Raw genomic sequence first — 218,300 nt, forward strand, 5'->3', positions numbered from 1 at the left:
ACTATAACTCAGCAAAATCTTTAAAATTGCTGCATTTATATGTTCAGTAAAATTATGTTCTTAAAGTAAAAAATATCCACTCTATAACTATACTGAACAAAACTATAAACGCAACAATTTCAAAGTTATTGAGTTAGTCATATGAACTGTAACTCTGCAATGATTTCTTCACAAACTGTCAGAAAACATCTCAGGGAAACTCATCTGCATGCAGGTTGTCCTCATCAGGATCTTGACCTGACTACAGTTCGATGTCGTAACCTACTTCAGTGGGTAAATGCTCACCTTCGATGGCCACTTGTATGCTGGAGAAGTGTGCACTTCACGGATGAATCCTAGTTTCAACTGTACTGGGCAGATGGCGTCGTAGAATGTCAGCGTTGTGAACAGAGTGCCATATGGTGGTGGTGGGGTTATGGTATGGGCAGGCGTAAGCTACATACAAAATTGCATTTTATCAATGGCAATTTTAATGCTCAGAGATACAGTGACGAGATCCTGAGGACCATTGTGAGGCCCATTTTCTTTTAAAGCCCATTGTCGTGCGATTCAACCGCCACCATCACCTCATCTTTTAGCATGATAATGAACAGCTCCATGTCACAAGGTTCTGTACACAATTCCTGGAAGCTGAAAATGTACCCAGTTCTTCCATGACCTGCATACTCAGACATGCCACCCATTGAGCATGTTTGGGATGCTCTGGATTGACGTGTAAACAGCTGTTTCCAGTTCCCGCCAATATCCAGCAACTTTATATTTTTGTTCATTGTAGACAGTACGGAGGAATGTTTGAAGGGATGCATTCTTACTTTTTGCAATAATTTTGTTTGTACAAAATGTTTCATTGATGTCAATGGCAGGTCTGTGCGAAAGTTGAAGTCGTCAGGATTCAGCACTAAGCGTTAACACAGTAGAAAAAGGCTTCAAGGAAGGAAAGCAGGGGTTTACGCAAGACATACTGTCTTCATGTGATGTAGAAGGGGTCAATTTACTTATCGTCTTTTTCACAGGTTCGTCAGTTGGCTGTGTTCAATGGGGTGCTATTGACGATGTTAAATTCTCCCCTAATAAGGACCATGGTTCCTTACTCTTTCAACTCAGCAAATAGTGTATTTTTTCCCCCCTCAAACTACAAGATAAGTTTATTTGATAACAATAAACATTATTTAAATCTCATGTCAGAGGCTGGCCTACCAACAGAACATTTGTGTTTGATTGGCGGTGAGCAAAATGATTATTATACCATTTAAAAACATTTATTCCCATTAACAATTTACATTTTAGCCTAGAAAATCTTGCCATGTTTTATTTGATTTTTTTCTCCAGGTCTTACATTTATCTTACGGATTCAAAAACATGGTGCTAAAAATGACTGTCTGGTATACTAGGTGATAAAATGCACACTGCAATACAGTTAAATTTGTCGCACGTGTCAGAAACCACATTAGGTGTGTCCTATATAAATCATCCCCCACTCGTGTCAAAAGAACAGCGGTAATAATAAACAAAGGCTAATATTAATTTACAAAATGAACAGATCCGGAAAAAGAGCGTAAGAGACATTGTCCCCTTGGAGCATATTTTCCCTCTTCCAGACGTGGAAGACCAACATGGAAGGAAGAAAATGATTTTAAGAGGAAAAGACAACTTAACCTTTGCGACATGCACCTGCAACCTGGACAAAAAAGCTAATAGCAGTTGGTATGATCCATAATGTTTTTTTAAAGGACAAAAAATGTTAAGACATAATCCAGTTAGTTTTAGATTAAAGTGAGAGAGGGGGAAGATGGGAGGTATAGCAGAGGGATAGTTAGAGGGTAAAAGAGTACGCGAGAGGGTCGCACTGAAATTCTCTAGCTTATAATTTTAACAAGGGTCTCCTTTTGATTTGGGGGGGGGGGGGGTGAGAACGGTTCCCGCATCGTTACTCTCTAGGCCGTGATTGGTTGTCTTGATAATATGTGTGTTCTGGGCTCGTTCAGTCAGTTCATTGGATATCGGCTAAGTGCTCCCGCCACAGCATTGGCTGCTGCGGCCCTGGGGGGCGGGCTCCTGAAGGTCCACTCCTGCCCGGGCCCGGCCCCCTGCTACGGCTGCGCCCTGAGCCTCGTTCTTGGGCAGCTTCTTTGCTACAAGGACAGAGAATAGAGTAGAGTGGGCCATTAATGCTGAGTTCGTGTGCTCCCAGAATTAACAGATACACAGAACATCCAAAATGTGGATTCCTCGCCATCTGAACTAGTGAAAGCCAATTCCTTTCCTGTTTGCATTGTATTGGTAGTTATTGACGGTAAGTCGCTCTGGATAAGAGTGTTTTCTATATGACAAAAATGAAAAGTAAATGTAGTAGACATCCACCAATTTGAATTCATCCTATACCTGGGTTTTCAAAGTAGCAACAATGTGAGAGAGGTCTATTTAGGCTTTTGAGATAAACCCATAGAATAGTAATCATATATTCTGTGTGATCACTAATGAGGACTACAGGCCAATAGTGCTTGGAGTAAGTTGGGACTCACTGGGTAGATGGTTGCCCTTACCTATGGCCATGAATATTTCGTTGACATTCATAGCAGTCTTAGCTGAAGTCTCCATGAACAGTAGACTGTTGTCATCGGCATAGGCCTGTGCTTCCTGCAAATACAGGACAATTATATTATTAATACAGAATTTTGGGGGATTATTCAAGGCTATAACAGGTTCTTAAGCATTAAGGGGGGTATCCCGGACACAGATTGAGTTTAGACCTGGACTAAAAAGCTATTTAAATGAAGATTTTCCATTGACAATGCTTTTTAGCCCAGGACAAGGCATAATCTGTGTCCAGGAAATTGGCCCTAAATGACAATATGTGGACGACAAAGTATTTTTTGTTTTACATACTGTGCATTCGGAAAGTATTCATACCCCTTCACTTTTTCCACATTTTGTTATGTTACAACCATTTTCTAAAATAGATTAAATTAATATTTTTCCTCATCAATCAACACACAATAATAAAAAAGAGAAAACAGGTTTTTAGAAATGCTTTGCAAATGTATTAAAAATAAAAACAAGAAATACCTTATTTACATAAGTATTCAGACCCTTTGCTCTGAGAATCAGAATTGAGCTCTGGTGCATCCTGTTTCCATTGAGCATCCTTGATGTTTCTACAACTTCGGAGTCCATCTGTGGTTGATTTGGAAAGGCACACACCTATGTGTGTGTGTGTGTGTGTGTGTGTTGACTGTCATCTTGAACTTCTTCCATTTTCTAATAATTGCGCAAACAGTTGTTGCCTTCTCACCAAGCTGCTTGCCTATTGTCCTGTAGCCCATCCCAGCCTTGTGCAGGTCTACAATTTTATACATGATGTCCTTACACAGCTCTCTGGTCTTGGCCATTGTGGAGAGGTTGGAGTCTGTTTGATTGAGTGTGTGGACAGGTGTCTTTTATTCAGGTAACGAGTTCAAACAGGTGCAGTTAATACAGGTAATGAGTGGAGAACAGGAGGGCTTCTTCAAGAAAAACTAACAGGTCTGTGAGAGACGGAATTCTTACTGGTTGGTAGATGATCAAATACTTATCATGAAATAAAATGCATATTAATTACTTAAAAATCATACAATGTGATTTTCGTTTTAGATTCCGTCTCTCACAGTTGAAGTGTACCTATGATAAAAAATTAGACCTCTACATGCTTTGTAAGTAGGAAAACCTGCAAAAATCAGCAGTATCAAAAACTTGTTCTCCCCACTGTATATGATGAGTCCCACAGTTGACAGTGCACGTCAGAGAGAAAATAACAAGCCACGAGGTCCGTAGAGCTCCGAGACAGGATTGGTCAAGGCACAGATCTGGGGAAGGGTACCAAAAAATGTCTGCAGCATTGAAGGTCCCCAAGAACACAGTGGGCTCAATCATTCTTAAATGGAAGAAGTTTGGAACCACCCAGACTCTTCTTAGAGGCTTTTATGTTAGAGTGGCCAGACAGAAGCCACTTCTCAGTAAAAAGTACTTGACAGCCTGCTTGGAGTTTGCCAAAAGGCACCTAAAGAACTCTCAGTCCGTGAGAAACAAGATTCTGTGGTCTGATGAAACCAAGATTGAACTCTTTGGCCTGAACGTCAAGCTTCACGTCTGGAGGAAACCAGGTACCGCTCATCATCGTGCTAATACTATCCCTACGGTGAAGCATGGTGGTGGCTGCACTATGCTGTGGGGATGTTTTTCAGCAACAGGGACTGGGAGACTAGTCAGGATCGAGGAAAATATGAACAGAGCAAAGTACAGAAAACCTGCTCCAAAGTGCTCAGGACTTCAGACTGGGGAGAACGACCCTAAGCACACAACCAAAACAGTGCAGGAGTGGCTTCGGGACAAGTCTCTGAATGACCTTGAGTGGCCCAGTCAGAATCCGGACTTGAACATCTCTGGAGATATCTGAAAATAGCTGTGCAACGACGCTCTGCATCCAACCAGACAGAGCTTGAGAGGACATGCAGAGAAAAAAAAATGGGAGAAACTCCCCAAATACAGGTGTAGCAAGTTTGTAGCGTCATACCCAATAAGACTTCAGACTGTAATCGCTGCCAAAGGTGCTTCAACAAAGTACTAAGTAAAGGATCTGAATACTTATGTAAATGTGAATTCAGTATATAATTTTTATTTTATTTTTTAATTAAACAGTTTTTGCTTTGTTATTATGGGGTGTGTATGTAGATTGATGAGAGGAGGGAAAACTATGTAATCAAATTTAGAATAAGGCTGTAATGTTGCAACAAGTGGAAAAAGTGAAGGGGTCTGAATACTTTCTGACAGCACTGTATGCGTGTGTGTATGTATGTGTATACAGTTGAAGTCGGAAGTTTACAAACACTTTGGAGTCATTAAAACTATTTTTTCAACCACTCCACAAATTTCTTGTTATCAAACTATAGTTTTGGCAAGTCACTTAGGACATCTACTTTATGCATGACATGTAATTTTTCCAACAATTGTTTACAGACGGATTATTTCACTGTATCACAATTGTAGTGGGTCAGAAGTTTACATAAACTAAGTTGACCGTGCCTTTAAACAGCTCGGAAAATAACCAAATTTTAACCAAATTTCTTGTTAACAAACTATAGTTTTGGCGTGTCGGTAAGGACATCTACTTTGTGCATGACACATCATTTTTCCAACAATTGTTTACAGATAGTTTATTTCAATGTATCACAATACCAGTGGGTCAGAAGTTTACATACACTAAGTTGACTGTGGCTTTAAACAGCTTGGAAAATTCCATAAAATTATGTCATGGCTTTAGAAGCTTCTGATAGGCGAATTGACCTCATTTGAGTCAATTGGAGGTGTACCTGTGGATGTATTTCAAGGCCTACCTTCAAACTCAGTGCCTCTTTGCTTGACATCATGGGAAAATCAAAAGAAATCAGCCAAAACTTCAGAAATTTTTTTTGTAGACCTCCACAAGTCTGATTCATCCTTGGGAGCAATTTCCAAACGCCTGAAAGTACAACATTCATCTGTACAAACAATACTACGCAAGTATAAACACCATGGGACCACGTAGTCGTCATACCGCTCAGGATGGAGACGCGTTCTGTCTCCTAGAGATGAACGTACTTTAGTGCGAAAAGTGCAAATCAATCCCAGAACAACAGCAAAGGACCTTGTGAAGATGCTGGAGGAAACGTGTACAAAAGTGTCTATATCCACAGTAAAACGAGTCCTATAATCGACATATCCTGAAAGGCCGCTCAGCAAGGAGAAGACACTGCTCCAAAACCACCATAAAAAAGCCAGACTACGGTTTGCAACTGTACATGGGGACAAAGATCGTACTTTTGGAGAAATGTCCTATGGTCTGATGAAACAAAAATAGAACCATTTAGCCATAATGACCATCGTTTGGAGGAAAAACAGGGAGGCTTCCAAGCCGAAGAACATCATCCCAACCATGAAGCACGGGTGTGGCAGCATCATGTTGTGGGGGTGCTTTGCTGCAGGAGGGACTGGTGCACTCCACAAAATAGATGGCATCATGAGGGAGGAAAATTATGTGGATATATTGAAGCAACATCTCTAGACATCAGTCAGGAAGTTAAAGCTTGGTCACAATGGGTCTTCCAAATGGACAATGACCCCAAGCATACTTACAAAGTTGTGGCAAAATGGCTTAAGGACAACAAAGTCAAGGTATTGGAGTGGCCATCACAAATCCCTGACCTCAATACTATAGAAAATGTGTTGGCAGAACTGAAAAAGCATGTGCGAGCAAGGAGGCCAACAAACCTGACTCCGTTATACCAGCTCTGTCAGGAGGAATGGGCCAAAATTCAACCAACTTATTGCGGGAAGCTTGTGGAAGGCTACCCGAAACGTTTGACCCAAGTTAAACAATTTAAAAAGGCAATGCTACCAAATTCTAATTGAGTGTACGTAAACTTCTGACCCACTGGGAATGTGATGAAAGAAATAAAAGCTGAAATAAATCCTTCTCTCTACTATTATTCTGACATTTCACATTCTTAAAATAAAGTGGTGATCCTGAATGACCTAAGACAGGACATTTTTACTAGGATTAAATGTCAGGAATTGTGAAAAACTGAGTTTAAATGTATTTGGCTAAGGTGTATGTAAACTTCCGACTTCAACTGTATGTATATATATATATTTTTTTAATGTACACTATCATAGTACCACACCAAATAGTAGAAGACCATTTTGCCTATGACAAAAAAAACTACAATTTTTTTTTGTTATGTTGTCAATCAATGAAACACACACACAGCGTGGGAATTGTTCTCACCTGGAGATCAACGGCTCTCTTGTTGGCGACGTCGGCCTTGTTCCCAGCAAGAGCGATGACGATGTTGGGGCTGGCTTGTCTCTGCAGCTCCTTCACCCAGTTCTTTGCTCGCGTAAAAGTGTCCTGGTGAAACACGCAAAAGGCACAGAATGCATCATTTACATTAAGGTTATGACGAGAGTTGAACTAAGCCCATAAAGCATTGAGAAGTTATATTCTTAAAATAACCAAACTATTGGTTTCACTGGTCATTAAATCCAATTGGTCACCCTGCCTACACAGTTGTAAGGGGAAACAGATAAAGAGCCTTCACACACTCTGTTGGTGATGTCGTAGACCACAATTGCCGCCTGGGCTCCTCTGTAGTACATGGGCGCCAGGCTGTGGTATCGCTCCTGGCCTGCCGTGTCCCAAATCTCAAACTTGACCGTCGTGTCGTCCAGGCAGACAGTCTGTGTGAGGAAGGCAGCTGGAAAATAGTAAGATGGAGGAAGGGAGGGAAGAAAAGTTAAGAGGATATGACAGGGGAGGAAACAGAGCGGTGTTCATGACGTTTAGAAATGTCTTATATAGCGCTGATGTTATTCCCACATGGCAGAGAAGCAGGTCTGTTCTACCTGATACATTTATACCTGCACGTCGATCAGTAACGTTGCGCCGCAATCGAGTGCGCCATGACGCGGGGTTGACATGTCAATCTCTCCCACTCTCTTCAATGTCAACATTTGTTTTGTCATTTTTGGCACTTAAAACCTATCCAGTGTAGGAAAAGCTTTCAGTTGCAGTTCCTCAATTTGCTCTACGCGGAGGAGGCCTACCAACTGAGTCGTACACACACGTTAAAAAGACGCAGAGGCGTAAAAAAAAAAAAAAAAGTGCCTTTGATACGGTTCTATTTTTATAATACAAAACATACACATAAATAAGTTATCTGTGAATTCTGAAAAGCTATCCAGGGATTGTTCCATAGGGTTGTGTTTTTAGGGGTGATATTAGTTCTGGTAGAATACGTTCAAATCTTCTTCAATATTGTTAGTGTTAACTATGAAGTTGTTAATTTTCTTCGCTTTATCCTCTGAAAATAGACAGGTGAAAAGATTATTGGGACGAGCATGCACATCTTCAATATGTACCCATTGTTCCTCTTTAGTGCATTTAACTATGTCGCAAGTAAAAAGCCCTGGGTGGCAAATTGATACAATTCCAAGTCTGGAACGTTAAACCACCCTCAGACTTAGGAAGTTGGAAACCTTTCCTTTTTATTCTATGAGTATCAAAGTGACTTCTATTGATAGTCCACAGTGACTAAGAAGTGAAACTAATAAAATGGATACTATCAACAAACGGTACTTTGTAATAGGCTCATAATGTTATGCAAGGTCATTTGAGAATTTTTATTTTTGGTATCATTTGTGCTTTTTAACCATGTCCTGCCAAACAGGTTGGAGGATTAACTTCCTAACGAGCACAGCACTGCTGCTTCTACGGATCAGAACTGCAGAGAGAAATGCTAATCCCATGTCTGTAAACTACAAACACTAGAATTCCACAATCACATGACCGTGCAGAGAGTCCATGGCCTCGTTCCAATCCTTCCTTCCTACCTCCCTTTATTGAGCCCAATCACTGACTGGGTCATTAAATCATTGATTACCTACTAGAAGGGAGGAAGAAAGATTGCATTTTTGAACAAGGCCCATTTCTCCAGCAGTGAGGACCCATGAGGCATGTCAACCTTTGACCCCTCTAACAATTCTTACATTGCGGCCATTTCCTGTGCCCTCTATCGTTGACTGGAGCTCACTATTGTGAATTGCATACGATAAGCTAATATCCGACAGAAATGCTGTTCTACGGTGTTATTCCATTTCATTTTTGGACGTTAATGACATCTCCACTACGGTAGCATCGTCCTCTACATTGACTTGCTTGAGCATACATTGAGTTGACTACAAAATAAAGGTTAAATAACTGCAATTTCAGTGTCAACTCTACACTTTTTCCTTTTGTCTGACCTCATTTGCTTTGTTTTTAACATCCATGATATGGTGATGCCATTCTTGCAATGAGATCTAGTAAAGCCAAATATCACAGATATAAAAGACCACTTGATGGAATAGAGAAACCTGCAGTGGGTCATATCAAACCACCAGAAATAGCCTGCACAACAATAGTAAAAAATATATATATACTAAATAACTCACCTCCGATGGTGCTCTCTTGGTACTCCTGAAACTGGCCCTTGACGAAGCGCAGCACCAGGCTGGACTTGCCCACCGCCGATTCCCCCAGCAGCACCAGCTTGAACTGGCAGATCTTGTTGCCTGCCGCCGGGCCGTTGGGTCGCGCCGGTCCTCCACGACCCGCCATGAAGCTGTGCAGAGGCTATCCTGAATGAGAGGGGCTTGGCCACACCAAGAGAGACAGCAGGGGGGGGGGTCTGGAGCAGCAGTGGAATTCCGATATGTGGAGGCAGCGGTTGGGATCCGTATAACACAGGCACAGGTGGGGATTAGGTTAGAAGGGCTGAGCTGATCGGAGCCGGAAACCAGGCAAAGTAAAGAGAAGAAGTGCAGCAACTGGGATGCTGGTGTAGAGAAAAGATAGACAAACGATTACTGACAAGAAGTAGAAGCATAAAAAAATACCACAGTTAGTCTGGCTGGAAAGTCCCTGCAGGTATAGGTGGAAGTGGAAGTTAGGCAAACCACACTGGTCCTCGTGTGAGAGCAGTCTTGCTATTGGCTACCATATCTTCCTGGCATGATGTGTCAATATTGACAACGCAAACATTGGCAGATATGAAGAAGCCTCTTCAGTTAATGTGTTGGTAGGCAGTTGGCCTATTCAATATCAACCAAAGCATTATAAACTATGTCCAGAAATACCTCCACGGGGTGCATCTTGTCAGTCTGATTTTGTATGGCTGGCTAAAAAACATTTACAAACTGTGTCCCTGTAATGTCAACTCTTTATCAATGATTTAAATGACTGATAGGGCCGGGGCTCCGTGTTGACGCCACCGCACCTCCATCTTGGCACTCCTACACCATTGTAAAATATATTTAGGAAGCTATAGAAAGGAATTTATTAGTGTCTACACATTTGTTTTTGCCATGTTTATTCTATTACAGACACCTTAATGCATACTTTTAAATTATATTCTGTCAGTTCATCCTTAATTTTATATTTTGGGGGATTACTAATGCTATGTTCACCACTACAACAACAAAAAAATACATAAATACATGTAATTTTGTAGAATAGAATTCCATTATTTCCTATGGAGGACTGCCAATATGGCCGACAGGTGGCTCCCAAAGGCTCTCAATGTCCAATACTTAGCATTAGCAATCCAGGGTTAATTTACATCATTGCTCTTTACTTTACTGTTTGATGCCATCTATGTACACTGAACAAAAATATAAAAACGCAACGTGTAAAGTGTTGGTCCAATGTTCCATGAGCTCAAATAAAAGATACCAGAAATGTTCCATACGGACAAAAGCTTATTTCGCTCAGATTTTTGCGCACAAATGTGTTTACATACCTGTTAGTGAGCATTTCTGCTTTGCCAAGATAATCCATCCACCTGATGAGTGTGGCATATCAAGAAGCTGATTAAACAGCATGATCATTACACTGGTGCACCTTGTGCTGGGGACAATAAAAGGCCACTAAAATGTGCAGTTTTGTCAAAAAACACAATGCCACAGATGTCTCAAGTTGAGGGGGCGTGCAATTGGCATGCTAACTGCAAGCATGTCCACCAGCGCTGTTGTCGGAGAATATAATGTTAAATAAGCCACCTCCAATGTCGTTTTAGAGAATTTGGCAGATGTCCAACCGGCCTCACAACCGCAGACCACGTGTATGGTGTTGTGTGGGCGAGCGAACGGTTTGAGTTTATTTTTACAGGGGCAGTGTACATTAAGCAACGTTTCAGTAAAAGTGCCGGTTTTAGCCAACCAGCTCATTTTCAACCGCAGTCCCTGGGCAGATTAGTTTGCCGATGTCAAAGTTGTAACAGAGTGGCTCATGGTAGCGGTGGGGTTATGGTATGGGCAGGCATAAAATATGGACAACGAACACATTTTATCGATGGCAATTCGAATGCACTGAGATACCGTGGCAAGATCCTGAGGCCCATTGTCGGCCCCATGTCACAAGGATCTGTACACAATTCTTGGAAGCTGAAAATGTCCCAGTTCTTCCATTGCCTGCATACTCACCAGACATGTCACCGAATGACCATGTGTGGGATGCTCTGGATCGACGTGTATGACAGTTTGTTCCAGGTCCCGCCAATACCCAGCAACTTCGCACAGTCATTTAAGGGTGGGACAATATTCCACAGCCTGATCAACTCTCTGCAAAGGAGATGTCGCGCTGCATGAGGCAAATGGTGGTCACACCAGATACTGACTGGTTTTCTAATCCACGCATCTACCTTTAAGGTATCTGTGACCAACATGGGGCCTAATGAATTCATTTAATTTGACTGCTTTCCTTATATGAACTGTAACTCAGCAACATCTTTGAAATTGTTGCGTTTATATTTTTGTTCACTAACTGTGTTTGTCCAAAAGCTGTCACTGGCGTAACGTTAGCTAGCTAACTAACAACTAGGACGTTGAATTTCAGTGCACTGCCTAAGTTAAGAGTACAACAAAGTCTACCAGTTCAACAACCATATGCCAGACAGCTCATACGTTAACGTTAGTTAGCTAACTTAGATGACAAAACAGTCAGTAAGTAAGTGGAAAATGCATAGATAGTTGACTAGTAGCAATGGCTGGAGCATTTTTGTAGCTTACTCGCTACTACGCTAGCATTTCTAGTTAGCTACCTAACTACTGTAACGTAACTAGTTAGGTATCAAATCGTATTTGTCACATGTGCCAAATACAACAGGTGTAGACTTTACCGTGAAATGCTTACTTAAGATCTCTTTCCCAACGATGCAGTTAAAAACATATTGTTTAAACAATATAACAAAAAGGAGAACACATACAAGGACGGTACACAAAGATAATCAACTATGATTTAGAGGGGAAATGTGTATTTTCTTACCGATTTAGATTCCAGTCGTAGTATTTGCCCTTAATTTTCAATGATTGTTTTGATGTTTGTTTCACTTATCAGTTTAGCGAATGACTCTATCCTGTATTTCCGCGTTGTGTAACTGAACATCCGGGTTACACACACCTTCCTGAAACGAGGCTCTCGAATCTGGAGTAGTGGGATGAGAAAGCTCACATTTTTATTTGCAAAACTCGCTGCCTACGTAGTCCGACTCTAGGCTAGACTACTGTACACTGACACCGGGGCCTCAAAATGCAAAACCAGCCCCCGGAGGAAGAAGGTAAATGGATAGGTAGCCTGTCGGTATCAGTTGTTGCAGTGGCCACCTCTGCAGACATTTATCAAAACAAACTAACGTTACCTAAGTTCCCATGCCTCTCTGTTCCATTAACGTTACATTACACGTAAGAGTCATTGGATGATGCGTCTTCTACTAAGGGGGAATTTTGTGACGAGTCCGGAAGTTCAATCTGCACATTAACACTCGTCGCTTGCGGGGCGGTTTTGGAAGAATAAGGACCTTATTTCATATCAGCAAGAAATAATTTTAAAAAACAAATTATACGCACCTTGCTAGTGTGCCCATTCTGTCATATCTCCACGTTACAGTGCTTGTTTACAAAAGACAAGAGTCGACCACCTGTGCTAATTAGCTACCTATCATGAAAGATAAGGGCCAAGTGTTTCGAAAGCCGTATAACAAGCAATGATTATTGACGTTTCTAAACGTTAAAACAAAGCGTCGTAATTGTAGTTCACACGAGGCAGTCGTAAGAGAAACGAATAGCTGAAAACTGTAGGGAGAAGGTAGAATGCAACCTAGAGTCTGAGAACTAGCTATGCACCATCTGAGTGTCCACCAACAAAAACAAGTGTTACACATTGCTTTAACAACTGTGTAGTAGATATCGATTGATTAATCGGAATGGCCGATTTCAAGTTTTCATAACAATGGGTAATAGGCATTTTTTGGGTGCCGATTATGGCCGATTATATTGCAATCCACAAGGAGACTGCGGCAGGCTGGCCACCTATTACACGAGTGCAGACAGCAAGGAGCCGTTGCTAGTGTTAAGATTTATGTTTATGTACTATAGCCCGCTACCATATTGTTTGACTATGAATATTATTTTGTTACACACACATCTAAACAATGCAGATGTGTGTGTGTGTGTGTAAAGATTGAGCAACATAGAGTGACAGGCCATAAAAACTGTGGTCAATCTGGAGAGGGGAGGGGTGCATATCTCCAGGCCAACCAGGGAGGGTAGGACACTGGACAATACCATATTAGGAACTGTTTGAGCGGAACAAGACAGATCTAATCTACCCAACGACCAGATGCTGACAGAGGAGAGCACCAAGGGACTGGGACAAGTCTGAGTGCCAGCGATAGGCTGAGCAAAGTTTAAACCACGCTCAGCCTCTACTGTGATAGGCCAACAGACGGGTTGGAATTACATCATCATGGTATAAGAACAGCTGTTTACGTACTTCCTGCCAGTTCTCTGTTTTACCCTGCACGGTGATACAGCGAACCCGTATATACGAAAATTGCATTTGCAATTTATTGTTTGTGTTAATTAAACATAATTAAAGAAAGTTAGCTGACCTTGCTTTTTATTTATCCTGATATCGGATTTGATTAACGCAGCGCTCACACTAGCTAGCATTAAACTTATCTTATAAAAAACAATGTTAACATAATCACTAGTTAACTACACGTGGTTGACGATATTACTAGTTTAACTAGCTTGTCCTGCGTTGCATATAATCAATGCGGTGCCTGAAATTGTGTCTTCTCTTGCGTTCAGTGTAAGCAGAGTCAGTGTTGCCAATTTAGCGACTTTGTCGCTATATTTAGCGAGTATTCAGACCCTTCTAGCGACACATTTTCGAAAAAATTGACTAGCGTCAAATCTAGCGACTTTTTCTGGTGTTATTGGAGACTGACGTGAAAGCACGTATTGTTCTTACTCTTCTCAATGAGCAGTGGGTGCTGCCTTGGGCCCCACGCCGTCCCAAAGCACTCACAGGCGGCCCAGTCCTCATGCAGCGGTCGCTCCCAGCTGCAGTCAGAGCAAGAGATGTTCACCCCTCCTCATCCAGACTGCAAATTAATCACGCTTGCGGGAAGCCGCTGCTGGCTGATCCCGCCCTGGCTTGCATTCAGGGCAGGATGTAAAATGTTCTTTGTCTAAAATAAATCACTGCATTTGACTCACACAGCCTCAGTCACTTACTCACCTTGTCCACTGTTTGTGTGACTCTCTGTGACATAAGCTAAACATCTAGCTGGCTAGCTCATCATGTCTTAGTCTAAACTGTACACTGAAAAATACAGAAAGGAGTGTGAATCAAACCCTGAATTCAAAGGCTGGTTGAAGCCGTTTATTGGAGATGATATACGGGCATACTGCCTGTATTGTAAGGCAGATTTCTACGCCAAACTTAGTGATGTAAAAAAACACAAACTCAAAACATACTCAAAAGGCAAAGCCTTATAACAGTTCCACCCAAAACAAGCTGCCATTTATGGTTTAAAAAATGTAATTGACTGCAAAAAAGGCTGAGGCCACCAACTATCGCTGAACACTGTTCCATGCTGGCATGTGATCACATTGGAGAAGGATGTAGAGCTTCGTTCTCAGACTCCACTGCTGCTACCCACTTCAAAGTGCACAGAAATTATTAATGGTGTTCTAGCACCATACTTTCTGAAAAAGTTGGTCGCAGATGTGGGTGACCAGCGTTTCAGCCTCCTCCTCGATGAGTCCACAGATGTAAGTGTATCTAAGTACCTTGGGGGTTGTGATAAGGTACTTTAGTGACACCAAGCAGACAATTGTATCAACATTTCTGGGGTATGTTGAGTTGGAGGGAGGAGATGCCAAATCTATAGCCCGTGCTGTTGTGGCTTTCCTCAAGAAGTGTTGTCTTAAAAAAGAGAAACTCCTGGGGATAGGGACTGACAATGCCTCTGTTATGACGGGGATTAACAATGGGGTCCATAAAGTGCTGAAGGAGGAGTATGGCTTCAAATATCTGGTTCTTATTCGCTGTGTGTGCCACTCTGCAGCTTGCTGTAAGTCATACTTCCAATAACACCATCCCCCGTAGTGTGGAGTACTTAGTACGAGAGACTTATAACTGGTTTTCAGTGTCTCCAAAGCACAGGGAGGCCTGCAAGGCCATATATGAGACCATCAACTGTGGGGAGAAACCTTTACAGATAACCAAGGTGTGTGCCACACATTGGCTCTCCATTGAACCCGCGGTTTTATACTCCATGTACAGTGATCCTCAAAACATATTGTATCTGACTTTTTTTTAAATCAGTGCTGGGTGAGGTACAGTTGGCCGTCAAGGCTTTTGAGGGAGAGCAAGTAGATCCTCTTAAGCTACTTGACAGCTTGGTTAGCCTGATCAAGTCTGTGAGGAGCAGGGTGCTGAATCCACTGGCAAATGTTGATGTACTCAAAGGGCCAATAGATGGATACATCAGTCCCAAACCGTACCTTGGTTACCTTTTTGAGTCAAAGGCAGCTGAGCTCCACCTTGCGCCAGAGGATGAAAACAATGTCCGAAGCGGTGTGTAGCCTTCACCATCTCCCTCACTAATGACTTGGGGCCAGACTAGTTACCATAATTTTCTCACATTGCCAATGACAGTTTTTTCTATTGTCTCTTTTTGGTCCACTTAGATTGTTAATGTAGATTGTATATAAAAAAATGTTATGGTTAAAAATGTTCATGTTTTACTGTGACTTGTTGTAGGCTCCTAAGTGGACCATAAGGTTAAAAATCAAACCAAATTAAGAAAACAAAAAAAACGAAGTAAATCCGCCAGAGTGTCTCTTTTGGGTCACTTTTGCCGGTCCCAAGCCCGGATAAAGGAGGAGGGTTGGAATTGTGACATTAAAAAAACAAGAATGGACAAGAAAGTCCATTTGTAGTTATAAACATATTTAGGGTGTTTTTTACTCACTTTTTGTCTCTCCCACGACGTTATTCTTCTCTCCTACAGCGTCCATCACAATTACATGCACATGGCCAATTATGCAAATTAGGCGATGACGTCATTTAGTGACTTCTAGTGACTTTTAGGACAGCCAATAGCTACTTTCCTTACTGAGGAGTTGGCAACACTGGTCAGGGTATATGCATCGGTTTGGGTCGCCTGGCTCATTGCAAACTGTGTGAAGACCATTTCTTCCTAACAAAGACCGTAATTAATTTGCCAGAATTTTACATAATTATGACATAACATTGAAGGTTGTGCAATGTAACAGCAATATTTAGACTTAGGGTTGCCACCCGTTCGATAAAATACGTAATGGTTCTGTATTTCACTGAAAGAATAAACGTTTTGTTTTCAAAATTATAGTTTAGGGATTTTTACCATATTAATGACCAAAGGCTCGTATTTCTGTGTTTATTATATTATCATTAAGTCTATGATTTGATATTTGATAGAGCAGTCTGACTGAGCGGTGGTAGGCACCAGCAGGCTCATAAGCATTCATTAAAACCGCACTTTGTTCATTCAGTATTGTTGTAATTGTCATTATTACATATATAAAAATTGTCCTATTAATCGGTATCGGCTTTTTTTGGTCCTCCAATAATCGGTATCGGTATCAGCGTGGAAAAATCATAATCGGTCGACCTCTACTGTGTAGTACCACTTATTATACACTAGCTATAGTCTAGGTTAAAGGTGTTTTTTTTCGACCAAGGCTATAGTACAAACAACAACATGTCGCTACATAGTAACTAAATGTAATCTATCAGTGGCCTTGTCAATACATTTTCACACATAGCTCAAATAGTCCTATAACTGCTTGCATACCGAACATTGTTAACATTGTTAGGGCTACCTAATATTGTTAAACATTTTAGGGTCTACCTAACGTTGTCTTTGTCATCAAGCTAACTTTCTGAATTTGTGCTTTGTGTAGATGGACCTCTTCCACTGTCGTCTTTGCGCCTTTTTGTTCCTCCACTGCGTCTGGTGTCTGCAGCTCTGTGGCAAGTTGTTCAGCGTAGAGACATAATGGACTATGGCTTGGTGGAGGAGTTTGTCACCACTGTGTTGGAGGTAGTTCCTGATCTGATGAGTTACAGAGAGCGAGTCCAACTCATCATGGAGCTGCGGTCACAGGTGAGAGATGAGACGGATGGGAGAGGAGGGATGGGATAGCACAGGGCATATAATGCATACAGTCTCTAACTTGCATGTGTAAATTAATTGAATTTTCACTCTATCAGCTGGTTCTGGAGTTGTGTTGTACAGATCAGCTAGCCGACCCCGAGACCATCCAGCCACATCTGAACAGGATGAGGACCTGTATCATCACTCTTAGTAAAAATGAGGTGAGTGCTGCTACTCAGTGTACAATCAAGACTTGTAACTCTGCTGGTGGTATACATTGGCTAGTTAAATTGACAGACTGTGTAATGCTTGCTGAAGACTCCTGATCCAGAGGTGGAGGCATCAGAATCCAACTTCCTGAAGCTGATTCAAAGCCTGCTGGAAGACCCAATTAAGAGGGAACACTTCTTCCAGGTCAGTGTTGTCACTGACTGTGTAGCTGATCAATTATTCAGAAAGACGTGGCTTTCTATCTTTCTTTCACTTGGAGTAGGTTAACATAAAATATTACTCAAAAGCACAGACAATTTTCTTCTTGTTTACTTCTTAGAATGTTTTTATAGAGGAATTTGGACCCAAGTATGACCCCACTGCAGAGTCTGGTGTGGGAGTTCCTTTCTAGGCTGGAGAAGCTGCTTCCGACACCAACCCTTCATCAGGTACCGTACTAACATGTTATTACCATCAGCCTACTTTCATGCATGTTTTTATACAGAATAAATGCATGCATATGATAAAGAGCAATAGACAAAGTTAAAGTCATTCCTCTTTCCAATAGACTGCAGCATGGTTCCTACCTGACCACTCTGTTCTAGAGGAGTGCATGCAGTCAGTGTGTCACCCTGAGCCATTGAAGACCCTTATCCAGTACCACAAGCCATATAGACATCTGCAGAGGTAGACTTAGAAAATTAAAAGAATGCTATCCATTGTATCTATGTTACGTGGAGCTTTTTTGTTGCTGTCGGAAGAAAACCTTTATCTCCAAAAGAGACTATTTCAGAAAATTGAAATAAACCGCCATAATTTACCATTAACGAACATAAAATTATGAATCTTCAGAAGCTATTTAGAATACATTTTCTTGGTCGTAGAAATGTGAAATGTTCAGAGTACATAGAAGGGAGTTACTGCTTTCAATACATGTAAAAAGGGAGTTAAGGTTTTCATCCTTGTGAATGTCAAGACATTGATTTGTGTCCTAAAACTACAAAAGTAGGATCTGGGTTTGATATATAACATTTCTAATGTTTGACTTGCATGTGTTGATATAGACTTGTGTTTTCTTGTCCTCAGCTCTGTCTTCAGGTGACAACCACAGCTCGCTGTCATGCTCGCTCCTAGAAACAGTTGAGATCTTTGAAACCGAGATCAAATCAGATCCTATGCAGGGGTTTATGAACATTCTAAGCTCTGCCTCATCTGTCAACGAGTCAGAAGTTAACAGACATTTTCACCAACATCAAACTGACAGTAGGCTGAAAATCCAAAGAAACCCTCACAGCAGCCAACAGAAAGTACAGGAGAGTTATAGTTTGTCTACTTCCTGTCTGTTCCTTCAGCCCACAGTGCTGCTGCACAGACTTGACATTGCTGATATGCCGTTACCTGTGTCCTCTCCAACATTGAGTCCAACATTGAGGATAAAGAGTGTACCTCAGTATTCTTTGACGCCTGACCCATCCTATACAATGGGGAACTCTAACAGAAGCAAGCGTGTCAAAATGTGCTCCTTATGTGGGAAGACTTTTATTGAAGCAGAAGATTTGATGGCACACATGAGATCTCACACTGAGCAGAATCCTTACCAGTCTTTTGAAGAGCTTAACATGTCTACATCATCTTTTGAGGATGGGATAGAGATATCCCAGCCCCATGGCACTTCACCCCTGAGCCCAACAACTTTCAAAGTTTGTCCCACTCCAAGACAGTCCTCCAAATCCAGACCGTCCTCCAAATCCAGAACATGTCACGTGTGTCTCAAGACTTTCTATGCTGTATATTCAATGAGAAAGCACATGATTTTCAAACGTGATCAGCTCATTTACCAGTGCCTCGACTGTGGAGAACAATTTGAGAGAAAGTTTAATTTGAGGGAACATACGGCAGAGTGCCATCCCACTCTGTCATCCAAAGCCAGAACATGCCATTTGTGTAACAAGACTTTCGGCAGCCCATATTTAATGAGAAAACACCTAAAATCCCAACATGATCAGCTCCCTTACCAGTGCCGCGACTGTGGAGAACATTTTAAGAGGAAATGTAATTTGAAGGAACATACGAAAAACTGCCCCACAATGTTTTCCTGCCTCAGCTGTGGAGAAAAGTTTGAGGAAAGGTGTAATTTGAAGGAGCATAAAAAAGAGTGCTTGGCAGTGAAAGAGCTCTTCTCTTGCTCTCTTTGCAAAAAGCCCTTTATTGAAGCAAGGGGGTTGACCGCACACATGAGATCTCACGAGAAAAAGTCTAATTTGAAAGAACCTAAAGTGTGCTTAGCTGCAAAAAAGCGCCACTTTTGCTCGATGTGTAATAAAACATTCATTAAAGTACACGATTTGAAAGCACACTGGAGATCATACACTTACCAGTGCACCCAGTGTTTGCAAAGCTTTGAACATCAGGAGAACTTACAGAAACATCCTCAGTATGCTCGTGAGGAGGCAACTCAACTAGAAGAGGTTAACACGTTTACACCATCTTTTGAGGAGGAGATGGAGACATCCCAGCCCCACAACACTTCCAATGTTCGTCGCGATCAAAGATACTCTTTCAGAGCCAGAACATGCAGTCTGTGTCACAAGACTTTCAACAGTATAGCTTTAATGCGAACGCACCTGAATTCCAAACATGCTCAGCTCCCTTACCAGTGCTTCTGCGGTGGAGAGAATTTCAAGAAGAAGATTAATTTGAAAGCACATAGGAAAGAGCGCCATCCCACTCCAAGTCTCCAACCCAAGGAGTCAGTCAAAGCCAGATCATGCCGCTTGTGTCGCAATACTTTTGACAGTACAGTTTTTTATGAGAAAGCACCTCAAATCGCAACATGGCCAGCTCCCTTACCAGTGTCTGGGCTGTGGAGGAAATTTCATAAAGATCTCTCATTTGAGGGAGCATAAAAAAGAGTGCTTTCAGAGACCACAGAAAGACTTGTGGGAGTCAAATGAGGGAGTCGATCCAAACCATCACCAAAGGGATGTTAATCCAGCAGATAGCAGCAGCTCTCTGGCAACAAGGGAGAGTGAGACAGAGATTCCACAGTCCCACAGCTCTTTAAACCTTATAACCTCCGATACACCCCCCCACTCAGAAACCCTATCTTTGTGAAATATGTGGTAAGGATTTCCTGATGCTGTTTCGAATGAAAGAACATATGAGAGCACACACAGGAGAGCGCCCTTTCCCTTGCCGAGACTGTGGCAAAGGTTTTAGCAGAAGGCGGAGTCTGAAACGCCATCGATTGATTCATACAGAAGGTCGGCCATTCCTTTGCACAGACTGCGGCAAACGTTTTTATACAGAGGCCAGTCTGAAATCCCATCAACTGATTCATACAGGAGAACGGCCATTTGCATGCACTTTATGCAAGTTACACTATCTCACAAAAAAACACCTGCAAAGACATGAAAAAACATTGTTTTAAAACAAAACATTTTAACGGTGTGTATGATGTGCAAAAGCTTTTTTTACAGTGAGTAGTCAGTTGAGTCCAGCTGTTGTGTGTAAATCTTCCTATTTAAGTAACCTAGCCTGAGACCTGAAGACTTGGTTTCACAAGGTGATGGGCAGGCTTAAGCTCAGCAGGCTAACACAGTCTTGTGGCGCACAGGAGACCTGGTCTCGAATCCAGTAAGTAACACCAGCAACCTCTTCTCACCAGATTTATCTACTGAATTGACTTTTAGTACTGCAATTGACTTTTATTTTGACTCATTATTATGATGAATGTGTTTTAGATTGTATTCCTTGTGGAGAATTGATAACATTACTGCCTCATTAGGTGTATGTGTGTTGATCCTGTGCTTCAAGTCATCTGTGTTTTATTAGTCATGCCACATGTAATTTTCAGTGGTGTATTGTACTTAAGTAGAAATACTTTAAAGTAATACTTAAGTCTTTTTGGGGTATCTGTACTTTACGATTTATATTTTTTAGCACTTTTACTTTTACTCCACGACATTCCAAAATAAAATAATGTACTTTTTACTCCATACATTTTCCTGACACCCAAAAGTACTCGTTACATTTTGAATGCTTAACAGGACAGGAACATGCCCCAGTTCACACACTTATCAAGAGAACATCCCATCTGCCTATGAACTGCCGGACTCACTAAACACACATGCTTCATTTGTAAATTATGTTTGAGTGTGCCCCTGGCTATCCGAAAATAAAATAAATATCCAAGAAATTCGTGCCGCCTGGTTTGCTTAACATAAGGAATTTTAAATGATTCATACTTTCTTGATACTTAATTATATTTGAGCAATTACATTTACCTTTTGATACTTAAGTTGATTTAAAACCAAATACTTTTAGACTTTTACCCAAGTACTATTTTATTGGGTGACTTTCACTTTAACTTGAGTAATTTTCTATTAAGGTACCTTTACTTTTACTCAAGTATGACAGTTGTGTACTTTGTCCACCACTGGTCATTATCTCTTGAATTGTATGTATTTACATGCAGAGAAAATGTTTTAAAAAAGGAGTATTTCAGTAAATTTACTTCTCAGCATTGTAGTTTAGCCTTCAGCAACCCGTTGTGAATCAAATTTACAAACTTGCAATATGTGGCGAAGATTAATTTAAATAAACATAACACAAGAAACCCATTATTTTTACACAATGGTCAATTTTGTTATCCCTCCATGTTATTTCTTTTGTATGTGTACAAATTGAAAGATATTTCAAATAAATATCAGCAATAAGAGTGGGTGTGTATTCTTTGTGGTTTTGGGTAGTATTGGTGCTACTGAGTTATTTCAATACAATGACGCAGTTGAATCATTGTCCAAAAAAGCAGACAAAGGTGGCGCTACAGTAGTGTAAAGACGTGACAGAAGCCTGCCGTCAATTAGACAATGATGAATTCTATTAATCTCTTACCTTCAACCACACAGAGGACCTAAAAACTGAATTGAAATGGATTCTCACAGAAGCTAAGGAGGAGAATGGCTACATTTCAGACAATGAGTTCAAATTTATTTTCAATGGCAGTCCGTGTATGGCTTCTTTTTATCTTCTTCCGAAAGTCCACAAGAATCTTAAACCTCCCAGGCAGACCAGTCATTAGTGGTAATGAAAGTCTGACAGAACCCATCTCCAAGTACATTGATTACTTTATTAAGCCTTTTCTGCTGTCACTCCCAATCTTCAAGACACCACTGATGTGTTGAGCAAAATTAAGGAATTGAACAATATACGTACAGCTTCCTTTTTAGTCACCATGGATGTGGAGTCTCTACACCACCAATGAACATGAACACGGATTGGCAGCTATGCACCATTTCTTGAGTAACCGGCCTGAGAATTAGATGCCTCCCACAGAATTCATTGTCTCACTGACTGAATGGACTCAGAATAAAATCTTTGTCTTTCAGGACCGTATTTGTATACAAGTCAACGGATGTGCCATGGGAGCATGCTACAGCCCATCCTACACTGGTTTGTACTTAGGTAAATTACTTCATTTTGGACCCTTCTAAAAACCAGTTCTTTGACCGGATTATATGGTGGGAATGCTACATTGATGTTTGTCTGTTCTGGTCTGGCTCAGAAGATGAACATATTTCCTTCCACCAATACCTTAACAGCATTAACCCTCACATCAAACTAACTATGGAGTACAGCAAGGATAACATTCATTTTGTTGGACCTTGACATCAGTAAAAATGACAAAGGTTGTTTGCACACATCAATCTTTAGGAAGCCTACAGATGGGAATACCATTCTGAGGGCAAACAGCTTCCACCCCAAAAGGCTAAAAGAGAACATTCCATATGACCAATTCCAAAGAGTCCGCATAATTTGCGATCGGGAAACAGACTACAGTGTTAAATCTGCTGAATTGGAGAATCGCTTCTTGAATCGGAGCTACAGCGCTCAGGTCCTGAAAGATGCATGCATAAGGGCCGGACGACTTGACAGAGAGAACCTGTCGTGAAGGGGAGCGCCTCGTGATGCACCAGAGAGAGTGTACTTTGTTACAAAATACAGCACTGAAGCAGAGAACATTAAAAATAATAATTAAAAATAATTGGGGAATCATCCAATGTGATACACCACTACGCAAAGTCTTCCCAGAGCCACCAGTCATATGCTTTAAGAGATGTCCTACCCTAAATGACAAATTAGTCCACAGCTATCTTCCTGGTGATTCTCAAAAAACTTGGCTAGACCACAAACCCAAAGGCTCTTTTAAATGCAACCAGTGCAACCATGGCAGAAATATTTTTCAGAAAAAGGATTTTGTTGACAGCTTCTAAAATGGAGCATCAAGTCAAGCATTTAATGAACTGCAAAACTACTCGTCATCTACGGATTGGAATGTCCACAGTGCAAGGTGTTCTACATTGGACAGACAGAGACGCTTTCAAGACCACTTCAAGACTTCAAGACCACGGGTAGGCAATGAAGACTACCCCATGGCAAGTCACTATAAGTCCTTACACCATGGCAACCTAGCCTCCCTACAAGCTATGGGTATTGATCATGTTCCGGCCTCAATTAGAAAAGTAAGTACCCTGGTTTAAATGAAGATATGGATTTCTCACCTTTCCTGTAGGGTCGTGAGAGGTCCCTTTGCTGTCATCTAATGGACAGTTTGCTCTATTGCCCACAGCTATGTTTAGACTGTTGTGGTCCATGTTTGCTGTGCTCTAGTGTACTATAAAATAGATGACTTTCCTATTCTTAACACTGCCCAGTCATATTCAAGGTTAGAACTGCCTTTCTAAAAAAAACAAGTTTGATCACGTTTGATGTTCATTATTCACTTATAAAGACTACAGGACGTTACTTATTTTTGAAGGATTTCAACATCAAAAACCTGTGAGGTTTGTAGGGCGTTATTTGAATAGAAATAGACGATTAGGTGACAGAATAAAGTGGCGTAGAGGTCGAACTTGTAAACTGGGCTAAGGAACAGAAGTTGGGTTTTGGAGAAATTGCCATCTGTGCGTGCTCTGCAAGCAATGTAGCGGATGAAGGCGTGGCAAGAGCGTGGTGAACGGATAGATGTGATTATAGACAGCGAGGAAGAAGGAGAAGAGCCAAGTGTAGTGGGAAGATGTGTGTTGAGGAAAAATGGCGCCAGACATGATAAAGAAGAATCTGGACCAGTAGGAGTGATAGTTTTGGAGAAAGTGGACCCTTGCCTTTTGGTGGATCCATTTGTGGTTTCAGGGTGGGTGAGAAAGGAGTTTGGTTGAATCAGGGACGGTAACCTGTAGTGGACTTGTGATATTTGTTTTGTGTTTCTTCTGACCAGAGGGAGAAGGTGCTCCGTGTCACACAACTTGGGTCATGATCTGTTTCTTGCTTTGCTTTTAGGAACAGTGTACGATTAAGTGATTTCTAGGGTAGGGTTAATTGTAGAGGTGGAGCAATTGAAGTTGAAAATTCCAGGGGTTCATAGGAGTCATTGTCAATCCTTTTGAGTTTTGAGTCAGAGTCTCCATGACAGTCATGTTAGGATATATCAGTTATCCCGTTTGAGCTTTTGTGCAGAATCCACTGGGCTGTTTCAGGTGCAACATTTATGGTCATGTCGCAGCAGTGTGTAGGAGGGTGATTCCAAGATGTGGGAAGTGTGCAGGAAGGCATGGGACAGAGGATTGTGTAGTTTCGGTGGATAAAGCTGTGTGTCAACTGTAGGGTTGCCCATGTTGCTGGGGTTCGGGGGTGTCCGGTGTGAGAGTGGCAGGTTGAAGTGGCCAGAGTCAGAGTAGTGCTGAAGGTTTCGTATGCTGAGGCAATGAAGAAAGTAGAGGAGGATGGGTCAAGGGTGAGGGATCCTTAGAGGATCCCAGTGAGTAGTACATTTGTGTCAGGACTGAGGGATAGGCCAACGAGTGATTTATGCTACAGTAAGGTTTGCTTTGCATTCATAGCAATGGTTATGATTATTGCTATGAATGCTAAGGTTATGGTTATGAATCAACTGTACTGCAGAAATGGAATGTAAATCACAGAAAATAGATGTGGTGGCAGCTATAGAGAAGTATTTGGGTATACCAGATTTGAGTTAGAGGGTGTGTTGAAGTATGGTGTCCCGTCCTCCCAGGCTGTTGGCATGGTGCAGGAGCAGATAGTGTCAAAGTAGTGGAATGGGGTAGTGGGTTTTTAATGAGTGTACGTGGCAGCTGCGGAGAAGTAACTTGGTGTACAAAATTTTACTGCAGAAAAGTTAATGGGGTAGAGATTTTTTTTATTTTTATGAAATAGTGGTATATAGGTGTAGGGTTAGTTGGTGGTGCAAATAATAATAAAAAAACATTTGTAACAGGAATAATGAAGAGAATTTAATGTAGGTAGGCCGTGACCAGCCTCACACTCCACTAGCTGGCGATGTAGGCACCTTCAGGTTGGTTGCGATCCGCTAAACAAATTGAAATAATAAGAAAAAAATAACCTATAGGTTCCGTATTTGGATTATGGGTGGTTTGTATATGGATTGGCAGCCAAAACGGTACTACAGCACCTGGATAGGATAAAGTTAAGAGCCCTGAGATTGTGTGCGGGTGCCTTCAGGACGACCCCTGTTGAGGCATTGCAGGTGGATAGTGGGGAACTGCCACAGAGGATAAGGCAGACAAACTTGCTGGGCGAGGTTGAAAGGGAGTTCAGAGGGACATCCTGCAGTCACAGCAACTGGGGAATGCTGGGAGCGAGGAGGGGGTATTCAGAGGGAATACGGGTGGACAGTTGGGAATAAAGTGGTAGAATATGGACTGGGGGAGAGAGAGATAAGGCCGGCAATTGCATTGGGGAATGTTCCTCCGTGGCTGTTTCCAAAACCACGTGTAGATGTGGATATGATTGAGGGTAGGAGAGTATGGGGTGAGGTCGTGAGACGGTGTGTGGAGAGATACTGTATATAGATAATCGGGTTTATTTGTTTTTAAAAATATATAGAGATGGTTCAAAGGATCCAGGCAGTGGTGGGGTGGAGGCAGGGGTATATATCAAAGATCTCAATGTTAGAGTTTGTACGCGGTTAACTGATTATTTGTCAGTGTATGCCGGCCGAGTTGATGGCCATGATTATAGGTTTGAGATGGGTGGAGGAGGTGAATCCACTCAGTGGTGATCTGCTCTGATTCAGCTGCAGTGTTGAGCAGTGTGAAGACGAGCAGGTCAGATAGGGTATACTTGTTTGTGGAGAGGATGGCGCTGTTAATGGGATGAGAGTGGTGGTAAGCTTTTGCTGGTTTCCCGCCCATGGTGGGTAATGAGAAGGCTGATGTGGTGGCTAAGAGTGCGGTGAGGAGAGAGGGAGTAGTTATTCAGGTACCGCAGGGAAGTCGAGTCCTTGATCTGGGTAAAAGGGCTCGATCTTTGGCAAAGGTAGTGGGATGCCAGTAGTAAGGGGGGGCAATTTTATTGCGTACACCAGTCAGTTAAGGAAGAGGTGGGGAGTATGGGATGTAAGGAGAGAGGGAGTTCTGTGGAGTAAACTACGAATGCCACATTATGGATGATAGGGAGACATGAAATAGGTCTGTGTGATGAGTGTTTAATGGAGGAAACAGTGGCGCATGTGTTGATATTTTGTGAACTGTATAACATAGATAGGGAGAGATTGTGTGAAAGGGTTAGAAGGCTGGACAGGGTTGGGGTGGTAGGGTGGGGAGAGGGAAGTGGTGGCTAGGGCTCTATTTCACTTTCTTAGAAGAGCAGGACTAATGAAGATAAAAAATGATGTAGTTCGGTAGGCAGTGACTGGCCTCACAGTACAGTAGGTGGCGGTGTATGCACGTTAACATTTGAATGCGACCCGCCAACCAAATCTCAAAGAAGAAGTAACGTTGTTTCTTCCTGGTTTTATTGGTAAACTTTGGAGTGGCGTTAGCACAGTTTGTTTCCGAAAAAGCCAGTTAAGTAATACACTACAGTTAACACTGGAAGCTCGACATGCAAAAACATCTTAAGGAAGAAGGTAAATAAAAGCAGTTATCGTAGTCGCCACCTCTGCAGAGATTTTACCAAAGACTAACGTTAGCTTTCTAGCTGATTTATTGGCTAGCACGTTAGCTAACGTTAGTTGCCAGCCATGGGAGCAAAGTTATTGCATGATCATCTATGGAATTAGCTAGTTAGGCAAGGTATGAAATTAAACACTAATATTATTTACGGTATGTCTATAGACGGGTTGGTTGTTTAGCAACAAAAATGAGGGGCGCGCAACCATGGGGCAAAACAGATGAGGTTGGTTTAGATTGACAACATGTAAGCTATATTTGGGCTCCAATGTTTATTGAAAACATAAATAAATGTGCACAATTGTACACCGGTTCTCTCTCAAATACATCATATTAGCATTGTCATGAAAACAAGACACGGTATCAATAACAAGACGAAACAAGCCACTTACGGACGGCCCTCCCACGTCAGTTGCTTGTCATTCTTGCTATCAGTCTGGCCATTCCAGAATCACAACAGACTGACTTCTGCCCCATGTAAGCGCACACATCGTTTTCGTGATGTCAGACATTTTTGCTAGGTACAAAACACCAACAAAACAATAGAGCAAAATTGCAGATGCAAGTAGCTAGCGCATTATTTCCATGAATTATCTGAAGTACAATATTATTAAAACCTCTTGAATGTAATCAAAAATGTAATTTACGTAATCGCCGAATGTAATGATTTATCACGAGGGCCATAAACAATTACTAGTAATGCTGAGTACTCCAAGAAATGTAAAAATCTCACCTTTCTGGTCATAAAAAAAAAAAAAATGCTGAGGTGTAGTCACTTGTGAAGACACACGCTGAAGTACACAGTACAAATATGAAAATAATAAATTAGCATTGTCATGAAAACAAGACACGGTATCAATAACAAGACGAAACAAGCCACTTACGGACGGCCCTCCCACGTCAGTTGCTTGTCATTCTTGCTATCAGTCTGGCCATTCCAGAATCACAACAGACTGACTTCTGCCCCATGTAAGCGCACACATCGTTTTCGTGATGTCAGACATTTTTGCTAGGTACAAAACACCAACAAAACAATAGAGCAAAATTGCAGATGCAAGTAGCTAGCGCATTATTTCCATGAATTATCTGAAGTACAATATTATTAAAACCTCTTGAATGTAATCAAAAATGTAATTTACGTAATCGCCGAATGTAATGATTTATCACGAGGGCCATAAACAATTACTAGTAATGCTGAGTACTCCAAGAAATGTAAAAATCTCACCTTTCTGGTCATAAAAAAAAAAAAAATGCTGAGGTGTAGTCACTTGTGAAGACACACGCTGAAGTACACAGTACAAATATGAAAATAATAAATATTTTATATTTCTCTATGAATATGGCTTGAAATGTGCATATTTTTGAAAGGTCTCTTGATTAAATTTGCCCCCACTGCTGTGAACTTCTCACAGAGCTCTAGCTTAGCTTCCTGAAATAGTTAGGAACTCGCCTTTCATCTCATATTAATATTGTCTGTCAATGACAAAGTGTTTTTTGTTTCAAACCTATTAATTATTTTAGATTTCTGTCTATAAATCGTAGGGCTGACCCCAATTAGTCGACTGGGCGATTGTTTGGTCGTTAGGCTGTTGGTCGCCCGAGACTGTTTTAGTCGAGCATTAACAAATATATATAGTTGCGCCCATCTCAGTGAACTAATCCATTGCGGAGCCCGAGACTAAAAGCCAATTTATGCTTGGTTCGAAAATGTGGTCGGAGGCTCCATATGGAAGGTGTGACACGATTGTGGAGGCATGCCAAATGAAGCTGTGTACATGGCGATGCAGATTCCCAAATTTGCAGATCCCAAATTTTGTAACAATACAGAGGGCTCTGTATAGCATTGACCTGATTGGTTGACAGTAGGTGGGAGCGGTACATCCTGTATAAACACAGATTCACTTCCTTGACAACAGCTCTCCACTGCTCCGCGAAGCGCAAGATGTATGAATGCCCTGATTTCTGCTTGGCCAATGCAGACGTTGTATTGACTATTCGCCCAGATGCACAATGCACTTCTCTCTCCAGAATGAGCTCTCGCTTGCCAATTTGTGCATATTTATTGTTTCGTAACTTCATTGTGTGAAGTGTTTGCATTTGATTGTTAGTGTATATCAATTCCCCATTCCATATATCACCAGTAGTACATTTACCGTTAATTCCTATAATTTCTCATCTACAATGTTTGTTACTTTGGTTACGGTCATTTCTTTTAATGCATTCAATATTATTATTCCAGTCTTCCCATTCTCACTGTCAGAGTGAACACATTGTTTGCAGAGTGCACAGCCTATGGTACACTTGTGAGAAACAAGTTTTGGTTTATTTCATTCCATTTATGAGTAATGTAAATGTATACGTTGTCTTTTGTTAGGAGCACTCCTGTCAATGTTAAGTACACGCACGCATAGAAGTAGGCCTATAGGCTACCTGGCCTGCGTGCAAATGTAGGCATATACATGTGACCAATTGGGGATCTGATAGTATTTCTGATTGGCTTAACACACCACACCTGTCATGCTCTGATCCAGTTGAATCAATGCTTGACTTGGAATTAAATAGGTTCCGGTACTAATTTTGGGTGCTGGTACTGTTTATATTTAGGTGCATGAGCTCCACAATACTTTTGAGCTAATATTCTAAAAGAGCCACAGTAGCACAAGCAGTAGAACATTTGAAATGCTGGTACTCAGCTCCGGTGAGCTCCTGCCCAAGTCAAGCACGGCTTCTTATCCCTTGCGCAAATAGCCTACAGCTGTGTCTGTCCAGAGCTCACTGGCATGGGAAACTCTGAGAGCCCAGAATATTTTATACTATGTTGCAAGTTTGCTTGCACAAGCTTCGGGCCTGACCCAAGTTAATAGTTGATACAATGTTTTAAGTTCGTTGCAGACAGGCCATGTGTAGCCAATGTGATTTATAGGATATTTATTTTTATCAGGATATTTTCTACCGGCAGGCTTCAATGTTTTTATTTGTTGGCATTATGTAGGATATTTTTACATAGTTGTCAATGGCATTATAAGTAATGTTTTAGGATTGTATCTTTTTCATTTGGATAGAATTTTGATTAACCACATGACAATGATTTTGAGGTATGAAGACGTCGTTATAAATTAAATGAAATGAAAATTTGCATATGAAAACCATAACGGGCACACAGATCAGTAGAAATTGTAAGATAAATTGGCATTCCACATGAGAAAGGTTGATGCTGACTCGTGTAGCCTATTACCGTCAACTTCAGGAGAGTAATGGCCGAATCTGCTCCAGCAGGAGCGGGAGGAGAATAGTTGAGTCAGGTATTTTTTCTTCTTCTGGTTATCTAGATCTCTGGCACCCTCTTGAAGCATCAAACCGTAAGCTTAAAGCATCAGACAAACTCAATGCATATAGTTCATTTTATTAAAACACATAGGGTGTGTCTATATATGGAAAAATACATGTTTAAACATTTAGAGCAATCAATTGGTCGAAAGAACAGACGACTTTCGGTTGACACAATATTTTTTTAGTTGGGGACAGCCTTAGTAAATCGACTTCTGAATATGCTACAGCGACGAAACCACTCTCCTGCTGCGTAATGGTGTAATGATTCCAGGCATATGCGTTGTTAGTGGCTGTGACGTAGGGTTCCGCCAGGAGTTGGATAGTCGAAAGAGCAAATTAAATGGTACGAGGGACATCCCAGCCTCAAGTGGTGTCAGATTTCACATCCTGCTTCATACAGGCAGAAGAGACAAACTCCTGTGTCCATGAGACTCAGGGCTATCGCTCAATGTGAGACATTTTGATCTACGGTGTCCACAGATAGATTTATAAGCGAAAATGTCGGCCAGAAACGGTTCCAGAACCACGCAGGTTCCCTAAACGGGACTTTACATCAAAGAGTATTTAAGGGGCAATCTGTGATTTCTATATAAAAAAAAAAAAATACTTTAAAATTAATAGTGCTGCGCGATTAGTGCTTTTTGAGGTCGGTTTGATTATTTATTTTTTAAATCATGGTTTTTGATTTGGGTTGAATGCTGTAACAACATAGAATAAACAATTAAGAAAAGTCCCATGATGGTAGTGACTGCCCATTACTGCTTATCACTTATTAACCATCATTTATTCACATTACTTTACTAAAATATTTCAGTTGTGCATATTATTTGATGACTATAATTTCATTCTAAGTGATCTCTATAGTTCCGCTTCCTATGCAGTCTGACAAAATCACTATTTTGTAGTTCTTCAAAGTAAATAAGACACACTTTTATGAGTGTTGAATACCAACTGTCAATCACTTTGATCATGTATTTTCAGGTAGAGATACCTCGCGAAGCAACAGCTGCTCTCGATATCACCTCACGATCGCGCATTCTGGTCTTTTCCGTAGAAGGCGTAAAAGAAACAAAGACAGGACAAGTAGATGCACAATGGATAAGGGTCATTGTAGTTCATTAGCACGTTTTATGCGCTAAACTATGTTGAAAATTGGCATGTTGGAAACTACAACTCTCTACTACATCACACAGTTCGGGCTGTATCTGATTTATCTGTAGAGAAACTGAAGTGTGCGCATAGAGCACACAAAAAAAAAGAAACTAAATGGAATTCAAATAATTGAACTGACTTATTGAAGAATATAATGTATGCCTCATGAGCTTAGTTCAACTGTCGTACTCCATCAGAATCCAAAATAAAAGCTTGTTTTACTTGTTTGTTTGTAAACAATGTAATTGTAAACAAATACTGTATAGCCGCAACACATGGTTAAAACTTATTTTGTTATGGATGGTCAGGCCTTGTATCCATAGCTCTGTTCATGAATTTGAGAGTGGTTACATTTCTCCAGCGATGGGATGACTGCAGATTGCCTCTAGAAAAATACAATAAATATTATTTTACATAAGTTTTTATTTTTACATAAGTTTTTCAAAGCCTTGTTTGACAACAAGAAAATCGAACAAATATTGCTTATTATTATGAAATTGTCTTCATATAAGTATTTTATAAGGTATTTGTTATCAAGCTAACTATCTGAATTTGTGTTTCTGTAGATGGACCTCTTCCACTGTCGTCTTTGCGCCTTTTTGTTCCTCCACTGCGTCTGGTGTCTGCAGCTCTGTGGCAAGTTGTTCTGCGGAGAGACATAATGGACTATGGCTTGGTGGAGGAGTTTGTCACCACTGTGTTGGAGGTAGTTCCTGATCTGATGAGTTACAGAGAGCGAGTCCAACTCATCATGGGGCTGCGAGCACAGGTGAGAAATGGCATGGATGGAAAAGGAGAGGAGGGATGGGACACTTGTTCAAGTACAGGGGGTGAGGTCACAGACTATATACAGTGACTTCAGAAAGTATTCATACCTCTTAACTTACTCCACATTTTGTTGTCACAGCCTGAATTAAAAATTGATTAAATAGATTTTTTCTTCTCACCCATCTACACACTAGGGTTGGGAGGTATTCAGATTTTCATATCGTCATTCTTTCACCCTGTGATTTACAGTATTACTGGCTTAGTACACAAGGGGGCGCCAAAAACGCAAAATAAAACATTGGCGTCTATTACCAGAATGCTAACAGAATGAGCACAAGTAATAGTGAATTTCCATGGAGGCTGCTAACGAGCTCAAAAGAAAATAAACGAATTGCAGTGACAGGCAATCCAGCTCTTAAAGTTATACATATACACAGTACCAATCAAAAGTTTGGACACACCTACTCGTTCCAGGGTGTTTCTTTATTTGTACTATTTTCTACATTGTAGAATAATAGTGAAGACGGGGTGAAATAACACATATGGAATCATGTAGTGACAAAAAAAGTGTTAAACAATATTTATTTTATATTTGAGATTCTTCAAAGTAGTCAACCTTTGCCTTGATGACAGCTTTGCACACTCTTGGCATTCTCTCAACCAGCTTCATGAGGTAGTCACCTGGAATGCATTTAAATTAACTGGTGTGCTTTGTTAAAAGTTAATTTGTGGAATTTCTTTCCTCCTTAATGCGTTTGAGCCAATCAGTTGTGTTGTGACAAGGTAGGGATGGTATACAGAAGATAGCTCTATTTGGTAAAAGACCAAGTCTATATTATGGCAAGAACAGCTCAAATAAGCAAAAAGAAATGACAGTCCCTCATTACTTTAAGATAGTCAATCCGGAAAATTTCAAGAACTTTGAATGTTTCTTCAAGTGCAGTTGCAAAAACCATCAAGCTCTATGATGGAACTGGCTTTCATGAGGACCACCACAAGAAAGGAAGACCCAGAGTTACTTCTGCTGCAGAGGACAAATTCATTAGAGTTGACTGCACCTCAGATTGCAGCAAATAAATGTTTCACAGAGTTCAAGTAACAGACACATCTCAACATCAACTGTTCAGGGGAGACTGCGTGGATCATGCGTTCATGGTCAAATTGCTGCAAAGAAACCACTACTAAAGGACACCAATAAGAAGAAGAGACTTGCTTGGGGAAAGCAATGGACATTAGACTGGTGGAAATCTGTGAATTTGAGATTTTTGATTCCAACCGCCTTGTCGATGTGAGACGCAGAGTAGGTGAACAGATGATCTCCGCATGTGTGGTTCCTACCGTGAAGCATGGAGGAGAAGGTGTGATGGTGTGGGGGTGCTTTGCTGGTGACACTGTCTATGATTTATTTTGAATTCAAGGCATATTTATTTTGAATTCAGGACACATTATGCAGCGATATGCCATCCCATCTGGTTTGGGCTTAGTGGGACTATCATTTGTTTTTCAACAGGACAATGACACAAAATACACCTCCAGGTTGTGTAAGGGCTATTTGACAAAGAAGGAGAGTGATGGAGTGATGGATCAGATGACTTGGCCTCCACAATCACCCAACCTCAACCCAATTGAGATGGTTTGGGATGAGTTGGACCGCAGAGTGAAGGAAAAGCAGCCAACAAGTGCTCAGCACATGTGGGAACTCCTTCAAGACTGTTTGAAAAGCCTTCCTCGTGAAGCTGGTTGAGAGAATGCCAAGAGTGTGCAAAGCTGTCCTCAAGGCAAAGGGTGGCTACTTTGAAGAATCTAAGATATAAAAAAGATTTTGATTTGTTTAACTTCTTGCGACTACAGGGGGTGCTGTTTTCTCATTAGCATAATTGCATTACAGATTAAACGGCTTCCTACTAAATTGTTGCTCGTACAATATGCATATTATTACTATTATTGGATAGAAAACACTCTCTAGTTTCTATAGGCGTTGGAATTTTGTCTCTGAGTGGAACAGAACTCATTCTACAGCAATTTCCCTGACATGGAGTCAGATTTCACACATTTTGGCCCCTGATCTGGAGTCAGTTTAAAGGCCACTGTGAACGCTATCAGGATACGGACACTGCTTACGTCTTCCCCTGGATGCCTTTACGTGATGACGATTTGAATGGTGTCGATTGCGCAATCACAGCCCCTATAAAACAAAAACACGTGTAGGTAGGAACTCTTTTCCAGATGCGTCGGGCGCGCGGTGGACACAGACCTGCTCTTTTTCCAAGCATTAGTGTAGCCAGTTATATTTCTCCGGTCATGTTTCTACTCGTTATAGGAGTTAAAAACATCATAAGGTAGTTAATTTAAACCGTTTTATAGCAATTTATATCCGTTTAGTGCGATTTTGGGACATTTATTTTTGAGACACTGTGAATCTCTGGGCACGGTTCCAGTTCATGCCGAACGCAATGGGCATTTCTACATGGCAAGAGGACAGCTTTCGACCAAAAGACGATTAGACCCAAGAAAGGATTCTTTGCCCAAGATTCTGATGGAAGAACAGCTCAAAGTAGGAACAATTTATTATGATAAATCGTGTTTCTGTCGAGAAATGTTAATCTCTTATGACGCCATTTTGTTTGACGTAGCTTCGCTTGGCGCAAACTGTATTGAAAAGTAAGGATAATTTAAAAAATGTAAATCAGCGATTGTATTAAGAATGAAATTGTCTATCAATCGCTGTCCACCCTATATTTTTTAGTCACGTTTATGAGTATTTATGTATACGACTAGATCACTGTCTAATATGGCGCACGACATTGTCTGACCAGCTGGGCAACTTTTGTCATTGTCTAACCATGATTTTGGTGGCTAAATATGCACATTTTCGAACAAACTGTATATGTATGTTGTAATGTGATGTTACAGGAGTGTCATCTGAAGAATTCTGAGAAGGTTAGTGAAAAAATTAATATATTTTGGCGATGTTTACGTTATCGCTCTCTTTGGCTAGAATCAATGCTCTGGTAACGTTTGCATATGTGGTATGCTAATATAACGATTTATTGTGTTTTCGCTGTAAGACACTTAGAAAATCTGAAATATTGTCTGTATTCACAGGATCTGTGTCTTTCGATTAGTGTATGCTGTGTATTTTTACGAAATGTTTGATGATTAGTATTTAGGTAAACACGTTGCTCTATGTATTTATTCTAGTCCATTTGTGACGGTGGGTGCAATTGTAAACTATGATATCTACCTGAAATATGCACATTTTTCTAACAAAACCTATCCTATACCATAAATATGTTATCAGACTGTCATCTGATGAGGTTTTTTCTTGGTTAGTGGCTATCAATATCTTAGTTTAGCCGAATTGGTGATAGCACCTGATGGAGTAAGAAACTGATGGAGTTAGAAAAGTGGTGTCTTTTGCTAACGCGGTTAGCTAATAGATTTACATATTTTGTCTTCCCTGTAAAACATTTTAAAAATCTGAAATGGTGGCTTTATTCACAAGATCTGTATCTTTCATTAGGTGTCTTGGACTTGTGATTTAATGATATTTAGATGCTACTATTTAATTGTGACGCTATGCTAGGCTATGCTACTCAGTGTGGGGGGGGTGGGGGGTGATCCCGGACCCGGGGTAGATACTCGTGAAAGGTTAACACTTCTTTAGTTACTACATGATTCCATATGTGTTATTTCATAGTTTTTATGTCTTCACTATTATTCTACAATGTAGAAAATAGTAAAAATAAAGAAAAACCCTGGAATGAGTAGGTGTGTCCAAACTTGGTAAAAGACCAAGACTAGGGGCTACCGAATTTCATTTTTGGTGAGTTTGGACATTTACAACAAATGTGAACGACAGACATTGTGCAAATGAACAAAGTTTTGACGAGTGCTTGTCTGAAGGAAGAACAGCACTAGCTCTCCAGCAGCATGTCTACACGCTGTGTCTGGAGTTGCTAGGGCAACTGGCCTGCCTACTCTGCTCTGAGAAGAGTGGGGAGGAGCAGACAGGTCGAGAACGCAAGGAAATCAAGATTGCCGTGGCAGCTGTAGAAATAACTCATCCAAAGGACTTCTCAAACATGGCAGAAAGCTAACAGAATATGATGCTCCTTCACCTTATTAATTCACCCATTTACTTAGATAGCAATTTAAACTTAGGGTTCATGCTAATGCAAAATTATGCGTACTTCACGCATAATATCTTGCTGCGTTTTATAATTTCTGCTCGGCATCAGACTCATTTTGTGCTTCAGTTGCACATCTATACTCAGATGACAATTCACAGGAATTCTACCAGCAGACAGCCCTGTAACGATCGTCTGTTTGAATTAGGTGTGGACCAAAGCACAGCGTGGTAAGTGTTTATGTTATTTTTATTTAAACAAAACACTAAACAAAATAACAAAGAGAATGAATGAAAACGAAACAGTCCTGTCAGGTGCAGCAACACAAAACAGAAAACAACTACCCACAAAATACAGGTGGGAAAAGGCTACCTAAGTATGGTTCTCAATCAGAGACAACGATAGACAGCTGCCTCTGATTGAGAACCACACCCGGACAAACACACAGAAATAGAAAACATAGAACACAAAACATAGAATGCCCACCCCAACTCACGCCCTGACCAAACCAAAATAGAGACATATAAAGGATCACTAAGGTCAGGGCGTGACAAGCGCTCTGACTGATCTGTCGCTACTTTTCTTTGATACTTTTCTCGCTGTAGCCAGCCTATTTTTCTCAGGTAAAATGCAATATTAACTTAACTTTAAGCAAAACATTAGGATATGTGGCTACATTCTTTCTATGATAAAAAAATACCTAGCTTTTTCATGGTAAGCTCATTTACTTGTGTGGCTGCCAGCCAGAGCGTTGCACTTTTGTTGTCGTCTGATGAAGCTATTTTCTGCCGAGTGTGTTGCACTAATGTATTTTCTGTGAAGGAAAACTATAGTTGCACGTCCCTGATCACTCTGTTGAAGCAAAAAAACACTGTTGCCTTTCAATATAAAACACGACGCCTGTCAGTACACAGCTGGACTCACCTGATCCCGCTTTCTCCCATTGTGCTATTTACAAACAACCATGTGACTGGCTCAACTGTTCTGGGGAACTAGGTAAGCTTCATAATGTGACAGGTGAAATGAAGAACGCCTTTCTGCTTTATCTCCTAATGCATTGACTGCAGGTACAGATGAAGTCGGAAGTTTACATACACTTAGGTTGGAGTCATTAAAACATTGTTTTTTAACCAAATTTCTTGTTAACAAACTATATATATATATATATATATATATATATATTTTTTTTTTAATTTTTATCCCATTTTCTCCCCAATTTTCGTGGTATCCAATCGCTAGTAATTACTACCTTGTCTCATCGCTACAACTCCCGTACGGGCTCGGGAGAGACGAAGGTCGAAAGCCATGCGTCCTCCGAAGCACAACCCAACCAGCCGTACTGCTTCTTAACACAGCGCGCCTCCAACCCGGAAGCCAGCCGCACCAATGTGTCGGAGGAAACACCGTGTACCTGGCCCCCTTGGCTGGCGCGCACTGCGCCCGGCCCGCCACAGGAGTCTCTGGAGCGCGATGAGACAAGGATATCCCTACCGGCCAAACCCTCCCTACCCCGGACGACGCTATGCCAATTGTGCGTCGCCCCACGGACCTCCCGGTCGCGGCCGGCTGCGACAGAGCCTGGGCGCGAACCCAGAGACTCTGGTGGCGGAGTTAGCACTGCGATGCAGTGCCCTAGACCACTGCGCCACCCGGGAGGCCAACAAACTATAGTTTTGGCAAGTCGGTAAGGACATCTACTTTGTGCATGACACAAATCATTTTTCCAACAATTGTTTACAGATAGATTATTTCACTTATAATTCACTGTATCACAATTCCAGTGGGTCAGAAGCTTACATACACTAAGTTGACTGTGCCTTTAAACAGCTTAGAAAATTCCAGAAAATTATGTCATGGCTTTAGAAGCTTCTGATAGGCTAATTGACCTCATTTGAGTCAATTGGAGGTGTAAATGTGGATGTATTTCAAGGCCTACCTTCAAACTCAGTGCCTCTTTGCTGGACATCATGGGAAAATCAAAAGAAATCAGCCAAGACCTCAGAAAAAGAATTGTAGCCCTCCACAAGTCTGGTTCATCCTTGGAAACAATTTCCAAACGCCTGAAGGTACCACGTTCATCTGTACAAACAATAGTACGCAAGTATAAACACCATGGGACTACGCAGCCATCATACCAATCAGGAAGGAGACGCGTTCTTTTCTTGCGAAAAGTGCAAATCAATCCCAGAACAACAGTAAAGGACCTTGTGAAGATGCTGGAGGAAACAGGTACAAAAGTATCTATATCCACAGTTAAACGAGTCCTATATCGACATAACCTGAAAGGCCGCTTAGCAAAGAAGAAGCCACTGCTCCAAAACCGGCATAAAATAGCCAGACTATGGTTTGCAACTGCACATGGGGACAAAGATCGTACTTTTTGGAGAAATGTCCTCTGGTCTGATGCAACAAAAATAGAACTGTTTGGCCATAATGACCATTGTTATATTTGGAGGAAGAAGGGGGATGCTTGCAAGCCGAAGAATACCATCCCAACCGTGAAGCATGGGGGTGGCAGCATCATGTTGTGGGGGTGCTTTGCTGCAGGAGGGACTGGTGCACGTCACAAAATAGATGGCATCATGAGGTAGGAAAATGATGTGAATATATTGAAGTAACATCTCAAAACATCAGTCAGGAAGTTAACGCTTGGTCGCAAATGGGTCTTCCAAATGGACAATGACCCCAAGCATACTTCCAAAGTTGTGGCAAAATGGCTTAAGGACAACAAAGTCAAGGTATTGGAGTGGCCATCACAAAGCCCTGACCTCAATCCTATAGAACATAGGAGGCCTACAAACCTGACTCAGTTACACCAGCTCTGTCAACAGGAATGGGCCAAAATTCACCCAACTTATTGTGGAAAGCTTGTGGAAGGCTACCCAAAATGTTTGACCCAAGTTAAACAATTTAAAGGCAATGCTACCAAATACTAATTGAATGTATGTAAACTTTTGACCCACTGGGAATGTGATGAAATAAATAAAAGCTGAAATAAATAATTCTCTCAACTTTTATTCTGACATTTCACATTCTTAAAACAAAGTGGTGATCCTAACTGACCTAAGACAGGAAATTTTTACGAGGATTAAATGTCAGGAATATTGAAAAACTGAGTTTAAATGTATTTGGCTAAGGTGTATGTAAACTTCCGACTTCAACTGTATTTACTTAAAAAATAGCTACAAATGTTAAAATGTATTGACAAACTTCTAATAAATAGTTTCAATTTCTCCAGTATACGGTATACCGCCCAAGCCTACTACACACAATACCCCATAATGACAAAGTGAAAACATGTTTTTAGGATTTTATTGAAAATCAAATACAGAAATATATAATTTACATAAGTATTCACACACCTGAGTCAATACATGTTAGAATCACCTTTGGCATCGATTACAGTTGTGAGTCTTTCTGGGTAAGCCTGTAAGAGCTTTGCACATTCTTTTTAGAAAGGTTATTCTTCAATCTCTGTCATGTTGGTTGTTGATCCTTGCTAGACAGCCATTTTCAAGTCTTACCATAGAAGTCAAAACTGGAACTAGGCCAATCAAAAACATTCAATGTTTTCTTGGTAAGCAATTCCAGTGTGTATTTGGCCTTGTTTTAGGTTATTGTCCTGCTGAAAGGTGAATGTCTCCCAGTGTCTGTTGGAAAGCAGACTGAACCAGGTTTTCCTCTAGGATTTTGCCTGTGCTTTGCTCTATTCCATTTATTTTATCCCAAAAATCTCACTAGTCCTTGCCTATGACAAGCATACTCATAAAATGACGCAGCCAGCACCATGCTTGAAAATATGAAAAATGGTACTCAGGGTTGTTGGATTTGCCCCAAACATAATACTTTATATTCAGGACACAAAGTTCATTTATTTGACACATTTTGTGCAGTTTTACTTTAGTGCCTTATTGTAAACAGGATGCATGTTTTGGAGTATTTGTATTCTCTACAGGCTTCCTTTTCACTCTGTCATTTAGGTTACTATTGTGGAGTAACTACAATGTTGTTGATCCATCCTCATTTTCCTCCTATCACAGCCATTACACCACTTGCCTCATGGTGAAATCCCTGAAAGGTTTCGTTCCTCTCAGCAACTGTTAGGAAGGACGCCTGTATCTTTGTCGTGACTGGGTGTATTGATACACCTCCAAAGTGTAATTAATAACCTCACCATGCTCAAAGAGATATCCATGTCTGCTTGTTTTATTTTTACCCATATACCAATAGGTCCCCTTCTTTGCGAGGCATTGGAAAACCTCCCTGTTCTTTGTGGTTGAATCTGTGTTTGAAATTCACTGCTCGACTGGGGGATCTTACAGATAACTGTGTGTGTGGGGTACAGAGATGAGGTAGTCATTCAAAAAGAATGTTAAACACTATAATTGCACACATGTTACGCACATTTTTACTCCTGAACCTATTTAGGCTTGCCATAACAAAATGGTTGAATACTTAGTGACTCAAGACATTTCGGCTTTTCATTTTTTATTCATTTTTAACATTTTCACATTTATGGGGCATTGTGTGCAGGCCAGTGACAAAAAAATCTAAATGTAATACATTTTAAATTCAGGCTGTAACACAACAAAATATGGAAAAAGTCATGGGTTGTGAATACTTTCTGAAGGCACTGTACATGTGTAGGGTGACATTTTCGTAGTGCAAAATCAATTTGTGGGTGCAAAATTTACCATAAACCTCATTGTAATCTGGCACCAAGATTTAATTATTAACATTTCTTCAACAATGTACATTGTAAGGATGCGATTATTTAACTAGTTTAGTGAACTGAGCAATACATAAATGGTCAATTTATTTTATTTTAAATTAAATTAAATCACAATGCTAGATTACGAGGTTTATGGTAAATTTAGCAATTAACACATTGCTTTTGCACTACGAATTGTTTCCCATAGCCCCTTACTTGCAGGTTGCTGTAAATATTCATTCATTGTATTTTTTTACTCCATCAGCTGGTTCTGGAGTTGTGTCGTACAGATCACCTAGCCGACCCCGAGACCATCCAGCCACACCTGAACAGGCTTAGATCCTGTGTCATCACTCATAGGGAAAATGAGGTGAGATCTGCTACTCAGTGAAATATCAAGACTGATAACTTTGCTGTTGTTTAACGTTGGCTAGTTAAATTGACTGACTGTTCAATGCTTGCTGTAGACTCCTGATCCAGAGGTGGAGGCATCAGAATCCAACTTCCTGAAGCTGATTCAAAGCCTGCTGGAAGACCCAATTGAGAGGGAACACTTCTTCCAGGTCAGTGTTGTCACTGACTGTGTAGCTGATCAATTATTCATGACATTTTTCTTTAGAAGGTTACCAAAATGTGAAAGGTATGAATACTTTCACATGCATTGTAGATCATTGTTTTAATTCAAAAGCATGGACATAATGGTCTTGTTTGTTTTCTAGAATGTTTATTCAGAGGAATTCGGCCTCAAGTATGACTCCGCACTGCAGAGTCTGGTGTGGGAGTTCCTATCTAGGCTGGAGAAGCTACTTCCAACACCGACCCTTCAACAGGTACCATGCTAAGATGTTATTGCCATCATCAGTCTACTTTCATACAACAATCACCTTACAAAGGGATCCTATACAAATCGGTTGGTAGGGGTTGGACCAAAGGTGACAGTGTTCCACTTTGGGTAAGTAGGCTTTATACCTATTCAGATAACATACTCCAGGTGGCAGTACGCATCCTTTCAGTTTGTTTACAGACTGTCAATACACTAATAGAAGTAGAAGAAGAAATTGGCTACTTTAAAATGGAGATAGCTCTCAATGCCACCACTGCAAAGATGTGCCCTCTATCCAACTCTATTAAACCAAATGTTGAAATTATATAAATGCGCCCCCCGAGTGGCGCAGTGGTCTAGGACCACCAGAGACTCTGGGTTCGCGCCCAGGCTCTGTCGCAGCCGGCCGCGACCGGGAGGTCCGTGGGGCGAAGCACAATTGGCCTAGCGTCGTCCGGGTTAGGGAGGGTTTGGCCGGTAGGGATATCCTTGTCTCATCGCGCACTAGTGACTCCTGTGGCAGGCCGGGCACGCTAACCAGGTCGCCAGGTGCACGGGGTTTCCTCCGACACATTGGTGCAGCTGGCTTCCAGGTTAGATGCTCGCTGTGTTAAGAAGCAGTGCGGCTTGGTTGGGTTGTGTTTCATGGGACGCATGGCTTTCGACCTTCGTCTCTCCCGAGACTGTACGGGAGTTGTAGCGATGAGACAAGATAGTAACTAACAATTGGATACCACAAAATTGGGGAGAAAGGGGGTAAAATTCAACAACAAAAAAATAAATTATATAAATGCAAAATGATGGTAGAATGCAACATCCATAGAGAGATGTTTCTATTAACCGGTTTTATATAAAATATTCATGCAGATGATATTATAGAAACGGGAACCATTGCCATTCCTCTTTCCATTAGACTGCATCTTGGTTTCTACCTGACCCTTCTATCCTGGAGGACTGTGTGCAGTTTGTGTGTCACCCCGAGCCTTTGAAGACCCTACTCCAGTACCACAACAACACATATGAATATGTGGACACCAACGGTAAGAGCTACGTTACTCTGAGCTTTAATGTATGACATAAAATGAAATAAACTTGAACTCACTGTTCTATATTGTGGAGCTCCGCCCCATAGGGGAGTTCTGCTCCTAGTGGTTTACCCCGCTGCCTAGGCAACGAATAGCCTGAGAGAAAATTATGCACACACTTGCAGCCAATGGGAGCACAGGTGTCCCTATATAAGGGGACGCTTCTCCTCAATCAGCCTCCCATTATCTTCAGCGACTTGGACTGGACTGAAGAAGCTGAGAAGAGAAGATAAGTCTCAGGAAAAACCCGCCGTCGATTTCGAAGTCTCACCGTCGTCCATCTAAAATGAGCACACCGGTATTTCCACCCAACCCAAAAGCTCTTTTAAGAGCTCAGTGTCGCTGCTCCTCTATGGCGGCTGTGGACTCACACGACCTGTGTTTCGTGTGCTTAGGGTCACAGCACGCTAGGAGCGGCCTCACAAATCCCCCACAATGCCTTTATTTTTTGAGGAGAGGATGCAGCGGTGTGCATTTTTTGACGCAATGTCAGTGTTAGCCTCAGCTTCTGAGGCATCATATGACGGTGCTGCCTCTGGAGATGACGAGGATGTTGGTAGGTGCATGGAACACTCCATTCCACTGACATTGGCTCCTGCCATGCCCTCGCTCAGAAAGTACGTGGAGGGCTCATGAGTCACCTTTGACGGCGCGAGCGCCGGCCATAGCTTATATCCCATTCACCAGAGTGGACGGCAGACGAGTGGGAATTTCTCAGGGGATCCCCAGGCTCGAGAGCGCAATGGCTGCGTATCTTGTCCCGGGTTCGAGCTCCTGGTCCTCGTCCAAGAAGGCCATTCTACCCACATCAAAGGACCGACTCACAACGCAGCTGTAGTAGCAGCAAATAATATTGCCCTCCTGGCAGCCTCTCTGTTCCGTCTCACCACAGGTAAGACTGGGCTGTCGGAGGAAGAGAGAAGAAGCGTCACCAAGCATCGGCTGTGTGTGCGGGTAGGTCCATGGCCACTTCGGTGGTCGCGGAACGACACTGCTGGCTGTCTCTGACAAAGCCATGCTGGTGAACGCCCCCATCTCTGACGACGGCCTCTTTGGAGTCACCACCAAAGAAGCGATGGAGCATGTTGGGAAGCTGGATTACGAGAGGAAGCAATTATCTAGACATCTGCCGCTGGCAGGACGTCACCAATAGACCTGGGTCTACTGCCAGACGGCGAGCCCGGCGAAAGACAACAACATCCAGCGCCACGAGAGTGGGCCCTGCCCCTCCTGCAGTGCCGGAGAGAGCAGCCGGCCCCGCCGGCAAGAGAGGTGGTCGTGACGTCACCCTGGCGGCACCCTAAGGTTGGCCAGAAGAGACGTCGGCCATGACGAAACGAGGGGGAGAGGATATAAGAGAGCACATCATCCTGTTCGATTGTGCCCACTATCCCCCCCCCACCCCTGTATAGGGAGGGAGTAGCCGACGTGTTGTTTGTGTTCCAATTGACTTTGTCACAAGAGAACCTCTTTTCCAAGACAAACCAAAAAAACTTTCAGGTTCCCTCTTTCTCTTTCTCTCTCTTCCTCTCACCACTCTGAGTGTCGCACAGCCCCACTATGAGTGCGTAGCTAAGCGCACACATGAGGACGGTGTGAGTGGGAATGATAAGAGGGCGGCAAAGCGGACACCTTTGATGAGCCGCCATGCTATACCTCATAAAAAACCCACACCACAAACTCCTAGGAGTAATGTGGCTGAGGTTTTAAAGAGCAGCCTGGGACGTCGGAGAAGGGTTATGCCATCCAATTCCATTGGACTCCTCCCCCGTTTCCGGGCGTGGTGGAAACGGTGATGAAATTGCCAGAGAAAGTCGCCGCTCTCACTGCAGAGATTATGGAACTTTTGGTGAAGGAGGCGGTCACAGTAGATCCCCGCGAGCAAAAGAACAACGGCCTATATTCGCCCTACTTCCTAGTGCCAAAAAAGATGGGGGGAATGAGGCCAATACTGGATCTACACATTCTCAGTGTAGCCAAAGGGCCCTTTCGAATGCTTATGACAAAGCATTTGCTGGAATGTGTCCAAAACAGACTTTTGTATAAGCATAGACCTAAAGGGCGTGTACTCCCATGTGCCGGTACATCCGCGTCACAGTAAGTTTCTGCGTTTCACCTCCCAAGGGGTGGCGTACGAGTATGTGAGAATGCCATTCGGGTTCACCCTGGCACTTCGCACCTTTTCCAAATGCGTGGAGGCGGCAATCGAACCGTTGCATCGTCAGGGGATAAGGGACTTGGCCTACCTAGACGACCTACTGGTCTTGCTCCATCAGCAGAGCTGGCGATCGCACACACGACACAGACTGTGATTCATCTGACGCGTCTGGGAGTTTGCTGTGAATTGGGAAAAGAGCGCACCTTGGCCCAGTCATCGGATTGTCTACCTGGGATTGCAGCTAGACACTGACTATGAAGGCTCAAATTTCAGATCCTTGTCGGGCTGCCCTGTTGCTAGCCCTACGAAAGTTTCATCCGAATCACACAGTGATGGCGCATTCGGTCATGACACTCTTGGGTCTCATGACGTCTGCCCACTCCGTGGTTCCGCTGGGACTACTGCACATGCGCAGAACACAGCGATGGTTCGCCCAACTACGACTAGACCAAGTGCGGCATCTTCGTCGGTTGTCTGTGGTTCCCCTCTCGCTCAGAGTGGACCTGAACTATTGGAGAGACCCGTGCATTCTGACGCAAGGGCTCCCAATAGGCAGAGTGTCCTCCTACACTCCAGGGTTTACAGACGCTTGTCTGACTGGATGGGGAAGGACATGTCAGACTCTGGCGATCGGAAGTGTGTGGTCTCCCTCGGGACATCACATCAACCTCCTAGAGTTGGAAACAGTTCTACTGGTTCTGACCCCCTTCGCGCCTACCCTGCGGGGTCGCAACGTGCTGGCATCTGCACCCCGACATTGTTCTCCAAATATTGGAACGGTTCAGGATAGCCTAGGTGGACTTTTTCGCATCACGCGTGAGCGCACATTGCCCCCTCTGGTTCTCTCTTCGAGCCCAGGACGAACCACCACTAGGGACGGAAGCTTTTGCGCACCAGCCGTGGTCAAATGTTCTCCTGTATGCATTTCCACCGCTGTCCTGCATCCTCCCACTGTTAGCCCGAGTGAGAACAGGCGGGCTGTCAATCATATTGATAGACCCCGATCGCCCAGTGGCTCCTTGGTTCGCAGAGATGATTCAGATGCTGCTTTCGCCACCTTGGCCTATTCCACATCGATGGCACGCGACGTCTCAGGCGGGAGGAATGATAGAGCAATTGCCCATAATCGGCCAACCACTGATGGTCTGGCTCCTGAGAGCGCCGGGGGTTATCTGATTCAGTAATCAGAACCATACAGGGCTCCCGTGCCAGTACTAGATCCAGGACTTATACCAGCAAATGGAACGTGTTTTCACGATGGTGCGCCACAGAAAATGTAGACCCCGTGTGCTGTCAGGTCGAGAGTGTGCTCTCTTTCCTACAATTCATGTTTGACAAGCAGCGCTCACCCGCCACCATTAAGGTGTTGTGGCGACGATTTCAGCTTGTCATGAGGGGTTTGGCAGAGACAATGTCTTCAGCCACCCTCTAGCGAAACGGTTCCTATTGGGAACGCGGCGGCTTTGGCCGATGCCTAGAGCCACGCTTCCTCAGTGGGATTTGGCCTTGAGACGCTCTCCAAGATGCCGATCGAACCATTTAATCAAATCCCCCTCAAGATGTTATCTATGAAGGCGGCACTGTTGCTCGCTTTGACTACGGCTAAGCGTGTCAGTGATTTGTGTGCTCTTTCGACGAGACCCAACTGCCTGGCCATTAATAGCGATCTGAGCAGGGCGGTGTTACGTCCTAACCCGGCATTTATGCCGAAGGTTATTAAGAGATCATATAGGTCACAGACCGGCTTCATTGCTTGGCACACTACGTGGAGTGCACAGCGGCGATTAGGTGATCAACAAGCTCTTTGTGTGTCGCGGTGCGAGACGACTTTCTAAACAGCGGCTGTCTCACTGGTATTGAGGCAGCATTGCCTCAGGGTGTAAGAGCCCAGTCCACTCATGGAGTAGCGGCATCTACTGCCCTTTTCAGAGGAACGGGAATAGAGGATAACTGTGCAGCGGCGTCATGGTCGTCACCGGCTCCTTTTATCCGTTTCTACCTTTTGGATATGTCTTCTAACTCTCTGGCTCAGTCTGTACTCAGCGTGGCTGATGGAAGGACTTGAGCTAGGAGGAAAAGATGAAGGGCTGTTGGGCATGGTTCCCATTAGGCCCTGTTCTTTTCCATTGAGAGAGAGAGAGACATATGTCACGTCTCCTGACTGATATTCAGTACAGTAGAGAACGTGTTTTTTTGACCCGCCCACCATTGTATCACTGTGTTGGGGCGGAAGGATGAGGGAAATAGTGCTGTAACTGGTATTGCACTACTGTTAGACCGGTCACTGTGTATTGACGGGATATTGAGGTATTATCTATCTGCTAGTCAGATTAGTATGGCCCATGTTCTGTCTATCTGCCCACAAATCATAGGCTTTGGCTTCTAGATTAAATATGGCGGATTTACTGAGAAATCAGTATGATATGTCTTCTAACCATGGTTCAGTCTGTACTCAGCATAGCCGATTGGAGGACTTGAACTAAGTGGAAAAACTGCAGGACCGATGGACTGGTTTCCTTCAGGTCCGCTTTTACCTGTTAGGGTGAGTATGTGACATGACTCCTGACTGAGAGATCAGTACAGTAGAGGTCATGTATTCTAACCTGCCCACAAGTCTATGACTATGTTTGGGCGGAAGCATGAGGGAAATAGTTTCTGCAACTAGTTTTACAGTGCTATTAGACCAATCATTGAATATTGACAGGATATTGAGGTATCATCTATCTGCTGGTTCAGATTAGTAAGGCTCATATTCTGTTTATCTGCCCACTAGCCATTGACTATGTCTCTGGACTGAGTGGGGCGGATTGTACTGAGGACACAGTAAATTGTGACACAGTGTGTCACAGTACTGTGGGACTTGGTCGCAGCCATTGCTGGGCCCGACCTTTTCATTAAGTTGGAAGTGTTAGGCTCGGCGGAAAGCACATTTTGGTGCGCGGCGCTCCACCTTAAACCACTAGGAGCAGAGCTCCCCCATGGGGCTCCGCTCCACGATATAGAACGATAGTTACCGGAGTGGTAACTCCAGTTCTATGAGTGGAGCAGAGCCCCATAGGACTTAAGGCCCTGCCGACCCCCAGTCTTGCGGAAGATCATTTTTCGGGAGGCTGATTGAGGGGAAGCGTCCCCTTATATAGGGACACCTGTGCTCCCATTGGCTGCAGGTGTGTGCATCATTTTCTCTCAGGCTATTCGTTGCTTAGGCAGCGGGGTAACCCACTAGGAGCAGAACTCCCCTATGGGGCTCCGCTCCACTCATAGAATTGGAGTTACAACTCCGGTAACTATCGTTCACTACTATATCATATAACTGCTGGTTGTTTATTATCAATGCCATAAAAAGACATTGGTTTGTGTCCCTAAAACTAAAAAAGAAGAACCAGGGTTTGTTTGACATTGACTTTCCTTGTCTTCCTGTCTCAGCTCTATCTTCGGTCGACTACATCCTCTCATCGCTGTCGCTCTCTCCACTAAAGACAGTTGTGATCTTTCCAGATCAACCTTACCCAGAGATCAAATCAGAACCCACGGAGGAACCTTTGCCATATGAACATATGAACATTCAAAGCCCAGCCTCATCTGACAACGATTCAGAAAGGCTTCCTTTGTTGGAGTCAGATTACGTGAAGAGCGTAGAAGGGGTGCATTCAGACGGAAATTTGAATGTTGAGATTTTGTCTTTACAAATTCAAGGTTCAGAAGAGGTGTGTATACACAAGGAAACTACTGAGGGAAACCTTAAACACGAGACAGCTGACAAAGAGTCAGCAAGAGAGAGGGAACTAGATGGAGCTTTTCACCAACCTCAAACTGACAGTGGGCTAAAAATACAAAATCCTCACAGCATCCAACAGAAAGTGCAGGACAGTTCTAGTTTGTCAACTTCCTGTCTGCTCCGTCAGCCCACGGTGCTTCTGCACCGACTTGACATTACTGATATGCCGTTACCTGTGTCATCTCCAACATTGAGTCCAACATTGAGGAGAAAGAGGCTTCAAATTAAAAAAGCGGGATCCCAAGGACAGAGAGCAGGATGGGTCATATCACCAGAAAGTAAGAGGAATGCCAATGGACAGCCACCAGAGACTGAGTAAGAATTTGTGAAATTATTATACTGGAAACAATTCTTGCTACTTGTAATCTTCCATTACAATCCTAACGCTCCTTCATTTTGGTATTTTTCAGACAAGACAGTGTAACCTCAAACGATGATACTCCCAAGAAAAGGAAAGCTGGTAGGAAAATCATCATCCTAGCTATGATTCAGGCTGTCAATTTTATACAGAATCTGCTTCTTAAAGTGATATTTGCCTCAACTTTTATAATATGTTAATGGTAAGTATTTTTCAGTATTTTACAACGTCATGTCAGATGGTTTCTCACCCTGAAAGTATACTAAAGTATACTATAGGCCAGGAGAAACTGTAATCTATGGTTCAGTCTTCTACAAACTTCAGCTAATTTCAGTCACCACTTGCTAACAATGAATGGGAGTGGTAGGTGTTAGCCGTGCCTGTTGAAAAGAATGGCCAACTCATGTATAACAGGCACCACCCCTCCCATTGATTTTTAGCTAGGCTGTGGCTAAAGTTAGCTGGAGTTTGTAGTGGCTGATTAAAGAAAACCAAACTGTGGATTACAGTTTATCCCGGCCCTTAGACGACTATCCAGGGGGAGAAACCATCTGACATTAAGTTTTAAAGTACTTCCCCTTCAATCACTTGCCATTAAGTTTTAAAGTACTTCCCCTTCAATCACTTGCCATTAAGTTTTAAAGTACTTCCCCTTCAATCACTTGCCATTAAGTTTTAAAGTACTTCCCCTTCAATCACTTGCCTTGGAGTGCATGTTCAAAAAGTCACATTTGGCAATTTTGTTAATAGCATAAAACCTATGGCTGCTAAAGTTAAAGCAATTTGCATATCTTAGCCAGACAGTGTATCTATAACCATTTGACCCTTACTTGTTCTGCCAGATTTTGCCATGTTTTGAGATCACCATTTCCCCCCCCCCAACTCTAGGTAGAGGCCTAGAGGAAGAGAAACTGCACCACCACATCAAGGACTTTCACTCAGAGGAGTGCAGTGGACAGAACCGAGAACCTTTTGACAGTATGCCTCACTATTCTTTGGCCCCTGACCTATGCCATGTAATTGGGCAGTCTAGTAGAAGCAAGCGGGTCAAAATGTGCTCCTTATGTAGGAAGACTTTCATTGGAGCAAAAGATTTGACGGCACACATGAGATCTCATACTGAGCAGAGTCCTTACCAGTGTACCCAGTGTTTGCAAAGCTTTGAACATCAGGAGGACTTACAGAAACATCAAAAGATTGGGTGTGAGGTGGCAACTCAACCAGAAGAGGACAACGTGTCTATGGCATCTTTTGAAGAGGATAACATGTCTACATCATCTTTTGAGGATGGGATCGAGACATCCCAGCGCAAAGGCACTTCGCCCCTGAGCCCAACAACTTCTAACGTTCGTCCCACTCCAAGAGACTTTTCCAAAGTCAGAACTTGCCATGTGTGTCAGGAAACTTTCCAAAGTGCATATTTAATGAGAAAGCACCTGAATTCCGAACATGATCAGCTCCCTTACCAGTGCTGCGACTGTGGAGAACATTTTAAGAGGAAGTTTCATTTAAAGGAACATAAGAAATTGTGCTTGGCGGCGAGCTCAACAACTTCCAACATTCGTCCCACTCCAGATCAGTCTTCCAAAGCCAGAAATTGCAGTTTGTGTAACAAGACTTTCGACAGTCCATATTTAATGACAAAGCACCTCAAATCCAAACATGATCAACTCCCTTACCAGTGCCCTGGCTGTGGAGGAAATTTCCAAAGGAACTTTCATTTGAAGGAGCATAAAAAAGAGTGCTTGGTGGCAAAGAGTCTCCTCTCTTGCTCTCTGTGTGACAAAACTTTCATTGAAGCAAGCAATTTGACCAAACACGTGAGATCTCACACTTATCAGTGCACCAAGTGTTTGCAAAGCTTTGAACGTCAGGAGGACTTACAGAAACATCTGCAGAATGTGTTTGAAGAGCCAGCTCAATTTGAAGAGGACAACACGCCGATGCCATCTTTTGAGGGTGGGACAGAGATATCCCAGCCCAACGACACTTCCAATGTCCTTCCCACTCGAAAGGAGTCTTCCAGAGCCAGAACATGCCGTTTGTGTCACAAGACTTTTGACACTATACATTTCATGAAAAAGCACCTGAATTCCAAACATGCTCAGCTCCCTTACCAGTGCCTCCACTGTGGAGAAAACTTCAGGAAGAAGTTTAATTTGAAAGAACATCAGAAAGAGTGCCATAAACCCACTCCAACACAGTTGTCCAAGGCCAGAACATGCCGTGTGTGTCACAAGACTTTTGTTAGTGTACATTTAATGAGAAAGCACCTCAAATCCAAACATGATCTACTCCCGTACCAGTGTCTCGGCTGTGGAGACCATTTCTACAAAAATTCTCACTTGCTGAAACATGAAAAAGTTTGCTCGGCGGCAAAGAGGCTCCTCACTTGTTGTGAGTGTGGTAAGACTTTTAAACTCTCTAAGCTTAAGGGGTGTAACCAGGTGAGCCAACAGCAGGCTCCTAGGGGGGATCATCAAGAGACCAACACGACTCTAATAGTGGAAAATGGGATGGAGATACCCCAGTCCTTCAGCACTACACCCCAGAACCCAACAACCTCCAATGCTCTCACAATTCAAGGACAATCCTCCAAAATAGCCAACCATTATGAAACATGTCTTTTGTGTAATGAAACATTTGAAAATGGAGAGAATCTGAGAACGCATATGACATTTCAACATGACGTACGTACGTACGTGTGCCTTGATTGCGGTGAGACATTTCAAAGCAAATCTGAACTACAGAAACATTTTGCCATTCATTTGGGCTCCGGAAAGTGTCCTTTGTGTGTTAAAAAGACTTCTCAATCAACGCTGCAGCACGTTCAGAGACAACAGCAAGACTTGAGGGTGTCAAGTGAGGGAGTCAACCCAAACCAGCACCAAAGGGATGTTAATCCAGCAGATGGCAGCAACTCGCTGGCACCGAGGGAACATGAGACAAATAACCTCCAGCCTTCAACCTATCTATGTGATACATGTGGTAAAGACTTCCCATCTCTCTGCCGATTGAAACGACATTTGCAAGTACATACAGGAGAGCAGCCTTTTCCTTGCACGGATTGTGGCAAATGTTTTACTTGCAAGGGTAGTCTGAAAATCCATCAACGCCTTCATACAGGAGAGCGGCCATTTGCGTGCACTTTATGCCAACAACGCTTTATCACAAATAAACACCTAAAAAGACATATGTTTACTCACACAAGGGAAAAGCCTTTTCAGTGTTCAGCTTGTGGGAAAACTTTCAAAACGAAACAAGGTTGTAGCAGACATCAACAATTTAGGCGTTGTTACCTGGAAAAGCATACTAGAGCAAGTTTTCTAGAGAATCCGAAGGATTTACAAAAACATCAGCAGATTGGGCATGAGGAGGCAGCTCAACCAGAAGAGGACAACATGTCTACAACATCTTTTGAGTATAAGACATCCCAGGCACATGGCACTTCAGCCCAGAGCCCTGACACTTCTAATGTTCGTCCTACTCCAAGACAGTCCTCCAAAGCCAGAATGTGCCACGTGTGTCATGAAATCTTCCATAGTGCATATTTAATGAGAAAGCACCTGAATTCCAAACATGGCCAGCTCCCTTACCAGTGCCTCGACTGTGGAGAACATTTCAAGAGGAAGTTCAATTTGAGGGAACATAAGGCAAGGTGCCATTCTACGCCTTCCTCCAAAGCCAGAAAATGCTGTTTGTGTGACAAGACTTTCAACAGTCCGTATTTAATGAGAAAGCACCTCAAATCCCAACATGATCAACTCCCTTACCAGTGCCGCGACTGTGGCCATTTTTTTAAGCTGAAGTTTAATTTGAAGAAACATAAGAAAAAGTGCCCCACTCTGAAAAGACATTAGCGAGTACACACTGGAGAGCAGAATCTTTGCACGGATTGTGGCAAACACTTTACTTTGAAGGGTAGTTTGAAAACCCATCAACTCCTTCATGCAGAAGAGCGGCCATTTGCGTCCACTGTAGGCCAAGAACGCTTTATCACGAATAAACAGCTACAAAGACATATGTTTAATCACTCGAAGGAGAAGCCTTTTCAGTGTTCAGCTTGTGTGAAGGAAGACTTCCAAAACAAAACAAGGTTGGAGCAGACATCAACAATTTAGGCATGGTCAGCTGGAAAAAAAATACGAGAGCAAGTTTGCTTGAAGATTCTGAGTAATTGTAATTCCTGACCTTCACCATTTTACTTGTGATTTTGGTTTCTTATTTTATTATCTTTGAATAGAGACATTTTTGGGTTACAAACAAACGTCACCTTTGAGTAATGCACACGCATTCTCGTGGTAAAAAAGCCCCCTCGCAGAATATTTATACGTAGATGTCGGGACCTTGACAAACTTAATAGTGATGACTATGAAAACACAAGCCTGGTGGTTATAACTATGTTCAAGAAGAGTATTATTCTTCTGGCTTTATCGAGCTCTATTTGTGACATTTTACCTTGCTGGCTTGGTAGCTTGCTAGGTAATTCATCCTCGGAAGACATCTGCGACGTTGTAGATGATAACCATCTGACGACACGTTTGTTAACTTGCATAAGCTGCATCTGAAGTTGGATGTTGTTGTATTGACAAGCCCCGATCTGAGGAAGAACTGCGCACTGCAACCTCATGACGCGGCCGGGAAATGGGTCTATTATCTATGTTCAGGAATGGCCCCCAGAGCTGTTGCCAGAGAATTTAATGTTCATTTCTCTACCATAAGCTGCCTCCAACGTCGTTTTAGAGAATTAGGCAGTACGTCTAACCGGCCTCATAACTGTCCCCTGTGGCTCAGTTGGTAGAGCATGGCGCTTGCAACGCCAGGGTTGTGGGTTCGATTCCCACGGGGGACCAGTGCAAAAAAAGTATGAATGTATGTACTTGTAAGTCGCTCTGGATAAGAGCGTCTGCTAAGTGACTTAAATGAAATGAAATGAAATGAATAACTGCAGACCATGTGTAACCACGCCAGCCCAGGACCTCCACATCCAGCTTCTTCACCTGCGTGAAGACCAGAGAACAGCCACCCGGACAGCTGATGAAACTTTGGGTTTGCACAACCGAAGAATTTCTGCACAAACTGTCGTGCTTGTCGTCCTCACCAGTGTCTTGACCTGACTGCAGTTCGGCGTCGTAACTGAATTCAGTGGGCAAATGCTCACCATTAATTCGATGCGCGCTGTTCTCTTCACGGATGAATCCCGGTTTCAACCGTAATGGGCAGATGGCAGACCACATGTATGACGTCATGTGGGCGAGCGGTTTCCTAATGTCAACATTGTGAACAGTGTGACCCATGTTGGTGGTGGGGTTATGGTATGGGCAGGCATAAACTACAGACAACAAACACAACTGCATTTTATCGATGGCAATTTGAATGCACAGAGATACCGTGACGAGATCCTGAGGCCCATTGTCGTGCCATTCATCCGCCGCCATCACCTCATGTTTCAGCATGATAATGCACAGCCCCATGTCGCAAGGATCTGTACACAATTCCTGGAATCTAAAAATGTTGCAGCTCTTCCATGACCTGCATACTCACCAGACATGTCACCCATTGAGCATGTTTGGGATGCTCTAGAGAGACGTGTACGACAGCGTGTTCCAGTGCCGGCCAATATCCAGCAACTTTGCATACCCATTGAAGAGGAGTGGGATAACATTCCACAGGCCACAAACAACAGCCTGATCAACTCTCTATGCGAAGGACATGTGTTGCGCTGCATGAGGCAAATAGTGGTCACACCAGGTACTGACTCATTTTCTGATCCACGCCCCTACCTTTTTTTATGAAGGTATTTGTTATCAACAGATGCATATCTATATGCCCAGTTATGTGAAATCCATAACTTAGGGCCTAATGAATGTATTTAAATTGACTGATGTCTTTACATGCACTGTAACTTAGTAAAATCTTGCTGGCGCAGGGGTCCAAGCACTGGTTTAGCGAACAGAAGGTCACAGGTTCTAATTTGGCCAATGCCCTTTCTCTAAAAAAGTTTCCCAATGCCCAATGTGTTGATATACTATCCAGTAATGAATGATCACAGAATGTATTGGTTGTGTTATTTAAACACCACATAAAATTAAAAACTAAATGATTGAAACAAGGAGGGAATTGTCACTTGTATAATAAAACACTTTTGTTTTCTGTGACGTGCTTGACACTTATATGACCCCACACATATTGATTGCATAGCTGCAGAATTAGCAGTTGTTCAAAGGAGAATTACCCCCATATTCAACTTCAATGTGCCGTACACATTTGCACACGGCTTGGATCAATCATAATACTAGATAACATAACTGAGTTCAGAGGAAAAGGTGAAACGTTCAGTGGAATGGATAGGATGTGTGCTCTGTTGACCGCAAACATTACATAGTCAGATGCGAAGATTGCTGCCTTGGATGCATACTCAGCATCTATATTTTCCACTCCAGAGGGGGGAGCTACATGATAACAAACAAGAAGGAACATCCAAATCCCACCTCTCACCAGGCTCAATAGTCACACATCCCTTTGAGCCTCTGCATTTTTGCCAGGTAATGGAGTTTTTCCTTCACTTGACCTGACTTGAGGTTTTTCCTTGTCTGTTGGTAAGGAAAGACTCCCTGGATTTAATTGTTACGGTATCTAGATATTTGGGGCCTAAAAACACACTGGCTTTATTTGTGATGGTAACTAGATATTTTGAGGGCCTGACAAACTGATATAAACTCTCTTAGGGACTTCACCAATTTATTACATTTGAGTCAGTTGGGCTTTTTCCGAATCACTCGTCCTTTTCTCCCTCCCTTCACTGTTTACTTTTTTTTAGCTATCCCCCCCAGTTTTATTTTTGCACCGAGTGTATTCTCCAGGACAACCTTATATTTTCCCGCTGCCAGATACGTGTCTGTCTGTCTGCCACAGTTATTGGCATATCAGTGACAGTGTACTGCTCCTGACAACATGACACGGTAAGGACGTTCCTAATGTTGCTACAATATTACTATCTCAAACATGTTACTTTTGAATGTACACTGAACAAAAATATAAATGCAACATGTAACGTGTTGGTCCCATGTTTCATGAGCTGAAATAAAAGATCCCAGAAATGTTCCATATGCACAAAGTGTATTTCTCTAAAATGTTGTGCACAAATTCGTTTACATCCCTGTTAGTAAGCAGTTCTCCTTTGCCAAGATAATTGATCCATCTGACAGGTGTGGCATAACAAGCAGCTGATTAAACAGCATGATCATTACCCAAGTGCACCTTGTACTGGGGACAATAAAAGGCCACTCCAAAATGTGCAGTTATGTCACACAACACAATGCCACATGTCTCAAATTTTGAGGGAGCGTGCAATTGGCATGCTGACTACAGGAATGTCCACTAGAGCTGTTGCCAGATAATTTTATGTTAATTTCTCTACCATAAGCTGACTCCAACATCGTTTTAGAGATTTTGTCGGGATGTCCAACCGGCCTCACAACCGCAGACCATGTGTAACCATGCCAGCCCAGGACCTCCATATCCGGGGGGTGCTGAGAAGTATTTACCTCTGTAATAAAGCCCTTTCAAGGGGAAAAACTCATTCTGATTGGCTGGCCCTCCCAGGCCCACCCATTCTCCAGTCATCTGAAATCTGTAAATTAGGGCCTAATGAATTTATTTATATTGACTGATTTCCTTCTATGAACTATAACTCAGTAAAATCTTTGAAATTCTAGCGTGATGCGTTTATATTTTTGTTCAGTATAAGTAATATAAGATAACCTTATTCACTGGTTCGTGTTCATGGGGTGCATCGTAGCAAAACGTTTTGCAAAGGAAAATAAGAACCAGCCTTTCTTAAAGCTTAGATGGTTCCGTTCTGCTTTCTTCCATTTCGTGCCTAGTGAACATAACCCTGGATGTAGGTTGAGCCACCTGGCAGACCTTTCAAGAGATGCTGTCCCTGACTGCTTCCTCTGCATGCCAAGGGACCCATAAAAAAAAGCACTTTCATTAACAAGCCATTAGCATTGATCGGGCAATTTAAAGGTAGTGGAAGTCGAGCAGGTACAGGTATCTAATAACAAGACAGCGCCATACAGCCAGACTATAAGCCATCCTTCAGCTGAACCGTTTCACCCTCCCAGGGCTGTTGTGTTGAGAGTTATGGGCACACAACCCAGTACCACCTGCCACAGCCCTCACCATCACCACCTACCAAAACTAATAGGGGCAAAGTGGCAGATGCCAGGGGGGCAGTGCCCGCCTGGGGGGAACACGATCTGTGGTAAAGACATTAGATCCCAAAAGCAGGTCGGGGTGACAGCGACAAGCATACAGTATGAGCGAAGGCAGCCAAGCGACTCGGCAGGTGAAAAAAGTGACAGGTCATTTAGGCGCCAGGTTCTCGTGCCGCACTGACACAGAATGACAGACGCTGCGCGGGGGAACGAAGGTACTAGGCAGGCAGCAGCCTCAAGGGATCAACTTATTTATAAAGTGCACCGAGAAAATTTAATCCATGTGAAGTAATTTCTGATTCAAAATACAAAGGGGAACATGGATCCTGCTGATCTCCTTTTGTCCTTGATAATAAGTAACAAAGTGCATCAGGGAGGTTAAATAAAGATGCACAAGGTTAAACAAAGTATTGTGCAAATTGTTGCAGTTTCAAAGCTAATTTCCTGCAATTCTACAACTTTTGCCATGATTTATGCCATGTTCATATGATATCTGGGTGAATTACAAAATCAATGGGGGGCCCCCTGGTGGTCAGGACCACTGGGCACATGCTTTACATTTCTATTGCGGAATCTGTAACGCTTCAGCTTTACAAATTGAATAGAGCCCCAATTTACCTAGCAATCTAAAAAAAAAAATAGCTGACATTGAGTGACTGTCAGTGACTGACCTAACAAGAGGATTTAGAAATTTCACGTTGTGTATTATACTATTCTAACTCAACAGTAAGTTGAGACACCGACTGAGTTCATAATAGTAAAACAAAGTAGTTCAGACTTTGAGTAGAACTCGGTGATTCGGCAAAACAATTAGAAAATACTCAAATACAGAGAAAATAAGTATTTAACACACAAAGAGTTAAATAAGCATGTATATGAGCCCAGGTCTGGTGTGTTTGTTTGTGTGTGTTGCGAAATGGCCAAACTGAGCTCCACATTGATCTTAAGCTGAACTGTCACTTACTGTGACCTGATGAGAGCTGGCCAACCTGACGAGAGCGGGTAACTCTGGGTAATTCCTAAACTCCTCATTTATTTGTGGTAATGTAGCCACTAGAACGACTGAAACTTTGTAAGCTGTTAATTACTGGATATTTAGTGGTGTTCTTCGGTGACAGCCCCTCCCTGGTGTGTGTCACTCATGCTGTCGTCGTGCCATACAGAAAGCAGTGGCGGCTGGTGTAGGGAGAAATGGGGATGGCATTTCTTCCTCAACTAGCCTCCTCTGACAAAAAGGCATGAGCCTGCGACTATGACAAACAGAAGGATTGTGAAATATTGTTTCTAATGGATTAAGGGAACATGCGCTCTCTCTTGGGAGTTAAGTTTGACACCCCTAGTTTAGAGAAAGTTGAGTAAAATACACAGTAGGATTTGTCAGCATATTTTATTATGTCAGTCAAGGAGAAATCATCTCAAACAAAATGATGGTAGACTCTGAATATTGACGTGAGATTATGTTTTTTCTCCCTCAGGCATAAATAGTTTGGAAGTTATAGAATATATGAAGTATATTTACTCAAGGAACTGTTTTCCTAGCTAGGAATGAATAGTATTAACTTTCAAAATGGGGGTACACTGCTTTTTGCAGCTTTATTTGAATATTTGAATATTCCTTTATTTGAATATTCCTACTATACTGTATGTGTGCTTTGTATTCACATTGTACACTTAGGCCTATCCTTATAGAGGTAGATCCGCACTAGCTCAATTGAAATTTAAAGGCAATATTTCTGCATATGTTGGCTCAATAAGAAATGCCCTTTCAATTTCAATCGCGCTATAATGCTGATCTTCCATGATACGGATTCAATCTAGCCCTTAATAGGTGTTCGGAGAAAAAAAAATGAACTGCTTTTTAGATTATCTCAAGATGTTATTTGGTTGCGAATAATGAATTGATTGAGGTTGATAATACACAAAACAATTTATCTTCCAACATAAACATGCCTTAACTTGGAGAGAAAAAAAACACCACGTCAACCAAAAATAACTAATAGATATATTCTGTTATCTGAAAACGTATATGCCCAGTATGTAATAGTAAGTCAAAACATCCAACCGTGCGTGTGAATCAGCCGGCCTCGACCTGTCATGCAAGTACAGTATTTGTCTATACAATCTACAGTATCTCAAATAGAATGCTAACATACCGATACCTTTTCCTTAGGAAAAAGAATAAACAACTTCACCATGCAATGAGGTAACAGGTCATAACAGCCAATTCCTCTGCGAGGAAGCCTAAATGTATACTTTAACTTGTATTCTTACTTGTAGGAGTTATCTCTGTGTGAGTGCAGAAGTTTCGGCCTCATCGCACCAAGGCCTCCACAAGGTCCCTCCATTTCTTCCTGCCTTGGGCTATGTTAGACCCCTCTTTCCAGGTGAGCCCTCGTCTGGTTCGGAGTGCAGAGACACAGCTCTATTCAGAACACATCATTCAAATTATATACTCTATGGCTGACTCGAAGGTCGACATTTTATCTTTTCGAAATTCTTATGAAACTCATCTTGTGCTCAATAACCAGCTGTGGGGGGGAACAGGTTAAGGTAAATAAATTTTTTGGGGTTATGCAATATCGATTGGCTTCATCTCGACTGAATATCTAAAGGGAACCCACTAATTCACAGTTGTGTATGGCTCTGTCCCAAAAAGGCACCTTATTCCCTAGATAGTGTACTACTTTCGACCAGACCCCTATGGGCCCTGGTCCAAAGTTGTGCCACTAAATAGGGAATAGGGTGCCCTTTTGGACGCACTCTATCACTAGCTTACTGCTTGTAGTACTGCTTGACAAATGAATGTGTAAATAGTCATCTTTTGATTGAACAAGCAAATGCCCCTATGTGTAGTATAGAGATTTATTCATGATGTTCATAATTGGACGCCTTTATGCTGCGTTTACAGAAGCAGCCCAATTCAGATCTTTTGCCAATTATTTGAATATCTGATACCTATCTGATCTTCTTCCCTAACGTGTAAACAGCAAAAGACCACATGGAATCAGATCTGTTGACTTCCGATTTATACCACCTCCATATGTTGAGCTGAATCCTGATACAAACCCAATCCTCCATATGTGACCTCTGTCTGGATGCTCAGAAAGTTATTTTTTTACCATGATTTGCCATGACCATGACAACCACCCCAAAATTTAAAGGAACAGTGACAGGAAATGAGAATTGCATCTGTGTGCTACTTCAGAGGCTACATCAGTGTGAGCAGAGACGAAGAGGCAAAATGAGAGGTTTCACTCTTGCCAAAATATGTCCAAAATAAGCCCAAAGCGTTTCTATGGGCTTATTTTGGACCTAAGGTTGTCACCTGCCTTCCCGCCTTTGGGACAACGACTCCCATTGTTATGACGGAGACATGAGCGTTATATACAGATCTCTGATGTGAATGGGCAAATCTGATATGGGTCACATGTAAAACTGAGTGTAGACAAAAAGATCAGATATAGAACAAAAATTAGATTTGGGTTCTTAAGGTGGCTGTGTAAACACAGCCATAGTATGGCTATGGTAAGCAGCCTCCAACCTTGTTAATCTGAAAAAATTGAAAGCGTTTTTTAAATAACGACTGTTCATCAAATAGAAAAAATTTACTGCTTTCTGGATTTTGAATCTATTTTCTTGAGACTTTAATACGTTTTGGTTGCATTTTTTGATTACTTTTGTCAAGGTAGCCAGTTCAACCAAGTGTAATGTTGTTTCATTGAACTGAATTAAACATTGATATATTTATATATTAATAATATAATCATGGTTTGTATTTGATTAATTAGTTCCCCTTTTAGAGGACTTGTGTAGGAACGTAACAATGACCACTGTTCCACGCTAACATTTGATCAAGGGGTTTCAGTCAAGAACCTCTACCTATGTCACAATCACTTCTAACCTCGAACGTGATTTCAACTTCAATAATACACATTTTCAGGTTGATCTTTCAATCGAAAGAGAGAAACTCCTCAAAGGGAGCTAAATCTAAAAAGGACACACTTTATCAAATCCAAGATAACGCACAAAATGACATGCGTTTGCATAGTAAAGCTGTAAGTCGCCTGAACGCGGACTAACAAGTGATCCCCAAAAAAATGGGGGAAAACACGCCACACATTAAGAACACTCAAAAGTGCACCTCCGTAGTGTTGCACAATGTACTACAGTACCTATAATGCTCTGTAACATATCCACTTTTCTTGTCTTTGTAAAGATTGTTCAGTTCCCTATCCAGTTTTTAGTTCCCCATGGTGGTGGTTGGGGTTGAGTTGTTGGGGTCAAATGTAGGGCCAAGCATAACCTTTTCACACTATCGTGCCAGCGCAGACCCTAGTGTGCTGACCCAGATATTTTCTTTTATTTTCTCTTGTGTGGAAAGGGTACTAGTCCGTCAGGTCCAGGCACCAGGACTGCTCTGTGCACTGAGTCTGAACTCCCAGGCTGGATCTCCTCGACCTGGTCCCGGGGCTCTCGCTGTCCCTGCTCTCCGTGGAGCCCCCATTCCCAAGCAGGCACTCCAGACTGGTGTGTCCCACCGCTGCTGAGTCTCCCAAGGGAATGTGGGGAGGAGCGCAGTTGTCCTGCCTAGGAGGAGACTCTGAGTCCTGGGAACAGACGGACGATGGCCTGGGGAAGGAGGGGGCAGTTCCAGGGCTGGAGTGGACAGACAGACTGTGCAGGTCCTCGTCAAGGAGGCTGGAGGTGGATGTGTATTGCTGGGGGAAGTCGCGGCTTGGACCCCCGTCAAGCCCCAGGAGTTCAGCAGGTTCCCCCAGGGTAGGCCTTGCAGGGTGTAAAAGGGGTTCTGAGGCTAGGTAGATGTGCGGGTAGGTGCTGGGGCAGGCATCCAGGAGGCTGTGAGTAGACGTGGGAGCACTAGACAGCCGACAGCTGTACAAACCGCTGCTAGGCGGCTGCAGACACAAGCTGGGTTGGGACTGGCTAATGCTAACTGGGCTAGTGTCAAGGCCAGGGCAACTGTCGCCAAAGTCCTCATGCCCAGCAGTGGGAGCCGTGCCTGGGCTACCACCACTCTGTAAGGTTGGGCTAATGCTAAGCAAGGAAGGGCCAGTCCAGGGATGGGGTGAGGTTCTACCAGATCCCCGGCACGGTCCTGGCACGGCCGCTGAGTCTGTCACATGGTAGAAGCTAGGGGACCCAGGGCTGGAAGACTGAGGTTGGGTCTGGTAGTGGCCCTCTGGCTGTGCCCCCCCTGTGGCCCTAGCCTGGAAGCTCCCCCCTGGAGCCTCACTGTAGCCCCAGCAAGGGTGGCGTGTGTCCGTGTGTCCCCCCTCCATGCTCCCAGGGTCCTGGTGGAGGTGCAGGCTGCTGGGGGCTAGGTTGTAGGCTGTGCCGGTGCTGGCGGTGGGGTTGGAGACCATTTGGACGGCGTAGGGAAAGGAGGAGGACATGGAGGCTGTGTAGTGGTGCACAGCCACCTGAGCCTGAAGAAGGTGCATCATGTGATGGAGGTCCTTGGTCAGCTGAGACACTTCGTTGTTCAAGTTGCCCATCTAGGAAAAGAGAACATATACTCAGGGGTTAGATTGGGGAGGGGAAAGCGACAACATATGAATCTATTCAGACCTTTGATCTGCACGTTGAAGTCGAATATTCATGCAAGTCTCCCATTGACGTCACTAGATGATTTACGCGAAAGTCATAGTTTAGTGCGAGGATCTCAAGTCTGAATATCTCAATATGTAAATATATATATACTTTACATATGTCGGAAATGAACATGGCGCAGTAGCCACTTTTCATAACACGACCACCACTTACAAAATAGCCCAACCCAAACGACAGCGACATTTATTCTCTCAAGCATATCTTTGCAACTCATTTCCAGCCCTCACAGTGTGACTCTTACTTCTCTGAAGCTTGCACAAAGTACGTCTATCCAACACTGACTAGCTACTGTTCTCTGTGACTAAGAAATGACCTGTTTTCACATGCATCCCAAAACTCCCAAGAGAGAGAGAGGGAGGGAGAGGCTGTAAAGATTCAAAAAGGGAGGAAAGTGGAAGTGCACATGGGAGGAGGGGGGGGGGGGGGGGGGTAGAAGGAATCCGAGGAGAATGTTAGGGCGGGTTGGGTTGTCAACATCAGGTATTTTTGGGATTGTCGAGTCAGCTCTCGCAGGTTTTTCTCTGCAATGCAGAAGCACCCTGCTGATTAATTAATACCCACTTCAGACAAGGCCTACCTAGAACCATCTGTATACTCCAGCCCCACCTGCCACACATTTGCATCCACATTTGGGATGGAAGAACACATTGTGCTACATAAAGGTAGAAATAGCAAAGAATGTAATAGAATAAAGTCAATTTGAGTTGAATAGAATTTGGATGGAATAGAATAGGAATATAATAAAATACAATAGAGTTGGAATAGAATAACACAATAGAGTTGGAATAGAATAAAATACAATAGAGTTGGAATAGAATAAAATACAATAGAGTTGGAATAGAATAAAATACAATAGAGGTGTAATAGAATATGAATAGAATAAAATACAATTGGAATAGAACAAAATACAATAGAGTTGGAATAGAATAAAATACAATTGGAATAGAATAAAATACAATATAGTTGGAATAGAATAAAATACAATAGAGGTGTAATAGAATATGAATAGAATAAAATACAATTGGAATAGAATAAAATACAATTGGAATAGAATAAAATACAATTGGAATAGAATAAAATACAATTGGAATAGAATAAAATACAATTGGAATAGAATAAAATACAATTGGAATAGAATAAAATACAATTGGAATAGAATAAAATACAATTGGAATAGAATAAAATACAATTGGAATAGAATAAAATACAATTGGAATAGAATAAAATACAATAGAGTTGGAATAGAATAAAATACAATAGAGTTGGAATAGAATAAAATACAATTGGAATAGAATAAAATACAATTGGAATAGAATAAAATACAATTGGAATAGAATAAAATACAATTGGAATAGAATAAAATACAATTGGAATAGAATAAAATACAATAGAGTTGGAATAGAATAAAATACAATAGAGTTGGAATAGAATAAAATACAATTGGAATAGATATCCAGAGATTGTGGTGGATGCCGCCATCCATTTATCGATAAGCATTTATTAAGGGCTAATACATTTTCTTCAGAGAGAATTTATGAGCCTCGGTAACACGTTTGTTAAATCACAAGAAGGTTAACCGTTCAAAGTATGATTTGTACTTTCTGTCGTTCTTTGTAGTATCACCAAGTGGTTCACATGTAATCCAAGATGTGGCGTTGAATGTACAAATATGCAAATTCTTAATGCTATAGATATTTTCACTAATTGAAGTATTGCATCACCAATTGTTGTTAGTATTTTACTCAACATTTATTGTACACATGCATATTCATGCTCTTATTATACATATTGCGTCGGTATACCCATTCCAGGTTTCTGTCTAAGAGGGGCTTCATGTTAAAGGGGCCAAGTGTATGATGAAACTTAAAGAGAATATGCAGAGTTGTTGGACACTTGTAAGGGCCCATATAAGGTCATACATAACATTATGCATATGTCAAACTATTATGAAGTCTGGTCAAGAAGCTAGGCAAATGGACCTATGCAAATAAAAAAGTACTAAAATGAGGTGTTCAAATCCTGCGGTGCCCTTCAGCAATTGAACTTGAATCAACATCAAGCTTTCACTGCCTTGTACAGAATATAGAAACTCTATGAAAGTGACTTTAGACAGAAGTGTCTGCTCAGCAAGAAACATAGGAGTAGTCTCAGCAGGAAAGTAGGAGTAGTCTCAACAAGAAACATAGGAGTAGTCTCATCCAGAAAGTAGTAGTAGTCTCAACAAGAATCATAGGGGTAGTCTCCGCAAGAAAGTAGTAGTAGTCTCAAAAACAAAAAACATAGGAGTAGTCTCAGCAAGAAAGTAGTAGTAGTCTCAACAAGAAACATAGGAGTAGTCTCAGCAAGAAAGTCGTAGTAGTCTCAACAAGAAACATAGGAGTAGTCTCAGCAAGAAAGTAGTAGTAGTCTCAACAATAAAAAACATAGGAGTAGTCTCAGCAAGAAAGTAGTAGTAGTCTCAACAAGAAACATAGGAGTAGTCTCAGCAAGAAAGTCGTAGTAGTCTCAACAATAAAAAACATAGGAGTAGTCTCAGCAAGAAAGTAGTAGTAGTCTCAACAAGAAACATAGGAGTAGTCTCAGCAAGAAAGTAGTAGTAGTCTCAGCAAGAAACATAGGAGTAGTCTCAGAAAGAAAGTAGTAGTAGTCTCAGCAAGAAAGTAGTAGTAGTCTCAACATCTAAAAACATAGGAGTAGACTCAGCAAGAAAGTACTAGTAGTCTCAACAAGAAGTATAGGAGTAGTCTCAGCCAGAAAGTAGTGGTAGTCTCAACAAGAAACATAGGAGTAGTCTCAGCAAGAAAGCAGTATTAGTCTCAACAAAAAAACATAGGAGTAATTTCAGCAAGAAAGTAGTAGTAGTAGTCTAAACAAGAAAGTAGTAGTAGTCTCAACAACAACAAAAACATAGGAGTAGACTCAGCAAGAAAGTAGTAGTTGTCTCAACAAGAAACATAGGAGTAGTCTCAGCAAGAAAGTAGTAGTAGTCTCAACAATAAAAAACATAGGAGTAGTCTCAGCAAGAAAGTAGTAGTAGTCTCAACAAGAAACATAGGAGTAGTCTCAGCAAGAAAGTAGTAGTAGTCTCAGCAATAAAAAAACATAGGAGTAGTCTCAGCAAGAAAGTAGTAGTAGTCTCAACAAGAAACATAGGAGTAGTCTCAGCAAGAAAGTAGTAGTAGTCTCAGCAAGAAACACAGGAGTAGTCTCAGAAAGAAAGTAGTAGTAGTCTCAGCAAGAAAGTAGTAGTAGTCTCAACATCTAAAAACATAGGAGTAGTCTCAGCAAGAAAGTACTAGTAGTCTCAACAAGAAGTATAGGAGTAGTCTCAGCCAGAAAGTAGTGGTAGTCTCAACAAGAAACATAGGAGTAGTCTCAGCAAGAAAGCAGTATTAGTCTCAACAAAAAAACATAGGAGTAATTTCAGCAAGAAAGTAGTAGTAGTAGTCTCAACAAGAAAGTAGTAGTAGTCTCAACAACAAAAAAACATAGGAGTAGACTCAGCAAGAAAGTAGTAGTTGTCTCAACAACAAAAAAACATAGGAATAGTCTCAGCAAGAAAGCAGTAGTAGTCTCAACAAACAAAAAAACATAGGAGTAGTCTCAGCAAGAAAGTAGTAGTCATCTCAACAAGAAAGTAGTAGTAGTCTCAACAACAAAACATAGGAGTAATCTCAGCAAGAAAGTAGCAGTAGTCTCAACAATAAAAAATATAGGAGTAGTCTCTGCAAGAATGTAGTAGTAGTCTCAACAAGAAACATAGGGGTAGTCTCAGCAAGAAAGTAGTAGTAGTCTCAACAAAAAAACATAGGAGTAGTCTCAGCAAGAAATATAGACTAGTGTTCTCTTTCTCACTCAGCAGTTACGCTGCAATGAGGCTTACTCTACTGTAATGTACTGTACCTTCTGGTTGAGCTGACTGATGCTCTGTCTAACCTCTTCCGACTCCAGAAGCAAAGTGGCGTTCACCTGCCTCATATCTGTGGAGGAAGAACCAGAAGAAGACAAATACCTCTTAGGATCATAAAACAATGAATAGGGATTGATTGATTGATTTGTTCATTGGTTGTTTGGTGTGATTGATTGGTTGAGTGGCTGTGTGTGATTGATTGATTTACAATACTGGAGTGTACTAGCGAATTTAATAAAATTAAACTTAATCTATGGCATTGATACTTATATGTTTCCCCTTGCATCTGTGTCTGGTGTTAGCTAGATAATGGCTAGCTTTAGTAACTCAAAATGCCATTTTACATGGGAATCAGAATGACTGTTCGGGACCTTGAAGACAAAACTGTAACTTGGCCACTCAGGAACATTCACTGTCTTCTTGGTAAGCAACTCCAGTGTAGATTTGGCCTTGTGTTGTAGGTCATTGTCCTGCTGAAAGGTGTATTCATCCTCTCCCAGTCTCTGGTGTAAAGCAGACTGAAGGAGGTTTTCCTCAAGGATTTTGTGCCTTGTTGCATACAAATGCACATTTTAAAATATTTGTATTCTGTATATTTGTATTCTTCTTTTCATTTAGGTCAATATTGTGGAGTGACTACAATGTTGTTATCCAGCCTTAGTTTTCTACTATCACAGGCATTGAACTCTAGCTGTTTTAAAACCACAAATGCTAGCATCACTGAGCAGTTTCATTCCTGCAGCTCAGTTCAGAAGGACGACTGTATCTTTGATGTGTCCAGGTGGTTTAATATATAAACTCTGCAATGACAACAAGCTCAGTCCGATGATGCTGTGACACACCGCCCCAGACCATGATGGACCCTCCACTTCCAAATCGATCCCGCTCCCGCTCCAGAGTACAGGCCTCGGTGTAACGCTCATTCCTTCGACGATAAACGTGAATCTGACCATCACCCCTGGTGAGACAAAACCGTGACTCGTCAGTAAAGAGCACTTTTTGCCAGTCCAGTCTGGTCCATCGACGGTGGGTTTGTGCCCATAGGCGACGTTGTTGCCAGTGATGTCTGGTGAGGACCTGCCTTACAACAGGCCTACAAGCCCTCAGTCCAGCCTCTCTAAGCCTATTGTGGACAGTCTGAGCACTGATGGAGGGATTGTGCGTTCCTGGTGTAACTCGGGCAGTTGTTGTTGCCATCTTGTCCCGCAGGTGTGATGTTCGGATGTACCAATCCTGTGCAGGTGTTGTTACATGTGGTCTGCCACTGTGAGGACGATCAGCTGTCCGTACTGTCTCCCTGTAGCGCTGTCTTAGGTTTCTCACAGTATGAACATTGCAATTTATTGCCCTGGCCACATCTGCAGTCCTCATGCCTCCTTGGAGAATGCCTAACATGCTGACCAGACCGGACATGTCGCGTGTGCAAGCGTCGCAAAATACATTTACAAATCCATGTTATTCAATTATTGCACCCACACTGCTCGCGCGCACCAACGAGCATCTGCGACACCAAGGGCTAAAATAGGACTCATTCCTATTTCTGACGCAGATCGCGCTGAAAGTCCTGCCTCTCCCATCTCCTCATTGGTTTATAGAAGCTGGTACCCATGTGCCATCTCCTCATTGGTTATACCCACGTGGGTGATTGAAAGACGAACTTTGTTGCCGGTTGTCGTGGAAATACGATGAAAGTTTAGATGCGATCGCCATATAAGTTCAAAGATGAACAACCCTGGAAGGAGGAGAGATGACTAGAAACGATTCGGTTGGCCGTTTTATGTGTGGATTAATTGTCGAAGTAGATGTCCTTGTGCATTTCAGGTAAAATAACAACTCAATGTTTATATCCCAGGACAAATTAGCTAGCAACAGCAAGCTAGCTAAATAGGACAAATTAACGTTAGCTCCAGAGTCTCTGGCGATGCACAATTGGGCTAGCGTCGTCCGGGTAAGGGAGGGTTTGGCCGGTAGGGATTTCCTTGTCTCATCGCGCTCCAGCGACTCCTGTGGCGGGCTGGGCGCAGTGCGTGCTAACCAAGGGGGCCAGGTGCACGGTGTTTCCTCCGACACATTGGTGCGGCTGGCTTCCGGGTTGGAGGCGCGCTGTGTTAAAGAAGCAGTGCGGCTTGGTTGGGTTGTGCTTCGGAGGACGCATGACTTTCGACCTTCGTCTCTCCCGAGCCCGTACGGGAGTTGTAGCGATGAGACAAGATAGTAATTACTAGCGATTGGATACCACGAAAATTGGGGAGAAAAGGGGATAAATTTTTTTTTAAATAAAATAAATTAAAATAAAATTAACGTTAGCTAGCAAGTTAGCTAGCTAAATTGCCATACATGTTTAATGCTTTTCGACCTGTCCCCAAATTAATGTCATTGGTTCAGAGTTTGTTTTGATATTTTAACCTGCGTGTCGTGATCGCGTTTGGTGTGGAGGGACAAAATAAATGTATGCACGATAGCGCACGCGCGAAGCCGGTTTGGGTTCCGTGTTAGGCACGTTCACGCAGATGAGCAGGGACCCTGGGCATCTTTCTTTTGGTGTTTTTTTAGAGTCAGTAGAATGGCCTCTTTCGTGTCCTAAGTTTTCATAACTGTGACCTTAATTGCCTACCGTCTGTAAGCTGTTAGTGTCTTAACGACCGTTCCACAGGTGCATGTTCATTAATTGTCTATGGTTCATTGAACAAGCATGGGAAACAGTGTTTAAACCGTTTACAATGAAGATCTGTGAAGTTATTTGGATTTTTATGAATTATCTTTGAAAGTCCGGGTCCTGAAAAAGGGACATTTCTTGTTTTGATAAGTTTACTTCCGTTGAAAATGTTAGGGTCACCTAGAAATGTCCTTGTTTTTCAAAGGAAAGCACATTTTTTGTCATTAACATCAAATTGATCAGAAATACAGTGTAGACATTGTTAATGTTGTTTATGACTATTGTAGCAAGAAACGGCTGATTTTTAATGGAATATCTACATAGGCCTACAGAGGCCCATTATCAGCAACCATCACTCCAGTGTTCGAATGTCACATTGTGTTAGCTAATCCAAGTTTAGAATTTTAAAAGGAAAAAGAAAACCTAGAAAACCCTTTTGCAATTGTGTTAGCACAGCTGAAAACGGTTGTTCTGATTAAAGAAGCAATAAAACTGGCCTTCTTTAGACTAGTTGAGTATCTTGATCATCAGTCTTTGTGGGTTCGATTACAGGCTCAAAATGGCCAGACACAAAGAACTTTCTTCTGAAACTCGTCAGTCTATTCTTGTGCTGAGAAATAAAGGCTAATCCATGCGAGAAATTGCCAAGAAACTACTATTTAATGAAGCTGCCAGTTGAGGACCTGTGAGGTGTCTGTTTATCAAACTAGACACTCTAATGTACTTGTCCTCTTGCTCAATTGTGCACCGGGGCCGCCCACTCCTCTTTCTATTCTGGTTCAAGCCAGTTTGCGCTGTTCTGTGAAGGGAGTAGTACACAGCGTTGTACGAGATCTTCAGTTGTAGTCCATGTAAATTATTATGTAATTTGTTAAGCCCGAACTAATTTAGGCTTGCCTAAACAAAAGGCCTGAATCCATTACACTTATGCAACAACTATATTTTAGTTATGGATTTTTGATTAAAAAAACAATATATACATTTTTCACTTTGACAGAGTATTTCGTGTAGATTGTTGACAAAAAAATGACAAACCCATTTTAATCCCACTCTGTAACACAATAATATGCAATGCACTGTATGTAAGTTGAAAACGTTGTATGTTAAAAGCACATTTTCGCTTACGTTTTCTTAAGTTGGAGCTAAGTTTGGGCCAGCTAGTAATTTTTAGTTCAGGTAACACTTGGCCCGAAAAGTTGAGTAAACAAAAAAATGGCTGTGGAAGCAGTTACTTAATAATAATTAGTTGAAACAACTCGATTTGTTTTATAGTGTGGATTAATTGAATGTTTAATTTAAGAAACAAAAGAAGAACTAAATCATAAAACACTTAAAGCATGAAAGGAATACTGTTTAAGCCCAAACTAGTTTAATTTGAATTACATTGCCCAATAAGTCCTTTACTGCCTTGTCTCACCTCTGAAGACACCTGAGATGTCATTTCATTTCTCTAACTTATATTCTGCATATGGGACAGCATGATGTCTGCCCCGGTTTGAACCCCACGTTCACCTTCAAGCCATCTGGCTCCCCGGTGAGACTCCCGCAGCGGGTGCGGTCAGGGTGCGGTCAACGCAGGGTTTAAGACGGTTTAGCGTTACCTTCGCTGGGATGTCCTGTGGTGCTGGCCTTGGGCCCACTGTGCTCCATGTTGAAGAGGAACGTGCGACCATTGTCCTCGATGCCGTCGACAACCCTGGCAGGGAGAGGGGGGGGGGGGGGGAGCAACAGTAACAGTAGAGCCCCTTTCAATTATCAAATTATCATCCGTCGCCACACGACCCAAGGAGCCGCAATGGGAGCCCCACTGGCAGCTGCCCATGCAGGATTAACCTGAGTAGAGCTGAAACTTTCTGGGCCGGAGGACATCGGAGCCTTATGGGCCACATTACAGTATTGCCTTCATGTGGGGCTCACTAGACACCGGCCGATACATTATGAATATGGATGGATGGTGTGTGGTAGGGGTTGGATAAAATCAGATAATCTCATTGCTTTACCAAAGTGGTTTGAGATCTGGTGAGATATGCAATTAAATGAGCATTAAATGCTATTGGAGAAGCCTTTAAATGCAATCCCATATCATTACACAGTGTATACATTGCTATTTAGTTACAATTGCGCTATGGAAATGTGGTTGAAGTTCAAAATGTTTTACTGCAATTTGTCCAGTTTAGCCTTGGCGAACGACTCTTTACAAAACAAAATTACTATATCACAGTATCCACACTAGCACACTACTTAATACACCTTGCCAATGCTGTACATCACTTAATATTACCTAGTGCACAAGTTTGGATATTCGGACAGAGATAAAGTGAAAGTCCAACAAAACTCGGGCCTCTGTGTGTGGTTTACCTTGGACTGAGGTCCGGCGGTACAAAACAGCTGACAGTGGGAATCAGCAGCTTGGAGGGTTTGCGGCCCTGACTCCCTGCCCCCAACTCCCCTGAGGTAGGGGAACTAGCAGGGGCTGCCACTGGGACACTGTGCTCCTTTTTCGGCAGCGGCTGTGGGGAAGACAGGCTGTGGCCCCGGGGTAGGCCTCCCCGGGTCGGGTTGGGCGAACGGCAGCGGCGCAGGGCATTGAACTGCCTCAGCTCGTCACCCAGCAGGTTGCCCAGGGAGGTGCGGCGCACGGGGCTGCTCAGGCTGGGCAAGAGGAGGTTTGCGCGGCGGGTGCGAGACGCTGGTGATAGGTGGTAGTACTCATCTGAGTCGTCGTGGAGACCTCCTTTTGTCTCAATGATGGACGGAAGCTTGTGCTCTGTGGAACCTCGGTGGTTCTGGGCGGCAGGGGGAAAAAGAAAATGTATCAATTTCTCATATTTATTTCACCCTTATTTGAGCAGGGTGGCGTTCATTAGAATACAAAATGGAAAATTATTACAAATATTTTGCAAAGTGGGGGAAACAAGACTGTTGCTTATTGGATAAGTCTAGGAAGTCCCTTCTCTGTTTTAGTCCATTTTATTTCGTTTCACACCTAATGAACATGCTCAGAACATGTTCTCATTTACAGAGGGATGAGTGGAATTGAATAAACCAATTGGAAGCTGGGGATTATATGATATGATTCAAGTTCTTTATATTGAATTCATATGTAATTTTATCAAGCTACGGGTGGATAGGAGAAATTGCGAGGTTGATGCGGTTGCTAAATCTTTAAAAAAAAAAAACGTGCCGACACTGAAGGAGAATTCAATTGGGCAAGCGAGGTGTCAAAAAACATTAGCCAAACCTACATTCATAAGCTCATAAGGCTTATTATTAACAAGAGATATTGACCCAGTTAGCGATCTGACTCCAGGGAGTGAACCGTTTTCTCTGCTCCAAATGAGTTCCAACCTTTAGGGGAAGTCCTGGGTCTTATTCATTAGGGCATAATGGGAAATGTTTCAAACAGTGAAACAAAAAATGTGTCCAAGTAGTCCCTCTCTGTTCCAGTCCGCTTTCTTCCATTTGGTGCCTAATGAACCCGACCCTGGCAACAGGCTGGCGCTAACCCCTACAGAGAAGTTATAGCAACATGACCCGGAATTTTTTTACAAATCCAAACACACTTCAGGAAACATGCATTACAATTTTGCCCACGAATGCAATTCTATTACAATCATCAAGTCATGGCAGAAACCCATCTTGTACAGAAACAGTTGAAGTCAGAAGTTTACATACACCTTAGCCAAATACATTTAATCTCAGTTTTTCACAATTCCTGACATTTAATCCTAGTAAAAATTCCCTGTCTTAGGTCAGTTAGGAGCACCTCTTTATTTTAAGAATGTGAAATGTCAGAATAATAGTAGAGAGGATGATTTATTTCAGCTTTTATTTCTTTCATCACATTCCCAGTGGGTCAGAAGTTTACATACACTCAATTAGTATTTGGTAGCATTACCTTTAAATTGTTTAACTTGGGTCAAACATTTTGGGTAGCCTTCCACAAGCTTCCCACAATAAGTTGGGTGAATTTTGGCCCATTCCTCCTGACAGAGCTGGTATAACGGAGTCAGGTTTGTTGGCCTCCTTGCTCGCACATGCTTTTTCAGTTCTGCCCACAAATGTTCTATAGGATTGAGGGCAGGGCTTTGTGATGGCCACTCCAATACCTTGACTTTGTGGTCCTTAAGTCATTTTGCCACAACTTTGGAAGTATGCTTGGGGTCATTATCCATTTGGAAGACCCATTTGCAACCAAGCTTTAACTTCCTGACTGATGTCTTGAGATGTTGCTTCAACATATCCACATAATTTTCCTACCTCATGATGCCATCTATTTTGTGAAGTGCACCAGTCCCTCCTGCAGCAAAGCACCCCCACAACATGATGCTGCCACACCCGTGCTTCATGGTTGGGATGGTGTTCTTCGGCTTGCAAGCTTCCCCCTTTTTCCTCCAAACATAACAATGGTCATTATGGCCAAACAGTTCTATTTTTGTTTCATCAGACCAGAGGACATTTCTCCAAAAAGTACAGTCTTTGTCCCCATGTGCAGTTGCAAACTGTAGTCTGGCTTTTTTACGGCGGTTTTGAAGCAGTGGCTTCTTCCTTGCTTGAGCGGCCTTTCAGGTTATGTCGATATAGGACTCATTTTACTGTGGATATAGATACTTTTTTACCTGTTTCCTCCAGCATCTTCACAAGGTCCTTTGCTATTGTTCTGGGATTGATTTGCACTTTTCGCACCAAAGTAGGTTAATCTCCTGAGCGGTATGACGGCTGCGTGGTCCCATGGTGTTTATACTTGCACACTATTGTTTGTACAGATGAATGTGATACCTTCAGGCGTTTGGAAACTGCTCCCAAGGATGAATCAGACTTGTGGAGGTCTACAAATTTTTATTTGAGATTTTGGCTGATTTCTTTTGATTTTCCCATGATGTCAAGCAAAGAGGCACTGAGTTTTAAGGTAGACCTTGAAATACATCCACAGGTACACCTCCAATTGACTCAAATGATGTCATTTAGCCTATCAGAAGCTTCTAAAGCCATGACATAATTTTCTGGAACTTTCCAAGCTGTTTAAAGGCACAGTCAACTTACTGTATGTAAACTTCTGATCCACTGGTATTGTGATACAGTGAATTATAAGTGAAATAATCAGCCTGTAAACAATTGTTGGAAAAATTACTTGTGTCATGCACAAAGTAGATGTCCTAACCGACTTGCCAAAACTATAGTTTGTTAACAAGACATTTGTGGAGTGGTTGAAAAGCGAGTTTTAATGACTCCAACCAAAGTGTATGTAAACTTCCGACTTCAACTGTAGTGGGATGAACTAGTAAGGGTGCATTTGAAATGGCAAGTGACAGGCAGGCTTATGTGGAATGGGGAACTTTGACTAGTGGAATGGGGAAAAGAATGGTCAGTTAGACTACATGAAGGGAATATTATTGAAGTTGCATGGACGGCACTCACGTGTGGAAGCCTGGGCGACCTTGAGAACCTTGTCAGGCCCTGTGAAAAGAGTAATACAACAGGAATGATTGTAAATAAGGAAGACAAATTTAAAAAATTCATAGTTTGACATTTTTATCGATTTGCACACACACACTTTAATACATCCTTTATGCATTCAGGTAGTCCACTTTTCCAAATCCTCCTTTCGGGGATATATTTTGTCTTATAAAATCACATGAACCTGTTTCCTAAGCCTCCATGTTATTTCTTTGATCATTATCTGAATGTTGCTAGGGATGGCATCTTTGCCACGCAGACTGAATCTGTTAATTGGTCCTGCATTGGATGACAGCTGGATTCCAGAGAGAGTTCTTCTCTCTTCTGCCATGGAGGGAAATTGCCAGCAATGTATCGCAATTACGGGCTGCAACTATGACACTTTACACCGTGAAACTTTAATTTTGTCGAAGCCTAGCTTCATATATTCTGAATACATGTTTTCTCTCTGACAGTACGGTTTATTGTATGTACAATATACACCAGCATAATCCTTGCTTTCTCTTTGATCATAACACACGGCACAGGGAGCTCAGGATAGTGACAGTAAGCCTCCTTAGAGAAAATACAAGTTTCTCCCTTACTGCCAATAAAAATAAATGCAATAAACAGGCTTCCTTTCTTAGATTTTTTTCAGTGACAACATCGAGTCTTTGGTAACAATATTGAACAGTGTATATAATATAGGTGAGCTATTACTGGATAAAGAAGGGCTCATCTTTCACACTGGGGGAAAAGTTTTCCAAAGGGACACAGCCTCCCTGAAGCTAATGGGAATGTCATTACTGACATTAATTGTTATCAATTAATGGGGAAACTTATGCATTTCAAGTCCTGCCAGTGGCCCACATAGCAAATAGATTTAGAGAGAGTTCAATCAAATATTGTTATCCTTTAAATCAAAAGAGAGTGTGGTGACTCTCTGTAGGGTGTGTGTGTGTGTGTGGTGTGTGTGTGTGTGTGTGTGTGTGTGTGTGTGTGTGTGTGTGTGTGTGTGTGTGTGTGTGTGTGTGTGTGTGTGTCTGCGCATGCCGTGCGTATGTCAAAAAAGTGCTATGAGAAAGTGATAGGGGATATTGTCTGTGAGTGTTTGTGTGTGTGGACAGTGGAGAGGGGCCCGGCTACCAGTGTGGAAGTTAAGTATCTATAACAGAGTTTTATAACTGCTTATGAGTATACTATGGACTCTTGTAGTCAGTGTAGTACGATTATAAGGCATTATAAAGGACATTGTAATAAGCATTATACCCTTTACTAAAGTGTTATCCAGATTTTCAGCACTGAGTTCTCCTTCAGTCTGTGCTAGGTTGAAGCCTGGCCTCACGCCAGAGCCCACTTCGAACAGATGGTGAGAGGGAACTAGAGCATTGCTCAGACCCAAAACCTGATTACAAACCACTTTGCGGGCCTGCAATTCAACGCACAGTGTTGAAGACAGACAGTGCAAGGCTGCCAAATGAATGAGAAACAAATATCATTTCAATTCAACCAAATGCCTTCATTTAATTTCTTCTTGTGCGCCATGCTCAAATTGCCCTCCCCGAAAACACAAAGAATACATTTTAATCCAAACCGAACGCTTAAACAAATGTAATATCAACGTCGCTCAAATCTCGTTTCTGAAGACATGAAAGGAAATGAGATGAAATGCATGCAACGTGACGAGAGGAAAAAAACGCTCAAATAATCCAAAAGATGACAAGGCGGCGATATAAAGACTTTGTAAAAATGACACGCCTTTGACTGATGAAAGCTTAGCTAGTAGCTATTTCTTCACGTCTGTCCTTTGATTCGCCATGTTGTCAAACCACAAGGGGTTTACAAAACTCCATTCCCTTCTATTGTTTGGAAGAGATTGAGGGGAGTCTGTGAGCTGATGCCAGCATAAGGACTACATACCACAGTCATAACTCAAACCTACTGCATTTATGTAGTACAGACACATTTAGTAAATACTTATGTTAACAACTGCAAGACATGGTAAAAATATAAAGCATTTCTGAAATTCTTATGAACAGTTTATGAAGGTGGCATGTATGGTTTATGAATGTCTTATGAAGTCCTAATGTAGGTAACCTTCAAGTAAAGCACCAGACTTTCCTCTGTTTACAGCCTTTCCAAAGTAATCACACACTAAATACATTTTGTTGTTGTTGTTGCTTTGTGTGAATTAAGCAACTGTCACTTGTTCTGGGGTAATGACCGCTGTGGGTAGAACATGCCCTTAGGCACAGATCTAGGATCAGCATCTCTCCCCAACCCATAACCTTAAACATTAGCGGAGAAAACCACAAACCTGATGTTAGATTAGCATCTAGGGACAAGTTTATCCCACTCTGTTATATGTAGAGCGGGGCTAGGATATGCGTAACAGTAGCACTGACAAATAGAATTGCCATGACAATAAAGTCACCGAGTTTGATTGGTCAAGAGAGGATTGATCAGTTGTGCAGAAGGAACGTCAAGGAGAGTGACAATGACATGAGGCATTTTAGTGTAAAAACAGCCTATGTAATGGTTTGCTTTATTCACCTCTAAAAATGTTGTATAAGCGATTTTACATGAGCATAGCATCAACTTCTTTCATTCAAATGTTTTTAGAGTTTTGGTAGAGGTTGATGTGGAGATGTGTGTGTCTCACCTCTGCCTCGCTGCCCTCTCTCAGGTTGTATGTGAGGTTGTGGAGGATATCTGCGGTGAACAGGCTGGCGTACTCCGGGTAGAACTCCAGCACCTCCCTTAGAGCCCGCACACTGATGTACTGCAGGTCGCAGTAGGTCAGCGCCTTCACGTCCGCATTAGTCTTGATCACGTGATCCGTCCCCGGCAGGTCGGAGCCAATCAGATCCCCCTTCCCTGTAACCAACCAGTCAGCAACATACAGTATGGCACGTGTTGGTGCTGCTGAGGAGTCATTGGCCCTGTCCAGAAAACCCCCTAGACTCTACCCCATAGGTACTTGTGGAAATCTCCTCTAGTACCCCCAGCCAATTCTAGTACCCCCAGCCAATTCTAGTACCCCCAGCTAGTTCTAGTACCCCCAGCCAGTTCTAGTACCCCAGCCAGTTCTAGTACCCCCAGACAGTTCTAGTACCCCCAGACAGTTCTAGTACCCCCAGACAGTTCTAGTACCCCCAGACAGTTCTAGTACCCCCAGACAGTTCTAGTACCCCCAGACAGTTCTAGTACCCCCAGACAGTTCTAGTACCACCGGCCAGTTCTAGTACACCCAGACAGTTTGAGTACCACCGGCCAGTTTGAGTACCTCCAGCCAGTTCTAGTACCCCCAGCCAGTTCTAGTACCCCCAGCCAGTTTGAGTACCCCAGCCAGTTTGAGTACCCCAGCCAGTTTGAGTACCCCCAGCCAGTTCTAGTACTCCCAGACAGTTCTAGTACCCCCAGACAGTTCTAGTACCCCCAGACAGTTATAGTACCCCCAGACAGTTATAGTACCCCCAGACAGTTATAGTACCCCCAGACAGTTATAGTACCCCCAGACAGTTCTACTTTCTTGAACAAATCCAGTACTAGCACACGTTATTCAACTAATAAAGGACTTGATGAGCAGTTAACCAGTCGAATCAGCTGTGCTAAAAGAATAGATCAAATGAGTGGATCCGGGTACTCGAGGAGGGGTTAAGGAAACTCTGGTATAAGAAAGGTGATGAAAGTCCTATCAAGCCCATCAAATGTTTATCATATTTCATCCCCACTAGTCTCTCTTCAGAGTAGGGTAAAGTTGCCCCTAGACTGATCTTTGGTCAGTTTAGCATTTTCCCCACTAATGGTTAAGGTTTGAATTGGGGGAAGGGAAGCTGATCCTAGATCTGTACCATCGGGGAACTTCACCCTCTCTCTTCAATCCCACATATGACCTACAGATGACAATGACCTTTGACCCCTATACTAACCTAGGATGGCCAGCACCATGCTGTCCTTGAGCACCTCCAGGGAACCCGAGCAGACAAAGTAGTTAGCGTGGAGCGCGTCGCCCTGCCGGATCAAGTACTCGCCCGGGGCGCAGAACGAGGTCTTGATGTGGAGGGAGAGCGAGCGCAGACAGCCACGGCTGGCCCCCTCGAACACGGGCAGCTGCAGGATGTCCTTGTTCAGGTGCATGGCAATGTCGGCCCGCAGCTCGTCCGGGAAGTCGTGCAAGAGCTAGAACAGAGAGAAAGAGGACGAGAGAGAGATAGAGGGAGGGAGGAGTGAGGGAGAGAGAGGGAAAGCCAGCGGGAAAGAGAGAGAGAGAGAGAGCACTTGACCAATGTAAAAAGGACCATGTCAACTTGTCAATATGGCTACCATATAGTGTGTTGTAATAGAGTAGTGGCTGGAGGGTACACACTTAAAGTTGTCAAATGTATTTTAATGTAAAAAATATATATATATTATATTGTATATTACTGTCTTAATTTTTGCTGCACCCCAGGAAGTGTAGCTGCTGCCTTGGCAGGAGCTAATGGGGATCCATAATAAATGCAAAACACAATAAGATAGCGTAAAGCGGAAATGGATCCGTGTGTTTTATGCATCGTTCTGTTGTTGTATTGTGGTTGCATTATGGTCGTATGGCCTTACCTCGTTGGCATCGATGCCATTGTTAACGGACCAGGTGGTCTGGAAGTACTCCAGCATTCGCTGTTTGAGCTGCTGGGGCAGACGGTGAACCCTGATGAAGTCCTTCAAGTCCTTCATGCGCGTGTGGTAGAGGGAGCGCCGGGAGTACATCCGCTGGATGATGGCCGTCACGTTACCAAATACCACCGCATGCATCAGGGCTGGGTGTGGGGGAGAGAACAGAAGAGAAGAGAAAAGGAAAGGAGAGGAGATGCAGAGGAACAAGACACATTTGAAATCCCCATAGCCACAGTACAACTTACAAATGAAAAGACGGCAAATTGCATCCAAACTTTGGGCCTGGAATGCCCGCTTGCCCGGGTGGCAGCGCCAAACCAGGGTGCCATACTCACCCCCTATGAGCATAGTGCAGATAGAGAAGATCTTCTCGGCGTCAGTGTTGGCACACACGTTGCCGAAGCCCACGCTGGTGAGGCTACTGAGGGTGAAGTAGAGGGCAGCGATATAGGAGCTGCGTACTGAGGGTCCGCCCAGTGTGCTGTTGGCGTATGGAGTCTCCAAACGCTTGCCCAGCTCATGGAGCCAACCTGGAGGGTAGGGGGTGTAGGGGTGAGACCAGGTCAGAAGGTCAGCATTCATATAACTCCAAGCCACGCTTACTTGTATAACTTTGGGGTTAATTTTTATGAATCAACATTGAGAATTCAGACAGGTTGTGCTGGAAGAAAACTGGGCTGGGGAGAGAGAGAACATAATTTTTGGTGAACAAATATTTCATTTTGTCGACATTTATAAAACAAATTGTTGTGGAAATCTGTTACAGCTCAGGTCGACTACAAAACCCGCAATGCACTCTCTCTTGGCTGGCTGGCTAGCTAGTTAGCTAGCAAACTTAGCTACACACAATAATACTAAAGTTAAAATCAGCATGTGAAGTATCTAGCGAGCTGTAAAGTCCCCTAAACAAACTGCACTATCAATTTAAGAGTATATCTCACCGAGTTCAACTTGCCAGAGCGAGTGCAGAGTATGTCGCTATTGCAACAATGGCCCTTTCTCACATTTCCCAAAGACACAAGGCACATTGTGAGATTGTACTTGAAGGAGAAGCTGAGTTGAATAATTTGGTCCACTTTTTAAATTGAGCACATCTAAGTGAAATATCTACTTAGTCATGACGATATAAACGGATGGATGTGTTCTAGACAAGCATGCCCATACCATCTATTGGCTGATTTGGCAATCTGGAGTGCAGGTAATTGTTATAAAAGCATTATGTAATGTGATAGTGTGTTATCCCCTATCTCCAGTGACGAGAACCATGTAGTATGACGCTTTCCGACACAAGTTCCCGGATTTCACATACGGACCACTTAGAAGTTAAATCACGGGGAGCATTTTTATTTGAACCACTGAACATAGGCTTCCAACAAATTGATAGGAGTTCCATGATTTTTATTTCTGGGGGTGGATCATGCCTTTAAGAGCGATGTTCTGGGTGCGCAAGAGGAGACACTTCTACTCTAATACTGTCAAATAAATGCTGCTTGTATCGTTAGAGAGCAAGCGTGAACATCTTCTGTTGCAGTACACTGCCTATGTCACTGTTCAGGTGGTCTGTCGTCAAAGACTTGGAGTGATGGGGGCGTTGGCAAGGCACTCGCTGGTTGCCACCCCTGCCAGGGCACACCAAGAGTCAGGAAGCTGGCATGGACTTAAGGGAGCTGGTGGAATGAGGTTGTGTCCTCCAGGGATAAATAAGGCCCAGTATTGCTTTCCTTTGACGCACACTTGAACACATGCACACACACACACATTTGGGGCTGGAGACTTAAATTTGGTGCATCTATCGAGTATGATCAATGTGTGGGTGCGCATTGTGTGCATGCACACACGTGAATATGTCTGTACACCCCAGGCCCTAGTATTTGTGTGTGTCTCCCCTCTCACCCACCCACCCACCCACCCACACGGCCCTCACCTTCCTCACTCAGCCAGCCAGACTCACCTATGTCCCAGGTGTCTGGGTCGTTGTTCTCCATCTCCTTGCGTCCGATGATGTACCAGATGCAGGCCATCCAGTGGGCCAGCAGGGCGAACATGGACATGAGCAGGGTGAGCACCATGGCACTGTACTGGGAGTAACGGTCCAGCTTCTGGAGAAGCCTCAACAGCCGCAGCAAGCGAACCGTCTTCAGCAGGTGGACCAGGGAGGTCTGGGACCAAGAGGACAGAGAGAACAAAGATAAGAACAGATTTTTCTTCTTTTTTTTTAAGATTCATTTTGAGAGAGTGGAGTAAGTTGTGTAGATCAAAAAAATAAATAATTATAATAATAATAATTGTGTAGATGCACATTTGTGGCCTGCCGGAGGTCATTTTGCAGGGCTCTGGCAGTGCTCCTCCTTGCACAAAGTCGGAGGTAGCGGTCCTGCTGCTGGGTTGTTGCCCTCCTACGGCCTCCTCCACGTCTCCTGATGTACTGGCCTGTCTCCTGGTAGTGCCTCCATGCTCTGGACACTACGCTGACATACACAGCAAACCTTTTTGCCACAGCTCGCATTGATGTGCCATCCTGGATGAGCTGCACTACCTGAGCCACTTGTGTGGGTTGTAGACTCCGTCTCATGCTACCACTAGAGTGAAAGCACCGCCAGCATTCAAAAGTGACCAAAACATCAGCCAGGAAGCATAGGAACTGAGAAGTGGTCTGTGGTCACCACCTGCAGAATCACTCCTTTATTGGGGGTGTCTTGCTAATTGCCTATAATTTCCACCTTTTGTCTATTCCATTTGCACAACAGCATGTGAAATGTATTGTCAATCAGTGTTGCTTCCTAAGTGGACAGTTTGATTTCACAGAAGTGTGATTGACTTGGAGTTACATTGTGTTGTTTAAGTGTTCCCTTTATTTTTTTGAGCAGTGTACATTGGCACCCTTGCACTTTACAATGGAGTGCAATGGAGCCGAATGTTTTGTTTTCGAACCTGGTTGAATGGCTATTTCTACCCTGTAGCAGTGGCGAACCGTCATTTAGGGCAGGAGCCCCACCTGTTTTGAGCCCCACATTTCTAGCAAATAAAATACATTTCTATAAATAAATAACAAATGTTGTGACTTGCCTGTTTTGCATGTTATTTTGGCTTTAATATGTGTCACATCAGTTTCCAAACAATGTAAAAAAATATATATATATCATCTGAGTTAATAAAGCCACATACACACATGGTCTTTTTTTGTTTTCCAAAGTAAGGCAGCTCCAAAATGCAGGTGTTTCAGCCTAGCTCAGTGCTTTCTGTGGTGGGGCGAGCCAGCAAAAAATAGGAGCATTGCGCCGTGATTGGCTCAGTGTTCTGTCACTCATGGGGACACTACGTCATCGCCAAGTTTAAGTCCTTAGTAAGGGTAGACATCCAAGCTTCAGCCCATTGGGTCCTGTCATAGAGTTATATTACAAGTGCCCTTCCAAGAAGGCTCAAGGTCATTGGCCACAGAATAAATGACGTCAAATCACGTTATGTGTACAGTAGCTTTGATTGGACTGATCATGTCAACATCTTACTTTCAAAGTCTTAGCTAGCAGTCATCATCATGAATCAAGTCGACAATCTACTGGCAAATCCTTTTTCATCCTTGTCATATGGAGAGAAATAATGAAGATAAATTATAGATAAACTATCGGTGCTCATCGGCCATTGGACATAAAGATTACACAACAAGTTGGAAATCGCAAATTCAACAATGAGTCGTTTGGAAGGAATCAGTAGCTAACTGCAAGCATTGCAAAGCAACCAGTATCCTGCTATTCAATGGAGTGGCTGTGTCTTTTTTGTCAGAGTTCCCACTATAAATCCAGAGAATGCCAGACTTTGATGACAAAGTTTGATTAAAACATTTGCCCACAAAGGACTGCCTCACCACCTTCAGTGAGCACATCACAAGCCAAGGTAAATCCAAAAATGTCTTGTATGCTGCTGCATAAATTATGCAATATGCAAGGGAGATATGTATACTGTAGCTAAGAAAGTAATACTAAGTGTATGTTGTGTAGTAAGCTGATAGTAGCCCATGTGCCTCACCCTAATGATTTGGTCTATTTTCACCTCTTAATATCGCCTACCGTTACTATTCTGATGGTGGTGGTGCTGCACATGTAGCCTATAACCTGTTTATGAGAAATCTCATCATCTAATATTGTAAGAGGTTTCATTGTCTGCTTATATGCCCCCTTTCTTTATCCTACGGGTCTGACCTGGTGTACAGGGGAAATACTGTAAGAGCAGCCCATGTTCTGCATTCTGTTGCTGTACATTTCAAAAGTGCTGAACACATAGTTATACTGACTACGTCCGTCTTACTCCAGCTCGCTCATTAATGTCTTCATCGAAATTACGGAATGCCTCTTCTCTGCTCATCGTTGCCTTATGCCATAGTTTGTACATCTCAATTATCAGTAGCAACCACATTTGTTTAAGCAAGTCAGCCATATCAGCTATGTTTTAAAAAAAAGGCAGTAAGTGTGGCTGAATGAATTGTTTTGCTGCCAGACAAGGCTCCGCTGATAGCCAGGTGTGGCGGTGGTAAGGATTCACTCCATGGTGCTGAAAGGAAAGCTCTGCTGTTGAGACAGCTTTATGTGTGCACCACTTGTCGCCGTTATAGTGCAATTAATGTATTGTTTAGTGTTGTGTAGTGTCTTTGCTGGCATGCTTACATGCTAAAATCTCCACTGCCCTGTAGGCACCTGCAACTTACCAAAGGTATTATAAATTACACTTGCTGAGAATCACTTGCCTCCAACCAAATTAATTAGAATTTATCCAGGCCATTTTTTTATTCTTTGAAGTGAATTTGTATGTGTATAGGTACAGTAGAGTGTATGTGAATATACGACCTCATATACCCACCACAGTGATGTTGAAGGCATAGAGCAGGTCAAAGGGCAGTGCAGCCACCAGGTCGACAAAGAACCAGGTGGTGGCGTAGTGGATGCAAATGGAGCGTGCCTCGTACACCACCTGACCCGACGTGCTCACAAAGGATGTTCGGAAGTTCAGGATGATGTCTGTGTACGGAGTGGGTATGAAATAAGTGATAAGGTTCCAAAATAGCTAAATGTTTGCTTAGTGATGACAGAAATGTTTCAGTCATGGTAGCGTAGTGGTCACCCAACCCTTGGGGAAAACCCTGTGAATGCTTTTGCTCCAGCCCTGCACTACAGCACCTAATTCAACGTATATCTCACCAAGAGGTGTTGTCGTTTCTGGCTGGAGAAAAAGACTGCACACCCAAGTTTTTCAGGACCAGCATCCGACCTGGGTTCAAATACTATTCAGGTATTTCAAATAATTTCACATTCAATTCGTAGTAAGTATTTGGATATTTTTTCAAAATAGTTGAATATTGGAAATACACTTGGAAAGTATTAGTATGTATTTGAAAATACTAAAATACAGAGACAAGGATATTTCCAAATACACATATTTCAATATTCCATGCATTTGAACCCAGGTCTGTTTGGTCCTATGGTATTTGAAATATACTTGGAAACAATTGTTGAAAATAGTTTCAAATATTATTTATAGGAAATCATTTGAGAATACTTTCAAATACTTCAAATAGAAGTAATTCAGCCAAATCATTTGAAAATAATTAAATACAGAGAAAATAAGTATTTAAAATACAAATACTTAAATAAGAATGTATTTGAACCAAGGTCTTAGTCTGACCAGGACACATACTATCTATCTTGGAAATGTATCTACTACAGGAGAAACACTGGATCAGATGTAATTACTGGACATAACAGTTAATACAGTTAAGACTAAGAGAACAGCAAACCATAATTAAGCCAAATCCTGACGTGATTATTTCCAATCTCTTGCCTCCTATTCCCTAGATCCCAGATATCCTACCGCCTATAGAATATCTCCATGGTGATGTCGTTGATGTTGGTGGAGCAGGTGGCCGCTTTCAGCTCCTATTTCCTATCCCTTATATCCTACAACTTACCTCCTTATATCCTTTCACCTTATTTCATAAGAACATCTCCATGACAGTGTGGTTTTTGATGGAGAAGCATCCAATGTCCTATTCCTTATCTCCTACAACCTTCCCATCTCCTATACCTTTCCTTTCTTTTCCCTTACACCCTTACTTCCTCACCCAGGTTGAAGAGCATTTCCTCAACAATGTCGTTAACACTGATGTCACGTCCCATTTCATATTCCTTACTTCCTATTTCCTACAACCTACCTCCTACCTCCTATTCCCTTACTCCGCCCATCTCCTCACCCAGGATAAAGAGCATCTCCACGGCGATGTCGCTGACGATGGTGGCGCGGGCGGCCGTGTCCAGCTCGTCGTAAGGCGTGAAGCAGACGTTGTAGGGCACGGTGACCGCCACATAGAAGGTGGCCAGGAGGATCATCCAGTCCCATAATGCCTTGGATACGCTGTAGTGAAGCAGGATGAAGCGGGACTTCTGCACCGCCGCTACCTTATACTCCGGGAGGGACGAGGGCTTCTCAAACATGTTCTGGTAGAGGGAGAGAGAGAGAGAGAGATGTGTTGGTAGAATGATTAAAGGATGAATGGGATTGTGTGTGAAGTGAGGTGTTGAATAAGCTCTTGTCCAAAACAGTCACCCACTTGGGCCAGTTTCTCAAGTTCCTCGGTTTCTCATTGTTTCTGCTACACATCATGAATACAAAAGGTATCACATTTGTCCATCAGTGCCCTATCAAAAAACTAGGTCCTCCGATCAAGATGACTTCCTGTGAGGGAGGAAGTGAGGCGACGATGAAGGGGAAACGACCAACTACGCCACACTGAGCATCAAAATTACATGCATGATTTCAACTCTTCCTTCAACATCCCCTCATCCAAAAGTCATCAGCTATTTCTCGCCCAAGTGTATTTCTCAACTTTTCTCATCTCATTAAAGACAAATGAAAGTGCCGAATCGACTGAACTTCGCCATAAAAATTTGAAATAGCACTTATTCATTCCCCCCTCGTTAGAATTTTTGATTGAGAAAGCTAATCATGGGTGAGATATATTATAATTCCATAGCGAATCGGAGTGTCCATCCTGGGTTGGCATAATGACAGCGCAGATCTGACTATTGGACGTTATAGCCATAACAATGTTGAGGAGACATTAAGTAAAGCTATTACCTTGGACAGAAATGAAAAGCGGGGTGAAGGGAAACAGAAAAGCCTAAATGGATCAAGGACTCCAGCCACCCAACCCACGGCCGGTTCACCTCACTATCATCTAGAAGGCGGAGACAGTACAGGTGCATCCAAGCTGGGACCGAGAAATGCTTCTATCTCCAGGCCATCAGACTGTTAAACAGTCATCACTAGCTGGCCTACTATACCCTGCACCGTAGAGACTGCTGCCCTATGTACATAAAGTCATTATACACTGGTCCCTATAATAATGTTTACATACTGTTTTACCCACTTTATATGTATACACTGTTCTAGTCATGTTTCATCCTATATAACTACTGCTGTACACACCTTTTCCATTTATATACTGTCCAGACTGTCTACACACACACTATATATATATATATATATATATATATATATATATTCAGTATATACAGTATAATATATATATATATATATACATACATACATACATACATACATACATACACACACACTATATATATATATATATATATATATATATATATATATATATATATATATATATATATATATATATATATATATATATATATATTCAGTATATACAGTATAATATATATATATGTTCAGATATTTCGTATAATTTCATTTATTTGTTACTTTCTGGAATATGTGCGTATTGTTTTGGGGGGTGGGTCAGCCTGGGTAATTAAGTATGAAATGTAATTTCCCTGGTATGTGTCCGGGAGGTGGCGAGCACTGTTGTACTGCTGTGTAATCTTCTTAATGAGGCACCTCGGGATGGATAGCCCTTACATAGGGAAATAATTGGGGGAGCAAGGGAATTGTGGTCCCACAAAAAAGGAGGGAGAGGAGGAGAGTGTCGTAATTATAATATTCCTAATTTTGTATGTGTGTGGGGAATAGTAAACGAACAAACATTTTGCTAGTCCCCACAAGGTCAAATGCTATTTCTAGGGGTTTAGGGTTAAGGTTAGAACTAGTGTTAGGGTTATAATTAGGATTTTGAATGGGACTGAATTGTGTGCACCCACATGGTTAGTTATACAAGATTGTGTGTGTGTGTGTGTGTGTGTGTGTGTGTGTGTGTGTGTGTGTGTGTGTGTGTGTGTGTGTGTGTGTGTGTGTGTGTGTGTGTGTGTGTGTGTGTGTGTGTGTGTGTGTGTGTGTGTGTGTGTGTGTGTGTGTGTGTGTGTGTGTGTGTGTGTGTGTGTGTCTCTCAAGATTGGGATCAATTAGGAATTTCTTAATTTAAATTAAATTCAACCCAAGAATTTAAATTGGAATTTGCATTGGACACACCTCAGAGGAAGCAGAATTTGAATATAATTTAATTCAAAGAAATTCAACAGACGTGAAATAAAGTCATTCCTTTGACAAGTATTTTACCAAAAGCATCTGTCACATAATTAAAAAAATATATACAGATACCATTTCAAATATGAACTTGATTATAACTCAGATGTCAAACAGTATTTTTTTGTGATGAGATGTTAGATTGTTCTCTTCCATTCTGGTGTCTTTGATTTGATCTAATGCATTCTGGGAAATGTATTTTTTCTAACATGTAAGTGAAATTTGAATTATTATAGACAACCTACAAAATTATACAATAATATATACATATAATTTTAGGAGAATGAGTTAAAAAATCAAATATTTCAACCATATGTTATTGTTTACCATACATGATGTCAACATTTGTATAGTGGTGTGTCTACATACAGTACATAATAGCCATTTGAATTCTTTTACCTTTATTTAACTAGGCAAGTCAGTTAAGAACAAATTCTTATTTTCAATGACGGCCTAGGAACACTGCCTTGTTCAGGGGCAGAACGACATACTTGGACCTTGGGGATTTGAACGTGCAACCCTTGGGTTACTAGCCCAACGCTCTAACCACTAGGCTACTCTGCCGCCCCAGGTAATAGCCACTACCCATTTCATTTTCATTGAATAGAAATTCTACCGTTGACTAAAATTCTGCTTCCTGTGAGGTGTGGTCAATTCAAATTCAAGAATTCAATTGAGATTAAAGGGCACTTCGTAACTCAATTCAGAATTGAGCCCAACCCTGATGCATGCGTGTGTTGTAAATATCGGAATTGGCCCCAAACCATCACCTCTTCACCCATAATGACAGGCTCCTCTCGATTGTGAAAATGTGCAATATAAAGGGAAGAAGAAAAGAGGGACACTTCACAGTTACAATGAACATGTGTTATTTACCACTTGTTTAGACTGCTGGGATGTTTCCCCCACTTCAATTAAGAAGTTGAATGGCACTGAGGCAAATCCTAAGGAAAAGCCAAGCTGCTCGGGACGATTTAATGTTTTTTTTGAGCGAATGAGTCGGGGACGTCAGCGAACGCTGGGACTTCTTTTTTAATTTGGCTCACATTACATCACCGGGGTCGGGTCAATCCATCCTTCCGTCCGACAGCCAACAGAGCACGTCCTAGTGTTGATGAGAGAAGAAAAAGCCCGCTGCGGGCACCAAGTGTTGCTAAATCTCCCTGCAGCAACAGCTGATCTTCGTACTTCATCAAGCTTCACCCAGGCAACCCTAACGTGTATATCCCCCAGCATGCTTTGAGCTGAGAAAAACAAACCATGACACAAACAGATCATGGTCTCTTGATGAGCTAGCCCTGCCTGTGACTTCAAATCAGTGTCAGCCCTCAACGGTTAAGACGTTGGTTTCTCATATCTCGCCCGTGACACAGAAAGACAGACTTTCTCTCAAGCAGAATACAGCACAGAGTAAAGATCCAACCAGCTGAAATTGCATGGTCACTGTTAGATTTGACCACAGTAGACGAACGACCAACTCCACAAATGTGCTTCATCATCTCCCTCTTGAACAATCCACATAAACAGCAGGTCAAGACTGGTGGACTCATTGGAAACTGGGTTACAGTAGATTATATAAACCAGGGGGGACTAGAATTACACACTCCCAACCCTATAGGGAGATAGAAAAAGAGAGTGGAAGAGGCAACGAGAGGACAGAAATGAGAAATACTTAGCTGAATCAGGTGTTTTATAGAGTAGTTCTGGAACAAAACCCTGAACACCCAGTAACTCTCCAGGAGGAGGGTTAGCCAACTCTGTGACACAATCGATTCCTTGCCTCCTTAAAACCCACAGAAAGACGAATTGAGATAGATAGTTCTCCTCTGAACAAACAGCCTAAATATAGGAATTGGGGGTAATCATTGTGCATTTTAGGGCACTGAGATGCTTTGCAGTTATCCCACACATTCTCTGAAGTTACAGCCTCAATCCTTTGACAGCCTGTTCTATCTTCTCTCACACACAGGTGTTACTCCCTTCCTTCCTGCCTTTCTGGACTGATGCTACAAATAGTGAGCTATTCACAGCACGACCAACTGCTAACAGGGAAGAAATGAAAGGGGGGGGGGGGTAATGATATACACTACCGTTCAAAAGTTTGGGGTCACTTAGAAATGTCCTTGTTTTTCAAAGAAAAGCACATTTTTTTGTCCATTAAAATAACATAAAATTGATCAGAAATACAGAGTAGCCTTTGTTAACGTTGTAAATGACTATTGTAGCTAGAAACCGTGGATTTTTAATGGAATATCTACATAGGCGTTCTGGGGCCCATTATCAGCAACCATCACTCCTGTGTTCCAATGGCACGTTGTGTTAGCTAATCCAAGTTTATCATTTTAAAAGACTAATTGATCATTAGTAAACCCTTTTGCAATTATGTTAGCACAGCTGAAAAGTGTTGTTCTAATTAAAGAAGCAATAAAACTGGCCTTCTTTAGACTAGTTGAGTATCTGGAGCATCAGCATTTGTGGGTTAAATTACAGGCTCAAAATGGCCAGAAACAAATAACCTTCTTCTGTAACTCGTCAGTCTATTCTTTATCTGAAAAATTAAGGCTATTCCATGCGAAAAATGGCCAAAAAACTGAAGATCTTGTATAACGCTGTGTACTACTCCCTTCACAGAACAACGCAAACTGACTCTAACCAGAATAGAAGGAGGAGTGGGAGGCCCCGGTGCACAACTGTGCAAGAGGACAAGTACATTAGAGTGTCTAGTTTGAGAAAAAGAAGCCTCACAAGTCCTCAACTGGCAGCTTCATTAAATAGTACCTGCAAAACACCAGTCTCAACGTCAACAGTGAAGAGGCGACTCCAGGCCGCTGGCTTATGTAGATATTCCATTAAGAATCAGCTGTTTCCAGCTACAATAGTCATTTACAACATTAACAACATCTACACTGTATTTCTGATAAATTTGATGTTATTTTAATGGACAAAAAATTTGCTTTTCTTTCAAAAACCAAGACATTTCTAAATGACCCCAAACTGCCTTTGGAAGGTATTCAGGCCCCTTGACTTTTCCCACATTTTGTTAAGTTACAGCCATATTCTAAAATTGCTTAAATAGTCTTTCCTCATCTATCTAAACACAATACCCCATAATGATGAAGCTCAAATAGGTTTTTAGAACGTTTTGCTAATTAATTAAACATAAAAAACGGAAATATCACATTCATATAAGTATTCAGACCCTTTACTCAGTACTTTGTAGAAGCATCTTTGGCAGCGATTACAGTCTTGTTAGGTATGATGCTACAAGCTTAGCACACCTGTATTTGGGAAGTTTCTCCCATTCTTCTCTGCTGATCCTCTCAAGCTCTGTCAAGTTGGATGGGGAGCGTTGCTGCACAGCTAATTCAGGTCTTTCCAGAGATGTTCAATCGGGTTCAAGTCCGGGCTTTGGCTGGGCCACTTGTCCCGAAGTCACTCCTGCGTTGTCTTGTCTGTGTGCTTAAGGTCATTGTCATGTTGGAAGGTGAACCTTCGCCCCAGTCTGAGGTCCTGAGCGCTCTGGAGCAGGTTTTCATCAAGGATGTCTCCGTACTTTGCTCCGTTCATTTTTCCCTCAATCCTGACTAGTCTCCCAGTCCCTGCAACTGAAAAACATCCCAACAGCATGATGTTTCACCGTAGGGATGGTGCCAAGTTTCCTCCAGACGTGAAGCTTGGCATTCAGAGTTGAATGCATTCAGTTGTACAACTGACTAGGTTTCCCCTTTCCCTTTGCCAGTCTTGGTTTCATCAGACAAGAGAATCTTGTTTCTCAAAGTCTGAGAGTCTTTTAGGTGCCTTTTGGCAAACTCTAAGAGTGCTGTCATGTGCCTTTTCGAGGAGTGGCTTCCGTCTGGCTACTCTACCATCAAGGCCTGATTGGTGGAGTGCTGCAGAGATGGTTGTCCTTCTGGAAGTTTCTCCAATCTCCACAGAGGAACTCTTGAGCTCTGTCAGAGTGACCATTGGGTTCTTGGTCACCTCCCTGACCAAGGTCCTTCACCCCCGATTGCTCAGTTTGGTCGGGCGGTCAGCTCTAGGAAGAGTCTTGGTGGTTTCAAACGTCATCCATTTAAGTATTATGGAGTCCACTTTATTCTTGAGGATCATCAATGCTGCAGATATTTTGGGGTATCCTTCCCCAGATCTGTGCCTCGACACAATCCTGTCTCGGAACTGTACGGGACAATTCCTTTGACGTCATGGCCAATTGAATTTACCACAGGTGGACTCCAATCAAGTTGCAGAAACATCTCAAGGATAATCATTGGAAACAGGATGCAACTGAGCTCAATTTCGAGTCTCATAGCAAAGGGTCTGAATACGTATGTAAATAATGTATTTATTTTTTCTATTGGGGTATTGTGTGTAGATTGATGAGGGAAAAATGGATTTAATCCAATTTAGAATAAGGCTGTAACGTAAGAAAATGTGGAAATAGGGAATGGGTCTGGATACTTTCCTGAATGCACTGTTAACTGTGGAGAGAGAGAGAGAGAGAGAGAGAGAGAGAGAGAGGCTGATTCTCTGTGATCCCATGAGCGTTCCAAGAATGAAAATGAGTAAGTCCTGTAACTTAGGCAGCAACGATTATAGAAATCCCATGTGTGTGTAATATAGAGAGAAGAGTAATACCTCATACTTGTGCGCATACATGACCATACACACACACACACACCACAAGCCTTTTTTTAAATACCCACACACTCTCTCTACACACATGTGCACACGCACGTGCACACACGCGAGCACACACATGACAGAGTGAGTGTCATCTCTCCACCTCCCTCTGTGTTGGATGTATAGTTGGCTTCCCCCTCTGTCACACACTCACACTTGGAGAGGAAACATGATGCTCGTTCTGGGTCTCTAGGTAGATGAAAATGCCAAGAGAAACAGCTACAATTACCATATCCCTATGGTACTGCAATATACGTTACAATATACTGGCATGTTCCTCAAATATACTGTAATAATAGATGTTCATAATAATATGTAATAATATGTTAATGATGTTATGTTGTAATTATGTTATAATAATATCATTCAGATGTATCAACCTGCAGTGGGTAAGGGACAATCTATCTTTTAACATATTTTATCTATAGCAGGTAAACATAATCTTAAAGCTGAAATCCGCATAAGTTGAAACAGCGCCACTGTCCGCTCCAACGCATTTGTTATCGTTTTTGTTATACAAATACAAAAAGGCACTCGCACATCTGAGCAATCTTATTTGCAGGTGCATGGCATCAATTGAACAAGATGAAGGAAAAGGAAACCGCACACTGCTCTTGATAGTATCACCGATATTATTTCTGTCACCCACACACAGGAAAAAGGTTCCAAATAAATGACATTATTACGTGTTCCACCACCCATGTTATTTACATTATTAAATGTCCATGTGGGCTCTGTTATGTCGGTAAAACCACCCGCTCTCTTAAACAGAGAATTAGGGAACATAAAAGTTCAATCAGGAGAAACGACAGGGAGTATCCAGTCGCTGTACATTTCAATGACATGAAGCATGACATTTCCACCTTTAGATTTTGTGGCATAGAGAAAGTTAAGATATCAGACAGGGGAGGTGATATTAATAATACTCTGAGTAAAAGAGAATGTTTTTGGATTTTCACCCTCCAGACATTGTTTCCAAAAGGACTTAATGATGAAATGCCTTTGTATGTTATGCTGTGAATTGGAACATGAAATGTGTGTCTCTTGTAGATTATTCTGACGTTTTTCATATGATGTACCCAATGACTAATGAACTTGCTATGTCCTCATTGAGATTATACAGAAGTGTTCAATACGCCTTATTTATACACTTTTGTAAGATTTATGAAATGCACATTGTTATATTTGGTAGCACTTATTTATTTTCCTTTGCTTCCAACCCCCTTCGATGTGTAGAACGGATGTGGGTGGAGCCAGGTCTACATAAGGGTGCAACTTTCAAAAAATCCCAAAAGCTCAGACGAAGGCCGTGTGGCCGATACGTAAGCTTATTAAATATCGGTGATACTATCAAGAGCAGTGTGCGGTTTCCTTTTCCTTCTTCCTATCGTTTTTGTTGAAATGGAGGAGAGGAGCATCCAGCATCATGAAAAAAAAAAATTGCAGCATACTCTGCTGTTTTATCGCGCATGCAATGATGCGCAGTGTTATCCAATGGTGTCAGAGGGACAAAAACAGTATTCGTTGTTTGAAGTAACTTCTTTGTTTTTGTAATATTGCAAACTGACGTGGCAGTTTCCCCAAGTATGGATTCCAGCTTTAATGCCATATATTGACATGCCAGCAGCATACCACCCTGTATGCCACTGCTGGCTTGCCTCTGACGCTAAGCAGGGTTGGTCCTGATCAGTCCCTGGATGGGAGACCAGATGCTGCTGGAAGTGGTGTTGGAGGCACTCTTTCCTTTGGTCCAAGGACACCCTGTGTTTGGGTGCTGTCTTTCGGATGGGACGGTAAACGTGGTCACTAAAGGCACTTATCGTAAGAGTAGAGATGATAACCCCGGTGTCCTGGCTACATTCCCAATCTGGCCCTCATGCCATCATGGCCACCTAATCATCCCCTGCTTCCAATTGGATCATTCATCTCCACTCCCCTGTAACTATTCCCCAGGTGGTTGTTGTAAATGAGAATGTGTTCTCAGTCAACGTAACCGGTGATAAAAAAGAACAGAGTTGTAGGTTTGCTACTAATCCTCTAATTCGTGATATTTCAGCAGCCACCCAAGAGATGAGTCTGACTTTGAAAATGACCTGGTTTGTGCATGCGTGTGTAGAATTTTGTGGGAAGTGTGTGCCAGTGTGTATGTCCGTGTGCAGTCACGTGAGCTATGCGTCTGTGTGTCCGAGTGTGATTCATTCCAGAGCAGGTGTGAGTGAGCGTGTATGGCGGCGTAAACAGTGCCATCTGCGAGTAGGTGGGATCGGAAGCGCGGCACCAGGCCTCGGGCAGACGAGGGGGAGTCGTAGCACACCGATGCCCAATAAGGTGCAAGGTGGGCTGGCCTGGAACACACCCCTCAGCCCCTGCTTTTCAGTATGAAAATCTCTCTGGAGGCCCTATAGACATCCCAACACCCAGGGGAGTAAGAAAACCAGCCGGGACATATATAATGACCTATATAATTCAGCTGCTGCTAGTGCAGCATTGCCATGTTCAAGACAGCCACAGTAACACGGTTGTCACTAGTTAATAAAGCCACAAAGTTAGAATTATGGCTAAACCCCGCCCATTTCTAAAATGTATCTTCATATAATCTGATTTGAAAACATATCCCTAACCTTAACCACACTACTAACCTTATGCCTAACCTTAAATTAAGACCAACCAGCTAATTGGTATAGCCAATTTTGACTTTGTGGCTGTAGAGTCTGACTTTTTGGCTGCCTAGTTGAAACCCAGCAACACCGAGGGGGATGATGTAATCAGTTTCCACTCTGACTCCTAATCCACAATGCCAGTGACTCTATTCCTTAGAAACTGCCTTGAGTCTCCCGGCAACCATAGCTAGGAGGCTAAGATTTTGCCATTTTATTGCTGTGACTCCAGTTTCAACCTGTAGAGGAGGGAGAAATGGAGTTTCATGTTAGACCACACCAGTGGAAATGGATGTTAGACCACAGCAGTGGAAATGGATGTTAGACCACACCAGTGGAAATGGATGTTAGACCACACCAGTGGAAATGGATGTTAGACCACACCAGTGGAAATGGATGTTAGACCACACCAGTGGAAATGGATGTTAGACCACACCAGTAGAAATGGATGTTAGACCACACCTGTGGAAATGGATGTTAGACCACACCAGTGGAAATGGATGTTAGACCACACCAGTGGAAATGGATGTTAGACCACACCTGTGGAAATGGATGTTAGACCACACCAGTGGAAATGGATGTTAGACCACACCAGTGGAAATGGATGTTAGACCACACCTGTGGAAATGGATGTTAGACCACACCAGTGGAAATGGATGTTAGACCACACCAGTGGAAATGGATGTTAGACCACACCAGTGGAAATGGATGTTAGACCACATCAGTGGAAATGGATGATGTAGAACCTGTCTTTTGTTCGGAATTTATTGACAAGCCCTAACAGTTATTAAGAGGCTTTGAACTTCACACATATTAGTTTTATTGTGTATTTGAAATACCCATTTATCTTTGGGATAAGTTTGAGTATATGAACTTAGAAATGACAATTATGAATTTGGTTAAAGTTTGAATGATTGTTGTTCCTTGCTCAATAATTATCCAAACAGTTTAGATCACAGATGAAATTGAAAGAAAGAAGCCATTTTAGCCGTCAACAAACCTATGGAGATTATTTTCATGAAAGCATAACACACCAATTAAGTAACTAATTAAGCAATTAAGTAAACCAATTAACCAATCAGGAATCGGCTAATCAACCAAATTTACCAATGGAAGAATGAATAGAGGCGGTCCCAGTACTCACACTGCCCAAGTTGACCTCTCTCTTGCCGCCTCTGGAGAACTGGCTGGACAGATGGTAGATCATGGTCCGCCCCCGCTTCCTGGCTTCGCTGAAGTGAGAGCTGCCACTTTTCCTGCTCCGCCTCTTATCCTCTGAAATGTTCAATCACACAGTCATCTCCATTACGACTTCCATCTGTTTTTTAACATGCTTGTGTCATGTCACAAGACAATACAAGTCTACAGCTTGGTGTCTATATGATTTAATTACTCAAACAATATCTTTGAATTTAACAAAATGGCTGCCCAACGGCATAATAAATAAATAATAATGACAAACAGGAGAACATTGCGGAGATGAAAGCGGAGGGGAAAAAGATGGTAAATCATAAATCACATCCAAACCAAAAGGAAAATAGTTTTTGGTGAGAGCAATTTTGAAGCTTGGCCTACCTTCTTTCTTGTGATGCACTTTGCCGTGTACGTCAGTGATGTCCTTGAATGAGAAGAGGAATAGGACCATCTCCCCCTTCTCGTTCTTTATGGGCACAACGTCCAGCAGGCACCAGAAAGAGGTCCCTGAACAAAGCAAAACAAACAAAGATTCATTGAGAAAAAAAATGTAGGACATGATCCATGAGCTCCCTTGCATCATTACATGTAATGAATAAATAGATGAATGAAAAATGATACCGCAAAAAAATGACATTGCAAAGATTAAAAAGGGTACTGCTGGCATTTCATTAATAACAGTGATGAAGCAGATAAAGGTTCAGAGCATTGCCCTTAAGAAAACAACTCTTGCAACCAATTGATCACATTGGCTAGCTAAGCTCTCTTGGTCTCCTTAGATAGGGAGAGTTGAAACCATGCAATAGATGTCTAAGGTTAAGGCTGAGTTTAGCCAAAGTAGCATTTCAGTAGCAATTCAGTAGCAATTCAGGGTCTCTTGCTTTATTTAGATCTGTAGACACCCAGACTATCAACACACTTTCCATTCAGTAATTAGCAACACAGTGGTTCACATAATTTCCTGTGTACGGTTTTGGTCTCTGTTGAGGGAACATAGCTTATAGTAAGCCTGTTTCTGAGGTGGGAGAAGCTCTTAGTGCTGTGTTCTGTGTGCACGCGTTACATCTTATTGTGGGCCACAGGACAACACTGGCAATTTTCTAAGAAATTAGTTTAGAATCCTACTTAAAATTCAGTCATTCACAGGCTAGTGTATGTTCACACATGGACACACACACGCACGCACTCACACGCACACTAATTCCTTGAGAAAAACACTGCAACCCTGTTAAACTGACTGCATAGATTCTCGTCCATATTTCCGTCTCTGCTTGCTATTAGCTCCTTCCATCGCTCATGGGTTACAGGCTCACCTCTGTCACAGCTTGAGCTCTCCAAATTAATTCAGACCTGACCTTGTCCAATCTCTTCACTCAGGTCAAACTGCTCAGATTGAACTCTGTCAATAGCATGGTGCATTTTGTAGTATGTAGCATGGTGCTGATTTTAAATACTTTATCGATGCTTGAATGAGTGTGCATGGTTTAATGGACTAATAGAGTAGTCCCAAACTGCAAACCCCACCCATATGGCACTCCAGGAAAACGCTAAAAGTATTTGAAAGATTTCAAATAGTAGCTGAACCCAGGTCTGCGTCTATGCTCGTGGGCACAATCAATCATCGCAATAGAATCTCTAGAACAGACATCCCCATTAAATAGAATAGAATTCTATTTCTACGGTCTCACTCTCACCGTTCTTCTTATAGAAGTGGACCTCAGTCTGGAACTCCTCTCGTCCCTCCAGGGCCTTCTCCATCTGCTGGGCCACGTGCTCGCTGGTGTCGTTGCCGTACAGGAAGCGGCAGCTGCACTTCTTCTGCATCACCTCGGTGCGCGCGAAGCCCGTCAGCTCGCAGAAGCCGTCCGAGCAGTAGACGATTGGGTAGCCGCGGTGGCCCTGCGCGTTGCCCAGCAGGAAGTTGCTGTCTGTGGGGTCGAGGAAGAGAACAATAATGTTTGTTAATCAGGAGTGTTTGGAAAGAACTGTTTGGTTCTTGCATGGGCTATATAGACTTACAGTAATAGGTAGGCCTATGCCTGGCTAATAGGTAGCAATTCCTGGCAGACCACCAAGCACCAGCCCGTCTGACATAAAACAATGCTCTTCTTGCCCTTTCATTCTATCCACACCTCGCTCTCCATCTACCCCCTTTCTTTTTCCCTTTTTTTCTCTCCATCTCATCAGCACCATGGACAGTGTCAGCCTAAACAGTACAATAGTAGTCTCGCAGAGCATTGGTGCTGTATTCAAACAGTATGGCTAAATTCCAATAATCTCCCCTTTCACTCCAAGTCTGCACGTGTTCACTGCAAAAGCATTGGATTGTTGTATGCATGGGCAAGAGGGACCAGTCGTTTACCTTAAAATCCATTAAGGGAAGTGAGCAAGTGCACATTTTGGGAGAAAGTTGAGATTTATTGGGATCACAACCTCTATTAATTTAGCTATGCCTGCAGGCTCTACCACCACAGATGACCAAACACCAATACCTCTGCCCAGGGGAGCAACCCATTCCTGTACATGTAGGGATCAAATAACAATATGTTCACATATGCCCAGTGGCAACAGACATGCCTCCCCCCCCCGTATTCCAACAGAATAAAATAACTGTGCACCGTAAGCAGTTTGTGGTGCCAAAAAGCATCAGTCAAGTACACCTGACTGTGTCTGGCATAACTGGCATTTACATCATTTAAACATCTCGGTGTTGAAGTAAGGGCAGGGATTTGGATGTACACTTTAGGTCTACATGTCCACTAGGCATGTGACCTAGGTTCCTTGAGGAGGAAGGCTACAATGTTTCCAATGTAAAAAGAGTCAAGTCAAAAGACTGAATCAAGGCAAGCTTGACACACGCCACCAGCGATTCAAAATTCCAGAGGGAGTAGGCTACACTCGGAGGAGGAGTGCAAGAACACGACGAAGGAGAGCTAAGCAGCTGACGACACGCTTTCGAAAAACTAGCGCCTTAATTGCCCGTCCTCGACAGTCAGGAAGCCGTCCACTGGGGATTTTTCAAAGTGGTGACAGCCTTCACGGGCGTGCAGCGAGCGGTAACAAACCCGCCACAGAGGAATTACATAAAGAGGAGCAGGCAGCAGCCACCGGATCCACCGCCTCGACACCGGCAGTCAATGGAAGTTTCGTGGCGCACGTTTCCTGGCAAGTCTTGAGAACCTGACACTTGATTGGCTATTTATGGCCCTTTGTGAAAGAGTCTGAATTGGTGGATTAAAGGGGTTCGTTATGAGGACACGCTGACTGTCAATGTTTTATCGTTTGGTAGCTATAAAATGTAAGAAAACGGCACCTCACCAAACAAGTTCAAAGAGGGTCAAACAATGAGCGTCTACTGAAGCAATGCCAATAACTCCTGAGGTCTAGAGAGAAACACTGACAACGTAACAAATACTATAGGCCTCCATGTACTCTTTACATGCTACCTTGTAGTCCTAACCGTCAAACACTATATACATGTAGCAGAGTAGGCCTATAGACTACAGTTTGTTTTGCTAGTTTGTTTTTGCTAAACTCAACCCTTTACATCTTCAGCTTATGCAATATGGTCTAAGAATACATGCACTAACTCTTGTCAGCAGTATCTCTATATTGTCTCCCAAGTGGGTCATGGGTACCCCATAAATCACAGTGTAAGAATATCTTGGCACCAAAATGTTGAGCTATTCTGCACTGTAATGCATTTTTCATTCTCTGATACTGACTAACCATGCTCACTTGCGCTGCCATCTTTAGTGTCGGATTTGCAACTTTCTTCATTGATGCAACTGCCCCAATTTAATCAACTGTAAATACAAGAAAACCACACCGCTGCTTCACTCCAAATGTTAATGCTATTAAAACCACACACACCACAAGTTCCTCTTGTGGATGTTGTCATTGGGTATTGACACATATATTGACCTCAACACACCTATCCTTAAAATCACAGCACAGAATAAAGATTGAGTGAACCTGGTTGTCCTTTAGCTGTGATAGATCGAATTGAGCCTGTTGGAGTATTTTCAGAATCATTTTTGTTGTATTGTTTGCTAGCTGACTAGCTAGCTCTCATTGACTACCAATGTTGCTAAAGCTAGCTAGCTAGTTAATATAACTTGTTTTCTCCAAATGTATGTTAGCTAGTTAAGTTATATTATGAATATAACTAATCTGCTGTCGACATCAGATTTGAGAGCACTTGTTAGCTCCAAAAGTAGTGTGTAGCTTTGACTGCATGCTGACAGTGCATGCAGAGGCATCCAGTGGCTAGCCACACTACAAAAATAATTTGACCAGGTTCCTGTGAAGCAATTTTATTGACAGTCCACCACAACATACCCGAGTCTCATTATCAGCAAGGTGTAGTATGTGTTTAATTTAATTGTGTATTAAAAACAAGTTTGAGATCATTTTGTGGAGTTTTCTTCAGTGGTTTGAATGAGGAATTAGGATGCCCGGAAGAATATTGTCAGAGTTTGCAACAGTAAGGCAATTGTTGTCAATAAAGGCTTTGTGTCTCAAGCTGTGTTAAGCCTGACAGTGTATGCCACTATCTCATGTCTGAAAATATAAATTTACTTCACTACTAAGCTTCTTGAGAACTATTATACTGTAGGCTACAGTGTGGTTATCTCTAAGATCACTGCCAACGCTAGGAAAAGAGGCAGTAGTTGCCTCACAAAAGAGAGGGGACATTTTGAATTCTGATAGAAGCACACTGACAAAGCACCCAAAACATAGTGGAGTACAGCATACAGTTGAGGTCGGAAGTTTAGATGCACCTTAGCCGAATACATTTAAACTCAGTTTTTCACAATTCCTGACATTTAATCCTAGTAAAAAGTCCCTGTCTTAGGTCAGTTAGGATCACCACCTTATTTTAAGAATGTGAAATGTCAGAATAATAGTAGAGAGAGTGATTTATTCCAGCTTTTATTTCTTTCATCACATTCCCAGTGGGTCAGAAGTTTACATACACGCAATTAGTATTTGGTAGCATTGCCTTTAAATTGTTTAACTTGGGTCAAATGTTTCAGCTAGCCTTCCACAAGCTTCCCACAATAAGTTGGATGAATTTGGATGAATTTTGGCCCATTTCTCCTGACAGAGCTGATGTAACGGAGTCAGGTTTGTTGGCCTCCTTACTCGCACACGCTTTTTCAGTTCTGTTCACAAATTTTCTATGGGATTGAGGTCAGGGCTTTGTGATGGTCACTCCAATACCTTGACTTTGTTGTCCTTAAGCCATTTTCCACAACATTGGAGGTATGCTTGGGGTCATTGTCCAGTCGGAAGACCCATTTGCGACCAAGCTTTACCTTCCTGTCTGATGTCTTGAGATGTTGCTTCAATATGCCCACATCATTTTCCTCCCCCATGATGCCATCTATTTTGTGGAGTGCACCAGTCCCACCTGCAGCAAAGCACCCACACAACATGATGCTGCCACCCTCGTGCTTCATGGTTGGGATTGTGTTTTTCGGCTTGCAAGCCTCCCCTTTTTCCTCCAAATATATGGTCATATGGTCATTTTTCCTCCAAACAATGGTCATTATGGCGAAACAGTTCTATTTTTGTTTCATCAGACCAGAGGACATTTCTCCAAAAAGTACAATCTTTGTCCCCATGTGCAGTTGCAAACCGTAGTCCTTGCTGAGCGGCCTTTCAGGTTATGTCGATATAGGACTTGTTTTACTGTGGATATAGATACTTTTGTACCTGTTTTCTCCAGCATCTTTACAAGGTCCTTTGCTGTTGTTCTGGGATTGATTTGCACTTTTCGCACCAAAGTGCGTTCATCTCTAGGAGAACGCGTCTCCTTCCTGAGCGATATGATGGCTGCGTGGTTCCATTGTGTTTATACTTGCGTACTATTGTTTGTACAGATGAATGTGGTACCTTCAGGTGTTTGGAAATTGCTCCCAAGGATGAACCAGACTTATGGAGGTCTACAATTATTTTCTGAGGTCTTGGCTGATTTCTTTTGATATCCCATGATGTCAAGCAAAGAGGCACAGAGTTTTAAGGTAGCCCTTGAATTACATCCACAGGTACACCTCCAATTGACTCAAATGATGTCAATTAGTCTATCAGAAGCTTCTAAAGCCATGACATCATTTTCTGGAATTTTCCAAGCTGTTTAAAGGCACAGTCAACTTAGTATATGTAAACTTCTGACCCACTGGAATTGTGATACAGGGAATTATAAGTGAAATAATCTGTCTGTAAACAATTGTCCTAAACAATTTGCCAAAAGTATAGTTTGTTAACAAGAAATTTGTGGAGTGGTTGAAAAACGAGCTTTAATGACTAAGTGTATGTAAACTTCCGACTTCAACTGTAAGTACACAATGTGCATCATCAACTGAGGAAAACATGTGTGTGTGTGTGTGTGTGTAAGGGTGAGCGTGTTTGTGTTTATACAGTATTGTGAAAAAGTATTTGCCCCCTTTCTGGTTTTCTCTATTTTTTGCATATTTTCTATACTAAATCAGATCTTCAACCAAAACCTAATATTAAGTAAAGGGAACCTGTGTTTACAAATAACACAAAAATATATACACTTACTTCATTTCTTTAATTAACAAAGTTATGCAACACCCAATTCCACTGTGTGAAAAAGGAATTGCCCCCTTACACTCAGTAACTGGTTGTGCCACCTTTAGCTGCAATGACTGCAACCAGGTGCTTCCTGTAGTTGTTGATCAGTCTCTCACATCACTGTGGAGGAATTTTGGCCCAGTCTTCCACGCAGAACTTTAACTCAGCAACATTTGTGGGTTTTCAAGCATGAACTGTTTGTTTCAAGTCCTGCCACAACATCTCAATAGGGATTAGGCCTGAACTTTGACTAGGTCATTCCAAAACAAGTTTGTTGCTTTTTAACCATTTTCATGTATACTTGATTGTGTGTTTTGGATCATTGTCTTGCTGCATGACTCAGCTAAGCTTCAGCTTCAGCTCACAGGCGGATGGCCTGACATTCTCCTGTAGAATTCTCTAATACAGAGCAGAATTCATGGTTCCTTCTATTAAGGCAAGTCGTCCAGGTCCTGAGGCAGCAAAGCATCCCCAAACCATCACACTACCACCACCATGCCTGACCGTTGGTATGAGGTTCTTAATGTGGAATGCAGTGTTTGGATTTCGCCAGACATAATGGGACCCATCTCTTCCAAAAACTTTACTAAAGTTTGCCCAAAAACTACCTGGAAGCACCTGCATGATCAACAAGACTCTTGGAAGAATGTTCTATGGACATACGAGTCAAAACTTTGGAATGGCCTAGTCAAAGTATAGACCTAATCCCAACTGAGAGGACCAGTTCATGCTTGAAAACCCACAAATGTCGCTGCGTTAAAGCAGTTCTGCAAGCCAGAGTGGGACAAAATTAGTCTGCAGCGACATGAGAGACTGATCAACAACTACAGGAAGCGTTTGGTTGGAGTCATCGTAGCTAAAGTTGGCACAACCAGTTATTGAGTGTAAGTTGGAATTTACTTTCCACACAGGGGCATTGGGCATCATTTTGTTTATGATTTTTTTTTAATGTATGTTCCCTTAACCTAAAATTCGATATTGGTTGAAGATCTGACAACATTCAGTATCAAAAATAGTATCAAAAATATATGTGTTTGTGTGTGTGTGTGTGTGAGTCTGTGTCTGTGTCTCTGTGTGTGTGTGTGTGTGTGTGTGTGTGTGTGTGTGTGTGTGTGTGTGTGTGTGTGTGTGTGTGTGTGTGTGTGTGTGTGTGTGTGTGTGTGTGTGTGTGTGTGTGTGTGTGTGTGTGTGTGTGTGTGTGTGTGTGTGTGTGTGCGCCTGTCAGCGTAACTGTGTTGGTGAGCGTTTTTGTGTGTGTTCCGCAGTGCCTCAGTCCTTGGCCATAATCCTCTTAAAGATGCACTATGCAGAAATCACTCCTCCATTTCCTGGTTGCTAAAATTTTAATAGTTTATGTAACACAACAAGCAAGTATAGTGTAGAGAATCATTATACCATCTAAACCGTTGTGAAATATTTTTCCATGTACAAAAATATTTTATTTTTAGCTGATTGAAGCTAGTGTACAAAACCGAAAGTAAAAGATGAAAACATTAAATGTAAGATTGGGAAGAATAGAAATAATGTACATAGAAGAGATCTACCGCTTGTTAGACTTGCTTTCAACGAGAATGACATATCTATAACACACATTTCTATGTGAATTTGGTCAGGGTTACCCAAAAAGTTACATATTGCAGCTTTGAAGATCTTCCTTCAAGGATCTTGCATCTATATAATTTAATTACACATCTATAAGGCACAGAACTGTAGATTGGAGCTAGATTATAATGGTTACAGCAACAGACTGGAGCTAGCTGCTAATGTTAACAACAGGTCCTGTGTAACTCAGTTGGTAGAGCACGGCATTTTCAGTGCCAGGATCATGGGTTTGCTTACCTCTGGAGCCACCCATACAAAATTGTATGCAGGCATGACTGAAAGCCGCTATGGATAAAAGTGTCTGGTAATTGTCATATGTTGTTATTATTATTATTATTATTATATTAACAAACTGGAGCGTGGTGCTAATGCTAACAGCAACAGACTGGAGCTAGATGCTAATGCTAACAACAACAGACTGTAGCTAAGCTAACAATAGATTGGAGCTAAGCTAACAACAGGCTGGAGCTATGCTTAGAGCATGAGACTGGTATTCACCTTATACATACGAGATGCTAGACTATATAGAGTCAGCCAGTGTGAATTTGATACTCAAACCACACAGGAGGAGGGCCATGTCACAAAAGCTCATTTAAACTCTTAGTGAAAAATGAGCAGGCTCGGAGCAGCATTGTGATGCATGTAATTACGCTGCTTAGCTGGGTACGTAGCATTCTCCCTTGTCATTAGCTGAGGTTAATGTTATTGTCTCGTTCAGAATGAACATATTTGCACCGCAAGCAATGACCTGCACAATTGGCCAACACAGAGTTAACGCAATGCCAGTATCAATCGATCATTCAATGTAAAATCAATTAACCAATCAAAATCAAGGTAAAATGACCATATCTAGCTAAATGTATTTAATCTGAAACAGACTGTCTACTCTGGAGATAACCTGGTACTACAACACATTCTTCATCCTTAAAGCAGAATACCACCGAGGATGGTGTTTCTATTATCTCATCCCTCAGCTTCAAAGACACTCACACCACACACACAAAAGCGCACGCACGCACGCACGCACGCACGCACGCACGCACACACACACACACAGAGAAAGAAACAGAAGTAGCTAACCCAATCACTTCAACTGTCTACTAGCTGTCATAGGCAGCTCTTCTATTCAACCCTTAGTGCTGGCCCTCAGACCTCATTCATCACCCAGTTAACAATGACGCCACCTGGTTCAATCTACTGACGCCGCTCGCTTTGTCCCCTCTTGGTTTATCTGCCTACCGCCTTTCAAGGAAAAGTGTGCGGGGAGAAATGAACTAAGGTCTTATCTCGGCTCACAGCTGCCCCATAACCATGCTACCCACAGGGTGACTGCTGCCTCCCTGCCTACCACTACTGGGGAGGTCAGACTGGAGAGTTGACACTGTGGAAATACACACATGAACAAATAAACACACACAAACATATACACACACCCACATATTGAAATACACACTCACAGCTGCAGATACGCACACACTTTCAGCCGTGGGCACTGTGCCACCCAGAGGGTTTCTCTCAAGTAGCAGTTCGTGGAGCCTTTGAAAGCTCTGGCGTCCGGTGGCAAGCGCTTCCAACATCGATTGCCTGCGGTAGCCTACTCATCTATTTTATTGTGCTTCTGCACATAATGAAGCAAACACAGTTCTAAGGGAAGACCACTCAAAGGAAGAAATTAAAAGCCATCTTTGACAACAAAAATGATCAACTCTTACAGTGAGGGTATTGCAACAGACCTACACAAATTCTGAACTATACAGACAATCTGGATCATGTGAACAAGTGACTCACTCATAAAAATTTATTCTAAATACCGAAAAGGCATTGAGAAATTAAACTCAGTTGCCCTCTGTGTTGTGGTTTTTAATTAAGAAGGTTTGGCTTGTTTGGCCCTGTTACGTCCGTCGTCAATTGAATGAGACCAAATCGCAGCGTGGAAAGTGTTCATCGTACTTTTACGGTTCGGGACGTAGACCCCGCTCCGCTCGCTGATCCCTCCGCTTCCGTGGAACCGGACCGTGGATCGTCGCCGGAGGCTCCAGACCGTGGATCGTCGCCGGAGGAACCGGACCATAGATTGGAGACCGTCACCGGAGGCTCCGGACTGGGAACCCTCGCAGGCGGCTCCGGACTGGGAACCCTCGCAGGCGGCTCCAGACTGGGAACCCTCGCAGGCGGCTCCGGACTGGGAACCCTCGCAGGCGGCTCCAGACTGGGAACCCTCGCAGGTGGCTCCAGACTGGGAACCCTCGCAGGCGGCTCCAGACTGGGAACGCCTGCTGGAGGCTCTGTGCCGCAGACCGTCCCTGGAGGCTCAGGACCGCAGACCGTCTCTGGAGGCTCTGGACCGCAGACCGCCCGCTGGAGGCTCTGGACGGCAGACCGCGCTGTAGACTCTGGACGGCGGACCGTCGCTGGAGGCCCCGGACCGCGGGCCGTCGCTGGAGGCCCCGGACCGCGGGCCGTCGCTGGAGGCCCCGGACCGCGGGCCGTCGCTGGAGGCCCCGGACCTCGGGCCGTCGCTGGAGGTCCCGGACCTCGGGCCGTCGCTGGAGGTTCCGGACCGCGGACCGTCGCTGGAGGTTCCGGACCGCGGACCGTCGCTGGAGGCTCCGGACCGCGGACCGTCGCTGGAGGCTCCGGACCGCGGACCGTCGCTGGAGGCTCCGGACCGCGGACCGTCGCTGGAGGCTCCGGACCGCGGACCGTCGCTGGAGGCTCCGGACCTCGGGCCGTCGCTGGAGGTTCCGGACCGCGGACCGTCGCTGGAGGTTCCGGACCGCGGACAGTCGCTGGAGGTTCCGGACTGAGGACCGTCGTAGGAGGTTCCAGACTGCGGACCGTCAGCCGGAAGCTCTGGACTGGGAACTGTCGCAGGAAACTCTGGACTGGGACCTGTCGCCGGAAGCTCTGGACTGGGACCTGTCGCCGGAAGCTCTGGACTGGGAACTGTCGCCGGAAGTTCTGGACTGTGGAGACGCACTGGAGGCCTGATGCGTGGGACCGGTACAGGTGGCACCGGGCTGATGACACGCAACTCAGGGCGAGTGCGAGTGCCTCTCGGGCCTCCGTCATGGTTGCGAATCCCAGAGTCGTCGTTGATCCTCCTTTGCTGCCTCCGCCTGCTTCCATGGCAGGGTCTTGTCCCCTGCCATAATCTCCTCCCATGTCCATGATGTACTCCACTCCCTTTTCTCCCGGGCCCAAGATCCCTGCTCCTCCTGGCCACACTGCTTGGTCCTTTGGTGGTGGGATCTTCTGTTACGGCCGTCGTCAAATGAATGAGACCAAAGCGCAGCGTGGAAAGTGTTCATCGTACTTTATTAGATGACCACCAAAAAACAACAAAATACAAAACGAACGTAAAGTTCTGCAAGCTACACAGCACCTATACAAAATCAAGATCCCACAAACTAAGGTGGAAAACAGGCTGCCTAAGTATGATCCCCAATCAGAGACAACGATAGACAGCTGCCTCTGACTGGGAACCATACCCGGCCAACAAAGAAATAGAACACATAGATTGCCCACCCAAATCACACCCCGACCTAACCAAAAAGAGAAATAAAAAGGCTCTCTAAGGTCAGGGCGTGACAGGCCCCTCTGGAAATGGCTTTGAGGTTCATGCTTTGACCCTTTGGAGCGTAGAGAGGAAGTGAGGGCCTCCCCTGCTCCAGGCAGCCTAACACACTGACACTGTCGTTTGGAGATAGACATCATAAGCGTATTCACGACTGGACAGGAATCGCACATCAAAGCTACAAGATAAGAAAATGAAGCGAAGGAAAGGAGTACAGTGCTTTTATGATAACCTTTAGTGTTACGGCTTCATCTGATCTTGAGAAATGACATAGAGCACCTGGTATCTCCTCCCAGTCACTTACAGTAGTAACACAGCAACAGACAGACAATAGAACCATCAATCAAAGCTTAGGGCGTCTCAAGAGATATCAGCCTCCTTACTTTAGGCTACTCGTCCACCTCTATTGGTTGTGCAATATAGTGCTCTGTAACGGGACTTGTTTCCTACAAAGAATAAAGATAACTCTATCATAGATTTATATCATTCATTTGAAGGGGGAAGGAAGCTTGAAAATTGGTAATGTGGACACACCTAATATTTGATAAGATAACAAACACATCTATTTCCTGTGGTAACTTCTTCCTTGGATTGATTTTATAACCTCTCCAATGCAAGGCTGCTTTTACATCAATTGTTTATGTGCTCGGTCAACGTTTTTTGGGGGGCACTTGGGGGCTCGTCCCAGATTGTAATGAAAATAACAAAAAAATATGTAAATCATCACGTAATGATAATATTAATGGGTTAAGACATTTTTTTCATTTCGATTTCTTCTTCTTCCTATCAATTAAGTATTTACAATATACTGTTTCATTACCCAAGGCTCACAATCACAATCCCTGATCAACGTTATTAGATTTGCGCTACATGCTCAAAAGACAGCTTCTGAGCCTTCGTTATCGTGGTTGACTCACTGCTGAGAGAAAATACAATTATGCCCTTCTATTAACAACTAGGCCAATTACACACACTAACATCAACTCTCTTGTACTACAATTACATACTTAGTCCTTTTAGAAACATTAAAGCTCCAACTTATTTGTAGTTGATGGTCTGATTAGGGTTATCAATCATTTTCCAATGGTACCAGAATCTTGGGTAATTTTTGTATTTAACAGGTCATCTGTGGTAACTCCGGCAATTTATTTTAGTCAGTTAAGAACAAATTCTCATTTTCAATGACAGCCTAGGAACAGTGCCTTGCTCAGGGGCAGAACGACAGATTTTTACCTTGTCAGCTTGGGGATTCAATCTTGCAACCTTCCGGTTAAAAGTCCAACGCTCTAACCACTAGGCTACCTGCCGCCTCACTTGAATACTTGAATAACTTTTAAAACATGTATTCATATATAGTATGATTTTTTTTTTTATATATCTGTGTCTATATTGTTCATTAGTTTCTAGTTGCTAGACCATATGGTTCGAGAGAAAATAGCCTAATTAATGAAAAAAGCATCTAATCAACAATAGCATTATTTTCAATTAACTCTGCAACTCTTCCAACTATTGTGTTTTTTCATAACTGCCACTAATTTGGCACCAAAACATTCACAACAAAGACATAATGACATCGTAAAAAAAAAAGTCTGTAAAAAAAATGAATATAAAGAATACAGTATTTCATGCTGAAATCCTCATATTTAATACCAATGGTATTCACTAAGTTGATGGTTTACATATAGGATATTGTTTTTCAGCGTTTTCGTTACATTTATTATTTAAAAATAATCATATTTGAATATTTTATATATATTTAGATCAGAAAGTCAGAGATAATTACAGACACCTGTGATAATCTGAAGTACCCAAAATGGCCACTAGATGTCTCATGATAAAATCATAAAATCCTTTAAAGTTACCAAAATTCGGGTAGTTTACTGGTAAACAGAAAGTTTCCAGTAATATACCCTCCCTTTGCTACCCTTGGTCTGATACAGCATGTAGAACAGAGGCGTTGTCAGGCAACACAACAGTTCAGTGTTACAAAGGGTGACTGGGGGAAGATGGAGTGAATCGACAACAAGCAGCAACACTCCTGTCCCCCTGGTATTAGTTTACAATGAGCCACAGCCTCCCTGTCCCTGGAGTCTCTCCACTAGATACAAAACAAGGAAGACAGCCCATGCAGAAATTACACTGTCTGGCATGGCAGCTCAGAGCACAAGAACTGTTACAGTATACAGCTCCATTGAGATGTTGCAATTGCCTGGGAACAGTGTTGTCAAGTCCAACGATCAAGCTTATTTATGGTAACATAATAATTCATTTAATATTTACTGGCTTATTGCATCTATCATCAAGGCAAGCACAAAGTAGTAAAAGGAAAATATATGTCTAAGCCTCTTAAGACAAACAGAAAGCTCTCTCAACCCAAATAGAATATTAAGAACACAATTCTAAATGCAACATGCAACAATTTCAACGATTTTACTGAGTTACAGTTCATATAAGGAAATCAGTCAAATCAGGCCCTTTTCAAATCAGGCCCTAATCCATGGATTTCACATGACTGGGCAGGGGCACACCCACTTGGAAGCAAAGCCCACCCACCAGGCCCAGCAAATCAGAATCAGTTTTTCTCCACAAAAGGGCTTTATTACAGACAGAAATACTCAGTTTCATCAGCTGTCCGGGTGGCTGGTCTCAGTCGATCTCACAGGCGAAGAAGCTGGATGTGGAGGTCCTGGGCTGGTGTGGTTACACGTGGACATACTGCCAAATTCTCTAAAACAAAGTTGGAGGCGTCTTATGGTAGAGAAATTAACATTAAATTCTCTGGCAACAGCTCTGGTGGACATTCTTGCAGTCAGCGTGCCAATTGCACGCTTCCTCAAAACGTGAGACATCTGTGGCATTTTATTGGTGCACTGTGTAATGATCATGCTGTTTAATCAGCATCTCGATATGCCACACCTGTCAGGTGGATGGATTATCTTCGCAAAGGTGAAATATTCACTTACAGGGACGTTAACAAATTTGTGCACAAAATTTGAGAGAAAAGCTTTTTGTGCATGTTTTTATTTATTTATTTTATTTATTTAACCTTTATTTAACCAGGTAGGCAAATTGAGAACACGTTCTCATTTACAATTGCGACCTGGCCAAGATAAAGCAAAGCAGTTCGACACATACAACAACACATAGTTACACATGGAGTAAAAACAAACATATAGTCAATAATACAGTGAAAAAAAATAAGTCTATATACAATGTGAGCAAGTGAGGTGAGATAAGGGAGGTGAAGGCAAACAGATATATGTATAAATAAAAAATATATAAAAAGGCCATGGAGGCGAAGTGAGTACAACACAGCAAGTAAAATAAAAACAAAAAAAAACACTGGAATGGTTGGTTTGCATTGGAAGAAAGTGCAAAGTAGAGACAGAAATAATGGGGTGCAAAGGAGCAAAATAAATTAATAAATAAATACAGTAGGTAAAGAGGTAGTTGTTTGGGCTAAATTGTAGATGGGTTATGTACAGGTGCAGTAATCTATGAGCTGCTCTGACAGCTGGTGCTTAAAGCTAGTGAGGGAGATAGGTGTTTCCAGTTTCAGAGATTTTTGTAGTTCGTTCCAGTCATTGGCAGCAGAGAACTGGAAGGAGAGGCGTCCAAAGGAAGAATTGGTTTTGGGGGTGACTAGAGAGATATACCTGCTGGAGCGCGTGCTACAGGTAGGTGCTGCTATGGTGACCAGCGAGCTGAGATAAGGGGGGACTTTACCTAGCAGGGTCTTGTAGATGACCTGGAACCAGTGGGTTTGGCGACGAGTATGAAGCGAGGGCCAGCCAACGAGAGTGTACAGGTCGCAGTGGTGGGTAGTATATGGGGCTTTGGTGACAAAACGGATGGCACTGTGATAGACTGCATCCAATTTATTGAGTAGGGTTTTGGAGGCTATTTTGTAAATGACATCACCGAAGTCGAGGATTGGTAGGATGGTCAGTTTTACAAGGGTATGTTTGGCAGCATGAGTAAAGGATGCTTTGTTGTGGAATAGGAAGCCAATTCTAGATTTGACTTTGGATTGGAGATGTTTGATGTGGGTCTGGAAGGAGAGTTTACAGTCTAACCAGACACCTAGGTATTTGTAGTTGTCCACATATTCTAAGTCAGAGCCGTCCAAAGTAGTGATATTGGACAGGCGGGCAGGAGCAGGCAGCGATCGGTTGAAGAGCATGCATTTGGTTTTACTTGTGTTTAAGAGCAGTTGGAGGCCACGGAAGGAGAGTTGTATGGCATTGAAGCTCGCCTGGAGGGTTGTTAACACAGTGTCAAAAGAAGGGCCAGAAGTATACAGAATAGTGTCGTCTGCGTAGAGGTGGATCAGAGAATCACCAGCAGCAAGAGCGACATCATTGATGTAAACAGAGAAGAGAGTCGGTCCAAGAATTGAACCCTGTGGCACCCCCATAGAGACTGCCAGAGGCCCGGACAACAGACCCTCCGATTTGACACACTGAACTCTATCAGAGAAGTAGTTGGTGAACCAGGCGAGGCAATCATTAGAGAAACCAAGGCTGTCGAGTCTGCCAATGAGGATGTGGTGATTGACAGAGTCAAAAGCCTTGGCCAGGTCAATGAATACGGCTGCACAGTATTGTTTCCTATCGATGGCGGTTACGATATCGTTTATGACCTTGAGCGTGGCTGAGGTGCACCCATGACCAGCTCTGAAACCAGATTGCATAGCGGAGAAGGTGTGGTGTGATTCGAAATGGTCGGTAATCTGTTTGTTGACTTGGCTTTCGAAGACCTTAGAAAGGCAGGGTAGGATAGATATAGGTCTGTAGCAGTTAGGGTCAAGGGTGTCCCCCCCTTTGAAGAGGGGGATAACCGCAGCTGCTTTCCAATCTTTGGGGATCTCAGACGACACGAAAGAGAGGTTGAAGAGGCTAGTAATAGGGGTGGCAACAATTTCAGCAGATAGTTTTAGAAAGAAAGGGTCCAGATTATCTAGCCCGGCTGATTTGTAAGGGTCCAGATTTTGCAGCTCATTAAGAACATCAGCTGACTGTATTTGGGAGAAAGAGAAATGGGGAAGGCTTGGGCGAGTAGCAGAGGGGAGGGCAGTGCTGTTGTCCGGGGTAGGGGTAGGCAGGTGGAAAGCATGGCCAGCCGTAGAAAAATGCTTATTGAAATTCTCAATTATAGTGGATTTGTCGGTGGTGACAGTGTTTCCTATCTTCAGAGCGGTTGGAAGCTGGGAGGAGGTGTTCTTATTCTCCATGGACTTTACGGTGTCCCAGAACTTTTTTGAATTTGTGTTGCAGGAAGCAAATTTCTGCTTGAAAAAGCTAGCCTTGGCTGTTCTAACTGCCTGTGTATATTGGTTTCTGGCTTCCCTGAAAAGTTGCATATCACGGGGGCTGTTCGATGCTAATGTAGAACGCCATAGGATGTTTTTCTGTTGGTTAAGGGCAGTCAGGTCAGGAGAGAACCAAGGGCTATATCTGTTCCTGGTTCTAAATTTCTTGAATGGGGCATGCTTATTCAAGATGGTGAGGAAGGCATTTTTAAAAAATGACCAGGCATCCTCTACTGACGGGATGAGATCAATATCCTTCCAGGATACCCCGGCCAGGTCGATTAGGAAGGCCTGCTCGCTGAAGTGTTTCAGGGAGTGTTTGACAGTGATGAGTGGAGGTCGTTTGACCGCTGACCCATTACGGATGCAGGCAATGAGGCAGTGATCGCTGAGATCTTGGTTTAAAACAGCAGAGGTGTATTTGGAGGGCAAGTTTGTTAGGATGATATCTATGAGGGTACCCGTGTTTACGGAATTGGGGTGGTACCTGGTAGGTTCATTGATAATTTGTGTGAGATTGAGGGCATCAAGCTTAGATTGTAGGGTGGCTGGGGTGTTGAGCATGTTCAAATTTAGGTCGCCTAGCAGCACGAGCTCTGAAGATAGATGGGGGGCAATCAGTTCACATATAGTGTCCAGAGCACAGCTGGGGGCAGAGGGTGGTCTATAGCAGGCGGCAACGGTGAGAGACTTGTTTTTAGAGAGGTGGATTTTTAAAAGTAGAAGTTCAAATTGTTTGGGAACAGACCTGGATAGTATAACAGAGCTCTGCAGGCAGTCTTTGCAGTAGATTGCAACACCGCCCCCTTTGGCCGTTCTATCTTGTCTGAAAATATTGTAATTGGGGATAAAAATGTCTGAATTTTTGGTGGTCTTTCTAAGCCAGGATTCAGACACGGCTAAAACATCCGGGTTGGTAGAGTGTGCTAAAGCAGTGAACAAAACAAACTTAGGGAGGAGGCTTCTAATGTTAACATGCATGAAGCCAAGGCTATTACGGTTACAGAAGTCATCAAAAGAGAGCGCCTGGGGAATAGGAGTGGAGCCAGGTACTGCAGGGCCTGGATTCACCTCTACATCACCAGAGGAACAGAGGAGAAGTAGAATAAGGGTACGGCTAAAAGCTATGAGAATTGGTCGCCTAGAGCTACTAGAGCAGAGAGTAAAAGGAAGTTTCTGGGGGCGATAAAATAGTTTAAAGGAATAATGTACAGACAAAGGTATGGTAGGATGTGAATACAGTGGAGGTAAACCTAGGTATTGAGTGATGATGAGAGAGATCTTGTCTCTAGAAACATCATTGAAACCAGGTCATGTCATCGCATATGTGGGTGGTGGAACTGAGAGGTTGGATATGGTATAGAGAGCAGGGCTAGAATCTCTACAGTGAAATAAGCCAATAAACACTAACCAGAACAGCAATGGACAAGGCATATTTACATTAAGGAGAGGCATGCTTAATCGAGTGATCAATAAGGGTCCAGTGAGTAGAGGTTGGTTGGGGTCGTGGCGATCCAGACAGCTGGCCGGGTATATGGCTATCGGTAGCAGCATAGGATGGAGGTCTGTTTGTAGATACCTCGTGCGTTTCCGTCGGTAGGTTCCGTGTAGTGGGGTTTTGTTCAGATAGCAGCCGATAAGACAGCTAACGATTAGCGGGCCTCAGATGAGCGTTCAGGTAACGTCGGGACGGAGGTGCCGGTTGGATAAATCCCTCGGGCAGATAACGTCGGCAGTCAGTCGTGAAGGCCCGGTGGGGTTCCGTATCTGCAGCAGCAACAAAAGAAACGGGTCCGGATGGTGATGGAACTCCTCAGCTGGCTAGCTCCAGCATGATTTGAGTTTGCTCCGGGGTCGACGTAAGCCAATAGTCACACGGTATGCAGCTAGCTAGCTGCGAAATCAAGGTGCAAGTGTCCAGAGCCTGCGGTTGGAATCCGGGGAAACTGAGAGAAAAAAGTCCCGGAATGCTCCGGTCCGAGTCGCTTTGCACAAAAGTGCCGGTAGATTATCGAGCTAAAGGAATAGCTGATGACCGCAAAACGTGGGCAGCTGAAACACCAACGCTAGCCAGCAAACCGGCTAATTTCGGGGCAGCTACAGATTAGCTTCTGGCTAGCTATCGGAGTAGCTTCTGGTTAGCTTTCAGGCTAGCTTCTGAATTAGCCCCTGGCTATCTTCCACGATGGATTTTCAGATTGAGGTAAATAATACTTATTGTAATTGGTGAAGCGGGTTGCAGGAAAGCTTTTGCAGGAAAGCTTTTGTAGTTGAGTTCTTGGATAATAAAATAAATAAAAGATATGTGAAGAAAAGGTGTAAATATATATATATATACAGGACACGACACAACAATACGGAAAAAGACGTCTGAACTGCTAAGCCACCTTGGATTACTAGGTGTGTGAAGAAATTCACCTTGGATTACTATGTGAAGCAATTCTGGGATCTATAATTTCAGCTCATGAAACATAAGACCAACACTTTACATGTTGTGTTTATATTTTTGTTCAGTGTAAAACTCATGTGAGCACCAACATGTGGAGTTCATAAGAGCATGTCAAATTGGGTGTCAAATGAAAGCTAAGAGTCCATTTTAATAGATTTTTTTGGCATATTTAAGGCAAAAATATGTAAAGGGGGTCTTAGAAAACATCTACCAGAAAAAATCTTAAAGGGTATTAGAAATACATCAAAACACAATAATATTGGAGTAAAGACCCCTGCGACCCAATATCAACACATATTGTGTTTTGGAGAAAGTATTTGCCTTGTGTACAGTGCATTTAGAAAGTATTCAGACCACTTGACTTTTTCCACATTTTGTTACGTTACGACCTTATTCTACTACACACAATACCCCACAATGACAAAGCAAAAACAGTTTTAATTTTAATTTTAGCACATTTATAAAAAGAAGAAACTTAAATATCACATTTATATAAGTATTCAGACCATTTACTCAGTGCTTTGTTGAAGCACCTTTGGCAGCGATTACAGCCTTGAGTATGACGCTACAAGCTTGGCACACCTGTATTTGGGGACTTTCTCTCATTCTTCTCTGCAGATCCTCTCAAGCTCTGGGCTGTGTGGTTAGAGTTGTTGTCCTGATGGAAGGTGAACCTTTGCCCCAGTCTGAGATCCTGAGCTCTCTGGAGCAGGTTGTCATCAAGGATCGCTCTGTACTTTGCTCCGTTCATTTTTTCCTCGATCCTAACAAGTCTCCCAGTCCCTGCCACTGAAAGACCTCTCCACAGCATGATGCTGCCACCACCATGCTTCACAGTAGGGATGGTGCCAGGTTTCCTCCAGTTGTGACGCTTGGCATTCAGGCCAAAGAGTTCAATCTTGGTTTTATCAGAACAGAGAATCTTGTTTCTCAAGATCTGAGAGTCCTTTAACTGCCTTTTGGCAAACTCCAAGCGGGCTGTCATGTGCCTTTTACTGAGGAGTGGCTTCCGTCTTGAGCTCAGTCACAGTCACCATCGGGTTCTTGGTCACCTCCCTGACCAAGGCCCTTCTCCCCCGATTGCTCAGTTTGGCCCTTCGGCCAGCTCTAGGAAGAGTCTTGGGGGTTCCAAACTTCTTCCATCTAAGAGTGATGGAGGCCACTGTGTTCTTGGGGACCTTCAATGCTGCAGAAATGTTTTGGTACCCTTCCCCAGACCTGTTCCTTGATACAATCCTGTCTCTGAACTCTACGGGACAATTCCTTCGACCTCATGGCTTGGTTTTTGCTCTGATATGCACTGTCAACTGTGGGACCTTATATAGACAGGTGTGTGCCTTTCCAATCAAGTTGTAGAAACAGCACAAGGATGATCAATTTAAACAGGATGAACCTGAGCCCAACTTCGAGTCTCATAGCAGAGGGTTTGAATGCTTATGTAAATAAGGTATTTCTGTTTTTGTGTCAGAGTTGTGTGTAGCGAAGTACCAGAGTCAAAAGCAGGACACAGGTGTTTGAGCGAAACATAAAACGTTTACTCAAAATACAGCAAAAAATCCACAAAGGGAAAAAACAGAACTAACAACAACCACTAACGTAATAAACAATCACCGACAAAACAGAAATGAAAGCAAGAGGGTTAAATAGGGAACATGATGGGGGAATTGAAAACAGGTGTGGATAATACAGACAAAACAAAACGAAACTGAAAAGTGGATCGATGGCGACTAGAAAGCCGGCGACGTCGACCGCCGAACACCACCGGAACAAGGAGAAGGGCCGACTTCGGCGGAAGTCGTGACATTTTGTGTATATTTTTTTGCAAAAATGTCTAAAAACCTATTTTTGCTTTGTCATTATGGGGTATTGTGTGTAGATTGATGAGGGAAAAAAAATATTTAATACATTTTAGAATAAGGCTGTAACGCAACAAAATGTGGAAAAAGGTCTGAATACTTTCCAAATGCACTGTAAGTTCAAGAAACATTTCCCGATATTTCCCAAAAATCAGTAACAGAATTACTGCAATTGAATTGGCTACAATGGGAATGTATAGTAGTCAAAAACCACAGTTGTGTCACCTGCTACAGACCCCCTTCCACTTGCATACTACTATGTTCAACTCATAACTGTTTCCTTTCTTATTCTGTCATCTGGTGGTCAAAGCAAGTGTGAAAACAACCCCTCCCTCCCTCTCCCTCTGCCTCTCTCTCTCTCTCTATTTAATGTCACCTTTCCCAGCTCTTACTGACACCTACCCATAAGCCCCCTCTCTTTCCATTTACTGTAACCTGCATCCTTACCCACTGAGCACCGACCGACACTGGATGTCCATGGAAATTGAAAAGTAGTTTAAATTTGGTCAGATCCCCCCCGGCCTTGATTTCAACATCCACAGACATCGTTTTTTGATATGGTCCGGACTGGTTTTAATTTCAAAGTTCACAAACATAGACATGGATGATTGGTTCAGATTTGGTCCAGTCCAGACCAAATCTGAACCAATCATAGACATCTATGTTTCACAAGTTTGGAGAGCACAGTGCAGTACATTAGAGCACAGTAGAGTACAGTAAAGTAAATTAAAGTTAAATAAAATTGAGTAGAGTATTGTTCACTACAGTCCTGTGCTGTACTGTACAGTAGAATATAGTTTAATACAGTAGAGCATACTAGAGTTGAGGACAGTATAATGTACTGTACTGAACTATACTTTACTGTACTGAACACTACTGTACTGTTTTGTGCTGTACTGTACTCTACTAACTTGTGAAACAGACGTGATTGGTTCAGATTTGGTCCGGTCCAACCAAATTTGGTCTTGTTTGGGGGTGGAGCTCAATAAAATAATAACGAGTGTGTAGATTAGAATAATACCCAAATATGCAAAGGAGGATATTGCATATTTCAACCTTTGTGTACCTATTCAGGCTATATCACCATGAAGAAAGTGATATTCATATCCATAATTATGCATTTCTGTATAGTACAGATCAGGGACCTATGATGTAATTCCGTTACCGGGTGTAAATCCACTTCACTTAATATAGTTCAACAACCAAAATAGATTTTTTTCAAGGTCAAGGTGTAAAGTCATAGCTGATACCCCATTCTTTTTGCAGACATCTTTTCATCTTATTTCGGAGCAGATATTTAAAGACATGCTCTGGAACTTTGGAGACTACTAAGTACAGTCGTGGCCAAAAGTTTTGAGAATTACACAAATATTAATTTTCACAAAGTCTGCTGCCTCAGTGTCTTTGGATATTTTTGTCAGATGTTACTATGGAATACTAAAGTATAATTACAAGCATTTCATAACTTCATAGGCTTTTATTGACAATTACATGAAGTTGATGCAAAGAGTCAATATTTGCAGTGTTGACCCTTTTTTTCAAGACCTCTGCAATTCACCCTGGCATGCTGTCAATTAACTTCTGGGCCACATCCTGACTGATGGCAGCCCATTCTTGCATAATCAATGCTTGGAGTTTGTCAGAATTTGTGGGTATTTGTTTGTCCACCCGCCTCTTGAGGATTGACGACAAGTTCTCAACGGGATTAAGGTCTGGGGAGTTTCCTGGCCATGGGCCCAAAATATCGATGTTTTGTTCCCTGAGCCACTTAGTTATAGTTTTGCCTAATGGCAAGGTGCTCTATCATGGTGGAAAAGGCATTGTTCGTCACCAAACTGTTCCTGGATGGTTGGGAGAAGTTGCTCTTGGAGGATGTGTTGGTACCATTCTTTATTCATGGCTGTGTTCTTAGGCAAAACTGTGAGTGAGCCCACTCCCATGGCTGAGAAGCAACCCCACACATGAATGGTCTCAGGATGCTTTACTGTTGGCATGACACAGGACTGATGGTAGCGCTCACCTTGTCTTCTCCGGACAAGCTTTTATCCGGATGCCCCAAACAATCGGAAAGGGAATTCATCAGAGAAAATGACTTTACCCCAGTCCTCAGCAGTCCAATCCCTGTACCTTTTGCAGAATATCAGTCTGTTCCTGATGTTTTTCCTGGAGAGAAGTGGCTTCTTTGCTGCCCTTCTTGACACCAGGCCATCCTCCAAAGGTCTTCGCCTCACTGTGCATGCATATGCACTCACACCTGCCTGCTGCCATTCCTGAACAAGCTCTGTACTGGTTGTTCCCCGATCCCGCAGCTGAATCAACTTTAGGAGACGATCCTGGAGGTTGCTGGACTTTCTTGGGTGCCCTGAAGCCTTCTTCACAACAATTGAACCGCTCTCCTTGAAGTTCTTGATGATCCGATAAATGGTTGATTTAGGTGCAATCTTACTGGCAGCAATATCCTTGCCTGTGAAGCCCTTTTTGTGCAAAGCAATGATGACGGCACGTGTTTCCTTGCAGGTAACCATGGTTGACAGATGAAGAACAATGATTCCAAGCACCACCCTCCTTTTGAAGCTTCCAGTCTGTTAATCGAACTCAATCAGCATGACAGAGTGATTTCCAGCCTTGTCCTCGTCAACACTCACACCTGTGTTAACAAGAGAATCACTGACATGATGTCAGCTGTTCCTTTTGTGGCAGGGCTGAAATGCAGTGGAAATGTTTTTGGGGGATTCAGTTCATTTGCATGGCAAAGAGGGACTTTGCAATTAATTGCAATTCATCTGATCATTCTTCATAACATTCTGGAGTATATGCAAATTGCCATCATACAAACTGAGGTAGCAGACTTTGTGAAAATTTATATTTGTGTCATTCTCAAAACTTTTGGCCATGACTGTATTTTTTAAACCTCCTTTTTTGGGCTGGATGTGTCAATGTGAAGTTCATACATGCATAATCTATGAGCAGAATTACTGTCTTACCTCAATTCGTCATGAAATCTCCAGTTTGAAAGATACTATTTTCTGGAAGCTGTGCTTCACTCCATTCCATTTATTTTGTTATCATGAAGAACTCCCCAGTCCTTAACAATTACAAGCATAAACACAACATGATGCAGCCACCACTATGCTTGAAAATATGGAGAATGGTACTCAGTAATGTGTTGTATTGGATTTTCCCCAAACATAACACTTTGTATTCAGGACAAAAAGTTAATTGCTTTACCACATTTTTTGCAGTATTACTTTAGTGCCTTGTTGCAAACAGAATGCATGTTTAGGAATATTTTATTATGTACAGACTTCCTTCTTTTCAGTCTGTCATTTAGGTTAGTATTGTGGAGTAACTACAATGTTGTTGATCCATCCTCAGTTTTCTCCTATCACAGCCTCTCCAGCAACTGAGTTAGGAAAGATGCCTGCATATTTGTAGTGACTGGATTGCTACACCATCCAAAGTGTAATTAATACTTTCACCATGCTCGAAGGGATATTCAATGTCTGCTTTTTTTACCCATCTACCAATTGGGGCCCTTCTTTGCGAGGCATTGGAAAACCTCCCTGGTCTTTGTGGTTGAATCGGTGTTTGAAATTCACTGCTCGGCTGAGGGACCTTACAGATAATGTGTGTGGTACAGAGATGAGGTAGTCATTCAAAAATCATGTTTAACAATATTATTGCACACAGAGTGAGTCCATGCAACTTATTATGTGACTTGTAAGCACATTTTGACTGCTGAACGTATTTAGGTTTGCCATGACAAAGGGGTTGAATACTTATTGACTTTAGACATTTCAGCTTTTCATTTTTAATTAATTTGTAAAAATAGCAAAAAACATAATTCCACTTTAACTTTATGGCGTATATTTAATCAATTTAAAATTTAAGCTGTAACACAACAAAATGTGGAAAAAATCAAGGGGTGTGAATAATCTCCGAAGACACTGTAGCTTAAAGCCAAGATGTATAACTTTCAGTTTGTCGACAAATTGCCACACAGAAATACACAATAATGAGACATTATAAAAGCTCATACATCCTTATACCAAGTAAATAAAGCATATGATGACTTTAAATAAAGTGTGACAATACTACACCTACAATATTTTTCTTCCATGCAACATGGTGTTTAAAGCTTCACCTAGGCGCAGAGGTCTAAACACAGACAGTGTGACAGGTTATATGGGTGACAGTGGAAGCACAGCAAAATAGATCATCCATTCACGTTTATACACTGTGCATTGCAAAAAAACTAATTCTAAATGTTATACATGGAAGATCCCAAAACGTATTTTATAAGACAGAGAGAAACTCTTCATACACATTATTTCGGCCCTCCAAGACCAAAACGTGGTGTGTTTGCATAATTTTTGTTTTGGACTGAATAAATATTTACTTGTGAATCTATGATTTTTGCATTGATTGTTGCAGCAACTTGCTTGTGTTTTAACATGTTTGCAGAGCCACTGTAAAGCACTTTGAAAGTCGCCATGTAATTAAAAGCACTATGCTTATTATTATTATTGTCACTTATGAATGTCTTCCAAAAGTGGACAGGCATGTTTTGAGTAGCGATAGAGTACTACAGTACACTACAGTATATTCCGAACAAAACGTGGCGTGGACAGGCATGTTTCATTACAGTACAACTACAGTACTATGGTATACTAGGGTATATTAGGACATACTACGGTATATTAGGGTGTACTCACGGGTGCCATCGAAGCGGGTGGCGATGGTGTCCAGAAAGGTGTTCTGGGGGGCCAGGAGGCCCTTCATCACCGGCATGTTGGCCCTGATCTAAGGTCAGCGATGGTTCCCGCAATGATCACACCATCCCAGAGGCACCGGGGTGGTGGGTCCGCTGAGGCCTCTCAGGGATTACAGGTGGGTACGGGGCCAGTCCGGCAGTGTAGCGAGGGGAGAGAAGCACATCTAAAAGAGGCCACCGTGGCGGAGTCCATCCACGCAGAGTCCCAATTGGGTCCCTCCACTCTGATCTTAGGGTGGAGTCAGTGATTAGAATCAGTGTAGAAGTTCAGTCGGGTCCTGGCGCTTTTGGTGAGCGGCGAAGGTATGTCGAACGATAGATCAGAAAAGGGATCAAGTTGGATGTTCAGGTGTTGTCGAGATCCAAAAGATACCTGCTGTACTTGCTCCGGTGCGTCTCTTCAGGTGCTGCTGCTCGTCCTCTCCCAAGCACCAGTCCAGAAGTTGTAGCCGAAGTCTTCCTCTTCAGTCCAATGGGGCTGTTTACCACTGGAGAGAGAATCCACAAAACGGCAAGGCGTCTTTCTACCTCTCTCTTTCTTTATGTGTCCCTCCCTTGTTCCCCCCCTCTCTCTCTGTTCTGCTGAGTTGCTGTGGCAGGCAGAGCAGTTACATCTTCGTAAGCCTTCTCATTCTGCCCCCCCCCCCCCCCCCTCCTCTATTTCTCTCTTTCTCTCTGCACTCCCTCTTTCATCCACTCCTGTGGTGGCTCAGCCAATGAGATTCTTAGGTTTCACACGGCTGGCATTCTCTATAGAAACCTGGTCTCGTCTGGGGGGATAAAGAGGGGGGTGGGGGGGACTCCTCTAGGAGTGGGCGTTGACAGGACAATTCCAGCCTGTACTTCTGCTATCAACCCTCAGGTGTTGTCTACGTGTCTGACGCCTGGGGAAAGATAGATTACCTGCTGGGAGATCAATAAAAGGCTATTGTATTCTATTTCACCATATTTTATTGGACTATTCTCCTATATTCTCCTACTATTCTTTTATAGTGATGAGAGGCTGCTCTTGGACACATTTTGGAATCGATGAGAAAAATCTTTTTTATGCCTTTCAAGATTTTATGAATATGCGTATTGCAGTTATGGGAATTACTGTATTATGTTGCGTCTTTAATGAGGTAGTGTAAACAAGTAAATCGTTTTGGAACACATTTATTGGCCTAAAATTGACAATGTTATTCCAGGGGGCTTTTCGGAAAAAACGCCTTTATTTAACCGTAACCATGGCACCTCAATTTGTTAGTGTATTATCAGTGAGTATAGTTCAGCATACCATTCCTATAATACCTGTTCCTTGTATGCCTCATCATCACTTGTATGATAATCTCATCTGTTCTCTCTTGCACCCACCCTGTCCTTCCAAGGAAATTACTGGAAGGAAAGCCGCTGGAAAGGTATTAGAAGGATAAACCGGGAGATGTTTTATAATGAAGACTTGAAGCTAAGCACATAACTAACCGCAGATCTTAATTCACTCTGACCCATTGGTCAAACAGAATTCCCGCTAGAAAGTATAATAGCTTCTGAAGAGGATGCATTCTGAAAAGAATACCAAAACGGATCTTTTTGCCTGTAGCATACTTTTTTGTTGTATTAAACTAGAGTCTAGGGGTGTTATTATGGCATCTCATATGAATTAAGGGAAATGGACAATTATACTGAACAAAAATAGATACGCAACACGCAACAATTTCAATGATTTTACTGAGTTACAGTTCATATAAGGGAATCAGTCAACTGAAATAAATCCATTAGGCCCTGTTCTATGGATTTCACATGACTGGGCAGGGGCTCAGCCATGGGTGGGCCTGGGAGGGCATAGGCCCACCCACTGGGGAGCCAGGCCCAGCCAATCAGAATGAGGGTTTTGTTTCCCACAAAAGGGCTTTATTACAAACAGAAATACTCCTCAGAAATACTCCTCCATCAGCTGTCCGGGTGTCTGGTCTCAGACGACACCGCAGGTGAAGAAGCCGGATGTGGAGGTCCCGGGCTAGCGTGGTTACACTTGGTCGCGGTTGTGAGGCTGGTTGGACGTACTGCCAAATTCTCTAAAATCGTCTTATGGTAGCAAAATGAACATAACATTCTCTGGCAATACCTCCGGTGGACATTCCTGCCGTTAGCATGCCAACTGCATGCTCCCTTAAAACTTGAGACATCTGTGGCATTGTGTTGTTTGATAAAACTGCACATTTTTAGAGTGTGCTTATATTGTCCCCAGCACAAGGTGCACATATGTAATGAGCTGTTTAATCAACTTCTTGATATGCCACACCTGTCAGGTGGATGGGTTATCTTGGCAAAGGAGAAATGCTCACTAAGAGGGATGTAAGCTTTTTGTGTGTATGGAACATTTTGGGGACTTTTTATTTCAGCTCATGAAACATGAGACCAACACTTTACATGTTGCGTTTATATTTTTGTTGAGTATACTAGAAAGTTTGTACAGAATGATTTTGGGGACATTTGTTGAATGGACAGCAATAAAATTGACACGCCTAATTTTTTTATACGAAAAAGAGAAGTGTAAACAAAAGCTCATCAATCAGTATCTAACCATTTTCATCTTGTGGAGCACAACATCAACAAAAAACGCTGGTTTCCCAGTGTGTACTGCTTTATACAGTTAAATTAAATTATATTAACCCTTTATGTTCAATTCGAACACCGTTTATGTTCCGGGTCAATTTCACCCGTAACTAAGTATATCAAGATCATAAATATATTATTTTAATATCCAAAAATGTATTTTCCAGTAGCTGAGAATGTCCTCTTTCATATGCTCTCCCCCCTGAGTTGATAGACCCAACTGTTCAACATTTAGAGCCAAATGTTTGATTACTGTACCAAAGTCGTAAATCAAATTTTGACATTTTTTGTCAAACTTCAGACCACTGTCCCTCGGCCTCTGAACCTCACAGGGAAAACATACTTCCTTATGTCCCTGTGATCATCGTGAATCTTTACTGCACAGACGGCCATATCTCTAGCACAAAAGGTCATGGTCAAATTGTCTTCAGATCTGTGTTGCTCAGCCTCTGAGCATCATTTGGAAATCAATATCAGTTTTAATACACCCCAATATGCTCCTCCTCCTCAGCTCTACAGTATTTCTCTGTGGCACCATGTTCAGAGCTGGGCTGGTCAAGGAAGACAAAGACAGACAGACACTGAAGACTGGAAGCGCAGGGCGCAACACTAACTCATGTCAGACAGATGGGCTGAGCAGTAGGGGCATGGGGAGAGACCGGAGAGAGAAAGGGGAGAGACTGGAGAGAGCAGAGAGAGAGAGAGGGAGGAAGGGAGGGAATAGTGCTGGCAGGGTGATGGATAGAAGTGTTCACCCTTGTGGTAAGAAGTCAGCGCGCTGGAACGAGACAGCAGGGCGGAAAGCGGAAGACACAGAAAATACAGAGAGAAAGAGATGAGAGGAGAAAGAAAGAGAGCGTGAGAGCACGATGAGGGACTAATCCAGAGAGAAACCAGCTGTACTGTACTAGTAGTAGATATATAAATACAGCTAGGATAAGTAGGAAAATAAGAACCCCCTCTGAGCTATTCGCTGTAATCCATTTTTAATGGGGCTTCATTGTCCTGCCTCCTTGTAGTGCATCCATCTCCTCTTGTCACAAATAAAGAGACCAATGCATTATATATGCCCCACCGCCACCACCCCACACCTCTCTGTTCCCTTCTACCCCCAAAGCCTAACGCAGTGGGGTAGAATAGAGCCATAGGTGAGACTACAACGATTGCCCATGCAGTTTCCCTTTCCACGACACTGGAGATGTAGTGCCCTCCTCCTATAGCCCTGTAGGGGGGGGGGGGGGGGGGGGATAGGTTAACTCAGGTAAACGTGGAGTTAACTGTATGCTGTTGCTCTTTGGCCCTATGCTCACCTATAGGTCTGATTCAGTCTCAGCTGTGGCTAGGTCTCTAAGTTGTATAGCTGCTACTACATAATCTTAGCACGTATGTCTCGGCAGCACGCATGCTTCCTTCACATCAAGTCATCACTACTGGATCCTGTGGTCTATATATAAGCCATTGAGAAATCTTTCAGGCCACCATTCGTAAAACTACCCGCGGTTGTTCATGTTGAATAACCCAGTAATCTGAGCAGATGTGGTGAGCTGAGCTGTGTTTGAATCCTCTGGGCATGTGAGGGCTCTACACACACACACACACACACACACACACCAGGGACCACATTTTATACCAGCAGCCTCTATCAGATTAAACGTGTTAGAAAGTTAAGCAGGGGTTGAATATCTTGATCCGCTGTGGCTGATATTCTTATACTCTATGTGATAAACACTGGCGTATTTATGGCTTTCTTGAAGCCGTCTAAGGCTACAATCCTACATCCTACTGTAGCGGTGTTTGAACCTAATCTAAAGACGTCTTTACGCAGAGCAAACATGCCATTGCAGTGCTGTATATTTTTTATTAAAAGATGCCATGCTGTCAAGCAGGTGATCTAACTTTCGCTGCGGTCACCGCCCGATCTGCCTGATTTGCAGGAGGGGCCTTTGGTGCGGCGGCCGGTAATCATAACAAAGGGCAAATCTCCACTGAAGTCAAACTTCAGTTACTGTAGGTCAATACATTGAGGTCAATACATGTCAATACATGTCAATACATATGTGTCAATACATACATACATGTCAATACATATGTGAAAATGTGATTCACCCCCAAGTGGCTAAATGACAAAAGAGAGCATATGAAGAGTTTTGGCCAATGGAAAGGGAAAAGAGACCAACCATCACATATTGACATGATATGGATTTTAACAACGCAACCAAATTATGATTTTTTAAAAAGCTAACGAGATGAGCCTCTTGCTTCGTACTCTCCCTCCCCCCTAGTAAAATGCTTCAGATACAAGATTTTTGGACACTTTCAGATCGCCAACTTGGAAGGGTAGGAGTGATGAGGTCTTGATGAGGTAAATTTAGCTCTCGTCATTTTCTCTTGGTTTGTCTAATCACAGAAAGAAGCCTGACCAGATTGAGAGCAGTGTCAAATCTCTGGCAAATTGGGACGTTTCTAAAAATACTAGCCCACTTTTGAGCACAGAGGACGGGCAGGGCATGAGAATAAAATTAACAACATACTCTTCATTCAGAACCCAATACATTGCAGAGCTTTCAAGTTCCATTGCTATCGGGAAACCAGCCCAGAGTTGTTCAATTCCACTCTCCATTCTCACAATGGGCACTAGTGCCCTCTAGAGTCTAGAGCAGGGATATTCAATGTTGACCTGGAGTTCCCGAAAACGCTTCTGTTTTTCATCCTTTCCTTCTAATAAATGGACTAATTCAGACCTGAGACACCAGGTGAGTGCAATTAACTAACAGGCAAAAACAAAAAACTTAAGTGGTTTGGCCCTCCAGGACTGACATTGAACAACCCTGCTCTAGACTATAGGGCAGGGTTTCCCAAACTTTCCCAAACTTTTCCCAAACTTTTTGCACCCCCGGGTGCACGTTTTGGCATAGCACTACACAGCTGATTTAAATAACCAACTCATCAAGCTTTGATTATTTGAACCAGCTGTGTAGTTCTAGGGCAAAAAAAACAAAACGTGCACCCAGGGTGGGCCCCAGGACCAAGTTTGGGAAACCCTGTTCTCGGGCATCAGTGAGAGAATGGAGAGTGGAATTGAACAGCCCCGGGCGTGGTTTCCTGATAACGAAGGATATTAGGCTTATGAGTGTTTTAATTATACATCTTTCCTACAACAGCCCGAAGATGTAACATGCATTTCCCAAAACACCAGGCAGAAAGAATGTTAGCTAAGTGCATCGTTGGAGCATGTGTCAATACTGATAGGTTTGAAAGAAAGGCAGCATTGCGCTCTGATAAGCTTTCTCCATTCTAATCTTACCTCATCATTATAATTGTTACACAATACTGATGAGGATCAGATCCTAGAGAGATATGGCTGCAAATATTGAGGTGGTTTATTCTAATGCTTACCCTATAGTAATGCACTCAGATTAATTTGGCACGTCATTGCGCATGTTACACATCACGATATTGAGGCACAAATTATATTGAGGCATAAATGATATATACACACACACTACCAGTCAAAAGTTTTAGAACACTTACTCATAGATTTTTTTCCCCCTTCTTTCTACATTGTAGAATAAGTGAAGACAACAAAACTATGAAATAACACATATGGAATCATGTAGTAACCAAAAAAAAGTGTTAAATAAATCAAAATATATTTGAGATTCTTCAAATAGCTACCCTTTGCCTTGATCACAGCTGAGGTAGTCATGAAGTAGTCGCCTGGAATGCATTTCAATTAACAGGTGTGCCTTAAAATTTAATTTGTGGAATTTCTTTCCTTCTTAATGCATTTTGAGCCAATCAGTTGTGTTGTGACAAGGTAGTGGGGTATACAGAAGATGGCCCTATTTGATAAAAGACCAAGTCCATATTATGGCAAGAACAGCTCAAAAAAGCTAAGAGATACGACGGTCCATCAATACTTTAAGACATGAAGGTCAGTCAATGTGGAAAATGTCAAGAACTTTAAAATTTTCTTAAAGTGCAGTCGCAAAAACAATCAAGCGCTATGATGAAACTGGCTCTCATGAGGACCACCACAGGAAAGGAAGACCCAGAGTTAACTCTGCTGCAGAGGATAAGTTCATTAGAGTTAACTGCACCTCAGATCGCAGCCCAAAGAAATGCTTCACAGAATTCAAGTAAGAGACACATCTCAACATCAACTGTTCAGAGGAGACAGCGTGAATCAGGCCTCCAAAGTCAAATTGCTGCAAAGAAACCACTACTAAAAAGGACACCAATAAGACGAAGAGACTTGCTTGGGCCAAGAAACACGAGCAATGGCCATTAGACCGGTGAAAATCTGTCCTTTGGTCTGATGAGTCCAAATTTGAGATTCTTGGTTCCAACTGCCATGTCTTTAAGAAGCAGAGTAGGTGAACGGATGATCTCTGCATGTGTGGTTCCCACCGTGAAGCTTGGAGGAGGTGGTGTGATGGTGTGGAGCTGCTTTGCTGGTGACACCGTTTTATTTAGAATTCAAGGCATACTTAACTAGCATGTCTACCACAGCATTCTGCAGCAATACGCCATCCCATCTGGTTTGTGCTTAGTGGGACTATCATCTGTTTTTCAACAGGACAATGACCCAAAACACACCTCCAGGCTGTGTAAGGGCTACTTGACCAAGAAGGAGAGTGATGGAGTGCTGCATCAGATGACCTGGCCTCCACAATCACGTGACCTCAACCCAATTGAGATGGTTTGGGATGAGTTGGACCGCAGAGTGAAGGAAAAGCAGCCAACAAGTGCTCAACCCTTAAATGAGTAGGTGTGTCCAAACTTTTGACTGGCACTGTATATATCACATACAAATAGAACTCAATTGACCAAACATTACATTTATTTCAATACGATTTAAATACTGTATAGGCCTAGGTAGAGTATAGGCCTACTATATTTATTTTTTAATGCAGTCATCTTGGTTTTCATTTTACACATCTTTTTATCATTCGCTTGTTCAATTGCAAAGACATTGGCAACTGTATTTGTAGTCAACTTCGTTTCCAAGTTATCGACGGTCACAGAGAGACAGATAAACAGCTTGATTATATGTTTAGTGGAGCTCTTCTGTGTATATTGTGACGAGTAAAGGCAACAACAAAAAAATCGAACAAAGCACTTAGCTGTTGAGCCTGGTCTCATAGACTAGACGTAACATAGTAAAAGTAAATCCGTTTTGTTTGGTTACTTAAAGAAAACACGGAAGTAGGGTGGTATAACGTATAACTCAAAAGTCTAGCAACCCAAAGGTTTCGAATCACGGACAACTTGAGCATTTTAGCTAATTAGCAACTTTCATCTATTTCCTACTTTTTAGCTACTTTGCAACTACTTAGCATGTTAGCTAACCTTTCCCCTAATGCTTTTAGCTAACCCCTCCTCTAAACCTATTCCTTTTAGCTAACCCTTTGCATAACCTTAACCCTTTAACCCAACTCCAAAACTTAACCCTAACCCCTAGCCTAGCTGACGTTAGCCAGCTAGCTATAACTCGTAACATATCATAAGTTTAGCAAATTCTTAACATATTGTACATTTAGCAAATTGTAAATTTGTAACATCATACAAAATGGGCGATGGACATCCACAAATGAATACATATCATACGTAAGGTAACATATCATACTAAGTGGAGTGTCTCTGATTTACGTACAGATTCATGCGAAATGCTACTAGACCAGGTTGAGCTGTTCTACCAGTGGTCTGAAGCAGTCGGCAAATAACCAGCGTTTTCAAGTGCAACTTCACTAACGATGGTTTTGGAAAACAGTTTGGAGATTAAACGATGCTCCTACGAAGGTTCCAATGATGAAGTTAAGATGCTTTTGGGAAACCGGGCTCTGGTCTGGAGCATATGTCAAACCCCAGTCCTGTCTGCAGGTTTTCACTTTTCCTGCTGCTTGATTGGTCAATTAAGGTAATTGATTAGTTAGGAACTCCCCTCTAGGTCTAGGTCTTAATTGGACACAAATTGAAAGGAAATTAACAAAAACCAGCAGACAAACAGCCCTTCAGGAATTGAGACCCTTGGCCATCTTGCTAGAGGCCAGCTCCACTCTCACTACTCTCCTGTTGACCTCGCTGTGGAGGTGTAAGACAGAGTAAGAACAGAATACAGTATTAGCACTTTTATTTGCAAATAAAAATCATTGTTGTACAAGACTGAATTTTGTCTGTAAATGTCAAGGTTCAAAGGGCAAAGTCAGTGCATGAAGTTGGACAAGATATGGACAAAACAAAATGTAACATATTATAATGTCCATAAACATTGTATGTAAAGTTTATCCACCACAGGTTTAACTGTCCAAAAGAGCAAGAAAATCATCTTCACTGAAGGAGTAGGCATTAGATGCCTGTGGATTTACAATCAGTTGTTCCATTATTGTCGAAAGACTTGAGTGATTTTTTGTCTAAGTTTGGAGGGAAAGATACTGATTTCCACCATGTAAGGGGTGGAGAATGTTGACAAGACAACCAGTTGGACTTTGTTTCTAACACACAGATGGTGTCCATTATAAGAAAGTAGAAGTCCTCATATGATTTTAAATACCCATGTCGCTGTAGCTGCTCAGTGGGTTACCAAACGATAGTTGTAACTTGTCATTTTCACAGATTGCCTGTCTCCTAAAATGACTATGTCAACAAATGACATTCACTTTCGTAGAGAATAATATTCCTCTCCGCGGTTGCAGTGCACAACACACGTCTCCACTCTCCGGTCGAGTTTACTTCCCATAATGCCGTTCAGATGGTCTTCCCTAACAAGAAGTCGGCATACTCCTTTCTGCGTAGTACGCGGTGCATTTTGAACGTGTTGGCCGAGGTGTTGGAGAAGGTCATCATTTGTTTACGCAGCTCCTTGAATGCACCCTCTGCCACCATCTGCACTCTCATTGGTCCGATGCTGCCTTTGAACCGGAACGACTTGTAGACGGCCGAGTCCTCCTGGACACACTGGTCCAACTGGTGAACAAATGCAGGTGGGGTGTGTGTGTGTATGGGTATATTTTTGTTTTGTTTGTATGTGTGTGCGAGCAAGCGAGAGGGTATTTTAGAGTATGTGTGAAAGAGAGGGAGTTAGAGATTGAGAAAGAGAAGAGGGGCAAAATAGAAGGGATTTCAGGAGCAATATATTATTTTCCATCGTAACCACACAACCAAAACAAGTTATGAAATACGTCCTCCGGGAATTGGCATAAAACAAAGAAATGAACGCGAACTCATGTTGACAGGTACTGAAATTAAACAAGTGAAACTGAACACAAACATTTCCCTACCTTGTAGCGTTGCTCTTCTGTCAGGTTCCTCACCCCCTTTAGCTCCAAAAACACTTGATAGTGAGGATCAGAACCTCCACATGACTCTCCTGCAACAGATACGTGATGATCAACCACTGCACAAATCAATCTGGAGCCCACATACAGAATGCCATGTCTTCAATGGTCTAATCGCCCTAGCATCACTCTGGGGTGAAGTTTCCCCTAGGTACAGATCTAGGATCAGCTTTCCCTCCCCAAATCCTAACTTTAACCAGTAGAGGGGGAAAAGCAATACTGACCTAAGATCAGCGTCTAGGAACAACTTTCACCCTACACCAATTGGCACTACTACAAAAGCAAGTAGAGAGCCGTCTTACCCATTATGGCGCTCTCTGCGCAGCAGTAGTCAACTAGCTGAGCCCCGGGCCACTGGCTGATGGCTCGCTTCAGAGCCCCCAGAAACATCACCTCAGACACTTTCTCCCCCCGCACACTCAGCATCTGACCCCGCCTACACACACCGGTCATGTACATAAACGAACACACACAAGCACACACACAGAGTACTTTAGAACTGTCTCACACACAGGCAGAGATACCATCCCCTCAGCATCTATCCCCATCAGCACACAGGTATTCTCACAAACCCACGTACGTACAGATAAGGTACACACCGGATGCAGTACTGTACCTGTATTGAAATTCCACAACTGGACACTGATTGTGGAAGCCAACCACTTTTACTACATCTCCCATACGATATCTATGAGACAAATAAGAGATATCCCTGTCAAATCACATATCAGTCAACACAAATGCAGTGCTTGGATAACAACAGGAGGAGCTTCAGTTAAAGGGATAGTTCACTCAAATTACAAAATGTTATATTTGTTTCCCTACCTTGTAAGCAGTCTATGGACAAGGGCAGAGTGTAATCCACACTTCTTTTTTTTTTACACTTAGCCACTGCCATTTTTTTGCCAACTTTAGCATTTTCCAATGGAAGTCAATGTACCCAATAATAGCAAGTTTTAAATTTCATGACCAAATCATCCTAAGGTCTCTGAAAGGATTGTGACTTTGCTCAGTAACTTGGTTTGAAGTTACATTAAAGTCTGATTCTTCATAACACGTAATGATTTTTCCAACCAAAAACCAATGGAAGTCAAAATACCTGATATTAGCATGTTTTAAAGTACAATGATGTTTTACCTGAAGAGTCCAGATGCGTTGGTGACGACCAGCTCATAACTGTGTCCCTCCTGCACTTCCTCCATGAGCAGTGTGTGTTTTTCGGGTGTCTCCTGGTCCAAACTGGCCTCTGGGAGGAACTCACAGAACATGGAGCGAGGACACAGCAAGTACCTCCTCCGCTCCTCCTCAGGCCACAGGTTCACCCCAATCAGACCTGCAGGGGCACAGGGATGTTAACACACAGACATAACGTAAGAGTGCAGGAACACAGAGACACAGACACACGTGTAGTACCATCTAAATTATGTTCAGTGCTTGACTTGGGCTGGTGCTCACCGGAGCTGAGCACTGGCACCTCAGATTTACTACTGCTTGAGCCCCTGCACCTCTTTAGCCGATTAGTTCAAAAGTATTGTGGAATTCCTGCACCTAAATATATTTTTATTTATTTAACAAGGCAAGTCAGTTAAGAACAAATTCTTATTTACAATGAAGGCCTACCAAAAGGCCTCGTGCGGGGACGGGGGCTGGGATTTTAAAAAATATATATGACAAAACACAAATCACTACAAGAGACAACACAACACTACATAAAGAGAGACTCAAGACAACATAGCAAGGCAGCAACACATGACAACACAGCATGGTAGCAACACAACATAAAAACAACATGGTAGCAACACAAAACATGGTACAAAGATTGGGCACAGACAACAGCACAAAGGGCAAGAAGGTAGAGACAACAATACATCCGTCAAAGCAGCCACAACTGTCAGTAAGAGTGTCCATGATTGAGTCTTTGAATGAAGAGATTGAGATAAAACTGTCCAGTTTGAGTGTTTGTTGCAGCTCGTTCCAGTCGCTAGCTGCAGCAAACTGAAAAGAGGAGCGACCCAGGGATGTGTGTGCTTTGGGGACCTTTAAGAGAATGTGACTGTCAGAACGGGTGTTGTATGTGGAGGATGAGGATAGCAGTAGATATCTCAGATAGGGGGGAATGAGGCCTAAGAGGGTTTTATAAATAAGCATAAAATCAAATCAAATTTTATTTGTCACATACACATGGTTAGCAGATGTTAATGCGAGTGTAGCAAAATGCTTGTGCTTCTAGTTCTGACAGTGCAGTAATATCTAACAAGTAATCTAACAATTCCCCAACAACTACCTAATACACACAAATCTAGAGGGGTGAATGAGAATATGTACATGTAAGTATATGGATGAGCGATGGTCAAGCGGCACAGGGAAGGAGCAATAGATGGTATAAAATACAGTATATACATGTGATATGAGTAATGTAAGATATGTAAACATTATTAAAGTGACTTTTGTTTTTAGAGTGCATTGTATAAAGTGACTAGTGATCAATTTATTAAAACTGGCCAGTGATTGGGTCTCAATGTAGGCAGCAGGCTCTTGGAGTTAGTGATTGCTGTTTAACAGTCTGATGGCCTTGAGATAGAAGCTGTTTTTCAGTCTCTCGGTCCCAGCTTTGGTGCACCTGTACTGACCTCGCCTTCTGGATGGTAGCGGTGTGAATAGGCAGTGGCTCGGGTGGTTGATGTCCTTGATGATCTGTATGGCCTTCCTGTGACATCGTGTGCTGTAGGTGTCATGGAGGGCAGGTAGTTTGCCTCCGGTGATGCATTGTGCAGACCGCACCACCCTCTGGAGAGCCTTGCGGTTGATGGCGGTGCAGTTGCCGTACCAGGCTGTGATACAGCCCGCCAGGATGCTCTCGATTGTGCATCTATAAAAGTTTGTCAGGGTTTTGGGTGACAAGCCAAATTTCTTCAGCCTCCTGATGTTGAAGAGGCGCTGTTGCGCCTTCACCACACTGTCTGTGTGAGTAGACCATTTCAGTTTGTCTGTGATGTGTATGCCGAGGAACTTTCCACCTTCTCCACTGCTGTCCCTTCGATGTGGATAGGGGGGGTGCTCCCTCTGCTGTTTCCTGAAGTCCAAGATCACCTCCTTTGTTTTGTTGACGTTGAGTGAGAGGTTGTTTTCCTGACACCACACTCCGAGTGCCCTCACCTCCTCCCTGTAGGCCGTCTCGTCGTTGTTGGTAATCAAGCCCACTACTGTTGTGTTTTCTGCAAACTTGATGATTGAGTTGGAGGCGTGCATGGCCACGCACCCTTGTGGGGCCCCAGTGTTGAGGATCAGCGAAGTGGAGATGTTGCTTCCTACGTTCACCAACTGGGTCGGCCCGTCAGGAAGTCCAGGACCCAATTGTACAGGGCGGGGTTGAGACCCAGGGCCTCCAGCTTGTTGATGAGCTTGGAGGGTACTATGGTGTTGAATGCTGAGCTGTAGTCAATGAACAGCATTCTTACATAGGTATTCCTTATGTCCAGATGGGATAGGGCAGTGTGCAGTGTGATGGCGATTGCGTCGTCTGTGGACCTGTTGGGGCGGTGTGCAAACTGTAGTGGGTCTAAGGTAGCCGGAAAGGTGGAGGTGATATGACCATTGACTAGTCTCTCAAAGCACTTCATGGTGACAGAAGTGAGTGCTACGGGGCGGTTGTCATTTAGTTCAGTTATCTTTGACTTCTTGGGTACAGGAACAATGGTAGCCATCTTGGAGCATGTGGGGACAACAGACTGGGATAGGGAGCGATTGTATATGTCCGTAAACACACCAGCCAGCTGGTCTGCGCATGCTTTGAGGATGCGGCTAGGGATGCCGTTTGGGCCAGCAGCCTTGCGAGGGTTAACACGTTTTAATGTTTTACTCACGTCAGCCACGGAGAAGTACTGGCACCCAAAATGAGTACCGGCACCTATTTTAGTCTAAATTAAGCACTGATTATGTTATGGTCTTTGCTATAATTTTGGCTTCAACCAACTACCACACTTGCATGCACACACGCACTGTAAGAGGCAGACATTCTTAATAGATGAAGCCTGTATACTCTTGATGTCACAAGGTGATGAGTCTCCTGTGCACTCACCCTCGGTGGCGGCGTAGAAGGGTGAGTAGAAGGGAATCCCCTGGCAATAGCGCTCCCGCAGCATCTCCCCATAGATCTGATTAGATCCAGAGTCCACAGCCAGCACCAGGTTGAGCTGGGGCCACAGGCGCCGCGCGATGCCCACAAAGCCTTGCTGGAAGTGGGTCAGGAGCTGGGTGGCGCGCTCCGGGTCTGGCTTCATCTGGGCCTCCAGGCTGGCCCTCACCCCTGGCTCCAGGGCCAGAGCAGGGCTGACCCGACCCAGCTTGATGTCCTCCACCAGCTCCTGCCAACGCTCCTGGGGGAGGAGAGAGGGGCGGACAGAAGATGGCATCGTCAAATATAAATAATGACACATTAATAAGAGTTCTGCAATGGAGGGTTATCCTATGTACTCTTTACATAAGAGTACAACTCTACAGTATTTACACAATATAGTAAACCAGCTTTCCCAATCCTGGTATGTGTGTTTATCTCTAGCTACAGTACCTGGAGGGCACTGAAGGCATAAAAGACAGTGGAGGCGAAGTTGGACTCCAGGGTGCCCACGCTGGGGTCTTTGAGGGCAAAGAGGAGGTGCAGGTAGAGGGTGTCTCTCTCACTGGGCACCTGGATGGGAGGTTGGCACCATAAATATAGTAATGTAGAAGTGTGTTCAAGTTCAAAAAGACACAATGATAACTTTTGTTTCCCTGTTTATCGTAGTAGCATATTTACACTTTACAATTTGATAAACATGTTTTCTGTGACAACAGCATTCTGTTTCTTCCGCCGTTATGCCCTTGAGCAAGGCACTGACCCTCTGCCACTCCAAGCATGCGTACGTTGGGGATGCCCAGAAAGCCAAGGCAAACACAGAATGCACATTTTCATGTCTCACGAAACTTACAAAACCGCACTATTCTATTCTGGGTCTTGTTTATTAGAAATTAAACGGAAGAAAACAGAAAAGACATACTACATGAACCAATAAGAAAAGTGTTTTCCTTTCCGTTGCAAAACATTTTGCTGCAGCGTGCCCTTATGAACACAACCCTGGTGCCAACCCTACCTGGAAGGCGGGTGCGGGTGTGGTGTATAGGTTGAGCATGTGGCGGGACGAAGCCGGGGTGGAGGAGTTAGGCCCAATGGGGATGCCTGCCTCAGACTGGCGAAAGGTGGGCGAGTAGAAGAGCTTGGTGGTGCGCTGGAGGCTGTCGCTGGCCGGGAACACACGCCGCATGGCATCAAGACACACAGCCACTCCCTGGGGTGGACGGACACACACAGTGAGAGAGTGTCAAGAACACACACACACACACACACACACAGTCATGACCAAAATAAAATGGTCATCCTCTCTTCCTATAAGATCAGTATTTACAATTGGATAGGTGAAAGCTTTGATTTCACCACTACAGATGCCAACAAGTAAAGGTATCTAAGGAAAGTTGTCATTGGGGCTAATAGGGAGCATTTCCACTGACTGACCTGTAGGAAGAACTCTGTGTTGGTGTCCTTGGTGCTCAGCAGCATGGCGCTGGCCCCAGATGTACCCGATGTCATGGCTAAGATAAGGGGTTTCTCAGCTATGAGGACCTTCTCTTCTCCAGCAGCCACTCGCGTCACCAGCTCACGATAGTGCTCGTACGTCGTAACCGGGTGACGTGTACGAAAGGCCTCACAGTCTGAGAACACAGAACATTGTCTGAATTGTACACTGAACAAAAATATTTAAAAAAGCAACAATTTAAACGATTTTACAGTTCATATAAGGAAATCAGTAAATGTAAATAAATTCAGTAGGCCCTAATCTATGGATTTCACGACTGGAAATACAGATATGCATATGTTGTTCACAGATACCTTACAAAACATTAGGGGCGTGGATCAGAAAACCAGTCAGTATCTGGTGTGACCACCATTTGCCTCATGCAGCGCGACATCTCCTTTGCATATAGTTGATCAGGCTGTCGATTGTGGCATGTGGAATGTTGTCCCACTCCTCTTCATTGGCTGTGTGAAGTTGCTGGATATTGGCGGGAACTGGAACACGCTGTCGTACACGTCGATCCAGCGCATCCCAAACATGCTCAATGGGTGACCTTGTCTGGTGAGTATACAGGCCATGGAAGAACTGGGACATTTTCAGCTTCCAGGAATTGTCTACAGATCCTTGCGACATGGGGCCATGCATTATCATGAAACATGAGGTGATGGCGGCGGATAAATGGCACCAGAATGGGCCTCAGGATTTCGTCACAGTATCTCGGTGCATTCAAATTGCCATCGATAAAATGCAATTGTGTTCGTTGTCCGTACCTTACGCCTGCCCATACCATTACCCAGTGTTGTGTTCGAGACCACTTCAATCGAGACCGATTCAAAAACAAGACCGGAAAAATGTGAGTCCAATTCAAGAACATGATTGTAATTTTGTTCAAAATGTCCAGTATTTCTGTGTTCATATGGATTCTTTAGACAGTCAGAATAGTGAAAAATGGATGCTGAGGGAAAATAAACACATTTTTACTAACCCAAACATAGTGGATAACAAATGGGCCTTCTATGCCTTTAGAGAAAGGCTAAGGATTTAAAAAATAATGATTCTAATAATAGAATAATCATCATATTCTTATTTTCAATTATGTTCTGATTTAATCTTTTCAGTTTTTGTTGGAAAGGTGAACAGGTGGACACTGAAAAGAAAAAAATATCCAATCAGAATTTTTCTTTGCTGGTCTCTGGGGAGATAAATCTAGCTAGCTAAGTCATTGGCTAGGCCACCAGAAGCTAGATAAAAGGCATCTGCCATTCAAGAAATGTTGCCCTTATACAGTTGAAGGACAACCGGTCTCTGCACAATAGCGAGCAGTAGTATTCCCACGATCTAGCTAGCTAGCTTTGGTTGTTGGTTAGTTTGCAGCGGCTGCAGTAGGTGTAATCAAAGAGGATGTTGTTGCTAATTTGTTAGCTTCTCCCTTTTCAAGAATAACTTTCAACAAGAAGTTAAGCTTCAAATGATCATCATCTGGTGAGTGGAACTGTTATTTTTATTGCAACGTGCTTGCTGTTAGCCATCTCTTTGAAAATAGCTTAGGTGTGAAACATTGTTGAATTTAAAGTGGAACTGACAGCATTTTAGCAACATGAAATCTTATTACCATCTGCTCATATACACCCCCAGGAAGAATATGACACATAAAAAAACAAAATTCTGACAAGCGATCACTTAGATATGGTCATTTTCAAATTTTCATAAATTCTTAGAATGTTTGGGAATTAGGTATACTGAGGCATTTGTGAAAATTCTATAACATTATAGAGTGGGAAAGCGGGCGTGCGTTTGGATAATTAATAGACACTGCAGTAAATAAAACACACCTGTCTTGTCCAGGACCGGAGTCTACACAGACTGGTGCGCTATAGCCTAATCAGAGCTACAGTAGACCTTTATACAAACACGCCATTTGCCACACGGGCCTGCCATTATTCACTTTGAACTGGACTGTTACAGGCAGTTGCAACAGCGCGACTTTACATCATTAGAGCGCAATCGCCAAAAGCCACAAAATACCTGAATGGATTTCTGCAAATATGTAAACACCACAGGAGTCCTCTTACATTTGTGAATTTTACAGTCCTATCAATCAAACAACCATGAAAAGGTAGGCTCTCTCTCCCCCAGTTATGCACGTCAACAACTAATGCTTGCAGAGCAAGATGAGCTAAAATCTAATGAAGGGATATTTGATAGACACTCTCAAACTTTTTCACGTAGTTGGCAGTTAAAATGACACTGATAAATGGGGAATTGTAGCCTCCTCGTCCTTCTGCAGCTTGCTTGCCAACGCATGCTCGTCCCAACCAAGCACCCACGCTAACTGGGTAAAGTTGGCTAGCTTGCTAGCTAGCTACTTCCAGACACAAAAGAGAGAACATCTCACTCTGACCATTTTACTTGCTGTAGCAGAGCTGGTTCTGTTGTTTACATGTTATCTAGAGCATTCTTGACTAACTATTATTTTTTTTGGTCTACATTTACTGACACCGGTCATATTCAGCAGGTGTTGCACGTTCATGAATTCATCTGTTGTTCTGCGCTCTGGCACACACAGACGAGAGTGCTCCAAAATTGGAGTAGATAGCCAGAGTGGATTTGCGAACACAAGAGATATGCTAAATGTATAACAGTCGCTCAAGTTCTTGCTAGCTAACCAAATGACACCTGTATCTCTAGCTGTGTATAGCCGTCAAAACTATATGACGGGAAGAATTCTGTTACTCAGCCACTCCTCCAATGGCATGACATGACATCCTCCGATCATCTAGCTAACTTTAGGCTCTGTGTTTTTAAGTTTGCTACATAAATAGATACGCTAACCCATTAGCCATGTTATGACTGACTTGTGATCATTGCCCTTGCTAGTTTGATTGTATTTACATTCCCAGCTTTAGTTACATTTGTCTGTGTTTGTCCAGAATATTGAGTCATTGAAACTGAAACAGTGCATCCCAAATCGAGGCAGCAAATAATGTACCAGGCCAGCTGGGATTTACAACCTGATAGCAATATTTTTGGGGCTACCAAGAAATGTATTGGTGAATTATATTAATCATGCATTGAACTGCATCCATCTATTCTGACAACAATACCTTGGTGTACGTCATGGAACGTTGTGTCAAATGGAACCTATTTTTAAAACTTCTTATAAAGTTGGTTTTGTGGCATAAACTGGGAATTTGATATTTTTGACTGAAATTATGGTTGTCTGTTTTTTTATTTCACCTTTATTTAACCAGGTAGGCTAGTTGAGAACAAGTTCTCATTTACAACTGCAACCTGGCCAAGAAAAAGCACAGCAGTTCGACACATAAAACAACACAGAGTTACACATGGAATAAACAAACATACAGTCAATACAGTAGAAAAAAAGAAAAATATATATACAGTGAGTGCAAATGAAATAAGCTAAGGGAGGTAAGGCAATAAATAGGCCATGGTGTCAAAGTAATTACAATATAGCAATTAGTCATTGGAATGGTAGATGTGCAGAAGATGATTGTGCAAGTAGAGATACTGGGGTGCAAAGAAGCAAGATAAATAAATAAATACAGTATGGGGATGAGATAGTTGGAAGGGCTGTTTACAGATGGGCTATGTACAGGGGCAGTGATCTGTGAGCTGCTCTGACAGCTGCTTAAAGCTAGTGAGGGAGGTAAGAGTCTCCAGCGCTAGTGATTTTTGCAGTTCGTTCCAGTCATTGGCAGCAGAGAACTGGAAGGAAAGGAGGCCAAAGGAGGAATTGGCTTTGGGGGTGACAGGTGAGATATACCTGCTGGAACGTTTCATGTTTGCAAAGTAGTTAAAATGATGTCAGTTCCACTTTAAAAACTTTAGGTCACCAGTTACTTTGTGTGCTAAACGCAAAATGTTTTTATTAATGGTTGTGTTTTTGTATTCTTATGATTAGGATCTACTGGCTTATTATGTCTGAGTTCATCCTTTTAACATCATGATGTGTGTGACTGCTGTCTTTCCATCAGCCCTATGCAGTGGTGTAGTGGTGCCTGAAGAAGTGGGTATATTCTAATTTTGCCAAACGTTCCCAAATGGCCCATTCAGTGAAGGAAAGGTGTCGAAAATTCTGTTTTCCTATGTTTTTTTAATGAGTTTTCCTACAGATTAATCAGATTGTCACTCTCAAATTTCACTTTTTTTTAATAGAAAAAAATACAAAATGTGATACTAAGTCCACAAAAATGCTTAATAAACCACATCAATCTGATTGGGTGGGCCTGTCAGGGCCTGGCTCCCCAGTGGGTGGGCCTCTGTCCACCCAGGCCCATCCATGTTGACGCTCCTGATGCAAACAGCACATGATTACAATAGCCCATCACAAATAGCCTATTAACCAACATTTCGGACTAAACATTTTCAACACATGATTTGCATATCCATTGTTGCCTTAGTTAGCATTTACTGGCAGATAACGTAAATTGAAACCCTACCAGCTACCGATGCCATTCTTCTGGGAACTGCTCCATCCCAAAACCAGTTGGGCGCTTCACACGCTTGCTGCCTTCAGATGATATTCTGCTGAAACTAGGCTGTGTCCATGTGAATATATATATTTCACGTGCTTTACGACTGTGTAGGGTGCTTTGTGCATGATTTCTCTATTGTACTACATAATTGATAAGTCACATACATCCACTACACTACTTTGATACGCATCAATAGGGATTAAGTGAGTAGAAGCAATGCCCACTGAAAAAAAAATGCCCACTACACCACTGGCCCTTTGTGTTTTATAAAAAGAGAAGGTAATACACAGCACAGAGGACAAGAGATCAATAGACTACTAAAGGTCAAGAGGACTAAAAGTCAAAAGAGTACTAACAATCAATGGAAAGTGTTTTTTCTGTAATAGGGGATTAATGATCAATGGGTCAGATACATGGGAGGAGTTTCACTCAGGGACTCATAGCTACATTGCAAGTTCATTGGTCCAAATTGGTTATACATTGAGCCTGAAATAGGATACATCTTATTTGGCCATTGGCCCAGTTGTATTGCAAGGAATTCTAATTGATCAACCACAGGCTAGGGCTGGGTTATAAAACTACATCCTGTCCCTTTGTTCGAAGGAGAATCACTAAGGACATCTACCTCTCAGCATAACATCTATGATTTGTCCTCTTTGAATAAACCTATTTTCTTCCCCCTGATTTGCTTTGGGGTCTGTGTTATTGAAGAGTAACATCAACGGCTAACAATATTAATGTTTCAAGAAAGGAGTGTATATATTTGGCCTGGCGAATCGGTTTTATGCGCTGACTGAATGGAACCTGAGAATTATGAGTTTTTTTTACTCCAGATGGTCTCGGCAAGAAACTATGAATCCTCACTGTCCGCGAAAGACAGAGTACAAATGTATCCAACACAGAGACAAGACCGAGACACCCAATACATGGTCTCGAGACCGTTTGGTCTCGAGTAGTACAACAAAAAAAAGCCATATCTCAGACTGGCCAATAAAAAGAAAAGATTAAAATGGGCAAAAGAACACAGACACTGGACAGAGATGGCTTTTTCTTTGCAACTCTGCCTAGAAGGCCAGCATCCCAGAGTTGCATCCTCACTGTTGACGTTGAGACTGGTGTTTTGCGGTTACTATTTAAAGAAACTGCCAGTTGAGGACTTGTTAGGCGTCTGTTTCTCAAACTAGACACTAATGTACTTGTGCTCTTGCTCAGTTGTGCACTGGGGCCTCCCACTCTTTCTATATTGGTTAGCGCCAGAACAGCGCTGTTCTGTGAAGGGAGTAGTACACAGTGTTGTACGAGATCTTCAGTTTTGGCAATTTCTCACATGGAATAGCCTTCATTTCTCAGAACAAGGATACTGACGAGTTTCAAAATAAAAGTTTTCTTTGTTTCTGGCCATTTTGAGCCTGTAATTGAATCCACAAATGCTGATGCTCCAGATACTGAACTAGTCTAAAGAAATTCCGTTTTATTGCTTCTTTAATCAAAACAACAGTTTTCAACTGTGCTAACATAATTGCAAAAGGGTTTTCTAATGATCAATTAGCCTTTTAAAATGATAAACTGGATTAGCTAACACAATGTGCCATTGGAACACAGGAGTGATGGTTGCTGATAATGGGCCTCTGTACGCCTATGTAGATATTCCATAAAAAATCTGCCGTTTCCAGCTACAATAGTCATTTACAACATTAACAATGTCTACACTGTATTTCCGAACAATTTAAGGTTATTTTAAATGGACAAAAAGATTGCTTTTCTTTCAAAAACAAGGACATTTCTAAGTGACCCCAAACTTGAACGGTAGTGTACCTTTAATGCCTATTGATGAAGGTATCTTCCATATCAACGAAAATTAATAATAAAGCTTAAATTACCACACACCTTTAGCACAGTCTTTGCCTTTAGGGTTAGCTCCACGTTGCAGCACGTGTTTATGGAAGACAAACGGAAGACCGAGGCGACCACTTATGCTAATTAGCTATCTAGCATTAACATCTAGCATGCTCCGAACACCTGTGTGTAACAGAAGAAGGCCGCCCGAAATGTGTTGTAACTGAAAAATACTGTCGCCCGAAACTGTGATAAAGCGGGTTAAAACAGTCTACACAAAGAGTATATTTTGCATTTGTGAAATTATTTCATTTTGATGTGATATAAAAAGGGCTTTATTTCTAGAATCGTATAGCAATCGAGAATCCATTAACGTTTAGATGGAGTATTTGAATGGCTCTGGCAGCCAAAACAGTCTACCTCTGGAAAAACAAACATCTTTGCAGGTTGTACAATTTTAGCCTACTTATGCCACGATTTTGCCGTCCCAGACCAAATTTCCTCGTAGACAAATTCTTAGGTTGTAAACAATTGTCAGACGTCTTGGCTCGTTCACTGTGACATGGTCTAAGTCTGCAAATTAAAGGCTCCGACAAAGTTGTAGCATGGCGGTTTTTGGTTATAAAACTAATATTTATCGAACAAAAAGAACATTTATTGTGTAACTGGGAGTCTCGTGAGTGCAAACATCCGAAGATTATCAAAGGTAAGCGATTAATTTTATTGCTTTTCTGACTTTCGTGACCATGCTAATTTGGAGCTAGCTGTTCTTACTGTTTTGTCTAGTGATTGATAAACTCACAAACGCTTGGATTGCTTTCGCTGTAAAGCATATTTTCAAAATCTGACACGATAGGCGGATTAACAACAAGCTAAGCTGTGTTTTGGTATATTTCACTTGTGATTCTATGATTATAAATATTTTTAAATTTGGCGCTCTGCAATTCAGCGGTTGTTTACGAAAATGATCCCGTAATCGGGATCTGTGCATCAAGAAGTTAAAAGAACTGCGGGAAAACAGTGCCCGACAGGCGGGATATATTTTTAAGTTAGGACAGGCAGGACGCTGGGGTGCTCCAGTACAGTAGGTGGCGTTAATGCACAATAATGTAACGTTGGATGCCACAGATGAACACCATTGAAGAAGGGACGGTGGCAGCTAGCTAGTCATACACCGATGGACAATATCCATTTCCCCACCTCTTCATCTGAAGGGTTCATCCGCAGCTGGCATCCAACGTTGTGCATTAACGCCACCTACTGTACTTGAACGCCCCTGCCTCACACCTGTCTTAAGTTAAAAATAGACCAATAGAAGTATAAAGAGGGGTTCCGGCAGATGCAGGAATACCCAGAATTGCGGTGCAAATGCAGCCTTCTCTGAGCTGCTGGCACAGATCAAATACACTGCTGCAGTTGACGTAGCCTAAATCGGCTGACCAGTCTCGCAAACCAATCTCAGAATGTGACTGCAGAACTGACACAAATCATACTACCTGGCCAGGTTGGTTGATAGTACGTTTTGCGTCAGTTCTGCCATCAACCAACCTGGCCAGATAGTATGATTTGCATCAATTCTGCCATCTGGCCAGGTTGGTTGATGGCAGAACTGATGCAAATCGTACTATCTGGCCAGGTTAGTTTCAATATTTTAATTTGGTAACATCAAGACGTAATGGTAAAAGACTGAACCCGATTTACAGTCTGAAAAGGCTTTAGTAATGGTAGGCTCATCTTCACTACTTTTAAAAGAGTACATTCTTGGGCTAGCCTACATCATACAATTTATTGCAATTTGAGGAAATGTGATGTGAGTTATCGCAAGCATGTCATCAGAAAGTAGAGGCAGTCGATCACTTAGCAAAAAGTTACATCACTGGCATAATGACCTTACATCACAAGCTTTTGCTGAGGTCGAATATGCTGAGAGCAGAACGTGCATGGTCATTGGTGGCTATATTGTGCAAGTGAACAAATGTGTCTTATTATGCAAGTGTCTTATAAATACGTGGAATGTTTACCTTTAATTGAGCTAAAATCATACTGCTTTCCATAACACGTGTCCGCGTTCTTGCGCAGGCGCTTTAGAAGAGTTTCCTCTTGAACTTGCCGTATATTCAGAGTATCGGCTTCCAGTTTCCCTCTTTGCCGCTTACCCAGCCAACCCACAGCCTTCACGGCAAAATACTGGCTTAGCAGACTGCTCAAAGTCCGGTTCTCTCCTTTCACTTTCGAGCTTATGTCCCTCCAAAGCAGCGCCATTCCACCCAAAGACAGGACTCCAAGCACACTGGGCAAAGGACGCAGCATCCCGAGGAGCTCTGTTACACAAGGTGGAAAGCACAGAATCGGTCACGCGAGAGCGCTGTTGGTCTACACACATCCATAACAATCAGTCGATAAACATGATCAATCTACATTCGTCAGAAATAGCAATAGGCTGTTCATATTCGATTAAGTTGTTTCTGAACATAGACTAAGAAGTTATTTTTCACCAAGAAAAAAAACAATATTTAAAAGGGCTATCACCATGGAAGCGCACATACATCACCGCTAGGCTATTAGTTCAGTAGTCAAAGCAATGGTTCACTTCAAATATTCATAATGTAGCTTACCAAGACTTTGTCCAGTGGCTATAATAATGGAGAGAATTGTAATGACTAATGCACAACAAATCAATTTCGAGCGCACTAATATAGCCATCGAACTGATCAACTCATAAAACATTTCAAAATAAGATAAAAGGTTTTCGTTCACGTTAAAACGGTAAATTTGTTAACTTTAACGAATGGAAAAGCATTGTCCAGTCCGTTAACTAAGTTTAAAACATGAGGATTCTTCACTTTGCAAGATGTTTTAAAGCAAGAATTTCACTTCCTTGTTTCGACCGGTCACCAAAGATGTTCTATTATATAGACAAGATGGTCGAGTGGCCACTAACAATGGACATTTCGTCAAAGATAGAAGGGAGGCGAGATCACATGGGACCATTCTAGCAAAGATTTGTATGACTAAACTATCTGTGATTCTAGTCAATGAGAGGGCAGATACGCATGTCAGGCACAACTGCAATATAAAGTATTTTTTTTTAAGTTGCCGAAATGCCACGGTCGTCCACGTATATCAGTGCATTCGCAACATATGTTTACACATATGAATATTACACAACCTAACATTTACGACACTTATATTCGATCAAATAAGCCTCACATAGCAAATTAGTAATTACATTTTTTGTTGACCTCCATACAAAAATTCCTCACTTCATGGTCTTATTTGTGCAGACAAATTTTGGGCGGAGTATACCCCTCTCGCTTCGCCTCTTCCTCTCTGCTGATTCTTCTTCTTCTTCTTCTTTGAAGTTTATTGGCAGACTACAACATATAAACTGTATTGCCGCCACCTACTGTACTGGGTAGTGAACGAGAAAATAAAACAATCCATTGCGGGTAAAAGGCGGAGAAAACGACATGCAAATACAAACATAGACAATTCCACTCCAATCCAATCCACATTTGAACAGCAGCAAATGTCTCTCCACTTACTCTGACTTACTACTTAAGGCTGCTTTTCAACGAGTGCTTGCAGTATTTGTGTTGGTTGGATTTTAGGTGTCAAGAACATGGCTGTTTGAATGTTAAATGACGAGACAGGGGCACCTGGAGAGACATCAGACCGCAGCCCAGCATTCACAGCAGGAAATTCTGGGCCCTGACATCCTCCTCCTCCATGGTGTCAGGCCTCAGGGCAATGGCTAGCATTTGAGATATAAATTTGACCCCCCCCCATGATATGTTACGTTATATTACATTACAAATGGATTAGTGGTCGTACAATATCATAGGAATTGGAGGTAGAGGTCTTTTCGGATCCCAAAATTGAGATCTGAACCTAATTGTATCTGTAATATTCCCATCCGAGACCGACAGCACCCAGTCATTTTCCCCTCAAAATCAATACCAATCTGATTTAGATCTGAGGTATACCAGATCCCAGTGGCAATTTTAGCATGTACATCTTGGTGGGGCAATCAACATATATTTTTTTAGATGCATGCCAGCATTAATTGCACTATAACAGTGCCCACAAACTGTTAGGGCCTACATAAAGCTGGCCCAACAGCAGAGCTTTCCTTTCAGCACCATGGAGTGAATCCTTACCACCTCTACACCTGGCTATCAGCGGAGCCTTGTCTGGCAGCGAGCGAAACAGTTCATTCAGCCACATTTCCTGCTTTTTAAAAAAACATAGCTGACATGGCTGACTTGCTTAAACAAATGTGGTTACTCCTGACTCCTTGTGGATAAGAACTTCTTTCTCCTTCAATAATAACGAACGCCAAAATGAGTTTTGACTTTTGAACCATACACAAACATTATTACATTTATGTTCAGTAAATGTTCATAATGTTTATTCTTATAGCATTAACACTTAGCGCTAAGTAAAAGCAAGTACAAGCAAACTAGCTGTGACGAGGTAGCCCTATTCGTTCAGCACTTTCAAAATGGACACCGGCAGAAATTCAGAGAGATGTTAGTTCAGATAAACTCAGCAAGATGTTGAGGCCTTAACTTAAACTGTTCTTTAAACCACCACACAGAGAAAGAGAGAGAGAGAGACGCAGTTGGCCTACCATTTGAAGTATTTTATTAGGCCTATGTGGTCTAAAAAGGAAAGAAAATACAATCATGAGGATCCACTTTTATGTACAATATACCGAGGCACAGATAGCGCATTGTGCAAACACAACAACCCTTGCAATATCAACTGGAATTACATGGGTTTATTACTGAACTTTTTGTTGAAAACAAATATTTGAATGGGAAGAGACTGTCACTGACAAACATGGTTACAGACCCAACAACATTATGTAGTATCTCCTCCTTGTCCAGAAAAGCACATGAGCTAATTATAGTAGACAAAGTAAGCAAAACAATAAAATAATTCCAACATTGCCTAAAATGATGAATAAGATACTAATGAGATAGACCTATATAAGCAATTGAGCAATATAATAATATAACAATTGAGATGTACAAGCTATGTCATAAGGGAACGATGAGCGGATAAGAGGCAATCCGTAATTTCGATGAAAACATTAACGAGCGAGCTAAGACGGACATGGTCAATATAACTATTTGTTCAGCACTTTTAAAATGTACAATGACATAATTCAGAACATGGGCCGTTCTTACAGTATTCTCCCTGTAAACCAAGTCAGAACCGTAGGATAAAAAAGGGGGCATATAAGCAGACAAAGAAAGCTCTTACAATATTCGATGATGACATTTCTCTAAAACAGGCTATAGGCTAAATGTGCACCACCAAGTCAGAACAGTAGGCTAAGTTCTGGGGATCAAATTATTAGGGTGAGACACATGGACTACTAACAGCTTACTACATAACATACACTTTGCATTACTTTCTTAGCTACAGTATACATATCTCCCTGGCATATTACATCATTTATGCAGCAGCATACAAGACATTTTTGGACTCACTGTTGTTGTGCTGTGCTCCCTTGAACAGGAAGGTGGTCCTGCTTGTGGGCAAATTTTGTCATCAAACTTTTCTATCAAAATCTGGCATTCTCTGGATTTATGGTGCTTTCAAGACAACTGGGAACTCGGGGAAAAAAACAAGGTTGAATCATGACGTTGGTGATCTTCAGGTCGGAGCTCTAGAAAGAGGCACGAGTTCCCGACTTTTCAAAACCTATTTTCCCAGTCGGAGCTTGTATTTTCCCAGTCGGAGTTCCCAATTGTCTTGAACTCACTGAAGTCTGAGATTTCCCAGTTCCAAGTTTCCTGAACGCAGCAGAAGTCATGCTGGATTAACAGCTTGAGCAATGTATTTAACCTTTTCTGGCCTATGGTGTTGGTGCTGAATGTTGATCCTTTTAAGCTTTGAAAAGAGACTCTTTCAGACAGATGTTTTAAATCCTTAAACCCAGACTTGAACCACACACCCTCTCCACCGAATAGCAGGCACGGGGAAGCAAAATAGTGATTGCTTTGCAACACTTGCAGTTAGCCACTGATTCCGTCCGAAACCCCCCATTGTTGAATTTGGGATTTCTCGACTTGTGTAATGTTTATGTCCAATGGCCGATGAGCAGCGGTACGTTTTATCTCTAATTTATCTTCATATGACAAGGATTAAAAATAATTTGCCGGTAGATTGTAGATGTGATTCATGATGATAACTGCTTGTCTAGCTTGCCTGAAAACAGACTTAACAGGTGGGGCTCAAAACAGCTGCCTTGAATGATGGGTCGCCACTGCCAGATCCTACCAAAATATGTCAGAGATGAGGGAGAATCGGATCCAAATTGGGTTGGGTCTGTATCGGACCCGAAATATAAAAAACACAGCTTTATTGCCACGAAAGCTAGCAGCATTGTTTGGCCCAGGGGATCGAAGGTGAACGGCAAGGCACTGAAGCAACGAACCGCCCTTGCTGTCCCTGCCTGGCCGGCTCCCCTCTCTCCACTGGGATTCTCTGCCTCTGACCCTATTATGGGTGCTGAGTCACTGGCTTACTAGTGCTCTTCCATGCCGTCCCTAGGAGGGGTGCATCACATGAGTGGGTCGAGTCACAGACGTGATCTTCCTGTTCGGTTTTGTGCCACCTCGGGCTCGTGCGGTGGAGGAGATCTCCGTGGGCTATACTCAGCCTTGTCTCAGGGTAGTAAGTTGGTGGTCTGTTAATATCCCTTTAGTGGTGTGAGGGCTGTGCTTTTGCGGAGTGGGTGGGGTTATATCCTGCCTGATTGGCCCTATCTGGGGGTAACGTCGGACGGTGCCACAGTGTCCCCCGACCCACCCGTCTCAGTCTGCAGTATCTATGCTGAAATAGTCTATGTGCCGGGGGGCTAGGGTCAGTCTGTTATATCTGACCCTAGCCCTTACCCTTTATCCAGAAGGATAAAGTAATCCTTCTATTCCCCCCCCCCCTTAAAAGATTTAGATGCACTATTGTAAAGTGGCTGTTCCACTGGATATAAGGTGAATGCACCAATTTGTAAGTCGCTCTGGATAAGAGCGTCTGCTAAATGACTTAAATGTAAATATCTGGTGTAATTCTCCTGTCTTATCTGGTGTCCTTTGTGAATTTAAGTATGCTTCCTCTAATTCTCTCTCCCTCCCCTCCTGGAGGACCTGAGCCCTAGGATCATGCCTCAGAACAACCTGCCCTGACGAGTCCTGGCCCACCCCAGTCCACCTGGTCTTGCTGTTGCTTCAGCTTCAACCGTTCTGCCTGTGGCTAGGGAATCCTGAACTGTTCACAGGACGTGCTTGCTATCTTGTTCCGGACCTGCTATTTTCGACTCTCTCTTTCTACCGCACCTGCTGTCTCGAACTCTGAATGCTTGGCTATGGAAAGCCAACTGACATTTACTCCTGAGTTACTGACCTGTTGCACCCTCTACAACCACAGATTATTATTTGAACCTGCTCGTCATCTATGAACATTTGAACATCTTGAAGAACAATCTGGCCTTAAATGACCATGTACTCTTATAATCTCCACCCCGGCACAGCTAGAAGAGGACTGGCTACCCCTCAGAGCCTGGTTCCTCTCTAGGTTTCTTCCTAGGTTCCTGCCTTTCTAGGGAGTTTTTCCAAGCCACCGTGCTTCTACATCTGCATTGCTTGCTGTTTGGGGTTTTAGGCTGAGTTTCTGTATAGCACTTTGTGACATCTGCCGATGTAAAAAGGGCTTTATGAATACATTTGATTGATTGATTTTTACTTAATATGGTACTGTAACTGATTGACCCTGTATATAGTATGCTTCATTTATTATTTAATTGTGTTCATTGTTTAGGCCTACCCTTTTTGTTCATGTTTATTTTTTATATATTTTGCTTGAGTAAACATAGAAGTGGCCTACCTGAACTATGCACAAATGTAAGCCTATAGGCCTAAAAGTTCACATTTGGTGATGTCTTATACACTGAACAAAAATATAAAAGCAACATGTAGAGTGTTGGTTCCATGTTTCATGAGCTGAAATAAAAAATCCCAGAAATTATCCACACACAAAAAGCTCTCAAATTTTGTACACAATTTGTTTAAATCCCTGTTAGTGAGCATTTCTCCTTAGCCAAGATAATCCATCCACCTGACAGGTGTGGCATATCAAGAAGCTGAAAAAACAACACATGATTATTACACAGGTACACCTTGTGCTGGGGACAAGAAAAGGCCACTTTAAAATGTGCGGTTTTGTCACACAACACAATAATACAAGTTTTGAGGGAGTGTGCAATTGGCATGCTGACTGCAGGAATGACAACCAGAGCAGTTGCCAGAGAATTTGTTAATTTCTCTACCATAAGCCGCCTCCAACGTCGTTTTAGAGAATTTGGCAGTACGTCCAACTGGCCTCACAACCGCAGACCACGTGTAACCACGCTAGCCCAGGACCTCCACATCCGGCTTTTCACCTGCGGGATCATCTGAGACCAGCCACCCGGACAGCTGATGAAACTGAGGAGTATTCCTGTCTGTAATAAAACCCTTTTGTGGGGAAAAACTAATTCTGATTGGTTGGGCCTGGCTTCTCAGTGGGTGTGCTTGGCTCCCAAGAGGGTGGTCCTGTGCCCTCCCAGGCCCACCCATGGCTTCCCAGTCATGTGAAATCCATAGATTGGGGCCTAGTGAATTTATTGAATTGACTGATTTCCTTATATGAACTGTAACTCAGTAAAATCGTTGAAATTGTTGCACGTTGCGTTTATATTTTTGTTCAATATACTATCTTGAGTTCATATGCGTAAAACATACATAAAACATATGGTGGCCATTGCCTCAACTTACTCCAAGGCAAACATTTGGACTATTAGCCCACACAACAACAAGGATCACTTTTATGCTAGGTTTAGGATCTCGTCATATTGTAGCTTATAGACACCAACTGATGTATAAAACAATCTTCTTTGGTTTAGACACAAACATCATGAAACCTATACATTCATTTGACTTTGAAAATCAATTTATTTGACCTAACTTGCTTACCACTTTTTCCATGCGGTGTCTTCCTTCAGAGTCCATGAAATGATGACCTCTTCCTAAATATTTGGTTAATGATTATAAAAAAAGCACAAAACGTTTTAGGCATAACTTACATGTAGGCAAGTGTACACATCCATGCAGCCTCACATGCTAAGATAATATTAGACCCTAGTAGCAGTGTGAAGAAGGCTGAAGGAGGTCATAGGCCTAGCTCCTTCTGAAATTCATTCTTAATCTTCATTTTTAAGGTGATGACTGCACCTACCTTCAACACAATGTACATCCACATGTCAAAGAAAAAATGACAGTTGTCACAAGTGGTGTGAAGTGTCAAGAACTATGCATCTTATCACTGTGAACTAACTGTCCAGACACATTTTTGCTTGTGATGCTGTTAATCTGAGTATCAGAAAATGCTGGTGGACTAGTGGTACGGATGCTTTAGTGCAAAAGTGTTGGATCAAGTCCAACTCGACGGAATTTGTTACCGGATGTAATTATCTGCTCAGTGTGGTCCAATAAAAAGTTCACAAGTACGGCCCCAATAGGTTAACTAACCCTTTGGTTCAACTTCACAGGCTTCTAGACTTACATTGTCTACGGGGCAAGAAGGATCAAAATAACTGCAATGCCAACCAGGTATAAGACCTGCTGCCACTCCAATCAGTCACCTGAGTTTCATGATAAGATTTACTTACTACTTCATATCAGATAAATAACAAATACAGCTGACAGCAGCCATGGCGGGGTTCAAGCCATATGGCACCAGAGCGCCGCCATCAGTGGATGAGGTACTTCTGTACTCCTTAAGACGCCTGCCAAACTCAAAATCAAAACAGCTGCCAGTAAAGTTACTTTACATTTCACCGTAACCCTTTTACAGTGTAAAGCTGAAATGTGGCATGCATAGACCATGGGCTGTCTTGCGCAGCAAGGGTGTGAATAATTTCAGTAGGCACTTTAACCAGTTAGAGCACATTACAATTGTGGAGAAGCCAACTTCAGGAGTTCCTCCTGACCCAGCCCAACACTCCTACCAGTGTCCTCTGGCCAGCCCCACTTTGGACCACTCTCCAACACTAAGTGAGCTTCAATGAGCTCTTTAAAGTTCTGTCTCCATCTCTCTATCCTTCACCTCCACATTCCTATACTTCATGTCTGCCCTTCTCCAACTGTCTCCTGAACTCTCTTCATCTTTGTCATTAACATCACGGTGTTCATCTCCTATGTACACTGCTATGTTGAAATCTTTCGTGTTTCTCAGCCTTAGAGACACGTTTACCGCCTCCAGCTCCTAGGTATTCAGAATCCTTCTTCCCCCATAGCCCACTCTGTCACCTGGCCATTCTTATACGGGAAAATACCCTGTCGTCTTACACCACAATTGTCATGACAACAAGGTATTCAGAATCCTTCTTCCCCCATAGCCCACTCTGTCACCTGGCCATTCTTATACAGGAAAATACCCTGTCGTCTTACACCACAATTGTTCTGGGAACAGCACTGGATTTGGGGGAGAGGTTTCAGGGGAGGATGATATACTGGCCATGAGAATCTCCACAGTCTTCGGTGGGGAGTTCAAACTCATCTGTTCAGAAAGATCACATTTACTGTTTGTTGACATTGGTGTCCTGGCAGGGACATTGTCAATTTTAAAATAAGAGTAACACACTCAAAAAAAACACTTGAGAAGAAATGATACTATGGAAAGCAGAAATGGAACGCTTCCATCTGTGTGAATGTTAACTGCAACAAAAAAAAGGAACTGAAAGGAAATATTTAGAGACGAAGGCTGTCACTGTGGAGCAGACAACCTGCGTCACCAAACATTCTCGCAGACACAAACTCATGTACCATTTCATTACATAGTAAGGTGTTAATGTAGTTACATAGACATAAAGGTTATATAGGTATAACGTGTCTCAGAATATTTTAGTATGGTTGTTTCAGATACAAGAAAACAATTCATTATAGCAGTGACATACTTCAACCTCTGGACTGTGCCATGTTCCCTGCATTATAAAGACTATACCAAAGTCCCATTATCCATGAAAACCAGTATAGAAAGTGGTGGTTAATTTCTTTACAATCAAACGAGGAGGAGACAAACTTATCACACAAGTCAGTTACACTTAAACTAAATCTTTATTTACTTATTAATAAGGGAGCAGGTCAATACAACGCACATATAAAGTGAGTTGATTGAGTGCTCTACGATAATGATGGCTGCTCGACCAATCACCCTGAGATGTTTCTTTGAGAGCCCCGAGACCAAAGTGCAAAAGGTATTTTATAGCCAAGATACACCCCTTTCAGTTAACATGATGAACAGGAGATGTATGGAATGGGTCACAAGGTTAAGATTTGTATGAAAGATACTTATAACTCACAGCAGACAGTATCTGCTGTAAAAACAGTTCTCTGTGTGTACAGACCAGGGTCTAGCCCTGGGGTCATCACTCCCTGGTACCCTATAGAAAAGAAACATTACTGCATTCCAGAGTATGAGTTATCACTGTTACGCATCGTAAATCTCACAGAGGCCCATCCTCAGTAGAACACACACAGATGAGCGCTCTAACAACCCCTTATTCTGTTGCATAAAACCACCATTTGATGCAATAAAAGTACTACAACAATCTTGCAATTTTGCTCTCACAACAAATACATTTGACATAAATGCATACACAATGTGGTTTACAGAACAGTGCACCGCAGGCCTGCTCAGTTCAGAATCATAGTTTCACTTGCACTTATGAAAAGGGTTATTTATACGAGTTGATCTGGTTGCTTTGCATTGTGCCTTATAGCTGATTCAACTCCATGATTTACAATGAAGTTGAGCGGCGACTAGTGTAGGCGGCCTAGAGCTCAGTTTATATAAAGAAAATACTGATTTCAGTACCCAAAGAATAGCCTGCAATTACACACAACACTGTTCTGTGTAATTAATGGCTATTCTTTAAGTGCTGAAATCAGTTTTTGATCACTTAATTTCATGTGACCGAGATCCAGTCCGACGACTCTAGTCGCCTGTCAACTCCCTCGTTGAGTTTAGTTACCTACATCCCTTACTTAAAAAAATGATTATATTCACACACACAAAATTGTCACTCAAACTTGATTTAAAATTATTTATAAAACTTTTATTTCCGGCTCCTTCCCCCCTGCCCAACTTCAATGTAGGGCCCAGATTTTTTCCTGGTCTTGTTACATGGGAAAAACTCTTGGCACTATACTATATTTATAAGCAAACACAAGAAGATAAAATGACAGGACAGTTTAAAATACATTTCACAAAGCAGGATCAATGTTCATCAACTGAATTTTAAGGTATATCTTGTTTGTCGAGTATTCAAAATTATGTGCTGGGAGTTTTTCATTTTATACTGTATACAGTTTATTCCATGCACCTGGAAATACTCTATGGGCCGGTTTCCAAGAAACAGATTAAGCATAGACTTAAAAATAATGTTTCTCCATTGAAAGTATTTAATCTCTGGTTGCACAAATACCTTTTTCCCCAAAAGGTATGGTATAATGGCAATGATTTTCAAGAACCCATAGTGAAATTTACATTAACAAAGAAATAACTATTTTCTGGTTAATCAAAGTTAGCTTTCTGACTTCTTGGTTCTGCTTTGAGTAATACAACCCAGATATTCAAGACTAAAACCCACACAGTTAAGAAATACAGGTGAATTACAAATAAAAAGGACAATTTGTACAGTACTTTCCCATAAACGTCTCGACTTGAACAAGAAAAAAACTAATGCTGAGAAAATAGACTTAAGCAAAGCAGCAAAACAAATGGTGTCGTGAGTGGAAAAGCTCATATACACTCTGCCCATTTTACATTTGTTAGTAAACTTTAATTCACATACACATTTGCATGCCACATATTGGTAGTAAAATAGCATTATGGTGGTAAAATAGAACAAGAAAATAGCTAGCTCTGAATATATGCAGTAAATTTAGACAGGTAGGCACTATTTCTTCTCTGCCTAAGGTGTGGTCACCTCAAATTCTCTGGGATGAACCCTACATCAAAGTATATTTTCCTGAGACTAGCCACATAGTAGTGAATTATGATCGATGGGGAGGGTAATACGGGTTTAAACCTGGGCTATGTTCAGTAGGCAAACACGGAACGTCACAGACAGAAATGTCAAGAGTTCATGTGATTCCTTATTATAAAATGGGTGGTTCGAGCCCTGAATGCTGATAGCATACAGCCGTGGTATATTAGACCGTATACCATGGGTATGATTTTTTTTTTTTTTAGTTCTCTAATTACATTGGCAACCAGTTTATAAAAGCAATAAGGCACCTCAGGGATTTGTGGTATATGGCCAATATACCAAGGCTAAGGGCTGTATCCAGGCACTCCGCATTGCGTCGTAATTAAGAACAGCACTTAGCTGTGGTATATTGGCCATATACAAACCCCCTCCGAGCCTTATTGCTTAATGCTAACATGTCAGAGAGCCTTGGGTGTTCTTCATAAGATACAGTGGCTTGCAAAAGTATTCACCCCCATTTTTTCCCTTACAACCTGGAATTAAAATAGATTTTTGGGGGGTTTGTATCATTTGATTTACACAACATGCCTACCACCTTGAAGATGCAAATTATTTTTTTATTGTGAAACAAGAAATAAGACAAAAAAACAGAAAACTTAAGCGAGCATAACTATTCACCCCCCAATCAATACTTTGCAGAGCCACCTTTTGTAGCAACTACAGCTGCAAGTCTCTTCTGTTATGTCTCTATAAGCTTGGCACATCTAGCCACTGGGATTTTTGCCAATTTTTCTAGGCAAAACTGCTCCAGCCCCTTCAAGTTGGATGGGTTCCGCTGGTGTACAGCAATCTTTAAGTCATACCACATATTCTCAATTGGATTGAGGTCTGGGCTTTGAATAGGCCATTCCAATACATTTAAATGTTTCCCATTAAACCACTTGAGTGTTGCTTTAGCGTATGCTCAGGGTCATTGTCCTGCTGGAAGGTGGACATCTGTCCCAGTCTCAAATCTATGGACGACTGAAACAGGTTTCCCTCAAGAATTTCCTTGTATTTAGCACCATCCATTATTCCTTCAATTCTGACCTGTTTCCTATTCCCTGCCGATGAAAAACATCCCCACAGCATGATGCTGCCACCACCATGCTTCACTGTGGGGATGGTGTTCTAGGGGTGAAGGGAGGTGTTGGGTTTGCGCCAGACATAGCATTTCTCTTGATGACCAAAAAGCTCAATTTTAGTCTCATCTGACCAGAGTACCTTCTTCCATATGTTTGCAGTCTCCCACATGCCTTTTGGCTAACACCAAACGTTTGCTGATTTTTCTGGCCACTCTCACGTAAAGCCCAGCTCTGTTGAGTGTACGGCTTAAAGTGGTCCAATGGACAGATACTCCAATCTCCGCTGTGGAACTTTGCAGCTCCTTCAGGGTTATCTTTGTTGCCTCTCTGATTAATGCCCTCCTTGCCTGGTCTGTGAGTTTTGGTGGGTGGACCTCTCTTGGCAGGTTTGTTGTAGTGCCATATTCTTTCAATTTTTAATAATGGATTTAACGGTGCTCTTTGGGATGTTCAAAGTTATTGATTTTTTTTATAACCAATCCCTGATCTGTACTTCTCCACAACTTTGTCCTTGACCTGTTTGGAGAGCTCTTTGGTTTTCATGGTGCCACTTGCTTGCTGGTGCCTCTTGCTTAGTAGTGTTGCAGACATATACATATACATACATATATATATATATATATATATGGATGCGTCACAAAAAAAAAATATATATATTTTTTATATTTCACTTCACCAATTTGGACTATTTTGTGTATGTCCATTACATGAAATTCAAATAAATATCCATTTAAAATACAGGTTGTAATGCAACAAAATAGGAAAAACACCAAGGGGGATGAATACTTTTGAAGGCACTGTATTTATATATAAAAAAATTATAAAAAATTACCCTCCACAACGTTGCCCATGCCCTGCAAAACGCGGTGCTGTAAAGGCGAGGACGAGCATACTAAAAGGGTTGTGGTAATACAATCTCTTGCCTGGACATTGGTGTTGCCACTTCACAATCGTGATCAGTGTCTTTAGGCACAGAAAGAGAAGCTACGACACTGCGCAAGTACTTCTGAATAGGCAAATAAGGTAGTAGCTGTATGTGGTACTTGAGATAAAAGGGTGGGTAGCTAAGTGTCAGGAACAGGGGTGGCGTGCCTGCAAATATAGGTAACAAAGAACATGATTGCATACAGTTAAAAAACAATATCAATACATGATCACACAGCCCATTAAAAATTGATATTTTCAGCGAATGGGTAACACTTAACGTTAACGTCTTAAACAACAAGGTACGATCTGGGCAAAAGGTACATTTTTTTTGTTTTTAATTCATACTAAATTAATCAAGAAAAAAAGAGAGCAGGTCATTGGTTATCGCTGAGTTTCTAATGTAGTCTAATGAATTTGAGTAGCAATTCAATAGTTAAGTTACCAGTTAATTTGTTTAGAAAAATAAACTGATACACTAAGTGAAACTAGTTCAGTGTAATAAGCAAGAGTTTGAATTAAGGCTAGTAAACTTGGCATTCAAAGGCAGAAGATACTGCACATGTATTATGCATGTAATGTGAGGCAGAATGTACAGAGCACATGGCGTTTCAAACCAAGGGCCCCATTTTGAGGATGCAAAAGGTCAAAATACTGCACTATCGTATTTCAAATACTCAATGGTGGAATTCACTTCAAACATTTAAATTCATTCTGAATGCCAAATTTGTTACGTTGATGTTGAATTTAACGGTGTAGAGACGCAAGATTCAAATCACTTAATTGTTACATTCCAAACCAACAGAAACAAATGCAGCACTGAGCATTTCAAGAAATGCCTGTACTTTGACGATACCAACCTGAAGGGTAAAGGTACCTTTCCCAGAGAAAGAGCCTCCCTATCACCCATGATCTGTAGTACAATCAAGTGCACTATCTGGATGAACGCGTCAAACAGGGAAAGGGGGACAACTAGTCAGTTGTACAACTGAATGCCTTCAACTGAAACATGTCTACCGCATTTAAAAATCGCATTTAAAATCGACATCCACGTCTTCGGAGCCCGGGCAACAGCGTAACCCGCCTTGCTCAGGAGCATAACGACAGTTTTTTTTTAGCTCGTTGGCGCGGAGATTCGATCGAGGAAACCTTTTGGTTACTGGCCAAACTCTAACCACTAGACTTCCTGCCGTTACCCAGAGGATTGGCTGTACGACGCACAGGACCGTTAGAAAAACATGACCTAGCCTCACTCCCAAACCATCCCTTCCACCGATGCCACGTAGCACCTTCCTAGATAACGTGCCGGACAGTAAATACAGATGTGGCCGATGTACCCAGTGTAACTTTAAGAACAAACGCACAACTTTCAGTCAACCCATCACAGGCAAGGCCATTAAGATTAAGTGTATCACGTGTTATACAAAAAAAATATATGGTATACCTGATCAAGTGCATTTGTGGTCTATGCCATGTAGGAAAAACAAAACGAGCTCTGAAAACAGAACACAAGAGAAATATCAGGACTCTTGATCAGAGAAACTGTGGCTGCACGTTTCGCGGAGGCTCCTCACAACAGCTCTCTGAGATACACAGCTATTGAACATGTTAAGGCTACTGGGGAGGGGGGTACTGTTAATCTATTACTGAGAAGAGAATTGCATTGGATTCACCGTTTGTCCACCATGTCTCCTAAAGCTATGAACAAAGAGTTTGATAGACTATTTTTTACATAAATATGTTACGTCGATTTGTCTTGCCGGCCAGGTCTCCACTTGGTCATTTTGTACATATTATATATTCTACTACATGTGCCCATCTCATCTCATTGAGATCTAAATTATTAGAGGTACACAAGTTGGTTTTTGAAATAGGCCACTGTAATTATATCTACGGCCACCGCACCTCCTGTGCGTAATGGTCATATGCCAACGTAATCTTTAATTAATGTTGCCTAGGTTAACTCAGCCCTATTTGTATGGATATAATCCTTTATGACCACATGTACCTCTGATTAACTAGGAGAAAAAATTAATTGAATTGTTTCCACACCCACCATGAGTCATGGTCATGTGAGGGGAAATGTGTACATTTTCGGATGTGAGCACTCTGACCTGAAAGAGATCCTGTTCGGATCGAAACGTGGTCAATAAAGCTGTGAATTGGGAGCATAACAACAGTGTGCAGGCCTTCCTGCTCTTTAAACATGTTCAGAATATGGCCATAAGCAGCATAGCTAAACATTTTTGTAAAAATATTGCTGTATATTGTAGTAACACACATTTCTACATTTTTCTCAGTACTTACTTCCAAACAAACCTTTTCTACTGTGCTTTTTCTTCAAGTACAATTAGTTATTTCTTTGAAATAATCAATTGCCACGTCAAGAAGATCAGAGAAGAATCCAAGAACTGTCAAATATTACATTTCACCTTTGAGAATTGACAAAAATAGACAATAGAAACCAATGGAACCAAAACCATTGGATGTTTTCTGGGTGCTTGCTCTTGTTGGGGTGCAGGGTCAGGGGTCAAAAGGTGAAAGTTCAGGACTGTTGGCCGTCCCACTGGTTGGCCATGGGCCGCCGCAGAAGCTCCTCCACGTGTCGGGCCACATCCATGGTGTCTTCCAGGTCAAACTCTCCATCTGCGTCCATCATGGGGTCACTTCTGCTGGGGTGGGAAGGGAGACATACAGACCGCAATCAGTAAGGCATAACGTTGTGCGATATCTGATAGAATATCTGTACCAAAAGCCGGACATGTAGAGAAAAGGAATCATTAGTGATGGGGGAAATAATCTATATAGTAGGGCTGTGGTATTGAACTCTTACCCTACGAGGTCCGAAGCCTGATGGTTTTCTGTTCTCCCTGATAATTAATTGCACCCACCTGGTGTCCCACATCTAAATCAGTCCCTGATTAGAGAGGAACAATGAAAAAATGCAATTTGAAGTCCAGAGTTGAATTTGAGGGTAGTATTGTGTCGCAATATAATTGTTTTCAGGTTTTATATAGATACTGTGACTCCAAGTATTGATTTGCTAGGCAGTATTTCTCATCATTAGATCTCGTTCTCTTTAAAAAAAAAAAAGGTGAGCCAACAAGTTTAACCCATTGCTGTATCTCCAAGACTGATCAACACTTGTTTTGTCATGGCTCTCTATTGTCCCTCTGCAGCACACATATAGTGAGCAATGTTTGGAATATCGACTCGCAAAAATTGCAGTATCGAATCACAATACATATAGAATCGTGATACATATAGAATCTATAAAACGTATCGGCACCGCAGTACCGTGATAATATTTTATTGTTAAGTCCCTGGTAATTCCCAGCCCTAGAAATCAAGTCAGCTCTTTTAAGGGCATTTCAATCTGCAATGCTTTGTAGGTTGCAACCTTCCGAAAACGAACATATTAAGAAACCCGTGACTAAGCAAGCATTGACTGGGCTTCTGGTACAGTTTGTAGTGTGCTAGCCTTGAAAGCCAAGGGTAGGGATTTTGATTCCCATCTGACTTTTTCCGATTTCAATAGAGAATATAACGGTTTATATTGGCGTTTCTGTGTATTGCTTCAAAGTAGCCACCCGTTGCCTTGACAGCTTTGCACACTTGGAATTCTCTCAACCAGCTTCTGATGACCTGGCCTCCACAAGCACCCGATCTTAACCCAACTGAGATGTTTGGGATGAGTTGGACCGCAAAGCGAAGGAAAAGCAGCCAATAAGTGCTCAGCATGTGTGGGAACTCCTTCAAGACTGTTGGAAAAGCATTCCAGGTGAAACTGGTTGAGAGAATGCCAAGAGTGTGCAAAGCTGTCAAGGCAGAGGGTGGCTACTTTGAATAACATAAAATATATTTTGATTTGTTTAACACTTTTTGGGTTACTACATGATTCCATATGTGTTATTTCATAGCCGATGTCTTCACTATTATTCTACAGTGTAGAAAATGGTACAAATAAAGAAAAACCCTTGAGTGAGTAGGTGTGTCCAAACTTTTGACTGGTAATGTGTGGGTGTGTGTGTATATATATATCTATATATCTATATATATATATATATATATATATATATATATAGATATATATATATATATATATATAGATATATAGATATATATATATTTTGCATTAGATTTTTTTTATAAATTGATACTTGGAGCCAAATATAGATATAAAATCATCCAAATTGTTAAATAATACATTTACAATAATCGTCTCAAAGTCAATTTCAGGTCCTGTGAGCAGAAACTTCAACATTGTGAGAAACTTCCAGCGTGTGTTTACCGTAAACACAGAGGTTAGTTTAATATAGTGGCCAAATAGGCTACTGTGGCTATTTGAGCATAATGTAGGCCTAGCAGAGTGGTCTACCAGTAAAACCAAATGGAGCAAATGCATTCCATAACATTTGCACATGGAAATAGCTATTTACAGTGCATTCGGAAAGCATTCAAACATTTAGACTTTTTCCACGTTTTGTTACATTACAGCCTTATTCTAAAACGTATTCAATTATTTTTTTACCCTTCATCAAGCTACACACAATACCCCATAATGCCAAAGCGAAAAACTGAAATATCACATTTACATAAATATTCAAGCCCATTACTCAGTACTTTGTTGAAGCACCTTTGGCAGTGATTACAGCCTTGAGTATGGCGCTACAAGTTTGGCACACCTGTATTTGGGGAGTTTCTCCCATTCTTCTCTGCAGATCCCCTCAAGCTCTGTCAGGTTGAATGGGGAGAGTCGCTGCACAGCTATTTTCAGGTCTCTCCAGAGATGTTCGATTGGGTTCAAGTCCAGGCTCTGGCCCTCAAGGACAATGAGACTTGCCGCGAAGCCACTCCTGCGTGGTCTTGTCTGTGTGCTTAGGATCGTTTTCCTGTTGAAAGGTGAACCTTCACCCCAGTCTGAAGTCCTGAGTGCTCTGGAGCAGGTTTTCATCAAGGATCTCTGTACTTTGCACCGTTCATGTTTGCCTCAATCCTAACTAGTCTCCCAGTCCCTGCCACTGAAAAACATCCCCACAGCATGATGCTGCCGCCACCATGCTTCACCGTAGTGATGGTGCCTGGTTTTCTCCAGACGTGACGCTTGGCATTCAGGCCAAAGAGTTCAATCTTGGTTTCATCAAACCAGATAATCTTGTTTCTCATGGTCTGAGAGTCCTTTAGGTGCCTTTTGGCAAACTCCAAGCAGGCTGTCATGTGCCTTTTACTGAGGGGTGGCTTCTGTCTGGCCACTCAACCATAAAGGCCTGATGGGTGGAGTGCTGCGGAGATGGGAGAAATTTCCAGAAGGACAACCATCTCCACAGAGGAACACTGGAGCTCTATCAGTGTGACCATCGGGTTCTTGGTCACCTCCCTGACCAATGCCCCCCCCCCCCGATTTCTCCGTTTGGCTCGGCGGCCGGCGCCACAAAGTCTCTTGGTGGTTCCAAACTTCTTCCATTTAAGAATGTTGGAAGCCACTGTGTTCTTTGGGACATTCAATTTCGCAGCAATTCTTTTGGTACCCTTCCCCAGATCTGTACCTCGACACAATCTTGTCTCGGAGCTCTATGGACAAGTCCTTCAACCTCATGGCTTGGTTTTTGCTCTGACATGCACTGTCAACTGTGGGACCTTATATAGGTGTGTGACTTTCCAAATCATGTCCAATCAATTGAATTTACCACAGGTGGACTCCAATCAAGTTGTAGAAAGATCAAGGATGATCAATGGAAACAGGAGCTACATTTTGAGTCTCATAGCAAAGGGTCTGAATACTTACGTAAATAATGTTTATTTTATTTTATTATTAATATATATTTTTTTATGTACTTTTTACCCCCTTTTAGTGATATCCAATTGGTAGTTAGTCTTGTCCCATCGCTACAACTCCCATGCGGACTCGGGAGAGGTGAAGGTCGAGAACCATGCGTCCTCCGAAACAAGACCCCGCCAAGTTGCACTGCTTCTTGACACACTGCTCGCTTAACCCGGAAGCCAGCCGCACCAATGTGTGGAAGGAAACACCCTACAGCTGGCAACTGAAGCCAGCATGCATGAGCCCGGCCGCCAGGAGTTGCTAGAGGACAAGGACATCCCAGCCGGCCAAACCCTCCCCTAACCCGGACGACGCTGGGCCAATTGTTCCGCCGCCGCCTCATGGGTTTCCTGTTTGCGGCCAGCTCCGACACAGCCCGGGATCTGTAGTGACGCGTCTAGCACTGATCAGTGCCTCAGAATGCTGCGCCACTCAGGAAGTCACCGTTTAAAAAAAATACACATTAATTTGCAAACATTTCTAAAAACTTTGTTTTCACTTTGTCATTATGGAGTATTGTATGTAGATTGATAAGGATTTTTTATTGGATCAATTTTAGAATAAGGCTGTAACGTACTAAAATGTACTGTATAAAACATTGCGCTTGCCAACTTGGTTAACTATGTTACCGGTTTCAATACAGCAACTGTTTTAGACAGTTTTTTTTAACCAAGCCAGAGAAATAAATGTTTTAAAATCAGTAGAGTGAACGAACAACAAAACACTGTGCAATGAAAGCTTCCTGTCACCACCAGACTTTACATTTAAATAGTGTCAAGATAATTCTTTCATGTCAGGGTTTGTAGTGTAGTGGTTAACGTCACTGCCCTGGGATGTAAAGGTCCTGAGTTCTCCTCTCGGAGAAGAGATCGACATTTCTCTTTCGTGTATAGATTTGACACCCCCTCCCAGTCCCAACACACACAGAGACTGACCGGGGCGCACGCGCCAGCACGGTGTGTGCTTATTTTCTATTATTAGAGGTCTCTTTAAAACACCCGGAGTCGATTTACACACACCGGTGTAAAAAAAAAAAAAAAAAAAAAAAAATCAAAATGCGTCAATTTAAGCTTGAGATATGTTTTTGCATGGGCTGCGTCTCAACCCACCCCATCTGCCTATGGCGGGCCTTCCGCCTCTGCAGTGGAAGGTGGCCGAGCAACGGAGGCGTTTATCAGACCATGAGACATCCCGAAAATCGGTCTTCAGAAGAAAACATCTGTAGCGTCCGAAAGGTTTAGCCAAGAAAACTACTATGACCACTCCATGGAAAGGGGAGACTCATGTTTTGCTCTACGACTCCCACAAGTGTCACGGGACTTGTCTGAAGGTAACCGGTACTGGTTATAAAACATTTATGGAAGTATGGAGGCAGTTGTGCCTACCCAAAAAGAGGTTAAATATGTTTAAAAATAATAATATCCTGAGCTCTCATATCTCCTAGATATTGGACAAACACTCCAAAACCTTGTTCCTTATTATTTATTTTTTGACTGACTTTTTTGCCATTTATGAATGTGTTATTCAATGTGTTTCTATGAGCTAAAAGCCTAATTCTATATTTTATCCCCTAAAAATATGTTTTATACTTAAAGGGTTCCTTAAATTCTATATCAAATAGCTCAATGATGCACAGTTTGACTATCTTAAAACAATTCCATGTCTGCTTAGAACCCTTATTCTGCAAGCGAAATCCTGAGAAATTAACCCGGAAGTGATATTTAAAAAAAACTATCTTTGTTTCCTTTCCCCTCTAACCTCCATTTAAAGGGGTATCAACCAGATTATTTTTCCAATGGCTTCCTCAGGCTGTGACCAGGCTTCAGACATAGTTTCAGGCTTTTATTTAGAAAAATGAGCGAGATGTTTCAAAAGAGGTCAGGTGTCCTCAGAATATTTCCTGCGCGCGAGAGAGGGGCTCCCCATTTTCCTTTTGTCTCTTAATGAATAGGTTATGCCCCGGTTGAAATATTATCGATTATGTTTGTTAAAGACAACCTGAGGTTTGATTATAAAAAACATTTTTAATGTTTCTACGACCATTTCGGATACTTTTTGGGATTTGTTGAACGGAACACGGCTTTTGATTTTTCATCATAACGTGCAACCCAAATGGCGTTTTTTTGTGGTAAGTAATATTTATCGAACAAAAAGAACATTTGTTGTGTAACTGGGAGTCTCGTGAGTGGGAACACCCGAAGATTATCAAAGGTAAGCGATTAATTGTATTGCTTTTCTGACTTTTGTGACCATGCTAACTTGGGGCTAGCTGATTTAGCATTGAAAGCTACACTCACAAAAGCTTGGATTTCTTTCGCTGTAAAATATATTTCCAAAATCTGACAACATAGGTGGATTAACAACAAGCTAAGCTGTGTTTTGGTATATTTCACTTGTGATTGCATGATTATAAATATTTTAAGGAATATTTTTGAATTTAGCGCCCTGCAATTCAGCGGTTGTTTAGGAAAGTGAACCCGTATTCGGTATCCGTAGATCAGAGAAGTTAACAAGAATTTAAGCTTTCTGCCCATATCAGATATGTCTATGTCCTTGGAAATGTTCTTGTTACTTACAACCTCAGCCTACGTTAGCTCAACTGTCCCGCGGGAGGGACACCGATCCTGTAGAGGATTTATTAAAATTAACTTGCTTGACCATGTGTTAAGTCAAGTAACTGTTTGTTACATGCAATGTTCTTTGTGGACTACACCGGACAAATGTTGCTTTCTGGCTTTGTGATGAAACAAACATGTAGCTGAATTTATTCTGCCACTGTGTGACTTGTCTTCTTATGGTCTCGGCCTGAGGCCTATATATCCCAGTGGCATATGAATTCACAGGTTAGAGCAAACAACGCATTAATCACAACACAGGTTGTAATAAGCCCCTGGCTTGGCTTCCCCAGTGATCTTGCCCACGTACTTGTACCGGGAAACAATCGGATGACCACCTCTAAATCCGCACATCTGCCGCCTGCTTGGGTGCATTCCAAGACGTTTCCACCGAGGTGGATGACTAGGATGTCAGGGGGAGAAGTAGCACAGGCCCTCTGCTGGCGCAGAACACCGAGCAGTTGGTGCCACTTCATGCCTTGCTCTCCGAGCCAACTAATTTGACAGTCAATAATGGAAATAGTTAATGGGTAGGCTACATGTTGATTATTTGTGTATTTTCCAGGTGCTCGATAGTTTTGTTAAGAGATCAGGGAAATGTTTCCCAGTTTAGTCCATAAAGGTTTCTGTTTTTCGCTTCCCTCTGGAAAATCAGCTGTTAATACTAAAGCAATAGTAATTATTTCTAATACTAATTATAATTAACTACATTATTTCTGTTGACATGTCAATGTTTTTTTTTATTTTTTATTTTTTATTTTTTACTTTACAGTATTGCTGTGCTGTATTATAAATGTTGTCAAATAATGTTGCATAAACAACTTGCGGTGTAAAAAGCAAGGAAATTAAAAACAAAGCTTTAAATGATAAGTAGGCATTGGTCGGAAGCCGAAAAATAAAGAAAATTAACATGCGTACTTCACCCATGCGCTGCCAAGGTTTTGTAGCACACTATAGTCTAATGATAAACATTATTTTAATAGCAGGTCACTGTAAAGTCCATTATTCCGCTGAAGAGTATGAATTAGGCTGTTTGAGAATGTTTGAATCCTAAGCAACCTGCCTACACATGGTTGGAAGTAAAATAGAGCAACATAGCTAATGTCAAAGCTGTGTGCTGGAAAACCTTGGTAGCGCATGAGTGAAATACGCATTGGGTGCTCAAGTGAATTTATTTTATTCTTCGGCTTCAAACCAATTCCTACTTAAAAACATAATTTGTAGTTTTTAATTATACATACACACCTAATAATATATCTACAGATATACATCTATAGATTTATGGGCTAATAACTTGCAAATATCAACAAATGTGCACACTCGACTCTGCACTTTGATCTGATAAGCACACCCACTGCGACGGTGGGATACGGGAAAATACCGCTCGTAGGCTACCTGCCAGAATTCTCCTCTAGTGCGCTCTACCTACAACAAGGAGGGAAACGCTGATATAAATATATAGTGTAAACTAACGGAGTAATCTTGCGCATCTCTGCGTGGGCTGGTATTTCTTCTGCACGAAAGTCGTGGGGGGAGGTGGGCAGCCGGGCACGCACGCAGCTTAGGAGGGAACTGCATGTCATCTAATGACTTGTCACTGCTGTACATTGATACATTCCCATCTGTAGTGTACTTACATGGGAGGGAAAATTGCAAAGTTGATGGGGTGAGCCACTGACGGGGAGGGTGCCTGGTCCATGTAGGTGGGGTTCCCACAGGACGGCTCAGGGTTGGGAGTAGTGAATCTACAGGGAGGACAGGAAGCACAATCACATTAAAGCTACAGTCTGGGATTTGGGAAGCCGTTTACAATTTGGGTATTTACCCATTGATTATTGAAGAATATAACTTAGAAATGCTTCATGAGTTTATCATAAACCAAAAGAAAAACAAAGAAAAGTAAATCACACACAATTGCCCAATTACAAATCGCCATTTGATAGGATAGAGGCTAGCGCCAGATTTGGAATGGGGTATTTTCAGTTCAGTGTGGGTTTAGAAATAGTAAAAAATTGTTATATGCATGACAATATACGTACTCTGGCACAACCTGCTTGATCTGTGGTTTGACGTAGCCATCCACTGCTTTTGCTGAGAGAAAATGAGAACAGCCAAATTTGAAACAACTTATTTTAGAAACAAAAATAAAGTTAAGGATGAGGAGGAGGAGGGTACGTACAGAGGGGAGGGGTGTAGTACTTGGAGAACACCTCGTCCTTGGGCCGGTCGGGATAGAGGAACATGAGGTGGTTGAGGTCACTGATGCGGTCGGCTAGTGAGCGGATGGAAAAGTCTTTGGTGGTGTACGGCATTAGGTTCCACACCAGCCTCTCCCCTGGAGAACAATATCATAGAAAAATATCCTTTCAACCTCAATGAGCCTAATCTGGCTAAATTTACATAAACATTTTGATGTAGAGACCTGGACTAAGGAACAGAGAACATCTAAAAAGTCCATTAAGTAAGTTTGTGTACGACCCGACAGTGAAGACATCAAGACTATGAAATAACACATATGGATTCATGTAATAACCAAAAGTGTTAAATCAAAATATATTTCATATTTGAGATACTTCTAAGTAGCCACCCTTTGCCTTGACAGCTTTGCACACTCTTGGCATTCTCTCAACCAGCTTCATGTGGTAGTCACCTGGATTGCATTTCAATTAACAGGGGTGCCATGTTAAAAGTTCATTTGTGGAATTTCTTTCCTTCTTAATGCGTTTGAGCCAATCAGTTGTGTTGTGACAAGGTAGGGGTGGTAAACAGTAGATGGTCTTTAAACAAATACGACTAAGTCCATATTATGGCTCGAACAACTCAAATAATCAAAGAGAAACGGCAGTACATCATTACTTAAGACATGGTCAGTCAACATGGAAAATTTCAAGAACTTTGAAAGTTTCTTCAAGTGCAGTCGCTAAAACCATCAAGCGCTATGATGAAACTAGCTCTCATGACGACCGCCAGAGAAAAGGAAGACCCAGAGTTACCTCTGCTGCAGAGGATAAGTTCATTAGAGTTACCAGCCTCAGAAATTGCAGCCCAAATAAATGCTTCACAGAGTTCAAGTAACAGACATCTCAACATCAACTCTTCAGGGAAGACTGTGTGAATCAGGCCTTCATGGTTGAACTGCTGCAAAGAAACCACTACTAAAGGACACCAATAAGAAGAAGAGACATGCTTGGGCCAAGAAACACGAGCAATGGACATTAGACCGGTGGAAATCTGTCCTTTGGTCTGATGAGTACAAATTTGAGATTCTTGGTTTCAATTGCCTTTGTGTCTTTGTGAGACGCAGAGTAGGTGAATGGATGATCTCTGCATGTGTAGTTGCCACCGTGAAGCATGGAGGTGGTGGTGCGATAGTGATTTATTTAGAATTCAAGGCACACTTGACCAGCATGGCTACCACAGCATTCTGCAGCAATACGCCATCCCATCTGGTTTGCGCTTAGTGGGACTATAATTTGTTTTTCAACAGAACAATGGCCCAACACACCTCCAGGCTGTGTAAGGGCTATTTGACCAAGAAGGAGAGTGAGGAGTGCTGCATCAGATGAACTGGCCTCCACAATCACCCAACCACAACCCAATCGAGATGGTTTGGAATGAGTTGGACTGCAGAGTGAAGAAAAAGCAGCCAACAAGTGCTCAGCATTTGTGAGAACTTCAAGACTGTCGGAAAAGCATTCCAGGTGAAGCTGGTTGAGAGAATGCCAAGAGTGTGGAAAGCGCTACACAAGGCTAAGGGTGGCTACTTTGAAAAAATTAAAACATATTTTGATTTGATTAACACTTTTTTGGTTACTACATGATTCCATATGTGTTATTTCATAGTTCTTTAAAAAAAAAAAAATTAAAATACATTTTATCCCCTTTTCTCCCCAATTTTCGTGGTATCCAATCGCTAGTAATTACTATCTTGTCTCATCGCTACAACTCCCGTACGGGCTCGGGAGAGACGAAGGTCGAAAGCCATGCGTCCTCCGAGGCACAACCCAACCAAGCCGCACTGCTTCTTTAACACAGCGCGCCTCCAACCCGGAAGCCAGCCACACCAATGTGTCGGAGGAAACACCGTGCACCTGGCCCCCTTGGCTAGCGCGCACTGCGCCCAGCCCGCCACAGGAGTTGCTGGAGCGAGATGAGACAAGGAAATCCCTACCGGCCAAACCCTCCCTATCCCGGACGACGCTAGCCCAATTGTGCGTCGCCCTACGGACCTCCCGGTCGCGGCCGGCTGCGACAGAGCCTGGGGGCGAACCCAGAGACTCTGGTGGCGCAGTTAGCACTGCAATGCAGTGCCCTAGACCACTGCGCCACCCGGGAGGCCCTGTTATTTCATAGTTTTGATGTCTTCACTATTATTCTACAACTTGGAAAATGGTCAAATAAAGAAAAACCCTTGAATGAGTAGATGTGTCCAAACTTGACTGGTACTGTATACTTTTCGTTATTGAAACATATTTCAAAACGGTTTTGATGGTAGAATGATTCTCTACAGTGGTTTTCAACCTGGTTACTGCAGGTGGTTTTCACAACGCAAATTGTTTATAACAATAAGCCTTTAATTTGTTACATTCACTGCTAAACTGGCCCAAATTTGACCGGCAAGATGTTTTATGTAAAAACAAAAATTATACAAAAATCTGACTATGCAAATGGTGGTTCCTCAAGAGCTTCTGAAGGTAATTTGGTGGTCCCTGGAAGGGAAAAGTTCAGGAACCGCTTATTTTGTCACAAACTAAGAATCTGGTGAACATTTTAGAAACCAGGAAATGGTGGAACGTTTTACAGCTAAAAATGTTTACATCAAGTCACATATTAAGATCATATGCATCTACGTTATGTTAGCCGTTTGTCAACCAACTGAATAAAATCGGCAACAACGTTCATCCTGCCTCAATTACCTACACTCCATCACACAATGTGGACAACAATGCATGGGCTCATGTATTGGTCCGAAAACACTCTGCCCACTCCTAGGTGGTTAGTAGAGTACAGTACCTGCTTTGTTAGGGTTCTCTGCCACCCAGGCGATGGTGATGCCCCCGATCTCAGAGTCACTGAAGCGGAGCAGGAAGGTCCCGTTGGGCTTGGACATCAGCATGTCCTGGGCCTGCTGTTTGTTCACAAAGCCCAAGATCGCCCTGCGTAACACAAACACGCAGTACGTAAACATACACACGTGCGTACGCAGTACTCGCACATTCACAGTATGAAAGTTAACGTGCACGCAAGCACAATTTTTTTTTTTTTTTAAAGCACACACACACGTTGCCCTATTTCATTGCACAATTCTAAAGATGTATTTTCACAATAAGAGCACGGTCAAAAAGGCTGCTTATTGAACTCCCTCTTTTCATCAACAATTGTCTAATAACAGGGTTAATGGAAAAAGCTGAGGCTGCACGAGCGAATTGAACCGCCCCGTCCCACAGATCCCACAGGTAAATTCGATTGTCGTTTTAATTCAGACATCTTACAACAGAGAAAGGCACTCTACAGTTAAAGTTTGTACACCAGACAAAGACGGCCGATCATGTGCGGGGTGAGTGAGAACAGGAAGAAGGGGAAAGTGGTAGCAGAGCGAGCAGCAGGTACGTACTTTTTGTTGTTGTGTAAAGTAGATAATCCCGCACGGGCGCAAAATGTACGGTTGTTAAGCTATAGGGAAGAAGCGTCCAGAGAATTTGGCCACACAGCCACTAATGGAAAAGCTCTGAATTGAAGCACTCCTCTCTCACCCGTCATTCCAGTGGGGCTTCAGGTGTTTCTTCATGAGCTCCATGACTCCGTCAAACCACTGCCAGAAAGTGAAGTTCCTCCCCGGCAAACTCTCCTGTGGATAGCATAGATAATCAAACCTGGGTTCACAATACCATTGGTTTTCTTTCTATTACAAATACTATTTCCACACAGGTATTGCTGTTAAAGTCTTAAAGATGGAATCCGCAGTAAGGTGAAACGGCGTCCCTGGCTGCCCCACCACCACTTATTGTTGCCGAGCTGAGGAGCGTTGTTGAGAATGGTCAACTAAATCACAATACATAGTGATCTTTAAAATCGTGTGTGCAATGAAGACCAAGAGGAAAAAAGAAAAGAAAAGTTGTTTGCAGTAAAATGACTTTTGTTGTAATACCGCAAACGGACGTGGCCGTTTCGTCATCGTGGATTCCAGCTTTAAGTCTGTGTGGAAACATCCCTATTCCAGTGGTCATGTCGCAGTAGTAGTCAGCGGTGAAACGGTCAAACTTGTTTGAACTGGGACCAGGACATGGTCAGGTTGTGGAGGTAGTCAGTAAAAAGTAGTCGTTAGGAAAAAAACGGTCATACCTGGTTGAACCGGGACAAAGACATGGTCATGTTGCGGTAGTAGTAGTCAGTGCAGTGCGAAAACAATCTAAAAATCGAATCAAAAACGGTCGTACCCGGTTGAACTGGGCCCAGGACATGGTCATGTTGCGGTAGTCTTCCGGGTTTATGCTGGCGCTGCTGAATGCCTTCTGGGCCAGGAAGACCAGGTTGTCGTCGCAGAGGCCACGGGCACTGTGCATCTCTGCCTTGTATTTCATGTCTAGGGCTTCACACAGCTGCGGCCACAGCACCTTGTCAGGAACGATGAACGGCACCCTGCCCTGGGGGATGGAGGAGGGAAGCAGAGTGTGTGTATGAGGGAGAGGAAAAGAGAGTTGGAACAACAACAAAAAAAGGGGGGGGGGGGGGGAAATCAGGGAAAGAGAAAAAGAGATAAGAATGATATATACAGGAGTTGTTCCGAGCTTTTTCAACTCTTAGATAAACTACAGCGGCAGATAAGGGACGTGCAAAAGGGGTGTGATGCAAAGTGTCTTCCAGTAAAAGGCCAATAAACTCACCGGCTCTGCAAAAGCGTTGTCCCACAGGACCGTTGCCGTGGCATTGTTGTCTTGACTACCGTGTACTATCACCACCACGGGGAGAGATAATGTCTAGGGGGGAATAAAAATAAAATTAAAAAAAGTTACTGACTACATTAATTGATTAATTAGACTAATTTAAGTCATCCTACTCAAAGTTCACTACAGAATGGATGTCAATGAAATGGAAGACATCAAATCTGATCAAAATGATCCTGTGTTGTCTCAATCCTGTTGCCCCTTTCAATTGTGTTCCTCTTTCATTGAAGGACGCGGACAATATTTCAACCAAATATCATGGTATCACATAACATGATCTTTGTAATAGCATTATGATGAGGTATGTTAGAGATACGCATCTCTTTGTCTTAAAAACGGCATCATTTTTGGGGGGGGAGAGACCACAGACTACAAAGAATTTAACACAACACAGGATTATTTTGATCTGGATGAAATGTTTTGACAAACTGGGCTCTGGTGTTTCTAGAAGTGGATTTTCCTGTAACCTTGACGTGGAAGACCAGCTCGTTGCCCCCCACGCTGAACTGAGACTCAAACATGACAGTGAACTTCTCCTCTGTGACCGACTCTGCCCCGCGACGGTCCGACCGTTTGATCCGCTTCAGGGACTACACAGCACAGGAGAGACCACAACACAACCTCTGCTTATCGACCACAGCAACAAAAATGCTACAAACGCTAACATTTTGACCACATGCACATATCACACTTTAGCAAAGCCACAAAAGGTTTTGGAGTAAAATGCCAATTACAATACATCAGTAATGTAATTGTATTTATAAGTAGAAATCATTCTAACCTAGCGGTTAGTGTTGGGCCAGTAACGAATCCAAGCTGACAAGGTGAAAAATCTGTCGACGTGCCCTTGAACAAAGCACTTAAACCTAATAGCTCCAGGGACGCCGTTGATAATGGCAGACCCAGGCCGCGACCCCGCTCTCCGAGGGTTTCTCAGGGGGAGTTGGGATATGCAAAAAAAAAAAAACATTTCCAATTCACACATGCGTATCAACCCTTTACACTCGTACCCGTTTATAGGTTGAAAATGGCCGAGTTGGGCACTGATAAGCCCCTAAATTGGAACGGGCTGGCTGTACAGTAAAACTTAGGCTCTGCGATTCAAAGCACTTTATGGGTTTTGACTGACAGCTGTTCTGAACTTGAGCACCGCTCGCAACAAGAACTTGCCCACTTCCCACCCCCCTAAATTGGACAACCTTTGCACATTTGTTGTCTTGGAAGACAGAAACACTAAATTAAGAGGACTATGTATTGTGAAAGATGAGACATTGAGGATTATATTAAACACCGCTTGTGATGTCATACAAGCAAGCCAAGCACCTGAGTCCAAATGTGTACTTCACCTTCCCATAACACATACAGTTCCAACGTTTATGATCACCGTGTCTGATGTACAGTTACAAGATGACATAGCATCACAACCCGGTGTTGTTCTGAACAGAATGAACCGGTTTGTCCGTTGTCAAGAAAATGAGCTGCGGAACACACACCTGAACGCACGCATGACTCATGTCTACCCGAATTGCCCTGTGAAAGCCCAAACACTAAGATCATATTTTTAGAACTTAGCTGGTCATGTTGGCAATAAAACAAGCTTTCAAATGATGCCCACCTCAGATCGCGATTTATAAAACGGCCCGTTTTTGGATATACCGTAAACAGTAATTGTGTGATGCAGGGCTGTGTTCCAAACAAAACTACAAATGTGCTCGCTCTAGTTCCTCAACAGCACATAGGGGAGCTCTCCTTGTCATTTTTTGTGTCTTATGTTGCACCTACACCACACTTTGCAGGTATATTCTCATCATGTTACCGAATGTATTTTCAGATTTCGTTATCAACAAATGCAGCAAAAAGTACAGTAAATGTAAAATGCACATAAGATCAACTCTGTAATGTTTGGATTCAGTCTTGTGTCAGGTGAACTGTTGTATCCTCAACTTTGGTCTAATAATGCTCCCGTAATCTCCAAATTGTTCCCTTTCAATTGCTACCAAGCTTATGCATAGGCTTTTCATATTTATTCTAGCCAATTCCCAACGGTGTAAAGGGTTAATACACGTGTACATGTTTGACATAAAAAAAACTGTGCGTCGGTGCTTATTTATCCTAACTCACCATGTTCCTGAAGTGAGCACTCAGGGTTCCTGTGGTCCGGTGGTATTCCATCACACAGTTGTTGTTGAGAATTTCTCCACTGCTGTCACTGCAACACAGACAGAGAAATACATCTGTCAAACTGTTGTGTGTGTGTTTGTGTACAAATGTGTATATTTGTCATCTTTTGGTTGCGGGTGATAGTAGTGGCCCTAGAATTGGACTGAGTAGAAGTTTCACATTTTGTGTGTGTGTGTGTGTGTGTGTAGGGCCGTAGCCTACAATGAAGACACCGTGGTCCGGACCTAAGTAAAAAATTTTTTTTCCATTTATTTAGAAACTCAAATCAGGGCTTTAACTTACTGTTGAAAGTTTGAATACACAAGGTGCAAACTTAGTTGTGCATTAACAGTTTTCCTCCTATATCAAATCTTCTACGTCACATTCGTAAACAGGTGCAGACTAACAGTGAAATGCTTATAGATACTTTTGTACCCGTTTCCTCCAAGCCCTTCCTGACATTGCAGAAAGAAAGAAAATATAGAAATAATAGTAAAGTAATAACAATAAAAATAAAAAAAATTAATACACAGTGACTAAGTATAACTTGGCTATATACACACGGGTACCAGTATCGAGTCGATGTGCAGGGGTACAAGGTAACTCAGGTAGATACAGTTGAAGTCAGAAGTTTACATACACTTAGGTTGGAGTCATTAAAACTCGTTTTTCAACCACTCTACAAATGTCTTGTTAACAAACTATAGTTTTGGCAAGTCGGTTAGGACATCAACTTTGTGCATGACACAAGTAATTTTTCAACAATTGTTTACAGACAGATTATTTCACTGTATCACAATTCCAATGGGTCAGAAGTTTACATAGATTGACTGTGCCTTTTAAACAGCTTGGAAAATTCCAGAAAATTATGTCACAGGTTTAGAAGCTTCTGATAGGCTAATTGACATAATTTCAGTCAATTGGAGGTGTACCTGTGGATGTATTTTAAGGCCTACCTTCAAACTCAGTATCTCTTTGCTTGACATCATGGAAAGAAAGAAAAAAAAATCAGCCAAGACCTCAGAAAATAAATTGTAGGCCTCCACAAGTCTGGTTCATCCTTGGGAGCAATTTCCAAACGCCTGAAGGTACCACGTTCATCTGTACAAACAATAGTATGCAAGTATAAACACCATGGGACCACGCAGCCATCATACCGCTCAGGAAGGAGACGCGTTCTGTCTCCTAGAGATGAACGTACTTTGGTGCGAGAAGTGCAAATCAATAGCAAAGGACCTTGTAAAGATGCTGGAGGAAACAGGTACCAAAGTATCTATATCCACAGTAAAACGAGTCCTATATCGACATAACCTGAAAGGCCGCTCAGCAAGGAAGCAGCCACTGCTCCAAAACCGCCATAAAAAAAGCAAGGCTATGATTTGCAACTGCACATGGGAACAAAGATCGTACTTTCTGGAGAAATGTCCTCTGGTCGGATGAAACAAAAATAGAACTGTTTGGCCATATTTACCATCGTTATGTTTGGAGGAAAAAGGGTGAGGCTTGCAAGCCAAAGAACACCTTCCCAACCGTGAAGCACGGGGGTGGCAGCATCATGTTGTGGGGGTACTTTGCTGCAGAAGGGACTGGAAACTTCACAAAATAGATGGCATCATGAGGAAGGGAAATGTGGATATATTGAGGCAACATCACAAGACATCAGTCGGGAAGTTAAAGCTTGGTCGCAAATGGGTCTTCCAAATGGACGATGATCCCAAGCATACTTCCAAAGTTGTGGCAAAATGGCTTAAGGACAACAAAGTCAAGGTATTGGAGTAGCCATCACAAAACCCTGACCTCAATCCTATAGAACATTTGTGGGCAGAACTGAAAAAGCGTGTGCGAGCAAGGACGCCTACAAACCTAACTCAGATACACCAGCTCTGTCAGGAGGAATGGGCCAAAATTCACCCAATTTATTGTGGGAAGCTTGTGGAAGGCTACCCAAAACATTTGACCCAAGTTAAACAATTTAAGAGGCAATGCTACAAAATACTAATTGAGTGTATGTAAACCCACTGGTAATGTGATGAAAGAAATAAAAGCCGAAATAAATCATTCTATCCACTATTATTCTGACATTTCACATTCTTAAAATAAAGTGGTGAACCTATCTGACTTAAGACAGGGAATTTTTACTAGAATTAAATGTCAGGAATTGTGAAAAACTGAGTTTAAATGTAGTATTTGGCTAAGGTGTATGTAAACCTCCAACTTCAACTGTATGTACATATTACTACACATACATACACTCTAATGATTGCCTCGCCTGGTTCACCAACTACTTCTCTGATAGAGTTCAGTGTGTCAAATCGGAGGGTCTGTTGTCCGGGCCTCTGGCAGTCTCTATGGGGGTGCCACAGGGTTCAATTCTTGGACCGACTCTCTTCTCTGTTTACATCAATGATGTCGCTCTTGCTGCTGGTGATTCTCTGATCCACCTCTACGCAGACGACACTATTCTGTATACTTCTGGCCCTTCTTTTGACACTGTGTTAACAACCCTCCAGGCGAGCTTCAATGCCATACAACTCTCCTTCCGTGGCCTCCAACTGCTCTTAAATACAAGTAAAACCAAATGCATGCTCTTCAACCGATCGCTGCCTGCTCCTGCCCGCCTGTCCAATATCACTACTTTGGACGGCTCTGACTTAGAATATGTGGACAACTACAAATACCTAGGTGTCTGGTTAGACTGTAAACTCTCCTTCCAGACCCACATCAAACATCTCCAATCCAAAGTCAAAACTAGAATTGGCTTCCTATTCCGCAACAAAGCATCCTTTACTCATGCTGCCAAACATACCCTTGTAAAACTGACCATCCTACCAATCCTCGACTTCGGTGATGTCATTTACAAAATAGCCTCGTAAAAACCCTACTCAATAAATTGGATGCAGTCTATCACAGTGCCATCCGTTTTGTCACCAAAGCCCCATATACTACCCACCACTGCGACCTGTACACTCTCGTTGGCTGGCCCTCGCTTCATACTCGTCGCCAAACCCACTGGTTCCAGGTCATCTACAAGACCCTGCTAGGTAAAGTCCCCCCTTATCTCAGCTCGCTGGTCACCATAGCAGCACCTACCTGTAGCACGCGCTCCAGCAGGTATATCTCTCTAGTCACCCCCAAAACCAATTCTTCCTTTGGACGCCTCTCCTTCCAGTTCTCTGCTGCCAATGACTGGAACGAACTACAAAAATCTCTGAAACTGGAAATACCTATCTCCCTCGCTAGCTTTAAGCACCAGCTGTCAGAGCAGCTCATAGATTACTGCACCTGTACATAACCCATCTACAATTTAGCCCAAACAACTACCTCTTTACCTACTGTATTTATTTATTAATTTATTTTGCTCCTTTGCACCCCATTATTTCTGTCTCTACTTTGCACTTTCTTCCAATGCAAACCAACCATTGCAGTGTTTTTTTTTTTTTTTAGTTTTTATTTTACTTGCTGTGTTGTACTCACTTCGCCTCCATGGCCTTTTTATATTTTTATTTATTTATACATATATCTGTTTGCCTTCACCTCCCTTATCTCACCTCACTTGCTCACATTGTATATAGACTTATTTTTTTCCCCACTGTATTATTGACTATATGTTTGTTTTTACTCCATGTGTAACTATGTGTTGTTGTATGTGTCGAACTGCTTTGCTTTATCTTGGCCAGGTCGCAATTGTAAATGAGAACGTGTTCTCAATTTGCCTACCTGGTTAAATAAAGGTTAAATAAAATAAATAAAATAAAATAAATAAATACAGTGGTTAAGGGCTTGAAAGTAAGTATTTTACGGTAAGTTCTAAACCTGTAGTATTCAGCACGTGACAAAAAAATTGGATTTGATAGATATCACATCTGCTGCTACGGTTTTGAGTCAAAACATTTCCCTCCAAAATGGTCAATGCAGATAACCATTTAACTAAGCAAATAACTACCTGGACTCTTATGGCTTTTGGATAGAAACCGTTCATAGAAACCGTTCAGGGTTCTGTTGGTTCCAGACTTGGTGCATTGGTACCGCTTGCTGTGAGAACAGTCGGATTTGGGTGGCTGGAGTCTGACAATTTCTAGGGCCTTCCTCTGACACCACCTGGAGTACCGTCTGTAGCATCTTACGGTCGGATGCCAAGCATTTGCCATACCAAGCGGTGATGAAGCCAGTCAAGATGCTCTCAATGGTGCAAAAGTAGAACTTTTGGAGGGCCCATGCCAAATCTTTTCAGCCTCCCGAGGGGTAAGAGGCGTTGTCGTGCCTTCTTCACGGCTGTCTTGGTGTGTGTGGACCATGATAGATCCTTAGTGATGTGGACACCGAGGAACATGAAGCTCTCAACCCACTCCACTACAGCCCCGTCTGTGAACGGGGGTGTGCTCGGCCCTCCGTTTCCTGTAGTCCACGATCAGCTCCTTTGTCTTGCTCACATTGAGGGAGAGGTAGTTGTCCTGGCACCCCTGATGCACCCCCGTTTTAGAGGGTCAGCATGTCGGATGTGTTGTTGCCTACCCTCACCACCTGGGGGCAGACCGTCAGGTGTTCAGTCCCAGGGTCCTTTGCTTAGTGATGAGTTGAGAGCACTAAGATGTTGAACACTGAGCTCTTGTCCGGATGGGAGTGGGCAGTGTGGAGTGCAATAGAGATTGTGTCATCTGTGGAGGAAGTATGCGAATTGGAGTGGGTCCAGGGTGTCTGGGATGATGGCCTTGATGTGAGCCATGACCAGCCTTCAAAGCATTTCATGGCTACAGATGTGAGTGCTACGGGGCGATAGTCATGTAGGCAGGTTACCTTGGCGTTGTTAGGCATAGGGTGGTCTGCTTGAAACATGTAGGTATTACAGACTGAGTCAGAGAAAGGTTGTAAAATGTCAGTGAAGACACTTTCCAGAGCATGCTCTGAGTACGCATCCTGATATTCCGCCTGGCCCTGCGACCTTGTAAATGTTAACCTGTTTAAAAGTCTTACATATGCTACGGAGAGCGTGATCACAGTCATTTGGAACAGCTGGCTCTCTCATGCATGATTCAGTGTCACTTGCCTCGAAGCGAGCTTTGAAAGCATTTAGCTCGTCTGGTAGGCTCGCATCACAGGACAGCTCGTGGCTGTGTTTCCCTTTGTAATCCATGATAGTTTGCAAGCACTGCTACATCCAACGAGCATCAGAGCCGGCGTAGTAGGGTTGGATCTTAGTCCTGTTGTGATGCTTTGCCTGTTTGATGGCTTGGAGGTTGTAGCGGGATTTCTTATAAGTGTCCGGATTAGTATCCCGCTCCTTGAAAGCAGCAGCTCTAGCCTTTATCTCAGTGCGGCTGTTGCCTGTAATCCCTGGCTTCTGGTTGAGATATGTGCGTAAGGTCACTGTGGGGACGACGGCGTTGATGCACTTACTTAATGATGCCAATTCCATTGGCTGAATCCCAGAACATGTTAAAGTCTGTGCTAGCAAAACAGTACTGTAGCTTAGCATCTGCTTAAATCGGACAACCTCCGTTTTGAGCTTGTCACTGGTACTTCCTGTGAGTTTTTGCTTGTAAGCATGAAATCGGGAGGATAGAGTTATGGTCAGATTTGCCAAATGGAGGGTGAGGGAGAACTTTGTATCCGATTCTGTGTGTGGAGTAATAATACAGTTATTTTATATAGTGCTTTTCATTACAAAAGAGAATCTCAAAGACGCTGTAAAAACAAACAAAACAAAATGTAGAAATCTGGCAGGTCTTGAGCGATGGTTTTCCACAACTTCTGATAAGTTGTTCAGCAAGGCAATTCAGAAAGGCTTGGCAGTAGCTTAAGCGGAAGGAGCTTCGATGGGACAGCAAGGGAGCAGCATCATTCAGTTACTTAGACAGGGTTGTAGCTCTTCATCAAGCACCTTGTTTGTTGACTCCTCCTCCTCCTCTGTAGGTAGGCTGGATAGTCCACTACCTAAGTGTATCACCCATCTAGGTGATGCTTTGGTAGCTATAAGCGCCAGAAAGACCACCATACCTCGGCAGTAGTCAGAAATAGTCCCCTATGAGGCGGGCATCTCTCAACCCCTCACACCGCAGTCCACATTGTTCAACTTGGATCTATTTGCTTTGCTAACAAGGTAGAACAGTTGAACTGTTATGAATACACCCTCCTGTCTGTCTCCAATTGTTTGAACGATAGATAGTTCACTTCGTTTAGATGTTGAAATCAAATGGCCTACCTGGATAAGATGCAATTTCTCAGAATGAGAACGATTTGCAAATTCCTTATGCATCTATTTTATGCTCATTGCACATTTATAAAAAACAGACTAGACAGCTAGCACATAAGTCTGTTGCTAAAATGTTGCTCGCGGTACCGCAATACCGTGCACAACAAACTGAGCATACATTTTCCACAATCAGGTTCATTGAGTGTGAAAAACCCAGCAGCGTTGGAGTTCTTAACACACTCAAACCGGTGCACCTGGCACCTACTACCATTCCCCGTTCAAAGGCACTTAAATATTTTGTCTTGCCCATTCACCCTCTGATTGGCACATAAATAAACTATGTCCCAAGGCTTAGAAATCCTTCTTTAACCGGTCTACTCTGACTGAAGTGGTTTTTAACAGGCGATATCCATAAAAGGTATGACAGCTTTCACCTGGATTCACCTAGTCAGTGTGTACAGGAAAAAGCAGGTGTTCCTAATAATCCAACCTCCTGTGACGCAAATCGAGGTTAGTGATCGATGTTCTGATGTCCAGGTCTTTTCGGTCATAGGAAACAATGGCGGAAACATTATGTACAAAAAAAAGTTAAGATCAGTGAGAAAAAAAAGCAGAATTGGTCAGGAGACCGTAAAACGGCAGCTATCCATTGCGGCGCGATTCTAAACAAATCACTTTAAAAAAATGTAATTGGTAAATTAGTCTAGGTTGTCTAGCTAGCCAGCTATCTACACTTGTGGTAATCATGGCTGAATTAGACCGGGCATGCAGAGCACAACTTCTTGTCACGCTCAGATATATTAACATGGCATAAGTCATGGCAAAGTGTAAAATGCAGGAAATAAGCTTTAAAACTGTAAATATTTCTCCCCGCCCCCATCCGGACCTCACCAAAACTCAGATCCTGGCTATGGCCCTGTGTGTGTCTGTAAGTGTGTATGCCTGGCAGAGGGTGTGTGTGGGGTCGTCTCACTTGCGGGTGCTCTCATTCTTGAGAAGGGCCTTGGCCTGCTGCTCGCTGACGATGACTGCCTTGACCTGCGGGGGGTTCATGTGCACATTGAGCTTCCCGCCCACCAGTAGGCGCACAGTAGCTGCAAACTTAGTCTGGGTCTTCAGCACCTGGGGCGGCTGCTTCTCGATGATAAACGTACTGATAGGTGAGGGAGGGATTGAGGGAGAGGGGGGGGTGAGGGATGGATGTAGCAAGGGAGGAAAGATGGTTGGGTAGAAAGAGAAAGTGGGTAAATACCGTATTTAAAAGATTAGAGGCTGCGTACAAAGAAGATAAAATGACATAATCTACAGATTGTAGGGGTGTAACGGTACACGTATTCATACCAAACCGTTTTGGGATCTCAGCTTGGGCCGCACTGTGAACCTGAATGAATACATAATAGATGTAACACACTAGGCCTATAGGCTGCCTACACTGTTGTATGCCTCGAGGAAAATCGGAGCAGAATCTCTCTTCTGGCACTAAAACAACTAGAGCCTATACCACCCCAGTATTCCTTGCACCAGAGCAAAAAATAACTCCGCCTCCCCTCTGCAATCAAGCAGCCCTTCGCAGCCGATTCTGATCGAGCCTAAGAAAATTACGAGAGCGATAGGTAAGTTTATAGCCGCGGATATGCGCCCATTCTCGGTGCTTGAGAAGAATAGGGGGTTTCAGCACCTTGTGAAAGTGCTCGTGCCACGTTACGAACGTCGCTCTCTCACACTGACTTCAGCAAACAAGCAGTACCCGCTCTATAAGCAAGCTAAAGCAGAAGTTGTCAATGAATTGGCCAACACACCAGGTGTTGTGCTAATTACAGGTGGATGGACCTCCAGGGCTTCTTAACAGTGACAGCCCATCACATCACCCCGGAGGGTGAAATGAGAAGTACGTGCTACAGACACGCCCCTTTATGAGTCACACAAGTACATATTTCTCTCTTTGTAAGAGAACCTTATAGCATAGGCCTGTGCAATGTCAGCCATGTTTACATATTGATTTCAAACCCATATTGCACTTTATTTTTGTGTTAATTTAAGAAAATACAAAGTGTTGGTTTTCCTGATTGTGCTCTTATCAGGCATTATATGACTCATGATCATATACTGAACAAAGATATAAAACACGTGAAGTGTTGGTCCCATGTTTCATGAGCTGAAATAAAAAGGCCCCAGAAATGTGTTTACATCCCTGTTAGTGAGCATTTCTCCTTTGCCAAGATAATCCATCCACCTGACAGATGTGGCTTATCAAAAAGCTAATTAAAACAGCATGATCATCACACACATGATCATTACACAGGGCACTTTAAAAATTAGCAGTTTGTCACACAACAATGCCACAGACGTCTCAAGTTTGAGGTACTATGCAATTGGCATGCTGACTGCAGGAATGTCCACCAGAGTGGTTGCCAGAGAACTGGATGTTCCTTTCTGTACCCAGAGAATTTGGCTGTACATCCAACCAGCGTCACAACACGTGTAACCATACCAGCCCAGGAACTCCACCTCCGGCTTCTTTCCCTGCGGGATCGTCTGACACCAGCCAGACACAGCTACGGAAACTGGGTTTGCACAACCAAATAGTTTCTGAATGTTTGTGCAGAAATTGTCTCGGGGTAGCTCATCTCTGTGCTCGTCGTCCTCACCATGGTCTTGACCTGACTGCAGTTCGGCATCATAGCCAACTTCAATGGGCAAATGCTCAACTTCGATGGCAACTAACACACTGGAGAATCCATCCCGGTTTCAACTGTACCGGGCAGATGAAACCTGTTGAAAGGACCTGTACACAATTCCTGATAGAAGAAAATGTCCCAGTGGCCTGCATACTCAGACATGTCACCCATTGAGCATGTTTGGGATGCTCAGTAAGACAGCATGTTCCAGTTTCCGCCAATATCCAGCAACTTCGCACAGCCATTGAAGAGGAGTGGGACAACATTCCACAATCAACTCATTACGAAGGAGAAGTGCGAGGCAAATGGTGGTTACACCAGATACTGACTGGTTTTCTGATCCACGTCTAGGGTTGCACATTTTGGGGATAATTGTGAGGTGGAAATTTTCCGTGGGAATATAAGCAAATTAATATTAATACCATTTAAATGTAGATGTTTTTTGCACTGGATATATTTACCATACAGAAACATAAATATTTTACCTTATCATAAGTAGACATAATTGGAAATGATTAAATTCTTGCAATAGAAATAAAAACATTTAGTCACGAATTTTACTTTAAATTTGTTGACTCTTCACATGGGATGATTTCTTTGAACAAAAGGGAATATTGAATGACCCATCGCATCTACCAAAAATGTTTAACATACATCTGTAAAATGATAGTCTAGAAACTAATGCTTTGGTTGTCTTCCTCTCAGGCTTCATGTCTTCTCCCTGGACCTCCTCAATGTCCAATTCTTGAACATCAGACTCTGAGGCCTCATCTTCACGGTCACTTTCCTACCTTGTTGTGGATGGCTCGTTGTCAGGCTCAAAAAAAAATCAAATTTGCCCAGATGGCCACCAATTTTTCAACTCTTGTATTGGTCAGCCAGTTGCGTGCTTTGGTGTGTGTTCCCAAACAAGGACCAGTTGCCCTCTGAGGCGGCTGATGTTGGTGGGATTTGGAAGATGGAGGCAAAAGGGGAAAGAGCCTCAGATCCACAAAGTCCCTTCCACCAGGTGGCTGATGAGATATGTTGGCACAACTGCTATATTGCATCTCCATCCCAAAGCCTTTGCTTGGAAGCGTACTTCGCCAGACTGCCAAGAACCTTGCCCTCATCCAGGCCAAGGTGGTGAAACACGGTAGTGATGACACCATAGGCCTTGTTGATCTCTGCACCAGACAGGATGCTCTTGCCAGCATACTTGGGGTCCAACATGTACGCTGCGGCATGTATGGGCTGCAGGCAGAAGTCTTCACGCTTTTTGATGTATTTCAGAACTGCAGTTTCTTCTGCTTTGAGCAACAGTGAAGTGGGCAGGGCAGTACGGATTTCTTCTCTTACATCTGCAAGCATAGTCTGAACATCAGACAGAATGGCATTGTCTCCCTCAATCTATTCAATTGCTACTGCTATAGGTTTCAGGAGTTTCAGGCTGCTTACCACTCTCTCCCAAAATACATCATCCAGGAGGATCCTCTTGATGTGGCTGTCCATATCGGCAGACTGTGATTTGGCCATTTCTTGGAGACTCCTTCCCCTCCAGGAGACTGTCAAACATGATGACAACACCACCCCAATGAGTGTTGCTGGGCAGCTTCAATGCGGTGCTCTTATTCTTCTCACTTTGCTTGGTGAGGTAGATTACTGCTATAACTTAAAGACCCTTCACATATCTAACCATTTCCTTGGCTCTCCATTGTTTTCAGTGCCATGATGTCCTTGAGGAGCAGATTCAATGCATGAGCAGCACAGCCAATGGGTGTGATGTGAGGGTAGGACTCCTCCATGTTAGACCAAGCAGCCTTCATGTTAGCAGCATTGTCTGTCACCAGTGCAAATACCTTCTGTGGTCCAAGGTCATTGATGACTGCCTTCAGCTCATCTGCAAAATAGAGACCGGTGTGTCGGTTGTCCCTTGTGTCTGTGCTCTTGTAGAATACTGGTTGAGGGGTGGAGGTGTAGTTAATTATTCCTTGCCCACGAACATTTGACCACCCATCAGAGATGATTGCTTTCTCTATGATTTGCTTGACCTTCACTTGAACTCCAGCATCCAGCAAATGAGTAGATAAAGCATTTCTGGTTGGAGGGGTGTATGCTGGGCGAAGAACATTCAGAAATCTCTTCCAATACACATTGCCTGTGAGCAGCGGTGAACCGGTTGAATGTCTTGCTCGAGCTGTGTATGCATCTGACTACGTTCCTCCATTGAGTCAAATAAACTTCTGATTCCAGGAGGACCATGAGCAGTTGCTATCGATAAGGTGTCTGGTTCATCATTTTCACCTCAAATAGAAGTAGAGGGACTTTTGTCAGAGTTTGCTTGTTGTGAGCGCTGAGGGAACTATGCACTTGGCCAGATGATTCTGCATCTTTGTTGCATTCTTCACATATGATTTGGCACAGTATTTGCAAATGTATACAACTTTTCCTTCTACATTAACATTAGTTACAGTGAAATGATTTCACCCATCAGATAGAGCCTGTGGCATTATCCTGTAAAGATTAGATTTTTTTTTTATATAAAAAAAATACATGTACAGATAAAGTTAGATTAAACAACTCCTTTGTAAGATAAATGTTTTAAAATGAAACATGTATGGAAACAGGTGAATTAACACTCCTCAGTAAGCAGGCTCAAGCAAGATAAAACCCACATGGTAGCAAAAACTAACTAGCAGAAACTGTTAACAAGTTAGAAATGACTTTAAACACTTCGCTGTAGGCTACTATTTACTAGTTAACAAAATAATAATTATGTCATAAAATATATTCACCCCACCCAGTATTGTAATCAAAGCATGTCGTCCTTGGCTCAGACAGTGTAGCAGTGTGGGCTCAATAGCATCCCATTATTGTGCAAGAACTTGAGAATCAGCTGTACATGTGATGGAAGAATGCACTGTGCATGCAGAGGGTTGCAATTCCATTGAATTGGGGATAGTTTAACAAAAATATGCCACAAGACCTAGAATTGCCTAATTTGTATCCCACAAAAAAAAGGTTCACTGTTAACATTTTTAAGCAAAATTCCCCAAATTCCAGGGCTCAACTTCCCATGGAAAGTTTCCGACCCGTTGCAACCCTATCCACGTCCATACCTTTTTCTAAGGTATATGTGACCAACAAATTCATATCTATATTCCCTGTCATGTGAAATCCATAGATTAGGGACAAATACATTTATTTAAAATCGACTGATTTCCTTCTATGGAATGTAACTCAGTAAAATCTTTGAAAATTGTTGAGTTTATATTTTTGTTCAGTGTATATATATATATATATATATATATATATATATATATATATATAGAATCTGGACCAACACTTTGTATTTTCTTAAATAAAAAAAATGTTGTTCCATTAGCCTGGAATTGGAGGCAAGTTATTACAAATACAAAACACACAGAACTATTGGCCTATACTGCCCTGAGCATGCAGTTCTGCAAACTAGTAAAGAAGCACATACACACTCACATCATGATCAGCACATTAACAAACCTGTACTCTTTGCATTATTGTGGATAACCTGAAAACAAACACACGCAGCCCCCCCCCCCCCCCCCCCCCCACCCCCCCCACAGACACACACCCACCCCTACCTGGTGACGAGAGCGGAGATGATGTCGGTGATGTCAGAGTTGAGCTTGGTGAGCAGCTCCTCCATTGGGCCAGGCAGCGGTAGCTGCTGGGTCAGGTGTTCGGCCCGCCGGATCTGCTGCCGGTTCTGCCAGATCAAGTCCGCTAGCTTTTCACACCTGGAAAGGGAAACAAGAACAAGCCCCCAAGAACACACACACACACATAACCAGCGATGCGCACACACACACACACACAAAAACAGAATCAGAGTGAGGGACGGGAAAGCTGTTTATGTGTTCAATTTGTAAAGGAGAGTGGCGAGAGAGAGACTAAGTGGCACACCAGTGCCAGGAGCGCTAAAGCACCCCTACCCCGCAAACCAAGAGGAGCGTCGCCAGCATCGACTACAATGGACAGCTAGGAGTGTGTGTGTGTGTGGTGGAACTCACCAGGACTGCAAGACATCCAGTCCCCCCTCGGTGGGTCCCCCGTTGCCAGCCAGCTGCTGACGTCTCTTCCACTGGATCAGCTCCTCATCCAGGATCAGCGTCTGCTGCTTCCTCAGCTGGCCCAGAGTCTTCTGGTGCTTCTCCGCCAGGTCCTACACACACACAAAAAAGATTTTCAATGCGAATATTCTAGAATCTGCATAAAGAAAATATGTGCATGTTCCCACCAGAGGAATGTTTTTTTTTGTGGATTAAAAAAAACAGTCAGCTCGAGATGACCAAGTGCACACAAAATGTACTTTATCGCTTAAGTTTTCATGTACCGAATAAAAACGTGATGTTCCGTCTCATTTCCAACTCTACCGATAGTTTTGTCACAAAACTGTTGCGTTAAATAGATAAATGTGCGTACTCTGGTCTTGGTACGTTCACTCTAGCCAACAGCTGGCAGATACAGTGTGGGTAGGCTAGTCTACATGAGATTATTATGGATAAGAGCAAGAAGAGTTTATTCGTCTAACGGCAGCCAAGCATCGATCATGTCACCAGAATAAGACCCTCAATATTTATTGGAAAGGAGCATCAAGCTCATAACCATGCACTTCCACCACCCTGTGTAGTTCATTAGAACTTATTTTTATTTATGTTTCGTATTTTACCACCCTCATCTCCCCAATTTTGATCAATGCGTCCTCCGAAACATGACCCGCCAAACCGCGCTTCGTAACAATCGCCTGCTTAACCTGGAAGCCAGCCGCACCAATCTGTCGGAGGAAACACCGAGGTCAGCCTGCAGGCGTCCGGCCCACCACAAGGAGTCGCTAGAGCGCGTTGAGCCAAGTAAAGCCCCCCCCCGGCCAAACCCTCCCTTAACCCGGACGACACTGGGCCAAATTGTGCGCCGCCCTATGGTACTCCCGATCACGGCCGGTTGTGATACAGCCCGGGATCGAACCCAGGTCTGTAGTGACGCCTTTAGCACTGTGCAACTCGGGAGGCCCCATCAGAACTTATTTCATCTGTAGCCAAATAAATGGCATGGTTTACTAACATCTAAACCAGGTCAGCTTATTTGTAGTAATGAAATCAATACAACATCAAATTTACAAATCCGTTAATTCCCCAACTCCCTTAATTGGAAGAAATGTTTATGCTTCTGGCCCCAACCTAGTAGTACTGAATGTGTTGCTTGTGTATGCACTGTATATCTGCCAGTCTGTTTCTGCAGTGTGTGTGTGTATGTATGTTCAGTAGCGTACCAGTCTGTATTTCTGCAGTGTGTTGGCCTCCCTGGTGAGCCAAGCCTCCACGGTGGCTCTCTTGGCCTGCAGGGTGGTCTCCCTCTGGGTTCGCTCTTCTGCCGGCACGGCCGACAGACTGCTCAACTGGGCTACAGAGAGGAGGGAAAGGGGGAGGATTGAAGTGGGGGGGGGGGGGGGTGATGGATGAATGGTGGAAGAAGAGTAGAGGAGTGGAGAGACGTTGAAGGAAGAGGGAGTAAAGGAGAGGGAGAAGTGGAGGTGGTGGCATGGGTAAATACATCTAATTTCCCACGTTACAGACACCCACCTGGAGAGCTACTATACGGTTTATGCAGGCTTTTAGTCTAACCACTAACAGGGCTGATCCACTCTAACATGATTCAGCTCATCAAGGCCCTGAGGCGCGGTCGATTAGTTGAATCTGGGTCATATTCATTAGGCACAACATGGAAGAAAATGGAGTGAAATGGGGAGGAACTACCTGAACTTGTCCAACAAGAAATGCTTGTTTTGGTTGCGAAACGTTTTGCTACAGTGTGCCCAAGTGGGTTAATCCCTCCAGGAATGCATTGAGAAGCGCTGCTGTAATATAGGCAGTCAGCGTCTCACCCTGGATGCGTAGGTTCTCCTGGTACTGGATGATGAAATACTCCTGGTTGTGCTGCAGCTTGCGCAGCTCGTTCTCAGTCTCCTGCGTGGACACGCGCAGCTCCTCGAACGTCTGGTTGATCTGCTGGTGCCTCTGGGACAGGCTGTCCATGGTCCCGCCCCCACCGCCGCTCCCGACGGCCTGCCAATGGGGAGAGAGGCCGTGAGAGAGCCGTCCAATTGGATGACAGAGCTCCGGCAGGACGAAGTATAGCCAAGGCTGCCAGAGGCCCATTCAAAAGAGAGCGACATCATAGAACAAAGCATTTTGTACAACTGATATGATTTGCTGTCTTGCAAAATAGGAGTCTTTTCAGCTCTATAAACTCGGTGTGTGCGTAAGTCTCACGTTGGTGGCCTCCTGCACCAGCCTCTGCTCCGAGTGAAGGATGTGCTTGATGCAGCGCACCAGCTCAAGAGGACAGCGGTCATACGTGCTCTGAGGAAGGAAAGGATGCATTTGTCATACACACACACACGCAAGTGTACACACAGAAACAGCTGCAGACACAAAAACAAAAAAGGCGCACACGTGCAAGATTTCAATACTCTTCCGCAGAGGATAAGCTTCAGTATTCTTCGCTAAAGGAGCTAATTGAGAAGGGGAGCAAACTCCTCCGTTCGCCTACTACCAAATTGACACCCTTCTTCGACCACTTATCGGTTTCCAGAGGAGAGGAGGACAGAGGAATCAAAGAGGACAGACCTTTGTCTAATTGTGAATCTCCCACACACACACGAAGAAACAGCTGCACTATGATGAAGTGGACACGGCCACTGTCGTCACGACGCCACCCCAGTAGCATGAGCTGCTGTTCCAATACGGAGCTCTGCACCACCAGGGGAGCGAGAGCATACTGCATACATCCTCTAACAAGGCTAACTCAATCAGATCAATCAACTGAAATGGGTTTTGTGGGCTAACACCAGTGTTGGGCGCTAGGCGTTTGTAACACTGCCACTTGACCCTCGAAGCAGTGACCATTTTGTACCACGTTGTGAAGTTAAAAGAGTGCTACAGAGAAACGCCTTTGGAATTTTCCTAATCTTCTGCTTCATTTCAAGGTGCCAAAAATTCAGTGTGAGCCAATGCCGGATTAGCCACCTCCCGCTGTAACAGTGCTGGGACTTAATTAGGCACCAAACGGAAGACAACCCAGACCTGCCCATTTAGAGAAGCTTGTTTTCATCTTTCATTGCCAAAATGTTGTGTCCCTTAATGAACACGAACTAGTGTAGGTGTCTCTCCCATAGAGGTAGAGTGTTATAACTACAGACAGGCATTTCTATGGAACCTGCTCAATGGCGCATCAACCTAAAACAGAGATGTTAGGTTCGCGTCGAGATGCTACAAGATATTTCTAGATCCGTTTTTGGGGGGGGGGGGGCTTAGGCATCCAGTCTTCTCTCCTGTGCTGGAGAACAAGAAGACATGTAATTCAAGCTGCGTTACACTGAGTTCCGCTACTACTTGGGATGCACACTCTGGCCCCGTTGGGCACTTACCTTGAGCTGGCTGGCGTAGTGTCCCAGTTTGATCTTGAGCAGGAAGCCGTCCTCCCCCACTTGGTGCTCGGCCTTCCTCTGCAGCTCCTGCACCAGACTGTCCAGCAGACGCTTGGCCTTCAGCTCATCCTGGGGGTTCTCCAGCTCCACAGAATCCCTGGGTTGCCCGGGTCAGGGGGTCAAACAGACAACATCAGAAGTAATAAGTTGTGGGACATGGGTTTATATGCTCATTATCCATGCCTTTATCTCCAGCTCTCTCAATGTAACACACACAGGTTCTCTTTTTCCTGTGTAACCTGCTATGTAACACACACAGGTTCTCTTTTTCCTGTGTAACCTGCTATGTAACACACACAGGTTCTCTTTTTCCTGTGTAACCTGCTGTGCAGTTCGACACAACATTGTTTTCTCACATGCACACGAGTACTACAGATGTAAATTAGCTCCATAGCTAATTCCAGCACATACACATGGATGTAAAAACTTAAAATGATAAATGTGCTAATGTCCCTGTCAAATAGACTAAATTCCTTAGAAACACGCACACACATTTAGCCTAATATTCTCTCTCTGGGTTTCCAGGTCCCAAAGAGACCATATTTTTTTTTTAAATAATGTAACATCAACAATCAAATGTGCATACAAGACAGACTCCTTTTCTTGTACAGTCGCACACACACACTAATTTTTAACCTTAAATTCTCCACTGTTTGGAAGTGAACTAAAACTGTCAAGACCCACTCAAGACTACAGAGAACAAGTGGACGAATAAGCAAAAAAATAACAAACAAATGCCATTGCTACCTCTCTTGTGCACACACCCGCATGCAGTACATATTTCACCCTTTTCTCAGTCAGTGCACTTTGCAACAACTGTTTTGTGGCTAAGTCAAAGCGTCATTCAGCTGAAGCTTATCCAATGTCAAATGAAAAATGATACTCTGCATGAGCAGTGCATATCATTCCCTTGTTATGCAAGGCCAATGCAAATTCGAGTCTCAAGCACAAGCACAAGCAAAATACCTGTGTGTGGGACATTTAAGCACCCATTTGAGTGTGTGCATGATTTGTGCATGATTTGTCCACAATTTGTAAAAAAAAAAAAAAAAAAAATGACGCCTATATTAAGACAAGCATTAGGACTGCTGCCATCAATATGATCAATAAGACTAACCTGGACAAATAAAAGAGGGGAAAAGGGATAAAAGTCATGAGAAAAGTGGTATAAACTCACCAGAGCTGCCCCTCGATCCACTGGGCCAGGTAGTGGCGCACCTCTATGGGGAAGTGCTGTCCGTAGAGAGACTGCATCTGGTGAAGCGCATCCCCCTGCAACTGCTGGGCCTGGATCCACACCGCCATCCTCCTTCAGCCCCCTTCCCCGAGCACACAAAGACACAGGAAGGAGGTGAGCGAGGGGTAGATGCAGAGAAGTGGAGAGAAGAGGGAGAGGGGGGGGGGGGGGGGCAGAGGGATGAGAGAATGTTAGAGTTGGTAGAGGAGAGCAGAGGAGAGTGGGTGGAGGAGAGGGAGAGCAGAGGAGATAGGGTGAGTGAAGGAAAGGGGAGAGGAGGAAGGAGGGTGAGAGTGGGTAGAGAAGAAAAGATGGGACAAAGAAATGAGAGGGAGAGCAGAGGAAACAGGTGAGGAGGGAGGGAGAGTAGAGGAAAGGGTAGTGTCCCGAGATGCGTGAAGAAAAAGTAACGAGTAACGGGGACACAGACGGGAAAAGTTAAAATTGTGTGTGTGGGGTGACAATAAAATAAATAGGCTATGTCCTATCCTGGAGAAACTCTATGCCCCGGGCTGTCACCGGCAGAATGAGAAGGGCCAGCAGCTGCCAGACTAGACTCTCAGGATGTTGTTGACCAAGAACCTCATTAAATCAGGACATGCAAAACCTTACTCCAGCCAAGCCATTGCCAAAGCACTGGTTTAACAGGTGATGGGAATTGTGCCATTGACTAAGCCTAAATCCACTCCTAACACGCCTTTCCAAATTTGGTGCCAGCACTGGGTTAGGAGTGGAATGACAACATAGCTAGTAGTCTTAGGCCAGAGTAGGCTCTAGCGATGCAGCCCAGGCTTTTGCATGGATAGAAGATACACATCTTTTTCCAGGTTTGCAGTGTCAAATGGGATATGGATGCTGCCATTCCTCGAAGTTTGCAAAACCATATTTGCATACTCAAATGTATGGTCAAGGAACACTATTCTCGGTCCAGTATGTTGCCGTACAAACTGCTGACATGAATGCAAAAGCTTGAGAGACTAGTTGGTAGTATGCATTAAGACCAACAAGAAGCCTTCAAACCCTTTAGCAGAAAAATATTGTTCGCATGTTGTCTCATAAAAATCAAACAGCACATTCATGCACAAGCATTTCGCTACACCCGTAATAACATCTGCATGTGATCAATACAATTTTATTTTAACACGCAGCTAGCCATCAACACAAGTAATGGTTTTTGGCCAGTCTAAAAACCGTTCCATGTATAATAACTAGCTGTAACTAGCATGTATAAAACATTACTTGTATTGATAGGTAGCTGTATGAATGGCGTGTTTGCCATGTTTACAATTTATACAGTGTACTGACAGTGATGTATAATATAATACGAATGTGTGAGAGACAGCGTTGGACATGTAGCTTCATAGCACCACATCATGGAATGTCCATTTTGCGAGCATTTGATTTCGCTTTCGGGTTTAGCCAGCTGATTGACAGTTCTACTTTTGTTGTGATAAACAGTTTAGCTAGCTATAACTACGCACAAGATAGTTTGTGATCTGGCCAACTAACTTAGTTGCCTACTGTAACTAATGACTTTGCTTTAACTAACTTTACTGCTAGAACCGTTAGGAAGCGCTCAAGGCAAGCGTTTCACGGTTAAGTCTACACGCGTTGTATCCGGCGCATGTGTGATATTTTAATTTTAATCGAAGCTAGGTAGCTAACTAGCTCAGTTAGCCAGCTAACTATTTAGCTAAGTGAGTATTGTTAAAGTACATAAACTAGCTAACGTTACCTAGCCTGTTTGCCAGTCCAAACATGCATGTTGATAGCAGCTACTGTAGCTAACTAATGTTAGCTATCTGATTACGTTAGTTGAACGACACATATAACCAACTAGATAGTTAGTTAGGACCTTAGAAATAAAATGCAAATCGTGCATTAGGTTGCAGGGTAGCTAACGTTAGTCAAGTTAGTTTACAAATATTTCGAAATGTAAAGAAAAACCAGAGTGCAATCAGTCGCTTACCTATTTCCAGACAGCAAATCTGATTTAGATCATAGGGCACAGGAAACACCAAAACTAAGCCCGTCAAACGTTTTGTGTTTAACGTTACCTAGCTAGCTAATGTTACCCAGAATGTTGCGGTTTGTCATATCGAACCATTACCGGTATCGTAATGGCCAGTTTTCAATTTGCTTGGCAAGAAAATCAACTAGCAACCAGCTGTTGCTGCTACTATACAGCTAAGTAACTAACGTTAGCATAAAACTATTGGCATGCACCACCCACTTCCGGGGAGAATGCTCGTTTTGGTTATAGCAGCGCTACCTCCGTCTTATAGCTAGGTAAAATATGCTAACGTCATTTATAAGCTAGTTAATACCAACTACAATGTAGACCCTAAATACATGGGTAAGGGTGGGGACATATTGTAATGTATATCCGCTCTAGTCCAATAAAACTGAGACAATTCTTTGTTGAGTTTTCTGTTTTTATTATTGGTCCAGCTTTATCAGAAGCAGATCCTTTAGACGCAGCTCTGGTTTCTCCTACGTGGAAATGATGAGTCGTTCGCGAATGAACTGATCTTTTTGGTTAACGTCGGGAAGCGAATCGCATCGGTGAAAGCCATTCAGTTGGCTCCCTGATTTGCATCCTGCTACTACTGCTTTTTGAGCTCAAAGCAAAGTTTTTCTGCAGATAAGTTACATAATAATTATCTACAGAGGATGAATCCTCACTACAGAAGCAATAAATAGTGGGGAGAGCGCATCAATCTGGTCCACGCGGATGTTTGCAGTGTGTGAAAAAAACGTAGTTTCGCATTTTTTTCATGGTTCTAGGTCGATTTTTAAGCATTTTGAACGAAGAGCCGTTTGGTAGCCAAATGAGCCGGCTCGCCGATCCGATACGTACTAGAATAGCCTCCAGACTCTTCACTTGACTTCGTTACAGTTCCCCCTCACATGGGGACAGTGGTTAAGTTAAAATACTTTAAAATTCTACTTCAGTCGTTTTTTGGGGTATCTGTACTTTACTATTTACTAAATTTTCTAAAGAAAATAATGCACCTTTTACCCCATAGATTTTCCCTGACACCCAAAAGTACTTGTTACATTTTGAATGCTTATCAGGACAGGAAAATCAGACACTTAACAAGAGAACGTCCCTTGTCATCCCTACTGCCTCTGATCTGGCAAACTCACTAAACACAAATGCTTGGTTTGTCAAATATTGTGTGTTGGTTAGCCATAAATAAAGAAAAAGACAATTGTGCCATCTGCTTTGCTTAATATAAGGAATTTGAAATTATTTATACTTTTGATGCTTAAGTATATTTTAGCAATTACATTTACTTTTGATACTTATGTTTCATTAAAACCAAATACTTTTAGACTTTTACTCAAGTAGCATTTTACTGGGTGACTAACTTTTACTTGAGTCATTTTCTATTAAGGCATCTTTACTTTTACTCAAGTATGGCAATTGCATACTTTTTCCACCACTGCATGGAGAGAAGCATTAAGCCACTGAAGGTGTTGTGGTTCTATTCACTATAAGAAGTAGCTGTGTACAACCCATAGGGCCTTACCCCCAATCTATCTCCTTAATGCTGAGTACCAAGCTGAGACGCATTGGGTCCCATTTCTACAGACTTTGGTATGACTCAGCCGGGGATCGAACTCAACCTTCCAATCTCAGGGCAGACACTAACCCAGGGGAGTCAAACTCATTTCCCCCCGCAGGCTGCATTCGGTCTTCACCGAGGTCCAGAGGGCCGCACATACACCACCTTGCGGGCCAGATTGAATGGGCCCTATGAATGGGACACCTCCTCTAACCATAAGGCCAAAGTTGGTATTTCACCAGCACTATTTATTCTCCATCATAGAGGCAGTGTTTCCTTCCTTGTTTCTTTTTCAGCAGCGGGGGAGTTAACGGGAGATGAGGTATTCTTGCAGAGGGGGTGGGGTCTTCCGCCAGGGGGACAGCAAATGGGGTCTTCTTGGAGCATACATCTATACATCATAAACAATATATATATGTTTTTTGGCGTCCACGATTTAGCAGTGGCGGTGTAGCAGTCTAAGGTGCCGGCTAGAATAGTGACTAAGGTTCAGGGCAGGGTACTGTGTGTGTGTGTTGTGTCAGTATGCGTGTGTATGTTATGGGTGTGTGTGTGTGTGTGTGTGTGTGTTTGTATGTGCACATGCAGTGTATGTGAGTGTGTGTATAGTGTGTGCATATAGCTTATTATGGCTTGGGGGTAGAAGCTGCCTCGGAGCCTGTTGGTCCGAGAGCTGTTGCTCGGGTACTGTTTGCCGGACATCTATGTCTTGGGTGGCTGAGGTCTTTGTAAATTATTCGGGACTTCCTCTGATACCGCCTGAAATAGAAGTCCTGCAGGGAGCTCAGCCCCTGTGATGTACTAGGCCGTCCGCACCATCCTCTGTAGTGCTTTGCGGTCCGGAACGGCGCATTTGCCATACGAAGTGATAATGCAGCCAGTCAAGATGCTCTCGATGGTGCAGCTGTGGAACATTTTGAGGATCTGAGGGCCCATACCAAATTGTTTCAGCCTCCTGAGGGGGAAGATGCGAGATCATGCCCTCTTCACAACTGTGCAGGTGTGTGTGGACCATGTTAGGTCCTTAGTGATGAGGATGCCAAGGAACTTGAAGCTCAACCTGCTCCACTACAGCCCTGTCAATGTAAATGAGGCGTGCTCTCCCCTATTTCTTCTGTAGTTCATGATCAGCTCCTTGGTCTTATTGACGTTGAGGTTGTTGTCCAGGCACCACACTGCCAAGCCTCTGACCTCCTCGCCATCGGTGATCAGACCTACCACCATTGTCCCATCAGCAAACTTTATGATGGTGTTGGAGTCGTGTGTGGCCACGCAGTTGTGGGTGAACAGGGAGTATAGGAGGGGACGAAACACGCACCCCTGAAGGGCCCTCGTGTTGAGAGTCAGTGTGGCAGAGTTGATGTTGCCTACCCTCCCCACTTGGGGCTAGCCCGTCAGAAAGTCTAGGATCCAGTTGCAGAGGGAGGTGTTCAGTCTCAGGGTTCCGAGCTTGGTGATGAGTTTGGAGGGGACTATGATGTTGAACGCTGAGCTGAAGTCTATGAACAGCATTCTCACATAGTTATTTCCCCTCTTGTCCAGGTGGGAGAGGGCAGTATCTGTTGGATCTGTTGCAGTGGTATGCGAATTGAAGTGGGTCCAGGGTGTCTGGGATGATGATGTGTGTCATGACCAGCCTTTCAAAGCACTTCATAATTACATATCTGAGTGCTACAGGGTGATAATCATTTAGGCAGGTTACCTTGGAGTTCTTGGGAAACTGGGACAATGGTGGTCAGCTTGAAACACTTGGCTATGAATACAACATAAAATGAATGGGCAAGTTCGTTTTGCATGGTCCGGTGCCGTGAGTGGGTGGAGATTTCACTTAATGACCAACGGAATGGACTAAAATGTACAAACTCCCCCAATCCGAGGACACCAGGCCATGCTAAATTAACTTTCCCACTGCAATCCCTTTTCACCCGAGCGGCGCAGTTGTCCACAGGACTGCATGTCAGTACAAGAGGCGTTACTGTAGTCCCTGGTTCAAACCCAGGCTGCATCACATCTGGCTGTGATTTGGTGTCCCATAGGGCGGCGCACAATTGGCCCAGCATTGTCCAGGTTTGGCCAGGGTAGGCCGTCATTGTAAATAAGCATTTGTTCTTAACTGACTTGCCTAGTTAAATTTTAAAAACCCGGGCAGCTTAATTGAATCTCTTCAGTGAGCCTGTAACGTGAGGTGTGTATAAACCACACCCCCATCAGCAGTAAAGTGGCTGTGTAGGTTATGGACAGAGTCCTCCATAAGTTTTTAGACAGTGTAACTAAAGTTGTTGATGATGATGGTTCATGATGATGTTTTTTTCTGGACCTCCCTCTTACCTCGTTGTAACCCATCGAAGGCCCTGCCACGGTCCCATTAAACAGAGAAAGTTATAGTGAAGGTTGGGAGGGCTCTATTTGTTTCACCTGTATTCTCTCTCTGCATTCGCTGGCTGTTACGGAATAGGGAGAAATGATGATCCAGAGCTATTGATCTTGAACATCATAGACCACTGTGAGAATGTTCACTCTCTCTGGCAGTGACAGACCACGCATGCCCTCTGCTGGACAGACCTGCCACACTCTAAAAATTAGGGGTTCAACAAGGGTTCTTCTAAGAACGTTATTCAAAAGGTTCTTCGAAGATCCATTATAGGGGTTACCCCACACTTCAATTGGAATAACCCCTAAAGGATACTCCAGGAACCTTCTCTTTTTAGAGTGTATCTGACATCTGAGCCAGCAATCCACCGTCGACAGAATACAAGCTCCTCGGAAAACGACATTTGCTGTACCTCTGGTTCTCAAGCTACATTTGTTAGTGTGTGCATCAAAATGGAAGAGGCCGTGGATTTGATCAGTTGTTCGATTTGTCTGGATCTACTGAAGGATCTACTGACAATTCCCTGTGGACACAGCTACTGGGCTGTATTCAGGGCTGCTTGGATCAGGAAGGGAAATAGTCAGTTGCGCAACTGAATGCATTCAACTGAAATGTGTCTTTCCGCATTTAACCCAACCTCGCTGAATCAGGGAGGTTGGGGGGGGGCTGCCTTAATGTCCACGTCATTGGCGCCCGGGGAACAGTTGCGGTTGGGGCTTAACTGCCTTACTCAAGGACATAACGGTAGATTTTCCACCTTGCTGGCTCTGGGATTCGAACCAGATAATTTTCGGTTACTGGCTCAACGCCCTTAAGATGACAGGGGAGTCTACAGCTACCCCCAGTGCAGACAGACTTTCATACCAAGGCTTGTTCTTAACAGGAGCATTAACTTTGTTTAATTGGTGGGGAAACTGAAGAAGAGAGGACTCCAAGCTGCTCCTCCTGCCAAACCCTGACGGGTGTGTATGGCTTCTTTATTTAAATCTCTTGGCGTTTCTACTAAGCTAACATATGGAATTGTTTAAAGATGTCATACCAAGGATAATTTAGCTGTTTTGATTTTAAATTTTAGGACCACTTAAGGTATAAATTAACTTACTATGACTGTTTTCAACTAAAATGGTAAAATAAAAAAAACACCATGGGTGGGCCTAGGTGGCAGGCCAAAACTCCCTCCCACCACAAAACAAACAGCTCTTACCCCAAAGGGGATTATCATAATTTTTCACAATTTCGCAGGATTATTCCAACCTCATAGCACACTGAACAAAAATATAAATGCAACATGTAAAGTGTTGGTCCCATGTTTCATGAGCTGAAATAAAATGTAATCTCAAATTTTGTGCACACGTTTTTTGACCATTTCTCCTTTGCAAAGATAATCCATTCAACTGACAGGTGTGGCATATCAAGAAGCTGCTTAAACAGCATGACCATTACACAGGTCCACCTTGTGCTGGGGAGAATAAAAGGCCACTTTAAAATGAGCAGTTTGTCACACAACACAATGCCACAGATGTCTCAAGTTTTGAGGGAGTGTGCAATTGGCATGCTGCCTGCAAGAATGTCCACCAGAGCTGTTGGCAGAGAATTGAATGTTAATTTCTCTACCTTAAGCTACCTTCAACGTCGTTTTAGAGAATTTGGCAGGACGTCCAACCGGCCTCACAGCCGCAGACCATGTGTAACCAGTGGTGGAAAAAGTACCCAATTGTCATACTTGAGTAAAAGTAAAGATACCTTAATAGAAAATGACTCAAGTAAAAGTGAAAGTCACCCAGTAAAATCCTACTTGAGTAAAAGTCTAAAAGTATTTGGTTTAAAATATAGTTAAGTATTAAAAGTAAATGTAATTGCTGAAATATAAATTCCTTATATTAAGCAAAACCAGACGACACTATTTTCTTGTTTTTTTTAATTTATGGATAGCCAGGGGCACACTCCAACACTCACATATAATTTACAAATTAAGCATGTGTTTAGTGAGTCTGCCAGATCAGAGAAAGTAGGGCTGACCAGGAATGTCCTTTTGATAAGTGTGTGAATTACACCATTTTCCTGTCCTGCTAAGCATTCAAAATGTAACGAATACTTTTGGGTGTCAGGAAAAATGTAAGTAAAAAGTACATAATTTTCTTCAGAAAAGTAGGAAAGAAGTGAAGTGAAATTTGTCAAAAATATAAAGAGTAACCCCCAAAAACTACTAAAGTATAATGTTCAGTATTTTTACTTAAATACTTTACACCACTGCGTGTAACCATGCCAGCCCAGCACCTCCACATCCGTCTTCTTCACCTGTGGGATCGTCTGAGGGGGGGTGGTGCTGAGGAGTATTTCTGTCTGTAATAAAGCCCTTTTGTGGAGAAAAACGAATTCTGATTGGCGAGGCCTGGCTCCCCAGTTGCTGGGCCTAGCTGCCAAATGGGTGGGCCTATGCCCTCCCTGGCCCACCCATGGCTGCAGCCCTGCCCTGTCATGTGAAATCCATAGATTAGGGCCAAATGTATTTATTTGAATTGACTGATTTCCTTAAATGAACTGTAACTCAGTAAAATCTTTGAAATTGTTGTGTTTATATTTATGTTCAGTATATATTTACATTAAATAAGCATACATACACTGTATATACAAAAGTATACACAGCTTCAAATTAGTGGATTCGGCTTTTTCAGCCACACCCGTTGCTGACAGGTGTATAAAATCGAGCACACAGCCATGCAATCTCCGTAGACAAACATTGGCAGTAGAATGTCCTTCCTGAACAGCTCAGTGACTTTCAATGTGGCACCATCATAGGATGCCACCTTTCCAAAAAGTAAATTAGTCAAAGTTCTGCCCTGCTAGAGCTGCCCCGGTCAAATGTAAGTGCTGTTATTGTGAAGTGGAAAGGTCTAGGAGCAACAACGGCTCAGCCGCAAAGTGGTTGGCCACATAATCTCACAGAACAGAACCGCCGAGTGAAGCACGTAAAAATAGTCTGTCCTCGGTTGCTACCGAGTTCCAAACTGCCTCTGGAAGCAACGTCAGCACAATAACTGTTCGTCGGGAGCTTTATGAAATGGATTTCCATGGTCGACTAGCCGCACAGAAGCCTAAGATTACCATGCGCAATGCCAAGCTTTGGCTGGAGTGGTGTAAAGCTCAGCGCCATTGGACTCTGGAGAGGAAATGCGTTCTCTAGAGTGGTGAATCACGCTACACCATCTGGCAGTCCGACGGACGAATCTGGGTTTGGCCAATGCCAGGATAACGCTACCTGCCCCAATGCATAGTGCCAACTGTAAAGTTTGGTGGATGAAAAAAAAATGGTCTGGGGCTGTTTTTCATGGTTCGGGCTAGACCCTTTCGTTCCAGTGGAGCGAAATCTTAACGATACAGCATACAATTACATTCTAGACGATTCTGTGCTTCCAACTTCGTGGCAACAGTTTGGGGAAGACCCTTTCTGGTTTCAGCATGACAATGCCCCCGTGCATAAAGCTTGGTCCACACTGAAATGGTTTGTTGATCGGTGTGGAAGAACTTGACTGGCCTGCACAGAGCACTGAACTCAACCCCACTAACACCTTTGGGATGAATTGGAACGCCGACTGCGAGCCAGGCCTAACAGCCCAACATCAGTGTCCGACCTCACTGATGCTCGTGGCTGAATGGAAGCACGTCCCTGCAGCAATGTTCCGACATCTACTGGAAAGCCTTCCCAGAAGAGTGGAGGCTGTTACAGCAGCAAGGGGGGGGGGGGGGACTCCATGTTAATGCCCGTGATTTTGGAAAGAGATGTTCGACAAACAAGTGTTCACATATTTGGGAATGTATTTATATTAATATAGGCTGGTTGAAATGGACCCCCCACCTCTGCACAGCCAGCAGTAGAGAAGAGTGGATCTTTCCTGAGCTGATACGCTCTGTCGAGAGAAGGCATTGAGTTGAAGGAGCTGATCAGAGCCAGTCAGGCATAAGGACTCCTGGAGCAGAAGGTTAGTGAGTTGAGGAGGAGAGATGCTGAGCTGAAGCAGTTCTCACACACAGGGAATGACATTTTCCATTTTTCTCCAGGTGACATCACTAACTCAGATGTACCTTAAAATCGCAATCTATAGACTTCTTTCCCAGTGAAATGTGCGTAAACTTAAAGTAACGTTTGTCTTTCAATACCTTCTACCCGTTTCCCTCTCTGTAGAGTTTCCAGTCTCTCTGTGTGTCTCATGGATCTGAGGCTTTACCCAGCATCACTGTCTATCCACACATCTCCTTTGAGCATGTAAAGAAATCAGTCTGAACTGAAAGATTAACTACAGGATGTATGCAAGTAGGAAATGGACAAGATATCTGGGAAATTTGACAAAAATTTGCTCAAAGAACATGAAACAACACTTTTTTCCCTCGTCATAGAACAACATCTATTGCAAGCAATAGTATATTTGGTATGACATTACTATAGCATAGATATTCTTAATTATTTTTAAAATAGTTCTGCTGAGCCCACCAGAAAAGTTATTAGAATGTGAGTAAACACACACGTGAATGTGAAATCACTGTCTATTAGTAAATCACTAGCTGATAGGCTAGTAGTTAGCATGGTAGCTTCAGGAGCACAAAGTGTGGCGGTTGAAGCTGGATGAAATCCTGAGGGTTATATGAGATGGTCTAAATTATATAAAGCAAAGGAGTGCGTCGTCAGATGATTTTTTTGCCCGGCCACGTCACTTTATACACAGAAGATCTCCGCTAAACATAGAATCACAGTGTTTATCCTTCTATCCATGACCAGTGATTACTTCACAACGAAGTTGACTACAACAAAAGTTGCCAGTGTCTTTTCAATTGTTACAAACAAGCAAAGGATAAAAACATGCTTCAAATGAAAACCGAGATGACTGCATTAAAAGATAAAAAGCTTACCTACGGTATAGGCCTATATAGTTCGATAATATGTTAATCAATTTCATGTTCATTCAGTTGTTTTATTTTGCCACTGTGAAATGTTTTGCCTCAATATATTTCCTGATGTTTAGCCTAACGTGCGCAATTATGTGACAAATCTTGATTTAGTGCATTATTATAGGGTAAGCATTAAAATCTCTCTCTCTAGGAGCTGATCCGTCGTCAGTATTGTGGAATAACTAATGTTAAATTTGAATGGAGGAAGCAGATCAGACTGCTGCGCTGCGCAGCCTTTCTTTCTATCATATCAGTATCGACACAAGCCTCAACGATGAACTTAGCGAATTTATCTCTGCGTGTTTTGTTTTTTTGGTAAACGCACGTTACATCTTCTACATCAGTGATCACCAACCTTTTCTGAGTCAAGATCACTTTCACAGTCAAAAAGCAAGCTGAGAGCTACTGCTTACATTAACCTCACACAAACAGTTTTGTAGGAATGAGGTTTGGGCAGGTGGCCTAATACATTATCACAGCATATTGGCTATATGATTGGCCTGCCAATATTGTTAATCAGACCATATTATATTTCAAAACTCTAGCTTTGATAAAAAAAAAAAATCCGTTGGTTTAGCACTTGTGAGGGACTGTGGAGCAGGAATTGAAATTATTTGCTTTTTTATTTTACTGGACTGATGGTACCTGCATCCGATGGTCAACGAGGTCAAATCACGACGTCAGTGATCTTCAGGTCGAAAAGTCAGAGCTCTAGAAAGATGCCCGAGTTTCCGACTTGGAATTCCGAGTTGGATGACCGTTCAAAACGATTTTCCCCAACCGCCTCACGATCCCCTGCTCTCTCCTCCCTTTCCTCCGGGGAGACTGACCAGAGAGAGGGGACACCGTCTTCCACCTGATGGCGAAACTCGAGTCGCACCGCATCTGCCACGTGCACAAATGAATGTTGTTCCAATGACCAGAGAAATTTAAATATTCCTTAATATTAAAATCGACACGACGAGCTGCTAATAATAATAAAAAGCAGGGCTATCGATACTTGGCTACTCGTTCATTGCAGCTGCAGCCCGAGCGGAAGTACGGAGAAGCGCGTTTTGTTATAGTGTTGAATAGTGACAGTGCTGAATATAACCTTAACAATGAACTCCCTCATAAAAACAGCAGCTCTTTGCTGTATTCGTTGAAAGTCTCTCTGTGGTCATGGTTTTTAAAGTCATTAAATCTTACGTAGACTAGTGGCCTATTAAACTTGGCTGTGGCCAGAGTCATGGAAGCTCTGTAGCCACGATGCTTTGAGCTAACCGATTGGGCAGGAAAATAGGTGCACTCGATTTTAGTCACAGATTGGCCAGTCCGCAGAGTAGGCGAAGTTTATCTCATGGGAACACTTAGCTTACCCGGTGCGCAGGCATTTTGAATCAACTGCACCTGCCGGTAACAGCTCAACACGATTTTAAAAAAGGAGCACAAGCATTTATCGTTCGTTGGCTTTTCGCGATCGACCGGTTGGCGACCACTGTTCTACATCGTAACTGGCACAATAAACCTCCTCCACAGAGTCCAGACCACATTACATTTACATTTACATTTTAGTCATTTAGCAGACGCTCTTATCCAGAGCGACTTACATACAGTGCATACATTTTGTTACATTTTTACATATTACATATTACATTTTACATACTGAGACAAGGATATCCCTACCGGCCAAACCCTCCCTAACCCGGACGACGCTATGCCAATTGTGCGTCGCCCCACGGACCTCCCGTTTGCGGCCGGCTGCGACAGAGCCTGGGCGCGAACCCAGCCCAGGCTCTGGGTTCCTCAGCCACTCTATCCTGGTTTATATCATGCCTATAAAGCATCTGTGAAGATACTGACAGCTTTTCATTGATAAAGCTATGAGTCTGCTGGTATCCATATATTGTAAGCTTTACTGGTTTACTGTTGATTTAGGACAAAGATTGATTTGAGATTGCTGATGTCATTGAGTTCTGTGTGATATATTTGCTTCATTTGCATGTACAGAGTTGTAAATCAAACCAAGTGTAACAGAACTGATTGAATGGCTATTTTTACCCTGTAGCCATCTGCAACTTACCACAGGTTAGATAAGTTACACAGTTAACAATAATCACTTTCTGCCATCCCAATAAATTTTTCTTGGTCCTATGAAGTAGTCAATCAAGCAAATACAAGTGTGAACGCCAAACGTTCTTTAAATTTCAATTTATTTTAGAAGAAATAGTGAATCATGCAAAGGTGCCAATATATCTGACCGCAACTGTAGCTACCATCTAAATACATTGGTCATAGGGGCACATTGTAAAGTAATGCCATTAATGTTGTTATAGACCAATAAAACTGAGCCAATGATTTGTTGTTTTATATTATTAAGATTTCTATTGCACAGGATCTAATAGTAGGATTTAAATAGTATTTTTCTTTACTGTATGAGTCCTTGCCCTGTCAGGTGCTCCTGTTGACTAAAGCGTTTGCCACAGTTCTTCTCCAGTGTGAATTAGCTGATGGCCGCTAAGTTTAGTTAATGTCATGAAGCACTTTCCACATCCAGGGCATGGAAATTGTTTCTCTCAATGAGTTCGCCGCTGGTGGCATTTGAGATCACTGGTCATTCTAAAGTGCTTTTCACACAAAAGGCACAAGTGTGGTCCACACCAAGTGCATTTATGTGATTTCTCCTGTGTGCACCCTCACATGATTTTTAAGTGCTGACTTTACATTAAAACATGGGCCACACATTGTACACGTGTGATTTCTACCCTGTGTGAATTGTCAAATAGTCTGTGAGCCTTGCCTTCCTACCAAAGTACAGTGCATTCAGAAAGTATTCAGACCTCTTGACTTTTTCCACATTTTGTTACGTTACTGCTTATTCTAAAATAGATTTAATTTAAAAAAAATCCTCAACATTCTACACATAAAACTCCATAATGACAAAGTGAAAAACAAGTTTATAAATGTTTGCACATTTATAAAAACAGAAATACCTTATTTACATAAGTATTCAGACCCTTTGCTATGAGACCCGAAATTAAGCTCAGGTGCATCCGGTTTCCATTGATCATCCTTGAGATATTTCTACATCTTGATTGGAGTCCACCTGTGGTAAATTCAATTGATTGGACATTATTTGGAAAGTGACATACCTGTCTATAGAAGGTCCCACAGTTGACAGTGCATGTCAGAGCAAAAACCAAGCCACGAGGTCGAAGGGAATGTCCGTAGAGCTCCGAGACAGTATTGTTTCGAGATCTGGGGAAGGGTACCAAAAAATGTCTGCAGCACTGAAGGTCTCCAAGAACACAGTGGCCTCCATCATTCTTAAATGGAAGAAGTTTGGAACCACCAAGACTCGTCCTAGAGCTGGCCACCCGGCCAAAGTGAGCAATTGGGGAAAAGGGCCTTGGTCAGGGAGGTGACCAAGAACCCGATGGTCAATCTGACAGATTTTCTGGTCTGATGAAACCAAGATTGAAAGCTTTGGCCTGAATGCCAAGCATCACATCTGGAGGAGACCTGGCACCATCCCTACGGTGAAGCATGGTGGAGGCAGCATCATGCTGTGGGGATGTTTTTCAGTGGCAGGGACTGGTCAGGATCGAGGGAAGATGAACCGAGAAAAGTAGAGAGAGATCCTTGATGAAAATCTATTCCAGAGCATTCAGGACCTCAGATTGGGGAAAAGATTTTTCTTCCAACAGGACAACGACCCTAAACACACAGCCAAGACTGTCCTTGAGTGGCCCATCCAGAGCCCGGACTTGAACCCGATCGAACATCTCTTGAGAGACCTGAAAATAGCTGTGCAGCGACACTCCCCATCCAGCGTGACAGAGCTTGCGAGGATCTGCAGAGAAGAATGGGAGAAATTCCCCAAATACAGGTGTGCCAAGCTTGACATGTCATACCAAAGAAGACTCGAGGCTGTAATCGCTGCCAAAGGTGCTTCAACAATGAACTGAGTAAAGGGCCTGAATACTTATGTAAATGTGATAGTTTATTTTTATAAATGTGCAAAAAAAACAAAAAACAGTTATTGCATTTTACATTTTTCACAGCACAGGTAGCATGCACAAAGCCAACCTAACTAACCAAGAACCAACCAAACTAACCAACAAACAACTTCATCAGATGACAGTCTTATAACATGTTATTCAATAAATCTATGTTTTGTTCGAAAAATTTGCATATTTCAGGTATAAATCATAGTTTACATTGCAACTACAATCAGAAATTGCACCGAAAGCAGACAGAATAATTACAGACACCAACGTCAAATACCTAAATACTCATCATAAAACATTTCTGAAAAATCGATGGTGTACAGCAAATTAAAGACAAACATCTTGTGAATCCAGCCAATATTTCCGATTTTTTTACAGCGAAAACACAATATAGCATTATATTAGCTTACTACAATAGCCTACCACACTACCGCATTCATTCATCAAGGCACGTTAGCGATAGCAATAGGCACGTTAGCGATAGTGAATAAACCAGCAAGATATCATTTTTGACTAACCTTGATAAGCTTCATCAGATGACAGTCCTATAACATCAGGTTATACATACACTTATGTTTTGTTCGAAAATGTGCATATTTAGAGCTGAAATCAGTGGTTATACATTGTGCTAACGTAGCATCTTTTTCCCACAACGTCCGGATATTTTTCTGACACTTTTTCTGACACACATATTCTGACCAAATAGCTATTCATAAACATAACTAAAAAATACATGTTGTATAGGAAATGATAGATACACTAGTTCTTAATGCAATCGCCGTGTTAGAATTCTAAAAATAACTTCATTGCGACATCCAGCTTAGGTATAGCGAGAGAGTACCCAAAAGCTGGGCGCAAACGACTAGTACAACATGTTCGACAGATATATGAAATAGCATCATAAAATGGGTCCTACTTTTGCTGATCTTTCATCAGAATGTTGTACAAGGGGTCCTTTGTCGGGAACAATCGTTGTTTGGATTTAGAACGGCCTTTTTCCCTCTCGATTTAGCAAGCACACTTGTCAAGTGGCGCGAATCTCTCCATCGTCAACAAACTCAGAGAACGGAACACGGCAAAACTCCTGAAAAAATTTCAATAATCTGATTAAACTATATTGCAAAAAAAAAAAAAAAACAGTTATTGCTTTGTCATTGTGGGTTATTGTGTGTAGATTGATTAAGAAAATAAACTATACATTTTTAGAATAAGGCTGTAATGTAACAAAATGTGGAAAAAGTCAAAGGGTCTGAATACTTTTTGAATGCACTTTATTTGCCTTTACTTTATAACATAATTTGTCCCCTGTATGTATCCTTAAATGCATGTTCAGGGCGCTTTTGCAGCAGTAGTGCTTGCCGCAATCATTGCACCGAAATGTCTTCTCTCAAAGTTTGAGTGCGCTGGTGTTTTTTTTAAGATAATTTGCTGATGGGTAACACTTCCACAAAGAAGGCACTGAAATTATTTCTCCCTTGTGTGAATTCTCTGATGTGTTTTTAAACCCGAATGCTGTGCTTATGCCTTTTCTGCATACAGGACAGGTATATTTTTTTTGAAAACTCTGTTTATTAAGTTTTACACACACACAGACAAGACAAAGCAATATAAATAATATACTCAACTAGAAAAAAAATACAAATAATACATATAAAAAAAATAACTTTAAAGATACCATACTTTAGACAAGTTAAACACACCAGGCAGAAGGCTACAAAAGGTTAAAGGGCAATCTATAGTATAGGGACAGAGCAAACACCTCACCATTGTTCCTGTAAACAGTCAAGGGATGGGGTGGAGAAATGCAACCACTCACAGACAGTCAAGGCCACAGACCAACCATCCACTGGACCAAAAATAAAAAGTTTACAATGCTTTAAAATAAAAAATGAATAATAATAATTTTATGTAGGCGTGAACAGAATTAAAAAATAAAAATAACTGGGAAAAACAAACTCACACCTTAGTCTCTGCCCGGGCAAAATGAACAAGGCATCCGCAGGTCACAATCAATAAGCACATCAACCTTAATGCCCCCCACCCCCACCCCCACCCCAGAAAAAAACACAGAGAAATGCTCATCCAACCTCTAAGTCACAGGGGGGTCAAATACAGACTTATTTTGGTTTTAATAGGAATGCCATCAGAGGATGGACTGTTTAAAGTAAGACCGGAATGCAGCCCAAGCCTCATTAAACAGTTTGGGGTTCCCACGTGAATTGAATTTAATTTTTTCTAGTTTCAGAGAGCACAACACATCTCTCACCCAATATTTATAAGATGGGGGAGCTGCCATCTTCCAGTTCTGTAGTATTAGCCGTCTAGCTAAAAGAGTTGTATAAGCAACAGTGTCCGACTGGTTTCTTGACAGTGGGGTGCCTATGGGCAGTACTCCAAAAAGGGCTGTAGGGGAGAGGGATCTATAACAGTGTTATATATATCAGAGAAACATTTAAATATTAATTCCCAGAAACCTGACAGTTTATGACAGCCCCAGAACATATGCAACAGTGTGGCTGGTTCAATTTTACATCTGACACAGGTAGGATCAAAATCAGAGAATATTCTTCCAAGTCTGGCCCCAGACCAGTGGATACGGTGAACCACCTTGAATTGAATGAGGCTGTGTCTAGTGCTAAAAGAGGACGAATGCACCCTGCGCAGCACAGATTCCCAGGTGTCTTCCCCAAGTTCCTCCCCCAAATCCTTTTCCCATCGAGTCTTTAAAGGCACCAAAGAAGGGTTCTGTAAGTCATGAATGATTGCATATACATCTGAAATTGCGCCCCTAGGAAGCTTGTTCAGCTCCAGGATGCTCTCTATAGCTGTATTCACAGGCCTATGGGGAAATTCAGGTGTGTTAGCTCTGACAAAGTTCCTAGTCTGGAGATAGCGGAAAAAGTGGGATTGGGGGAGGTTGAACCTTTCCTGTAGCTGAGCAAAAGAGGCAAATGTATCATCAAAGAATAATTGGGCTAGTGAGGAGAGGCCTAGTGAGTGCCAGATGCCAAAAGCCCCATCATTCAAAGATGGAGGAAATAAAATGTTCTGATTGATTGGGCCTGATAGAGAAAAGCCTCGGAGGCCAAAGGCTAAACGGAACTGATTCCAAATTTTAAGAGACTGCTTTACAATTAGGTTGACACACCTTTTGCCTAGGGACACTGGGAGAGACGAGCACAACACAGAAGAAAGTGCAGCAGGTTTACACGATTCAGACTCCATCTGGACCCAGATTGGTCTAGGGCCAGTAGGATCAGTCTGCAGCCAGTACAGAAGGGCTCTGAAATTTGCAGCCCAATAGTATGTCTGAAAATTTGGTAGAGCTAAACCCCCCAATGACTTAGGCTTCTGTAAATGTTTTCTACCAATCCGTGGTACCTTGCCATCCCAAATAAAATGCATGAATGTTTGATCCAGTGAAATAAAAAAAGATTTTGGAATAAAAATGGGTAAACATTGAAATAAATATAGAAATTTGGGCAACACACTCATTTTAATGACATTAATCCTTCCGATAAGAGAAAGAGGTAGCGCATTCCAAAAAGTAAAAGATTGTTTCAAACTGTCTGCTAGAGCAACCAAGTTTTCCTGAAACAGATTTGAATATTTCCTTGTCACTTTAACTCCCAAGTAGGTGAATTGATCCCGGACAATCCTAAACTGAGAACTTGTAAAAGAGCACTTTAAAGCAGCCTTGTTTACAGGAAAAAGCTCACTCTTGCCTAGATTCAGCTTGTACCCTGAGATTGATCCAAACCTTTTAAGAACAGATAAGGCGCGTGGCAATGAGGTATCAGGGTTAGAGATAAACAAAAGGAGGTCATCCGCATATAGCGAGACTTTCTGCTCTGAGCCCGTCCGGATTATTCCTTGAATGGCATCATTAGAGCGTAGTGCAATGGCGAGAGGTTCGATTGCCAAAGCAAACAACAAGGGGGAGAGTGGACAGCCCTGTCTGGATCCGCGGTGCAAGGGAAAATAGTCAGAGGACAAGTTGTTAGTCCGTACCGAAGCCATGGGGGAAAAATCAAGAATCTTTATCCACGCAATGAATTTGGGGCCAAAGCTAAATCTATAAAGGGTAGCTGTTAGGTAATCCCACTCAACGCGGTCAAAAGCTTTTTCTGCATCAAGTGAGACCACCACCTCTGGGTCCTCCGACGCAGGGGAGTACAGTATATTCATAAGGCGCCTAATATTGAAAAACAAATGCCTATTTCTCACAAAGCCAGTCTGGTCAGAGTGTATTACTTGATGCAGCGAGCCTTCCATACGGATGGCTAAAAGCTTGGCTAGGATTTTGTAATCACAGTTTAAAAGCGAGATTGGACGATAGGATCCACATTCCAGGGGGTCTTTGTTTTTCTTTAATAGTAATGAAATTGAAGCCTGATAAAGACTAGGCGGTAGCTTTGAGGTATTAAGGCACTCTGCAAATAGTCGAGACAAGAATGGGCAAAGCAGACCAGAAAACGTCCTGTAAAATTCGGTTGGAAAACCATCCGGAACCGGTGATTTACCACTTTTCATTGCGGACACTGCTGTTGCAATCTCCTCAGGTGTAAATTCTTCCTCTAGACAGTCATGGGTGTCTGTATCAATTGAAGGCATATTCAGGCCATTAAAGAAGGAATCAATCAGCAAAGGGTCTTGAGGGGATTCAGAGGTGTATAGCGCAGAATAAAATTGTTTGAATTGATCATTGATCTCTTTATGTATAACTGTGGTGGCACCAGACGGGGTCCTTATTTGTGGGATTAAACGTGAGGCCTCAGATTTACGGATCTGATGTGCAAGGAGTTTACTGGCCTTGTCGCCTTGTTCATACACTCTGTACCGAGCTCGCAAGAGTAACTGTTCAGCTTGCCTGGTAGAAAGCTCATCAAATTCAGATTGGAGTAGTTGGCGCTCTTTATGCAGATCAGAGGAGGGAACCGTGGCATACTTCTCATCCAATGTGGCTATGGATTCGCTCAGGTCCCGAAGTCGCTGAGAGCGAACTCTGTTTTGGTTGGCTGTATAAGAAATAATTTGGCCACGTAGGTATGCTTTGAGAGACTCCCATATGGTAGAGCAGGACATACCTGGTGTTGAATTAGTTTCTAGGAATAAGGTGATTTCAGAAGAAATGAAATTGACAAACTCCTTATCTGAGAGTAAAATGGGGTTAAGACGCCATTGATAACACATAGGAGGTCGCTGGGGAAACTCTAGTTCAAGCACTAATGGTGAATGGTCAGAAATAACAATACTCTTGTAAGTACACTGCCGAAGGTTAGGCAGAAGTTTTTTGTCCAAAAATAAGTAATCAATCCGGGAGTATGTTTGATGAACATGAGAATAAAAGGAATACTGTCTATCTGTAGGATGTAGGAAACGCCAGGCCTCAAACATGGCATATTTCTGAAGAAAGGCTTGAATAAGTAGGGCACATTTAGATGGGCCTGTAGTTGTTCGTGAGGACTTGTCAAGAACTGGGGACATTTTGCAGTTGAAATCCCCCCCTAAAATCAACAAATGAGAATCTAAATTGGGTATAGCAGACAAAAAGGAAGAAATTAAACTTGTGTCATCCCAATTGGGAGCATAAACACTAGCCAAAACAAGAGGGGTAGAAAACAGTTTACCGGTTACTATGACGTATCGTCCCTTAGGATCAGCGATAACCTCAGAAGCTACAAAGGGAGTGGCTTTATCAACCAAAATGGCAGCCCCTCTTGATTTACTATGAAAGTTAGAGTGGAACACTTGACCAACCCAGTCCCTACGCATCCTAAAGTGCTCACCAGTCCTCAAGTGAGTCTCTTGTAGAAATGCAACATTTGCATTCAAACCCTTTAAGTGTGTCAACACCCTCTTACGCTTCACTGGGTTATTAACCCCTTTGGTGTTCCACGAAATGTACTTGATCGCATTGTTTCGGCCCCTCTGGGCATTCCCGTTATACAACCCTGTCATTAGAGCATAGAATGGAAAAGCAATGAGCGCCCAAAAATCCCAGAATAACTTGTCTCAGAGTAATAATGTACTGTGGTAGATGTTTGGAAAAAGTACAGAAAAAAAAAAAAAAAGACAGAATGACAACATTAGAACTGAACAATTCAACCCCTCCCCCCACCCCCTCCCCCCATCCCAGACAGTACCTCCCCAAACGAGGTACAAGCCTAAATAGAACATGTTCTCTTCGCACAGTATGTCTGTGAGAGTGCGGTCTTAAACCTAAACCCACAGTCCCGCTCTTTAAAGTCGTGTTTTGTTAGTGGATCAAACAGCAAAAAGAGATAATCATTTTTTAAATAAAAAAAAATTAAAGTGAATCCCTTGTGCAGACGAAATTACAAAAGCACCACTTGTAGATGTATATAATTATATTCCAAGTCTTATAACAGGCATTTGAGAGAGAAAATAAAGAAAATAAATAGAATGTATAAAGGCTCTCAGCCGAAAACCTAATTTGAAGTAAGGAAATCGTAGTAAGACAATCAAAAATAATAATAATAATAATTATTATAATAGTTGTCTAGTTGAATGCTGAGACAGCTTACAACCAAGACCAAAAAACTACGTGTGCGCAACGTTGAACGCTTGCTGGGCATAAATGACGCTCAGAACTTTTAAAATTTAAGTGAAGACCCCAAAAAACGTGTCGCCTCGGGAAGCATTTACTGTTTACTGGGTCAATGCAAACGGATGCAGTAAGCAAATAACCAAGAATATTTTGAGTCACTGAGACACTATGTAAACAAACTGAAAAGGTGAGCAAGACAGCCTAGAAAACACAGGAGTATAGTAAAACCGCAATACAATGAAATTAAAATGACTGAATGCTTGTAAGGCAAGCACACTAGATGATCAAAACATTAGATCACATCAAATAAGCCTGAATGGGTACGCCAACTCCCCAACTATACAAAATTAGCATGTTGTAGCTAAACATCACAGCACAACAGTTGCTGAACTATGAGCAAGTTCAAGACTTCTTGATGTGACTTTGAATGTGAGAGAGAGCCTCATCCGGAGATTCAAATGTGTAGTCTTTACCATCATGAGATAGCCATAAACGGGCCGGGAATCGCAGTCCGTACTTCACACCTGGATGGTCCCGAAGTAGTCGTTTGGCCTGTCCGAAAGCTGCGCGCTGCCTGGAAACAGTGGGGGAGTAGTCCTGGTAGATGGAGAAGCTCTGTCCTTGAAAGCTCAGAGTGGTATTGCGGGCTCGTCGGAGAATCTCCATCTTCTCATGGAAAAAGTGCACTCGAAGAATTATGTCACGGGGCCTCTCCCCATCCCGGGGCTTTGGGCGCAGCGACCGGTGGGCACGATCAATCAGGGGCTTTTCATCTAAGGCAAGAACATCCTTCAGCAGCCCAGAAACGAAATCCGTGGCGCGAGGCATTTCCGCTGACTCTGGGACTGATACAAGTCTCAGGTTATTGCGGCGAGAGAATCCCTCCAAACTTACACAGCTCTCCTTCACCTTTTTCAAATCCGCAGCTAGGCGTTTCACGTCAGCCTCCAGGGATGTAGTTAAGTCGGAGACATTTGTAGCAAAGGTCTCCAGTGCTGCAATCGTTGTAGTGTGCGACTCCATTGTTGTTTTGAGTGATGCGATTGCCGGCACCGTCTCGTTCCGCAGGATGGTTAGATCTGCTTTTAAAGTATCAGAGACCTCCTTTATTCGGGCCTCAATCGTAGCAACCACCTCCGTTTTCATTTCAACTATCTCAGAGCGTAGTAGTTTGATTGCCTGGAGAATGTTCACTTCAGCGCCGCCAGGCCAAGCCGCCCCCCCGGGTAAAGTATCAGTCCCCGGGCCGTCAGGCTCAGGGGAGGGCGGTGATGAGAGTGTGTCTTGTAGGCCGGGTTTTCTCAAAGTCATGCTTTTGGCCTTATGTTTCGTCGACATGCTGATATTTGGAAGTAAAGTAGTCTTGGTTTTTACGGGAAGGGATCACCAAAATAATATATGAAAATAAATACGGTTCTGCTGCAAAATTCACATAAACTTTAAAAATACCACGGGAGCAAACGTAAAACACGTCAGTCGCACATGGCGTCCCTCCAATCCCCC

At 42.7% G+C, this 218,300-nt stretch overlaps 6 protein-coding genes, 1 non-coding gene and 1 pseudogene across 11 annotated transcripts; 4 read left to right on the plus strand and 4 right to left on the minus strand.

Annotated features, from left to right (window-relative positions):
* Window positions 1-1,127: 1,127 nt before the first annotated feature.
* Window positions 1,128-11,983, minus strand: LOC129855257 (ras-related protein Rab-5C). Its single transcript, XM_055922717.1, has 6 exons — window positions 11,873-11,983; window positions 9,004-9,386; window positions 7,117-7,268; window positions 6,800-6,922; window positions 2,544-2,637; window positions 1,128-2,132 (listed from the first exon to the last, which is right to left on the minus strand). The coding sequence occupies exons 2-6, from the start codon at window positions 9,167-9,169 to the stop codon at window positions 2,005-2,007; spliced, it is 663 nt and encodes a 220-aa protein (XP_055778692.1). The 5' UTR covers window positions 9,170-9,386; window positions 11,873-11,983; the 3' UTR covers window positions 1,128-2,004.
* A 91-nt stretch (window positions 11,984-12,074) lies between these two features.
* LOC129855256 (uncharacterized) lies at window positions 12,075-18,423 on the plus strand (annotated as a pseudogene).
* On the plus strand, window positions 18,354-21,447 carry LOC129855251 (zinc finger protein 184-like). Its single transcript, XM_055922691.1, has one exon. The coding sequence runs from the start codon at window positions 18,425-18,427 to the stop codon at window positions 20,153-20,155; it is 1,731 nt and encodes a 576-aa protein (XP_055778666.1). The 5' UTR covers window positions 18,354-18,424; the 3' UTR covers window positions 20,156-21,447.
* A 5,596-nt stretch (window positions 21,448-27,043) lies between these two features.
* On the plus strand, window positions 27,044-55,692 carry LOC129855264 (zinc finger protein 91-like). Its single transcript, XM_055922730.1, has 9 exons — window positions 27,044-27,198; window positions 32,290-32,492; window positions 41,598-41,702; window positions 41,800-41,895; window positions 42,052-42,162; window positions 43,069-43,195; window positions 48,825-49,491; window positions 49,587-49,636; window positions 50,423-55,692. Exons 1-9 carry the CDS (start codon window positions 27,174-27,176, stop codon window positions 53,392-53,394), a joined length of 4,356 nt encoding a protein of 1,451 aa, XP_055778705.1. The 5' UTR covers window positions 27,044-27,173; the 3' UTR covers window positions 53,395-55,692.
* Window positions 54,313-54,386, plus strand: trnaa-ugc (transfer RNA alanine (anticodon UGC)). Its single transcript has one exon. It is a non-coding gene; the product is annotated as a tRNA-Ala (tRNA).
* A 3,432-nt stretch (window positions 55,693-59,124) lies between the features above and the next one.
* Window positions 59,125-123,850, minus strand: kcnh4b (potassium voltage-gated channel, subfamily H (eag-related), member 4b). Its single transcript, XM_055922745.1, has 16 exons — window positions 123,180-123,850; window positions 98,761-98,994; window positions 97,448-97,573; window positions 97,017-97,147; window positions 86,287-86,530; window positions 84,900-85,057; window positions 82,000-82,207; window positions 80,384-80,578; window positions 79,992-80,191; window positions 79,322-79,571; window positions 78,052-78,266; window positions 75,372-75,410; window positions 72,312-72,739; window positions 71,555-71,649; window positions 67,291-67,367; window positions 59,125-63,272 (listed from the first exon to the last, which is right to left on the minus strand). Exons 1-16 carry the CDS (start codon window positions 123,253-123,255, stop codon window positions 62,142-62,144), a joined length of 3,807 nt encoding a protein of 1,268 aa, XP_055778720.1. The 5' UTR covers window positions 123,256-123,850; the 3' UTR covers window positions 59,125-62,141.
* Window positions 123,851-131,949: 8,099 nt separating this feature from the next.
* ghdc (GH3 domain containing) lies at window positions 131,950-148,441 on the minus strand. Of its 2 annotated transcripts, none has more exons than XM_055922768.1 (11): window positions 148,341-148,441; window positions 147,133-147,432; window positions 138,719-138,915; window positions 138,300-138,494; window positions 137,738-137,857; window positions 137,249-137,546; window positions 134,308-134,503; window positions 133,787-133,858; window positions 133,473-133,606; window positions 133,114-133,202; window positions 131,950-132,799 (listed from the first exon to the last, which is right to left on the minus strand). In XM_055922768.1, exons 2-11 carry the CDS (start codon window positions 147,419-147,421, stop codon window positions 132,581-132,583), a joined length of 1,809 nt encoding a protein of 602 aa, XP_055778743.1. In that variant the 5' UTR covers window positions 147,422-147,432; window positions 148,341-148,441; the 3' UTR covers window positions 131,950-132,580. The 2 variants fall into 2 exon arrangements, with proteins under 2 accessions (XP_055778743.1, XP_055778733.1); XM_055922758.1 differs by lacking the exon at window positions 148,341-148,441 and adding an exon at window positions 147,727-148,033.
* Window positions 148,442-157,255: 8,814 nt separating this feature from the next.
* stat5b (signal transducer and activator of transcription 5b) lies at window positions 157,256-197,713 on the minus strand. 4 transcript variants are annotated; one of them, XR_008759485.1, is made up of 20 exons: window positions 197,320-197,712; window positions 195,291-195,432; window positions 194,054-194,210; window positions 192,897-192,986; window positions 192,509-192,689; window positions 191,897-192,027; window positions 190,638-190,789; window positions 190,209-190,364; window positions 184,905-185,084; window positions 177,703-177,790; window positions 176,049-176,171; window positions 175,522-175,614; window positions 175,075-175,281; window positions 174,391-174,485; window positions 173,651-173,793; window positions 170,817-170,972; window positions 170,677-170,728; window positions 170,275-170,382; window positions 163,035-163,118; window positions 162,781-162,870 (listed from the first exon to the last, which is right to left on the minus strand). XR_008759485.1 is itself a non-coding variant. In XM_055922781.1 (19 exons), the coding sequence occupies exons 2-19, from the start codon at window positions 195,416-195,418 to the stop codon at window positions 162,747-162,749; spliced, it is 2,367 nt and encodes a 788-aa protein (XP_055778756.1). In that variant the 5' UTR covers window positions 195,419-195,422; window positions 197,320-197,713; the 3' UTR covers window positions 157,256-162,746. The 4 variants fall into 4 exon arrangements, 3 of the variants coding, with proteins under 3 accessions (XP_055778756.1, XP_055778751.1, XP_055778764.1); XM_055922781.1 differs by lacking the exon at window positions 163,035-163,118 and having other exon boundaries at window positions 157,256-162,873; window positions 195,291-195,422; window positions 197,320-197,713; XM_055922776.1 differs by lacking the exon at window positions 163,035-163,118 and having other exon boundaries at window positions 157,256-162,873.
* Window positions 197,714-218,300: the final 20,587 nt, after the last annotated feature.

Source organism: Salvelinus fontinalis, chromosome 1 (assembly GCF_029448725.1).
Source record: "Salvelinus fontinalis isolate EN_2023a chromosome 1, ASM2944872v1, whole genome shotgun sequence".
Classification (NCBI taxonomy): domain Eukaryota; kingdom Metazoa; phylum Chordata; class Actinopteri; order Salmoniformes; family Salmonidae; genus Salvelinus; species Salvelinus fontinalis.

Coding starts and splice junctions, on each gene's coding strand:
- LOC129855257 (XM_055922717.1), bottom strand. CDS start 9,169: ATGGCGGGTCGTGGAGGACCGGCGCGACCCAACGGCCCGGCGGCAGGC. Junction 7,269..9,003: donor CCAAGAGAGCACCATCGGAG/GTGAGTTATTTA, acceptor ACTATTTTCCAG/CTGCCTTCCTCACACAGACT. Junction 6,923..7,116: donor TCTACGACATCACCAACAGA/GTGTGTGAAGGC, acceptor GTGTTTCACCAG/GACACTTTTACGCGAGCAAA.
- LOC129855251 (XM_055922691.1), top strand. CDS start 18,425: ATGCAGGGGTTTATGAACATTCTAAGCTCTGCCTCATCTGTCAACGAG.
- LOC129855264 (XM_055922730.1), top strand. CDS start 27,174: ATGCAAAAACATCTTAAGGAAGAAG. Junction 42,163..43,068: donor CAACACCGACCCTTCAACAG/GTACCATGCTAA, acceptor TCTTTCCATTAG/ACTGCATCTTGGTTTCTACC. Junction 49,492..49,586: donor GGACAGCCACCAGAGACTGA/GTAAGAATTTGT, acceptor GGTATTTTTCAG/ACAAGACAGTGTAACCTCAA.
- kcnh4b (XM_055922745.1), bottom strand. CDS start 123,255: ATGCCGGTGATGAAGGGCCTCCTGGCCCCCCAGAACACCTTTCTGGAC. Junction 82,208..84,899: donor ATGCCTTCAACATCACTGTG/GTGGGTATATGA, acceptor TCTTGGTCCCAG/ACCTCCCTGGTCCACCTGCT. Junction 63,273..67,290: donor TCAGTCAGCTCAACCAGAAG/GTACAGTACATT, acceptor CTCTTTTCCTAG/ATGGGCAACTTGAACAACGA.
- ghdc (XM_055922758.1), bottom strand. CDS start 147,838: ATGTTTTATGAGTTGATCAGTTCGATGGCTATATTAGTGCGCTCGAAA. Junction 138,495..138,718: donor ACACAGAGTTCTTCCTACAG/GTCAGTCAGTGG, acceptor CGTCCACCCCAG/GGAGTGGCTGTGTGTCTTGA. Junction 132,800..133,113: donor CAGAAGAGCAACGCTACAAG/GTAGGGAAATGT, acceptor TTTGTTCACCAG/TTGGACCAGTGTGTCCAGGA.
- stat5b (XM_055922781.1), bottom strand. CDS start 195,418: ATGGCGGTGTGGATCCAGGCCCAGCAGTTGCAGGGGGATGCGCTTCAC. Junction 192,028..192,508: donor GGAGAACCTACGCATCCAGG/GTGAGACGCTGA, acceptor TCCTCTCTGTAG/CCCAGTTGAGCAGTCTGTCG. Junction 176,172..177,702: donor GTGCTCACTTCAGGAACATG/GTGAGTTAGGAT, acceptor TGTGCTGTGTAG/TCCCTGAAGCGGATCAAACG.